The sequence below is a fragment of the Pinus tabuliformis genome, chromosome 6 (genome assembly GCF_031772625.1).
Source record: "Pinus tabuliformis cultivar Carrire ecotype Pingquan chromosome 6, CPIR1, whole genome shotgun sequence".
Classification (NCBI taxonomy): Eukaryota; Viridiplantae; Streptophyta; class Pinopsida; order Pinales; family Pinaceae; genus Pinus; species Pinus tabuliformis.
This window is the reverse complement of record NC_142292.1, coordinates 112668045-112956402: the sequence shown is the minus strand read 5'-3', so window position 1 is coordinate 112956402 and position 288358 is coordinate 112668045. Positions and strand designations below refer to the sequence as shown.

The following is a 288358-nucleotide window of genomic DNA, read 5'->3' as shown; positions in this document are numbered from 1 at the left end:
CAAGGTTTTTTCAAATGGTATGACCTGATTCCAGCAAAGCCAAGAAGGGAACAAAGACCAGCCCTCCATTCAGTTTTATGGCATGCCTAGCGGGATGCAAAACTGACACTAATGAGACACCTACCTATGCATATGCAAAGAGCTATTGATCACCGATGGAGGGCTCAAGACCGACACTAACACACCAGAATAGAAAAATTTGTTGAAGATATCTTTCAGGTAATTCCAATTTAAATGGTCATGGGCTTTTGAAAGATCTAATTTAATCGTCATACCTGCTTCCTTTTTAATTTTTAAAGAGTGTACTACTTCTTGGGAGACCACCAAACCATCTAAGATTTGCCGCCCTTCAACAAAACCTGTTTGTTCCAGGGAGATAATGCTAGCTAGGAGGGGCTTGAGTCTTTTAGCCATTAGAGTCGCTATGATCTTGTATATCACATTACAAAGGGAAATAGGTCTAAAGCCTTGAGGGGTTTCAGACTTTGCTTCCTTTGGGATTAGAGACAGAAAGGTTGCATTAAGATTTGTACTTACCTTTTGGTTTCTTCGTGATTCTTCCACCACATCTAGGATATCTTGTCCGAGGAAGTCCCACCCTACCTGATATAATTCCGATGTAAACCCATCAGGACCCGGGGCTTTATTTTTTTTCATGCCTTTTACAATTTCATCTACTTCTTCCAAGGTTGTTGCCCGCATCAAAGCTAGATTTTGCTCTCTGGTGATCCTACTCGGGATTTCTTTACATATTTCCTCTATCGCTGCTCTTCTTTCTACATTTGGTTCTGTGAGTATCTCCTTGAAGTGCTCTGACAGGACTTGCTCTATATCCTCATGCTGAGTAACCCTTGTTCCTGATTCATTTTTAATGGAAAAGATTCTATTTCTGTGCCTTCTCTGGACCATTACTTGATGGAAAAACTTTGTGTTTCGTTCCCCTTCTCTCAGCCAATTCACCCTGGATTTTTTCCTCCACAAGATTTCTTCTTGTTTCCACCTCTCTTCAAGTTACCCTATCAAAATCCCTTCCTCCTTAGCAAGGTTTTCACTCCTGCCTGTATTTATTATTTCTTGTTGTATTTGTTTCATCTTTTGTTCTAACATCTTCTGGTCCTTGAGTATATTCCCAAATTCCTCCTCATTCCATTTCCTTATGTGCCTTTTAAGCTCTTTTAATTTCATCTGGAATGTCTCCATTTTATTTCTTCCTCTTTGACTACTTTGTTTCCACCATTTCTCTACTTTTTTTATGAAGTTCTTGTCTCTAAGCCAAAAGGCTTCAAATCTGAAGGGTTTTCTCTTAGGGCTAGCTTTAATATCCATTTCCACTTTAACCGGCCAATGATCGGATCCCATGCCAGGGAGGATTACAGCTTCTATGTAAATATCCCAGTTCATGATCTGTTCTGATAGGAGAAATTGATCTAATATGGATGCAATCTGGTTTCTGCCTCCCCTCCTGTTATTCCATGTGTGTACTCCATTTGTAGTCTGAATATCTACCAGTCTTTGTTCTGCTATCCAATCACCAAATTCTTCCATGTCTGGCTCCCTTCTTCTGAGTCAGCCCTTTTTTCGTTCAGATCTTTTATCATATTGTAGTCTCCTCCAACTATCCAAGGGGAATCGCTATATATGGAGGGTATTATTGCCAGGTTCTGAAGAAAGACCCTACGTTCATTCTGTATATGAGGCCCATATACATTTGTTAAAAGGATCCATTCTTTAGAGCCCAAAATCCTAAATCTCCCTGAGAGGGTACGAGGAATGCTGATCCAGTCTTCAAATTGGACTTCCTCTGGATTCCACAAAATTGCAACTCCCCCTGCACTGCCTGTTGCATCTTGTCCCACAATCTCATAGTATGGCTTAAAATTTTTCATCACTTCTTTTAGTTTGATCTCCTTTAGTTTAGTTTCTTAGATTAACATAATATTAGGTCTATCTCTTTTAAGTCTCTTCTTCAAATATCTATGTTTACCCTTGCTGTTCAGCCCTCTGATATTCGTAGTTGTAATTATCATTTTAAAAGTTTTGAGGGTTGTTGGAATACCTCCGATAATGGCAAAACTTTTCCGGAATTCACTAGCATTTCTCCCACCATTTGAATGGTCTCGCTCAAAGTTCTCCTGCCTCTTTTCCGTCCTCCTTTTCCTGTGGTTCCCGCTTCTGGATTCTGATTTTCTTGTGTTCCAAGTTGCTCTGGTTGCTTTGCCATCCCTCGTCCTCGTTTTTCCTTGTATCTTTGAAACATGTCCTTGTAGAGTTGTTTTTGCTCCTCTGGTATGAACCGTTCATCCAGATGCTTCCATTCCTGTAGCAGTTTCCTCATTATCTGTTCTTCCTCGCCTCCTTGTTCCTGCTGCGGGTCGATTTCCATTTGAATCTGTTCCTGGGTTCGCTCTTCTTCCCTATCCCCCTTTTCTCCCTCTTTTACCACCTCTTTATTCTTCATTTCTTCGTTGTTCTTCCTATAATCTTTCTGGGCTTCTGTTAATATCTCTTCCTCTTCTTCTCTTTCTACCTCCATTTCCAGATCTCGCAAGATCTCAAACTAATTCATATTTCGCTGGCTTTCTTGTGGATTTGGAGGATCTATTTTGTTCTTTCCTCTGTGAGATCTCTTTCTTCTCTGGATTTCCATGAACCCTTCTTTGCTCTCTTCATTCCTCTGTCTCTCCTGCTCTGCCCTTTTCTTTTCCTCTCCTTGATCTAGTGGGTTATTTCCTTCAATTAGCGAGCAATGTTTGAACAGATGGCCATATTCATGGCACCGCCTGCATCGAAATGGGATGTGCTCGTAATCAAGTGGCTATTGCCATATTTCATCATGGTACTCTACTTCGATGTGATCTGGTAAAGGTTCAGTAATATTCATGTAGAAGCAGATCCTTGCATATGATGTATATTTTCCTCTCCTGGTGGTTTCTTCAATCTTTACAAAGGTCCCAATCGAGTTCTAATTCCTTCTAGGATTTATGGGTCCCAAAAATCAATCGGAAGTCCAAACAATCGGACCCAAACTGGTGCTGCCAACATCTTTTCTTTCTCCGGATTGTAGAACTCCTTCGATTGCTGCATGAATAGACCTGCATTATTGAAGAAGTATGGCCCTTCCTCAAATACCCTTTCCTTGTCTTCTAGGTTTGTAAAAATTACTGTAAAAAACCCTTTTGCTCCTAGTTTAATATCTATGTGTCCTTTAGGTTTCCACTTTAGGTGTATCCATTTCATCAACTCTTTTTCAGATGGCCACGTTCCTACGAACTTACATATGAGAGCACGATCTTTCATATGTCTTTTATACTCCTCTAGTTTATTATTTGGAACAACGAACCTGGGTTTTTTAGAAGCCCTCGGGAGGCATTTGCTCATTGTTCTCGCTTGCCACGCAGCTCCCATCACCGGTGTTGACTTGCCTCGATTTCCTATTCCTCCATTTGCTCCTGCTCGGCTTGTTTCTCCTGTCGTTACCTCCTTATAGGAGGGGATCTCTCCCCCCCTGGTTACTTCTGTCATGTCCTCGCAGTCAGACTTAGATCTATGACTGCTCCCCTGATATTATTTTGCCTCTGTTCTTTTATGTGGTTTCTCAGAAGGTCGCGATTTTCCTATACTGGATCTGTCCCCGATCTGCCAGGGCTCCTATTCCATCCCCCGAACCCTAGTTCGTCGTCGCACCTCTCCGTCTTGCAAAGCTCATCCTCCCAGACGTATTCAAATATCCAATTCGTTTGTATTTTCAAGTGGGGAAAATTTCTGAAAATAACTTCCTTACACAATGATATGTTAGATTCAGGAGCATCTCACAATTTAATGCTGAAAGAAATCATGGAAACATTGGATTTAGATATAACTAGACCATACACAGATATTTTCTCTTTTGATTCTAGTAAAGTTAAATGTCTGGGCCTAATAAAAGACTTGTGTGTCACTCTAGTTCAATACCCAAGTAAGAGTATTGTCATGGATATTGTAGTTGCTGATATCCCTCCAAAGTATGGAATGCTATTATCTCTCTCATGGGGAGCAAAATTGTAGGGATCTCTACAATTAGACATGTCTTATGCCACAATTTCAATATTTGGTCAGCCCAAAAAGGTTTATAGAGAAACTTTAATGAAATACATGGTCAGTAGTACAGATAAACCACAGAACTATCTTATTTATTTTGTACATTCTGATATGGATTCTTTCATTTTATGTAATTAAGACACTGGAAAAAACAATAACACGGTTTTAAAACAAGAACATAAAAAACCTGACAGTGATAATATATTTCATGAATCTTGATGGCATCTATACTTTGATGGTTCAGTGAACAGATTAGGAGCAGGTGCAGGAGTTTGCATTCGTAACATGGAAAATAATCATTCTAAAGGTCATGCCTTTATATTAAACTTTAAATGCACAAATAACATGGCAGAGTATGAAGCTTTGATCTTAGGATTGCAAATTGTAAGAAACCTTGGAGCCAAGAGAGTTTCTATCATGGGAGACTCGGAATTGATCATAAAACAAATTAAAGGAGAGTATTATGTAAATAATCATAGACTTAGCCAATACAGAGAAATTGTTCTAGATCTGATTAAAGAACTTCTTGAAATTGATTTTGATGTTATTCCTAGGAAACAAAACGTGCAAGCTCACAGTTTGGCTCCTTTTGCTAGAACTTTTAGATTACCTTTTCAGCTCAATCACCAGTACACTGCAGAGGTAAGACACAAGCCTGTTATACCTGATAATCTGAAATATATGCAGATTTTTTCACAAGATTCTCAAATCTATGATTTTATGAATGCTGAGGGAGAATTCCAAAAATGTAACATTGATATTTATTGCACAGTAGATGACATCATAAATAGAGAGATAGATATAAATATTGTAGATGTAAATAAACCCACTAAATTCACTAAAGTAGAAATAGATAACTTAGAAAAAAAGTAGAAATATAAGAAATAGTTAATGATGATTCTGAGATTTTAAACCTTAAAAATAACTTTTTGCCTAAGGGATTAGCCCCATTAGAAGATTTGTTTGATTCAAATGATGTAGCTAGAAAACCAAAAATGGAGCCTTTAAGATCAGACGTAGAAGAATGTAACATATGAATAGAAGAAAAACCTAAGCTTATTAAATTATCCAAAGCATTACCTCCAACTAAAAATTTGAAATACATAAGTCTGTTTAAAGAATTTCAAGATGTATTTGCCTAGAGTTATGAAGACCTCAAATCTTATGACACTAGCATTATTCAACATAAAATACCCATAAAACAAAATCATAAACCCTTCAAACAAAATCTTAGGATAATTAATCCAGTTCTTATGCCATTGATTGAAAAAAAAAGTAAAAATGATGTATGAGGCACAAATCATAGCACCAATTAGATATTCAGATTGGGTCTCTAATTTAGTCACCACTAGAAAGAAAACAGGGGAAATCAGACTCTGTGTTGATTTCAGAAACATGAACAAAGTATCACTGAAGGATAAATATCCCCTCCCTAAAATGGACCACATTCTCCTTAGGGTAGTAGCTCATCCAGAATTTCATTTCTTGATGGATTCTCTAGATACAATCAAATCCTAGTCCAAACCAAAGATCAAGCAAAGACTCCATTCACCACTCCCTGGGGAACTTTCATGTATTTAAAGATGCCCTTTGGATTGATGAATGCTGGAGAAACATTCCAAAGAGCAATGGACATAGATTTTGCAAAATAAATCCATGAATTTTTAGTCATTTACCAAGATGATATCACAGTATTTTCCAAATTAGATAATGAACATCTAGATCACCTAAGAAAACTATTCATAAAATGCAGAAAATTGGGCATCTCCTTAAATCCTAAAAAGACACTCTTTGGACTAGAAGAAGGTAAACTCTTAGGACACATAATATCAAAAGAGGGAATTAGGATATATCCAGCAAGAATAGAGGCAATCCTAAACATCAGTCACCCTAGGAACATTAAAGAATTGCAATCATTCTTAGGTAAAATAAATTTTCTTAGAATATTCATTTCTAACTTAGCAGAACTAATCAAAGAATTGAATAACATTTTAAAGAAAGATTCAACACTTAAGTGGACATAGAGGCTAAAAAATCCTTCGAGTCAATCAAACAAGCCCTTACAAGGACAGCTACCCTCATAAGTCCTGATTTCAAAAAAAAAAAAAAAAAATCTTTTGCTTCAGAACACACTATTGCAGCAGTCTTGTTGCAAAGCAATGATCAGGGTTATGAGCAGCCTATTGCATTTTTCAACAAATCCTTAAGATATGCAACACTAAAGTACAACATAATGGAAAAACAAGCACTTTCTTTAGTAAAGGCTATTAAAGATTTCAGAGTGTACATTTTATACTCACACATTATTGCATATGTTCCAAATTCAGTAGTAAAGGACATTCTAACATAGAATGGGCCTGATGGAAAGAGAGGAAAATGGATTGCCACTATTTTGGAATATGAAATTGAAATAAAGCCCACAAAACTAATCAGAGGCCAAGGTTTAGCTAAACTCATGGCTGAATCAAACTTTCAGGCCTTAGATATAAAATTCATTGGTGCTCTAGATGATCAGGAAGAGAAGGCGACTCCACAGATCAGTGAAGCTTTTTTAGATTCACCTTGGTATACAAATATCATATTTGTTTTTCTAAATTTACAAGCTCCTCCTAGTTTATCTAGAACTAAAGGTAGATTCTTGAAAATGAAATATTATATCATAGACAATGATTTATTTTGGAAATATAATGGTGGAATTTTGCTAAATTGTTTATTAAAAGATGAAGCTCACAAAGTCATGCGGGAGATTATGGAGGACACATATACTGGAAAACAACTGCTGATAAGATTTTAAGGGCATGTTTTTACTAGCCCACCCTTTTTGCAGATGTCAGAGAATATGTGACCTCCCGTCACAAATGCCAAATATTTGAAGGCAAGAAAAAACTCTTACCATTACCCCTCAAACCTATCTCAGCAAAAATTCCTTTTCAACAATGGGGTTTAGACTTCATTGGGGAAATTCACCCATCCTCCTCAGCCCAACATAAATGGCTTTTGCCAGCCATTGATTAATTTACTAAATGGATAGAAGCCATCTCTTCTAGACAAGCCACTGATTCTGTCATCATCACATTCCTTGAAAACAATATCCTTTCTAGATTTGGATGCACACAAAAGCTCATTACTGATAATGCAGCTTCTTTCAAATCTAAGAAGATGGTAGAATTTTGTAACAGATATCACATTACCCTTGGCCATTCCACTTCCTATTACCCTCAAGGCAATGGGCTTTAAGAATCCTCAAACAAAATCCTTGTTAATATCATCAAGAAATTGTTAGAAGACAATAAGAAGACCTGGAACAAAAAGTTGGTTAATGCCTTATGGGCAAACAAACTCACTACAAAAAAGTCCATTGGTACATCTCCTTATCAACCAGTATATGGAATGGATGTTGTTTTTCCATCCTCTTTAGGAGTACTAGTGATGAAAATGATTTAAGAACTACAGGTAGAATCCAATGATATCCAAAAGAGGATAAATCAGACAATACATTTGCAGCAAACCAGGGAAGAACCCTATGTGAAATCCCAAGTGATCCAAGATAAAATCGAAAAAAAAAATTGACGAGAAAACCAAAGATGATGATTTTTACATAGGTGACAAAATACTCAAATGGGATTCCAAAAGAGAAGAAAAGGGTAAACATGGTAAATTTGATTTCCTATGGAAAGGCCCTTATATCATTACGAGCCAGCCTACCATGTTCATAAGGTTGTAAGAAAGTGACATTCTCATTATGGCCACCACACCAGGGTTATGACCCATTGGATAGCCAAATTATCCTTGGAACAGGAGGTCTCATCACGAGCCGACCTGACCACTTTTGCTACATCCCAGTGAATGGCAGTGTGATTATCTGGTTACCACGCCAGCACACTGATCTCTTCTGTAGAACAACACTGAAACTCTCTAGTTATAAATTGAGGATTCTGGCTCATATGGGTTAAAAAGCAACCCTGCCGAGGCTATGGACGCCTGCTGGCAGCAGAGGCTCTGCTTATGGTATTGAAGTTATATCTTATCATCAATTATTACTATAATACCCTTTTTTTATTTTTTCTTTTTATCAGAGAAGTTATTTCCTTAATTGTTTTTTCCCTATTTTGAACCTTTATGCATGAGAAATTGTTTTATGATTGATCGCATCATTTTCAGCTAGCATACTATCAGTAAAGCATCTTTTTGGCATATTGTTGTTCTTTTTATCTTTTTCATAACTTATCATCAATCCTAAGCTTCCTATCTCTTATTCATAACTATCTTTACATACTTTGCTCTCATTATAACCATAACTCTCGCTATCCTATCATTGATAAGTGTACTATGCTTCATTTACTGATATATTGTTCATTCCTGTGCCTTGTCGTCAACATAACCACTCTCATACTCTTTATGGTCATGGAATTCATTTTCCAATTGGAGGGAGGGGAATGTATGCATTATGGAATTGCATGCGATATGATTACTGCACTCTGCCATAACTTGTTGATTTGACAAAATATTAATATTGCATGTATACAAAAGTTTTTCTGACTGAAAGTTTTGCATGCATCTTATCTATTTCTCTTCAAAGCTAACACTATGGATTCAAGAACATTTTATGAAAAATAGTGATTTGTTTACAGGAGAACAACAAGTATGGGGGGAAACTCTATTCACAGCATGACCACACTATTGCAACTAACAGAAGAGGCTCGAGAAACTCGTGAACGTGAACAATTCTTCAGACATGATGTGCTTACCTGGATCCCACCTTTTGCATCACTTTCAGTGCCAACTCTGCCTACATCAGTTTCAACAAATGCCAGTACATATATGTCATTCCACATTTTTCTTTTTGGAGGTAAAACTTGAGGTAAAATAACATAATTTTCTGATTTATTACGAATTTAGGAGAATTTAATGAAATCCATTTTGAGCATTATTTATCATCCTTCATTCCACATCTTTACCACTTCCCCTTTTTCAGCGGCATATTATCTTTCAGTTTGGGGGAGTGTTGCTTTCATTCATTTCTTTTTTATGACCATGTCATTCATATTCTTTATCATCCATTGCTATTCTTATTCATTCTCAACACCTCCCTTATTCCATGTTGTTTTACACCAAGCATAGACTTCAACAGATAGTAGCAACCACCTCTATTTGTTTTCTAGCATCACATGAGGGCATGCTAATTTTTCAAAGAGGGGGAGGAATTGCTACGCATGATGGATGTTTGAATTGCTACGCATGATGGATGTTTTCTATTTTCTTTCTCATTTAAGGCATACAATTTCAGTGTAGAAATTGATTTCCATAATATTTTTAAAGCTATGAACTCAATTCTTGTGATTTTTGGAAAACACGGACGTATCATTAATAAAAACCCAGAAATTTTCAAGATAAATTGATTCATAAAATTTCGGAAATCATACACTCCCACCTACAACCATTTTGTTTATATCTCATGATCCGTGCATCAAAACAGTCTGATTTTTTGGATCATAAAGGAATTCATATATTATAAATTTACTTGCCAAATTTCAACAAACACTGGTTTGTAGTTTTTGAGAAAATGGTTAATGAAGTTTGTTGTTACTTATATCATATTTTGTTGCAACTTCATATATACATATAGTTGAATGTCAATGTAAAAATTGTTATGTCTTCATCAAGATTACTAAAAGTGAATATTCATTAATTAAGGAAGAATTCATTTGTTCTATCCATTTCATGAGCTGAGATGAACATATTTTTTTTATTGCTTGGTTAACACATGGGTTTTTGTCTTTGGGTTGCATGAGGACATGCAACATATTGAGTGTGGGGGTATGTTGGGCCGTTAATATGCCATTATTATTATCACTTTTGAACACTTATTCCACCCATTTCTACTATTCTTCATCATGTCATTTATTATAATTTATTATATAAATCCATTTTATGATGATTTATGCTTCTATGAATGAATATTATTTATTCTCCTTTATTTATAATAAATTGATGATTATGCATGATTTTATCAATGATAGTTTTAATAAATCAGTTGTAACATTATTCACCATTTTTAGTCTCCAAGATAATTTCCAGATTGAAGATTTGATCATTAAAAGTGCCAACTCAGAAATTCGCTGGAATAAGAAGTGACGGTTTTGCAGTTGTGATTTTGAGCAAACGAAGCAGAATCTGGAAAATCCAGAACATGGGTTTTGTCCAGAACGGACCCAATTAACTTATTAAAGAACGGTTTGCCCAAATTCGGCTTGTACTGAGAGAAACGTAGGGTTCTTTGAGCGCGATTTTCTCATATTTGTTGTTGTGGCCGTCCTCAAAATCTCAGCTGCAAAGCCAAATTCCTCTTGCTCTTGTTGAAATCTGGATGGAAATATATCTTCTTGTTGATCAATTGGTTAGAAGCAAACCAATTTTGTAATAGAAATCATGTTGTACTTATCTTTATTGTAACTGCTCTCTGATCTCTCTTTATTTAAATCAGAACAGAGATCAGAGATAGGGATTCGAATGATGGAAAAATGATGGAATTGAGGATTTAGAATTAGAGATTTAGAATTAAGAATTCATGATAGGATAGGAGGAAGAAATGATTGTTTCAGGCTGTAAGTCTCAAAGCTGCTGCTGTTGTAATGATTTTACCATTTAATGATTAATACCTGATTTGGGAGTTGTTGTTCATTCTTTTCATCTGAAGTAGCCCAGCAGCATTCGCTGGCGGCTAAGGGCCCAACCTCTGGTGGAGTACGTTGTTGTTGTGTATCATATCTTTACAATTGTTGCTGTGTGATGGTTTGATTTATTTCCTGTTCTTTTGAATTGCATTATTTTACAGTTTCATGTTTTTATAGTGTGTTGTTAGAATATTTTATGGAATTGTTTCATTGCACAAGTTGAGATTGAATTGCGTGGCTGTTCTTTTCCATCATAACAGAGATTACTATCCTTTTCAACTTATATTGTTATGCTGTTCATTTCAAGTGTAAAGCTTCGATGTTCATTTCAGATTGTTGGTTATTCGATTCCACTAATTAGAGTTTGTTGTTCAGATTTATTAAATATGATTCGTTATTTAATTCCTTTAATTATAAGTTTGCTGTCCATTTACTTCGCTATTCAGTTTGGTTGATTAATTGCAAGAGTTTGCTTTTAAAGAGTTTTCCTAGTTTACTTTCAATGGCAGCTTTAGTTTAATTTCTATTTCCTTTTAATTGATTTAAAGCAGGACTGTCAACTGTATAAAACATTGGTTATTGCTTCCTCATTCCCAGATTGATTGTCTTGTTCTGGTTTGATTTCAATTGCATCAATATCCAGAGGAATGAGTTATTGCTACTGTATCCTCGATTGATGGTTGTTTGAGTGAATGATTTAGTTTAAGAACATTTTAGTTTCTTGCTATTCCATTTCTTAATTGTTGTTTCATTTCTTATCTGCCGTTCCATTTCCTGTTATTCGCATTATCTTTGCTTTGGTGTGAAGAACGATCTGAAATTGTAGTGGGCATTGGCATTTTCTGTCCAGTCCCCAGATTGATGATATGTTCCTTGATTACTTTTGGTTACATCAGTTTCCAAAGGGATGAGTTATTGCTACTAGACCCTTGACTGATACATTGCTTATTTTTCCGAATGCATGATTTAAGTCTTAAAGTGCTTTGTTGTAAGTAGATTTTATTTCCAGCTTTCATTTACTTTTGGATTTTGAGCACTATACTGCAAAACATTACTCTTGAGTAAATAGCCGCCTCAGACTGAGTACACTCTTGAAATAAAAAGTCGTCCCTGGGTTGATAATTAATGTGAAGGTAATTAGGAGTTCAAAAGACACCTTTTTAATCCCCGGCAACGGCGCCAAAATGTGGAGCGATAAAAAGGTGTCTTTTGAACTCCTAATTACCTTCACATTAATTATCAACCCAGGGACGACTTTTTATTTCAAGAGTGTACTCAGTCTGAGGCGACTATTTACTCAAGAGTAATGTTTTGCAGTATAATGCTCAAAATCCAAAAAGTAAATGAATGCTTGAAAAAGAAATCTAACAATGACATAAACTCAAATGCTCTGAAATCCAACTATTCACTCAGCAAACATCAATTGAGGATACAGTAGCGATAACTCATTCCTCTAGAGATTGATGCAATTGAAATCAAACTAGAACAAGACAATCAATCTGGGAACGAGGAAGCAATAACCAATGTTCTCTACAATTGAGAGTCCTGCTTTAAAGCAATTAAAAGGAAATCAAAATTGAACTAAAGCTGCTATTGAAAGTAAACTAGAAAAACTCTTTAAAAACACTCTTGCAATGAATCAACAGAAATGAACAGCAAAGCTTCATCTAACAAAAATGATTTATTAATGGAAAGGAATATCAATGCTAAAATACTAGAATTAAACAGCAATCTTAAATGGAACCGAACAGCAAAACTAAGTAATTAGAAAGACACAGCAACTATAAATGTAATTGAATCAGCAACCTATCAGCATGAACATTAATCGCAGTTATTGAAGCAACAACAATCGTAGTTATAATTGAATAGTAACTTAATTGAACAGCCATTGCAATTATAAATGAGCAACAATTAAATGAACCATAGTCTTAATTAGATAGCGCAACATTAGATCAGAATTATCAGTAGGACATTTCAAGTTATAATTAATAATTCTATCACTGACGCAATCCAATTATGATTTCAACAAAATGTTCATAAACAAAAGATTACTGAACAAAACAATTTAAAGAAATGAAAAGGAAATCAAACCATCACACGGAAGCAATTGTAAAGATATGATACACAGCAGCAGCAGCGTACTCCACCAGAGGCTGGGCCCTTAGCCGCCAGCGGATGCTGCTGGGTTACTACAGAATGAAAAGAATGAACAACAACTCCCAAATCATGTATTAATCAGCAAATTGTGGAATCATTACAACAACAAGAGCTTGAGAGTTACAACATGCAACAATCACTATCCTATCATGAATAATCCACCATCATTCTTTATCATTTTTCCATCATTTTTCATTTCCCCATCTCTGATCTCTGTTTTCATTTAAATAGAGAGAGATCAGAGAGCAGTTACAATAGAGATAACTACAACATGATTTCTATTACAAAATTGGATTGTTTCCAACTAATTAATAAACAAGAAGATATATTTCCATCCAGATTTCAACAAGAGCAAGACGAATTTGGCTTTGCAGCTGAGATTTGGAGGACGGCCGCAACAACAAATATGAGAAAATCGTGCTCAAAGAACCCTATGTTTCTCTCAGTACAAGCCGAATTTGGGCAAAAAGTTCTCTAACAAAGTTAATTCGGTCCGTTCAGGACAAAACCCATGTTCCGGATTTTCCAGATTCTGCTTCATTTGCTCAGAATCTCAACCACAAAACCGTCACTTCTTATTCCAGCGAATTTCTGAGTTGGCACTTTTAATGATCAAATCTTCAATCTGGAAATTATCTTGGAGGCTAAAAATGGTGAATAATGTTACAACTGATTTATTAAAACTATCATTGATAAAATCATGCATAATCATTTATTTATTAGAAATAAAGGAGAATAAATAATATTCATTCATAGAAGCATAAATCATCATAAAATGGATTTATATAATAAATTATAATAAATGATTTGATGAAGAATAATAGAAATGGGTGGAATAAGTGTTCAAAAGTGATAATAATAATGGCATATTAACGGCCCAACATACCCCCACACTCAATATGTTGCATGTCCTCATGCAACGGAAACTGAATATATTGCATGTCCTCATGCAACCCAAAGACAAAAATCCATGTGTTAACCAAGCAATAAAAAATATGTTCATCTCAGCTCATGAAATGGATAGAACAAATGAATTCTTCCTTAATTAATGAATATTCACTTTTAGTAATCTTGATGAAGGCATAACAATTTTTACATTGACATTCAACTATATGCATATATGAAGTTGCAACAAAATATGATATAAGTAATAGCAAACTTCATTAACCATTTTCTCAAAAACTACAAACCAGCTTTTGTTGAAATTTGGCAAGTAAATTTATAATATATGAATTCCTTTATGATCCAAAAAATCAGACTGTTTTGATGCACGGATCATGAGATATAAACAAAATGACTGTAGGTGAGAGTGTATGATTTCCGAAATTTTATGAACCAATTTATCTTGAAATTGTTTGGTTTTTATTAATGATATGTTTGTGTTTTCCAAAAATCACAAGAATTGAGTTCATAGCTTTAAAAATATTATGGAAATCAATTTCTACACTGAAATTGTATGCCTTAAATGAGAAAGAAAATAGAAAACATCCATCATGCATAGCAATTCAAACATCCATCATGCGTAAAAATTCCTCCCCCTCTTTGAAAAATTAGCATGCCCTCATGCGATGCTAGAAAACAAATAGAGGTGGTTGCTACTATCGGTTGAAGTCTATGCTTGGTGTAAAACAACATGGACTAAGGGAGGTATTGAGAATGAATAAGAATAGCAATGGATGATAAAGAATATGAATGACATGGTCATAAGAAAGAAATGAATGAAAGCAACACTCCCCCAAACTGAAAGATGATATGCCGCCGAAAGAGGGGAAGTGGTAAATATGTGGAATGAAGGATGATAAATAATGCTCAAAATGGATTTCATTAAATTCTCCTAAATTCGTAATAAATCAGAAGATTATGCTATTTTACCTCAAGTTTTACCTCCAAAAAGAAAAATGTGGAATAACATATATGTACTAGCATTTTTTGAAACTGATGTAGGCAGAGTTGACATTGAAAGTGATGCAAAAGGTGGGATCCAGGTAAGGACATCATGTCTGAAGAATTGTTCACGTTCACGAGTTGCTCGAGCCTCTTCTGTTAGTTGCAATAGTGTGGTCATGCACACAAAAAAAAGCAAAAATACACAAAAAAAAAGTGTACAACAAAGGAAATGCACACAAAAAAAAGCAAAAATACACAAAAAAAGTGTGAAAATGCGAATGCCGTTCCTTTGGAAAAAGGAACAGCAAAAACTAAAAGTGTCGTTCCTTTAGAAAAGGAACAGCAAAAACGCAAGTGTCGTTCCTTTGGAAAAGGAACAGCAAAAATCAAAAGTCCAAGTGCCGTTCCTTTGGAAAAGGAACAGCAAAAATCAAAAGTGTCGTTCCTTTGGAAAAAGAACAAAAAAAACGCAAGTGTCGTTCCTTTGGAAAATGAACAACAAAAATGAAAAGTGTCGTTCCTTTGGAAAAGGAACAGCAAAAACGCAAGTGTCGTCCTTTGGAAAAGGAACAACAAAAATGAAAAGTGTCGTTCCTTTGGAAAAGGAACAACAAAAACGCAAGTGTCGTTCCTTTGGAAAAGGAACAGTAAAAATGAAAAGTGTTGTTCCTTTGGAAAAGGAACAGCAAAAACGCAAGTGCTGGTCCTTTCGAAAAGGAAGAGAAAAAATGAAAAGGAACGCAAGTGTCGTTCCTTTGGAAAAGGAACAGCAAAAATGAAAAGTGTCGTTCCTTTGGAAAAGGAACAGCAAAAACGCAAGTGTCGTTCCTTTGGAAAAGGAACAACAAAAATGAAAAGTGTCGTTCCTTTGGAAAAGGAACAGCAAAAACACAAGTGCCGTTCCTTTGGAAAAGGAACAGCAAAAATGAAAAGTGTCATTCCTTTGGAAAAGGAACAGCAAAAACGCAAGTGCCGTTCCTTTGGAAAAAGAACATCAAAAAATGAAAAGTGTCGTTCCTTTGGAAAAGGAACAGCAAAAACGCAAGTGTCGTTCCTTTAGAAAAGGAACAGCAAAAATGAAAAGTGCAGAAGTGTTGTTCCATTCCAAAAGGAACAATAAAACATGAAAGTGCAAAAGTGTTGTTCCATTCCGAAAGGAACAGCAAAACATGAAAGTGCAGAAGTGTTGTTCCATTCAGAAAGGAACAACAAAATGGACAATCATAAAATGCAAACATGCAAAAAAAATAAAAATTAGTTGTTCACGGCATTGATGCTGAGGATGAGTTACCCTTTGAATGAAGCAATACCTGAAACACAAAATATAAGAGAAATTAGAAAAGAAACAACATTTTATTAAAAAAAAATATGTAAATTAAGTTACAACAGCTATGATATTATGTAAAAAAAAATGATCTTTTTGAAAAATGTTTTGGCAGCAGTGATAAGACATGAATCTTCAAATCGAAATCAATTCTTCATTTCTTCTATTATGAATCCATTGGGTAATGACTTGGATGAAATTCCTTTGTTTCATTAAACTTTCTTTCAAAAATCACTCGTCCATAAATTGACCTTATTTATTTTCCCAAGATCAGCAAAAAACGAGTGTCTACCTGCAATAAAACATCAAATCATGGAGAAAGATAGGTGATCGGGCTCCCCTAATCCAAGAATTATGCAAAAAACTAACAAGTAGTTACTCTATATAACAAATCCACAGTGAAAATAACAAAGTAAAATTTATTTGTCACCTGCAGGAGAGCAGTGGTCGACCATACTAACCAGCGGTGTTTTAATCACAACTTCTTTTTTTTTCGTCCAAATTGAGTGATTACAAAGTGAAATGAGAGCTAATTCAAAGGCGTATCTCAAATAGAAACAGTTTTTAAAAATTCAATGATATGATATGTCAATTTTAGTTAGAACAACCTGCATAACAGAGTCATTTTCGATTACCCAGCTCAGACCAACAGTTAATGTTTTAAGCATAGGTTTTTTGTTTGATGTCAGATTCGAATGATTTAAATTGGAAATGAAATTATATTCATTTATTTATCTCCAATAGAAATAGGTTTTCAAGACAAGAAGAATTGATAGGTCAAATACTTTAAGGAACAACTGGAAAGACAAAGTTTTAAGAGTGTTGATTTATGATAGACGGTCAATATTTTTATCATAACTTCCCCATACGATATCAAAAATGAGTGATTCCAATTGAAATGTAAACTATATTCATAGGGGAATCTACCATAGTAACATGTTTTAAAAATTCAAACATTTATGCCTCCAAAAACTGACTATCCCAACTCTGTTTCTGAGCTGCCCACTAGACACCCTGTCAATATTTTGTTTCTAACTTTTTCGTTTAAAATCCAAATTGAGTGGTTCAAATTGGGTTAGAAAGTAGACATAAAGGGATACCTAGGGTTAGGTTTTAAAAATATTCACTTTTGGTCCCTCAAAACATGACTGTCCCGACTGTTTTTCCAGAAATATTATCAAACTCGCAAGCCAAAAAAATGATATTCAACCATTTTTTCATATTGATGATAAAGATGAATATAAGTGTTTGTAGAATTTTTATTTCTATTATAAATCATCTACATACACAAATGAATTGAAACATTTATCATCGATGTTGATTTCAATAGCGTGTTGCAACAAAAGAAACAACTAGTTTTACAAAAAAAAAAAAAAAATGCATTTATTTATTCCCTTATTTATTTTATTTTCTACACTAACCTATTTTGATTTGAAAAATAAATATGACTACATATAGGAGTACTTCCAATGGAACCATTTTCGAAATAGGGCTTCATGTATGCACATACCCAAATTTGAAAAATGCATGTTAATGGATATTAGGGTATGAGAAGCCAACTTCCCTTCAAAAAATGGTATCAAAAATTGTTGAAGCATAGAGTGATGTTGCAAACAAATGATGGAGTGAAACCAATGTTCAATGTATCTGTTACTTTCTTGATTTCTCATATCCATTAGATCATGAAGTTCTTGAGCTTTTAAAATAGCTTGTTGATACATACTATAAGACACCTCATTTTCTTCCATAGCTTCTACAATTTTTGAATTTGAAACATTCTGAATCTCATTATAAGTTTTCTCTAATGGCGCATGTGAGATAGAATGGGTGGGAAGGGTGGGTAAATTTGGCAGTTCAACATTGTAAGCATGTTGTACTGGTTTATTATGGTGAGGGTGTGGAATTAGTTGAGCAGGAAAATGTGTAAGGAATGGAGCATTGTGATGATGTGGTTGATTGGGTTGAGTGGATGAATTTGGTATGCAAGCAGGATGTTGTGGAAGAGCTGATGAAAAATATGGAGAATATGTTTGTGCTACAAGATGAGGGAGAGTAGTCATGCCATCATAAGATGAACCATGCCCAACTTGTAAACAAGATTGGTGGTTATATTGAAATTGACATGGTTGCCCTAACACATTAGTATTCCATAATGGATTATGCAAGTAAGAGAATGAAGAGGAAGTGTTTTGAACCATACCTGTAGGCCATGATTTCCATGGTTTTGACTTTGTTGCATCTTCCTCGTCTCTTTGATATGCTACTTCCATCCTAGATAAGGAAGAACAACTATCTATGGACTACTCCTTTCAGTCATGAGTGGAAAACACTTCATCAAATTCTTGATTTTTCCAAACCTGCAAAGCATCCAATTTTGAACTTAGAGAGCTAATAAAATAAACTTTAAAATTTTCAAATAAAGTATTGATTTCAGCTCTTATGTCTCCTATTCTTGTAGCAGATTTGGAAAAGAAAGAACAAACATCTTTAGAATTCTTACCAGCCTTGGAGATTCCTCTTGAATACCTTATGCACAATTCACAAACATCATCATATGATAACTAAAAAACATCACATTTTCCTATCAGATTTAAGAGTTCTAAAAATTCATCTTTGATTCCTTTAAGAAGGAGTGTTTTTAAGATCTCTTTTTCCAAATGCTTATGCTTTGATTTTTGAAGGTTATAATGAAATCGATCTACATAATCCTCCAAACTTTCATCTTCCCCTTGTATCATACCGAAAATATCTTCATTGGATTTGCAATAGTCTTGGTACTTCTTCAAGAATATGTTCTTCATGTCCTCCCATGCTTGGATGCAATTCCCACCTAGGCTCATGAACCATCGGAGAGCTGTTCCTTTTAGAGTAAGAGGAAACACTTCAATCTTTGATCATTAGTACAATAATCATATCCTCTACAAAGTATTTCGAACTCAAATAAGAATGTATCTGGATCTTAATTTGTCAAGCCATGAAAATTTGGTAGAGACAATGGGGGAATTATGTGCATTTGTGTCATTCCTCCTAGATCTTTGATAGGAAATTCAAAAGTAAAAATGTGATCCATTTCTTACCATAGTAGAAGATGTTCTTCATGTGTTTCTTCGAGGCCCCTTCTTCAAATGTTCCTGTCAATCGGTTAGTGAAATGGGTGGTGCTTACATCACCACTTGAGAGAAATCATGAGATTTGTTTTTCAAAATTTATATTTTTTTCTTTTAATTCATTCACACAAAAATTCAAACATCTATTTCTACCCAACAAAGCAACAACAAATCTGTTAGGAAAGCAGACAGTGGAGCAGGGCTTTTACATGCTCCGCACGCAGGTTCTTACCTTCCGTTTTTAATATCCAACTCTTCCCTAGCAGGCACTCATCAGATTCACACTACTCTTTAGAAATGGCTACACTCTCCCCGGCAACGGCGCCAAAATGTGGAGCGATAAAAAGGTGTCTTTTGAACTCCTAATTACCTTCACATTAATTATCAACCCAGGGACGACTTTTTATTTCAAGAGTGTACTCAGTCTGAGGCGGCTATTTACTCAAGAGTAATGTTTTGCAGTATAGTGCTCAAAATCCAAAAGTAAATGAAAGCTGGAAATAAAATCTACTTACAACAAAGCACTTTAAGACTTAAATCATGCATTCGGAAAAATAAGCAATGTATCAGTCAAGGGTCCAGTAGCAATAACTCATCCCTTTGGAAACTAATGTAACCAAAAGTAATCAAGGAACAGATCATCAATCTGGGGACTAGACAGCAAATTCCAATGCCCACTACAGTTTCAGATCGTTCTTCACACCAAATCAAAGATAATGCGAATAATAGGAAATCATCAGGCTCCACACCCAAAATTCTCTCCCTTGGAGACTGATTATAGTAACTCCACCGTTGCTTCACTTGTTGGACAATGCTTCCACTTTGGACCTGGTTGTTTCTCATCTCCATAATCATACTTGAAGACCAATTGAAACTAAGAATAATCTCAGTTTCTCCCTGGTTACAACTTTTGTTAACATGTCTACAAGATTCTGGCTAGTGTGTATAATTTCCAACTTCAATTGTCCATATTCCAACACTCATCGTATGAAATGGTATTTTAGTTGTATATGTTTAGTCTTGGAATGAAACGTTGTTTTATTTGGAATATGAATGACACTCTGGCTATCAATGTACAACCTTCCCATCTCCTTCTTCTTTCCCAACTCATCCATAAATATTTGTAACCAAATCATTTAAGTTACTAGCCTTTGTGGTAACAACATACTATGTTTCTGTTGTTGAAAGTGCAATAGTGTTTTACAACTTTGAAACGCAACTAATAGTTGTTCCACCTATAATAAACAAAACCCTATGGTGCTTCTCTTGTTATATCTATTACCTACCATATCTGCATCAACATATCCATGTAGAGAAATGTTTGAACCACCAAAGCATAGTGTTTGATTTGTGGTACCTATCAAATACCTGAGAATCCACTACACTGTCATCCAATGCTCTTTTCTTGGATTTTTTCATATACCTTCTTACAACTCCTGTGACATGTGAAATATCAGGCCTTGTGCAGACCATTGCATACATTAAGCTTCAAACTATTGATGCATATGGAACTTTACACATATAATACACCTATTCTTGAGCCTTGGGACATGTCTCCTTACTTAGTTTGAAATGGCTAATCAAATGTGTACTAACTAGTTTTGCATTCTTCATATTAAATCTTTCCAACACCTTTTCTATGTACTCACTCTGAGACAATGTTAATTTGTGATTTTTCTTGTCTCTAGTTATTCTCATACCAAGGATTTTTTTTTAGCACCCAAATCCTTCATTTCAAATGAATTTGCCAATTTTTCTTTGGGCACATTTATTTCTTGCATGTTATACCCTACAATAAGCATGTCATCTACGTACAATAATAATATAATATAGTTTCCATCCTTTTTATCTTTAAGATAAACACAATGGTCAGAGTGACATCTAGTATAGCCTTGTTCAGATATAAACCAGTCAAAATTTAGATACCACTACCTTGGAGCCTGTTTTAAGCCATACAAGCTCTTCTTAAATTTGCACACTAACTTCTCCTTCCCTTTAAACTCATACCCTTGTGGACGCTACATATATATTTCTTCCTCCAAATCCCCATGGAGAAAGGTTGCCTTTACATCTAACTACTCAAGATGCAAATCTTATGTTGCCACTAGACTTAAAATAATTATGATTGAAGCCATTTTAACAATAGGAGAAACAATTTCATCAAAGTCATTATCTTTCTTTTGTTCAAACCCCTTCACAACAAGTCTAGCCTTATAAATTTGTTTAACTCCATATTCTTCCTTAAACATTTAAACCCATTTATTCTGCAATGATATTTTACCTGTGGGGAACTTGACTAAGTCCCAAATTTGGTTATGCATCAAGGAGTCTATCTCCTCTTCCATGGCTTGCTCCCACTTCTTCCTAGTTTCTACCTACATTGTTTCTTCATATCTTTTTGGTTCACTAGAATCAGTCAACAATACATAATATAATGAAGGATATTATTGTTCAGGGGGTCTACATATCCTGGTATATCTTCTAACACCACTTTCAGGTGTTTAAGGTGACTGTTGTTTTGGTTGTTGTTGTTGTCGTTGTGGCTACTGATCATTATGATTTTTAGGAACCATTACTTTTTCTGTGATCTCATCAAACACTACATATTCTTTGTTTTCCTTTTCCTGTTTCTTTTCCTGCATATCATACTTATACAAGACCTTTTCATTGAATATGAAATCTTTGCTCATAATGATTTTGTGATTTTCATAATCGTATAAGCGATAACCAAAATCATTAACACAATATCCAATAAAGGTACATTTCTTTGATTTGCCTCAAGCTTTGTTCTATTTTTTTATTAATGTGGACAAAGGCTTCAAAACCGAAATTCTTTAAAAATGAGTAGTTTACTTTTTTACATATCCATGCCTCCTTTGGAACCATAATCCAAGGAACTTGAAGGCCCTTTGTTTATTATATAAACAATGGTATCTACAACATCCGCCCAAAATTGTAAAGTAAATACTACATACAATCTCATGCACCTTGCACTCTCCATGATTGTCATGTTCATCCCTTCTGACACACCATTTTCATGTGGCATTCCTAGAAGTCTTTTCTCTGTGAATTCCATGTTCTAAAAAGTAGTTATCAAACTCTTTGTTACAATGTTCACCTCTATTGCTTGATCTGAGACACTTCAACCTTTTTCCTGTCTCATTCTCAACCAAAGCTTTCCATTTCTTGAAAGTATCAAATACATCATATTTATTATGAATACAATAAATCCATGTTTTTCTAGTTGCATCATCAATAAAAGTAACATAATAGCAAGAGCCACCAAGAGATGATACATGAGTTGGTCCCCATACATCTATATGCACAAGCTTTAATTTTTCTCTCTTCTTTTCCTTCCCAACTTTGATAAATCTGACTATCTTCTGTTTTCTGTAGACACAATTCTCACATAAATCGAAATCAACATGCTTCAAGCTTGGAAAAAAAAATTGAATGAAGAAATTGCATCCATTTCTCACTCATGTTCCCAAGCCTATGATGCCACGATGTCATATCTACTCCTGTGGAGGTTAAAGCAGTAGAAAAATTAGAAATACCATTGCATAAATACAACGTACCAACCTTTTCTCATTTTTTTCTGTTACCAGGGCTCCTTTAGTGACCTTCCAAGTTTTGTCTATGAATTTAGTTGCACAACCTTCACCACCTAACTACCTTGTTGAAATTATATTTTTCTTCAAATATGGAATATGCCTTACATTCTTCAATATCCATTGGTTTCCATTCTGTTGCTTTATAAAAACCTTACCCATTCTAATGATTTTACAGGGTTTATCATCACCCAAATGAACTTGTCCAAAATCTCCTTGAATGTAGTCATGAAAATGTTTCCTATCAAGTGTGGCATGGAATGAGGCCCCTAAATCTACCACCAGGCATCAATAATATTATCTAATGAAAGAATCAAAACATATTACAACACATCACTTGTCACATTTGTTTCATGATTGTTCTCTTATTGTCCATCTCCTTCTTTTTCTTTTTGAGATTTGCAGCCTTTCTTTAGGTGTCCTTTCTTCCTGCATTTCCTGCAGAATATCCCTGATTTGGATTTGGATCTGCCTTTTTTTTACTTACTGTGATTTTCTGGGCTCCTTCCTCTCTCCATATTTTTTCCCCTAGTCTTTGCAGTCAAAGCATTACTTGATGTCTCACCTGAGCCTTTTTCATCACATTTCCTCGCTAAGGATAGCACCAACAATATCATCAAACTTTAAAGTACTAGATCCAGAGAAATAGTTACTGATAACCATAAATAAACCATTCCAACTTTCTGGCAATGGGCATAGAAACAACAGAGCCCTAAATTCATCATCAAAATTTATCCCTACATAACTTAACTGATGGGTAACCATGTTAAATTCATTTAAATGATCAACAACAAATACACCTTCTGACATCTTCATATTAAATAGATGATTCATAAGAAATACATTATTTGAGGCCGAGGGTTTTTCATATATTTTGGCCAATGTCGTCATTAAACCTTTTGTTTTCATTTCCTTTGAAATGTTAAATGCCACTAACACTGGCAGACACATCCGTACTGTTCCTATAGCCTTTCTATCAAGAATCTCCTATTCTGCATTCGTCATACTCGTCGACTTCTATGATTTTCCACTCAATGGTAGGTATAAATCTTTCTGATACAAATAATATTCCATATGCATCTTCCACAGCTGATAGTTTTGGCCATTAAATTTCTCAACCCTGAACCTACAATCTTCTACTATTGGTCCCACTTAAACCAGGAACCCTTCTTTCCTACGAGTTTATCAGCCAAATAAACCTTTGGCTTTGATACCATTTGTTAGAAATTAATTAACGAAGCAATGAAATACAAAATATTATGGAAACACAAATACATAAATGCATAAAACAAGAGAGACACAAATATATGTGGTTCACCCAATTTGGGTTATGTCCATGGAGAAACAGCCAGTCCTTCCTTTGTTATTATCTAGCAAAATGAAGAGATACAACCTACATGAGATATTTTTTAATTTCCTCTTCTCTCTCACACACTCTCCTCTCTCTCTCTCTCGCTCAGAATAATCATACACAATCGCAATACAATTCCCTCATATAAACCAAGGGTTGCCTTTTAGGGCAAAAAACCCTAACTTAACATAACTTCTACCGTCAGATCATTTGCCTAATGAACGACCTAGATTGACTACGGAATTACAATATTTTACAAGGCAAATTTTCATATGTTTTTAGCTTTGCGGGTGCTGCCCTCGAACCCCCACCAGGGGGGGCTCATAAAAGTCACCATCGCCCCCCTGGATCACCCTGATGGCGATTAAACGGGTGGATTTGCTACCCCGTTAGGAATAGGGATCCAACACGACTAAAACAAAAAGATCTGAATAATCAGGAAGATAATAAGGTTCCACACCCAACAACATTCACTAAGCTAGAAAACCATTACATATATAGATTATGGTTCAAAAAATTCTTAGAATACAAAAACTAACAACCAACTAAATTTAAATAGAGAAAACAATTCAATAACACCTAACAAAATCTAAATATAAAAAATCTTTTAAAGATTTCTCCATTATTCTACATCATTGATCTTCCTTTTTCTCGTTCGTTAAATATACCCTACATTGTCAAATAAATATTATTAATTAAAAAATAATTAATTACAATTTACCATTTTTATGTTACACTATTGATATCTTATCTTATTTTAATAATTATAGGAAAACTTTCCTTACATCAATACTTACCCCATTGAGCATTACTTACAATAATACAAAAAATAACAACCAACTTACATCAATACTTACCCCCATTGAGCATTACTTACAATAATACAAAAACTAACAACCAACTAAGTTTAAATAGAGAAAACATTCAATAACACATAACATAATCTAAATATAAAAAATCTTTTAAAGATTTCTCCATTATTCTACATCATTGATCTTCCTTGTTCTCGTTCTTTATATAACCCACATTGTCAAATAAATATTATTAATTAAAAAATAATTAATTACAATTTACAATTTTTATGTTACACTATTGATATCTTATCTTATTTTAATAATTATAGGAAAACTTTACTTACATCAATATTTACCCCATTGAGCATTACTTACAATAATATGTATTCCGATGATTTACTTCAACCAAACATCTCACTAAGTTAGACTATAATTTACCAAGTTGGTGTAGCCATCTATTTAACAATTTTGGGTTGAGATCATCTATGACTTTGTATTCCTTTGTCATTCAACAATGGTTGGTTGTGATTAATTCGAATTTATTTAATAATTGTGATTTGAAATTTGATTTTTATTTATTTATTTTTTAATTTATAATTTGAAAACTAAAATGAAATTATATAAAATCATTACAACAGGATATTATAATTTATCATATTATTTGCAGAAATATTATAATTTATCACATTATTAGTGGAAATTTAAATGTTAAAGGAAAAGATAAAAAACATTCTAACCAACCATTGAAAATAACTTCAATTAACAATAATGGCTTGAGATAATTGTAATTTTTTTAATAATGCATAAATCTTCATTATATATATATATATATATATATATAATGTTTTTACCAATAAAAATTAACTCATTTTAACAAAATTTGTATAAAAATGCATTGTATTTTCAATAACTTATTGAAAACACTTCCTAAAAATCTTGTAAAGTAATGTTTTTTTTATTAGTTAATGTTCTTATATTAATTTGTCAAAAAAATATTACATCTCACTTGAGATTTTTTAGCTCCACCGACCTCACTCCAATTAGATTTTTTGGCGGAGAGAGTTGTGCAATATTGCGAGATAAAGAGACAATTTTTAAATAAAACTAAAAGACAAACTGGCACTAATGCCCAAAAAGCATTCAAAACAAGGAAACTACCAACAATCATCAAACTACATTGGGGGGATTTTGCACGTGTGCATTTCTATGGGTCGTTGGCAGACTGTACCCCTCGTGTACATGAAATTTAGTATGAGCTAGCTTGGCTTCTATTTCATCCAGTCATTCATTGGACCTATGTTGATTGTGGCGGATAGAAGCTAGACGGTCTAATATTACCCCTTCAGAAAATTGCAGATCTTTTATGTAAGTAATTATATTATTCCTATCTTCATACCTTTGATCTCAAAGAATGTCCAAGCTGACTTAAATGCCACGCAAATGTTCGGCGATAGATTGAAACGTTGGGGGTTGCTTCACTCTTCTAGGTGGCGGGGATCACTCTTGGATGACTGCCTCCTCCATCATCCCACCCACCTCACCTCGTTCCATCGATCTCGTTGCCTGGTCCGCAAGTTTCTGATAGTGGTCGGCTCCATGTCGAGCCCTTCCCCTCTATCTTTGCATGGAAACAATGTGGTACCAAGTCAATATCGTTACCCCTCTCCCCTCTTGAGCTCACCCCTCTCTCGAACTAGAACACAAAAAGAAAAAAAACCTTGCCCCCCAACCAATATTCTCCTCCAACCACGCCACATCCAAAGCACAATTGACTGAGTACACCATGAACACTTCTCGTGTAGCTCTCGCTCTCTAGCAGCACCAACCTCCCTCCCTCCATTGTAGGGAACCTGCTCCACCACACCAACTGTAGGTTGTTGAGAATCAACACTGCACGATAACTATGACCCAATAGCAAGAACCTGAAAACCAATGACAAGCACCTCTTAGAGATGGAGACAAAAAATGACAACAAAAGCCACCTAGATAGGCAGTGTCACGCTCTAAGATCCTACCAGACCAGGCATAATAGATTGAAGGAAGAATTTAGTGACAGTTGTCACTAGACCACAATTGTCATTTCGTTCTCCCAGATCCTAGATTTCTCTCACTTGGACCCAGACCTTGACTTCCAAAACCAGGCTTTATTCACCATCACAACATAGCACCTCAATTTGACCAACTTGAACATGTATGCACAGGGAAACCACCTGTGCATAGATTTTATTTTATGTTTTAAATACATATTTATTTTTAGGATTAAGTTAGTTAATATTTTTTTTCAAATTGGGAAGCTCTGATGGCGATCGTTCCAAGTTGCAGATACTATTAATCGTGTTTTTACCCACTGTTACTACAGGCTCCATTCCCCGGTCTCGTTGTCAACCCTTGCTACATGTTTACCCTCTATGTCCTTTGTTGTCCTCGCTAGTTACGGTTACCCTGAATTTGCTGCAGAATGGAGGCTATGAACTTCGACAAGGTTGATTACTCCATTGACCCTAATCCCAACCAGCCTATCTTTAGGCGCCCTAACCCTTCGTTAGCCCTAACCGCTCATCAAGACCTATCTGCTCCGTTCCACTCCGTCTCACCTCTTATGGTTACCTTACTTGAACCGTCCACATTCAGTCTCCCTTTTGCAACCCCCTCCATTGACTCTCCAGATCTTGACTGTCCTCTGCTCTCTCTAACGACCTTACACCTCCTTGCCGCATGTTTTCCCTCTTCCCCACCATTTGAACCCTCGCCCCCCAGTGACCTCTTTCGCCCGCCTCACATCGCTTCCCCATCTGGGCTAGATCATCCTGTCATGCCCATGTAGCATCCCCCTGAGCCCGACATCCCTTCCTCCTCTGTGGCGATAACATCCTCAACTTTACCATCTGGGTGTTTTGAAACCCCGGTCATCAAGGTTCGACACTCTTCGCGAAGTTTACAGTAGGAGAGCAAGGACACGACATATCCTCTGCAGGATCATCCAACCACGCCCAAATTTGGTAAAAGAAAGGTCAAGTGTGTGAAGGCCTCTAGGAGGGATTTCACCCTCAAATTTGGTGAAGGACTAAACATGGGAAAAGTTGTTAACACGACCAGAAAGGTTCTGGTGGGTAGGGTTAGAGGTTGTGCCTACTCCGTGGAACGCCTCAGCCTGTGGGTCAAGGCGATCTGGGGAAATATCTTCAAATACCTTCCCAAAGTATAGACTCTACCCCGTGGCTGGTTTGTGATCCATTTCCTGGAAGAGGAATATGCCAACTGGGCCCTTGCTCAATACTGGCACATAGAAATGACCCCGATCATGCTGAAGCACTAGATTCCGCTCTTCGATCTTGAAAGAGAATAGATTGGGGTTGGGCCTGTTAGAGTCAGTCTGGTCAGCCCTCCGTCAGAGATCAAAACTCTTTGTGCATTTCAATTTTAGGTGTCCTGCTCCATTCACTCAGCTGCATTTCACTAGGGGCATGCCATGAACTGACGGAGAAAGTTATGCTAATCATTTTCCCTCATGTCTGGCTCCTGCTGGCTCAGGTCTTTTGTCAACAATCACCAAATTCCATGACAGTCAAGGTCTGGTCTTTTACAGGACATAGTCATTTTTTATGTTTGGGTCTAGGAATTCATCAACTTGGTCTTTGAAAACATGTCCAGAACAAGCCATGCAGGCCAGAGGGAGGCCCTTATACAACTATGGTTCAAAGAGCTTCATCGCCACGTGGATAGACATCGACTCTTCTTCAAAACTCTGTTTTGAAGAAAAGTCAAACAAGGTCATTTATGACAAAATTTTCCAAAAAATCACCAGTTGACTTTTCAGATGCAGTTATGATTTACATGGCCAAATCCTCTGTCATACAGTTCCTGCAAAGAGGTGCCGAAAATTTCATCTTTTGAGCCAAAATGTCAAAGGGAAAGTGAAAATTAGTGTGTTTAAAAGTCAATGAAAAAGTGCAAAACGCAACATTAGAAAAATGGGTTTTCAAAGAGGCAAAAATTAAACCCATCTTGTCCAAGCCTATATATACTTGTTTTTGCCCAAATCAAAGGCATTGTGCTCTTGCAAGACATGGAGAAAGCATTTCAAAGGTGTGAGTGTGAGGTTGGAGAGTTTGAGTGAGTGGAAGCAGGTTTTGGAAGGGTGCGACGCATATACCCACAGGCGCGGCACACTCACCGGGCACGACGCACACGCAGCTAGCCCGTTGTTGAAAGATTACATGGGCGCGACGCATACAAAGCGCGTGGCGCACTGGGAATTGCGCGCGGCGCACACAGTCCAACAACCAAGAAACAATGCCAAACCACTTCAAACTTTGGTGAAGGCTATCAAATTGAGAGGTAAGCCTTATGACATCACCTGCTCATCAAATTTTGTCAAGGATATGGTGTTTGTGAAGAGGTTTGAATGTCACCCAAAATGCATAATGTCAACCATGAGAAAATCACCAAGAAAACGATGGCTGGGGTTGTAAATTTGTGTTGATATTGCCAAGGCTTCACTCCACTCACCTATTCCCCTCACCTATCATTTTTCCCATCCTCCCTTATCATTTTTCCTAAACCCCTGCCCTAAGTCACTACCAAACCCTCTCCCTATTCCTCCACTATTTGGTTAACTCAAAGTCACCACGAAATCAGCTCGTTATGCAAGCCAAGTTGTGGAAGAGGGGTGCATGGTCAAAGGGTTAGAGAGTCAAACAATTAGGAGGAAATTTGGGTATTTTCATAGCGTGTGGCGCACACACCAAGGAGCACAACACACTCGTTGGGTGCAGCGCACATAGGGCCCGTCCACTGTGTAAAACCGACACTGGTGCGGTGCACTGGGCAGAGCGCACGACGCACAGAAATATAAAGCCCAGAAACTATTCAATCTGCCTAAAATTGTAGGAGGCTCACCAAATTTGGAAGATAGGCCACCTACCTCCGTTCTTGCATCAAAACTTGAAAGGGATAGCATGGTGGTATGGGTATAAATCAAGTGCAAACATTTTTATAAAGCCAACAAAAGAGAAACAAAGAAATCATGATCCTAGGGTTTATGCTACAGTGACAAGGCTGTCAATGTGTTTCAAACCCTACCCCATCAACACTATACCTAAACTACTCCCAAATCCTTGACAAATTTCTCCCTTTAGCCCCTATTCCCATTTCTTCATTCCCCTCCTAATACTCCCTGTTTTATTGTCCCCTTGGCGGCAGATGTTCAGAGAAGCTACCAGCTTCATTGGAATTCAAGGGCAGCATAAAACTCAGGGTACAAACAACAGTAATGGCATCCGAAGTTTCATCAGAATATGAGGAGGAGACCCACAACGACACAACTTCAGGAGAAAGGGCCCAAAGGAGACATCATCGAAGTGGCAAACATCTTAGAGACGAGCCAAACACCCTCACCGAGTTGCAGGCATGCCCTCTTGTTATGTCTTGTTTCCAGCACTTAGCATGTTTCGAATTTTGTTAGAGGGTGGAAAATGTCAGAGTTCATCATGAGTTGGCCTGTCTTTTTGCACTTCACCTACATGGAGGACAGTCCATCTTGGTTGGGGTCACTTTCACATTGACACCCCAGACCATATCAGTGGCAACAGGCATACCAAACATTGGAGAGCAGTGGAATAAGAGAAAGAAGGTAGAGAGGCATCATTATGAGCCTTACATCAAGGACAACTGTTTGAGCCACCTCACGAGAGTTTTTCCATTCATATTTTTGAAAGACGACTATGCCTCGCTCATGAAATTGATCATGAAGTACTTCAGTTGCGAGGGGAGGTTTTCTCGCCTCTATGCCTATCACATTAGGTTGCTCATGCACTTCACCAGGGTGCGGATGATGAACCTCCCATTTTTCATCTGCGGGAACATAGAGAGGATGAGAAATTTCATGCAGCACAAGACCCCTCGACAACAGCTCAACAGTGTGTATTACTTTTCCCTTATCCGGATTTTGGTGGACCATCAGTTGAGATTGCAAGGTATTTCTTGGGAGGACTTCATCTCCCATGACTTATTCAACACTCGACAGGTGGTTTCAGAGGCAGAGCGTGAGGTAGGGGGGCCATCTCATCAGTAGGAGCGACATGAGACTGCCACTATGCCAGTATACATCACCTATCAGAAAGGCAGTAGACCCTTATTTGCAGCAACAAAGTGAGTGTTATCTCCACCCGGGGTGGAAGGGGCCTCACTTCCGACATTAGCATCACAGGAGCAGGGTAAGGGTAAGGAGCCAGTGCAGGAGGAAGGGCCATTAGGTGAGCGAGAGACCAAGTTTGTTCTCCTCCAGGATGATGAGACAGATGCAGAACCAACAAATGAGGAGCTCACAGAGATCATCAAGGAGCAGCAGTCAGTGATTGACTCCTTGTCCCTTGACTTGGAGAGGGAAAAATGGAACATGAACTACCTGGAGTGGAGAAACAAACAGCTTGAGGACCAACAGATGATCATGGAGCTGCAGAACATCCGTGAGCATCGCCAAGCTGCTCAAAGAAGAAGGGTTGCGCTCACATCTTTGGAGCAAGCAATCAATGAGGATCGGGAGGCCAACCTTGAGAGGGTCAACATGCATTTGGAGAGGCTGCTGGACAAAGTTGACCAGGACCTTGCTCTATTGAGACATATGGCTTTCCATTACAGGGTGTGAAACATGAGTGCACAAGCCCGGATAAGGAACTTGAAAGCAAAATTAAGGAAAGCAGCAAGAAGGGAAAAACGGGAAAAAGAGCAAGATAGGCTTAGAATCTTGGCTGAGGCTTCCTTGGCTCAGCATGGCACCCCATAGAGAACCTCCAGCCCAAATTTCAAAAAAATTGGGGAAATTTTGGTCACTTGGTAATTTTTTGGGTAAAAAACAGGGATTTTCTCCATGTGCGCCGCGCCACTGGCGTGACGCTAAAATTATAGGGCTCCAATTGAGAAATGGCTTGCAGATTTGGATTCAACATGGAAAATTACGACTACTGGTGTCCGGGCAAGAGATTTGGGCAAGATTTGTGTCTCCTAAAGGTCAAAAAACACCCAAAAATGGCCTCTCTGCCACTTTTTTTACACACAGAAAGCAGTCTTTGGAGAATGGAGATTTAGAGTGGAAAATGAGCTCCAAATTTGAAAATTCTAGTTGGGTTAGAAAGTAGACAGGACAGGCTTTCCAAAAAGCCCACTTGAGCACATTTTGGACACCTGCAAGTGCCCCAAAACAAACACCAAAGTAGCGCGACGCACAGAGGAAAAAATTGCCAATTTGCTTCCGTTTCGCGAAATTTTGGTTCGTGACTTCTCCAAGTGGGCCCGTTCATCTACACTTCGGTTTTTTGGCACCAAAGGCGGCTTTAAAATATTTTTTCTCTAGATTGGCTTCTATCCAATTGGTGAAGGAAGGCAAATGGTCACCCCAAGCCAAATGTCATGTTTGTAGCGCTGCACCTGTAGCTGATGGTTGGCTCTCCATCTCCATTTTGTAATGATTCGAGTAACTCCCCAACCCTTGGGTATTCTATCTCTTCCTCACACATTCTATATATTGTATGAAAGTTATTTGCAAAGGGTTGGTTGGCTTGTAACTTCTGGGAGACTGTGGGAAAGAAACTTTGTTTCTTCACTGTGTATTTTTGACAGAGAATTAATGAAAGGCAGCGACTCTATTTCATGAGATTCTTGTGGTTGTGAGTGTAGCAAATGTGTCTCTTATGTTTTCATATGTATTTCGTTATGTTTCATAATTCAATTCATGTTCATTTCCAGTGAAATTTTCTGAGTGAGATTAGGTAGAATTCAATTTTATTGCTCTGCCTGTGGGAAAATTTCATGTTCAGTGTTTCTCTTCTGTTGAAAAGGATTCATGTCACTATGCCCTTTTCAATTTCTTCAGCATTCGTTTCATGCCGCATTACCTCAAACTAAAATTGTTACATTTTCCGCCTACCTTGCCTCACGGAATAATATGTGCCTTTGTATTAAATTCTCTGTTCTTTGCTGAGCGCCGGTCCCATAACATCCCAGAAGCTCGGTCATTCATAAATTTGTTTCCAGAATCCCTATTCACTTACTAGCCTAAGGTAAATATTGTATTGTAAGTCATCTTAGACCAGTTTCGATCATCTATTCACTGAGTGTGACTCGGAGAGAGCCCTCTCCTGCTCTGGTAGGGATAGCTACCAGACTGAGCGTGGTTTTTGGTTACCCTAATTTTTGCCTTCCTTCAGCCTAAGGCAGATTTAGGTGCTAACATAGTGGCGACTCCACTGGGGAACTAAGTTGAAATCAAATCCCCTTGTTTCATAATAATTCTAGGCTTCCAGATGATGAGCTTAGGATTGGAAAGGCTGAGTAAGTTGGTTGTGTCCTTTGATTTTTCTTAATAGCACGCTAGCTTCGAGATGATATACCAGAGCCAATCCAGACCCGGATCCTCCTCATATTTACAAAAACCCAAATTTGATCCCAAGACTCCTTCGTCATAAAAGCACCATAACTCCCGTGTTCAAATCCCATTCATGTCCCGACATTTTTGAGTATCTTGAAGAGCTTGAGTTTGATGAACGGTTTGAAATATCATTGTTTGAGTCTAAATTTGAAAGGGCTGTGGATTATACTGTCCCCAATCCACAATTTCTTGTAGACCTCGAAACAGAAAGAGTTAATAGATTAATTGATAACTACATTGCAACGCAGCCCCAAACTCCAATTGCAAGCTCCTTGCAAACTGTGCACACTTCTCCAACACCTCCAAGGCCAAATCCACTGAGAATGATGGCTGCCCGTTTTGTACCCCTTGCTCTACCCCAAGTTCTAGATGATATGCCAACAGATTATCAAAGTAAAATCCTGTTTTTTGATGGCACTCCTAACAGCATTACTGCTCAGCAACATGTAGACAAAATGGCAGACTTCTATGAACTTCATGAGATTGATGCAGAGAACGTGGAAATGAGGCTCTTTGTACAGACATTTGTAGGTGATGTGAGGAAATGGTTCAGAGGTTTGCCAGCAGCAAGTATCACTACCTTGGCTGAACTACAAAGACAATTTTTGAAACAGTGGGAAGTGAAAAAGAATCCCCTTCAAATTCTGGCCGAATATGAACAAATCAAACGGAAAGCTGGTGAGTGGGTCCAAGACTATTGTGTTAGATTTAATGCAGTCTATAACGAAATCCCAGATCATCTAAAGCCGCCTGTGGGACTAGCAATGATGAAGTTTCCAGATGGTTTTGATGCTGACATGGCGTACCAATTAAGAGAAAGAGAACCGGCCACAATGGAAGACATGCAGAAAATTACGGTCAGCGTTGAGGTAAATCTGATGTCCAAAAGAGCTAGAGCGAAAGCAGAGAAGAAAACCATGGTGAAAGAAGAATCTTCTTCAATGGATCAAATTCTCAAAAAGGTATAGCAGATGCTTGAAAGGGTAAAACTTGACAAGCCAGAGCCACAAGTTAGGAATCCTAACTTTCGTGGCCAGCAGCAGCCACAATATAGAATACGACAGAGAGATCAGCGAACTCAAGAGCAGACAGCACAACAGCCGGTACAAACACCTTTGCAGCAGAATTTTGTGCATGGACCGGAGTTAGATGAGGACGGGAATGTAATAGGCGAAGAAAACCATCTCTTTACTCTAGATGAGCTGCCTACTTACATTACCGAAGAGGAAGAATGTGCAGTGAATTTAGCTGCACACCAAGACATTGATTTTATTCTAGCTAGCGACACTGTGTTGGAAGAAGAATCAGAAGAATATCAAAGGGGATATATGAATGCTCTATCCACACAACAGCAGTGATATTCACTTAGAAACAGAGATGTGCCAGCCAAACCAATTCAAAAAAAGAAGGAGGGTGAAACAAAAAAAAATGATTCACCAGATACACAAAGAAAAGGAAAGGAGGCGGTGGGTTCGGAGAGCAGAAAATCAAAATCAGCAAAACAATCACAGCAACCAGCCACATCAAAAGAAAAGGAAAGGAAAGAGATCCCATTCGAAGAGGTAGAAAAAACTCCCACTTTTAGCCTAGAGAATGAGATTTCTAAGTTAAAGGTATCCATCCCTTTGACTGAAATAATGAAGAACAACAGTTATAGAGGAAATATTTCTAAAATGTTGAATTTGGACCCAATGTCTGACATGGTAAATGTAGAAGATGATCAGCCTAAAATGATTTTTGGACCAGCATCGAATGGTGAGTCTCCTGATAGCGATGTGCCACCCTTCTATATCAGTTTACGATTGCATGATTTTGTGTTACACAATGCCATGTTTGATTCCAGAGCTTCTCACAATCTCATGCCTAAGGCTATCATGGATAAACTTGGTCTGGACATCACCCGGAAATATCATGATCTCTATTCATTCGATTCCAGCAGAGTAAGGTGTATAGGACTCATCAAAGACTTAGTTGTGAGTTTGGATCAGCTTCCTATGAAAAATGTTTTGATGGATGTGGTGGTAGCAGATATTCCTCCAAGGTTTGGCATGCTTCTTTCCAGGTCTTGGGTAGCGAAATTGAAAGGGACACTACAGCTGGATTTCTCCTATGCAACAATCCCAGTGTTTGGACAAATGAGGAAGTTATATCGGGAACAAAAAATGAAATATATGATCACAAGCAAGGAGAAACCTATAAATCATCCTATTAATTATGTACATACAGATTTAGAGTCTTTTGTTTTGTTTTTAGATAGTTTAAATGAGATAGATAGTCAGATAGTAGAAGCAGATGACATACCAGAAATAACAGAAAATTTCAGAGAAATTTTGAAAAAAGAAAGACAAGAAAAGCAGGAAAATGTTGGGCAATTAGCTGAAAGTGATGGACAGCAAGCAGACAAGGCACGACAAACAGATTTCCAGCACTTGCAAGAGGAGGAAGAAGGGTTGTGGACCATGGATTTCGATGGAGCAGTGGGGAATGATGGCACTGGAATTGGAATTTGGGACGCGGTCCTTTCTCTGCCCCAAACAAAGTGCCTAGTAGTGTGAGGGTTTGCTCTTACAAGCTGGCCTTTGAATGTTCAAATAATGAAGCTGAGTATGAAGCTCTGATTGCTGGCCTGAAGATTCTTAGAAAGCTGAATGCAAAAAGGATTTCGGTATATGACGACTCCGAGTTGGTAATAAAACAGTTCAGAGGTCAGTATCAAGAAAAACATCCTAGGATGTGGGCCTATCATAATGCAGTTTTAGACATCTTGAAGTTATTTTCAGAATACACCTTGACATGTGTGCCTCGTATACAAAATAGTATTATTGATGCTCTTGCCAAGGCAACGAGCAGCTTGAAGATTCCCATGAACTCCAACAATAAATTTGAAATCCATGTCAAGCATCGTCCAACCATTCCAGACAATCAGCGATATTGGCAAGTGTTTCAAGATGATGAGGAGATTAAGGATTTTTTGCTAAACAAAGGAAGTTCAAAGAAACCTCAATTGATGTAGAAAACAATGAGGGCAAAGGGAATGGTATTGATGAAGTGCAGATCAATCAAATGGACGTATTGCAGTTAAAGAATAACATCATTCCTAAAGGTTTGATACCTCTAGAGGAACTTTTCGATCAGGTTGATGTAGCCCGCAAGCCAACATTGCAGCCAACAGAGAAGGGTGTAGAAGAAGTCAACATCGGTACAGCTGCCAATCCAAAGTTGGTAAAATTGTCCAAAGCATTACCGCCAAAGATCAAGGACAAATACATCAGTTTGATGGCTTCATTTGCAGATGTGTTTTCTTGGGATTATTCTGATTTAAAGACCTATGGTACAAATATTATTCAGCACACAATACCCATCAAGCCCAATCAAAAACCATTTAGATAGAAGCTGAGAAGGATAAATCCAAAGTTGCTGCCATCTATCGAAAAGGAGGTAAATAGGTTGTACAATTAAGGTATCATTGTGCCCATCAGATTTTCAGATTGGATATCTAACTTAGTGCCTGTACGCAAGAAGATCGGTGAGATCTGCCTATGCATTGATTTCAGAAATATAAATAAGGTATCATTGAAGGAAAACTATCCACAGCCCAAGATGGACCATATACTTCAGCGAGTAGTGGGGGCATCTCGTATGTCACTGCTTGATGGTTATTCCGGATATAACCAAATTTTCGTCCATGAAGATGATAGAGACAAGACAACATTCACCACTCCATGGGGAACCTTTCACTATGCCAAAATGCCCTTCGGTTTAAAGAATGCAGGTGCCACATTTCAGCGGGCAATGGACTTGGCTTTTGCAAATGAGAAGGATGTGTTTTTGGTGGTGTACTTGGATGATTTGACGGTATTTTCCAAATCTGATGAAGAGCACATGCATCACCTAAAAATTGTCTTTCAAAAATGCAGGAAATATGGTCTATCGCTGAATCCTAAGAAGAGCTTGTTCACCATGGAGGAAGGAAAATTACTTGGGCACATCATTTCAAAGGATGGCATTCGTATAGACCCAGCACGTGTGCAAGCAATTCAGCAAATTGATCTGCCTAGGAACAAAAAGGAGATACAATCATTCAATGGGAAGATGAATTTTCTGCGTCGCTTTGTGCTTAAGAAGGACAACCAGGTGAAATGGACAGAGAAGGCTATAAAATCTTTCAACTTGGTCAAATTGGCCCTTTCTTCAGCTCCAGTTCTAGTCAGCCCAGACTACACTCAGGATTTCATATTGTTTTCATTTGCTTCTGAGCACACTATGGCAGCGGTATTATTACAGAAGAGAGATGATCATTAAAGAACCATTGCATTCTTCAGCAGGGATATAAGGGATGCAGCTTTAAAGTACAACATCATTGAGAAGCAAGACCTGGCATTGGTGAAGGCATTGAAGGATTTCCGGGTATATATCCTACATTCTCACATTCTGGCCTATGTTCCTAATACTGCTGTAAAATATGTTTTAGTGCAGACTGATCTGGAAGGGAGAAGAGGCAAATGGATTGCAACCTTGCTGGAATATGATGTGGAAATAAAGCCTACAAAGCTGGTTAAAGGACAGGGGTTGGCGAAGCTAATGGCCAAATCAAACTTGCATGCCTTGGACATAAATCTGATCGCTGCCATGTCCGATGAGAATGAGGAAGGAACGTCAATTCAGGTATCCGAAATGTTTGCTTTGTCCCCATGGTATTCAGATATAATATATGTGCTGAAAAATCTATCACCACTGCCCAGCATGACTAGAAACAAAGCGAGAACACTCAAATTGAAGGCTGCCAAGTTTTGTATTTTGAATTCTGCACTGTATTGGAAAGATCCCGGTGGCATTTTGTTAAATTGTTTGGTGGAAGAGGAGGAAAAGAAAGTCATGGAGGATTTCCACGGAGGAGAGTGTGGTGGTCATCTTTTTTGGAAGTCAACAGCGAACAAAATTTTGAGAGCAGGGTACTACTAGCCTACTTTGTTTGCTGATGTGCATAAGATGGTCAAGCGCTGTCATAAATGTCAGATTTTCAAAGGAAAACAGAAATTACAGCCTTTGCCACTTAAGCCTATTGAAGTGAGCGCTCCCTTCCAGCAGTGGGGGTTGGATTTCATTGGGGAAATTCATCCCGCCTCTTCCGGACAACATAGATGGATCCTTACAGCGACAGACTATTTCACAAAATGGATTGAGGCAGCCCCTACCAGACAAGCCACAGACACAGTAATCATTTCATTTCTCGAAAATAACATCTTGTCTCGCTTTGGTTGTCCAAACAAATTAATCACTGATAATGCAGCAGCTTTCAAATCGAAAAGGATGGTAGAATTTTGTCATAAATATCACATAATTTTGGGTCATTCAACTGCCTATCATCCGCAAGGCAATGGATTGGCGGAATCTTCGAATAAATCCTTGGTCAACATCATCAAGAAGCTGCTGGAAATAAATAAAAAGAGCTGGAATAAGAGGTTGGTCCATGCACTTTGGGCAGATCGGATCAGTCAGAAAAAGTCTATTGGTATGTCACCATTTGAGCTTGTTTATGGAGTTGACACAGTATTCCCCGCCTCTCTTGCTGCCCCGGTGGTCAGACTTCTTCAGGAGGCCGGCAGTGAAGAAGATCCCATGCAGAGAAGGCTGAATCAAATGATCCACTTGCAGCAAACAAGAGAAGAAGTTTTCAAGAACACATCCAAGTTGCAGGAGAAGATAAAGAAAATCTATGACAGAAAAGAAAAAGCAGATAAATTCCAGGTGGATGATGTGGTGCTGAAGTGGGATGCAAGGAATGAAGAGAAAGGCAAGCACGGAAAGTTCGAAAATCTTTGGAAAGGTCCTTTCAAGATTGCAGCATATAGGGGTCAGAATGCCTTTCTTCTGAAGGAAATGAATGGGGAAGATTGTCCTGGAGGGCCGATCAATGGTCGGCTGCTCAAGCGGTATCAATGCTGATCTATTAACGCTGCTTCCAATGTCATTGTGAATACCATTTTTATTTCAATTTGGTTTCAGTCTGTAAAGTTAGTTTTTGAGTTATTTCAATGTCAAGTAAAGCCAATTTCTTGGTCATTTCAGTTTCATAAATAAGTCAGAGTCCTGTTCTGTTTATCGAAATGATGACTCCATAGCCCAATGGACAAAAGGCGCTGCCTAGCTCCTCCAGAGATCTGCTGTTCTTGGCACCTCCAAGGAGCTACCATCCCCCATTGGAGCCAATGTCAGAGTCGGTCTGGTCAGCCCTCCGTCAGAGATCAAAACTCTTTGTGCATTTCAATTTTAGGTGTCCCGCTCCATTCACTCAGCTGCATTTCGCTAGGGGCATGCCATGATATGATGGAGAAAGTTATGCTAATCATTTTCCCTCATGTCTGGCTCCTGCTGGCTCAGGTCTTTTGTCAACAATCACCAAAGTCCATGACAGTCAAGGTATGGTCTTTTACAAGACAGAGTCAATTTTTATGTTTGGGTCTACGAATTCATCAATTTGGTCTTTGAAAAAATGTCTAGAACAAGCCATGCAGGCCAAAGGGAGGCCCTTATACAACTATGGTTCAGAGAGCTTCATCGCCACGTGGATAGACATCGACTCTTCTTCAAAACTCTGTTTTGAAGAAAAGTCAAACAAGGTCATTTATGACAAAATTTTCCAAAAAATCACCAGTTGACTTTTCAGATGCAGTTATGATTTACATGGCCAAATGCTCTGTCATACAGTCCCTGCAAAGAGGTGCCGAAAATTTCATCTTTTGAGCCAAAATGTCAAAGGGAAAGTGAAAATCAGTGTGTTTAAAAGTCAATGAAAAAGTGCAAAACACAACATTAGAAAAATGGGTTTTCAAAGAGGCAAAAATTAAACCCATCTCTTCCAAGCCTATATATACTTGTTTTTGCCCAAATCAAAGGCATTGTGCTCTTGCAAGACTTGGAGAAAGCATTTCAAAGGTGTGAGTGTGAGGTTGGAGAGTTTGAGTGAGCGGAAGCAGGTTTTGGAAGGGCGGGGTGCATATACCCACAGGCACGGCGCACTCACTGAGCGTGACGCACACGCAGCCAACCCGCCGTTGAAAGATTACACGGGCGCGGCGCATACAAAGCACGCAGTGCACTGGGAATTGCGCGTGGCGCACACAGTCCAGCGACCAAGAAATAATGCCAAATCACTTCAAACTTTGGTGAAGGCTATCAAATTGAGAGGTAAGCCTTATGACATCACCTGCTCATCAAATTTTGTCAAGGATATGGTGTTTGTGAAGAGGTTTGAATGTCACCCAAAATGCATAATGTCAACCATGAGAAAATCACCAAGAAAACGATGGTTGGGGTTGTAAATTTGTGTTGATATTGCCAAGGCTTCACTCCACTCACCTAATCCCCTCACCTATCATTTTTCCCATCCTCCCTTATCATTTTTCCTAAACCCCTGCCTTAAGTACCAAACCCTCTCCCTATTCCTCCACTATTTGGTTAACTCAAAGTCACCACGAAATCAACTCGTTATGCAAGCCAAGCTGTGGAAGAGGGGTGCATGGTCAAAGGGTTAGAGAGTCAAACAATTAGGAGGAAATTTGGGTGTTTTCATAGCGCGCGGCACACACACCAAGGAGCGTGGTGCACTCATTGGGCGCGGAACACACGGGACCCGTCCACTGTGTAAAACCGACACTGGCGCGGCACATACCCGGCGCGCGGTGCACTGGGCAGAGCGCACGGCACACAGAAATATAAAGCCCAAAAAATATTCAATCTGCCTAAAAATTGTAGGAGGCTCACCAAATTTGAAAGGTAGGCCACCTACCTCCATTCTTGTATCAAAACTTGAAAGGGATAGCATGGTGGTAGGGGTATAAATCAAGTGCAAACATTTTTATAAAGCCAACAAAAGAGAAACAAAGAAATCATGATCCTAGGGTTTATGCTACAGTGACAAGGCTGTCAATATGTTTCAAACCCTACCCCATCAACACTTTATCCCAAACTACTCCCAAATCCCTGATAAATTTCTCCCTTTAGCCCATATTACCATTTCATCAGTCCCCTCCTCATACCCCCTATTTTATTGTCCCCTTGGCGGCAGATTTTTAGAGCAGCTACCAACTTCATTGGAATTCAAGGGCAACATAAAACTCAGGGTACAAACAACAGTAATGGCATCCGAAGTTTCATCAAAATATGAGGAGGAGACCCATAGCGACACAGCTTCAGGAGAAAGGGCCCAAAGGAGACATCACCGGAGTGGCAGACATCTTAGAGACGAGCCAAACACCCTCACCGAGTTGCAGGCATGCCCTCTTGCTATGTCTTGTTTCCAGCACTTAGCATGTTTCGAATTTTGTCAGAGGGTGGCAAATGTCAGAGTTCATCATGAGTTGGCCCGACTTTTTGCACTTCACCTACATGGAGGACAGTCCATCTTGGTTGGGGTCACTTTCACATTGACACCCGAGACCATATCAGTGGCAACAAGCATACCAAACATTGGAGAGCAGTGGCATAAGAAAAAGAAGGTAGAGAGGCATCATTATGAGCCTTACATCAAAGACAACTGTTTGAGCCACCTCACGAAAGTTTTTCCATTCAGATTTTTGAAGATGAGTATGCCCTGGTCATGAAATTGATCATGAAGTACTTTAGTTTCGGGGGGAAGTTTTCTCGCCTCTATGCCTATCACATTAGGTTGCTCATGCACTTCACCAAGGTGCGGATGATGAACCTCCCATTTTTCATCTTCGGGAACGGGAACATAGAGAGGATGAGAAATTTCATGCAGCACAAGACCCCTCGACAGTAGCTCACCAGTGTGTATCACTTTTCCCTTATTCGGATTTTGGTGGACCATTAGTTGGGATTGCAGGGTATTGCTTGGGAGGACTTCATCTCCCATGACTTCTTCAACGCTCCACAGGTGGTTTTAGAGGCAGAGCATGAGGTAGGGGCCCATCTCATCAGTATGAGCGACATGAGACTGCCACTATGCCAATATACATCACTTATCAGAAAGGCAGTAGACCCTTATTTGTAGCAAAAAAGTGAGTGTTATCTCCACCCGGGGTGGAAGGGGCCTCGCTTCCGGCATCAGCATCACAGGAGCAAGGTAAGGGTAAGGAGCCAGTGTAGGAGGAAGGGCCATCAGGTGAGCGAGAGACTAAATTTTTTCTCCTCCAGGATGATGAGACAGATGCAGAACCAACAAATGAGGAGCTCACAGAGATCATCAAGGAGCAACAGTCAGTGATTGACTCCTTGTCCCTTGACTTGGAGAGGGCCAAATGGAACATGAACTACCTGGAGTGGAGAAACAAACAACTTGAGGACCAACAGACGATCATGGAGCTGCAGAACATCTGTGAGCATCGCCAAGCTGCTCAAAGAAGAAGGGTTGCACTCACATCTTTGGAGCAAGCAATCAATGAGGATCGGGAGGCCAACCTTGAGAGGGTCAACATGCATTTGGAGAGGCTACTAGACAAAGCCGACTAGGACCTTGCTCTATTGAGACATATGGCTTTCCATTACAAGGTGCGAAACATGAGTGCACAGGCCCGGATAAGGAACTTGAAAGCAAAATTGAGGAAAGCAACAAGAAGGGAAAAACGGGAAAAAGAGCAAGATAGGCTTAGAATATTGGCTGAGGCTTCCTTGGCTTAGCATGGCACCCCATAGAGAACCTCCAGCCCAAATTTCAAAAAATTTGTGGAAAGTTTGGTCACTTGGTAATTTTTTGGGTAAAAAACAGGGATTTTCTCCCTGTGCGCCGCGCCACTGGCACGACGCTAAAATTATAGGGATCCAATTGAGAAATGGCTTGCAGATTTGGATTCAGCATGGAAATTACAACTACTCGTGTCCGGGCAAGAGATTTAGGCAAGATCTGGGTCTCCTAAAGGTCAAAAAACACCCAAAAATGGCCTCTCTGCCACTTTTTTGACACACAGAAAGCAGTCTTGGGAGAATGGAGATTTGGAGGGGAAAATGAGCACCAAATTTCAAAATTCCAGTTGGGTTAGAAAGTAGACAGGACATTCTTTCGAACAAGCCCACTTGGGAACATTTTGGACACCTTAACGTGCCCCAAAACAGGCCCCAAAGTAGCGTGATGCACAGAAAAAATGGTGCGGCGCACAGAGGAAAAAATTTCCAATTTGCTTCCATTTCACGAAATTTCGGTTCGCGACTTCTCCAAGTGGGCCCGCTCATCCACACTTCAGTTTTTTGGCACCAAAGGTGGATTTTAAAGAGTTTTTTCTCCAGATTGGCTTCTATCCAATTGGCGAAGGAAGGCAAACGGTCACCCCAAGCCAAATGTCATGTTTGTTATGCTGCACCTATAGCTGATGGTTGACCCTCCATCTCCATTTTGTAATGATTCGAGTAACTCCCAAACACTTGGGTGTTATATCTCTTCCTCACACATTCTATATATTGTATGCAAGTTATTTGCAAAGGGTTGGTTGGCTTGTAACTTCTGGGATACTATGGGAAAGAAACTTTGTTTCTTCAATGTTTATTTTTGACAGAGAATTAATGAAAGACAACGGCTCCGTTTCATGAGATTCTTGTGGTTGTGAGTGTAGCAAATGTGTCTCTTATGTTTTCATATGTATTTCATTATGTTTCATAATTCAATTCATGTTCATTTCCAGTGAAATTTTCTGAGTGAGATTAGGTAGAATTCAATTTTATTGCTCTGCCTGTGGGAAAATTTCATGTTCAGTGTTTCTCTTCTGTTGAAAAGGATTCATGTCACTATGCCCTTTTCACTTTCTTCAACATTCTTTTCATGCCGCGTTACCTCAAACTAAAATTGTTACATTTTCCGCCTACCTTGCCTCACGGAATAATCTGTGCCTTTGTATTAAATTCTCTGTTCTTTGCTGAGCGCCGGTCCCATAACATCCCAAAAGCTCGGTCATTCATAAATTTGTTTCCAGAATCCCTATTCACTTACTAGCCTAAGGTAAACATTGCATTTTAATTCATCTTAGACCAGTTTCGATCATCTATTCACTGAGCGTGACTCGGAGAGAGCCCTCTCCTGCTTTGGTAGGGCTAGCTACCAGACTGAGCGTGGTTTGTGGTTACCCTAATTTTTGACTTCCTTCAGCTTAAGGCAGATTTAGGTGCTAACAGGGCCATTATGGGTTAGGATACTCGGCCTTGTTGTTGGGAAAAGTATCTATTCAGAACGCCCCTATCCCACTCTAAGGTGTGACAGTGCCTTAGCAACAAACAAGGAAAACTACTTGTGTATTCTTCTTTATGAAATGTAAACAAAGAGGAAGGATAAACTAACCTGTGTCTTGCGCTAGTTTGTTGATCCAATCGCTCCTCTCTTCAATAGCTTCCAGCTCCCTGCTCCCTTACCAGCCCAGGTTCACCAAATTCCTGCAAGATCACAGAAGAGAGAAACTACACGAAGATATAGATTTACATTCATAAAAAGCTTAGGATCAGATTAAGCTAAACATGCAAATATAACAAAACATCACTGATACACAAGCATGTATAAGAAAATCAAATAGTTTTATTAATGCAATAAGAAGATCCAGGAGGAGATACAACCAAGTGAGTCCCGATCCAGCATCTACCTCCCAGCAAAGGAATCCCTTCCTTACCTCCAACAAAGCATAAATCACCCAATGTACTAATCTCAATCTCAAACCAACAACAATTCTCTGCAAAGTACAAAATTCCAGCCCCTGGATCTCTGGGATGAGGGATCCATATATAGATGTAAGCAGAGAGGATGAGTCAGCTTATGTTTTGACTTGTGGCTTCTCTCTGTCAGTTCTTGCTTCCACTTGGAGACTAAGATCCTCTTACTCATCACTGGCCGAATTCAGTGAGGCAAGTGTCATTGGAGAAGATTCTGGAAGCTTCCATTGTCTCTCCACCTCGTTGAATGACTCTGCCACTTGTCATTTCCCGCTCAACGCACCTGGGTAGTGCATTCAAGTGCGTTGCAACGCACCTAGACAGTGTATTTGGGTGCTTTGCAATGCAGGCAGCTAGTGGAGCATCTGAATTGATCTTGATTTGACTAGTTTTGAGTAGTTTTTGGTGGAGAACTTCTGGGAGAAGCTGTCATTGGTTGACCTTGTTTCTTTAGGAGCTGGAACAACATCTTTAGGGACTTATGATCCCTTGATTTATGGACATTTCATGCTTATAGCTGTAAGGCACAAAAATGTCTATAACAGTTGCCCCCTAAAGTATGAGGCCGTTTATCGGGTGAAATGCTTTATTAGGAGGATCCGAAGTTCTTTCAATGCTGGGAGGAGACCTGTAATAAGATACAATACAATACATTATTTTCATACTGTTTTCATGATCTTAGCTGAGGCGGGCATTCCCATGCTCAGCTTTATAAATTCATTTTTATGTACATAGGACAAACAATCGTCTGATGGTAGACTGATGATTTTGATGAAGTCATCATCCTTTTGGTAGGATGATCATCTATGCTGCAGTGTTGTACATGTCAATGTCTTTATTTTTCCTGAATATATATCGCAGCCCGGATTGATGAAACTAGATCCGGGGTCTTCAATCTCGTCCGATCTTCACTCGAAGTACAAGCCGATCCATGTGAGAAATGTTTTGAAGTCGAACATGGAAAGACATCGCTTGATTACCAGTCAATGATGTAAACTGTTAACAAGTGCGAGAGGAATCACCGATAAGGATGATGATGCTCAAGGTACTGCAGTACAATTCACGTGGTGTGAATAAAGGACTTGGCGTCGAACACCACGCAAAATCTTTCGGTCGAAGGTCATTGATGTATACCTGTCGCCGGAAGTGAGAAACTTGCCATTGAGGCATGCAAGCTTCAAAGTACTGAATGGGGTGTTCCTAGATCAACTTCTTGGATAATGAGCTGATGTCGACAAGAAGCGATCCGTCAAAGGAGGGCCTTGATGAATCCCACATCAATGACACGGAACGGAGCAAATGATTTTGATGGAGGTGAAAACAATCTGATGATATATGGTTCAGGGTGGCGGTCATGAAAGAATGAAGTATAATGTATGGCAGTGGATGGGACACGGTTGACTTCTCTGGATGACTTCTCTTGAACATGTCGGCGACACTTATGTGATGGATCGGTAGCATTTACCCCAAATGTGGATGGTATGGCGAGACCATGGTGATGTGACCGGTGAATGAAACAACCCAACCCGACTCAGGTACGGAGTGGAAGTGTCATGTTCAAGAGCGACTTGCTACCAATAAAGGTTCTTTGAGTTTCTTCCCAATTTTCCCGAGTCATTGCTGACCAGTACCTCTTTATTTTTGTCAAGCTTGAGGAGGATAACATATGCTTGTTCTATAATTTGCCCTTCGGGAAAACCCATCGCTATGTTTTAACGAGCCTAGCGATAGTGAAACACGTTCTCGTCTAAAGACAAGTTTGTCGCTATTAATGTTTTTAACGAGTCTAACGACAAAGATAACTTGGTCGTTTTCATTTTTAGAGAGTCTGAAAAGGTACGTAAAGTTAACTCCGAAATTCCTTTTTCGTCATCTAATCCCTTAAGTCCGAAAAAGTATAAAATAATACAGAAGGGATGAATTTTCGATAGTTTTAACGAGCCGAACAAAACAAGCGCTCGATCTTTTTGTGCAATAATCCCTCAAGTCCAAAAAGATTAAAATCTAGAGGAGGGATAGCTCTTCCTGTTGCTTTAACGAGATGGAAGGCCAAAACTCGGCAATCTTTTCATATTTTACGAGTCAGATGAAAAGAGCTTAAAGAAGACTTGTCTTTTGAGGAACGAGTGATAAAATGGGTAGCAGTTGATTCCAGGCAAGGGTTGGAATTTTCCAAGCACGGCAGTGTCACAAGGATGGCTAGTGAAATCACTCTTCGCAGTTGTTCCTCAAAATGGGTAAACAATCAAATGGAGGTGAATGATCGGCCAATGGAAAAGTGGAGGTGACGGTGCAAACACGACCAAGGCTTTAATGGCTGATAATGTTACATTCACGGTGGTTATTTACCGGAGGATAGTTCATTTTTTAACGAGCTTAAACACGGATTGAAACACTTGCTCGGTCTTATGTTTATTTTTTAACGAGCATGAACTATGTGCTAAAACTGCTCGATAATCCAGTCATATGATAAGAATGTCTCATATAAGATGCCATTTTTTATGGAGCTTGCGCCTTACAAAGCTATGCCCCGCATCCTTTCGTTATGCAAGTTCGGAAACGACTAATCCTACGAGTTTAAAGGGTTAGCCTACAAGTTTAAAGGGAGGACCTAAAAATTTAAAAAATAAATAGCCGCCCCTTGCTTGCACTCCAAAAGGTTTGCATGCCCCCAGGTATAAAATGCGATTTCAAGGTTACCCCTCAATTTGCAGACAAAACATTTGTTCTATCAGGAAAGGCCTACCTCTTTCAGGTTACCAAAGATTGTTCTATTCGCGGTGCAAACAAAACACTTCTTCGGTGATGTCTACCGAGATAAACAAAGGTGATTGACTCAGTTCTGTCAACTCACATAACTTTGACAAGAGAATCTTATTCTAGAATAACCCCTCTTCCAATCACGGACGGGGTACAGACTAGTCATATTCTCCCGCGGAAACCTATTCTATACCCGAAGTTTTCCTGTCGAAGCAGACCAGGACGCATGCCCCCTGGGTTCCAGTCATATCCCTCCGAATTACTCGCGCTCATCGGGAGGACGGACCGTGGGTTGAGACATTTCTTGCGTGAAGAGACAATTTAGGGATGGTATATGACTATTTGCGATGCGTGATCCGGGAAATGAAAGTTGGTCCACGAGCTTGACCACTCTTCCTTCGTGCGGAAAACACATTACTCTAAAGAGTGAGGAGACGATGGCTCCCATGCAATAAATATAGTCTCGTCCAAGGAGTAGGTTATAATCCAAGGGTCCTTGAACGACCATTACGTTCATTTGAATGATCTTCCCTTTCAATGTTATGGGCACATTGGGGAGGATCCCTAATGGTCGACTGGTTCCTTTATCGAAGCCTGTCAGATTTCTCATCTCAAGCAGAAGCGATGGCGAACCAAGCGCTTTCCAAGCAGTAGAGGAAAGGATACTCACAGAAGCCCCTTCATCTATGATGGTACTAGCCATGACCATTCTATATATTTGGACGATAATTCTGAATGGTATGCTTGCTGGTAAACGGGGTCTGCCTAGTTGATTCCAGTCGTAGGAGACAACCAGGTTGCTTGGAGGTGGGACCGAGTAGACGGCCGGGTACGGCTCTGACGAACGTCCTTCCTGTGATAAAGGAATGGGTAGGTTGCCCCCGTGTTCGTCGGAGTCTGTGTTGATGAAGAGAATTTGGACGGTGTCATCCTTGTTCTCTTCAGTGACTGTGTCATTCGAAGATAAAACCTCTGAAGGCAAGACCGGGTCAATTGCCGCCTTGACCTTTTGACTTTCGTCGGGTATGGATTCAGCTGGTTCATCTTCAATGACCGGCGCTTCAGCTGACCACTTGAGCGGGCCAGCTGGATATTCAACTAACGAAGGACTTGGAAAGAGTTTTTTATATCCAGGAGGGAGTCGTAACGGTGAAACCGGACGATCATCCAAAACTCTTTTAGCTTCGTCTAAGAAGGGACAATGGTGGATGGCGTGATCGCCTTCACACAGTTTACAGGGAGATCTAGCTCTCCCTTTTTGTCCTGGGACTTCACTTCCACTAGTTGACGGTGTGCTTTCAACATGGCTATCAGAGGTTGACGCCACCGGATTGTGCAAACGGGGAGACCAGTCCCTTAGTATCCTAGGGATGCAGGGACAATCTCTATGAAAGTGGTCTCCCTTGCAAATGACACATGGCGATTTAGGCCTGGTCAGTGCAGTGTGTGGATTTTCATTAGACGACACTCGTTTTCCCCCAGTCGCTTTTGGCTCCTTCTTCTTTTTCTCTTTCTTCTTCTTTTCCTTCTTCTCCTTAGGAACTTGACTTTTGGTTTTGCCAGCCCCATCAAGCGAAGAGGAAGGAGGAGAGGAAGAATTAGAGGAAGTAGAAGGTTGGTGGGTAACTCTGGACTGGTCTAACTGCTGATTCGATTGTTCAGGAATAGTGGTGTTCTGAACGACATTGGTTGAGAAGAGCTAGACTGGCAAGCCAATTGTCAGTCCTGGAAGCGACAATGTGGCCATATGGGGTGCACCAACATCTCCCCAAGAGGAGAAGGGACTAGGATTTCCACCAAGGGGAATTCCTTGGTCGATAGACTCCATTTTCGCAACCTAAGATCAACGTAGGAAAAGGGCATGAATATTCCGTTTAAAATAAATTTTACGACGCTTGGACACAACTTGTTTTTTCAATTTTAAAGAGTCGAGAAAAAAAAAAAGATGACTCTAGTCTCCTTCGATTTTTAATGAGCCTGAAGTGACAAGTGCTCAGATGGACCTTTTCCGTTAAGGAGTCTGAAAAGGAACGAAAGGGACTGCTCTGGAGATCTAGGTAGAGGGTGTGCCAAACCAATCACAAAACTGCAGAATACGTTTTACGGTATGGTAGTCAATCTTCCCGAATGTTGTGTTCGGTGCATTGCGATCAGTAGGGCGGCCGACACAACTTCCTATGGATAAAAGGTTTTAAGCCTATAGGGGTCTCCCAATATATACTCGACGGTACGTGGGAGCACAATCCGTACGGGCACTTATCGTCTCACAGTGGAGGAATCACCCAACCATCAGTGAGGACAACAGTTACCAAGCTTTACGACGCCGGAACACGTCTCTAGCCTAGACCTCTATGTTGTGCGTTAAGTTCCAAAGCGTTGTTAGATTCATTCAATTTATTTTAAGTTGATCTTTCTTAGAAGTTTGCCTTTTTTGGATCACCACGAGATGTATATGTAATTCATAAATGCAATCTAAAGATGATAAGCAAGCATTTATCTCTTTTCAACAATGAAAATCCTAGCTACAAGGGGAAAAGAAAGACACAATCTTTTCTCAAAGAGCAAAGAGCACACTGTAAATTCACTTTTCCTAAATCAAACCATACAAACTATCAATATGCAAATGCACAAATGCATGTATTTGTTTTCAGTTTCTTAATATTGATGCCTAAAAAGAAAGTTGATGTACAAATTTGAATTTTCTTTCAAGTGAAAATCACAAACAAGCTTCTTTTTCGAAATCAAAAAGGTAGAGAAGATTACGACACTTTATGATTTTGAAGTAAACACTCGTTTCGACACTAGAAAGAGACAAATTCAAACCAAAACAAAAGTAAAAAGTATAATCAACTGTCCACAGCAAAGGAACTTTCTCCTAAGATCAAAATCGACACTTACGACAGATCTAAATCTAAGGACGACAGTATGACTATTTTAATTTTCAATGGAAAACTGTAAATGATGTAACAAATACACAAAGAACACCTACAGTCTTTTTTTACAAAGGAGATGGAATTAAGGCAGAGAAAAGGGGTTTTCAGATAGGTACACACACTGATATCAGGCTGCAAAAATCAGAGATAAAACTGAACACAAGGATGCAAAGAACCTCAGCTGCACAGGGCAAGGGATGATCAGCGCACCTGTTGCACAGAGAAACTGAATTGCAGCGCAGGTAGCCCTCTCGAGACCTATGTTGAAATGCATAACCTCTTCATAGAGCCTGCGCTGGGGCAGAAACGAGACTTCTATCCGGGTTCTGGGTCATGGTTTGCAGTTTAATCTATGGATTTTGGCCGAGTAAAAGCTATCAGTAAGGTACAATTAGAGGGATGATTTAAAGGAGGACTAAGAGCTATCACAAAGGGCAATTAGAGCATTTGTGGATCAGCTATTCAAATCATAAACAAATCCAGTGAGTGGATTGAAGTAGCAGCTACTTTGCATTTGATAATGGCAAATGCAGTTCGATTGCTACTTCAGTGTTTATGAAGCAATCAACAAAAGAAACACAAACAAACTAACTAGACACGTTCCCCAGCAGAGTCGCCATTTTGTTGTTGGGAAAAGTATCTATTCAGAACGCCCCTATCCCACTCTAAGGTGTGACAGTGCCTTAGCAACAAACAAGGAAAACTACTTGTGTATTCTTCTTTATGAAATGTAAACGAAGAGGAAGGATAAACTAACCTATGTCTTGCGCTAGTTTGTTGATCCAATCGCTCCTCTCTTCAATAGATTCCAGCTCCCTGCTCCCTTACCGGCCCAGGTTCACCAAATCCCTGCAAGATCACAGAAGAGAGAAACTACACGAAGATATAGATTTACATTCATAAAAAGCTTAGGATCAGATTAAGCTAAACATGCAAATATAACAAAACATCACTGATACACAAGCATGTAGAAGAAACTCAAATAGTTTTATTAATGCAATAAGAAGATCCAGGAGGAGATACAACCAAGTGAGTCCCGATCCAGCATCTACCTCCCAGCAAAGGAATCCCTTCCTCACCTCCAACAAAGCATAAATCACCCAATGTACTAATCTCAATCTCAAACCAACAGCAATTCTCTGCAAAGTACAAAATTCCAGCCCCTGGATCTCTGGGATGAGGGATCCATATATAGATGTAAGCAGAGAGGATGAGTCAGCTTATGTTTTGACTTGTGGCTTCTCTTTGTCAGTTCTTGCTTCCACTTGGAGACTAAGAGCCTCTTACTCATCACTGGTCGAATTCAGTGAGGCAAGTGTCATTGGAGAAGATTCTGGAAGCTTCCATTGTCTCTCCACCTCGTTGAATGACTCTGCCACTTGTCATTTCCCGCTCAATGCACCTGGGTATTGCATTCAAGTGCGTTGCAACGCACCTAGACAGTGTATTTGGGTGCTTTGCAACGCAGGCAGCTAGTGGAGCATCTGAATTGATCCTGATTTGACTAGTTCTGAGTAGTTTTTGGTGGAGAACTTCTGGGAGAAGCTTTCATTGGTTGACCTTGTTTCTTTAGGAGCTGGAACAACATCTTTAGGGACTTAGGATCCCTTGATTTATGGACATTTTATGCTTATAGCTGTAAGGCACAAAAATGTCTATAACAGGCCTCCCCCTTAAATATTGGTTTGAAGATGTTTTTGTCCGCATTGGAAATGCATTGGGCACATATCTAGATTATGATAAGTCCTAGATTCAATCCAAGAACATAACTCTAGCTCACATCCTGGTACACCTTGATATGAGAGAGGGGCTGGAAGAGAAAATCAACCTGCAATGGAGGAACTTCACTAGGATACAAATCCTGATTATGAGGGAGTCCCCTTTAGATGTCACAGGTGTCACAAAGTGGGACACTTATATAAGGATTGCCCATTAGTGCGCAAGGTATCAGACTCTCCTATGGGATTTGAAGGGGAGGTAGAAAAGACTACTGCATTCATCCCTGGGTCGACTCCTCTAACTGCGGTGATAATGAATAGGAAGGATACTCCATCTCACCAGGCTACATCTAGTGCTCCTCATCCTCCTTCCCCGTCGATGACCAGATCATGGGCTGCTGTTGACGCTGCTCGCTCCTCGGGTACTCCTCCTTCCCCGAACTCTGTTTTTATTTCTTCTCTTGCATGTTCTGCATTGCATGTGCACTCTACATCTGCATCGAACCAAGATTGCTTCCACTCCACCATCCCCTCCTCCCTGGCCTCTCACTTTCTGTTTTTCTCGACCACATCCCAATCCTTCCCTTCTGATCCCCCTCCAGCTCCATCCGCCTCTCCTTCTATTCCCTTGATCCGACCCATCCCTACAATCTCATGCCTCGCTTCCCCTCATTTGAGGATTGCCCTACCCCCTCTGGATTGGGCCTGATCCCCTCCCCACTCCCCCTCAAATCCAATAGACGGCGAAAATCACATGTATCCAAATCTATCCTAACTACTGGGGCAGAACTAGCCTCAGGCAAACAATCATCACTTGATCAAGTTCTTAGAGCTATGAAAACCCTCTCCCATCCTCCCCCATGAAGTGGCTCTCCTTCAACTGTAGGGGCATGTCTAGCTCGCCGAAAATGCTAGCCCTCAAAAGACTTTTTGAATCTGAGCCTGTCGATATCATTTTCTTACAAGAACCTTTGGGAGCAGCTGACCTTACCTCCCACACTCTTGGCTCTCTAAAGCCTAGCTGGATCTTTCAATCCATTGATGTTATAGGGTGATCAGGTGGATGGGCCCTGGGATATAACCCTCGTACCATAAAACTAAAGTCCTCCTGGGGAGGTGCTGGTTTCATAGGAATGGGAATTTTTTCATCTGAACTGAGGATGTATCTCTGTGTGATCAATGTATATGGGCCTTTTCATGGTAGAGAGGCCTTCTGGAACTGATTCCTCAACCTATCTATCACTTCCCCAGATAACCTCATCATTGATGGCGACCTAAACTTCTCCATATGCTATGGAGAATCCTTGGAGACAAATGCATAGGTGGATTTTCTTACTGAATCTATGGAGCTACTGCTTGAACAACATTGTCTAATTGACATCCCTATGATAAAACCTCTCCCCACCTAGTGGAATCGGAGAGTGGGCGAGGCTACATTAGCTAGGAGACTGAACATATTCCTGATCAAGGACACTCTGATACAAAAAATCTCCCTATATAGACAATGGGTTGTGTCTGGTGGTATTTCGGATCACTCCCCCATTTATATGGAGATTTCTGGTCCCCCTAAAAAACCAAGGGCACTGTATAAATTCAACTCCACCTGGCTTAAGGACCCATCCTACATCCAGTTGGTAGCTGATTTCTGGCTTACAAACCTGCCAACTAGTGGTAGATCTTTGGCAGAAGGATTCTGCTCCAACCTCTCTACACTCAAGAGACTCTCCATTAACTGGACCAAGGAAAAAGCCAAGAGGGATGACAATACCCTTGCTGAGGTTGAGGAATCATTGTCCACTCTTCTAGATGACCAAAACAAAGGATTCATATCCGCTGATGCAAAGTCACATCTAATAGATCTGGAAAATTAGAGATCAAAAATTCTGAAGGAACGGGAAGAATCCTCGTGACTTCGAAGTCGTGCAGTTTGGTTACAAGCGGGAGATGAGAACACCAAGTTCTTCCAAAACTATGCCAAGGGAAGGAAAGTAACTAATACTATCTAGAAAATTCCCATGGAAGATGGAAGCATGGCATCTACTTTTAGCCAGCTATCCCACCTGGGGAATTCACATTTCAGACACCTCTTCAAGGCACCCCCTAGAGCTACTCTTGCTGAAATTGTTAGAATTGTGGGACACTTCCCCATATTTGTGGATTTGTATATGGCTGAGCAGCTCACATCCCCCATCACTTAGGTAGAACTAGAAGGAACGTTGAAATGGTTCAAAAAAGATAGAATTCCAGGGCTGGATGGTTGGACAATTGAATTCTACCTTACTTGTTTTTAGCTCATTGGACATGATCTGCATAGGGTGGTGGAAGAATGTAGGACTTTCAGGCATATTTATGAGGAAATTAACTCCACTTTCATTGCCTTGATCCCCAAATCTGACTCCCCCACATCCTTCAATGATTTTCGTCCCATCTCCCTTTGTAACTGTCTATACAAAATCATTGCCAAGATTCTTGCCAATAGGCTCAGACCCATCCTCTCTCATCACATCTCCCCTGAGCAATTTGCTTTCCTTCAGAATAGACAAATCCATGAAGCTATTGGTATCTCCCAAGAAGCCCTCCATTCTATCAAAACTAAAAATCTAAAAGGGGCAATCCTCAAAATTGATTTAGCTAAAGCTTTTGATAGGGTCAGCTGGCTATATATCAAAATGATCCTCACCCATTTGGGCTTCCCCCCTCCGTTCATAGACCAGGTCATGTGCTGCATAACCTCGACATCTTTCAGTGCCCTCATTAATGGCTCTGCATCTCACTTTTTCCATGCTAAGCGAGGCCTTCGGCAAGGCTGTCCACTTTCCCCGCTTCTTTTTTTGATTGTTATGGAAGGCCTTATCAGATTCATTGCATCAGCCAAGAGGGATGGGTGACTACAAGGGATGAAAATGAGTGATGAATGCTATCTCACCCATCTTCTTTTTGTCGATGATGTCCTTATATTCCTTAATAGCAGCCATCGGGACTCATCTACCTTCCATGACATCCTAAATATTTTTCCATGGCTACCGGCATGGAAGCAAATCATTCCAAATCAACCATCACCCTCTCCAATACATCCCACCTAGAAGCTAAAACTACACATCAATATTTCCCCTTCCTCCATCATCACCTGGAGGATGGCCTCAAGTACCTAGGGTTCTAGATCAAGCCCCATTTCTACAGGATAACAGACTAGATTTGGCTTGTGATCAAAATTGAGAAATGAAAGACAAATTGGAACCATATATTTATATCAAGAGTGGGTCACCTTATCCTTGTTAAATGAGTCTTGGAGGCCACCCTTGTCTACTGGATGTCGCTGGCCTCGATTCCTAAAGGAATTCTTGCTCGCATTCAGAAGACTTACTGCAGATTCCTTTGGAACAGATATAAAGAGGGCAAACCTTTTTGCTTGGGTAGGATGGAAGCATATCGCTCTCCCTAAGAAATGGGGAGGTTGGGGACTTAAAGATCTCTCTGTCTTTGCACATGCATTAGTAGCCAAGATGGGATGGATCTTACTCGCTACGCAAAACCTCTAGACTGAAGTCATATACCACAAATATATCTGGCCACATCATCTCATGGACTCGATCCGTATACCAGCCTAGCCATGCATAGGGGTTTCAATGGTTTGGAAAGCTATACTACACACTATGCCATTCATCATATTGGGCCTCACATGGAGAATAAACGATGGAAATCTGGCCCGTATAGGCATGGATTCGTGGACTGGTGGGGGGAACATGCATCAACTACTTCCAGATCTCATCCACTTAATGAATCAGATGCACATCAAGGTGATCGCCCAGATAGCAGACATGGAGAACATCTCCATCTTCAAACATGCATGGTCATCTGCTTGAAATCTGGGTATCCCTGAACATTGGCAATAGATTTGGGATGGGTACATTAATGCCCTGAGCGAAGTACATGCGTGCGTAAAGGAGGGCCCCGATGAGCTCATGTGGACATCGACAGAACATGGTAAGTACTCCACTAAAGTTGGCTATCCAAACCTTCTCAATGATCGCAAACCACCTATGCTTCTGGACTGGTGGGGAAAGAATTGGAAGCTCAAATTGCCTCCTCGAACTAGACTCGTCATGTGGAATGTGCTCAACAACAAGACACCAATGGGAGAAAACCTTATGTGCAGATCTCACTATTGGCCACATGGGTGCATTCTTTGTAAACAAGTGGAGGAGACAAATGATCACTTATTTCTCCACTGCCCAATGTGTGTGCAGTTGTGGAAACAAGTTTTACATCTCCTTTCAAATCATGGCAGCTGGCACGGTCTTTCGATTCTTGAAGCATGGAACAACTAGCTTGCTGCGAATCAAGATACAAAATCTCTATGTCTTCCTCTCCTTATCTGCTGGTCTATCTGGCTGACACGAAACAATATTATCTTCAAAGGAGTAGAGGCATGATGGCCACTCACCACAGCCAATATTATCGCAGCCTACCATGAAATCTCAGATGAATCCCACCCTACTACTATTCGCTCACACACCTCTGAGACGATTGATCGATCCATACTGTGGGCATAATTTGATGGAGTAGCCCAAGCTCAGGGATGCGAGGGGGGTATCATACCATTCCTATCATAACAAAACCATTACAAAATACAGCTGGGGTTGGGAGAGGGAACCAATAACTATGTAGAACTGATCACGCTCAAGCATAAATTGCATTTTGCACTAGAACACTCATGCATTAATCTACAGACCTTAAGATACTCCAAAATCACCATTAATTGGTTCAATAACATCAATAACTGTCATGCTCATACTCTTAGGAACATTTTGGATGAAATTTGAATTCAAGGCACAATTTAACTCTATCACATGTCAACACATTTATAGGGAGCATAATGAGGTTGCTGACAAATTATCCAAGGAGACCATGACACACCCCAGAGGCCTGTGGATGATCCAAGAACAGTCTGGTGTAGAACAATATCAATATTATCACCAACCCTACATAGATGGAGCATATCATAGGGCGGATAGGCCCTAAATTTTTGGTTTATTTTATAGTTGATACACAATATCATTATATGTATATATTTATGTTTTTATTCTGCATACTAGACATGATGAACACCCTGTGAGGTGAATATGTGCAACTATTTTGGGAATGGCTTCGGCCATAACTTACTTTTATGTCAGCTACTTTGATTGGCCTAGGCCAAATAGTTATGCATATGCCATTGGCATCTACTATATGTAATTTTTCAATTAATAGAAGGTTACGATTTTTCCTTGGGATTTTTTTTTTCAAATTAACAATTTTTTTCGAAATGAATAAGAACTTTGAAATACATGGTAAGGATTTTCATGCTAAAGTGGTAGTGAATCTAAATAATTAAAATATTATCTATATATATCACTTTTCTTTGCTTGAATTTGTAGGAGAGAGAACGCGATGGATGGTAGGGTTCTGATGATTTGTGATGCTCTTCTCCCTACCATTGTGTTTCAGGGCTCTACCTCAATCCAGCTGATAGTGTCATGGAGCTGCAATCGAACTCTAAATTTTTCCCTGCGCAAATTTTGAATCCATCTCCCAGTTTGGCTTTCAGAGGATGGATTCAGATCCAAGGTTCGATATCTTCTGTACCGAGACTTCATTCACTTGGTGTAGCAACTCGCTGCAATGCATGAGGGTCACAAAAATCCCAAAACTATTGTTTCAACCTTGGACGTGGTCTTTCAAACCCTCATTATCACAGAAGAGAAAGTTGACTCCTATTCTCAACTGCGATATCGAAGGGATGGCCCCGCTCTCAATACGGCTCCCACTCTAAAATTCGAAACCGAAGGGTTACCCACGGAGTACATGATTGATTCAGTGGAGAAGATTGAGTTATGTAATGCAGATCTAATGAAGAAATGGGCAACCACGAACTGCTCGAATTGGGGATGATCGGATCTGAGTCGTCTCTAGAGGGATCTGGAGGCACCATCACAATAAAGTAGCGGATCAACATATATGGTGAAGCAGTTTCAGAACGGACCATAGTCAACAGAATTTGGCTTCTACATGCAACGAAGGTTGACAGATGTGGATCCATTTGGTATAAGCTCGGATCTGTCAGTAAGGAATAATAATACTACATATTTGGTAGGAAAGGGCGTACATCGAGCATATGAAAATATTTCTGATGAAAAACTGGCAGAGTACTTCCAAAACATGGACCGTGAAGCATGTGAAGGAGTCCTGATCCAAATACTTATCAGAACATTGCAAGGGAAATCTATCTGCAAGAGGATTTGGAATGGGATGTGAATACAAGATCTCAAGTGTGAGAATTCAAAAACCACTGGGTATACCAGTAAGTATGAAAAATTTGATTCATGTATGGAAATCACTACAAGAGGACCTCATGCTATAGGATTATAGAATTTCTCCTGACACGACCATCATCCTTAACACGATATTGCTTGGAGGGTGCTCTGGTTCTAGCTCAAAGGATCCAGGCTCTTTCAAGGATCCTGTCAAATGAAGGTGGGGACCCAAACCAAACAACATCTAATCCCAAATCTACTTGGGCCCTATATCATGGAGCAGATGTCCCAAGTGCTAGCTTTGACAGTCACTTTGGCTAAAGTAAATGAGCTTTATGCAAACTTCCATACAAAAGCAACTATATGAAGATTTAATGGCTTCTGGCCCAAATCGGAGGCTCTTCATCAATGTATTTTCTCTGCTTGGAAACCAAATTGTGATATCGATCTATGCTCTAAAGGTTTTTTATTGTCAATTTTGATACATTATAAGGTAAGGATCATGTATTAAACGAGGGCCCATGGTTTTGGGGCAATGTGGGGCTCTTCATGATACCTTGGTTTTCAGGATTTGATGCAACCACCATGGTGGTATCTAAAATTCTTGTTTGGGTCAAGATACATAATCTTCCATTGCATTTCTGGCACCACAAAGTTTTAGAAGAAATTGGGAATTCCTTGGGGAAATTTTTAAAGGTTGATGTAGATCGTGTCTCAAAAGGAATTTTTACATTTTCTATAATCTGTGTTGAAGTAGACCTTAGCAAAGGTTTACCTGACCACATCTTGTTGTTTCACAATAATCTACAATGGAAACAACCACTCGATTATGAGAATACAACATTTCGTTGTCGTACATGTCTTCAAACAGGACATCTTCAAAATGCATGTCCACAAGTTAAAAAAGATCCCAAAAGAAAAAAGAGACAACCATAAAAGCCAAAAGGTTGGAAATTTTTAGAAACTCGGGAAGACAAAACAGAAGATGCAGACACTCCAAAAACACCATAAACAAGAATGGAAAAAATTCCAAAACACCTCGCAGAAGGATTAGGATGATCACAATTCTGCTTTAGTTCCTATGTATTTTCCTCCACAACATCCAAGCGAGAAGGTTACAACGAAAAAAGAAGTAAGTGTTACCAAATTAAATCATGCGTCAAAAGGATCAGATTCCAATAAATAAATCCCACTAAATGTAACAGAGAATCAAATGAATATTGTATCACCCACTCCTAATCCGAATTGAATCATTATATTATTTTTCATTCATCTCAATGCCTTTGGAGTGGAAAAAGTGGAGGAATCATCTCACTAGACGCGTTTTACCGGCCGGACCAAGTTTGGAAAAATAGGGTCTGAAACCTTCTAGGATAATTTTGAGGCATCAAATGACATTATTTTTCACACAGAAAGATTTCCAATGGCGCAAGAGTCGCGTCAATTAGAGTCTGTATGCAAACATTATGCCACTTAGAAGTTGACGTTCTTGTTTTCACACCTATAGTTCGGGAGGATGTCGTGTCAGCCCCCATTATTCATTGAAAAGGGGCTAGCCACGTGTTTGTGATGTAAAATACTTTAGAAGGGTCTATTTTTTAACTCTATTCAATATTTGATGTAGTCAAACTTAACCACTAGTAAGATATTGGTTTGTGTTATAACTGGGCCGCTCGGAGGAAGAGGCATTCCATTCTTTCGAGATAATTTTGATCTATAGTTTAGCAAAGATAGCCACGAGAGACAAGAGGTAGAGCACATGGAGAGGATCTGTGCACTATAGCATCCCATGGGCCACAGACATTACTTCTTTGTATCTGTAGCCATATTTCCAGACAGAGAAAGAGAGTGAAGTGGCCTCACCTTTCAGCTGGGTTTTCTCCTAAAAGGGTTTCCCAGAGAGCATATCTTGTGTATTATGTGTGTGTGAGCTTATTTTGTCATTTTATACTTTTACACTTGATTTAATTTTACATGCATGCACTAATTACAGTTAATTTTGCAGATCTAGAAATTAATAAATTGTAGAATCTGAGATTTTTAATAGAATATTGTCAAATCTATTGTGACGAATTGTCCCATGGATTATCCACGACATTTTATGGATCATTTGGTATCAGAGCTAGTTTCTTTGGGTATTTTGTTGAGATTACAAGGAGCTAGATCAGTGAGGCCAAAAATTGTAAAACTATAATCATGGGTGACGAATCTATAAATGAACCTCGTGATCCTGCAGAGGTGAGGTTTTCACAACTTGAAGAATAAGTCACGAATATAAACCACAATGTAAATCTCCTCATGGAGGCCCTAATAAATAAGATACGAATATTTGGAGAAGAAGGGGGTTCGAATGCAGAGGACAAATCAGAAGGGGGATCGGAAGATCGAGAAGACACAGATAACCAGCCAAAGAAAGAACTCAAAAAAGATCAACCCAGTTCGAGTGTCATAAACCAATCCTTGTTTTAAGTGGAATAAAAAGACGATATCAAGCCATATCACAACGCGATCGATGCTCTGAAGCTAAACCACTATTTGTAGCAACTGGAATTTTATTTCAGTGTCCATCAGATCGAGGAAGGGTAGAGGATCTCATTCGCACGGCTGAAACTGGAGGGCCATGCACTGACTTGGTGGGAGAGCCACATGGAAACTCTGAGATTGGAGGGAGAACCTCTAGTGACTAAGTGGGAGGATTTCAAAACCCTCATTAAGTCATAGTTTTATCCCATTGGGTACATGGAAGACCAATGGATCCAGTGGCATTAATTTAGGCAAAAGTCGGGCCAAAGTGTGCAGGAGTACACCACATAATTAAGAAAGATGACTATAATGTTGGGTATCTCTCCAAAGAACCCAGATGTACTCCTCAAGTATTTGGGGGTTCTTCACTCCCATCTTTGTGAGCAAGTTGTGTTGTTCAAGCCCAAAACGGTGGATGAGGCTTGTGTACATACACAATACCTAGAGAACATAGGATTGAAAAGAGCACAATCAAGTGGATCGAGGAAAAAGGAGAAGAAAGATGCTTCTAAGGATGGGAAGAAGAAGCAAAAAGGAAGAAAAGATAAAAAGATGATAGCCACAACACACCAGTGCAAATATCCTAGAAACTGCTGCAACCACTGCAACATTGATGGCCATACAAAGGAGAAGTGCTGGAAGTTGCATCCAAATCTAAGCCCAAAGAACAAGTAGAAAGATAATAAGAATAATATCATGGCCATTGATTCGAGAAACCAAGTTGAAAGCAACTTGAACGTGGATAAGAATATCATCTGTACATTAGTGTAGAAGGAGGTGAACCTGAGTAGCCTTCAGCAATAGGAAGAGAAAGAAATGACCAAACTCTTCCTTGTAAAGATACAGGTCAAGAATCTGAATATTGATGCTTTGTTTGACTTAGGATCATAGGAAAATCTCATTGCAGTAGATCTGGTCAAGAAGTTGGGGCTAGAAGTTTGTGATCATCCAAACCCATATCCACTGGGATGGGTACATAAGGATGCAGAGCTGAAGGTAACAAAATAGTGCAAAATTAGATTTTCTATCAGTGTTGATTTTATTGATGAAGTAGATTTGGATGTGGTTCCCCTTGATGTATGTGGAGTTGTGTTTGGAAGTCCATACATGTACATGCATGATGAAATATTCATGAGGAGAACTAACCAGTACTAGATGATCAAGGATGGAAAATCATTCGTCATCAACACGCATAAAGAAAAGTCGAAAATTTCACTCATAAGTGCCAACCAAGCCAAGAAATTGATCAGTTCCAGAAAGAAGTATGTTTTATTGTTTTTAAGAGAAAATCAGTCTACAGAGGAGTCAATAAGAGGCAAGGCATCCCTAGAGGGGTGTACTAAGAAGAAAAAATAACAATTGGAGGAGTTGTTACAGGCATACAAGGACGTGTTCCGAAAGCCTAAAGGGCTAGCCCCTAAGAGAGACATGGGGCACGAGATCCAGTTATTTCCAGACTCCCCATTGCCAAATATTGGGTTGTATAGGCAGTCTGTTATAAAAGCGAGTGAGGTGAAGAAACAGTTGCAGCAACTGCTAGAATAGGGTGTCATTTGACCGAGTGCATCACCATGTGGGTCACCCATCATCATTTTGCCAAACAAGGATGGGACTTGGAGGATGTGTCTAGATTACAGTGCGTTGAATAAAGTCGCGCTCAAGAACAGATACCCCCTGCCCAGGATGGACGGTCTGCTAGATCAGTTGCAGTAAGCAAATTATTTCACCAACCTAGACTTGAAGCCTGGATATCACTAGGTTTGAGTCAAACAAGAAGATACATGGAAGGCCTCCTTCAAAACCAGGCAAGGTTTGTATGAGTTGTTAGTTATGCCATTTGGCCTATGTAATGCACAAACTATATTTATGAGATTAATGAATGATGTACCGAGCCATTTTATAGATTCATTTGTTATTGTTTATTTGGATGATATACTGGTATATAGTACTAACTGGGAGGAGCATATTTCACATTTGACGCAGGTGTTGGAGACATTAAAGAAGCACCAGCTACTAGAAAATCTCAAGAAGTGTGAGTTTGCACAATAGTCCTTGGTGTATTTCGGATATGTGATTGGTGGAGGAGAATTGAAGATAGATCCTTCCAAGATGGAGTTCATCATGAAATTTTTGGTGTCTACTAATGTTACTGAGGTTAGGAGTTTTATTGGAGAAACACAGTACCTGAGGAAATTGATAGCCTCATTTTCAGCAATAGCAGCACCGCTCCACGCCATAACAACAAGTGGTAAGAGTTTCCAGTGGGGAAAAGGTCAGCAAAATCCTTTCGATGAGTTAAATAAGAATATCAGTGAAGCACTATTCTCTAATTACGAAACTTTCAATGACCCTTTGAAGTGGAGATAGATGTGAGTGGGTATGCAATGGGAGTTGTCTTGATTCAAGGAGGAAGCCCTGTTTGCTACCATTCTGAAGTATTTCATGGGGTAGTTCTTAACTATCATACCTATGATAAGGATCTCTACGCCATGGTGCAAGATGTGAAGAAGTGGAAGCATTATTTGATGGGAAAGGAGACAATAATCCACACGGATCACTAGCTGTTACAGTACCTGCAGGCCCAGAATAAGCTACAACAGACCAGGCATTACAAGTGGATGGGGTTTTTGCAGCAGTTTCATTTGGTGATCAAGTATAAGAAGGGAAGCACAAACAAGTTGGCTGATATTCTTTCAAGGCCACCCACATCAAATATTACAGCTTTGGGGACTCTTATGCACATGGATCCATTAACCCATGATGAATACATAAAGGCATATTCAGAAGATGAGGACTTCAAGGAGGTGTATCAGTAGTTGTAGATTCAAAGTCATGTTCATGATGGCGACAACATTGTTGACTACCATATCCAAGATGGGTTATTCGACAGGTTGGATAAGCCATGTGTTCCTAAAGGTGAGCGTTTGCAGCTGATTAAAGAGGCCCACGCCTCCAAGGTTGTAGGGCACTTTGGTGTAGGAAAGACCATGACTAACTTGCAAAGGTATGTGTATTGGCCCAAGATGCAGGAACAAGTAGCTAGGTTCATAAGAGGATGGATGCTTTGTTGTACCAGCAAGCCTAGCAACAAGAAACAGGGTCTGCATCATCCCTTACCTATACCTACTGGTCCCTAGGAAAGCATTTCCATGGACTTTGTGGGAGATTTACCGAAAACCAGGAAGGGACATGAATACCTGTTTGTGGTAGTTGACAGGTTCAACAAGATGTGTGTTTTGATGCCTTGTAAAAATACCATCAACGTACAAGAAGCAACAAACTTATTCTTTGGACTGGTCTGGGTACACTTTGGGATACCAGGGAGCAACATTTCAGGTATGGATATGAGATTTCTCAGTGCATTTTGGACTACATTGTGGGAGAAGATGGACATGAAGTTGAAGAGATCTACATCATTCCATCCACAGAAAGATGAGCAGACAGAAGTAGTCAATAGGACTTTTTTGTAGCTTCTAAGGGGTTACAACCAGAAGCATCTGAAGACCTGGGATGAAAATATAGTATATAAACAACATTCTTATAACAGAGCAATCCATAGTTCTACAGGAAAGTCCTCATTTGAAACTTGTTTTGGATATTTTCCACCTCCATATTTGGATATTGCATATGGGTAGCAAGGAGTGAAGGAAGATCTTAAAAGAGATGCTTTGAGAGATGAAAAAATTATAAAGAATATCAGGAAGATCCATATATAGGCACATGAAACATTGTAGAAGTCGTAGGAGAAGTATAAGGCTAGACATGATCAACACATAATAGAGAAATCATTCAAGGTGGGAGATAGAGTATGGCTATAGTTGAACAAGGAGAGGCTGCAAGGGCCTGGTAAGAAAATCAAGGCTTTAAGGTATGGCCCCTTTGATATATTGGATAAGGTGGGTGATAATGTTTATCAACTCAGTTTACCACCATATATGCGCGTTTAATTAGTTGTAAATGTAGATAATTTGAAACTCTATGAGCCTTCTATGTTAGATTAGGAAGAGGAATAGGTCCTACCTTTTGTGGAGGATTTGGCACCAAATGCTCAGGCAGAGTTGACAAAATATTAAGTTTTGCAGAAGAGGTCTAGAACTACAAGACAAGGGAAACAAGACCTTTGGAAGATTGGGTTGAAGGGACAACTTCTAGGCAAAGCAAAATGGTACACCAAAGAGAAGGTGGAGGAAAAATTTCCTCACCTCATTCAGTAAAAGCTTTTGGGGACCAAAATCCTCCCAAAATGGGGAGGTGTTACCTGAATTGGACCATTATATTATTTTTCATCGATCTCTATTCATTAGGAGTGGAAAAAGTGGAGGAATCAACTCACGGGACCCGTTTTACTGACGGGACCCAGTTTGGAAAAACAAGGTTCGAAACCATCTTGGAGCGTTTTGAGGCATCAAATGACTCTTTTGGGGGGTAAAAATTTGTCACTTTAGCGCCACACCTTCTCATGCTATTCTACACATAAAAATATTTCCAACAACGCAAGAATCGCATCAATCAAAGTCCGTATGCAAAAGTTATGTCACCCAAAAGTTGACCTTCTTGTTTTCACACCTATAGTTCGGAAGGATGTCGTGTCAACCCCTATTATTCATGAAAAAGGGGCTAGCCATGTGTTTGTGATATAAAATACTCTATAATAGTCTATTTTGTAACTCTAATTAAGATTTGATGTAGTCAAACTTAACCACTAGTAGGCTATTGAGCCGTGTTATAACCGGGCCACTAGGAAGAAGTGGCATTCCATTCTTTCGAGAGAATTTTGTTCCATAGTTGAGCAAAGATAGCCAGGAGAGATAGGAGGTAGAACACACAAAGATGATATGTGTACTATAATAGCCCATAGGCCACAAACATTACTGCTTTGTATCTGCAACCATATTTCTAGATAGAGAAAGAGAGCGAAGAGACATCACCTTCTAGCTGGGTTTTCTCCCGAAAGGATTTCCCAGAGAGAATATCTTGTGTATTATGTGTGTGTGGGATTATTTTTTCATTCTCTACTTTTATTCTTGATTTAATTTTACATGCATGCACTAATTAGAGTTAATTTTATGGATCTAGAAATTAAATAAAACTGTAAAAGTGTAGAATCTGAGATTTTTAAAAGAATATTGTCTGATTTGTTGTGATGAATTGTCCAGTGGATTATCCACGACAGTTTATGGATCAACTCCCAACACTGATGGTTGGCATAAAGTGGAAAAAAAGATAGGTAGAAAAGAGTATTTTTAATTTTTACCTCACTGATGAGATATGTAGATCCTAGAAGCCAGGAACTAGTTATTATGCATATGCTATTTAGCATCTACAATATGTAATTTTGTTCATTATGAATAAAGTTGTGATTTTTCCTTGGAAAAAAAGAATAAGAACCTTGAAAAGAACAATAAATCAATATCTAACTATACCTCACCATAAAATAAATAAATTTATGAAAAAAATTAAACTTCTTTAAAATTTAATTTATTTATTTTATTAAAACATTGTTATATTTAAAAAATATTATAATATCATATATAGTTACATTATCACATTTCATCCAAGGTTTTATAAAAACACAAGTTTTCTGATTAATTATTATAAATATTAATTTAAAAGAAATGTATCTGCTCATCAGGGTCATTGAATGACATCTAAGTGAAAAAATAAGTGTATGGTGACAACCTTTACTTGGCGTTGTTTGATATAATGTATGAGTGAGGCACCAAAGAAGGCTGAGAATGGATTATTGAAAAGTCGTGGTGTGGGTTGGAAATGCAGGGTAGGTTGTGTCAATATTGTGCCTCTTTCATGGCATTTCGTGGGAACAATATGGGTGATGGATGTGCTTGAGGTTGGAGATATGTTAGTATCTCACTTGGATTTTGGATAATTAGTTTTGTGATAGCTTATTTAGTGAATGGGTTGGCTCGAACAACATAATCTTCTCCCTTTGGTTCCATACTAAAATTTTCCTCTTTGTGTTTGAGTTTCCTTTATAGATAGAATATGTAACTAGGGATTTTGAGTCCAATTCCACACATAGATTTATATCTTTGTGGCTTTGCAATTCTACAAAGTTTGTAGATTGTAAGGCTAGCTTGGGGAAATACATGGGATTGGTTGTGTTTCAACACATTAACAAGCAGGCGCAATCTCCATCATCTTCTTCTTTTCATGCAATTTTCTTCTTTATATATTCATGTAATCACAAAGGTCTCTACGTAGTTTATTGTGTCCAGGAACTTAATGCGTGCAATTGTTTCTATTTTCTCGATCTATTCTTTGTATTTCCCTACTATGTCAAGACTTTCTTTGTTGGTGCTCCTTTATTTCCTTGGTTTGTATGGATGGGCTTTGTTTTCTTTTATTCAACTAAGAATTTCATTCTATTTGTGTTAGTCTCTCCTCTATAAAGTTGGTCAACACCTTTGCTCTTGTGCCTCCACGTATAGTTGTTGCAAATCCCCTTTTCCTTGGTATCCTGATCCCTCCCCTTGGTGAGCTAGTCCCATCCTTTTGCCTACTATGAATTTATTCGCCCTTGGTTTTCCCCATAGTTCCTTTGTTACCCCCTACCATGTCCAAGCCAGGGTGCCTTGCTACCTGTAGGGGAGGGAGACAAAACTATGTCCCCTTCAGCGCCAAGTCTCAATGTGAAGTGGAGCAATCAATAACCATTTATGTTCACTCCATTCCTTTGGCAATCAGAGATGAGATTCAACAAGAAGAATGAAATGCTAGGATGGGGCATAGATTTATTACTAATGCTAATGTCGAAGCTGAGATAGGAGGTTGGATTCTAGGAACCAAAAACACCACAACTTGGAACACTAGATACATGCCGACTATCAACATTTATTAGCAAGTAAAAACAATAATGGGAAGTGTCTTGGTGGATCATTTAGAGACTTGCATTGATGAGCTGCAAAAATAGAGTAATAAGCTTAATGACAACCTCTCCTCCTTGGCAAAGAAGATTGCAGACGTGGAGTTCACCATTTTAGAAGAAGAGGAGGACCATCCACATAAAATAAGCTTTCACTCTATTTTTGTGATATTGTTTATGAGCAACGACACTGCGAACCTAAATATATATGTTATTGTTAATGTCATTAGGAAAGTCAATAAATATATGCTATACCATCAAGGCGGGATTTTTTGTCAATTTTTGATAATATACCTGCAAAAAGCCTTCTTACCATACTAATGTTTTAGTTTCTCTTGTAGTAGACCAATAACAACAACTACTTTTACATGTAAAGCAACTTCCTAATAATATAAATATAGATTATTAAGATTTAAGCATTCTGATAGGATATGGAATATTTAAAGTTAAATATTCTATAAAAAGTAGGTATTGGATGTGATTTATTTTGCTAAAAAAAAAAAATTGATGTAATTAAGAGGGAAATTATGATTTTTGGTTTTATATGAAAAATGTATTTAAAAAAAGAAATGAGCATAAACCAGTCATTAGGATGCTGCATTATATAGAGTTGTGGGACGCTCAAGGGATTAACATCTAACTTAGCACTGTATATCTGTAGTGGTAGATGACCTTGGCCTCAGAGTGCTCACCTTTGATGGACAAGATCGACTCCTTTCTCCTTCCTTTTGTAGAGCATGTATGTGGACCTTCATCTCTTCTGCCACTTTTAAGTTGACCCACGACTGAAATTTTTTATTCCTTTTTTAGTTAGTCTTCTTACATAAACTCTCAACGAGCCTATTAGTGCATTTGGTTAGAGAGTTGTGCTAATAATGCGAAGGTCACAGGTTCAAAACCTGCATTGGAAACTATAACTAAAAATTAATTTTTCACGTTGTATCTAAAAGTCTACAATATTTTTTATTTTTTAGTATTTTTATGACATTATAATAATGTTTTAAATTTCATATTTAATCTATAATATGTGTAAGAATGTTTTATTTCCATGCTAAAATATTTTTTTTTTTACGTTGTATCTAAAAGTCTATAATATTTTTTATTTTTAGTATTTTTATGACATTATAATAATGTTTTAAATTCATATTTAATCTACAATATGTGTAAGAATGTTTTATTTCCATGCTAAAATAATTTTTGTTAGTATTTTTATGACATTATAATAATGTCTTAAATTTCATATTTAATCTACAATATGTGTAAGAATGTTTTATCTCCATACTAGAATAAAAAAAAGTTAGTATTTTTATGTCATTATAATAATGTCTTAAATTTCATATTTAGTCTACAATATGTGTAAGAATGTTTTATCTCCATACTAGAATAATTTTTTTTTAGTATTTTTATGGCATTATAATAATGTCTTAAATTTCATATTTAGTCTACAATATGTGTAAGAATGTTTTATTTCCATACTAGAATATTTTTTTTTTAGTATTTTTATGACATTATAGTAATGTCTTAAATTTCATATTTAATCTACAATTTGTGTAAGAATGTTTTATCTCCATACTAGAATAATTTTTTTAGTATTTTTATGACATTATAATAATGTCTTAAATTTCATATTTAGTCTACAATATGTGTAAGAATGTTTTATCTCCATACTAGAATAAAAATTTCTAGTGAATTGGTAACTTTAATAGTTCTCTTTTCATTATTACACCACATACAATTCACTAAACCCTTGGAACTGATATCCTACAACAACAATATATTTACTTTTAATATGTACTTGAAAATGCACACAAAGTATTTCAACTGATATCCTACGACAACAATATATTTACCTTTAATATGTACCTGAAAATGCACCCAAAATATTTTCTCTATTCATATCTAATATAATTCCTTTATCCCAATTATTTACCATTACTATTACGAAAAACAGTTATATCCAATTAATCATATAGATATTATCCTTAAACATGGATAACAATTTATTCTAAGTCTTTATGATATCTACATTGCAGCAATCTTATTTAAATTTCTCATATTATAATCATGCCTCATAATCATATTTTGTCTTCATTATACATAAAATTATTGTATGATATTGAATTTACAACATTATTTTTATGAAAATTTAAATATTCTATAATCTGTATCTCTACACTTGTAAGTGCATAGCACATGACATCATAACATCATCAATAAAAACATTATTATTATTTTATATAAAAATTTACTTAAACCTTTTTATAATGTTATCCAGTATGTATCAAACAAAACATATTAAGAATATTATAATACACATTATAAAAATACTATTCAGATAAACTTATTATTCAAATCATCTTCCTTTACATTTTACACCACAAACTACTACATATCTCTACTACCATATCTCAAAAAGATATATGGAAAGAAAGTATAATTCCAAGGTACATAAACCTCATGGCTAGATTGGATTAAAGATCAACTTAATGAGGTTAAGAAGCTAGGGATCTCTATTAACATATCTCTAGAAGATATATGAAAGAAATGTATAATTCCACAGTGGAAATGTATAATTCCACAGTACACAAAGTTACATTTGGCTAGATTGGATTAAAGACTAACTTAATGAATTCAAAAGGCTATGGATGGTTTTTTTTTAATTGTGTATGGGGTATTGTAAAAAAAATAGATAATTAATTTTTTTTATAAAAAAAATATTATATAAATTTATTACCCAAAAAAATCATTATCAAAATTGCTATGAACAAATTCTTTAACTTTATGGTGATGCAAGGATGTCTCTTTAGTGAAAGGCATTTTCCATTGTACATATAAAATATGTTACGTCTTTAGTTATTGGAACAGATATGTTACGTCTTTAGTTATTGGAACAGATTTATAATAATCGAAGGGTCTTTAGTTATTGGAACATATTTATAATAATGAAAGGATTTTTTTATTAGATTTTCATATTTCATTCTTAAATGTAAAATTTACATTGTTTTTTATTTTAGCTTAATAATTATTGAGTATAATAAGATTTAGTCATGGAACCATGGGATAAAAATGCATGATATTATATGATTTATTAGTTTCAACGACATAAAAATAAAGTTTTATCATAAAACTAAGTTATATAATATTATTAAATGTGTTTAGGCATGGTCAAGGTAAACATTTTTCCACACACTCACAAAATTTCCCAAATTAATCATTAAACTTCAAAAAATCATTACTTTTTATGAAAATTATTATTATTATTATTATTATTATTTATTTATTTTTTCTAAAAAATCATCACATCAAATAAAAATAATAAAATTATATTACATAGATAGAGTAAATATCTAATTTTCTTCCTCTAGCCAATTGTTTGATGCAATCAAAATAAATGTATTATAAAAAATAAAATTAAATTGCAATTAAATGAAATCCCAAATAATTTTGATGTAAATAATGTAAGACTTAGAATGTGTCCTACAAAAGTTTGTCATAATATTAAATTTATTAAATGTTCCTTTAATTTAGTTGTATTGGGAAATTCCTTATTCAAGGTAGAGCTTTTATGTCTTTATCCATTAGTTTAAATTTAGAAATTTTCTAACCCATTAATTTTACATAAATTTTTAGATATTATGTCATTCATTTTTTTACCTAACTTGTTCACATTTAAAAAACATGGTGGATTAAGTGCTAGGAAATCACATTAATTTTTTACCTAACTTGTTTACATTTTAAAAACATGATGGATTAAGTTCTAGGAAATTACATTCTTGTGGGTATACTCAATTTTAGTGATTTGTTTTTTTATAAATTTATTTAATATTGTAAATTAAATTTTATTGATATTGTTTTTCATAAATTGAATTAGTGTTGTATGTTAAATTGTTTAAATTTAATTAATTTATTATTTAATGTTTTAATTTCATTAAATTTTGAATTCAACTTGAAATATAATATGTTTTTTAAGATTAAATTAATGTTAATTTTTTACAATTCAATTAATTATATGAATTAAGCTATCTTCACTTGTCTAATAGTTTATCTTAATCTTTGTATTTTAGTGTAAAAAAAGAGTATTAATATAGCACAAAATCACAATATAGTGAAATATCATCATAGCAAGATAAATTGTAATATATGACACTGAAATTATTAACAATATTAATATCAAAATGAGAAAATATATATGATATGTCAATCTAGGGATTGCCTCTAGAACCAATTTTTACATTTGCAAATTATTTAGCATAGGTAATGCTTTGTAAATCACACCTATTTTGTAATTTTAAACTACAAATTAAAGTTAGTTATGTAAGTCAATTTTATCTTATCTCTTGATATGAATGGTAAGGTTTTATCTCATTTTCTTTAGAAATATAAATTTTAAAAATAGCATATCTTCAAAAGTGGTGAATGGAAATGTTGAAGTGAATTAGATAATAAATACATAAAAGGCTAGAGGAAGTGTTTGCTCTCTTATGTCAAAAAAAGGAATATCGTGAATTGATGTTGAAGTGAAATAAGAACTCATCACCAATTTAGTATGACATTTGTGATGAAATGTCTCATCTTCAACCACCATTTTAAGCCTAAGATTTGAATTGCACATATTTTAATTAATTTTTTTGGATATAAGGAAATAAAAACTCATCACCAATCTAGTATAACATTTGTGATGAAATGTCTCAGCCTCAATCACTATTTTAAGCCTAAGATTTGAATTGCACATATTTTAATTAATTTTTGGAGTATATCATTTGTGATGAAATGTCTCATCCTCAACCACTATTTTAAGCCTAAGATTTGAATTGGACATATTTTAATTAATTTTTGGAGTATATCATTTGTGATGAAATGTCTCATCCTCAACCACTATTTTAAGCCTAAGATTTGAATTGCACATATTTTAATTAATTTTTGGATATAGAGAAATAAGAACTCATCACCAATATAGTATGACATTTGTGATGAAATGTCTCATCCTCAACCACTATTTTAAGCCTAAGATTTAAATTGCAAATATTTTAAATTTGTGATGAAATGTCTCATCCTCAACTACTATTTTAAGCCTAAGATTTGCTTAAGATTTGAATTGCACTTATCTTAATTAATTTTTGGATATAGGGAAATAAGAACTCATCACCAATCTAGTATGACATTTGTGATGAAATATCTCATCCTCAACCACTATTTTAAGCCTAAGATTTGAATTACACATATTTTAATTAATTTTTAGAGTATACCATTTGTGATGAAATGTCTCATTCTCAACCACCATTTTAATCCTAAAATTTGAATGGCATATATTTTATTTAACTTTTGGAGTATAAGGATTTGAATTACACATATTTTAATTAATTTTTAGAATATATCATTTGTGATGAAATACCTCATCTTCAACCATTATTTTAAGCATAAAATTTGAATGACACATATTTTAATTATTTTTTGGAGTACAAAAAAATATATAAGTACAAAGAGGTTTGTCATTGTTTACAGAAATATATAAGTAAAAGACGATGTTTGTTAATATATAAGTAGAGGATGACATTGGTTATAAAATATATAAGTAGAGGATGACATTGGTTATAAAATAGATAAGTAAAAGATAATGTTTGTTAAAAAAAATTGTCGTTGTTTACAGAAATATAAAAGTAGAGGATGGTGTTGGTTAATTTTCAACAATAGTCAAGGTGTTGAAAATCAATTTGAAGATGTTCTTATACAACCCATAGCCCAATCCTCCTATATCAAAATAATTTTTGGAGTATAAAAAAATATATAAGTACAAAGAGGTTGGTCATTGTTTACAGAAATATATAAGTAAAAGACGATGTTTGTTAATATATAAGTAGAGGATGACATTGGTTATAAAATATATAAGTAGAGGATGACATTGGTTATAAAATAGATAAGTAAAAGATAATGTTTGCTAAAAAAATTGTCATTGTTTACATAAATATAAAAGTAGAGGATGTTGTTGGTTAATTTTCAACAATAGTCAAGGTGTTGAAAATCAATTTGAAGATGTTCTTATACAACCCATAGCCCAATCCTCCTGTATCAAAATAATTTTTGGAGTATAAAAAAATATATAAGTATAAAGAGGTTTGTCATTGTTTACAGAAATATATAAGTAAAAGATGATGTTTGTTAATATATAAGTAGAGGATGACATTAGTTATAAAATAGATAAGTAAAAGATAATGTTTGTTACAAAAAATTGTTAGAAATATATAAGTAGGGGATGATGTTGGTTAATTTTCAAAAATAGTCAAGGTGTTGAAAATCAATTTGAAAATGTTCTTACACAACCCATAGCACAATCCTCCTGTATCTTTCAGTTGTCATAGTAAAATGTCATCTAAATTCCAGTTTGGAGATGCGAGGTATCGAACTCCGTACTTCTCGCATGCAAATCGAGAGGCTCTACCATGTGAGCTACATCCCCAAGTTGTTACATGGCCAACTCAACAAGTTTGCAGCATGACCTCTGACCCAGTACTCACCACCACCCTGGGTGAAGCATCTGTCCTTAGCATGCAGTTCCGTGTGCATATTCAAATCCAACATATTATTATAATTTAAGAAAATAAAGACCTTGGAAACATAGATTATCCGTTTAGGGAGTTGTAAGAAAAACTTGGGCCATTTTAATGATGTAATACAGCTCTAAACCCATTCTGCTTCGATGGTTTCAAGAGATTTTACTGAACTATCCAAAAGTAGTAAAAAACCTTAAATACCATTGCTAACTTTAAACTTTGTGGAACATACGTTGTGTTTGTCCAAAGTAATTAAAAAAAATAAAAATAAAAAATTTACATTTTGTGTAACCTTCGTTGTGTTTGGTAATTTTTTTTTTTAAAGTGTGATTTTTTTTTGGAGTTTTTGGTAAATTTCTAGTGGGTTTGGTGATTTGTAATTGAAAAATTTGTGATCAAATCTTGATTTGTATTTTCTTTTACTATATATAAATTCAATACTCTCAAAATTTTTGAGACACTTGAATTGTGAAAAATTTATATTCAAACTTGTCATTTGAATGAATTATTTGTATTTTTTACTGTATATATAAATTCAATACCCTAAGAAAATTTTGAGACACTTGAATTGTAAAAAATTTACATTCAAACTTATCATTTAAATGAATTACTATATAAATTAAATCTGAAATAAAATAAATTTTTTAATAATAATAATAGCCTACTACAAAAATAAAAAGACAAATTTGGATTTACAGCAAACTCCGGCAAACCGTTAAGATCAAAGCTTATAATATAAAATAAAACAGCATCACTTTGTTAATAGATTCCGAAAATTTTATGAAACCCCAACCGAAGTAGTATAAATTGAAACAATATATTGCGTTAGCTAAATAGTTGAACATAAATATGCTAAAGGTACTTTTTACTTTTTCAAATTGAATTCTCCCAAATAATTTCCAAACCAAACCAAAACTTTAGATGTGAGACACTACGTCACAGATCCAAATTTGGTAATAAAAGAAGATCCAAATTTATATTAAACTTTGTCCAACTTTTTATTGAAAAAATAATAAAAAACTAAAACAATATTTTTGATAATTATATATATTTTAAGTAACTGTAAATGTTATAACACACAAATTTTATATTATTATTATTATTATCTAATTTTAAGGTGATGGTTAAGTTAGACACTAAATTAGTGTATAAGATTCTCTTGTTTGTGGGACAAGGGACCATGCAATTTTCACTGTTAAGTTTATGAAGGCATATATACTCTACTCCCCTGGCTTTGAACATGTGACCTCTTAGGAGGAAACATATGCTCTTAACCATTAGGCTCACACAAGCTATATGTTGTCACTCACTACCTTATAAGTCATCAATTGCCCAGAGTGCAAAAAAATAGTGAAGTTTGAAGCCATTTCCCAAGTCACAGAAACTCTTGGAACAAGCTTTCCAATGGTATATGGAAGTCCAAAAATGAACTTTTGTATCAAAAGTTAGAGCAGATTGAAGTTTCCATTTGAAAGCTATAAAACAAAGAGAAAAGACCAAGGGAGGCTCATCGCAATCGCAAATTGCAGCTTCCTAGCAGCAACAGTGGGGGAGGACATAGAAATTTGCGATAAACCGATTGTCGATGTCGCAAATCGACTATCGGCGGGCCCAAGACAGCGCAAATCGCAATCGCTAGTTGAAGACCCACGACACATAGCATATTGGCGGTTCACAAGCAAAGCGTCGCTATCGCATATTAGCGATCGCATGTAAAAAGGGGAACACACAAACACAAGGTCAGAGTGTCGTCGAACGCCACGTGGTAGAATACCATTGGTCCTTATAAATGACATCGCAGTTGATGTCATGATGATGATGTTGTAGTATGGTGATGATGTGGCGGTACGGAGGACACGTGGCATGCTGATTCGGCATTTTCAGGGTCCTAAGGGGGCATTTACGAGTGACATGTATCACCACTCATAAGGTGACACGTGGCAGTGATGACGTCACCCATGATTGCACAAGGCAAGGTCCCTCCTCCACTGAAGTCTCATCCGGCTTACGATTGCGATATGCAAAGACCCTCCCAGATGCGATATTTTATGTGTTATAGCTTATGAGGATTTCACGTCCAGACAATCGGTCAGTGCTATGAAAGGAGCTAAAGAGGCTCCCTCTCCCGTGTTGCGATTGTGATACCTTGGGTGGGCCTAATCCCGCAGATCGGCGATCGCACGGAACGAGGGGAGACTTCAAAGACAAAGCATGATAAATCACCAGTGTGTGGGATTCTACGTAACAAAGGAAAAAAGCCCCCCGGATAGGAGTATAAAGGCCCCAATGCCTAAGGGCTAAGCACCTGGTTCTAGGCCCCAGTTATATAAAGAGAATTACAGAAAGGAGATAAACCAAAAGGGGCCAAGGAACACATGAACCCGTCATTCTGCCACGCCTTTTAGCGTAAAAGTCCTGCTGTCGTAGGGCCCCGATAGTATGGTACAAAACCTTTAAAGGTGGATCGGTTAGCAACTGAGGTAGTGAATGAAGTATGGTGCAACAACTAATCAGTATGGGGGCACTCAGGAAGATTAATGGCTCAACATGGAGCCCTGCTCAGTCGTAAATGCAAAGGATTGGCTGGGTAAATTCTGTTGTTGCTCTATAACAAGAAAACTCTGTTGCCCACTCTCACCTCCAAAGAACGAATTCCTCAAGTAGTTAATACGAAGGTGACAGGGACTAGCCAGTCTGCAAGAGGAGTCACATTAGCATGGAGATGTGGCCTAATTAGGGGCCTTCACGGGAAGCGCAAGACGATAACTCCCTCCATCATCTTTTTATTTTCTTCTTTTATTTTGATTATTCTATAATTTTGTTTGTTTCCAAGAAAGGAACCAGATCATTAGAAATCATTTTGGGTCGTAGAGCTTTCGCAGGCCGAGACAGCTAACCCTCGACTGAGATATTTTCTAAATGTAGATTCAAAACCCCACCCTTTTTTCAGTATAAATATGACAAAGACTTAGCCAAGGTTCTGGAATTCTGCACCGACGGGCCATGATTTCTACAATTCCACTTTGGTTCTACTTGCATGTCCATGAGGGACTTGAGTGATATCTGGTTGAATGTAAATGGACTGGTATGTTGGACTCATATTGGATTAATGAAACTCCCTGGTGATTCCAAACAGATTAATGTGCATTATATTTTTCCTTCTGTAATCTCATTTCATATATGTTTTTCTTTCTTTGAAATATTGTAATGAGACTGTTGATTTCTCCCTCATTCATGGATTTATCTGGGCTACTAAATAGAGAACAATACTTGTGTATATTACATATTTACTTATGTTATTCAATAGCCTATAGTACCTGTAGTAATTGCATATTTACTTGTGTTATTAGATTAACCCGCAGTACTTGTATGAGCACATATTTACTCACATTGTTTGGTGATAGGGGTACCCATGTTATACCTGGTATGAAAAGCCAATAAGAACTCCATTGTTTCTATCTTTCCACCCCCTCTCTCTTCCATACTTCTGCTAGAACATCGTTGCTTAGGATTCTGTGTTGTTAACAACCCTATGTATCAAATTTCATCCTTTGGCTGGAACATTGCTTCTTAGGGTTTTGTTCTATTTACAGCCCTCTGCATTGAATGCTCTCCTTCCTTTCCTCCTCTTCAGTTTACTACAACTTCAATATAAAGTTGCCTGTTGTTGTGTGTCAGCCACCAGAACCAAACATTTCTCTTTGAGGTTGGCCCAATTTAACCCCTGAGCATTTAGATCCATGTATCTCTTGATTTTACCTACATGACAGACTATTGAACCAACCCCCCTTTATTCTCTTTTTACTTATGTGACAATTGGAGTGCAACAGAAACCCCGCTCATAATCTTCCATGCACTCCTCTATTTAAGATGTTCTAGGCACTGGTCTACAATCAACTTAGAGACTATCTCTAGGCAGCTTTCTATGCCTCCTAAAGCACTCGTGTTGAAGGTGCCATTAAAAGCTACAACACTATATATGTATAACAATATTTTAAAAAAAGTAATTGTAAAAATATAATGACAATAGTAATTATACGAATTCATTTAAATCACAAGTTTTATGGGTAACCCCTGCACAATAGAAGTTCCCTGAGGTTTTTCGGGGTGTTGAATCCATATACACAATTAAAAAACTAGTTTAAATAACACAAATCAAGATTTCACCACAAATTTTTCCATCGGATTCTGGCACCAGAAATTCCAAAAAGTCGCACTAAAGACAACTCCATAGAATATTTATTATTATATCATATATTTATGTTGATAGGTTAGAAAAACATAATTAGAACAATAATAGAATATTTATTATTATATCATATATTTATGTTGGTAGGTATTTCTCTATAAAATAATGGTAAATATTTTTTTAATCTAATTTTCTATCTTGTAATCTTAAAGAAAAGATGTTAGTATATTCTCTTCGTCTCCTCTATATCAATGAATGAAATTTCATAATATTAACCACATTTAATAATATAATTATGTTAGTTAAACAAAAGGTAACATTTTAAATATTTTAAATACCATTGTATAGCTTAAAAGAAAAACCTTATCCATATTGCATACCAAAGATTATTCTTTCAAAACATAGGCTCTCGTAGAATTATGCTTTCACTTCCTAAGAAAATTCCTAACTTAATATGTAATGGATTTATAAAAAATTGGTTAAAGCAAGAGAAAAAACATTAAAACAAATTCCCCATTAGAATAGAAGTCCTCAAAAATATTGCAAGTGAGGATTTCCATATAAAACCAATATAGATCCATCTTAACCACAAATCTAGAAAAAGATGAGATGAATCAATTATTTTGAGGTGTGAGCCACTTTTGAACTGGTTGAATTTTTTTTTTGCAATTTGAGAGATTTGGACCCCTTCCTTAATAAATATGTGGTTAAAATGGATCTATCTATCATTTTTCATTGTTTAAATTTCATTTGTGAATGTATAAATGGATTCAACACCTTGAAAATCTCTTTGGCCACTTGGATAGTGTAGACTACATAGCTTAAACTTGAAAATCCAACAACTTCACACAAAAGCAAAAGAAAAATATACATGAAAAGTAGCCGAAATGTAGAATAGTGAAACTACTTGAAATGTTTTAAATATAACATTTTATTTTTTGCAATTACTTTATACAATATATATGTAGTTTATTGTTTAATCATAATTGACAGTGAAATATTTTATTTAACCTTTAATCTCAACTGTTCGTTGGAGTTTGACATTGAAATATTTTGTTTAACATTTGATTTCAATTGTATAAGACCGTTATTAGTCATTGCCTTTGGTAGTGCGGGGACTATAGCGATTGGTTAGTCGTTGACCATGTATTAATTTGTTTTTAACATTTTCCATATTGTCCATTTAAATAATGTTTTTGCTAAAATATTAAATTTAAAATTTATCTGAAATTATTTAACTTTAATTTGATTGGATAACAACATTTTGAGGCCTTATTGCGGCCTTCACAATTTTCAAGACATTCATATTCTTGTTTCACTCTTTCACATATATGTGTCTATTAAAAAATCTATATTAGCAGTGTTAAAACTTTATAGTAGCATATATATGTGTTTGTGAGGCTAATTAATAATAGCCGTAAGGCTAGAATTACTTCATAACATTTTATCTAAAACAACTTTGGGCATATAGTTGTCATGCTTTGCAACATAATGACAATGACTAAGTATTGTTGCAATCTGCCCCTATGACTATTTGGGACTATCAGCATATGTTTGTTGGCATGTTGTCCAATGATTCTACTCCAGAATGACATCGACTATGCTACCTATAATGACATCAAGTTTTTGCCTTCCAAGTTAATTCCAAGAACTGGTGACAAGGCCATGAGTGTTGTGAATGCAAGAGCACAACCAAGATCAGAAGTAAAGATACCATTACCATAGCTAAATCAAGAGCATAAATTGAACATGTTCACATATTAAGAGAATAATTGGTAAGTAAATTATGTTAATTCCATTGTTCATACAGGCTAACAAGTATTACAAAAGAAATAGTAAATTAGGATGTTATATGCAAATATAATGGTTGTGGTTGATCCCATACTTGCATTGTGGCAACAATAACCTATACTAGAAGTATGGCAATGTCAACGTATAAATTAGAAATAGGATACATAAAAAACTGTAATTGTGTTTCCAGTAAAGAATTACATTAAGATAATGTTTTTCATCAGAATCCTATCGAGACCACTATTATTGAGGTATTCACATTTCGATGCATCTCCTCCATCAGATAATCCAAGAGTTTTTTCCCCTTTTCCTTTAATTTGAAGTAATACCCTTGGGTTGGATAGAGGCTTTCTTTCCCTCTAAAATAAAAATTTGTAGTCATGATGACCTATTCAAGTTGGGTGAATAAACTTTGCCTCTTTGCTTCTTATTTTTCAATAAATATAATTTATGGATTTTTTTGAACTAAAACATACCAATTTGTAACTCCCAGAGAAAACATCTAGAAGACAAATATACCAAACCTATTTCAGTATTCAAAATATATGCCATTCCTTAAGAAAAATAAATTTTCAAGAGCATGTGGTCTAGCAATATCAATCTCGGAGGGAGAATCCACGGATAGGCGACACTGCCATGATGGGCCCAGAGATAGGAGCAACAATTGAGTTGAATATACCAATGTGGGGCCTTGTATTAGGCACATAAACAAGCATTACAGGAGGTCACAAGGGGCCTCATGATAGGGGTCGACATGTCACTTGCACAGCTCATAACGCCACTCTAAGGGGTTCCATGTGATAGATGCACATATGCAAAGCTTTCCAAACTTTGGTATACTTCAATTCACACCCTAAGACGCAATTGAGAAATTAAGGCTAATAAAAACAAAATTATGGGCACTAGGTTTTCAAATATACCTATAAATAAAATCCAGAGTGTCATAAAACTTGCAAGAAATAGAAACATAATACACATATTAGGACTGTGAGGAGTTGATTATGAAACAAGTTACTGCAAAGCTTTAAAAAATGAATTGTTGGGCAGTTGAAAATTTACATATATAAATAAATCCACCAAAAAAATTGTATAATTTTTTATATCTTAGTGAAGAAAAATCAATCCGCCAAATTTTTTTGCAGGATTATCAATATTTGAGTGAAGAAAAGATTAATGAGATATGACCAAGCTTTAATGGATACCACCTACAAAGGTTACTTTGTCCAAATAGTTTGATCTTCCCTGCTTATACTAGTATGTTAGGTTTTTGTTGCATCATATGTGTTCTTGGATATTTGAAAGTGAAACTTTAGCACCCCTCAGGTCATAGTAATGAATAATTACTAGACCTTGTTGCCCTTTTGTTAATAGAGTGAACTTCCTGGTTAGTAGGAAGCTATGTATCTGATCCTCAATCTTGTTTGCATTTAGTGAAGGTGGGTGGAGCATTATGCTTGAAGAAATGAAAATGATGGCTATTGGTGATACATATAACTTATTTCCATATAAGCATAGCATACCAACATGTTGCAATGTTACATATCAACATGTTGTATCATTACATGGTGTGCTAAAAAGTGTGCAATATATGTTATGGATATGGAGTGGTGAGGCACGTGGCTTTCATGTGATCATATTAGGGCCCACATGGTCCATCGAGATCATCTAGTGTAATCTTTTTGATTTGATGTGTTATATAATCCATTGCTTTATTTTAGTTTTCTAATTATGTTTACACTGTTGAAACCATAATTACCAAGTTTAGTTGTATTGGGCCAAACAAATAAAAAATTCACCTATATGATTTGATTCATGTAATACTACATTTTTTTTTGCAAGTAAATAAGATTTGAATTACAATAGTGTCAGGCGGATGAATCGTTCTTGCGGACAAGACCGATCTCCCTAGTATCTAATGATATCTAACAACAAGCAAACCAAACAAATTCTATCTTTCTCTAAATATGCAATTTATAAATAAAGGCCAACAGATGTTTTAGGCCTACCTTAGGTCTAGTGCTAGTTTGTGGAAGCCACACTCCATTGATCCAAATGAGCTCCCTTTTAAAGGATATGCAAACACAAACAAGCACACATATTAAATAGCACCTGCATAGCCAATATAATAAACCATACTTATCATGATGATCAAGGAATTCATGAAATAAACCATAGAAGACAATTTATTGAGAAAAATGAATCTGATTGTATTAACTTTAATCAAAGAAGAACTTTACAACATTGGTGCCTTAATGCTGTACAAGCTCCTCCCAGGGTCCAGCAAGAATCTCCTCACTTTGACAAGTTTCACTCTCTTCCCAAAGAAGCCAAAAGGTATGTAATCTCTCCTCTCAAGCTTAACTAGGAAGTCTCAATTCCAACAGCATTTACCCTAAAAAATGTTAAGCTTTCAGCCTCCCTAGCAACCAACCCAATGCCTTAATTTATAGAGCAGAGGAGGGAAGTTACCAGGTCCACCTTCAAAGGGATAAGCTCCTCTCATCAAGGGGTTAGCTCCTTTAGTTATGGGATGCATGAACTACCTAGGAGCGAACCAACCACGTCAAGATTCGTTCTAGAAGCGTCCAGAATTAACCGAAAGTGAGTTTTTAAGAATAAACTTGTGCCTTTTTGACTTTCACAGGGGTCTGCACCCACTCCTTTAGAGACAGAGCGGGCAGGTCCGCAGGTAACATGACCAAGGGGTGCGAGACCGTAGGTAATGGTAAGAGAAAGTGCGGAACCAGAGTTTTATAGATTTTCAAAGACTTTCTCTCATTTTTAAAGCTTGACATGAAGAGCTGAGGTTTGAGACTTGCAAAGGAGGACAGTATGAGTGGTGATAGACTCACACTGACTGCAGAAAGTCATGGTGACAATATTTTGTGTAACAGATTGCCCCCTAAAGTGTGAAGTCTATAGTAGATGATGATTTCGTTTATCATCTAAGAAGAGTGAAGTACTTTATCATTTCGAAGATCATCTTGTGGAGAGCCTGGTTGGAACCTATAAAAATATTCAATACAAAATATATGTATGAGATCATATCATCGCTGAGGTAGGCATTCCCATACTCAGATCAAAATTGACTAGAAAACTAACTAAACCACTCTGATATAGGAATGATCTTGCAATACATCACAAGTATAAACTCATGTAGACACAGTATGGGCGCATCCATCTGTTTATGAATAGTCCACTGTATAATGAATACAAAATTCCTCGCAGCCTAGATGGTGGAAACTAGATCCAGGGTCTTGATTTCTACTTCCTGAAATAGTATGATTCTATCCATGTGAATGAATGTGTTGAAGTTGAACATGGAAGAAACCACTTGATTACCAGTCAATGATGTAAACTATTAACAAGTGTGAGAGAAACCACCATTAATGTCAATGGCTCTCAAAGTACTCAGTACAATCCATGAAATGTGAATAGATGTATTGATGTCGAACATGTCACGAAATCCTTTGATCGAAGGTCAATTATGCAACCTATCGTTGAAGGCGAGAAACCTGCCATTGAGGCATGCAGATCCCAAGGTATTGACGATTTCTAGATCATCTTTCTAGATAATGAGCTGAAGTCGATAGAAAGAGATCCGTCGTAGGCAAGCCCACAATATGAAATCATAGATCAAGTTTAAAGAAATATAGTTGCAAGGACTGACTCAAGGATGGTCAAGATGGATGACAGATATTTTGCAGATGAATGGTTTATTTTCACTGACCTCTTGAACACATAACGACACTGCAGATGGTTTGGTGACAATTGACCCAAAGCTAATACCCAGAAACCGGCTGAAGACTTTCAATATGGTTTGATTAATTGTTAGGCAAAGGATTTCCCAACCCAGGTGAACAAAAAGTGTCGTGTTCAAGAGTGGTTAAATGTTTTTCTGAGACACAAAGTATGACAAGCAAGTTCATTTTTCTCTCTTTTCCCCCACCATTTCTGGAAAGTACCTTTTTATTTTTGACAAGCTTGAGGAGGATAACATTTTCTTGATTATAAGCTCATCCTTCGGATGAGTCCAACTGAGTTTAAATTCGAACCCTAAGAAGGAGTGGTCCGTTCCTGTTTGTAATTAAACAGGTCCTTTATTGTTAAAATTTTAATGAGTCCAGCATAGGAGAAACTTGGCGTTTTTCAATTTTAGGGAGTCTGAAAAAAACTTAAGAAAACTCCATGGTTGTCCTTTTTCGTAAATTTGTGTCTCCCAAGCCCGAAAAAGTATAAAATAATACTTGAGAGAACCACTTGACCATTACGATCAAGGAGTAATTTTCATAATTAGTGTCTCTGATCCGAAAAAGTAAAAAAGCGATCAATGACACGCCGTTTTATAACCAATATCGAATTTGAAATGACAAAAATCCGACAATATTTTCATGTTTTTACAGTCAGAAAATAGCTATAAGTGGACCGTCTTTTTAATTCCGTTTTGACGAGCTTAAAAATAAAAACTCGGCGATCTTTTCATTTTTTAGGAGTAAGAAAAGAGCTTAAAGGTGACTCTAATGTTTTTTGTCGAACATGATCAATTTTGCCTGAAAAATCCGTTATCCTGCACAAAAACTCAAACATTACTCATACCTGTTTAAAATAAAGAAAAATGCTTCAAAAGTTACCTCTTTAAAGTGAAAAATAAACAAATTAAAAATTCATTTATTAAAAAAAGCTTATAAAAAGGGCTTTTGTAAATTCATTTTATCATTTGACTTCAGAGTGAGAAAAGAGAGCTTTTGGTAAGAAATTTCCCGTGAAGATTGCGGAAAATCCATCCGTTGGAATTGAACACCGTCACCTCCAGGTAATCCACATCATCTTATTCTTGCATTTCATCTGTTTGAAATTTGTTTTTAGGGTTTTATTTTGATTTTTAGGAAATATTTAGGTTAAAAGACTGCGCGCAGGGGTTCGCAGGCGCAACATGCGAAACCTGCGAACCCCGACTTTTTCATATGCAGAAAAAAGTCAGGGGCCCGCACCTGCTGTATAGCCAGAGTTCGGACCTACGCACTATCTCTAACATAGAGGGTGCGGTCCCCGTGGCATATGTTCTAACATTCCAAATTTTCAAATATTTGCCCAAAAACTTTGATTTAAGATGTTTTAATCTACTTTTCCTTTGAATGTAGGGTATACACCATGCTTGACTGGTGGGAATGGGAGCACGAGGATGTGGACCTCACCGCAATTAGTCATCAACCTTCGATTGATGCATTGAAGGCATGCAGTTTATTCAAATTCTGGGCCATACCTGGCATGAGGGCCCAAGTGGACTTTTTGTAGTGGCTGGTAGACAGGTGGAATGTACAGGACCAGTGTTTCTTTATTGGTGGCCCCAGCCCGAAATGGAGCCGGAAGACATTTAATTTTTGATTGGTTTGCCTAAGAGAGGTGAACAATTGACTCTATTCGGGGCTAGGCCAGGTGGCCAGTCTGTCGATAGCCTTTGGCTAGAGTTTTGTAACGACCAAACCAAGGACAAAGGGATTGATATCAAGACCATCTCCCGTCCTGAACTCAAAGTGATTGCATTTACTGTCACTAGGCTCTGCGGAAGCGCAACACTACATATGGCCATTGGATCCAAAATTTGGATGGCAGTGGACTGCTTTCGGGGCACCATCTTCAACTGGTGCGAAGCTGTGTTGGCTAATGTAAAAGGCCAACTGACTAGAGCAAAAAACGAACAATTGAAAAACTTTGGATAAGGTTTCTTAGTTGTGAGCTTTGGTCTAGAGAGGGTCCCAATGTTGGTCCCCCAGCATCTTTCCGTTGGAGTTGGACTTCCCCGAGAGCCCAAACCGATGCGTTGGGTTGCAGTTATGGCCGTCATCCTGAGGAGGGTTCAGAAGTTGTTCGATTTCCTCCTGAGTATTTTCATTGTCTGGAGAACCAAGTTTTTGCTATTCAGGATTTTCCTTATGCTGGGATGGATTATCGTGGTGACCTAGACATGGCTCTTCCACCAGGAGAGCAATGGGATGACTCAGGTAAAATCATTTTCAACATTTTTTTAATTTAAACTTATTTATTTATTTATTTTTAAATCGTCCCAAAATTGATAGTAAAAGTTTCAAATGTAGATGTAGGTCCATGGGACCAGCCACTCTCTGGCCCTATGAGAGGAAACAGCCAGCTGTAGCAGCACCAGCCCCACGGGACGAATCTACAGAGACCTTGGCCAAATTGGAAAACCATCTAGAGCGTTTGACAACAGACATTCCAGAGACTAGCATAGATGACATTCCTCATAGGCTACATCACTATGTGATTGGAGTCCCAGGACCTTTTAGGAGTTTCCTTTGTAGGGTGGCCCGTACAGTGGTTTCTTATCGTGATCATCACCAGTGATAGGACGATCGCATGTTGTAGACTCATATGACATTTTTGCTTTTTGTACTATCATTTTTGCCGATCATAAGGTGTTTTTCAACCTATGATTGAAGACGATGTATATTTGACACACTTCCATGCTATGTTATATCACTATTACCGGTTATCTTGTAAAACATATTATGGAATGTTTTTAAATTTACTTGTTTGATTATTGCAAATGTCTACTTAATATTCGAGAAGCAATTGCATCTGCTAATGTATTTAAATATCTTGGAATATGCTAATATTCAGTATAGTCAAATTCACGTTCCAAGAGACGAACTCTAAAAAATAATCTCAATAACACTGGATTTCTAATGGCATACACTCTATTAAGCTGCAATACAACGAGTTCAGAATCTAACCTCACAATCAAACTCTGAATCCCAAATGAGATGGATTCAGATAATAACTCAATCACTGCACTATACTCTACAATGTTGTTCGTTGTTTGACCGAGGCTTACCCCATGCATAGATACCAAGTCATCAGAGGGCGAATAGATAACCCAAGCTGTGGAAGAAATGTTCCATGTATTACGACAAGCACCATCAACAAAACCAATGTATGTATGACCGCCACACACTCCAGAGTGACAGTCATTTAGAACCCTTTCAACTTCCTCATGAGTTAAACAACGTCGGAAAACAGAGTCCGCCCCATGACGATAAAGTGTATCTCCAATAATTTTGAATTGTTGGGATTGGAATCGTATTTTCTGACGCTGAGTTCTTGAAATTTCAGGCCGAAAGGATTGGGTTTGGAGATAAAAGATGATATCTCCATACCATGGATCAAGAGTGCTGATTAGAAACAAGGATTCGTCCACAATGGGCTCTTCCGCCGCAGTTTCGGTATCAGCACGCAGGAAGTCACACATCAACTCCGCAAAAACTAAAGATTTCTTTGACTTAGATTTTTCAAACTCCAAGTCGAATTCCTGCAGGATAACAATTCATTTGGAATACTTGCCCCCTAGAAATTGTTTGGTCAAAATATAGATCATAGGGTTGCAATCGGAAATTACAGTAGTTTTGCGTAGTAAAATGTAATGACGAAAACATTGGACAGCTTGAACAGCTGCCAAGGCCAATTTCTCCACATGTGAATATTTTAGCTCAGTTGGATTTAAGGTTCGACTAAGGTAATATATCACATGTTCACTACTGAATTCATTTTCCTGAACTAGTACCATTCCAATGGTGGAATGCGAGACGGCGAGATATAAAAAGTAGTCCTAGTTGTAGTTGGGAGGATGCAATAACGGTGCATGGGTCAACGCGTGTTTTAGTGCATCAAAATATTTATTGGCTATCTCATCCCAAAAGAATGCAGTATTCTGTTTCAACAACCTGGTAAAACCCTTTGTTATCTCGACATATTTAGGAATGAATCGGCGTAAAAAGTTTGCTTTCCCTTACAAACTTTGGAGTTGGCGAAGAGTCGAAGGAGGAGGCAATTTGACAATGGCTTCAACCTTCGAGGGATCGACACGAATGTTGGCTTTCGAAACAACAAATCCCAGTAACTGACCCGTTTCTATACAGAAAACACACTTGTGTGGATTCAACCTAATTCGATAATGCCTACACCTCATAAAGATTGCTCGTAAATGGATGAGATGGTCAGCTCGATGTAATGAATGAGCAGGTAAATCATCGAGATATGGTTGCACAATGTGCTTGATGTCATGAAATGCATAAGACATGGCCCTTTGAAAAGTTGCACCGGCGTTCTTGAGCCCAAAAGGTAATTTGCAATAAGCAAATGTCCCCCATGGACAAATGAAAGTTGTTTTTGGTTGATCAGCAGGTAGAATATTTATTTGATTATAACCTACAAAACCATCCATGAAGGAGAATATTTCACTTCCGGCACAATCATCAATGATTTGATCGATATAGGGAGTTGGGTAATTGTCTTTTGGACAGGCTCAATTAATATCCCTATAATCGATGCATATTCTTATCGTTCCTTGCTTTTTATTAACAGGAACAATATTCGATACCCAATCCGTTAAGGGAATTGGATAAATGAAACTTTCTTTAAGTAATTTTTCAACTTCTGCTTTAATAGCAGCAGCCTTTCGCGGGTGGATCTGACGCAAACGTTGCCGGACGGGTTTAGCATCCGGGTAAGTTTTGATTTCATGAACAACAATTGCTGGGTCAATTCCTGGAATTTCCTCATATGACCAGGGAAACACGTCGCAGAATTCTTGAAATAGGGCCTTATATCTTTGAATTTCATTTTTCGTACAAGAGGCACCTATATGAATGTTTTCAACAATTCCAGGCTTAACCGAAATGTCAATAGGAATAGTTCGAGAAATATTTCCCAAATTTAACTCAGAATCAAGATTTTTCAATGGATTCTGAGGTTCCTTGACATAATCAGTTGTAAAAATAGATGAAAAATCATTTTCAAAACGATCAATCTCAGGTAAAAATGAAGATCTATGATGAAGATATTCCCATGGTAAATCATCAACAGACAATATTTCACGAATTCGCTCATCAGTGTGAACAAGTTCGGAAAACGTTGTTGAATCTGAGTCTGATATTGAAAGTGATTCTTCATGGACCACATTCATTAAGTCAATTTCGGTTGAAGAAGGGTCGGAAAAAGACTGTACGACCTGATACGCAATTTATGCAGGGAAATTTTAAGAAGCCCCCTTAAATTTACATGTATAATAAATGGGCGAATCTCCATGGTATATAGGAAAAATGGAAGGCGATTTTATCAATAATATGATATGTATATATATTTTTTTGGTGAATCTCTCACCAAGCATGGCGAATATTTTACTGAATTATAAAATCTTGTGTTTATTGAATACACAAATGAAATCATTGCATTTCTTTAAAATGTCTTTTGAAATCAAAATTACCGAAATTACATATCGATAACCTAGTGGGTGTAGGATAAAATTCACCCCTGCCATTCACAGAAAGCATGAGAAAAAACCTAATACTATATATAAAACCAAGAAAAATTCAAATTCATCACTTCTAGGTACCTCGTAACCACCCTGCCAATACACAAGTATGTTCCTGTTTGCAGTTACAAAAATTACTCAAATTACAATTTGTTTACTCCAGCATATTTTGGAAAGTTATAGAAGGATGACTAGTGCAATCAATCCATTCCTTTTAGCCCTAGATCTGTTTCAGTTTAAAATAGAAGTTACAAATATACTTCTCCAATGTCTATGCTTTAACCATTCACCTTAAGATGTTTTTACAATATAATTTCCTAAGTCTATTTAATATCTTCACTATCATAAAAACCGACCTATGTCCATCTTAACTCCACATATACCACTCTTAGGGGGATGATATCTATTTATCCCTCTGAGCACTTGGTAGACCCAGAAATAAGATGGATCTAAGATGATAGAATTTCCCCTTGAATTAATCTATGCTCACATGAATACCATGGTATTACCATGGGTGAATACCATGGGTTATCATAAACCTGGAGCTTAAAAATTACTATTAGTAATTTATAAAAATTAATAAAATTAATAGTTGATTTTTATTTTATTTTTTATTTTAACCAAGCTAAAATGTTTAACATACATTAAATTACAACATCCATTTTTACTCTTGATCGGATCAAATATTTTTTCACTCTATGCTAGTTTGCATATCACGATATTTGATACCTCTCGGGGGTTAGTAGATCCAGAGTAAAGATGGATCTATGCTGGTTTAATTCCCCCATTTAAATAGGCTACATTCCAGGTGAATACCATGGGTCAATACCATGTGCCATTTTGGTGAATACCATGGGTCAATATCATGTGCCTTTTTTATTTTTATTAATACTAATATTAGGGTTAATAATGTTTTTTTGCATGGTATTAATAACAGTCTAGTCCATGGTATTTGTCCCATAGTATTTTTCCCATAGGTTTCACCTAAATATAACACATTTTTTGAGTGTTCGTAAATATAAGGTGACTTATGGAGTAAATATAAAAAAAAATGTTTTATTTGTTTACCATACCTCTCGTTTATTTATATTTTTATTAATTTACCATACGTGTTTTACAAATATGGTATTTGGCCCATAGGATTCACTTAAATAAAACCTCTTTCTTGAGCCTTCATAAATAGAACGAGGGTTATGGACTAAATATAAAAAGAGGTTTTATTTATTTACCATGTGTCTAGTTTATTTATATTTTTATTTATTTACCATACCTTTTGAGTAAGTATAAAAAGACATTTTATTTATTTACCATACCTCCACTTTACTTATATTTTTATTTGTTTCTACCCTTGCATGTATATAAGGTGACTTACAGAGTAAATATAAAAAATGTTTTATTTATTTACCATACCTTTCATTTATTTATATTTTTATTAATTTACCATACCTCTTTTATAAATATGGTATTTGGGCCTTTGGCCCATAGGATTCACTTAAATAAAACCTATTCTTGAAAATGGGCTAATGGAAGGTTGTAACTCCTAATTTCAAGGGCTAAATTTACCTTTTTTACCCTCTCCCTTAAAATAAGGTGGGCTATTTGAGGTGATTTGTAAAAATTTACTATGATGCAAAATATTCGCCCACTAAAAATTTAAAACCCCTTAATTTCGCCAAAGGGCGAACATTCACCCCTAAAATTTTCTATGTTCATATGGACTCAAAGGCATGGCATCACCAAATGAATCTATCTCAGATTCGGAAGGTATGATCCAAGGATCATCATAAACAATAGTGTCTGATGAAATCATATGAATGGTTGCAGTAGAAGGTGATACGTTTGGAGGAGGAAAGGAAAAGGTTCCCAATAAACCAGAATCTTCAACTAGTCCTACTCCAACATCCTTATAAGGGATAGTTGTTTTGCCGACATGCTGGATACTTTCAGAAGAGGCTGGGTCGGATGAAAAGTAAGTTAGCTGGTTTATAGTTACGATCTTTCCATTATGAGGAAACTTTATAAGCTGAAAGACCGATGAAACAACAACAGTCATAGCGTAAGACCAACTACAACCCAATAGAAGGTTGTAATCTAGAGGGGCATCAACCACTTCCATATCTAGATTAACAGTTTTGCCTTCAACCCCTATAGGTAAATCCTGTAGAATGCCAAAAGGATGGAACCCACGGCCGTCAAAATCCTTTAGAATCGTCAGGGATTGGTTAAGTGTAGGAGAACCAAGCGATATCCAACACTGGATCGACATAATACATGTTGAAGCTCCCTCATCAATTACAGTCCTATAGCAAGGTCTGTTTTTGACTAACACTGGAATCTGGAAAGCCATTTGATGAGGTAAGCAAGGTGTACTATTTTCTAGATCGAAAATTATAAGGTTCGAGTCCTAAATATCAACAACTCCTATAGCCGACAATAGCAATTTACGTTGTGCTGGACATGATTGCAGCACCTCCAAAGCCGACATTGCTGAAGGTGAAATAGCCAAATATTCAACAATGTTATAGTTCTGAGCAGCTCTCGCATGTGGATTGAAAGCTGACTTTCGAAGTATACCCTTGGCGGGCGGTTTGATTACTAAGTCTGGGTTAGGTTTCTCGATCTGTAGTGGATCGGAACCGGGAGTTGAAGTTGATGGGTTCGAATTAGAAGATTTTGCTTCCTTACCACCAACAGGACTTTTACTTCCATAATCTTGTGATCGTGTCGCAATCCTAACATGGGACATCATCATTATGGGTTCTTCTGAGGCATTTGAGGAAGAACCTATCATCTTGCTATCTTGACTAGGAAAAGGATCCTTCAAAACAGCAGGCGTTTGAGAACCTTTGACGATTTTCGCAACCTCGGCGCGATGAGGGCAGTCTCTTGTAAAATGCTCTTCATCACAAATGAGACAAGGATAACAAGGTTTACGTTTGTCATCAGTAGATTCCATTTTTTCTGGTTTCTCTTTCAAATTTTTATCTGTTTTATTTTTCCCTTTCTTTTTACCGCCGGATTTTGATTTGGCTGTAGATGATTCTACAACATGAATATCGGCAGAAATTTCTGCGGAAGAATCTTCTGTCGGGGAATCTGGTAAAGTTATGATAGGAGAAGAATTCTTGGAATATTTCTTCTTACTTTTGGTATTAATTGTACCAATCATACCATCAGCGGCATGAGACTCTGAAGGAGCTGCAGTTATTTGATTTTGTTTAGGAAGATCGAGGATTTTCTCGTGTAACGTACCCGACTGCGTATAAACGAGGTCAAGGTACTGAGCTTGAGCAATTACTTGCTCTTCAGTAACAACTCCTGCCTTAGCTACATCCTTAGTGATTTTCGGTAATAAAGATTTAACAAACCATTCTGCTAAGATCTGATCCGGAATGAAAACTTTCACTAAATGTCGTCGACGTCTCCATTCATGAATGTGATCTGAAATGTAAGTGGACGCTGACTATTTTAATGAAGTTAATAATTCCGTGCCATTATCATATCTGACAAGAAACTGAAAATGATTTAAAAACGAAGTAGCTAGCTGACTAAAGTTATAAAACGTGGCTCGCGGTAACTCAATGTACCACTTGGCCGCAAGACCAATTAGAGTGCGTTGAAAACGCCGTAAACAAATTGAATCATCTGAAATGGAGTTAGATGCACACCAGAGGTGATAAGTCATCACATGGTTCGATGGATCCTCTCCTGATTTACCTTCAAACTTTGGGATGTCACTGGGCAACTTATTCAGCATTGGCGTCCAAAATAGAAGATAATTAATCGGATCGTTCGTAAGGAGCAACAAATCAGGCAAGTCCAAAGTTGCAATAAATGGTAACTGACGATTAGGGTCTCTGAAACCCTGGGTCATGAGACCAGCCCCAAGAGGAGGATATCCAGGATAACTAAGAATTGGGATTGCATTTGGGATATTATATCCTCCCGGAAAACCAGGATTAACTGGACCATACTAGGGTTGTTGAGGTTGTTTATAAGTTTATCCAGGGTATGGTTGATACTGATAGACTGGGTTTTGCACAGCAGGACCGAATTGGTACTGTCCCTGGTACGGTTGATAAGTAAATTGAGGTTGACTTGTGACAACCATACTTGGACCAGGTTGTCCTATAGGCATTTGAACCAAAGTCTGAATTGTGGGTCCAGACTGAGGTAAAGATGCTTGAGAAATTGATGCAGGAACAGTAGAAACGGAGCTGTCGATACTCCAAAAGTAGGTGGGGTAGATGGAACAGATGTTGCAGCAGTCATTTGAGGCGGAGTTCGAGGCGAACTAGGTCCAGGCTGAGAAACGATAGAAGGTGCATAAATTTGAATAGTAGGCTGGACAGGTTGCTGGGTTGAACCAGAAACCAAGGGTTGTCCAGATTGAGATGACAACTGCACATTCCGTTGTAAGATCTGTTGAGATTGAGATGGATCCCACACTAAGTTCATTCCGGGGTATGGACCCATAGAAGGTTGAGCATATTGAGGACCATAACAGGGTTGAGGGTACGGTTGATAATTCAAAGGTACATTTCCAGTTCCTTGGACAAATGACTGACCTGAAGGTGGTTGGAAACCTTAGGTTGGGTACTGACCTTGAGGTTGATAACCTTGAGGCACGTACTGATACTGGGGTTGACCTTGAGGTACATATTGATACTGGGGTTGACCTTGAGGTACATACTGAGTCTGGGGTTGACCTTGAGGAATGTACTGTCCCGAAGGTATGTACTGTCGTTGAGGTTGCCCCCCAGGCGATAATTGGGTACCTTGAGGTTGCCCCCCAAGAGATAATTGAGGACCTTGAGGCTGCCCCCCAGGCGGTAACTGGCCACCTTGAGGTTGCGGATTTGGAATGGTACCTGACATCATAAGAATATCTTCTACACTCAACGGTTTAGTTCTGTTATTACCAGTTAATAACCCTTGTTCAATAGGTTGAGGAGATGCTCCTGAAAAAGTACCAGTAAGTGACTGATACCCAGAGGGAACAGAAGGACCGCCATATAAAAATGTTTCTAGAGATTGAGAAAACATGGATGACTGTCTCGACATATTCAAAGGAGGATAATAACCTCTAGGTGTTGGATGAAAAGGAATGCGAGGTGGTGAAAAAATTAGTCCCGGGTTTTCCAAAAAATTGGTCAATGAAAGATACCAAGCGTCCCTCCTAGGTGGACTGTAAAAGATCGATTCACACTCCCTAAGTTCTATAGTTGGTTGATTTTCAGGGATAGGTATACCTTCTTCCGAAGTAACAAGTTCTTCAATAGCAATAAGTCCAGAAGGAAGATTTTGGGTAATGACTCTTTCTACCCTGGGTGAACCAGGACCACTGGAAGTTGGAGAGGCAAATCCTGATGTTGGAGTAGCAGCAGGTTCAGTTTCAGGTTCAGAAATTTTAGGTTCCTCGGCTAATTCACTAGTAGAAGAAAAACTACTAGTAACTTCGAAAAATGAAACAGGTTCAATAATATACTCTGGTGCTTGAACTTGATAATTAGGATGTACAAGTAAAGAAGACTCTCCTTCTTCAGGTGACCCAACTCTACTATCACTAGGAGTTACAAGGGCTTGTAGCCCTTCAAGCTAGCTTGGTGAAAACTCAGGAGGTTGGCCCCGAAGTCTACGAGACTTCCTCGATAATTCAGCCACGATTAAATATTTTAATTACTTCACACGCAAACAAAGAAAAATATCCAAGAAAACCACCTAAAGTCTATAAAGAACCAAACAATTTTGAATCACACGCCTAAAGAATCTAGGAGGTCAAACCACACACAAACAGTAACTTTTCGTACCGAAAACACTAGTTGGTGATGAAATCCAACGTCGCAGAATTCAATACAGAAATGGTGGTTGGAACAGTTACCCTGGCAACCTGCTTAATGAATAGACTGGCACAAGTTTCTCCACTAAACCGTCTTGAGTGAAGAGAACCCCCCAGAAAATCCAAGTGAGTCTAGTTGACGTCTGCTCCAAGTACAGTGGGATCTTCCCTCCACCGTCACCTTAGGAAAGAATCCTATAGAATATGGTCACTATGGTTACCAACGGAAATAAATATACCTGGGGGAACAGTCTGTGATCCGATACACACGCAAGGGCAGAGTAGCAAACTCAATCCCCTTGAAGGCTCCTTGACATAATCCAAGGTTTACCAACAAGTGACCCCAGGATCCTCGACAATGGTTAATTCAAGGTTTACCGTTTTTAATACGTGTATATCTGCTATCGTTCCCAATAAAGAAGGATTGATTACCCCACTAGTTCGGATATGACCTCGTGCTTGACTCCTTTAAGAGGAGCTTCCCAGAGCATAGATGTAACAATTGGAATTTATCTCCTACTGCAAGATACAACTACTTGTTTGTTTTACTATCTTGGAGAGTTAATTACTCCCTACTCCAAGATACTAGCCTAAGCTATGTTGGTGATAAAGAGCTCTAGAACTAAAAAGATTGCTAGATAGATTTTACTTTAAGCGTTATTTTTATTGGTTTTTTCTTAAGTCAAAAGGTGCGGAGATGAAACTTTATGGTGTGAAGACTCGACTCCAAAACACTAAAAATGAACTTAAAATGATAAACAATCCTTTTTCTTCAATGAACTTCTAGCTAAAGAAAGAGTTGAGAATGCAAATGCTTGTAAAAACAAATCTTTCCTTAACAATCAAATGAAAAGAAGAACTTTTTGTCTTTTCCAATAAACTCAAAAACGAGACAACTAATTATGCTCACGAAAATTTCCCTTTCTTTTCAAACACTCAAATACTACAAAAACAAACTTTTTCAAAAGGGTTTTTTTTTTTTTTAAACACTCAAAACTATTGAAAAATCTAATCTTGAGATCTATAAATTCTAAAAAGCTAATTGAAGTAAAAGCTTACAAGATTTCTTTTCAAGGATGTTTTACTTAGTTATGAGCAAACTAAGGATTGATTTGTCCAGAATCACAAATTAATAAAAAACAACCAGCTTTTGTTTTCTTTTTAAAAAATGAAATCCAAAACTTTCAAAACAAGTTCTTTCGAAGTTTTGAAAAGAGAAAAACAAGATGTATTCCTCAACAAAGGTAGATTTTACAAATCGGTTAGACTCATAAGAAGACCAGCAAAAAACAAGGTGATCTGAGGTTTCTAAGGCTTCTAAGCTTTGAGTTACTACAAAGACCAACCAGGCACACAAAGCTTCTAGAAATTCACCTAAAACCTAAATGCCAATGGAATTAACCTACGAAAAGTTCTGACAAGACACGTGTAGATTTTGGCAGAGGCTAAAACACATAAACAAATCCTAAGCTTTAACTGAATGAAAAGATTTTAAGTTTTTCAAAATTTTGACAGGGTCTGCAGGCCTACCCAGGTGCGGTACCACTCTGTGTGTAAAGCAAAAGTGCGGGGATGTCCGCACTGTGTTACAAAAAGAGGGTGCGGTCCTCTTCCAAAAGTGTGAAAAACAAAAAATAATTCAAAATCTAAAAACCTACCCAATCCCACACAGCAAGCAAAAACTAGAAACAGAGAAACAGTTTCTCAAGTCAAAGTTAAAGCAAAGGCAAAAAACCAAAAATTCAAGTCCCCAGCGGAGTCGCCATTTTGTCGAGTGGATGAATCGTTCTTGTGGACAAGACCGATCTCCCTAGTATCTAATGATATCTAGAGACAAGCAAACCAAACAAATTCTATCTTTCTCTAAATATGCAATTTATAAATAAAGGCCAACAGATGTTTTAGGCCTACCTCAGGTCCAGTGCTAGTTTGTGGAAACCACGCTCCGTTGATCCAAATGAGCTCCCGTTTAAAGAATCTACAAACACAAACAAGCACACATATTAAATAGCACCTGCATAGCCAATATAATAAACCATACTTATCATGATGATCAAGGAATTCATGAAATAAACCATAGAAGACAATTTATTGAGAAAAATGAATTTGATTGTATTAACTTTAATCAAAGAAGAACTTTACAACCTTGGTGCCTTGATGCTGTACAAGCTCCTCCCAGGGTCCAGAAAGAATCTCCTCTACTTTGACAAGTTTCACTCTCTTCCCAAAGAAGCCAAAAGGTATGTAATCTCTCCTCTCAAGCTTAACTAGGAAGTCTCAATTCCAACAGCATTTACCCTAAAAAATGTTCAGCTTTCAACCTCCCTAGCAACCAGCTCAATGCCTTAATTTATAGAGCAGAGGAGGGAAGTTACTAGGTCCACCTTCAAAGGGATAAGTCCTCCTTCAAAGGGATAAGCTCCTCTCATCAAGGGGTTAGCTCCTTTAGTTATGGGATGCATGAACCACCTAGGAGCGAACCAACCACGTCAAGATTCGTTCTAGAAGCGTCCAGAATTAACCGAAAATGAGTTTTTAAGAATAAAATTGCGCCTTTTTTACTTTCACAGGGGTCCGCACCCACTCCTTTAGAGACAGAGCAGGTAGGTCTACAGGTAACATGACCAAGGGGTGTGGGACCACAGGTAATGGTAAGAGAAAGTGCGGAACCAGAGTTTTATAGATTTTCAAAGACTTTCTCTCATTTTTAAAGCTTGACATGAATAGCTGAGGTTTGAGATTTGCAAAGGAGGACAGTATGAGTGGTGATAGACTCACACTAACTGCAGAAAGTCATGGTGACAATATTTTGTGTAACAAATAGAGTTACAAAAATTACATACTTCAGAACTTTAGAGCTCAAAAAATATTGGCCATGATCATGGGCCTAAATCTAAGAGAACAGATGGTGAAGGCGAGCATGGGGAGGCCTCTCCTCACAAAGGAGAAACCAGATAGCCTCTTGAAATTTACATTGCAGAAAAATAGGAAAAATCATACACAAAGTTGAGAACAACAAGACATAAAAACCACATAAGGGGCTACCTTGGTGGACTTGCAATGACAGCTAATGCCTAAGGGATCCTCCTAGCCCACGAGCATCACTTGTAATAGTCTAGGTCATCTGGTAGAGGGAGCCTTGAGGAAGCTGGCTAGCTGGAGGAACATGGAAACTCAGAATACTATTGGAGAGAACTATTGACCTAGCCACCTTCGTTGCAGGAGGGACCTGAACCAGCAAAGGCAGGCTTCAAATCATCATGGGACTGGCGTCAATGAGGTGAATGGATACGAGGCCTATTGTGGGGAAATTCTATGTGCACTAGAGAAAATGAGGATTCATCCACTACTTTACTCAAGGAAGACTCATAACCCTAAATTTGCATGCCCAGGAGGCTAGAAATGTGATGGTAAGTTTCTAGGTTTTAAACCTATACAAAAATTACCTACAAACGAATTCTTAAAAAATAGAAAACATACAATGGTGAGAAACACAAAACAAATATACAGAGATTTTCGCTTGGATACCAAAATCGGGACTTCTAGATTTGTTTTTCATTATTTTCCTTTAAATGTTACAATGAATATATAGACATGTCGAAGCATTCATAAACCATAATCCATTAACCCTGCATTAGAACATAACCGTAGTTCCCTTGACCAGATCTACAAAACTCGTGCACAAAACTATAGGTAGGTCCGTCCACCTAATATAGGGTCCAAAAAAAAAATCTTGGAGCATTGTCCCAAACCTCGTGCAAGGGAGCTACCGCCACCCTAAAACCCCCCTACTTCACCTGGCACAACGAACATGGGGTTTTGTCACCCCCCCATGACCCCCCCATGCATACGACTACTCGTGGAAAGAATATAACACACACCCAATAGAGTTGACTTTGCATGGTGTAAATGAAGTACCAAATTAAGGGCTCTTCCTTCCAGTAGCACATTGATATCTTCATTATCCCTGTAATGGGGACCAAGAAGTTTGAACAAAGCCCAAAAATAGTTTTTCATGACCCTAAGCTTCCAAGATTTTGCGTCTTCCACCATTCGTCGATAATGGTACAGAATGTTGCAATCAAAATTTTCGTCCCCTTTCCCATGCCAAGGAGGGAGGGGAGGTTTACCTCTTCCTTAGCCACCTCTGCTAGAACTCCCACATTCTCGCACCATGATTGTTGAGAAATCAAATGCAATGCACTAAAACTAAGTAGAGTCTCAACCTTTGTGCAACTAAGGAAATGGATGTCCATGTCAAGAGCACCTGATCTTTTAATTATGTTTTTGTGATGCCATCTAACAAGATTTTTGAACATGCACTTAATGCAATGTATGAGGAGGGTGAAATTGACACCACTACTTAAATATAGACCCAATACACAATGGAAGGCAAGCTAGTAGTGCTACTAGAATCCCACCCCAATCAATATATGAACTAGATATTGAATGGTGTTGTCATTGATGCCAACATCGATTCTTGAATGCTCTCAATATTTGTCTAATTTACATCAGTTGAAGCTTTGATGGTTGATAATCCTTGGAAGCCCTAGAATCCTCACACATATTGAATATTTTGAGGTTGAAGATCAGTGTATGTTCTTTCAATACCATCACTATTTAATTCTCCTATTCGTACTAATTCCAATGGTGTATGGCACACCACAAGATCCCTCACGGTTTGAGAGATATGCTTATTTGAATATGAAGCAACCACCTTGAGGGAAAAATTCCCAAAGGTAGATGATGTGGTAGCTTGTTATTAGCTAACAACTCAAGAGGTCAAAAGGACTTCTCATTAAAAAAGGGGGGGGGATAAATCATTTGGCTTCAAGATTCATGTTGGGTTTAAATATTGACTTATAGATGACTAAACATTCATTTTTCAATTCAGAGCACATAAGCTTCAAGGCGTAGCACAAGTAATGCCAAAAGACTCTAGAAACCCTGTAAAATCACTCTTTTCTCCAAACTATATATTAACAACTTCAAGATTCTCAAAACAATGCGTAAAATACCTTGACTAAATTCTTGCACTAATCTGACAGCTTTATTAAAACAACAATCAACTCGGGCTTTGTCTACTTTTCTCCTCAAACCAATGATCAAAATAATCTAGCAAATTCATGGGAACAAACCAAAAAGACACAAAAAAAATCATAGGCCTTAGTCAACCAATTCCAAATAGGTAGCTTATAATCCCGAACTATGACACAATATTCCTGCAGTATTATATGTTTTTCACTCCTCCCTGTGAAATATGCGTTCTGTTGTTATCAATCAACTATGCAAATTTTACCAGGCATAAAAAGGAATCGTACTCTATTCCATCACTTCATCAATCCAAGAAAACACTCCAACTAGACCTAGGTTTCTATCTTAACTGTTAACACCCAGGTTGTTCCCTATGACTCCCAAGGGAATACGGCCGGGGTAACCACTAACCAATCTTTGGATCACAACTTCTAGCCAAACTGTAATCAGAGAGGGCTCTCTCTTTATGATTTGTCTCTATTATGATGTTGTTTTAGGCTAGCTATTATGCTCAGGTTTTGTTTTATGTTTTGGTTGAAGGATTTCTTTCAGGTCTTACGATGTAGTGTTTAGGGAGTGAAATATCATTGGGCAATGGAGTCTGGAGTTGTGAAATGATTTGATATGCAGGATTGGTGGTGTTCAAACTGCAGGGCCTATTGTGTATCTTAGACAAACAAACTTAACTTAAATGGTGATGTATGTCAACCAACAGAAAGCAATTAAGAATTTTCTATTAAGCTGGTGAGGTGAAAGTGAGACACGCTGCACAGGAGCAAACTTGAATTCCTGTGACAAAGGCCACTGTGAAAGATGTATTTTGAAAGTGCAGCAGTTAAGAATTACACTTATCAAGATTGCATCTGAAGAAAACATTCATTAACAACACAGATTGAACTCAGGGTATTCATTGAATAAATCCTGAAAGTTATTCTTTTTCCTTGTTGCTAGATATTTAAAGTGAGATCACATATGGATTTTAACAAACAAAATACATAACAGAGAGAGTTACAGAGACTTATTGTATGGCGAAATACACAGGAATCCAGCAGTTTCCAACAGACACCAGTACGCATTCAACACTTCAGAAATCCGAGAAATTCCATCACTTTCTTTATTAACTTCTGAAAGGATTACAACATAAGAACTTCTTCAGGAGAAATCAACAACAACCCTTCACACTTCTGCGGGGGGCAAATATATACTATCGGTCGTTACAAAATATCTGAGTTCTAAGTTATCTTAGATTTGAATACCTTTACCAACTTTTAAGATATTTAGATTAGAAAGTTATTACAGCATTGAATACAAAGTAAAATGCATTAAATACAAAGTAAACGCATATTTATGCTTTGTCAAAAGATATTTTGGCCTTTGGAGGCCACTGAGTCGGTTGGAGTGATCTGCATAAATGCTGTGAAATGCGCTCTTGGAGCTGCGCTGCTGTAGCTTCTCGGCCTGGACACCTGTAGCTTTATACTTTGCTTTTTTGGCCGAAATTTCTGCTGAGTTGGCTCAGCTTTAATCCACAATGCATGCTGATTTTGTTAAACTGTGCTCTGCATGACAACTTGTTGTAGATAGTCTGTCCTGTAGCTGGCCCTGTTTCTTCTGAGTTGCTGGGCTTCTCATTGATTTCGTTTGTGGCAAATGCATTCACTCTTTTGGCATACTGCTCATGAATGAGCAATCTCCCTGCGCTGTTCAGTAAGCTAGGGAGTCCTCTGTTTTGCAGCACCAGGAATTTATCCATGAACCTCTTCACCTCAGTCTGCATATCCTGGGTTCTTCTTTCCAATGTCTGCACTAAGTTTCTCAGTGTGAGAACCCTTTTGACCATTTGGATAGTCTCAGTTCTATTTGTAATTCCCATGGTAGCTAACTGAGAACTTGTTTTATGGTTAAGTACATTGATCATTCTGGTGGCCACTTCAGGCATATTGCTCAATAAAGCTCTTGATCTGTGAACCTCCTTCTGTGCCTTTGGAATGAGCTCTAATTGCTCATGGATTGTCTCAATATATGGCCATTGCTCATTGATAGATTGACCAATGTTAGCCCACAACACTATTTTAAGCTCAGCCACCACCTTATTCAACTTGAGCTCATTCTCTAGCGCTTTGATCTTGTCTTTAAGGGCTTTGATTTCCCTGCCCTTTTCTGCCACTTCTCTCTTTGATTTATCATGCCTGTCATTGACTTTGGCTAACTTTTCCCTGGTCTCATTTAACTCTGTCATTTGAGCTTCCAGGATTTGGATTTCATTCTTCAGCTTTTGCATATCCAGGCTTTGGGCCTGCTCTGTAGTTGTTGGCGCTGTTGAAGTAGATGTTGCTGTCTGTTCAGTCTATTGAGGAGGAGGAGCAGTAATAGGGGCAGTTTCCTCAAGATTTATGATCTGAGGAGGAGGCTGGGAAGTTTGCCCTTCTTCTCTGTTGTTTTAAGGCTGCCTGTAGTGCTGTTTTTTCAGCCTCCGATTCTCCCAGCTTCTCTTGAGTTTGGATCAACTGCTTGTATAGAGACATCAACAAAGCAGTTACCTCTTGATCATGTCTTTGCTGGGAAACATCATCTGTTTGAGGGTGATTTGTGGCTGGAAGTTTAATCTTTCTCCTCAAAGCTTCCATGTCTGCATCCCTCAGCTTTAGTATCTCTTGTATGCCCTTGATATCTTTGGGATCATGCCCAATCTCTATGATGATATCCTCTAAGGACCTTATTCTGTTGTCCTTTGCCTGGGATGATGCTCTCTCCAACTCTAGTTGAGAGGCTGTATTATTAAGGCTATTCTGTAGCCTGTAGTTATCCAATGTTTGGTCTGCTAAGGAAGCATAGACCATCTCACCTGTTTGCTTGTGCAGTTCTATCTTATCCATTGGGTGGATATCTTTGGCAAGGATTTCCAGGTTAGTCCTTAAGTAGTCAGAGGCAGATTGGGGCTGCACTGCTGTTGGCTTAAAATGACTCATGATCATTTTGCCTTCCTGCACATCAAAGGCAGACATGAGTCTTTGTTGATTGGTGGGAGCCATGTTTAACAGATGGTTATACAGTTGTATTTTGATGGGCTCATTTCTCCTCTTAATGTCTATAAATTGCTGCTTGATGCTCTTTTCTCCTTCCCTTTGCTGGCTGGAGGAGCTGACCTCTCCTCCCATAATTTTGTCCTGTTCCTGCTGGCAGGAACTGGCTGAAGCTTCTCTGCTGGGTGGGCCCATACCAAAAGATTTTCCCATTGGCATCTCTTCTTCTGAGAAGGGATTGACTCTCTGTCTTTTCTCCCCATGAGTTGCTGATGTTGTCAGGGGAGTCTCTCTGTCCCTTTTTCTGAAAATAAATGTATCCTCCTTTTGAGGAGTTTGGAGGATTGTTGCATCAGGTGAAACTTCTTGCCTTGGAGGCATATTTTGTTCAGTGGTCTTGGGGTTTTCCACTGTTTCTTCTTGCTGGGCAGGCTGTTCCTGCCTTTGTTCTTTCTGTTGTTGTTGTTCTTCTTGCTGCTGCCCTTCTTGCTGCTGTTCCATCTCTTCTTGTTGCTGCAGCAATGTTTCCACTTGTTCTTCTGTCAAAGGAGGTGGCTGTTCCACCTGCTTTTCTTTGCCTTTGCTGGTTGTCTGTGCAGTATTCCCGGCAGCTTGCTGATGTGTTGTTGATTATGAAGTAGCTGCTCCGAGTTGCCTTTTATATGAGGGGGGAACCTGTGCACAAGTTTCCAAGTCAACTTCCTTTTGAACATTTCTAGCCTCTCTTTCTAGCAGCTCTTTATTAGTAAATTCCTCTTCTAGGGTACCCTCTTCCCAGCTCAATGTATTGGCGTATTTCTCAATCTCAGGCTGCCTCACATGTGAATAGGTGCCCAATTTGTATCTTATCCTCCTGAGGGAAACAAAATGATTGGGGTCATATGGTACCCACTCAAAACTAGTTTGCAGCTTGAGTCCCTCTAGGATCTCATCCGCCTCTTTCCATCCTTCCTCTCTTTTGTTATATAGGAAAGGGCCCAGCTGGCTCCTTACCTTCAACTGTGCCTTCTTGTTCTTACTTTGGAAGTGGAGGTAGTCGGCATTCCCAAATTGCCTGAAGTATTCTAAGGCAAACAGTCTCATGGGGACATACCTTGGCAGCCTATAAGGCTTCAACTGACAGCCATAAACTCTGATCACTGTGTGGTGTTGGTAAAAGTACCAATTACCAATGCTGTAGGTTTTGTTCAGATGGAGAATTCTCCTCATGTCATCAGTTAACCTTGGAGGAGGAACACCATACAATACTGTCATAGCTGGATAAATGAACGAGTCTATGAACTCACAGTATGTGTATGGTGATACAGAGGTATGATGAAAAACAGAGGTCCAAAACACAACTGACCTTGGATTCCCCTGGGCATTAACTTGTTTCAGGGGAATGGGAAAGCTGGCTGGTTGATAAAATAAGAATAGATGGTAAATGTATGAAGAGTATCTAAACAATCTCTCCCTTGGCAGATTCATTAGCTGCTCATGGATCTTGTCTGCTATGTATGTGGCATAGTCATAATGTACAGCTGGAGGCTTTCCAGGAGAGAATATAGACAGCATTGCCATTATGATTTCACCCACATCCTCCATTCCCTTGAACCCTAGGACATAGCTGATCAAATCTACTAGCATTCTGCCCAATTCATTCAAGTAATGATATCCAATAGGAGAAGTTCTAATGGCTTCAGAGCCTGACTGTACAAACAGCTGGTTGATTTTGATGACTTGGTCATTTGAAAACTTATTCCCCTTCTTTATCAAGTTCTGCATGTGGAGGGGGGTCAATGGTTTTGCTGTGTGGAAATGCAGCATCTCATTTATGCTTTCTGGGGTGATATGGAATAGAATTGAGCCTGTAGGGCTGAGGACAGCTCTTTGGCCTGGATCATAGCACTCCTGGCATCTGTAGATCAACTCTGGCATAGAATTTACCTGGGGGAGGTTGTAGATGGGCAAGTTTGAATCCCAAATCCCTAGGATATCAGCTCCACTAAGGTGCTGGGCTTTCAACTCATTTAGCATCTGAATATTGTATTTGGAGCCTAATGGAAACCAGTCTAACATTTGATAATCCATATCTCCCAGGGCTTTCCATTCCAACTCCCTATGAGGGGCATTGAGAGGTTTGATGTTCAATGCAATTGGTGTCTCCATGGTCTTTTAAGCTTTTCGAACTGTAATTGAACTGTTTGAAGTGAGCAGACCAACCCAGGGATGATTTCTTACAATGAAAGTGAGTTTCAGGTAGCAGAGGGAGATTTGATCCAACAGCAATTGAAATACTGTTTGAATTAGGAATAGGACCACTGTCAGGTTTCACTCTGTCTCTTGTGGCAGGTTTTTAATGGACTAACCCACTGTCTCACGATTGCGCGAGCAGTTTACAGTTTTTTGATAGGAACTCGGGAATTAAGGCTCAGCTAGTGTTTTTCGACCTTGCAGTTGTAAATAGAGGTGTTGCAGAGGGAAATTGCCGGTGAAATTGTGAGTTTCAGTGTTCCTTAAGCCTTCTGAGTAATTTACAGTCAATTTAGGCATATGGAGGATGAACGGCGAGAAATACCTGGCAAACAGCGAGCAGTGGTCGTAAATGTGGGTGGAATTGGTGCTCTGGAGGTCTTCAGGTTGATTCCAGCGGGTGGCGCAGTCTTGAACGTAAAACACCATGCAGAAGAAGCAATAGCAAATAAGCAGAAAGTATGAAAAAATGCGATTTTTGGCCATAATATGGATTTTTTGCAATTTGGCGCCTTTTCTGTGATGACGTCAGCATGACGTCATAGGGTGGGGTCAAGCTCGGATGACGTCAGCATGACGTCATCAGGTGAGGTGGCGGGCTACTGTTGGTCCATGTGGATAAAAGTGCTGATGCGATGGCAGGACGGAGATGTCGTGGGCATGACGTGGCACTGGCAAACCGGGCGGTAATGCTCTGACGGTTACGGTTAAGCGCTAGCTGTTATGGTTTCTCGGGGCGGTTTGGATACGGACCAGATCTTGTCAGAAGGCGCTCCGAGAGTCCAAAAACGGGTGACGCGTGGCCGCGCCCTGACGTATCGCTACGTCATTTTCTCGGGCGCTAAACCTCTATCGTGGGGGCCGCTCCGATATTAATAAGGACCGTCGGATCCCGTGGGTCCGATCCGACGGTTGACGGGATGATGACATGATAGGTGGATACGGACGCGGGCGCGGTATTATTTAATATTTATTTTCGGGATGCGCGCTTAGGCGGAAGACCATCGGGGTATGGTGCTTTGTAAGGTTTTTCAATGTAATTTAAAAAATCAACTGTGCGCGCAGAAACTTTGGATAAGTGCCAAAAGGTGGGTTTTTTTTTTGGGTTATTTTTGCAAATGAAGCGGGTATAGGTAAAACAAGGTCATTTATGAAGCTCTTTTGGCAAATGAAGTTTTCTAAGGGGCCAAATGACTTCAGAAGAGGGGAGGGGGTTGGACTTAGGTTCATCAAGATGACCAGGTGTCATTTGATCCCTGACACAGAACTTATTGGCTATAATACCAGGGGAGGGATATTTATACAAGATTTGGGGTTTATACACCATGGTGTTAATACTAGTAGGGGAAAGGTGATATAGGGGATTTACATAGTAAAGTTAGAGTTAATATGGGGGAAATGAGTGAAGGGAGAAAACACTAAGTTTGTTTGAGACTAACTTAGTTTAGGGAGTAGATCAAAATGAAAAGAATTTTTAGACAAGAAATGTGGCTTCTAAAAGATTAAGAACCACCATGAAACCATAATCTTCTTCCATGAATCTCAGCTGATGGGGGAGTGTTAGCAATGAAGTGGAAAAGGGAAGAAGGGAGGTTAGACATGCTTCCTGCTTGCTGCAACTTGATGAAGAAGAACACCTTCTCAATTGTTTTGACTTTGCTTTAGTAAACAAAGTTAACATACCTGCAATGGTAAGGATAACCTTTCTGCAACCCCAACTACTTACCCAGCTACTTTGCCTAGCATTTTTTGTTTCTTCTTGGAGGGTGCACTTGGACTTGCAGACCCTTACTTGCCTTTTCTTTTCTTTGGCTTTTTCTTTTGTTTTTCTATCTACTTCTACCCTTATTTCTTCCAAGGTCCCAGATTAAGCAGTTGGGAACCTTAATTTCTCTACCTAAGCTACTTGTCTGCCAAGATTAAACAGTTTGGACAGACTTCTTTCTCTATTCTACAACTGGAAATTTAAACCATGGAATGATCCAGATTAGACTGTTGGACCATCCATCAAAATTGGGACACATTAAGCTATTTACACACCTTGTACTCCTTTGGAAATATGGGATCTTTGCATAATCAAAGCAGAGCATATTTGGAACTTCTATAGCCATCATGAAATATGAAACCTATTGGTATAGGTAGCTAACAGTGGCTCCACATGGGGATGGTTTTTCATTTGAAAGACCAAGAACAGCAGGTCAGATTGCCTTGGCCCTTGACATGTTTTATCCAAAACTTGCCGTATGCTGCTTTGAAATGCCAAAATTGTGCTTTTCCTTCTTGGTTTATCTCTGATTCTATGTGCCTTCTGCTGATAGTCAATAATCTTCAAAAAACTGCATTTTTACAATCTAAACAGAAAATAATATATACATCTGCATATATACAAGGGAACCTCAGGCTGTACTCATGGGTAATAGTCAAAATAATGCTTCAGCATCCTGCCATTCACAGGACCTTCATCCAAGTCAGTTTCACTAAGACTTTTTAGGAAGTAAGTGTTGTTACCTTGCACTGCTTGGACAGCAAATGGTCCTCTCCATAAGGAATCAAATTTTCCATGTTTTCCTTTGTCTTCTCTCCTTGCATCCCACTTGAGGACTTTATCACCAACATTAAAATCTTCTGCTTTGGTTCTTCTGTCAAAGGCCTTCTTCAGTTTTTCTTGTAATACCTGAACTCTGCTGAAAACTTGCTCTCTGGTTTGCTGCAAACATATGATCTGATTAATCCTTCTTTGCATGTCATTTGGTTCAGCTTGGCTTTCTTGGAGAAGTTTCATAACAGGCACTCCTAGTGATGAGGGAAATTTGGCTTCTAGTCCATAAACCAACTCATAAGGGCTGGTCCCAATTGATCTTTTGGTTGTTAGTCTATCTGCCCATAAGGCATTGACTAGTTTCTTATGCCAATTCTTTTTATTTTCTTCCAACACCTTCTTTATGATGTTCACCAGGCTTTTGTTTGATGATTCAGCAAGGCCATTTCCTTGGGGATAGTATGCAGTAGAATGGCCCAAAGTGATGTGAAATTTGTGGCAGAAATTTACCATTTTCTTGGATTTGAAAGCAGCAGCATTGTCTGTTATTATCTTATCAGGACAGCCAAATCTAGCCAGTATATTGTTCTCCAAAAACTGAATGATTATTGAATCATTTGCTTGTCTACATGGGGCAGCTTCAATCCACTTGGTGAAATAGTCTGTTGCTGTTAAAATCCATCTGTGCTGTCCTGAAGATGAGGGATGAATTTCCCCAATGAAATCCAAGCCCCATTGTTGAAACGGTCTCTCTGTTGCAATAGGTTTTAAGGGAAGAGGCAGTAGCTTTCTTTTTCCCTCAAACACTTGGCATTTGTGACATGAGGTTGTGAATTTCTTGACATCAGAGAACATGGTGGGCCAGTAATAACCGGCCCTTAGTATCTTATCCACAGTGGACTTCCAGTACAAGTGTCCACCACAGTCACCTGCATGAAATTCTTTTATGATATTGTCAGCTTCATTTTCAATTAAACAGTGCAGCAATAGACCTTCATGGTTTTTCCAAAGCAGATTGCCATCCATCACACAAAATCTTGATGTTTTCATTTTCAAGAACCTACACTTAGTTTTGGACAGTCCTGGGGGAGCACACAGGTTTTGCAAGACATAACAGATATCAGAGTACCAAGGAGATTGTTCAAAGGCTACATTGATCTTTGGAGTCGCCAGCTCCGGTTCACTGTCCAGCTGATTGATGTCTAAGGCTTGAAAATTTGTATCTGTCATTAATTTGGCCAAGCCTTGCCCTTTTATTAGTTTTGTAGGTTTTATCTCAATGTCAAATTCCAAGATGCTGGCAATCCATTTTCCTCTTCTGCCTTCTAAGTTTTCTTGAGTGAGAATGTCTTTGACAATTGGACTTGGCACATATGCTATAACATGGGAATAAAGGATGTAAATCCTAAAGTCTTTAATTGCTTTGACTAAAGCATAAGCTTGCTTCTCCATGATTTGATACTTTAAAGGTGCATCTCTAAGAGCTCTGCTAAAGAAAGCAATTGGCTTTTCATTTCCTTGGTCATCTTTTTGTAATAGAACAACAACAATAGTGTGTTGGGAGGCAAAAGAGAAAATGATAAATTCTCTGTCAAACTGAGGATTGGTCAAGACTGGAGTTTGGGTAAGGGCCAATTTTATACCTTCAAAGGCTTGATTGGCTTCAACAGTCCATTTGACTTTTGAATCCTTTTTTAGCATGTTATTCAATAATCTGATTAGTTCTGCTAGGTTTGGGATAAACCTTCTTAAGAAATTGATTTTTCCCAAGAACCCTTGCAACTCTTTGACATTTCTTGGGTGAGGCATTTGTAGGATAGCTTGTATCCTATCTGGGTCAATTCTAATGCCATCTTTTGAAATGATATGGCCCAATAGCTTACCTTCTTCTAAACCAAACAGGGATTTCTTAGGATTCAAAGAGATTCCATATTTTCTGCATTTTAGGAAGATCTGTCTCAGATGTCTTATATGTTCTTGGTCCGACTTTGAGAAAGGTGTAAGGTCATCTAGGTAAATGACTAAAAAGTCATGAATCTCCTTTGCAAAAGCAATATCCATTGCTCTTTGAAATGTTGCCCCTGCATTTTTCAATCCAAAAGGCATCTTTACATATTTGAAAGTTCCCCATGGGGTTGTAAATGTTGTTTTGTCCTGATCATCAGGGTGAACTAGGATTTGATTGAAGCCTGAAAATCCATCAAGTAGAGAAATTCTGGAAGCCCCCACTACTCTCTGCAAAATGTGATCCATCTTGGGTAAGGGGTAATTGTCTTTAAGGGATACTTGGTTCAGATTCCTCAAATCCACACACAGCCTAATTTCACCAGTCTTCTTTCTTGTAGGGACTAAGTTGGAGATCCATTCAGAGAATCTGATAGGTGCTATGATGCCTGCCTTAAACATTTTTTGTACCTCTTGTTCCATCGCTGGGAGGAGCATAGGATTTATTCTCCTCAGTTTTTGTTTAAAGGGCTTTTGATCAGGTTTGAGAGGGATAGTGTGCTGGATTACAGAGGTATCATAGGACTTTAGGTCCTCATAGCTCCATGCAAAAACATCCTGGAACTCTTTAAAGAGGTCAATGTATTTGGGCTTTTGATCAGGAGGTAAGGAAGCAGATAATTTAATTATCTTGGGTTTGTCAATTGTACCTATGTTACATTCTTCAATGGCTGCATTTAGGGGCTGCATTTTTGGTTTTCTGGGAATATCATTTGAATCAAAGATGTCCTCTAGTGGAGTTAGGCCTGTTGGTAGGAAATTGTCTTTCAGCTCTATGATTTCAGTTTCAGCATTGGCCACCTCTTCATAGTTGATTTGTTGAATTTGCTGAATGTTTTCCTTGTTGAAAATGGTTGGACTCAGCATTAGTTTTGCAGTTCTGGGTGATATTGGCTGAGTAGTCTGTTGAAACTGTATTTGTGATGGACTTGCTACATCAAATATTTGTGATTGACTTGCTGTCTCAAGTATTTGTGATTGACTTGCTGTCTCAGAGTCAATATTTAGTCCTGCAAATTCTTGCTGCATAGTTAAAAAATGATTTATTTGCTTGTCATCCTCAAATACTTGCCAATCATTGATATTTTTTGGATTGTGTGGAGTGGTTTTTGAGAGATAGAATTCGGATAATCCACAGTGGTCGACGTTTCGAGTCTAGAGCAAGACTCATCATCAGGACTTGTTATACAGAGAAAAATGATTGTGATAAATATGGTAAAGGATGATAGCTAGGATGATTTAGCCGACCATTGATCACTGATTCCTTTCTCTGTATTTTTACCCTGGTTCTTTCGAGATTTCGTATCTCTTTCCATATGTATTGTTTGGAATGGAGGGTCTATGTTTTACCTCAGCTGTAAAACAATGATGGGGCTCAAAAGGCAACTTGCAGGTACTTGCAAAGGTGGCTAAACTATGAGCATGTAGATTGTGGGTTCTAGGAATTTTAGTTATTTGGAATTCAGAGAAAAAGTTTAGTACCTCAGCAACAACAGACCTATAAGTCCTTAGTCTTTTATCATTGGTGACAAAATTTCCCTTTACTTGTTGGATAACTAGGTCTGAATCTCCTAGGATTGACACTTTTATCGCTTGTAGGGACTTTACTAACTTGAGACCTAGTAAGAGAGCCTCATATTCAGCCATGTTGTTAGTGCATCTGAAATTTAATCTATAGGCTCTGCCTTCTGCATGCCTGTTTTCCTTGTTGTGTACCCAAACTCCAGCTCCCGCCCCTAATTTGTTGACTGAGCCATCAAATTCAAGGAACCATAGAATGTCCTGTTGGGAAGGAGTTTTAATGATCTTTTCATGGGCTGGCAATGTGAGTAGAAGTTGTGGTTTTTCCTTTAGCTCGTCTTCTAGGACAGTTTTATCATTTGATTGGGTATGCTTGAGATTTAGAACAGCAGCAGCATCTAGTGTTTGATTGACTGTTGTTTCATGGGTGATAATACTTTCATTTGAATCTTCCTCTTGTATGAATATCTTGGTTTCAACCTCACCTTTTGAGGGAGTTGTGGTGTCATTGAAGAGAATGTATGAGTCTATGTCTGAATGGATAGCATATATGGGAAAGTTTTGAGGCTTTTCCTCACTGCTGACCATGTATTTCATTAGTGTTTCTCTGTACAGTCTTTTTGGTTGCCCAAAAACAGAGATGGTGGCATATGACATGTCTAATTGCAGGGAACCTTGGAGTTTAGCTCCCCATGATCTTGATAACAGCATCCCATACTTAGGTGGGATATCAGCAACTACCACATCCATTAGGATTGTCTTGTTTGGGTATTGAACCAAAGACACACATAAATCTTTTATGAGACCTAGGCACTTGACTTGGCTGATCCTTATATGGTCTTGTTATGTCTAAATTTAATCTCTCCATGACTGCTTTTGGCATGAGATTGTGAGAGGCACCTAAGTCAAACATTGCATTGTGTAGTATTTTGTCATGAATATGTAGGCTGACATAAAAAGGTAGTACCCCTGTGACTATTGTTTTTCCATCCACTTCTGGGCCAAATAACAATTCTGGAGTGTCATCCAGCACGTTGACATCATCTTTGTTGCTAGTGAGTTGAAGGGACTTTTTGATCTGTAGCTTATAGATGTCATGCTTGGCTAGTTCCACGAGAGGAATAGCTATCTTTATTTTGCCAATTTCAGTTTCTAGATCAAAGGATTTTTCAGATTGGGTCCTGGGGTTATAGGTGACAGTCCTCTCCTTATTCATTAAATCTTCTTCTTGATTTTTATCTTGATTTTGGGACTTATCCTTTTTACTCATCTCTTGAGGAGAAATAGTTGAATAAGGATGAGAAGGGGGAGTGACCATAGGCTGCTGTTTTATGGACAGTGGTTCAGTGATCTCCTCAACAATCACTTCTTCTATATGTGAAGTCATTTTGTCATTAGGTTCTATGACTGTAACTCTTTCGGGCTGCTGATTATCCTTTTTCTTTTCAGGCTGGTTAACATTCACAGTTCTGCTCCTCAGCTTGTATTGTTTATGGACTTCATAAACAGCAGTGTCATAGCCTTGTTTAAAGTCAAAGGATTCACCTGATTTAGTTTGGAACAGTTTGATTTCATCATCCTCATGATCTTCTTGTGTTAAGAAAACTTGACTTTCACCATCTAGACCCATTAAATTAATCTCAGGATCTTCATTGGGCTCAGCTGATGTGGAAGTTTCTGCATAATTTTCTTGGAAAGGGGGTCTTATGTCCTGGTCAGCACTGGTCTTACCAACATTTAGGTTTTGAGTTCTCCTAAAATTTGGATTCCTAGGAGGGTTGTTTTGTGGTGCTTCCCATGATGATTTTCTTTCAACCGATTCTACCCTATCACCCAACCTTTTCATACCATTAAGTATTGCATCAAGTTTTTGATCAAGGGCTGTAGGTTCTTCTTTGTATATGCTTCTCTTTTCTAACCTTGCCCTGTTTCTTTTGGCAATCAGGTTGGCTTCCACTGTGACAGCAGCCTTTTGAGCGTCTTCAAGGGTTTCAGGTTCTCTTTCCTTCAACTGATAGGCCATGTCGGAATCAAATCCATCAGGGAACTTGTACAAGGCCAAATCAGGAGGAGGTCTTAGGTTTTGTGGTATTGCATTGTACACATTGTTGAATCTAGCACAATACTCCAGAACGGTCTCTTGAGGACCTCTCTTGATTGTTTCATATTCACCAAGTGTGTGCAGGGGATCTTTCTTCTTCTCCCATCTGGTAGTAAAGGCCTGATAAAGCTCATCAGGGGTTGTGATAGTATTTGCAGCGATCGACCTGAACCAGGTTCTAACATCACCTGTTAGGCTTTGGACAAAGATTCTCATCCTCACATTGTCATCATCTATTTCATATTTTTCAAAGTGATCTTGCATCCTCTTAGCATGTTGAATAGCAGAGTAAGGGCCAGTGGAGTCAAAATATGAGATTTTGGATTGGTAATCCTGGGGTAGAGCTGCAGGATTAGTCGGTAGCTGCAACGGTGCATATCTATTAGCCATATTTACAGGGTTAAAAGGATTAACAGGGGCAGCTGGGATAATAGGAACGATGGTTACCACAGGGATAACAGGTGAAGCGGTACCAAGAGTATTGGTCAAGGGAATATATTCAGTAGATGATGATGTGAGAGGAGGAGTTTGAGATGTGGACGGTGAGCTAGGGGAAGTAGGGGTAGACCGGAAAAGAACTTTTATTGGAGTAGAAATGGTATTTGGATGAACTGTATGAGGGGTCAAGTCAGCAGGCTGCTCCTGCCTTTGCTGCCTCCTAATGTTTCTTGGGATGGTATTTGGATTATCAACAATGATGGGTGGTTTAGGGTCAGGATTTGCTCTAGTGTGCCGTGGATTTTTCTTAGGAGCCAGTTTCTAACTGTTTTTTTTTTAGGATTTTGTGGGAAGCTTTTATATCTGCAAGGACTGAATGGAGATTTTAGAATGGCTATATATTCTCAGAGCTAAGATGAAGATTCCCTAAACAAGCTCCTCCTTAAAGCTATTAATGTGATACAGAAACAGATTAAAGGCCTCTTGGCTGATTTCAGGCTTGATAGTAGCTATGAAAATATATGGTAATTGAAAAAACTCAAGCACTCCCCAGCGGAGTCGCCAATTATGTTAACACCCAGGTTGTTCCCTATGACTCCCAAGGGAATACGGCCGGGGTAACCACTAACCAATCTTTGGATCACAGCTTCTAGCCAAACTATAATCAGAGAGGGCTCTCTCTTTATGATTTGTCTCTGTTATGATGTTGTTTTAGGCTAGCTATTATGCTCAGGTTTTGGTTTATGCTTTGGTTGAAGGATTTCTTTCAGGTCTTACGATGTAGTGTTTAGGGAGTGAAATATCATTGGGCAATGGAGTCTGGAGTTGTGAAATGATTTGATATGCAGGATTGGTTGTGTTCAAACTGCAGGGCCTATTGTGTATCTTAGACAAACAAAATTAGCTTAAATGGTGATGTATGTCAACCAACAGAAAGCAATTAAGAATTTTCTATTAAGCTGGTGAGGTGAAAGTGAGACACGCTGCACAGGAGCAAACTTGAATTCCTGTGACAAATGCCACTGTGAAAGATGTATTCTGAAAGTGCAGCAGTTAAGAATTACACTTATCAAGATTGCATCTGAAGAAAACATTCATTAACAACACAGATTGAACTCAGGGTATTCATTGAATAAATCCTGAAAGTTATTCTTTTTCCTTGTTGCTAGATATTTAAAGTGAGATAACATATGGATTTTAACAAACAAAATACATAACAGAGAGAGTTACAGAGACTTATTGTATGGCGAAATACACAGGAATCCAGCAGTTTCCAACAGACACCAGTACGCATTCAACACTTCAGAAATCCGAGAAATTCCATCACTTTCTTTATTAACTTCTGAAAGGATTACAGCATAAGAACTTCTTCAGGAGAAATCAACAACAACCCTTCACGCTTCTGCGGGGGGCAAATATATACTATCGGTCATTACAAAATATCTGAGTTCTAAGTTATCTCAGATTTGAATACCTTTACCAACTTTTAAGATATTTAGATTAGAAAGTTATTACAGCATTGAATACAAAGTAAAATGCATTAAATACAAAGTAAACACATCTTTATGCTTTGTCAGAAGATATTTTGGCCTTTGGAGGCCACTGAGTTGGTTGGAGTGATCTGCATAAATGCTGTGAAATGCGCTCTTGGAGCTGCGCTGCTGTAGCTTCTCGGCCTGGACACCTGTAGCTTTATACTTTGCTTTTTTGGCCGAAATTTCTGCTGAGTTGGCTCGGCTTTAATCCACAATGCATGCTGATTTTGTTAAACTGTGCTCTGCATGACAACTTGTTGTAGATAGTCTGTCCTGTAGCTAGCCCTGTTTCTTCTGAGTTGCTGGGCTTCTCATTGATTTCGTTTGTGGCAAATGCATTCACTCTTTTGGCATACTGCTCATGAATGAGCAATCTCCCTGCGTTGTTCAGTAAGCTAGGGAGTCCTCTGTTTTGCAGCACCAGGAATTTATCCATGAACCTCTTCACCTCAGTCTGCATATCCTGGGTTCTTCTTTCCAATGTCTGCACTAAGTTTCTCAGTGTGAGAACCCTTTTGACCATTTGGATAGTCTCAGTTCTATTTGTAATTCCCATGGTAGCTAACTGAGAACTTGTTTTATGGTTAAGTACATTGATCATTCTGGTGGCCACTTCAGGCATATTGCTCAATAAAGCTCTTGATCTGTGAACCTCCTTCTGTGCCTTTGGAATGAGCTCTAATTGCTCATGGATTGTCTCAATATATGGCCATTGCTCATTGATAGATTGACCAATGTTAGCCCACAGCACTATTTTAAGCTCAGCCACCACCTTATTCAACTTGAGCTCATTCTCTAGCGCTTTGATCTTGTCTTTAAGGGCTTTGATTTCCCTGCCCTTTTCTGCCACTTCTCTCTTTGATTTATCATGCCTGTCATTGACTTTGGCTAACTTTTCCCTGGTCTCATTTAACTCTGTCATTTGAGCTTCCAGGATTTGGATTTCATTCTTCAGCTTTTGCATATCCAGGCTTTGGGCCTGCTCTGTAGTTGTTGGCGCTGTTGAAGTAGATGTTGCTGTCTGTTCAGTCTGTTGAGGAGGAGGAGCAGTAATAGGGGCAGTTTCCTCAAGATTTATGATCTGAGGAGGAGGCTGGGAAGTTTGCCCTTCTTCTCTTTGTTTTAAGGCTGCCTGTAGTGCTGTTTTTTCAGCCTCCGATTCTCCCAGCTTCTCTTGAGTTTGGATCAACTGCTTGTATAGAGACATCAACAAAGCAGTTACCTCTTGATCATGTCTTTGCTGGGAAACATCATCTGTTTGAGGGTGAATTGTGGCTGGAAGTTTAATCTTTCTCCTCAAAGCTGCCATGTCTGCATCCCTCAGCTTTAGTATCTCTTGTATGCCCTTGATATCTTTGGGATCATGCCCAATCTCTATGATGATATCCTCTAAGGACCTTATTCTGTTGTCCTTTGCCTAGGATGATGCTCTCTCCAACTCTAGTTGAGAGGCTGTATTATTAAGGCTATTTTGTAGCCTGTAGTTATCCAATGTTTGGTCTGCTAAGGAAGCATAGACCATCTCACCTGTTTGCTTGTGCAGTTCTATCTTATCCATTGGGTGGATATCTTTGGCAAGGATTTCCAGGTTAGTCCTTAAGTAGTCAGAGGCAGATTGGGGCTGCACTGCTGTTGGCTTAAAATGACTCATGATCATTTTGCCTTCCTGCACATCAAAGGCAGACATGAGTCTTTGTTGATTGGTGGGAGCCATGTTTAACAGATGGTTATACAGTTGTATTTTGATGGGCTCATTTCTCCTCTTAATGTCTATAAATTGCTGCTTGATGCTCTTTTCTCCTTCCCTTTGCTGGCTGGAGGAGCTGACCTCTCCTCCCATAATTATGTCTTGTTCCTGCTGGCAGGAACTGGCTGAAGCTTCTCTGCTGGGTGGGCCCATACCAAAAGATTTTCCCATTGGCATCTCTTCTTCTGAGAAGGGATTGACTCTCTGTCTTTTCTCCCCATGAGTTGCTGATGTTGTCAGGGGAGTCTCTCTGTCCCTTTTTCTGAAAATAAATGTATCCTCCTTTTGAGGAGTTTGGAGGATTGTTGCATCAGGTGAAACTTCTTGCCTTGGAGGCATATTTTGTTCAATGGTCTTGGGGTTTTCCACTGTTTCTTCTTGCTGGGCAGGCTGTTCCTGCCTTTTTTCTTTCTGTTGTTGCTGTTCTTCTTGCTGCTGCCCTTCTTGCTGCTGTTCCATCTCTTCTTGTTGCTGCAGCAATGTTTCCACTTGTTCTTCTGTCAAAGGAGGTGGCTGTTCCACCTGCTTTTCTTTGCCTTTGCTGGTTGTCTGTGCAGTATTCCCGGCAGCTTGCTGATGTGTTGTTGATGATGAAGTAGCTGCTCCGAGTTGCCTTTTATATGAGGGGGGAACCTGTGCACAAGTTTCCAAGTCAGCTTCCTTTTGAACATTTCTAGCCTCTCTTTCTAGCAGCTCTTTATCAGTAAATTCCTCTTCTAGGGTACCCTCTTCCCAGCTCAATGTATTGGCGTATTTCTCAATCTCAGGCTGCCTCACATGTGAATAGGTGCCCAATTTGTATCTTATCCTCCTGAGGGAAACAAAATGATTGGGGTCATATGGTACCCACTCAAAACTAGTTTGCAGCTTGAGTCCCTCTAGGATCTCATCCGCCTCTTTCCATCCTTCCTCTCTTTTGTTATATAGGAAAGGGCCCAGCTGGCTCCTTACCTTCAACTGTGCCTTCTTGTTCTTACTTTGGAAGTGGAGGTAGTCGGCATTCCCAAATTGCCTGAAGTATTCTAAGGCAAACAGTCTCATGGGGACATACCTTGGCAGCCTATAAGGCTTCAACTGACAGCCATAAACTCTGATTACTGTGTGGTGTTGGTAAAAGTACCAATTACCAATGCTGTAGGTTTTGTTCAGATGGAGAATTCTCCTCATGTCATCAGTTAACCTTGGAGGAGGAACACCATACAATACTGTCATAGCTGGATAAATGAACGAGTCTATGAACTCACAGTATGTGTATGGTGATACAGAGGTATGATGAAAAACAGAGGTCCAAAACACAACTGACCTTGGATTCCCCTGGGCATTAACTTGTTTCAGGGGAATGGGAAAGCTGGCTGGTTGATAAAATAAGAATAGATGGTAAATGTATGAAGAGTATCTAAACAATCTCTCCCTTGGCAGATTCATTAGCTGCTCATGGATCTTGTCTGCTATGTATGTGGCATAGTCATAATGTACAGCTGGAGGCTTTCCAGGAGAGAATATAGACAGCATTGCCATTATGATTTCATCCACATCCTCCATTCCCTTGAACCCTAGGACATAGCTGATCAAATCTACTAGCATTCTGCCCAATTCATTCAAGTAATGATATCCAATAGGAGAAGTTCTAATGGCTTCAGAGCCTGACTGTACAAACAGCTGGTTGATTTTGATGACTTGGTCATTTGACAACTTATTCCCCTTCTTTATCAAGTTCTGCATGTGGAGGGGGGTCAATGGTTTTGTTGTGTGGAAATGCAGCATCTCATTTATGCTTTCTGGGGTGATATGGAACAGAATTGAGCCTGTAGGGCTGAGGACAGCTCTTTGGCCTGGATCATAGCACTCCTGGCATCTGTAGATCAACTCTGGCATAGAATTTACCTGGGGGAGGTTGTAGATGGGCAAGTTTGAATCCCAAATCCCTAGGATATCAGCTCCACTAAGGTGCTGGGCTTTCAACTCATTTAGCATCTGAATATTGTATTTGGAGCCTAATGGAAACCAGTCTAACATTTGATAATCCATATCTCCCAGGGCTTTCCATTCCAACTCCCTATGAGGGGCATTGAGAGGTTTGATGTTCAATGCAATTGGTGTCTCCATGGTCTTTTAAGCTTTTCGAACTGTAATTGAACTGTTTGAAGTGAGCAGACCAACCCAGGGATGATTTCTTACAATGAAAGTGAGTTTCAGGTAGCAGAGGGAGATTTGATCCAACAGCAATTGAAATACTGTTTGAATTAGGAATAGGACCACTGTCAGGTTTCACTCTGTCTCTTGTGGCAGGTTTTTAATGGACTAACCCACTGTCTCACGATTGCGCGAGCAGTTTACAGTTTTTTGATAGGAACTCGGGAATTAAGGCTCAGCTAGTGTTTTTCGACCTTGCAGTTGTAAATAGAGGTGTTGCAGAGGGAAATTGCCGGTGAAATTGTGAGTTTCAGTGTTCCTTAAGCCTTCTGAGTAATTTACAGTCAATTTAGGCATATGGAGGATGAACGGCGAGAAATACCTGGCAAACAGCGAGCAGTGGTCGTAAATGTGGGTGGAATTGGTGCTCTGGAGGTCTTCAGGTTGATTCCAGCGGGGTGGCGCAGTCTTGAACGTAAAACACCATGCAGAAGAAGCAATAGCAAATAAGCAGAAAGTATGAAAAAACGCGATTTTTGGCCATAATATGGATTTTTTGCAATTTGGCGCCTTTTCTGTGATGACGTCAGCATGACGTCATAGGGTGGGGTCAAGCTCGGATGACGTCAGCATGACGTCATCAGGTGAGGTGGCGGGCTACTGTTGGTCCATGTGGATGATGCTGTGGCAGGTGAGTTGGCCCAGAAGCGGACAAAAGTGCTGATGCGATGGCAGGACGGAGATGTCGTGGGCATGACGTGGCACTGGCAAACCGGGCGGTAATGCTCTGACGGTTACGGTTAAGCGCTAGCTGTTATGGTTTCTCGGGGCGGTTTGGATACGGACCAGATCTTGTCAGAAGGCGCTCCGAGAGTCCTGAACGGGTGACGCGTGGCCGCGCCCTGACGTATCGCTACGTCATTTTCTCGGGTGCTAAACCTCTGTCGTGGGGGCCGCTCCGATATTAATAAGGACCGTCGGATCCCGTGGGTCCGATCCGACGGTTGACGGGATGATGACATGATAGGTGGATACGGACGCGGGCGCGGTATTATTTAATATTTATTTTCGGGATGCGCGCTTAGGCGGAAGACCATCGGGGTATGGTGCTTTGTAAGGTTTTTCAATGTAATTTAAAAAATCAACTGTGCGCACAGAAACTTTGGATAAGTGCCAAAAGGTGGGTTTTTTTTTTGGGTTATTTTTGCAAATGAAGCGGGTATAGGTAAAACAAGGTCATTTATGAGGCTCTTTTGGCAAATGAAGTTTTCTAAGGGGCCAAATGACTTCAGAAGAGGGGAGGGGGTTGGACTTAGGTTCATCAAGATGACCAGGTGTCATTTGATCCCTGACACAGAACTTATTGGCTATAATACCAGGGGAGGGATATTTATACAAGATTTGGGGTTTATACACCATGGTGTTAATACTAGTAGGGGAAAGGTGATATAGGGGATTTACATAGTAAAGTTAGAGTTAATATGGGGGAAATGAGTGAAGGGAGAAAACACTAAGTTTGTTTGAGACTAACTTAGTTTAAGGAGTAGATCAAAATGAAAAGAATTTTTAGACAAGAAATGTGGCTTCTAAAAGATTAAGAACCACCATGAAACCATAATCTTCTTCCATGAATCTCAGCTGATGGGGGAGTGTTAGCAATGAAGTGGAAAAGGGAAGAAGGGAGGTTAGACATGCTTCCTACTTGCTGCAACTTGATGAAGAAGAACACCTTCTCAATTGTTTTGACTTTGCTTTAGTAAACAAAGTTAACATACCTGCAATGGTAAGGATAACCTTTCTGCAACCCCAACTACTTACCCAGCTACTTTGCCTAGCATTTTTTGTTTCTTCTTGGAGGGTGCACTTGGACTTGCAGACCCTTACTTGCCTTTTCTTTTCTTTGGCTTTTTCTTTTGTTTTTCTATCTACTTCTACCCTTATTTCTTCCAAGGTCCCAGATTAAGCAGTTGGGAACCTTAATTTCTCTACCTAAGCTACTTGTCTGCCAAGATTAAACAGTTTGGACAGACTTCTTTCTCTATTCTACAACTGGAAATTTAAACCATGGAATGATCCAGATTAGACTGTTGGACCATCCATCAAAATTGGGACACATTAAGCTATTTACACACCTTGTACTCCTTTGGAAATATGGGATCTTTGCATAATCAAAGCAGAGCATATTTGGAACTTCTATAGCCATCATGAAATATGAAACCTATTGGTATAGGTAGCTAACATTAACCACTCAAGGAGGCTATTTGGAGGATAGTAATATCACAAAACTGAAAATATAAACCAATACTCTTAACTAACTAATCTATCAACTAGTATTCATGTGTCTCTTTTTTTACACCATCTATCAGTCAAAACAACCCAAGCATATGAGTTCTAGAACTAAGAACAAGCCACAAGAAAATTCAATGTTGAATCAAGTCAATACCAAGAAAATATGTTTCTAAATAACTTGTTCTAAATCAACACCAGCCTAATGCAGGCTGAGATCTGTGTGAACCTTTACAACCTGAAACCTAGAATAGGGCTCAAAAGTGATATGCTCCAATATAGGTACAAAAAAAAACTCAATCTATATTAATCGAAATATTCTAAATATGTGACCTTATATTGAGGGTATGACATACAACCCAGATTACCACGTAGAAACCCTAGAGATTTAGTAGCTCAGGCCAATTTCACTATGACACATAAGCTTTTAAGAGGAGGAGAGATCACTTCAACTCTTGAATCTAGAATGACTCAAGAGCTTTAGGGAAAACCTTATTCAATATCAACGATAAGTTTTTATGGTACTCAGAGTCTCAAATCCAAACACTAACACTACCCAAGGGTACACTTTCAAATTAAATTGGAAATTTCACTATGTCATAGAAAAGGAAACAAATATTCTAGGGATCATGCTTGTACACATTAACTTATAAATGAAAAAGGATAACTCATATGAATTCATTGATTAATTCTCAAATATAGACATCATGCATTCATGGACTCAATAAACATTATGAAAATATAAATGTATTCAAAAGAAATAGAGCATATAATGAAACCAAATAAAGAACACTGGTAAGTATCACGTCGATGATTAACACACACTGCAAAAAATCTATATCAATCTCCAAACCACACCACACTATACACTAGAGTTGTGTCGAGATGGGTTGGTTGGGGCCTAGCCAACCAGATCTCACCCTCCTAAAATAGAGTTAAATTATAGAGAAAAATAGATCATGAACACAATGTAATTAAAGTGAAAGTATAACACGAAATCAACCTTTTTATATTAATTGAAATCAATCTTTTACATGAGGAGATTAGTTACCAAAACCTGGTTGATCCAGAGCGACACCAAGACTTCAAACTAACAATACATTGGTATCATAACAAGTATTTTTGACATATACTTATGTCAAAGTTTACATTATATATAATTTACATTACATCTTAGGCTGTGACAGAGCCAACAATATCCGTAACAAGAAATGAAACAAATAATAAAAACTACCATCCATGGAATCTTGGCACATCCTTCCTTTGATCTTGGAAATCTAGTCCTTGGTGCAAGGGTTTCTTTGGGAAATCGTTGGTTCATTCCAGGTCTTCTATTAATTGTTGGAGGAAAATGGGTGTGCTTCATCCCTCAGATCTCGTACCCAACAAGTTTCCAATGATTATTATATTTTCTAGCTAACCCATAACTGGTGCTTTTATCCATCGGTCCACAATGCAAGAATACATGCTAGTGTAGGAATCCCATAAGGCGTGAAATTACATATGAATGTTGCATTATAGTTTTGTAATTGATAAATAAATATAATAGACCAAAGTAGTACAACAAATGGAATCAATTTAGCTAAATTAAATATCCAACATATTGAATTTTAGATATAAGTAACTTAAACTCACTTTCTCAAGTTCACACCTAAAAGAACATGAAAATGTGTAAACTTAGGCTTCAGAATTTGTAAAACAAGGGGTGATTGAGGGTAATATATAGGAAAACATGAACCATTATCAAAGCTTGACATCCCCCCAACCCAACTCTATTTTGTGCCCTGACACAACTAAAATTATACCAACCTCTACACAAAAATAAAATGAAACTCTTACTCCATCATGTTGGATGTGGAGCATGATTATCTTCCTCATTCAGAAGCCTTGTTTCAGCCACGTTTGGATCCCAATCCCCAACAAGGGCTATGGGGGGGGTTTCATCCCCACTATTATTTCCTGGGCGGCCCAAGGGAGGTGGATTCATGTTTGGTGGCCCCCCGGTAGGGGTTCGGGGGCAGTGCCCCTGAAGCTAAAAGTATATGAAAAATTGCTTTGTAAAATATTGTAATTTCATAGTCAATCTGGGTCGTTCATTAGGTAAATGATCTAACAGTAGAAGTTATGTTTAATTTAGGGTTGTTTTACCTAGAAGGCAACCCCTTAGTTTATATGAGGGATTTGTATTGCAGATGTGTATTATTATTATGAGTTAGAAAGAGAGAGGATATTGTGTGAGAGAGAAGAGGAAATTACAGTGGATCTGATGTAGATTGTATCTCTTCATTTTGTTGGATAATATAAAAGGAAGGGTTGGTTTTTTCTATGTGGATGTAGCCCAAATTGGGTGAACCATGTATATATGTATCTCTCTTATTCATTGCATTTTTGTATTTGTGTTTTTGTAATATTTTGTGTATTTCATTGCTCTGTTAATTAATTTATAACACATAATTTCTTGATTTGGATATTAATTTTAGATCCTACACCTTGAACCTTCTTTAATTTCCTTTTGAATCTTCAAGATTTGGTCTTCATACAAGTTGCATGCATCCTCCATTTTCTCACTTTCCCCTTTATTTTTGTTGCTTCTCTCACCAACTCTTCATTCCTTGCTAATAATAATTTTTTTTGTGATTTAACATATTGTTCGAAGACATCCATCTCAATTTTATGCTTCAAAGTTTTAATCTTATTTTCTTCTATTTTTTTTATTAGAAACGCAAGAGGAATTAAGCCATCTTGCTCTTCCAAATTTTCTTATTTTGAACTATTAGTAACAGTATAGCAGTATCCAGGGTAGCTGCTACATCCACTAGAATAGAATTTTTTTCCTTTTTAGTTGCATGCCTCTTACCAAGAATAGATACTTTGTCACTAACTACACCCCTAACTTCTTGGTCCATGCAGAAATTTTGTGAAGGAATCTCACCATCATGGTTTTGTGGTTGTTCATTTGTACTTAAGTCTTGCTCCACATAGATACCTTGCATAAGATTTTCCCCACCACGGCTTTGAACCTACTCATATACATGTAATTTCTCCATACAAACATCCTACAAAGGACTCTCATTACTAGGGTTTTGAACCTACTCATCCCTATGTAACACCCACTCAATATCATGTTCATAATTAGATAAGAGAATCAAAGGGCTTTCACCTATTACAGGTGCTTTCTCAGAGGAAGAGGGGCCATGCACCTTTCTCACCATCCCTCTAGTTAACCTTCAAGTCGGTGCGGGCACCAAAACCATAGTTGACATGTCTCCCCTATCTTCCTTTTGTTTTAACTTAAGCCCTTCCTACCCTCTCTTGGCACTACTTTTCTTACTCTAGATGGATTAGAACTAATATCCTACTTTAATTTAGGTATTTTCTTTTCTCCCCTAGTAACAATTTTATCGCTCTACCCATACTTACTTTCTTACCCTAAGCAGACTTAGAACTAGCCTTCTTGTTCTAAGAAGATTTAGAGATAGAACCTCTAGTTTTCTCAGCATATCATTTCTTTGACTAAGTTTAAATATTGATCACCCACTTAGGGTTTCCAAGTTGTTGTGCCACTATACAATCCTCCCATCTCGATCCTTTCCTTTTTAACTCCTCAACAACCAGGATCTTAATCAATCTGTAATGACATAACTTATGCCCTATTTGGGTGGCAGGGCTTCCTTGAACTGATTTAGACATTTAATCAAACATTTTAGCAAGAAATACGAAAAATTAATCAATTGATCTGACTCGAAATGTAGCAAGAGTTGAATGTGGTACATTTTAATCAAACATTTTAGCAATAAATACAAAAAATTAATCAGTTGACCTGACCCAAAATGTAGCAAGAGTTGAATGTGGTACAATAATGTCACTAAATATCACCCTTCATAGGTCAAAAAAATTTGTAGCACAAAAAGGAGGTTTCTCCACTTTTCAACCATGTAGGTTCGCATGACTCCTTTCTTCCAATCGATGCTATAATTTGGCTTATCAAGAAAACATTACCATATCCCACATTCCGCCTTAACCTTTTTAAACCATTGCTCGCCAATACAGGTTAATTTGATTGCTTGGGAGATTGTCTCTTCATAAATCTTAAACACTAACGTGCCTACAGTAGTAGTATTACCATATAATCCCTCTATGAATGTCCTTGTTACACCTAAGTCAATTCCATCAAACTTATACAAAAAGGGAAACCATCCCACTTCCTAAAGAATTGGAAGACTAGACTCGTACTCTGGTGTTCCTTCAACCTCCTTAACTGACCACAAGCACCATGGCATTCCTATAAACTTTCCAATACAATTGATATTTATCACTCACATTGAATTACAATCCTGTATTTTAAATCTTTGATCCTCAACCTTCAATTAACAAGACTTCCACGAGTGCAGGAACTGACTCCTTACTCCTAGCATGACACCCTAGTACGAAACATAATGCATAAACTGAAATTTCCAATTATTAAAATTATGTGCCACCCACAACTTCTAAATTTTCAAAAGATACGACTCAATATTTGACATTGATAATAGTCATGACTAACAATTTTGGGTGAGAATTTCGAACAATCATGAAAGGGTGATGATTACAGGACATGTAGAAATCTTTTAGGTAGAAAGTAGTAGTGAATAAACCAAAGGATATAAATATTTTGGCTCTGAGACAACACTTTAAACACTTCCTTCTTTATAAAATGATGATGGAAAATGAGTGGGAGATAGCCATCATCATCACATTCCACATTCATGAGTGCAAAACATGGGATAAAGCAATCAATTTTAAAGATAAAAACTTACATAGGTTGTATAATACGTTAAATATACTAGCCATTTATATAAAATTAAAGTCTGTGTTATAAATAATTATCAGTTGTTGGAAAAAAATAGTGGAAGGGTTGAGACCCCGAGTTTAGGCAGAGGGGCCCAAAAAAGCTCCGCTGCAATCTAACACAATGATGGCATTTTCACCTTATCCAAGACAAATAAGGTGTCTCACCTGAGGCATGTTGTGACCTTAGTTAGTCAAGGGTTGGAATATGGTATCAGGAAGAATCATATGGAATATATCAATTCTAGTAAATCCATAATTAGACCAATTAAGAACGCAATCATAATAGATCAAACACATGAAGAGAAAGAACATCATATAGGTGCAAACAAATTAAAAAATTTAAAAGACGCACAAACCCATAGACATAATTCTTGTGTATCCCTGTAATCTCTTCTTCTATTAACTCTGGCAACAATACAAAATTAAATTTGAATCTAAAGCCTCATAGACAGTACATGAAACTAACATGAAAGAGCAATACACAATCAAGATAATAAGAAGCAAAGTGGAATCGAATGGCTCCACAACAACATTTCGGTATCCTTTCTATCTCTCCCCAGATTTTTTCCCCTCAACCTTCTTTTATATCCCTACGCTTTCTTGGACTTCCATTTCTCCCTTGGATGCTCCACCTTTTTCCTCTTTCAGTTGCTTCCACTGCTCATCTATCGGTATTCCTTTCGACTCGGATGTAGATTCCTAAGTCCCAACTTCTCTGTCCATGTTTTTGCAACTGCTGGTCTTCGATGGATCCCTTCCTCTTCTCCAGTTGTCTCCTTCGCAACTTCCCAACAGTTATCTTTGGAAAAATGTGGTCATCCTTCCAACGTGCCACCTTGTTTCAAAAACCGAAGGACCCAATAGGCCTTGACCATAGTCCATTGACTCGTCCCCAAGTCAATCCTTTATTAATGTTATCGGTCTTGTTGATGCTACTAGTACTCCTCCCTACATTTCTTCTCCTTAGCTAGTTGCTTCCCCTTAACCGTTTGCTTTAAACGAAGGACCCAACTCAAGGATGAATTTGATGGTTTCATTTCTGAACAATGTGTACGTGTCGAGCAACGTCCCATGCACCTGTGAGGGTTCCTGCTTGAGAAAGTAATTGCGTCATAATTTCGGCATTACGATGGATCGAGCATGTCATCAGTAGAGTATTCCACTATGTGTTGGTTTCTTCACTGATATGTTGCATTGTTTCTATATGAGCATGTGCAAGTGGCCGAAGGTCCTAGAGTATCGGTTTGGTCTTGGTCAATTCCTCTTTGATGTGTTGGATTTGGGTCTTGAGGTTGTCTACTTGTTCCAAAAGTTCCTTCTACTGGGTCTTATCTCGGGTACCCATGGATTGATTAAACAAATGATTAGCACGGTGGCGCAGAGGGTAAATAGGTTGATTTTTTCTTTCCAGATAACCAGACCAATCATGCACTTGTTACAAAAGGCCTTGAGCTTCTTCCATAGCCTTGATGAGTGAGGCTTTTAGGCTAGTCGTTTCTGCTAGTTTCTACTCAATTTTTCCTTTTGAGTGGCAGCAATACTTTTCTTAAGCTCTTGATTGGTCAAGACAAGTCCAGCATAGGTTGCTTCGATGCTTTGATGTGAACACAACATTCAATAAGGGTGCATGCGAAGAAATATTCTGGTGCATATGTCATGATATCGATGTCTGAGGGCCATAGTACATGGAAATTTTCATTAATTTAGTCAAGTTGACCTTGGAGATTCTCCTTCTCCTGGAGGAGATGGTCGTGTTCTGTTGCAAGGGCCAAATTTTTGTTGTTGTTGTTGTTCATGATCAGTAGCCAAGACATTGTTCAACGCCTCTTCTTGGCGTAAAACCAATTGAATGAAAGTAAATAATTGGACTGAGGACCATCCCTAGAGGTCATCAAGGTTCATTGTGAAAGGTCTCAAGAACTGACTCTGCAATGGTTATCAACTGGAAACTAATTTCTCAGAGTTCCCCTATGGATATGTTGCTCTCTGTGAGGGTTCGACTGTCTTTGGATCAATGTGAACTGTGGGGGAACATGGTGGTGATGAGATGATGTTATGGACAAGCAGGGGTAATGTGTAAAATGTGGTGGAGTTGGGAAGGGGAGGGGTAGTAAACTGCCCAATGAATGTTAGTGAACCAAATTCAAGCAATAAATACAACATGGACATTTGAATGGTCTTCGTGGTGGCAATTCGAGTTGTAAATGCCCCATTCATATTTTAAGAATTTGATTGGATAACGAAGTCGACCTCCATTTTCGTTTATGCATCGAGCATATTTCCATATGGAAGGATGTCAAAGATGGTGGCGGAAGTGGAAGTTGTGTGAGGTGATGGATTATGTGACCGTGATGAGGTGGTGGAAGTGGAAGGTGGATTTTCTTCTGTCTTGGGTGTTGTAACATTATTTGGTTTTGATAAGTTAGTATATTAGTCAAAAATAAATTCAAAATGTTAAGTTAGGGTAAGGATGAAAAAGAAAGAAAAATAAAAAATGTTAGGACAATTATATATTTTATATGCATCCATATTAATAAAATGTTAGGAGTTAATATTCCCTAAAGAAAGAAGGCAAAAGAAATAAAATGTTAGTTAAGAAAAATAAAATAAAGGTTTTAGTTTCAAAAATAGAATAAATGTAAGGGTTGCTCATTTAAATGCGCCACATTAAAAAAGTTAATATTTTGTTAATTAATGATTAATTTCCTTAATCGGGATTAATCTTTGATTGTAAACCTTTCACATTGAATTTTATGTTACATAGTGCATATATGTTTGATTAGGAAAAAGTCACTAAGCGACAAAATTTCATATCGGCCTCAAATAAGGGACGCATATTATTGGACGCTCAATCTACTCCCAACCCAGATCAACGGCAGGGAGATATTTCACACCCCTCGATTATTTCTTATTAACAAAGTGGGGGGGAGGGGGTGAGGAGGTGGGGAGGGGGTCCGCAAAGTGGTTTTAATGGGGTGGGGGACACCCCAACTGTACATGTCACTACCTTATTACTCTGCACCCCACCCCGACTCAAAACCGTAAACCACTCGCTACCCCCTCCCCCCCCCGCAAACCGCTCGTGGTTTCCCTCCGCCAATGGTCTTTCATACCGTGCCTTGACCATTATCCCTTAACTAATCTCATGTCACAAGTTCATTTTCTCGTTGCCTAGTCATCCTATCCATTGCCACCTCACGTGCCCGTCACTCTAATGTCATACCCGTTTCTATTCACCCGTTGTAGCTCCGCTCCTATGCATTAAAAACGCTATGGTCATAAATAAAACCATTAGCCCATCCCTGCATGTTATAAATACACCTAAACCCGCCTCTTTGTCACTTTCCTTTGACTCTTTTCTATTATTTGCAGGTAAACAGTTTTCTGCATGACTTTTCCTATTCAATCAATTTGTTACCAGAATTGCTCTTCTTTCTGTCTGTCAGCATGGCCCCAAAAGGGAAAGCTAAAAAGCAGAGTACAGAAGAAGGCATTCCTACTACCACCCAACTTGATTTTGACCATGTTCCTCTTGTTGACTCACTTTTTAAGATTGCAGAAGCCAAGTGCGAGTTTGATTTTCATGAACTGCACTTATGGATCAAACAAAAATAGCTTGACCAGCAAGGCCCAATTAGATTCTCGGAATATCTGCTACCATTCTTCAGCTTCCCAAAAACACATGATTTCCTTAACCTAATCACCTGGTGCCAAGCCAAATATGACCGTGTTAAAATAGCAGTGGTGGCCGATAATGGAGATATTCTGATCACCATCTTTGCTGAAACCATAAACTAGATGATCCTAATCTCTCAATTAAACTCTCTCAGCCATTTTTCACCAGCAACACTTATGGATCTTTACCATAAGTTAACATTTCCATAGAGAGCCCAAATTTTTGAAATCCTTTTACCTGAGGATGCAGAATTACCAAAAATAAATCCACCCTACTCATCTTCCATGTTTCCTGAAGCCTCCAGACATTGTATTTCTCTACTTTCCTACTTATTAGGACATCCATATGACGATTATGTTGATAAAACTATCCTTGGTTTCCTTTCCATCTTTAACAAAGATTAGCAACCAGCATTCATGTATAATTATAGCCAATTCTTGGCTGATAATATACATGAACAATTCATGAATTTTACTATACAGGGAGTGTTCAGTTACAACTCTGTAATTGTTCACATGTTTCTTTTTCAGCAAGGTGATATTTTTCCTATCAAGCTCAGCAAACAGGATGAACAAGGAGTGAATCAATCAGTGATTCATTGGACAGAAATAGTCAAGACAACTTCTACCAGCTCCTCATTTTCAAGATTTGTAGATACATTCATACATTCAGTGGCACAAATCCTCAACAACCAAACAAAACCAAGGATTGGAGATGAAATTAAAAGGATTTTACACTCAAGTGAGCAGACTAATATTTATACCAGCATTACATAGAGATAAGAGTATATGGTTGTGATCTTGCACCATATAAGTTGCCCAAGTATGTTCATATGAGAATATTTTCTTTGGAATATATTAGGCAGATGATCAACATGGATGACCTTCACTTTGTGTCAGGCAAAAGGAGATCTCAATCTAAGATTAAGGCAAATATTGGATCATTCACTTGAAACACCATATCAGTTGATGTTAAGGAAGATACATTGCTAAAAAAGATGAATTTCCACCCCAACTTCACCTGGTCTTATGATCCTTTTGGTATTATTTCTTCTTTGAGAGTTGATTTAAAAATGACTCCTTATAATCATACTCAAAGACCAGAAATAGAAAATTTCATGAATCAATAACAGTGGGTTGATGGGAAACTTCAAGAGGCAAATGAACAGGTTGTATCCACCCGCACTGAATAGACTTCAATTGCTTAGAGCAAGAAACAGAAAAGGGTGAGATACGAGACTTCATTTACTGAGAAGATTATGAAAGGATTCATTTTTCAATAGAAGAAACCAAAGGTTGGCTTGGTCATATCAACAAAAGAAACTCAACGAGTAATAATTTATCTAGGAGATTCAGAAGTTTCTACATCAACAAGAGTTAATGTTTCAACAACACCTTTTACAACTAGTGCTTCAACCACTCCTCCTACAACTTCACCTTCTAGGGAGCCTTTGGAAATCATTCAGTCCACAGGAACTAGCTCTTCAGATTATCAGAACATCTTCTCAAGGTTCCTTGAGATTAAACAAAAGAATGAGACTTTGAAGTCTAATGTGTACAACCAATTCTGGAAACAAACATCAACTTCCCAACATAAGCTTATTTCTTCTTTTGACAGTGAGAAAAGAAGAATGCAAATGGCTTTCTTGCAAGCTCAAATTCCATTTCCTAAATCACCATCAGATTATAAAAAGACTTTTTTCATTTGATACCAATCAAATTCATCCAATTGACCAGATGGATATGCATAGACAGACTAGTGAGATATTGTTTTCTACTATGACAACTACAACTATGTCTCTTTCTAAATTTAGGACAACCCTATCCAATTTTCAGTCTCAACTTAAGTTTAAAAAAAATTCTTCCTTAGCCAAATATAACAGAATAAAGGCATTGGAGGATTTTGTAATTAAAGTGGGTTATGATCCTGTTGTGGTAAAAACACAACCTCTCCCCCGCCTCCCCCCCCTCATTCTGATTTTTTCACTTCAAAGAATGGGGACCCTTTCTATAAAAAAGGTTGGCTAAATGCCTTTTAGGATTTTTATTTAGTTGATTATCCTAAGCTTTTGTTAATTTTTCATTTTTTTTGGATTCTTGTTTTGATTGCTTTGTTAAAATCGATTTTTTATAAGCTTCCCATTGATGCTTGTTTCGCCTCATTTGGTCAATTAGTTCGTAAATGACACTCCTTTGAAGTCTAATCATTTATGTTGTCTGGGTTAAAAATGAATAAAATGTACAATATTCCATTTTTGTAAATAAATTAGTTCAATAATGCATTTATTTTAAATATTAACCCCTAGTTAGTTATTACTAACATTTTTTTATTTATATTTCATTTTTCAGCCAAATCATGAAGCATCGGGATTTTAGTAATTTATTCCAATTCTCAAATTAATTACTAGTCTCCAAAACCCAAAACATTGAAGTGGCTGTAATTTATTTATTTATTTTTTATTTTTTTCAAAGTGACTGTAGTTTAGATAACTTCATAACTTTATTAAAAAATAAAACAAAAAAATAATATATATAAAAATAAAAATATATTGTGCGATCAAAAGATCGCATCAGAGTTTTTAATCGCTACCTTCATAAAAGGCCTTGACACCTCCATCTTCCCGATTGTCGATTGCAAAAAGGCATGGGCAATTAACCAAAGCCTCCTATAAACTTTGGTTTATAAACTATGGTTTTCGTTTGAAGTTCAAAACAAACTCATACGTGAGTGGAATAAGTGAAATATGGTAAAATAGTTATGAAATAATGAGTAGTGTTAATTGAATATCTATTAATTTAAATAATAAATTTTAAATTAATTAATTTAATTAATATATAAAATTTAATTAAATTCATGTTTAAATATTATTTAGATTAATATTAATTAGTTATGAATAGTTAATTATATTAATTAGTTAGATTAATATTAATTAATAATAATCTATTAAATAATTAGTTTAGTTCATAATTAACAATTAAATTAGAATTAATTATTAGATAATTATAATTATAATTTAGGATTAGATTTTTAATTAAAAATTTTGATTTTTTTAGCTCAGCAACAAAAATTCTAGAATTGTGCCAGATTTGACTCATCAACTATGGAAGCTCATAGATTGAGTTTTACTTAACCAAATGAGGCCCAGGATGGCTCATTGGAAAGATAAAATCAAGGAGAAAATTTCTGAGGAGGTTTCACTAACAGGTTTCGTCATTTATTGGGTAAAAAATTAGGCAGAAAATCAATCTACGAATTTTTAAAACAGAATCAATTTTCTGAGTTTTATTTTCTGTTTTTCATTTGTCCAAGCCTCTTCTAAATGCATATTCATTCGTCAATGATATCATTGGCCAATTAAACCATCCCAAACATCAATAGAGAGCTTATATTTTATTTTCAATTATTTATTTAATTGAATTGGATTGGATTTGTTTTAATGCCAGAAATGGTATTTTGATTTTATTGTTACATCTTAATTTATCTTGATTATTTTTCGCAGAAAAACAGTAGAAGAGATATGGAAGAAAAATATCTCAATCAATGAGAATGCTCTAGCAATTAAAAGATTGGAATTTTGAGCAAATAAAATTGGGTTGAGCAGATTTTTTCTTCAACAAGCTTTCCTCTCAAGAATTCTTTTGCAAATATTATAAATAATAGATTGCAGAATGTAATAAGGTGTTGCTCTCCTCTACAATTTTAGACTTTTAAAAGCATTTCTATAATAGGAATTTAGATTTGTAGGAGGGAGGAGAGAAAATCTCAGATCTGGGGATTATTGATGATTTTTTCCTTTGTATCTTGAATTATATATGAGAGGCAGAGTTTGCACTATTGCGGCTCTAGTTTTGAAAGCAGAAATTCAAGCAATGTAAATGACTGTTGGAGACCAGAGTCAAAGAAATGAATTCAATAAATTGGTATTTTTAATACTACTATTTCAAATACTAGTTTCATTTTTATGATAATAGGAATGTGTCATTTTATTCATGTTTGTGCACTTTTGTTATTATGAGTAATTTCTCTCAATGTTGTTATTATATATCTTTGATATCATGGATTAAATTTTGATTTCTGATTACTATTTACTTAGAAATATGTCTTATAAAGCTGATTTATTAAATAGTGATGTGCTGCGAACTATTTCTACATATTATTGTTTAATTATTAGATTCACTGATTTGACAATCAATATCATTTTTGTAAATTATTTCCTGAGTGCTATTGGTTTATTATTTCAGTTAAAAGGTCTCAATACGATGTGTTTCGGTATTCACAAATACTAGTTAATTGAACTACTTCGTTAGCTTGACATTAATTAAAAGTCAGACATATTTAAATCCTTATCATTTAATTATCTTACTCTTAGTTGGGTTAGATCTATATCTGCATAATTAAGATAGGATTAAGATTAGTTTTTTTTCCTTATATTATAGAATAAGTTTGCATTTAGATTAAGTTCTATATTCTTTTAAGTCCTCTTCTCAAAGAGGCAAAATTTTAGTTGTGGCTTGGCTGAACCCAAATCAGCTTAAGGGTCATTCTCTTGCCCGATCAACAAGAAGAAGTGATCTGATATCCCTGTCTACTGGTAGTTAAAGATACATCATAAACCAATAGCGATGGAGAGAAAGTAACTGGATCTAGTTATATCAGTGGGAGCCACTACTCCAAACGGAAAAGGAGTTGCTTTAAGGTCTGGACCGGGTAGTTATCCCCCAATTTTGAGACAGACAATTTTGGCCCTCAACATTTTTGGCACTAGAAGGAGGGCATGAGACTTGTTGTCTATTGGAGTCTTTTCAATTTTAACATTTTATTTAATCATAATGGCTCCTCTTAAGCTTCCAATTTGGAGTTGTATCCATGGACGTGCATCTTCCAATACTCCACTCGAAGTGGTAAGACTCTTGTCTCAGGTAAAGTTCAATGGTAAGAGAAATTCTTCTGCTTTTAATCATGTCTTTAAATTTATTCAAAAAGTTTCAAATTATGATTTTAAGGAATTGATGAAGGCATTTTATGCAGAATTTTTACTCTCACATTTGCGGCAAAAGCCAGAAACTAATGTAGAACTCTTTCGGTTGCCTCAATCCATAGCTAGGATTAATTTGTTACAATTTTCATTTCTAAATTTGAAGGCTATGATTATGAACAGGTATGTGAAGAAATTGAATATCTACGAAGGTTTGAAAATGAGTCTATTATTGATTTTAATATTCGATTTCATTTGAATTGTTTAAGATTCAAAATCGAAAATAAACCTACAGAAGAAGAATCACTAGATTGGTTTGAATATATTTGTTCTCTTCCTCCCATTCCCAATCCATATGAAATTAATTCAAGTTTTGTTTCATCCCCTTCCAACATAAATGAGAATTCCAATATGGATGTCCAAATAAATTGTGATGAAGTGGTTTCACAAAGCTTGGAAAATATTTCTATTCAAATGCAAGAAGACAATAACAACAATTTTGGAGAAAGAGTTGCATTGGAATCTGAAAATTATTTTGCATTAAATTCAGAAAATCAGATCGCAAATCAGCAAGTGCAAGCAGCAATCAAAGTAAATAATAAAATGCAAACTGTTGTACAAATTTCTGAATTTTTCCATGATGAACAAATGCCGAAATTAGAGCAGCAAAGTAGTCTTCTTCAAGAAAGCATGAGTACACAAAGGAATGATTTAGAATCTAAAATTTACAATCAACAGAATACACAAGAGTTCTCAAACAGAGACAGTTTTAAATGCATTGTTTTCGATTCACATTTTTTCCCTTATCCTGATATTTTTGATGATGATAATTTTTCCCCTTTTGGTATAAATGATATTTCAGAAAATAAAGAGGATGATTTAAAAGAATTACCAATAAGTTTTTATTAAGATAGAGAAACAATTATTGATCATTCTTTTGCCATTAATGAACATGGAATTTTTATTCATCGTTTTGATATATTGGACGAGATTAAAGAGAATTTCAGAGAATATTGTGAAATCATTTATGATAATTACTCTGACATTAAGGATGTTGATTTCTATTCTTCTCAAGATAATTTTCATGAGAAAATTCAAATAATATCTGAGAATGATGAATGTTTCAATTTAGAAATTTTTCCAACCAATCTTCATTCTAGAGCAGCAAATTATTTTCATGATTTCACTATTTGAGAAAACATTCCAATTTATGATTCATATCATGATCAAGCTTTCATTCCTACTCATAATCATAATTCTCTTTCTAATTCACAAGTTGGAATTGGAAATTATTCAAATTCCATTATTCTGGTCAATCCTTGTGAAAAAAGAAATTATTTCAAAACAATCCCAATTGCACTATAACATTAGTTGTACCAATATTGATTTCATTTTATTTTTTCTTTTTCACTTATTTTGTTTAAATTTAGATTTATTTTCTGATTTTATTTTTCAAAATTTTGACACTTTACGCTGACATATTGAGCACTTTACTATCAAACACTCAATTGATGCATTGCCCTATTGGGAAATCGAAGTTTCATATTATAACCATGTGTTGGGTCCCTATAATACTAGTGATTACCCCATTACTATTGTAGTTATACCCATTATTTATATTGTTGTGCCCCTATTACCCCCATATTATTATTTCTATGCCCCATAGAATTCTTCTATTGTTATTTTTGTGGCTTTATATTATTATTGTTAGGTCAGCTGGATTATATTGTGACTCTTTAGACTCCTATATATAGAAAGGAGGTTTTGTCATTTGTATCATCCAAGAATTGTTCATTTATGTAATGTAAAGGAGGTTGCCCCCTCGAAGAGGCTGAATTCTAAGGCGTGGATCTCTCTTTTCTATCTTTTTGTGAGCAGGTTTCATAACATTTGGTATCAGAGCTAGGTTTTTTTTTTGCGACTTCAGAAACGTCACAGAAAAAAAGTTATAGCGAAAATTCCACGATGACCTGTTTGGAGCAGCGAAACCCTAGAATCCAAAGCTCTGATACCAAAGATTATTGTAAGTGACAGAGATCCCATTTTCACTGGAAATTTTTGGACAGAATTATTTTCTTGTCTGGGTACTCAGTTAGCTCATAGCTCATCTTATCATCATCAATCTGATGGGCAAACTGAGATAGTAAACAAATGTTTGGAAGGATATCTTCGTTGCTTTGTATCTGATAAACAGACACAATGGGTCAAATGGTTGCCTCTGGCTGAATGGTGGTATAACACTTCCTTCCATACAGCAACAAAAATGACCCCATTTATGGCACTTTATGGGTACCAACCACCATCAATCACATCATATTTAAGAGAAAATTCTAAGGTTCAAGCAGTGGAACATCACATCGAACATCAACAACAAGTCCTCCAACTCTTAAAGGATAACCTCGTGTTGGCACAAAATAGAATGAAACAACAGGCAGATCAACATCGCAGTGAAAGAAGATTTGATGTAAGTGATTGGGTATTCCTACGCCTACAACCATATAAGCAAATGTCCCTAAAGCAAGCTAAGAAGGATAATAAATTATCACCAAAGTATTATGGTCCGTACAAAGTGTTGGAAAAGATTGGTACTATGGCATACAAATTGGAGCTTCCTGCAGCTTCTCGATTGCACCCAGTTTTCCATGTTTCATGTTTAAAGAAGGTTATAGGCGACAAGCTCCCAGTTCAAACAATATTGCCAGAACTTGACGAAGAAGGAAAAATTATATTGGAACCGGAAGCAGTCACAAAAACAAGAACGCGACAGCTACGAAATCGATCAATTTCAGAGTATCTTATCAAGTGGAAGAACTTATCCGCTGAAGATTCCACATGGGAGGATGAGAATTTTATGCAGAAGTATCCAGAACTACTCAAGCGTTGAGGACAACACTTTTTTGAAGGAGAGGGGCATGTTGGGTCCCTATAATACGAGTGATTACCCCATTACTATTGTAGTTATACCCCTTATTTATATTGTTGTGCCCCTATTACCCCCATATTATTATTTCTGTGCCCCGTAGAATCTCTCTATTGTTATTTTTGTGGCTTTATATTATTATTGTTAGGTCGGCTGAATTATATTGTGACTCCTTAGACTCTTATATATAGAAAGGAGGTTTTGTCATTTGTATCATCCAAGAATTGTTCATTTATGTAATGTAAAGGAGGTTGCCCCCTCGAAGAGGCTGAATTCTAAGGCGTGGATCTCTCTTTTCTATCTTTTTGTGAGCTGGTTTCATAACACCATGAACATCAAAAGCTATTAATATTTCAATCTCAATCAATACTAATGTTTTATTAAAAACTTCTATTTTCTCAAAAGAAATGTCAACAAGAGAATGCATTTTTACAATATGGTCAGCAATCTAATTCAATTAATAATCTTTCATTATATCTAACAGACTTTCATCCATTTTTCATTAACTCATTTGAAAAATATTTGGAAAGTTTTCCTTCATGGAAGATTGTTAATAATTTAACATTTGTAAATAACACTAATATTTTTTTCCAAGCCTCTGAATCTAAAAGCTCATATCCACAATCTGACCTGTCATCACCTCTTTGAACCTTTCCCAATTATTAATAAAAACCCATTCAGATTTCTATGATCCAATTGGTATTCAACTGGAAATGAAATTTCAAGAGAAAGAGAGTTTAATTAAGTTTCTAACAATAACTGTACATTCTGATTTCATATTTAATTTTCTTAGTTTAATTAGATTTGTATTTTTATTACTAAAATTTGAACTGTACATACATGCATGAATTAAAATGAGAGAATGGTTACATTGGAAATATGACCATACCTAGCCATTTTCCTGCTATGGTTAGAATAGGAGTAGAATTAATATAGTTGATTTACTTTCAACAGTTCTGCAGATATAAATAAAGCAATTCAATCAGTCCTTCTCATACGTGTTCAGTGAAACATTTTCTTCTCATCTGAAAATTTTTAATGCTTGCTTCCCATTTTTAAATCAAAATCTATTGCAGCAATACCTCTTCTCTGCCTATTTTGAATAATGTCTTGACTAAATTCAAGTGAGGTTGCACTTGGCACCAATCACCTCAGAGCCACGTTTCTCCATTTCAAAATGTCCTTATAAGATTTTCTTCTGAAATTTATTTGTTAGAAGTGTTGAGGATATAAAGCTTCATGATCTCATTATCCCATGAAATGTATGCTTGTCTATTATAAGTTTAATTCCAATTCAATCATTATTAACCAGTGTAACCTTTAACTGTAATCACATGAAGTTCATATTATCTTCCTAAAAATTTGTTAAAATGACTTTGAGGGTGTCCATTTCGCTGTATGCACACATTTGAATCTGTAATTATATTCTTTCATAATGAGTGGCTTTATCTTATTCTAATCTTTAATTTATTATATGATGCTGCAATACACATCATATTTATTTACTAAAAGCATTATTGAATAGTCACTATAACAATACAGATTTTTCTCAAGTTAATTAGGAATGAGAGAGGTAATAAATTGTTGTTGCAATTCAAAGGGAAACATATTTTCATATTATTTCTGGTGAATTTTAAGAATTTAAGATTTCCTGAACATGAACAAACATATTTTATTCAACTTGATTGCCAACTCTAATTTAGAATAAATAATTAGATGATTTTGAATGAAGTCAAAATTTTGATAAATCCAAGGAAGGATTGAAAGATTCACGAGGTAAAATCTACAGACAATTTCCTTCCAGGTATGCATTTACAAGTTCATTTTCATCTATTATTAGTTTCTCTTTTCCTTAGTTGATTTTTTCTATTTCATTTACAGGTTTTCATTTGGTTTAAAAACTTGAAGTAAGCAGCACACCCATTCCAAATTTGCAACAGGTTCAGGGAAATTTTATTTGTGATTCATTAGAATTTCAGCATTCTTTAACTTTGTTTTCATTCATTAGAAAACTCAATAGAAAATAGTATCACAAGATTCATGTCGGAAACGTTTCAACTTGATATTCATATTTTTGGTACTACAGTGAATATATATTCACAATATTCCCATCCTGCTCATCTTCTTCAATTATTTCATTTCGATATCACATCATCCATTTCGCAACCATTTGTAGCGAAATATTTCATCGGAAGTAGCTCCTAGCATTTTCTGATAACAAATTGATGATGTGAGACCTTCGATGTGTTACCTCATTCAGTTTCTCATAAAATTCCATATCGTGTTTCACATATCAGAGTTTTTCAGTTGAATATACTTTCAATTATCTTGAATCACTGATCTTCGATAATCGGCTTACCAATATTGTGATATACACATAATTCTGGACCCGATATGAAATTTAAATAAAGTTCATAAGAATTATCACGTTCGTTCAATCGCAATAATGGTAGAGGCATAATTTTAAAAGTACTGATGTCTCGAATCCGATATGATATTAAATTCTTATAATAAATCCATCGGGTCCATTTTTAATCACATATCGACATATCAAAAGTGTTACATCGGGTACTCAATTTTGTCGGTCGCCGATTTATTTTGAGGTCCCACCTAAGAGCCCTATCATTCATCGTATATCAGTGTCACAAGAATCATATTGTATTACATCTTGTACTTAAAGTTTTCCGATCGTCGAGAACCATATCATCCATCGCATTGCCGCTATCGCAAGTATCATATTGGCATTTACAACATGACCATTTTCCGATATTCCGATATGCCGATATCGTAATCGCTTCATCACATTTTTCTTCATGGTTATACCACTATTTTGAATCTGCGATGCGCGATGTGCAATGGGCGAAATGCAAATCACGAGGTGTAGTGTACAATGTGCAATTTGCGACATGACTGTCCCTGATCTTCAATATAACATTTCTTCAATGGTGTGATCGCTCCATCTCATCGCAAATATTCTCTTAGTATGATCTCATATCAGCAATTTGCTATGCAACCCCCGAAGCGATAAACTCCAACGCATGCCTCTACATGCAATGTGAATCATCCGATAAGGCATTGTGTTAATTTAAAGCAATCTTGGGTAACCACTATGGTAAGAAAGCGATTGATGACAAATTTGCAACATATTCAAATCATTTCGATTTCTCATACATTTCAGTTTTAAATATATAATTCCATAATTTAATAAGAAATTCAAGACATTTCTATCTTCATATTTAAATTTCATTAACTTGGATTTGGTCTTAATTATGGATAATTTATAAAATCATGGAGTTTATATGAAACTTATAATATGTTGAGAACATTCATTATTGCAAATTCCCGTTCTCACTTCTGATGCATTTGTATTAATTTCAATTCCCTTGAACACAAAACATTCCATTTTTACATTTTACTGTTTACTTTAGTTTAAATAAAATAAATAATGATTTTGGGTTATAGGAATTTGGTTAGTTTGACTTCTTCATGTTTTTAATGTTAATTAAAATAAGAAGTCAGCTAGTATTGGAGAAACTAATACCTCTCAGGTAAGATCAAATGCAATTATCCAATGGTAAGATTCATGTACCCACTTTTATAATTTCCATTTTGTTACTTTAGTTTCAGTTTTGTTTTTCTGATATATAAATATGTTTTGCAGCTCTTCATAAAAGATTTCAATCCTCCACAGGATCATATTTTGGAAGTCCTATACTCTTCCCCTGGTTTTATTTCAAGAAGGAGCGATAATCTTTGTTGAAACAGCTACACTAAGAAGTTTTTGAACCTTTAGTTTGTTTCTTTAAAACATTCATTTTATTAGAAAATGATTAAGATAATGCTTGGAAATAAGAAAATTGACATCAGACAGAAAATTTTCATTATGGCTGAATTTTATCATCACTACTATCTAAAGCCTAAAACGCTTACAACCCTGCAAGGTAAAATTTCTCTGAATCTCGACATAAGAAGAAATGATTACATGATTATTTTCCTTTACTTCATTTTGTTGAGACAATGGTATAATCATTCTTGTTAGAGTTTGTATTTCAAAACTGGGATTTTCCTTCCACTTTAAAATTTCTTCATTTTTATTTTTGTTTGCTGATTTTCTTTCTCACTTTGGCTTAAGAATTCTTTTCCTTTAGTTTTCAGTTTTGATTTTGGTGACTTTGCCATGATTTATATGGAAGGCCTTCTTGTTACCTCACAATGGTTGGCATACACAGGGAAAAATTGTTAATAGTCACCTATTAGCTTTTTCTTAAAATCTCTTAATAAAGTTTGTTTTTTCTTATTATAAAGATAGACATGCTTAAGGAAGAGATTACAAAACAAGAGAAGTTGACAAAGTATCATAAAATCTGAGAAATTTCTTTTTCATCAAAATTGTAATTATTTTGAGATTTCAATATTTTATTAAGATCTTTCAAAGTTCTATTATCAATCAAGAAAAATTATTTTTAACCAAGTAAAAACACTTTACAACAAAGCACTTTTAACTCTGAAATTGTCATTCTTAACTCTTAAGGAGTCAATGGTTCTCCTTGTCCTAAAGAGTCTTATTTTTCTAGATTGTAATCTAGAAATATATTTAAACTTAAAAGATAAGAGGTCTCATCATGACCCTGCTTACCATGATCATAGGAGAAAAATACGCTGACATTACCAACACTGCTAAACAAACCAGGGTAATGGCTTATGATTGCAAACAATTATAAGACAAGGGGTCTCATCACGAGCCAGTTTGTTTAGTCCAATTACAACCAGTGAATGACATTGTCAACTATCTGGCTACCAAACCAGGACAATGGATTTTAAGAATTAAAAATAAAAATAAAATAAAATAAAAAATAAACATATATAAATGGATTTATCTCTAGGTCAATAATTCTTAAATAGACGGAATTCTGAATCATTTATGATTAAAAGGTAACCCTGTCGAAACTATAGATGTTTGCTGACAGCAGTGACTCTACCTGTGACGAATGAGTATATTTTCAAAGCTAAGATATAAAGTGACCCCTACTTTATCTCAACAATTAATTAAGGACTGATATAGAGTTTTGAAATATTTTAATTTATAAACAATTTTAAGAAAAATTACAGTTAGATGATTCTGACTTTTATTCAGATTAATGAACCTAGTGGAACATTTCAAACATAATTCTCTCTTCTTTAATTATTTTTACTTGAATTTTGGGGAAACCTCATTCATATCAATCAGAGATTACAGGTTCTTCTCCCATGTGTTGCCATTGTGGTGGTAAAAACACAACCGGCCCTGCCACCCCCATTTTGATTTGTTCACTTCAAATAATGGGGACTCTTTCTACAAAAATTTTGGCTAAACACCTTTTAGGATTTTTATTTAGTTGACTATCCTACGCTTTTGTTAATTTTTCATTCTCTTTGGATTTTTGTTTTGGTTGCTTTGTTAAAATCGATTTTTTATAAGCTTCCCATTGACGCTTGTTTTGTCTCATTTGGTCAATTGGTTCGTAAACGACACTCCTTTGAAGTCTAATCATTTATGTCCCCTGAGTTAAAAATGCATCAAATGTACAATATTCCATTTTTGTAAATAAATTAATTCAATAATGTATCTATTTTAAATATTAACCCCTAGTTAGTTATTACTAACATTTTTCATTTTTCAGCCAAATCATGAAGCATCAGGATTTTAGTAATTTATTTCATTTCTCAAATTAATTACTAATCTCCAAAACCTACAACATTGAAGTGGCTATAATTTATTTATTTATTTTTTATTTTTTTCAAAGTGGCTGATAATTTCATAACTTAATTAAAAACTTTAAAATATCCACCAAAAAATAAAATAATATATATATATAAATAAAAATATATTGTGCAATCAGAAAATCGCATTGGAGTTTTTAATCGCATCATTCATAAAAAGGCCTTGACACCTCCATCCTCCCTATTGCCGATTGCGAAAAGGCATGGGCAATTAACCAAAGCCTCCTTATAAACTTTGGTTTATAAACTATGGTTTTCGTTTGAAGTTCAAAACTCACTCATACATGAGTGGAATAAGTGACATAGGGTAAGGTAGTTATGAAATAATAAGTAGTGTTAATTGAATATGAGATTTAATATTTATTAATTTAAATAATAAATTTTAAATTAATTAATAAATAAAATTTAATTAAATTTAAATTTAAATATTTTTTATATTAATATTAATTAGTTATAAATAGTTAATTATATTAATATTAATTAATAATAGTTTATTAAATAATTAGTTCATATTAACAATTAAATTAGAATTAATTATTACATAATTATAATTTTAATTTAAGACTAGATTTTTAATTAAAATTTTGATTTTTTTAGCTCAGCAACAAAAATTCTAGAATTGTGCCAGATTTGACTCATCAATTTTGGAAATTCATAGATTGAGTTTTACTTGGCCAAATGAGGCCTAGGATGGCTCATTGGAAAGATAAAATCAAGAGAAAATTTCTAAGAAAGTTTTACTAACATATTTGGTCATTTATTGGGTCAAAAATCAGGCAGAAAATCAAGCTACGAATTTTTAAAACAAAATCATTTTTTTGAGTTTTATTTTCTGCATTTTCATTTGTCCAAGCCTCTTCTAAATGCAGATCCATTCGTCAATGATATCATTGACCAATTAAACAATCTCAGGCATCAATAAGGAGTTTATATTTTATTTTCAATTATTTATTTAATTGAATTTGATTGGATTTGTTTTAATGCCAGAAATGATATTTTGATTTTATTGTTACATCTTAATTTATTTTGATTTTGATTTTGCAGAAAAACAGTAGAAGAGATATGGAGAAAAAATATCTCAATCAATGAAAATGCTCCAACAATTAAAAGATTGGAATTTTGAGCAAATAAAATTGGATTGAGTAGATTTTTTCTTCAACAAACTTTCCTCTCAAGAATTCCTTTGCAAATATTATCAATAATAGATTGCTTAATGTAATAAGGGGCTGCTTTTCTCTGTAATTTTAGACTTCTAAAAGCACTTCTATAATATGAATTTAGAGTTGTAGGAGGGAAGAGAGAAAATCTCAGATCTGGGGATTATTGAGGATTTTTTCCTTTGTATCTTGAATTATGTATGAGGGCAGAATTTGCACTATTGTGGCTCAAGTTTTGAAAGCAGAAATTCAAGCAGTGAAAAGGACTATTAGAGACTAGGGTCAAAGAAATGAATTCAATAAATTGGTATTTCTAATACTACTATTTCAAATACTAGTTTCATTTTTATGATAACAGGAATGTGTCATTTTATTCATGCTTGTACACTTTTGTCAATATGGGTAATTTGTCTCAATGTTGTTATTATATATCTCTGATCTTATGGATTAAATTCTGATTTCTGAGTAACTATTTACTTAGAAATTTGTCGTATAAAACTTATTTATTAAATAGTGATGTGCTGCGAACTATTTCTGCATATTATTGTTTAATTATTGGATTTACTGATTTGACAATCAATATCATTTTTATGAATTATTTTCTGAGTGTTGTTGATTTATTATTTCAATTAAAAGGTCTCAATAGGATGTGTTTCGGTATTCACAAATGTCAGTTAATTGAACTACTTCGTTAGCTTGACATTAACTAAAAGCCAGACATATTTAAATCCTTGTCATTTAATTATCTTGCTCTTAATTGGGTTAGATCTATATCTGCCTAATTAAGATAGGATTAAAATTAGTTTCTTTTTGCTTGATTATAGAATAAGTTTGCATTTAGATTAAGTTATACATTCTTTTAAGTCCTCTTCTCAAAGAGGCAAAATTTTAGTTGTGGCTTGGCTGAACCCAAATCAGCTTCAGGGTCATTCTCTTGCCCGATCAGTAAGAAGAAGTGATATGATATCCCTGTCTATCAATAGTTAAAGATACATCATAAATCAATAGCGATAGGGAGAAGGTAGCTAGACCTAGTTAAACCAGTCAGAGCCACTACTCCAAACGGAAAAGGAGTTGTTTTAAGGTCCGGACCGAGTGGTTATCCCCCAATGTTAAAGCAGACAATTTTGGCCCTCAACAGATCCCAAAGATGTAAAAGTTGTAGAGTTACTCTTAAAAAAGAAAGTTGTAGACATTGTTACATAAAGAAATAGTTGAAGTTACCTTCTACAGAAGATCCTCTAACAAAGGATATAGCAGAGAATGAACAAAAAAAGGAGGATATGCTCAAGCTTATCATTGAGAAAAATATACAACTGAAGAAAATGAAAGAGTGGATTGAAGAGTTATTAAAGGAAAAAGAAGCAGCACAACTTTCTATGGTTCCAGTCAGAGTAGTCCCAATAGCAGTTGCAGGTACATAGCCTAGTTCATCATCAACATCCATTGAGTCTACCTCAACAGCAGCTGATCCAACTAGATTATCACAATAATTGGCCATACAAAAACAAGAAAACGAGAAGTTACTACATAAATTCCAAAATTTAGAATTGCATAAAGTAAAAAATGATTTTTGTGTACAAGAGATGCAAAGGTCCCACAAATTGGAGCTTAAGATCCAGAAGTTGGAAAGTGAGTCCCTAATGGTAGATACTTTGGCCCATGCAAAGGAAACTATTTGGACACATATTAGTCAATCAATATTAACAAATGTATGGCCATCCATACAAATAATTTTTGAACAACAGGAACTCATCACCAGATGCAGAGTTGTGATATAAGAACAGAAAGCATCCTTGAAGACCAAGCCTGTAGAAGCCACATATATGATCAAAGTGTTAAATTCAAAAAGCAGACAAGAGCTAGAAGGAATAAATATTTATGAAAAAATAGCTACCATCTTAGAGATTAAGGTGGTCTTGCAAAAGAAAATTTTGATTAACCAGTTAGAGACAAAATGTCAAACCCTAGATGTTGTTGTCCAAAGGTTTCATTCAAAGTTTAATGTTTTAAATCGAAAGGGACTACCAGGATTGGTAGATCTAAATGATAAGTTGATCAAATTAGAAGATTATTGCAAGAAATTATATACTATTGTAGTAGACAGAGCCAAGTTTGCAGGAATCAAAGGATAGATAACAGGGAAGGCCTTTCTAGAAGCCTTGGAGTTTGATTTGACCATCAAGCATGAAATTAAACATTTATTTCTCACCAAGCCAAATTTCGAGAGGTATACTGAAGTGGATGAAACATTTAGAAAGATGGTGAATGTGGAAATCCCAAGTGAACAAAGATGGGATCAATTGTGTGAAACAATTGAGTAATTTCTGATCCTAACAGTATGACAACTCATTAGCTTTTTCAGGCCAAATCATCAGCAAATTCCCAAAAGATAGAGCCACCTCTTCAACAGTTTCTCAGTTCCTACAATATTGTCCTATTTTTGTAATTTTGTCCTATTTTGGTATGTTGTTCCAATAGAATGTAGATCTTTTTCAATTTTTTGTATAAATAACTCCTTCTTTGAGTTATTATGGGTTGAACCCTTGAAAAAGCTATCAAGCAGATTTGTACTAAGCTGGAGCATTTTTTTTGGAATAATAAAAGATTCTGCATTTACCTCATATGGTTTGTTTCTCAGTGAGTTGTATTTCATGTTGTTCATTCATTATGTTTTCTTCATATAAATTAAGTCTTTTACAGTTATCCAATTCAAAATTTAACTGAGTTTCAGTATCAATTTGAATCCTCTGTAAAGTTATGATTATGAATAAGAGAATAATTTACAGAACTATTTGTTATTGTGAGTTCCTATTAAAATATAAATTACACCAGATCTCTGTAATAGTTTAATTATATTTTGTTGATTAAGAAAACATAATTTTCTTAATTTCTTCGTATAATTGGTTAAGTATTTAGTTTGAATATTAAATGAATTATACTTCTTCATGTTCTAATTTTCCACTCCATTAAAATCAAATTAACTATGTGCAGTTAAAAAACAACCTTTTATTTTACTTAGAAATCTATCTAAGTTTGAAGCACATGTTTATAAATTGTTCACTAGTCATCCAAACATTCAAAACAACAAAACATTATAGATGCTTTGGCATAACTAATTGACCTAGTGTTATCTTAAAGGAAAACATCAGATTAGCGTCGTTGTCGGGGAGCGAAGGATGGAAATATTTGTTTTCCCTGGTGCAACGAATTTTCCCTTTTCCTTTAAGGTGAATAAAGGATTAGATATAGGTCAAAAACCTTCACCTGTCGATTTCATTGTTTTAAGCTTGCTCCTTTTAAGCATACTAGATCACACTCTAATTCTGAGATTGTTAACCCTCTTCTAGACCCAGAGAAACTTATTAGGGGAGCCTCTTTAAGGAGAAGACATCAAACCTCTTCTTCTTCTTCAACATTACATTCTGAGGATATATCATCTGTAGATCCTTTTTCATTGGTTCCATCCAATCCTGATTGGACTGAACTACTTCCTACGGTTTCTGAACTCCATTCAAAAGGAGTAGATATTCCATCAGCCTTTTTAATCCAATCACTTGAGTCATATCAAGTGCCATCCTTTCCTATAAAATCACCTTCATCTGAGGAAGAATTGGGATTGCATTTACCTGAATTCAAGCCTTCATATTTCATCTCTCCAACTCCTTATTATGTTCCATCAACTTCCACTAATCTTGAAGAGACATTCTATGTCTATTCAAATCATTTATTTTGAAAATAAGGAAGGCTTTCCATCAGGAGTTCATAAGTTTGTTATTAAAACCCCTTTGAAATATTCAAGGAGGTCTCCTCCTTATTTCTCTCCTCCACACACAAATACCCCTACCGAATCCTCTTTTTCACCTTCATCTTAATCATATTCCTCTACTTCTTCATCATCTACTCAATCACCCCAAACTCCACCTTCCACTATGGCTTTTCAACCCATTTTACAAGCAAGATATGCTTCTTTAGTCCTTCCTCAAAACTTAGCAAATTTTCCTGATGGATATCTAAAGCATTTACCAAGATTCAATGGTGAAACTAGTCCTTCAGCAGAAGATCATGTAGCTGCTTTCTTAGATTTCGCGAATAATATGAACATAGAACATGAAAATGTTTATATGACATTATTTGTGCAATACTTAGAAGGAAATGTTAGGAATTGGTTTATACAACTTAGACCTGACTCTATTAGAACATGGAATGAGCTAATAACTATCTTTAAGAATAAATGGGGGGTAAAGATGGACCATGTCTACTTTCTCATTGAACTTGAAGAATTGAAGAGAAACCCTGGTGAACCCATGGTCGAATTTATCAAAATATTTAATAAACTCTATCATAAAATTCCTTTAGATCATTTTTGGGATTCAACTGCGTTAAGTAAGTCATTCAAACGTATGACCATTTCCATGAGAGGTAGTCGTAACTGACTAATTTCTCATGATTTTTGAATAGTTCACTTAGCACTCATTGCATCGGGTGATGCTCACAGGGGTGAAGAAGTGGGATTGAAACTAGTGAAATGTGGAGAACGAATCACATAGCATCAATCATCACTTCCGGGGCTTGCACCCGGTAACCAGGACTTCCCAGGAGGTCACCCATCCCAGAACTCCTCTGGCTCAAGCGCGCTTAACTGTGGAGTTTTTCCCACAATCAAGCCCACTTAGCTTGCTACCCCATTTGCAAAACCTTAGCAAGTATTGTGCCTCATGAACCATTCAAGTAGAGCTCCCTTAAATTCCTGCTGATTGTAAGCCATTGGTAGTAGCTGCAAAAGTTAGATTTTCCAAATCATTTGAAGATGACTTTGCAGTCATGTTAAGAGAAAGAGTGTCTAATACATTAGAAGATATGTAGACAAATTCCGCAGAGGTTGAAGCTAATAGGTTTGCTTCTAGTAAAATTAAAGCTTAAACAGAGAAAGAAAAAACAAAATTAAAAGCTAAGATTGATGACTCATCTTCTTCAAAATAAAAATTTGAAGATCAGAAATTTGATGAAATTACAACTTTACTTAGGAACCTTTCCAATAGGATTTATAAAATTGAAGCGCAACCTGGAACTACTCAGTAAACTGTTGTTAGGCCACAAGCTCAAACTCAATTTCGAAGATCTCCTCAAATGCAGATCCTTCAAAGACCAAGTTTTGATCAAAACAACCAACCACCATTGTTGATTGATGATCAACAACCTCAGGATGTAGGTCCTTTAATTGTTGAAGATATCAATAATATTGATTCTTCAGAAGTACAAATGGCAATAGTACCCACATATTCCCATCAATCTTTTGAACAAGAGCAAGGAAATACTCAACTTTCTAAAGATCAAGCATTCTCTGAATTCTTGATTGCAGAGTTAAATAAGAGATATGATCTATGACCTAGACGAGGCCCAAGTAGACCTCCAAAATATACAACTATAATTGCCTGCAATAAAATATATCCAAACACGATCTCCAACACCTCAAACTATAGAGTCATCTACTAAAACCTTTTCATCTGATAAAACCATTTTGACAACTTTTAATATTGAGAAAGAATTGGAAAGAGTCAAGATTCCTATCCCTTTAGCTTAACTTTCCAAGAAACCTGGTTATAAAAATCAAGTGTCTAAATGGATACAATCCTCTAGTGTAGATGCTGAGGGAGATATTATCAGTTTACAAGATGAAAAACCATCAGTAGTTTTTTTCCCTAGTTCTGATATGATTGATGAGATTGTTCCACCCTTTTATGTAACTTTAAAGGTCCATGATTTTCTCTTGTATAACTACATGTTGGACTTTGGAGCTTCTCATAACCTTATGCCAAAGGTAATTATGGACTAGCTCCAATTAGAGTTACTTGTTCCTATCTTGACCTATACACCTTTGATTCAAAGAAAGTACCATGCCTAGGACTAATCAAAGACCTAGTTGTGACCTTAGCCCAAATACTTGTTAAGAGTATTGTCTTAGACATAGTTGTCACTGATATTCTTTCCAAGTTTGGTATGCTTCTATCTAGATCATGTTGTACTAAACCTAGAGGATCACTTCATATGGACTAGGGAAAAGATAAAAAAACCATCAGTGGTTCTTTTCCCTAGTAGATAAGGATTTTGGTTGCTTTCAGTTATCATTTCAAAACTCATCAAAAACTCAACTTGCCTTCGAAAAACAGTTTCCAAACCTAAAAATGTAAAATCTGATATCTGGGAACTTTATTTTGATGACTCTTGCTCAAAGGAAGGAGAACGAGCAGGGTTTGTTTTGATTTCACCAAATAAAGAAAATATTACTCAGTCATGTAAAATTGAATTTGAAGTCACCAATAATGTGGATGAGTATGAGGCTTTTCTTCTTGTTCTTGAACTAGCTAAGAGTCTAGAGGTTCAAAACTTGAGTGTCTTTTATGGTTTTGAACTAATAGTCAAGAAAGTTAGAAACCTGTGTCAAAAAAAGCACCCAAGACTTAGGTCCTATAGGAATGAAGTTTGGGATACAATTGAAAATTTCTTTCAAAGATTTAACATCACTGTTATACCCATGGATGAAAATATCCATGTTGATTCACTTGTTGTTTCAGCAAGTTCTTTCAAAATCCCTGAGCCAGTATTGTTGGAATATCAGATTCAAGTCAAATACAAACCATCAATTCCTGATAACCTTAAACACTGGCATATTTTGAGGATGATGAGCAATTAAAATCTTTTCTTCAAATCATTGATGAATTCTCAAATATGCAAATTGAAGAAGATAAAAAAGATGTCCAAGAATCAAATCAACAAAGTCCTACAACCTCATTTAATCCTAAAATTCTTGATCATGATATCATTCAATTATCAAATAATTGTATTCCCAAAGGATTAGTTCCATTGGAAAAGCTATTTGATAATAATGATGTCTCCAAGAACCCCTTGTCTAATTCACCTAAAGAAGAAATTGAAGAGTGCAATATTGGGACTTTAGATAAAGTGAAAAATGTTAAATTATCATCATCTTTGCCTTTGGATGTTAAAAAAAATAATTGAAATCTTCTTAAAAATTACAAAGATGTTTTTGCCTGGTCTTATAATGCATTAAAAACTTATGATACATATTTGATTGAACATAAGATTCCTTTGAAACTAGAAGCAAAACCCTTCCAACAAAAATTAAGAAGAATCAATCCAATACTTCTTCCAACCATTGAGAAAGAACTTAAAAAGTTGCTTGATGCTCATATCATAGTTCCTTTGAGGTATTCTGATTGGGTAGCTAACCTAGTTCCTGTTAGAAAGAAAAATGGTGAAATTAGGCTATGTGTAGACTTCCGAAATCTGAACAAATCATCTTTAAAGGATAACTACCCATTGCCCAAAATGGATCATCTACTTCAGAAAGTTTCAGGTGCAAATAGGATTTCTATGCTAGATGGATTTTCTGGTTACAACCAGATTATGGTAAGTCAAGCTGACCAAGACAAAACTGCTTTTACTACTCCCTGGGGTACATTCATGTATTCCAGGATGCCATTTGGACTGACAAACGCTGGAGCCACTTTCCAAAGAGCCATGGATCTAGCATTTTTAGGTAAGACATCTGAATTTACTATCATTTATCTAGATGATTTAATTGTTTTCTCTGATTTTGATGAAAATCATTTAAAACACTTGAGTAAGGTTTTTGACAGGTGCAGAAAATATGGCATATCCATAAATCCAAAGAAGTCTTTATTTGTTGTAAAGGAAGGGAAATTACTAGGGCATATTATCTCCAAGGAGGGAGTTATCATTGATCCAAAGAGAGTTTTAGCTATTCAAACCTTGTCTCTGCCTAGAAATAAGAAGGAAATACAAACCTTCCTTGGGAAAATTAATTTTCTCAAAAATTTTATCCCTAATTATGTAGAGATAGTAAAAGATATAACTAATATGTTAAAGAAGAATAATGAAGTAAAATGGAAAGTTTTTGCCAGATATGCTTTTGATCAAATCAAAAAGGCTATATATGAAGCCCTTACATTAGCCAATCCTGATTACTCCTCCCCTTTTAGCATATTTTCTTTTGCATTAGAGACAACCTTAGTAGTTGTACTTTTACAGAAGAATACAAATGGTGATGACCAACCCATAGCCTTCTTTAGTAAAGTCATGAGGGATGCCAAGCTTAGGTATGCCATTATTAAAAAACAAGTTTATGCTTTAATCTAAGCCCTCAAAGCCTTTAGAACCTATGTTTTGCATTCACGCATTACAACTTATGTCCCTAATCATGTTGTCAAAACTGTTTTGACCCAACCTGATACTGATGGAAGAAGGGGAAGATGGATTGCCAAAATTCTTGAATTTGATCTTGAGATTAAGACCAAAAAGCTGGTGAAAGGTCAAGGTTTGGCCAAATTTCTGGCTAAATCCAATTGCAAAGTATTGGGAATAAATTTCATTTCTGAACTTTCATCTGAGAAGAATCCACAAGAACCTTCTCAAATTACACAAGGGAGAATCCACAAGAACCTTCCTTAAATGCAGAAGGGGAGAATCCACAAGAACCTTCTTCTTCAGATCAAACTATTCTCATTCATATAGATCATAAATATCTACTCTCTGATTGGTATTATGATATTGTGCAGTTTCTTAGAGATTTTCAATGTCCAGTTGAACTTGACTTAAAGTAGTGTAAGGCCCTAAAGCTTAAAGCAGTTAAATACTGTATTATCAATGGTAATCTATATTGGAAGGATCCTCTCAATATCCTTCTTCTTTATTTGACTGAAAATGAAATAGAGGGAATTATAGATCTATTCCATGTAGGGTTTTGTGGTGGAAATTCTGCTTGGAGAGTTGGATTTTGTTATATTCTTTCCAAGGCTATCCCACGTAGTTTACGGGGGGGTGGAGCCCCCCCTTCTTTGTGTCAACTGCACAGTGAGGGGCTCATAGGGGGTTTGATGGGGGCGGTCAGCCCCCCTCTACTGGGTTCGAGGCAGCACTCGAGGAAATTTTTTTTGGACCTTATATTAGGTTGGGCGGACCTACCTATGGTTTTTTGCATGGTTTTCACACATGGTTTTGGACGTGATGGTTTTTGGTCCATGGTATTGGATGCTTCGGCATGTATAAATATGTATTGTAACATTGAAAGGAACATAATGAAAAATCAAGCTGGTAGTCCCGATTTTTGGATCCAGGGAAAATCTTTGTGTATATGTGTTTTATGTGTTATACTCTCGTATTGTTTATTTTGTGTTTTAGAATTCGTATGCAAGTAATTTCTGTACGGGGTTAAAAACCTACATTTGGTATCAGAGTTATTTTGGCTTCAAGGGGACGCCTTTGTTGCTGATGGGTTTCGCTTGGGCCTGTAGTAGACCCTATTTAGTGGGAGATCTGCGAGATCAATTATAGTCGTGAAAGAAGATGGTGAGTAGTGGAAATATAGCGATCGAGAAATTTAATGGTCAGCATTTTGAGTTATGGAAACTCAAGATGGAGGATTTGTTGGTGGATAAAGATCAGTGGATCGCGGTAGATCTAGGTACTAAACCAATGGGAGTGCCCAATGAAGAATGGAAGAAGTTGGATTGGAAGGCAAAGAGCACAATACGATTATGTGTCTCAGATTCAGTATTGTTGAATGTATCAGGGGAAGTTATTGGGTGTGGAGCTTGATTATCTTCTGTATTCAAAGGTTTTAGCCAGATGTATACCCTAGGAAGACTATACACCCCTCCACACAGGGGGGTGCGGGGGGGCTTGTCCCCCCGCGAGGGTCTGGGGGGTAAATCCCCCCTGGCTAGGGGGTCCGGGAGCCAGCGGTCCCTCGACGGGGGTTCGGAGGCAGCGCCCTCGAAGCTAAAAATAGATGTAAAATTTCCTTGAAAAAGTCTAGTAATTTCTAGTCAATCTGGGCCGTTCATTAGGCGGATGATCTGACGGTAGAAGTTATGTTTAATTTAGTGTTTTTTGCCCTAGAAGGCAACCCCTCACTATATATGAGGGAATTGTATTGTGTCTATGTATATCTGGATTCTGAGTGAGGAAGAGAGAAGAGATTGAGAGCGAAGAGGGTGTTACAGCGAACCTGTTGTAGGTTGTATCTCTTCAGTTTGCTGGATAATATAAAATTAATGACTGGTTGTTTCTCCATAGACGTAGCCCAAACTGGGTGAACCACGTATATCTGTGTCTCTCTTGTTTTATGTGTTTTCTGTGTTTATATTTCTGCAATATTTTATGTGTTCCACTGCTCTGTAATATATAATTTTCTAACAACTGGTATCAAAGTCGAAGGTCTATTTGGCTGATAAACTCGCAGGAGAGGAGGATTCCTGGTTCGAGTGGGAGCAACGGTGGAAGATGGTAGGTTTAGGGTTGAAAAATTCAATGGCCAAAACTACCAGCTGTGGAAGATGCAGATGGAAGATTATTTGTATCAGAGAGATCTGTACCTACCATTAAGCGGAAAGACAAAGAAGCCGACGAGTATGGCAGACATAGAATGGGATATTCTAGACAGAAAGGCACTTGGAACAATTTGGTTGTGCCTAGCGGCGTCGGTAGTGTTTAATATTTCAAAGGAAATGACAACACAGGGTTTAATGTCAGCATTGACCAAACTATATGAAAAACCCTTGGCCTCAAATAAGGTATTTCTTATGAAGCATTTATTTAATATGAAGATGTCAAAAGGTGGATCTGTTGCAAATCATTTAAATGATTTTAATACAGTTACAAGTCAGTTAAGTTCTGTAGGGGTAAATTTTGATGATGAAGTTAGGGATCTGTTATTTCTGTACTCATTGCCAGAAAGTTGGAATGGTTTAGTTATGGCCATTAGTAACTCTGTCTTTGGATCTAGTACCTTAAAGTTTTATGATGTTGTCAATGCAATCCTTAGTGAGGAAATGCGACAGAAAAGCTCTGGTGAGACATCAGGTAATGCTTTGACTGCAGAGACTAGGGGAAGAAAAATGGAAAGAGGAAAGAGCCCAGGATATCGCAGTAAGTCAAGAAAAGGCAGATCCAAGTCCAGATCGAGGATAGTGTGCTGGAAATGCGGGAAGAAAAGACACCTGAAGAAATACTACAAGTCTCGGAAGGGAAAAGAAGGAGATGCGCAGCAAGAAACTAATCATGAAGCTAATGTAATAGGTGATGTGTTGCAAAATGCTTTGATTCTTTCATTAGAAAATATTATTGATGCTTGGGTGGTAGATTCAGGGGCCTCCTTCCATGGCACACCTGATAAGAAACATTTTCATGATTATGTTCAAGGAGATTTTGGACAAGTTCAATTGGGTGGTGATAAACCCTGTAAAATCGTTGGAATGGGTACAGTTTTTATAAAACAGCAAAATGGAAATCAGTGGCTATTGAAGAAGGTAAGGCATGTTCCAGATCTGAAAAAAAATATGATTTCAATAAAGGCGGTTTGGAGGTGAAGGTTGCGTAACTACTTTCACAGATAAAACTTGGAAGGTCACTAAAGGATCCCTGGTAATAGCGAAAGGAGAAAAGGTTGGTACATTGTATTTATGCAATGGTATTTCTAATTCTGTTAATGCTTTAACCTCTACAGGAGAAGATACGGCATTGTGGTATCATAGGCTCGGGCACATGAGTGAGAAGGGGATGCAGATTCTTCACTCAAGAAATTTGTTGCCAAGTTTGAAGCATGTTGATTTAAAATTCTGTGACAATTGTGTTTATGGAAAACAGAAGAGAGTCAGATTCCTTAGAGTTGGGAAAGAAAAGAAGAGCGAAAAATTAGAGCTTGTGCATACAAATGTATGGAGACCTGCTTAGGTATCGTCTCTTGGTGGCTCTCGTTATTATGTTACTTTTATTAATGATGCAACCAAAAAAACCTCGATTTATTGTATTCGAAATAAATCTGATGTATTTAATACTTTTAAGAAATGGAAAGATTTGGTTGAAAATGAGACAGGAAAAAGGTTGAAGTGTCTCAGATAAGATAATGGAGGTGAATATTGCAGCAAAGAGTTTGATAGGTACTATTCAAAGAATGGAATTCGCAGAGAGAAGACAGTTCCAAGAACACCACAATAAAATGGTGTATCAGAAAGGTTGAACAGAACAATCATGGAGCGTGCAAGGTGCATGAGATTGCATGCAAGATTGCCTTTACAATTTTGGGCAGATGCTATAGATACTGCTATTTATTTAATAAATAGAGGGCCTTCAAGTTCCTTGGATGGTGGTATTCCAGAGGAGGCATGGACAGGTAAAAAGGTAAACTACTCATTTTTAAAGACTTTTGGTTGTGAAGCTTTTGTTCACATTAACAAAGAAAATAGAACAAAGCTTGAGGCAAAATCAAAGAAATGTACCTTTATTGGATATGGTGTTAATGATTTTGGTTATCGCTTATATGATTATGAAAATCACAAGATCATTAGGAGCAGAGATGTAATATTTAATGAAAAGGTCTTGTATAAGAATTAGTTGCAGGAAAAGAAACAAGAAAAAGAAAACAGAGAATACACAGTGCTTGATGATATAACAGAAAAATTGATGGTGCCTGAAAATCATAATGATCAACAATAAGAAAAACAACCACAACAACAAAAAACACTTCAAACACCTGAAAGTGGTGTTAGAAGATCTACCAGGATAAGTAGACCCCCTGAACGATACTCTCCTTCATTTTATTATGTATTGTTGATTGATGCTAGTGAACCAGAATGTTATGAAGAAGCAGTGCAGGTAGAAACCAGGAAGAAGTGGGAGCAAGCCATGAAAGAAGAGATGGACTCCTTAGCACAGAACCAGACTTGGGACTTAATCAGGTTGCCTGCAAGTAAAACAACATTGTAGAATAAATGGGTTTACAGGCTGAAGGAAGAAGATGGAGGAAAACAGAAGTACAAAGCTAGACTTGTAGTGAAGGGGTTTGCACAGAAGAAAGGTATTGATTTTGATGAAATATTTTCTCCTGTTGTTAAAATGACTTCAATCAGAACTATTTTAAGTCTAGTAGCAGTTGAAGATTTGCATCTTGAGCAGTTAGATATAAAGACAACCTTTCTCCATGGGGATTTGGAGGAAGAGATATATATGCAGTAGCCACAAGGATATGAGGTAAAACGGAAGGAGAAACTAGTGTGTAGGTTGAAGAAGAGCTTGTATGGCTTAAAACAGGCTCCAAGGTAGTGGTATCTAAAATTTGACAGGTTTATGTCCGAACAAGGTTATACTAGATGTCACTCTGATCATTGTGTTTATCTCAAAAGGCAAAAATGATGGCAGATATATTATATTGTTATTGTATGTAGATGATATGCTTGTTGTAGGCTCTAACATGCAGGAAATAAATGTGCTCAAAAGGAAATTGGCAAACTCATTTGTAATGAAGGATTTGGGTGCTGCAAAACAAATCCATGGTATGAGAATAACTAGAGACAGAAAGAATAGCAAATTAACATTGTCTCAAAGTGAGTACATAGAAAAGGTGTTGAAAAGGTTTAATATGTAGAATGCAAAACCAGTTAGTATACCTTTGGCTAGCCATTTCAAATTAAGTAAGGAGGCGTGTCTCAAGACTCAGTAAGAAATGGCTCATATGTCTAAATTTCCATATGCATCAGTAGTTGGAAGCTTAATGTATGCAATGGTCTACACAAGCCCTAATATTGCACATGCAGTGTGAGTTGTAAGCAATTACATGAACAATCCAGGAAAAGAACATTGGATGGCGGTGAAGTGGATTCTGAGGTATTTGACAGGTACCACAAATCAAGCATTATGCTTTGGTGGTTCAAACATTTCTCTACAGGGATATGTTGATGCAGATATGGCAAGTGATAGAGATAACATGAGGAGCACAACAAGGTATGTGTTTACTGTAGGTGTAACAGTTGTCAGTTGGGTTTCAAAAATTCAAAGTGTTGTTGCACTTTCAACAATAGAAGCAGAGTATGTTGCTGCTACAGAGACTAGTAAAGAAATGATTTGGTTACAAAGATTTCTGCATGAATTGAGCAAGAAGCAGGTGTTGGGCAGGTTATACAGTGATAGCCAGAGTGCCATACATCTTGCAAAGAAATTTTCATTTCATTCCAAGACTAAACATATACAGCTCAAGTACCATTTCATACGGTCAGCATTGGAAGATGGATAGTTGAAGCTAGAAACGATACACACTAGCCAGAATCCTGTAGATATGTTAACAAAAGTTGTAACCAGGGAGAAACTGAGAATCTGCTCAGTTTCAATTGGTCTTCAAGTGTGATGAAGAAGATGAGAAACAACCAGGTCCAGAGTGGAGTCATTGTCTAGCAAATGAAGCAGTGGTGGTGTTGCTATAATCAGTCTCCAAGTGGGAGATTGTTGGGTGTGGAGCTTGATTATCTTCTGTATTCAAAGGTTGCAGCCAGATGTATACCTCAGGAAGATTGTACACCCCTCCACGTGGGGGGGTAAATCCCCCCCGGTTGGGGGGTCCGAGGGCCAACGGTCCCCCGAAGCTAAAAATAGATGTAAAATTGTCTTGTAAAAGTCTAGTAATTTCTATTCAATCTCGGTTATTCATTAGGCGGATGATCTGACGGTAGAAGTTATGTTTAATTTAGGGTTTTTTGCCCTGGAAGGCAACCTCTCACTATATATGAGGGAATTGTATTGTGTCTATGTATATTTGGATTCTAAGTGAGGAAGAGAGACGTTTGAGAGCGAAGAGGGTGTTACAGCAAATTTGCTGTAGGTTGTATCTCTTCAGTTTGCTGGATAATATAAAAGGAAGGACTGGTTGTTTCTCCGTGGACGTAACCCAAACTAGGTGAACCATGTATATCTGTGTCTCTCTTGTTTTATGTGTATTCTGTGTTTATATTTCTGCAATATCTTATGTCTTTCATTGCTCTGTAATATATAATTTTCTAACAGAAGCTACGATGAAGCCTTTGTGGGACAAGTTAGGGACTTTGTACCATTCTAAGTCTCTGGTGAATAAACTGTTCCTATGGAAAAAGTTGTATAACTTGAGGATGAAAGGTGGAGACTCAGTGACAGAGCATCTGAATGCATTTAATACTCTAGTAAGTTAGTTATTATTTGTTGATATTAAAATTTCAGATGATGATAAGTGCATCAATTTGTTGTGTTCTATACCAGATTCATGGGATATTCTGGTTATTGCAATAGGTAGCAATGCAACTGCCTTGCAGTTTGATGAAATAGTCTCATCCTTGCTGATGGAGAAGATGAGATGGACAAATATGGAGATCCAAAATGGTGATGCCTTGTCTGTATGAGAATGGCCCTAGAATAGAAACAAAAATAAGTCATCGAGAAGGATATCTAAATCTAGAGGGAGATCTAAATCTCCAGGAAAACCTGTAAAGGTGGTTTGCTAGAAATGCGGAAAGGAAGGGAACTACAAAAGGTACTATAAATGTAAAGCTCATGACAAAGGAAATGGATCTGATGATGCTCTTTTTGCAGAGACGAAAACCACCTCAGATGAAGGTGGGGATGTGTACTTGGCTTCTTCAATTACACATGTAGATCATGAGGGATGGTTGATTAACTCAGGTGCATCCTTTCACTTCACTCCCCATAGAGAGTGGTTTTGCGAATATGAGAAATACGATGGTGGTGATGTCTTCTTAGGGGATGATAGGAAGTCTAGAATCGTTGGTCGTGGAAAATTAAAGTTGAAGATGCAAGGTGGAAAGGTTAGAACACTTTTGAGTGTTCTGCATATTCCTGCATTGGCCAGAAATCCGATTTCTGTAAGCAAGTTGGATAATGCAGGTGTAAAAAATAGTGTTCGAGAAGGATACCTGCAAGATGGTTCGGGGAGCACTGGTATTGATGTAGGGAGTTCGGTTTGGAACTATGTACAAGCTGCAAGGTAGCATTATTATTAATGGGTGCAACAGTTCTGTGGTTCCTGAAAGTGAAGCAAAAAGTCTAGTGGTCTCTGGAGAGAAGACCATGTTGTGGCATCAAAGACGTGGACATATTGGAGAGAAGGGCCTTTGAATACTTCATGGTAAAGGTATAGTAGAAGGTATGAGTAATAGCTCTCTGGATTTTGATTTCTGTGAAAATTGTGTATTTGGGAAGCAGAATCGATTGAGTTTCCCCTCTGGTGGTAAGGGGCGAAATAGATATTAGAGCTTGTGCATAGTGATGTGTTTAGACCTGTGAAGGTTCCATCACAGAGTAAGTTTGTGTACTATGTATCATTTATAGATGACTTCTCAAGGAATACATGGATATATTTCCTTAAGAAGAAATCTAAAGTCTTTGATAGGTTTAAATAATTTAAGTCTCTGGTGGAAAACCAGACAGAGAAGAAGATAAAGGTGTTGAGGAGAAATAACGGTGGAGAGTTTTGCAGTAAGCAATTTGAAGAATTATGTAAGAAGTGTGGTATAGCACGGAAAAATACTACTCCATATACACCTGAGCAAAATGGAGTTGCAGAAAGAATGAACAAGACGTTGATGGAAAGGGCAAGAAGCATGCTTAGTGGTGAGAGGTTAGGACAGGAATTTTGGGCAGAGGTGGTGGAGACAACATGTTACCTAGTCAACAGATCACCTTCATCAACATTCGAGGGTAAGACTCCACAAGGGGTATGGACTGGTAAGAAGCCCTCTCTTTCACATCTGAAGGTATTTGGATGTGATGCATATGTACATGTTCCAAAGGAGAAAAGAACCAAGTTGGATAGTAAATCTGAAAAGTGCATCTTTATTGGGTATAAGGATGGTTTAAAGGGTTATAAGCTTTGGAACCCAGTAACAATTAAGTTTGTGTACAACCAAGATGTTGTGTTCAAAGAGGTGAAAGATGTTATTAAGCATGAAGTCCAACCAAAGGAACCTGAGAAGATAGAGTTTGAGCTTAAGGAGGAAGAATCAGATTCTACAACAGAGGAGGAATCAGAAGATGAAGAGCTAAAAACTCCAAGTGTGAGAAGATCAATTTGAGAAAGACGGCAGATGGAAAGGTATAGTCCATCTTCTTTTTGTTCAACTTTTGCTTTATCTATTACTGATAACGATCCCAGAAATGTGAAGGAAGCAGTAGATTCAGAGGATGGCAAACTCTAGAAAGAGGCCATGGTTGATGAAATGACATCTTTGCATAAAAATGAGGCTCGGGATCTACTGGAGTCGTCGGCTGGAAGGAAACCCATTGGCAGCAAATGGGAGTTCAAGAAGAAGACAAATTCAGAAAGAAAGGTGGAGAAATACAAAGCTCGGTTGGTAGCAAAAGTTTATTCCCAGGTGTCAGGAATTGATTTGGTGATATTTTTTCTCCTGTTGCCAAGGTAGCTTCTATTAGATTACTTTTATATGTTTTTGCTGCTTTTGATTTTATGGTAGAACAAATGGAAGACAACATTTCTTCACGGGGATCTGGAAGAGGAGATCTACATGAAGCAACTTGAAGGCTTTGTGGAGAAGGGTAAGAAAGAATTGGTATGTAAGTTAAAGAAGTCTTTGTATGGGTTAAAACAATCACCAAGGATGTGGTATCAGAAATTTTATACATTATACAGGGATTTGGCTTCACCAGAAGCAAAGAAGATCACTATGTGTATTTTAAATTAATTGGTGACCGTGTTATTTATCTAGTCTTGTATGTGGATATGTTGTTGGTTGGAAATGACAAAGAAATTATCCAGGATTTGAAGACCCAATTTTCCTCCAAATTCGACATGAAAGATCTTGGTGCTGCAAAATATATTTTGGGCATGGAAATTAAAAGAGATAAGGTAAAGAGGAAGCTCAGATTAAACTAGAGGAAGTATGTCGAGACAATACTGCAGAGGTTTAGTATGTAGGATAGTAAACCGGTGAAGGTTCTTATTCCTGTAGGTGTGAAGTTATCTGTTGAACAGTGTCCCAAGACACAAGAAGAGGAAGAGGACATGTCCTATGTTCCATATGTAACTGTAATCGGTAGCCTGATGTATGCAATGGCCTGTACTAGACCAAACATTAAACATGCAGTGGGAGTATTGAGCAAGTTTATGTCAAAACCAGGGGAAGGAGCACTAGATAGCAGTGAAGCGGGTTTTCAGGTATTTTCGTGGCACTAGTGATTATGGTTTGTGCTACAAAGGAAGTCTGGGATTGGACAGAGTGTTGGATATTCATGGATTTGTTGATGTAGACTGGGCTAGAGATATGGATCAGAGAAGATCTACAAGTGGGTATGTGTTTAACCTATTTGGAGGTGCAGTCAGTTGGATGAGTAAGAAATAATCTATAATGGCACTATTAACTACAGAGGCAGAATACATGGCAGCCACACATGCAAGCAAGGGAGCAGTTTGGTTGTAGAACTTGTGTTCAAGTATGGGGTTAGTACAGGGAGCTATAAGGGTAGACTGTGACAGCCAAAGTGAAATTTTCTTGGTAAAGAACCCTACTTATCATTCAAAGACAAAGCACATTGATGTTTAGTATCACTTTGTGAGGGATATGATAGAAGACAAAAAGGTGTTGCTCGTAAAGGTGGACACTCTGAAGAATATTGCAGATGCATTGACAAAATCTGTGAGCTCTGAGAAGTTCTCTTGGTGTAGAGAAACAATGGCCATCTCAGGGCTGGATAAATGACTAAGCTCTCCTGTGGCCCCTTGTGGAAAGAAAACAACAAGTGGGAGAAATTTGAGTTGCATTATATTCTTTCCACGACTAGCCCACGTAGTTTAAGGGGGGGTAGAGGGGGGGTGGACTCCTCCCTTTGCTGCACCAACTGCATAGCAGGGGGGTCAGAGGGGGTTTGAGGGGGGCAGTTAGCCCCCCTCTACAAGGTCCGGGGCAGCACCCTAGGGAAATTTTTTTTGGACCCTATATTAGGTTGGGCGGACCTACCTATGGTTTTGTGCATGGTTTTCACAGATGGTTTTGGACGTAATAGTTTTCGGTGCATGGTATTGGATGCTTCGGCATGTATAAATATGTATTGTAACATTGAAAGGAACATAATGAAAAATCAAGCTGGTAGTCCCGGTTTTGGGATCCAAGGGAAAATCTTTGTGTATATGTGTTTTATGTGTTATTATCTCGCATTGTTTATTTTTTGTGTTTTAGAATTCGTATGTAGGTAATTTCTGTACGGGGTTATAACCTACATGGAGAGCAACATCTTACAAAATTTTAGAGGTAGGTTTCTACTGACCCACACTATTTAAAGAAGTTAGAGCAAGAGTTAGAATTTGCACACAATGTCAAATATTTGCAGGGAAACAGAAGCTGGCAGCACTCCCTCTTGTTCCAGTATTGGTTCAAGCACCTTTTCTACAATGGGGGTTGGACTTCATAGGAGAAATTCATCCACAATCAAGTAATCAACATAGATGGATCCTAACTACTACAGACTATTTTACCAAATGGGTAGAGGCTATGCGTGTTAAAAATGTTAGAAAATTATAAATTACAGAGCAATGGAACACATAGAATATAGCAGAAATATAAACACAGAAAATGCATAAAACTAGAGAGACACAGATATACGTGGTTCACCCAGTTTGGGCTATGTCCACCCCAAACAGCCAGTCCTTCCTTTTTATTATCCAGCAAAATGAAGAGACACAACCTACAGCAGATCTGTTTTAATATCCTCTATTTTCTCTCACAGTCTCGCCTCTCTATTTCTCGCTTGGAGAATACACATATATTACATAGCCTCAATACAATTCCCTCATACAAAGAGAGGGGTTGCCTTTTAGGGCAAAAAAAACCCTAAAATAAACATAAGTTCTACCGTCAGATCATCCGCCTAATGAACGGCCCAGATTGACTAGAAATTACTATACTTTTACAAGGCAATTTTACATTTGTTTTTAGCGCTGGCCCCCAGACCCCCCAGCCAGGGGGGGATGGGCCCCCGCGAACCCCCACGGGGGTGACAAGTCCCCCCCCCACATCCCCCCACGTGGAGGGGTGTACAAACTTCCTGGGGTATACATCCAGCTGAAACAAAGACCTCTAAATAATCATGCTCCACACCCAAAAATCTCCCAGTTGGAGAATGATTGTAGCAACTCCACCACTGCTTCATTTGCTGGACAATGACTTCTCTTTGGAACTGGCTGTTTCTCATCTTCATCGTCATCCTTCAAGACCAATTGAATCTGAGCATATTCTCAGTTTCTCCCTGGTTACAACTTTTGCTAGCATATCTACAGCATTCTGGCTAGTGTGTATCTTTTCTAGCTTCAACTCTCCATCTTCCAACACTGATTGTATGAAATGGTACTTAAGCTGTATGTGTTTAGTCTTGGAATAAAATGCTAAGTTCTTTGCAAGATGAATGGCACTTTGGCTATCACTGTATAACATTCCCATATCATGCTCCTTACCCAATTCACCCATAAACCTTTGTAACCAAATCATTTCTTTACTAGCCTCTGTAGCAGCAACATACTCTGCTTCTGTTGTTGAAAGTGCAACAACACTTTGGATTTTTGAAACCTAACTGACAGCTATTCCACCTACAGTAAATACATATCCTGTAGTTCTCTTCCTGTTATCTCTGTCACCTGCCATATCTGCATCAACATATCCCTATAGAGAAATGTTTGAACCACCAAAGCATAATGCTTGATTTGTGGTACCTTTCAAATATCTGAGAATCCATTTCACTGCCATCCAATGTTCCTTTCCTAGATTGTTCATGTACCTGCTTACAACTCCCATTGCATGTGCAATATCAGGCCTTGTGCAGACCATTGCATACATTAAGCTTCCAACTGCTGATGCATCTGAAACATTAGACATATAATCCATGTCTTCTTAGGTCTTTGGGCACATTTCCTTATTAAGTTTGAAATGGCTAGCAAAAGGTGTACTAACTGGTTTTGCATTGTGCATATTAAATATTTTCAACACCTTTTATATGTACTCATTCTGAGACAATGTTAATTTGCCATTTTTCCTATCTCTAGTTATTCTCATACCAAGGATTTGTTTTTCAGCTCCCAAATCCTTCATTGCAAATGAATTTGCCAATTTTCTTTTGAGCACATCTATTTCCTGCATGTTAGACCCTACAACAAGCATGTCATCCAAATATAATAACAATATAATATAGTTGCCATCATTTTACTTTTTTATATAAACTCAATGATCATAGTGACATTTAGTATAACCTTGTTCAGACATAAACTTGTCAAATTTTAGATACCACTGCATTGGAGCCTATTTTAAGCCATACAAGCTCTTCTTCAACCTGCACACTAGTTTCTCCTTCCCTTTCCCCTCATATCCTTGTGGCTGCTGCATATATATCTCTTCCTCCAAATCCCCATGGAGAAACGTTGTCTTTACATCTAACTTCTCAAGATGCAAATCTTCAACTGCTACTAGACTTAAAATAGTTCTGATTGAAGTCATTTTAACAACAGGAGAAAATATTTCATCAAAATAAATACCTTTCTTCTGTGCAAACCCCTTCACCACAAGTCTAGCTTTGTACCTTCGTTTTCCTCCATCTTCTTCCTTCAGCCTGTAAACCCATTTATTCTTCAATGAAGTTTTTCCTGCAGGCAACCTGACTAAGTCCCAAGTCTAGTTATGCATTAAGTAGTCCATCTCTTCTTGCATGGCTACCTCCCACTTCTTCCTACTTTCAACCTGCATTGCTTCTTCATAACATTCAAGTTCACCAGAATTAGTCAACAGTAAATAATATAATGAAGGAGAGTATCGTTCAGGGGGTATACTTATCTGGTAGATCTTCTAACACCACTTTCAGGTGTTTGGGGTGCATGTTGTTGTTGTTGTGGTTATTGATTATTATTATTTTCGAGCACCTTTACTTTTTTAGTGATCTCATCAAGAACTGTGTATTCCTTGTTTTCATTTTCCTGTTTCTTTTCCTGCAACTGATTCTTATACAAGACCTTTTCATTGAATATTACATCTCTGCTCCTAATGATTTTGTGATTTTCATAATCATATAAGCGATAACCAAAATCATTAACACCATATCCAATAAAGGTACATTTCTTTGATTTCGCCTCAAGCTTTGTCTATTTTCTTTATTAATATGGACAAAGGCCTCACAACCAAAAGGCTTTAAAAAAGAGTAGTTTGCCTTTTTACCTATCCATGCTTCCTCTAGAACACCACCATCCAAGGAACTTGAAGTCCCTCTATTTATTAGATAAACAGCGGTATCTACAGCATCTGCCCAAAATTGTAAAGGCAATCCTACATGCAATCTCATGCACCTTGCACGCTCCATGATTGTTCTGTTCATCCTTTCTGACACACCATTTTCTTGTGGTGTTCTTGGAACTGTCTTCTCTCTGCGAATTCCATGCTCTGAATAGTACCTATCAAACTCTTTGCTGCAATATTCACCTCCATTGTCTGATCTGAGACACTTCAATTTCTTTCCAGTCTCAATCTCAACCAAAGCTTTCCATTTCTTGAAAGTATCAAATACATCAGATTTATTCTTAATACAATAAATCCAAGTTTTTCTAGTTGCATCATCAATAAAAGTAACATAATAATGAGAGCCACCAAGAGATGATACCTTAGCAAGTCCCCATACATTTGTATGCACAAGCTCTAATTTTTCGCTCTTCTTTTCTTTCCCAACTTTGAGAAATCTGACTCTATTCTGTTTTCCATAAATGCAATTCTCACAGAAGTCCAAATCGACATTCTTCAAACCCGGCAACAAATTCCTTGAGTGAAGAATCTTCATCCCCTTCTCACTCATGTGTTCGAGCCTATGATGCCATAATGTTGCATCTACTCCTTTGGAAGTTAAAGAATTAACAGAGTTAGAAATACCATTGCATAAATACAATGTACCAACCTTTTCTCCTTTTGCTATTACCAGGGTTCCTTTGGTGACCTTCCAAGATTTATCTGTGAAAGTTGTCACACAACCTTCATTGCCTAACTGCCCTGTTGAAATTAGATTTTTCTTCAGATCTGGAACATGCCTTACCTCCTTTAATATCCATTGGTTTCCATTTTGCTATTTTACAAGAACCTTACCCATTCCAACAATTTGACAGGGTTTATCATCACCCAAACGGACTTGTCCAAAATCTCCTTGAACATAGTCATGAAAATATTTCTTATTAGGTGTGGCATGGAATGAGGCCCCTGAATCTACCACCCAGGAATCAGTGATATTTTCTAAAGAAAGAATCAAAGCATCTTGTAACACCTCACCTGTCACATTTGCTTCATGGTTGTTTTCTTGTTGTGCATCTCCTTCTTTTCCCTTCCGATATCTACAGTCTTTCTTTAGGTGTCCTTTCTTTCCGCATTTCCAGCACACTATCCCCGATCTAGACTTGGATCTGCCTTTCCTTGATTTACTGCGATATCTTGAGCTCTTTCCTCTTTCCATTTTTCTTCCCCTAGACTCTGCACTTAAAGCATTACCTGATGTCTCACCGGAGCTTTTACATCACATTTCCTCACTAAGGATAGCACCGACAACATCATCAAACTTTAAAGGAGTAGATCCAGAAATAGAGTTACTAATGGCCATTACTAAATCATTCCAACTTTCTAGCAATGAGCACAAGAATAACAGAGCTCTAACTTCATCATCAAAGTTTACCCCTACAGAACTTAACTGACTTGTAACAGTATTAAAATCATTTAAATGGTCTGCAACAGATCCACCTTCCGACATCTTCATATTAAATAATCGTTTCATAAGAAATACCTTGTTTGAGGCCGAGGGTTTTTAATATAGTTTCTCCAATGCCTTAATCAAACCCTCTGTCGTTGTTTCCTTCGAAATTTTGAAGGCGACCGACGCTACGAGGCACAACTGTACTGTTTCGAGTGCCTTTCTATCGAGAAGGTTCCATTCTTCATATGTCATACCCGTCGGCATCTTTGTTTTTCTGCCCAATGGTAGGTACAGGTCTTTCTGATACAGATAATCTTCCATCTGCATCTTCCACAGTGAGAAGTTTTGGCCATTAAATTTCTCGACCCTAAACTTACCATCTTCCGCCATTGCTCCCACTCGAATGAGGAACCCTTCTTTCCTTCGAGTTTATCAGCCAAATAGACTTTCAGCTCTATACCAGTTGTTAGAAAATTATAAATTACAGAGCAATGGAACACATAGAATATAGCAAAAATATAAACACAGAAAACACATAAAACCAGAGAGACACAGATATACGTGGTTCACCCAGTTTGGGCTACGTCCGCCCCGAACAGCCAGTCCTTCCTTTTTATTATCCAACAAAATGAAGAGACACAACCTACAGCAGAGCCGCTGTAATATCCTCTGTTTTCTCTCACAATCTCACCTCTCTATTTATCGCTCAAAGAATACACATCTATTACATAGCCTCAATACAATGCCCTCATACAAAGAGAGGGGTTTCCTTCTAGGGAAAAAAAACCATAAACTAAATATAAGTTCTACCGTCAGATCATCTGCCTAATGAATGACCCAGATTGACTAGAAATTACTACACTTTTCCAAGGCAATTTTACATCTATTTTTATCTTCGGGGGTGTTGCCCCTGAAATCCATGCCAGGGGACCACTGGCCCCCGGACCCCCCAACCAGGGGGGATGGGCCCCCCTGAACCCCCGCAGGGGGGACAAGTCCCCCCTGCACCCTCCTGCATGGAGGGGTGTACAAACTTCCTAGGGTATACATCCAGCTGAAACAAATACCTCTAAATAATCATGCTCCACACCCAACAAAAAATGGAACTGATATTGTTGTAATTAAATTCCTTGAGGAAAATATTTTATCAAGATTTGGATGTCCTCAACAGATTGTTACAGACAATGCAGCAACTTTTAGCAGTGTTAAAATTATTGATTTCTGTCAAAATTATTCAATTATGTTACATCATTCTACACCATACTATCCACAGGGTAATGGGCTAGCAGAGTCCTCCAACAAGAGCTTAGTTAAGGTCATTAAGAAGACTCTTGAAGACCATAAAAAGAGTTGGGATAGTCACCTGATCCATGCAATTTGGGCAAATAGAGTTTCTCCTAAGAGGTCCACAGGCAAGTCTCCTTTCCAATTAGTCTATGGTAAGGAAGCAATTTTTCCCACTCATTTAGCTTTACCTGTTATGAGATTCCTTCAGGAATCTTATGAAGAAAAAGATGATTTCTCAAGAAGGATTAATCAAATCATTGAGTTAAATGAGGACAGGGATGAAATTCAGTACAAGCTAAGGAAATATCAGAATGATGAAGGAGTTGTTTGACAGAAAGGCCAGTGTAAGAAATTTCAAGAAAGGAGACCTGATGCTTAGATGGGATACAAGGAGGGAGGATAAAGGCAAGCATGAAAAATTTGACAACCTCTGGTTTGGTCCATTTAGCATTGCAGAAGTCAAAGGGAATAATACATTCATCCTACAGAATTTGGAAGGACAGTATTCCTCATTGCCAGTCAATGGGAAATACTTGAAACATTATATCCAATATTAGATTTTCATCCATTCATTCATCATCTATGAATATCTAGAGAGTTCATTTTATTTTGAAAAATTGCAAGTGTGTAATTGTTTCAGCAAAGACTCCATAGCCTGAGGAGAAGGCACTTGGATCTGCTTGTTCTCTACATCCCACAAGGGGAAGCAGTCCCCAGTTGGAGCCGATGTTGTAACATTATTTGGTTTTGATAAGTTAGTATATTAGTCAAAAATAAATTCAAAATGTTAAGTTAGGATATGGATGAAAAAAAAAGAAAAATAAAAAATGTTAGGACAATTATATATTTTATATGCATCCATATCAATAAAATGTTAGGAGTTAGTTGCCCTAAAAAAAAGAAGGAAAAATAAATAAAATGTTAGGAAAGCAAAAGAAAATAAAGGCTTTAGTTTCAAAAATAGAATAAATGTAAGGGTTGTTCATTTAAATGTGCCACATTAGAAATGTTAATTTTTTGTTAATTAGTTATTAATTTCCTTAATTGGGATTAATCTTTGGTTGTAAACCTTTGACATTGAATTTTATGTTACATAGCGCAAATATGTTTGATTAGGCCAAAGTCAATAAGTGACAAAACATCATACCAGCCTCAAATAAAGGATGTGAATTATTGGATGGTCAATCTACTGCCCGCCCAGATCAATGGTAGGGAGAGACTTTGCACCCCCCTCAACTATTTCTTGTTAACGCGATGGGGGGAGTCCGCAAAGTGGTTTTAATGGCAAACACCCTAAACCTATGTGTCACTACCTTATTACTCCGCAGCCCCCCCACCCCAAACTACTCGTGGTTTCCCTCCGCCAACGGTCTTTCATCCCGCGCTTTGACTGTTATCCCTTAACTAATCTCATGCTGCCACTTCATTTGCCTGTTTCCTAGTCATCCTATCCATTGCCACCTCACGTGCCCATCGCCCTGTTGTCATACTTGCTTCTATTCACCTGTTGCAGCTCCGCTCCTATGCATCAAAACCACTACGGTCATAAATAAAAACATTAGCCCATCCGTGCATGTTATAAATACACCTAAACTCGCCTCTTTTTCACTTTCCTTTGACTCTTTTCTATTATTTATAGGTAAATAGTTTTGTGAAGGACTTTTCCTATTCAATCAATCTGTTACCAGAATCGCTCTTCATTTTGTTTGTCAGCATGGCCCCAAAAGGGAAAGCTAAAAAGCAGAGTACAAAAGAAAGCACTCCTACTACCACCCAGCCTAATCTTGACCATGTTCCTCTTGTTGACTCACTTTTTAAGATTGCAGAAGCCAAGTGTGAGTTTGATTTCCATGAACTACACTTATGGCTCAAACAAAAATACCTTTACCAACAAGACCCAATCAGATTTTGGGAATCTCTATTACCTTTCTTTAGCTTCCCAAAAACACATGATTTCCCTGACCTAATTACCTGGTGCCAAGCCAAATATGACCCTGTAAAAAGAGCAGTGGTGGCTCATAATGGATACATTCTGATCACAATATTTGTTGAAACCATAAACCAGATGCTCCTAATCCCTCAATTAGACTCTCTCAGCCATTTTTCACCAGCAACACTTATGGATCTGTACCATAAGTTAACCTTTCCACAGAGAGCCCAGATTTTTGAAAGCTTTTACCTGAGGATGTAGAATTACCAAAAATAAATTCACCCTACTCATATTCCATGTTTCTTGAAGCCTCCAGACATTGTATTCCTATGCTTTTCTACTTACTAGGATATCCAGATGACCAGTCTGTTGATGAAACTATCCTCGGTTTCCTTTCCATATTTAACAAATATCAGCAACCAGCATTCATGTATAATTACAGCCAATTCTTGGCTGATAATATACATGAACAATTCATGAATTTTACTGTAAAGGGAGTGTTCAGTTACAGCTCTGTAATTGTTCACATGTTTCTTTTTCAGCAGGGTGATCTTTTTCCTATCAAGCTTAGCTAATAGGATGAACAAGGAGTGAATCAATCAGTGATTCATTGGATATAAATAGTTAGGACAACTTCTACCAGCTCCTCATTTTCAGAATTTGTAGATACATTTATACATCCAGTGGCACAACTCCTCAACAGCCAAACATAACCAAGGATTGGAGATGAAATTAAAAGGATTTTAGACTTAAGTGACCATAATAAAACAGGTTATTCATATTTATACCAGAATTACACAGAGATAAGAGTATATGGTTGTGAGCTTGCACCATATAAGCTGCCCAAGTATCTTCCTATGAGAATATTTTCTCTGGAATATATTATGCATATGATCAACATGGATGACCTGCACTTTGTGTCAGGAAAAAGGAAATCTCAATTCAAGAACAAGGCACAAATTTCATCATTCATTTGCAACACCAGATCAGTTGGTGTTGAAGAAGATACATTGTTAAAAACCATGAATTTACAACCCAACTTCACCTGGTCTTACGATCCTTTTGGTATTATTTCTTCTTTGAGAGTTGATTTAAAAATGACTCCTTATAATCATACTCCAAGACCAGAAATAGAAAAGTTCATGAATCAAGAACAGTGGGTTGATGGGACACTTCAAGAGGTAGATGAATAGGTTGTATCCACCCCCACTAAACAAACTCCAATTGCTCAGAGCAAGAAACAGAAAAGGGTGAGAGAGGAGACTTCATCTACTGAGGATATTATGAAAGGATTCATTTTTCAATAGAAGAAGCCAAAGGTTGGCTTGGTCACATCAACAGAAGAAACTCAACCAGTAATAATTGATCTAGGAGATTCAGAAGTTTCTACATCAGCAGGAGTTAATGTTTCAACAACTCCTCTTACAACTAGTGCTTCAACCACTCCTAAAAATTCACCTTCTAGGGAGCCTCTGGAAATCTTTCAGTCCACAGGAACTAGCTCTTCAGATGATCAGAACATATTCTCAAGGCTCCTTGAGATTAAACAAAAGAATGAGACTTTGAAGTCTAATGTGTATAGCCAATTCTAGAAACAAACATCAACTTCCCAACATAGGCTTCTTTCTTCTTTTGACAGTGAGAAAAACATAATGCAAATGGCTTTCTTGCAAGCTCAAATTCCATTTCCTAAATCACTATCAGATTATAAGAAGATTGTGTTTTCATTTGATACTAGTCAAATTCATCCAATTGACCAAATGGATATGCATAGACACACTGGTGAGATATTTTTTTCGACTATGACAACTACAATCATGTCTTTTTCTAAACTTAGGACTGCCCTATCCAATGTTCAATCTTAGCTTAAGTTATAAAAGATTTCTTCCTTAGCCAAAGATACCAGAATAAAGGCATTGGAGGATTTTGTTATAAAATTGGGATATGATCCCAAAGATGTAAAAGTTGTAGAGCTACTCCTCAAAAAGAAAGATGCAGACATTGCTACATTAAAGAAACAGTTGAAGTCACCTTCTACAGAAGACCCTCTAACAAAGGATATAGTATAGAATGAATAGAAAAATGAGGATATGTTCAAGCTTATCATTGACAAAAATATACAGCTGAAGAAAATGGAATAGCAGATTGAAGAGTTATTAAATGAAAAGGAAGTAGCATAGCTTGCTATGGTTCCAGTGACATCGGTCACAATACAAGTTGTAGGTACAAAGCCTAGTTTGTCATCAACAAACATTGAGTCTACTTCAACAAAAACTGATCCAACCAAATTATCACAAGAATTGGCCATACAAAAATAGGAAAATGAGAAGTTACTGCAGAAATTCCAAAATTTAGAATTGCAGAAGGTAAAAAATGATACTTTGTATGTACAGGAGATGCAAAAGTCCCACAAATTGGAGCTTAAGATCCAAAAGCTAGAAAGTGAGTCCCTAATGGTAGATACTTTGGCCCATGCCAAGGAAACTATTTGGACACATATCAACCAATCAATGACAGATGTATGTCCATCCATACAAATTATTTTTGAACAACAGGAACTCATCACCAGATGCAGAGCAATGATAGAAGAACAGAAAGCAACCTTGAAGACCAAGTTAGCAGAAGCCACAGATATGATCAAAGTGTTAAATTCAAAAAATAGACATGAGCTAGAAGGAATAAATATTTCTGACAGAACAACTACCATCCTAGAGATTAAGAAAGTCTTGCAAAAGAGGAATTTGTTTAACCAGTTAGAGACAAAATGTTATGAAACCAGCTCAAGAAAAAGATAGAAAAAATAGATCAACGCCTTAGAATTCAGCCTCTTCGAGGGGGAAACCTCCTTTACATTACGTAAATGAACAATTCTTGGATGATTCAAATGACAAAACCTCCTTTCTATATATAGGAGTCTAAGGAGTCACAATATAACCCAGTTAACCTAACAATAATAATATAAAGCCACAAAAATAACAATAGAGGGATTCTATGGGGCATAGTAATAACAATATGGGGGCAATAGGGACACAACAATATTAATAAGGGATACAACTACAATAGTAATGGGGTAATCACTAGTATTATAGGGACCTAACATGCCCCTCTCCTTCAAAAAAGTGTTGTCCTTAATGCTTGAGTAGTTCTGAATGCTTCTGTATAAAATTCTCATCCTCCCATGTGGAATCTTCAGTGGATAAGTTCTTCCACTTGATGAGATACTCCGAAATTGATCAATTTCGTAGTTGTCGAGTTCTTGTTTCTATGACTGCTTCCGGTTCCAATATAATTTTTCCTTCCTCGTCAAGTTCTGGAAATATTGTTTGAACTTGGAGCTTTTCACCTATAACCTTCTTTAAACATGAAACATGGAAAACTGGGTGCACTCGAGACGCTGCAGGAAGCTCCAATTTGTATGCCATAGTACCAATCTTTTGCAACACCTTGTACAGACCATAATACTTTGGTGATAATTTATTATCCTTCATAGCTTGCTTGAGGGACATTTGTTTATATGGTTGTAGCCGTAGGAATACCCAATCACCTACATCAAAACTTCTTTTGTTGCGATGTTGATTTGCCTGTTGTTTCATTCTATTTTGTGCCAACACGAGGTTATCCTTTATGAGTTGGAGGACTTGTTGTTGATGTTCGATGTGATATTCCACTACTTGAACCTTAGAATTTTCTCTTAAATATGATGTGATGGATGGTGGTTGATATCCATAAAGTGCCATAAATGGGGTCATTTTTGTTGCTGTATGGAAGGAAGTGTTATACCACCATTCAGCCAGAGGCAACCATTTGACCCATTGTGTCTGTTTATCATATAGAAAGCAACGAAGATATCCTTCCAAACATTTGTTTACTATCTCAGTTTGCCCATCAGATTGAGGATTATAAGATGAGCTATGAGCTAACTGAGTACTAAGACAAGAAAATAATTCTGTCCAAAAATTTCCAGTGAAAATGGGATCTCTGTCACTTACAATAATCTTTGGGTTTCCATGTAGCTTTTGAATTGTTTCCATAAATGTAGTAGAAATTGTGCTGGCTTTAAATGGATGTGATAATGCACAAAAGTGTGCATACTTGGTAAGTCTGTAAAATACCACCATGATGACACTCTTTCCCTCAGTCTTGTCTAAACCTGTGATAAAATCCATTGAAACCTCCTCCTAACGTTGGCTTGGAATGGATAAAGGTTGTAATAGACCCGGGGTCTTAATTGTTTCAACTTTGTTTTGTTGGCAAACTAAAAATTCCACCACAAAATTTTGAATATCCGATTTAAGGGCATCCCAAAAAAATTCCTTCTTAACCCTGTGGTAAGTTTTTAAAAATCCTGAGTGCCCTCCTAAGGGAGAAGTGTGCAATTCCATAAGAATCTTTTGTTTGAGTTGGGAATTCTTACAGAGGTATAAGCAATCTTTGTACCATAACGAATCATTTGCCAGCCAAATGTATCAGATGTATTGGAATCTTGTTGTAACTTTCGAATACGTGCCCACATTTCTTCATCCTTCTTCCATTCCTCCCTTGCTTCATTTATCTAATCTGGTTGGATAATAGAAATGGCACACAACAATGCTTCCACATCCTCATCCTTTCTTGAGAGTTCATCTGCCACCACATTTTGCTTCCCTTTTTTGTAGATGATTTCAAAGTCATAACCCAACATCTTTGTGACCCAATTTTGTTGCTCTTCAGAGGATAATCTTTGTTCTAAAAAGTATTTAAGGCTATCATGATCCATTTTTACCTTGAAGTGTCTTCCCATTAGTTAGGGTCGCCATTTCTTAAGTGCATGTAGTATTGCCAACATTTCCTTCTCATAAATAACTTTGTGTAAAAACTTTCCCTTGATTGGACTATTGGCATTATGATACGTATGTTGTACTTGATGGAAACCCACTCATCTCAGATGATAAATTATAGTGCAGAAAAGTTCACGCACTTATATGCAGAGAAAAGTTTATTTTATGTAGAGAAAAGTTCACGCACTTTTATGCAGAGAAAAGTTTATTTCATGTAGAGAAAAGTTCACGCACTTTTATGCAGAGAAAAGTTTATTTCATGTAGAGAAAAGTTCACGCACTTTTATGCAAGAAAAGTTTATTTCATGTAGAGAAAAGTTCATGCACTTTTATGCAGAGAAAAGTTTATTTCATGTAGAGAAAAGTTCACGCACTTTCATGCAGAGAAAAGTCCCTTTCATGAAGAGAAAAATTCACGCACTTATATGCATAGAAAAGTTTATTTCATGTAGAGAAAAGTTCACGCACTTTTATGCAGAGAAAAGTCCCTTTCATGAAGAGAAACGTTCACGCACTTTCATGGTTGGCTCATGGTATTAGTCCGACAGTTTTTGATCCTATGGTTTTGGTCCGTGGTATTGCATCCAAAAGTGTTGATCTCACGCACTTTCATGGTTGGTTCATGGTATTAGTCCTATAGTTTTTGATCCCATGGTTTTGGCTCGTGGTATTGCATCCAAAAGTGTTGATCTCACGCACTTTCATGGTTGGTTCATGGTATTAGTCCAACAGTTTTTTGATCCTATGGTTTTGGACCGTGGTATTGTGGAAGGCCTAAGACTATAAAAGAGGAAGGAGATCATTTGGCAAAGTATCATCGAATAAATTGAATATCTAATAAGTGCTAGATCTGAAATATTTGTGATTGGGTTATGGTGCAGATCTGGATCTGAATGAAGGAGGAACCTTAGCGCATAAAGAAGGATAAGTTCTATTGATGGGTCATAATCTTTATGCTTGAATAATAGTATCTTTGCATGATTTTGATCTGTTATATGAGGCGCATGCTTGATCTATAAATCTGACAATCTGGGTTAATTAGTGTATGAATATTTGAAAGAAGGAATTATCCTTTATAGATCTACACGCAGGTTTCAGGTTGTTGAAGTAGCGTATATCTTTAAATTATGATCTAGCTGCCTCTGTCTATTGCTACAGTATTTTGGGTTCAGAATTTGGTGTGTGGTTACTGTTACTATGTTCTGGGTACAACTGTCAGAGAAGTGTTTACTTGATTCAGTAAAGGAGATTGTTTGATGCAGATATACTTTATGATTGATTGATGTTCATGGATCCAGTCTGAAAATTTATGAAACGTGGTCCCTGGAAGAAAGAGAAGGTTGTAGCCTTCAGTAGGCCAGCACCTACGTACTAGTATCTTGGCTAGTACAAGAGCTAAGGGGGTTGTAGCTCCCTTCCAGGAGAAGCTGGAGAACGAGAGAGGGTTGTAGCTCTCTGCAGGTTGTAGCCTAGGTACTGGTAAAGGACTGCACCAATATAAAATCATTGTAAAAGGAGTTTCTAATTGAAAGAAGATAGAGACATATTGCAGCAGGTGGTTTTCACCCACATTGGGTTTCCACCTTATATCTGGTGTTCTTTTGTGTGACTATTTGTTTTTCTTGTTCCTGCTCATTATTTTATGATACTGACATACAAAGTAATGATCAATATTTGAAGAATTATTCAAAGTATAAATAAGGAAGATAGATTGAAAAGAATTTAATAATACTGATTCACCCCCCCCCCCTCTCAGTATTATTTCCAACAATTGGTATCAGAGCAGGTCCTTCTGAAGAAGCTTGATCGCTTGAAGGAAGATCTAACATCATGAGCAACTACGAGAGAGAAGCATCAATCAGGCCACCGATTTTTTATGGAACAAAATTCGTATATTGGAAGGTAAGAGTTACTGCCTATCTTCAATCTTTGGGTATAGAAGTATGGGACATTATAGAAACAGGGTATACTTTTCCATCAGCTACTCCTACAGATTCAGCTGAGAAGAAGAAATATGAAACAAATGCAAAGGCGGTTAATACTCTTCTAGGATGTCTATCTCAATCTGAATTCGTGAAGGTTATGCAATATAAATCCGCAAAAGAAATATGGGACAAGATTGTTTTGAGCTACGAAGGAGATGAACAGGTAAAACGTGCAAAACTTCAAACCCTCAGGATTCAGTATGAGAATCTCAGAATGTATAATGATGAAAGTGTGGCTAACTATTTCCTTCGGGTAGATGAGATTGTTAATTGTATGAAAAACTTGGGTGAAGAAATAAAAGAGGCTGTTGTGGTTGAAAAAGTCCTAAGATCATTGTCCCCCAAGTTTGAATCTAAAGTGTCTGCAATAGAAGAAAAGGAAAATCTACGAACTCTTACTATGTCTCAGCTACACGGAATTCTAACTGCTTATGAAATGAGAAAAGGAGGTCCATCAGACAGGAGAGAAGCTGCTTTTAAGGCTTTAGGCAAAGGAGACTACTATGAATCAAGTCACGTGCCAGAAGAAGAAGAAGAATCAAATTTTGTCAGAAATCTTCAACGGGGTACTGGAAGGTTTAGAGGTAAGCTACCTTTTAAATGCTTTGCTTGTGGAAGAGTAGGTCATTATGCTGCCAAATGTCCTCATAAGGATAAGATTGACAAAGGAAAGGAACCTGCCAGATGGAACAAGAAACAGAATGCAAATAAGAAAAGCTACTACACTCATGAAGACAGTGATGGTCTATCAAATAATAATGAAGATGAACGAGGTAATGACTATAAACTTTTAATGGCATTTGAAGATGATGATTACATGGATGCTATAGATGTGGATAGTTTTTATGAAGAGATTTCTAGACTTAAGACATGTATAGAAGAAAAGAATATGATCATTGATACTCTACAATTTCAAATTGATGAAAAAGAAAAATATCTTGAAAAGTTAGAAGGTGAAATTGTTGGCCTTAGAAAAGAAATTGAGAAAACAAAGGCTATTAATCTTAAGTTTGTCAAAGGATTTGAAACTCTGGATGAGATCATCAATGTACAACGTTCTCCGCTAAACAAGACAGGCCTGGGGTATAATGGAGAAACATCTCAAGCATCCACCTCAAAGAGTTATCTTGATGCAGCAAGAAGGAATGAGAAAAAGCACAATGGAGATCACCAGGTAAAGCAGGGACGAATTACATCAAGAACGAACAAAGACTATCAGGTAAACCAGGGGCAATCTGTCTTAAGGATGAACAAAAGCTACAACCAGCCACAGGTAAAATCTTCTCAATTTGCTTCAAGAATGGATGACAATAGAAATTACAATCATTTGGCTGGTAGATTTGATAATCGCAGAAGTTTCTTCAATGGGCAATGTTTCTCTTGCCATAACTTTGGTCACAAAGCAGCTCAATGTGTTGCATATAAAACAATCATGACTAGAGAAGCTCAAAAACAAAGAAGTATGATCGGGATTACAAAAAGGACCTATAACAAATTTTCGGCTCTTGAAAATGAATTTGAATGTTCTATTTGCAATAAATTTGGTCATGAAGATTCTGAATGCAGGAGCAGGTTTCAGCAGACAAAGGAACAAGCCTCAAGCACCAGAACATGGAGAATAAAGGAACCACAAACAGAAAGATGTGGGATAGCATTTTATGCAGAAGGACAAGAAAATCTATGGTACATTGACAGTGGATGTTCGAAACATATGACAGATGATAAAGAAAAACTTGAATCATATTCTGCTTTAGAAAAGGGAAAGAAAGTCTCTTTTGGAAATGATACTCCTGCAGCTATAAAAGGAAAAGGCACTGCTCAGTTAAAAGAAAAGGTCAAAGCTGGAAATGTTTTGTATGTTGATGGATTGAAGCATAATCTTCTAAGTGTTAGCCAGATGTGTGATCAAGGAACCGAGGTGATATTTAGATCAAACGGATGTCGTGTTCGTGATCTTGATACAGGTGAAACAGTAATCAAAGGTAGAAGAACTCCAAATAATCTATACATATTTGAAGAAGGACAACAACAATGCTATTTGAGCAAGGATGATGAACACTGGTTATGGCACCGGAGGTTGGGGCATCTAAGTTTTTCACAAATAAGGAAAGCATGCAAATATCAGGCAGTTCGTGGTCTTCCAGATATCAAAATTCCAGACAACACCATATGCAAATCATGTCAGTTTGGAAAGCAAACCAGAACTAACTTTCCAGAGAAGGAAGGATCAGCTAGCATGCCTCTTGAGCTAGTCCATACAGATGTATGTGGTCCATTTAGGAAAAGGACACCTCGAGGAGAAGAATACTTGATATTATTCATTGACGATTTCTCCAGGTTTGTTTGGTTAGGACTTATGAAGCACAAAGACGAAGCATTCGAGAAATTCAAATCCTTCAAAGCCTTGGTTGAAAATGAATCAGGTTACAAAATTAAGTGCCTCAGGTCTGACAGAGGTGGGGAGTTTACCTCAAATGAATTTTTCGATTTCTGTGAAGAACATGGGATAAGAAGAGAATTCTCTACAGCTAGAACTCCTCAGCAAAATGGAGTGGTGGAAAGGATGAACAGAACAGTCCAACAAATGGCTTGTGCTATGCTGGATGAGTCTAGAACTCCCGCAACTTTCTGGGGTGAAGCCGCATATGCTGTGGTTGTTATTCTCAACAAAACAAATGTCCGAGTGAACAGCACTCAAACTCCTCATGAGCTTTGGTATGGTGAGACTCCTTCGGTAAAGCATTTCAAAATCTTGGGGAGCAAATGCTATATTAAGAATACTGATAAGCAACTTGGAAAACTTGAACCTAGAGAAGATGAAGGCATTCTTCTTGGTTATTCTCCACACAGCAAAGCATATAAGTGCTACAATAAAAGACTTGGAAGAATTGTTGACAGCATTGATGTAGTGGTTGATGAAAAGGGATACATTCCTAGGCAAGTAAATCATGAAAATATCGAAGAAGATGAAGACTACCCTCAAAGACAGAATGATGAAGAAGAAGAACCTCAAGAAGCACCAGAGGAACAGATAAGGATAGAAGAGAAGACTCCATCCCAGTACGTTCAGAAGAATCATCCAGAATCTCAGATTTTGGGGCAGAAAGAAGCAGGTGTACAAACAAGAAGAACAATTGGAGAAGCTTCAAGCTATTTGGCATTACTCTCCTCCACTGAACCACAAAATGTAAAAGAGGCATGCAAAGATGAATGTTGGGTCAAAGCAATGGATGAAGAACTTGAGCAGATCGAAAAGAATAACACTTGGGAGTTGGTTCCTAGACCAAAGGATAAGAATGTTATAGGGACAAAATGGGTCTTCAAAAATAAGTTGAATGAAAATGGGGAAGTAATTAGAAACAAGGCAAGACTTGTTTGTAAAGGGTATGCGTAGCAAGAAGGAATAGATTTTGAGGAAACTTTTGCTCCTGTTGCAAGACTTGAGGCCATCCGAATGTTCCTTGCTCTCTCAAGCTTTCAAAAGTTCAAAGTATTTCAAATGGACGTGAAATCAGCCTTTCTGAATGGAGACTTAGAAGAAGAAGTATACATTGAGCAGCCAGATGGTTTCATTCTTGGAAATGATCCAAATCTTGTATGCAGACTGAAAAAGGCTCTCTATGGTCTTAAACAAGCTCCAAGGGCTTGGTACTATCGTTTGGACAAATATCTTCATCAACAAGGTTTTTCAAAAGGATCAGCACATAGCAATCTTTATATAAAAATTGAAAATGACAAATTGCTAATACTTGTTGTGTATGTAGATGACATTATCTTTGGCAGCAATGAAGAATCTATGAGTCAAAGCTTTGCCTTGGTGATGCAGAAAGAATTCGAAATGTCCTTGCTTGGAGAATTGACATATTTTCTTGGCCTGCAAATCCAACAAAAGGAAGGAGGGATCTTCTTGTCTCAAACCAAGTATCTCAAGCAGATTTTGAAGAAATATGGCATGGAAGATGCAAAACCAGTATGTACACCCATGGTCACAGGATGTAGCCTCAGTGCAAATGATGAATCAGCAGCAGTACATCAACCAACCTACAGATCTATGATTGGAAGTCTACTTTATTTGACAGGTACCCGACCAGACATCATGCATGCAGTGGGAATAGTTGGAAGATTTCAGGCAAATCCAAAGGAAACTCATCTTCAGGCAGTAAAGAGAATCTTCAAATATCTTCAAGGGACTCAAAATTATGGCTTATGGTATCCTAGAGATACAGATCTCACACTTCATGCTTATACTGATGCAGATTGGGCCAGAAGTGTGGATGACAGGAAGAGCACAAGTGGTGGTGCATTCTTTATGGGTTCTAGATTAGTATCTTGGTTTAGCAAGAAATAGAGTTCAATTGCCTTGTCTACAGCTGAAGCAGAATATGTTGCTGCTGCATCTTGCTGCACTCAACTCCTTTGGATGATGCAGACCTTGCAGGATTTTCAAATCACTTGTACACCACCCATCTCCATCTTATGTGATAATACAAGTGCAATCAGCATTTCAAAGAACCCAGTCATGCATTCAAAAACCAAGCACATACCAATCAAGTATCACTTTCTCCGGGAACAAGTGCTTGAACAAAAGGTTAAGTTGGAGTATGTTCCTTCTAAGGAACAGGTTGCTGATATACTCACCAAACCATGGCCTAGGGAGACCTTTGAATACCTCAGGCAAAAGTTGGGGGTTGTTGATGCATCATCTTGTTGAATCTCTTATGATTGTTGGTTGTATGAGGGGTTCATCTGAAGTATATGCGTACATGTGCTGGGTTGCGGATTGGTCAAAGATCGAATGGCACAGGTTCAGGGGGAGCATATCATGCATTGTTGGCATTATGGAGGAAGTACAGAAGGAGATCATGGATGCTGGTCTGAATATTGCTGCAATACGTCTCTATCTCTTTCATGGTCATTTATGGTGTTTGATGGATTATGGTTCTTCTTTACAGATCTGGTTTATAGTCAGGGGGAGCATGTTCTTAGGGGGAGCATAACCCTTTGCCCTTGATGTCAAAGGGGGAGAGTGATTGGTTTTTGTTGCCATCAAGTCCAAAGGGGGAGATTGTTGGAATTATGATACATATGTTGTACTTGATGGCAACCCACTCATCTCAGATGATAAATTATAGTGCAGAAAATTTCACGCACTTATATGCAGAGAAAAGTTTATTTTATGTAGAGAAAAGTTCACGCACTTTTATGCAGAGAAAAGTTTATTTCATGTAGAGAAAAGTTCACGCACTTTTATGCAGAGAAAAGTTTATTTCATGTAGAGAAAAGTTCACGCACTTTTATGTAGAGAAAAGTTTATTTCATGTAGAGAAAAGTTCACGCACTTTCATGTAGAGAAAAGTCCCTTTCATGAAGAGAAAATTTCACGCACTTATGTGTAGAGAAAAGTTTATTTCATGTAGAGAAAAGTTCATGCACTTTTATGCAGAGAAAAGTCCCTTTCATGAAGAGAAAAGTTCACGCACTTTCATGGTTGGCTCATGGTATTAGTCCGACAGTTTTTGATCCTATGGTTTTGGTCCGTGGTATTGCATCCAAAAGTGTTGATCTCATGCACTTTCATGGTTGGTTCATGGTATTAGTCCTATAGTTTTTGATCCTATGGTTTTGGCTCGTGGTATTGCATCCAAAAGTGTTGATCTCACACACTTTCATGGTTGGTTCATGGTATTAGTCCAACAGTTTTTTGATCCTATGGTTTTGGACCATGGTATTGTGGAAGGCCTAAGACTATAAAAGAGGAAGGAGATCATTTGGCAAAGTATCATCGAATAAATTGAATATCTAATAAGTGCTAGATCTGAAATATTTGTGATTGGGTTATGGTGCAGATCTGGATCTGAATGAAGGAGGAACCTTAGCGCATAAAGAAGGATAAGTTCTATTTATGGGTCATAATCTTTATGCTTGAATAATAGTATCTTTGCATGATTTTGATCTGTTATATGAGGCGCATGCTTGATCTATAAATCTGACAATCTGGGTTAATTAGTGTCTGAATATTTGAAAGAAGGAATTATCCTTTATAGATCTGCACGCAGGTTTCAGGTTGTTGAAGTAGCGTATATCTTTAAATTATGATCTAGATGCCTCTGTCTATTGCTGCAGTATTCTGGGTTCAGAATTTGGTGTGCGGTTATTGTTACTATGTTCTGGGTACAACTGTCAGAGAAGTGTTTACTTGATTCAGTAAAGGAGATTGTTTGATGCAGATATACTTGATGATTGATTGATGTTCATGGATCCAGTCTGAAAATTTATGAAACGTGGTCCCTGGAAGAAAGAGAAGGTTGTAGCCTTCAGTAGGCCAGCACCTACGTACTAGTATCTTGGCTAGTACAAGAGCTAAGGGGGTTGTAGCTCCCTTCCAGGAGAAACTGGAGAACGAGAGAGGGTTGTAGCTCTCTGCAGGTTGTAGCCTACGTACTGGTAAAGGACTGCACCAGTACAAAATCATTGTAAAAGGAGTTTCTAATTGAAAGAAGATAGTGACATATTGCAGCAGGTGGTTTTCACCCACATTGGGTTTCCACCTTATATCTGATGTTCTTTTGTGTGACTATTTGCTTTTCTTGTTCCTGCTCATTATTTTATGATACTGACATACAAAGTAATGATCAATATTTGAAGAATTATTCAAAGTATAAATAAGGAAGATAGATTGAAAAGAATTTAATAATACTGATTCACCCCTCCCTCTCAGTATTATTTCCAACATGGACGACTTTCAAAAGCAATGGGTCTTTCATCTTGCATTAAAATAGCACCAATTCCATTTCCTGAAGCATCACATTCCACAATAAAGGTTTTTGTGAAGTCTGGTGTAGCTAAGACCGGTGCTTGGCACATTGCCTCTTTAAGATGTTTGAAGGCCTTTGTTGCTTCTGGAGTCCATGAAAATGAATCTTTCTTCAATAATGTTGTTAGAGGTGCTGCTATTCTCCCATAATTCTTAACAAACTTGCGATAATACCCTGTCAACCCGAGAAATCCTCGCAGATGCTTTATGGATGTGGGGATTTTCCATTCCTTAATGGCTTTAATTTTGCTAGGGTCTACCTTAACTCCTTCATGAGATACAATATGACCCAGATATTCCACCTCTTGTACTCCAAAGAAACATTTGGATCTTTTTGCATATAATTGTTTCTCCTCCAATAGTTGTACCACCTTGTCAACATGTTCAACATGATCCTTCCAAGACTTGTTGTAGATTAGTATATCATCAAAAAATACTAACACAATTTTTCTAAGGAAGGGTTTGAAAATGGAATTCATCAAACCTTGAAATGTAGAAGGTGCATTAGTAAGGCCAAAAGGCATGACCAAAAATTCATAATGACCCTCATGAGTTCTAAATTTTGTTTTTGGAATGTCTTCAGTCTTCATTCTGATTTGATGATATCCTGAACGAAGATCCAACTTGGTGAAGTAAATTGATCCATGCAATTCATCGAGTAATTCATCAATGACCGGAATGGGAAACTTATCTTTAATAGTGAGCTTGTTAAGCTCCCTATAATCCGGACACATGTGCCATGATCCATCCTTCTTGTGCACCAATACTACTGGAGTAGAGAAAGAACTTTGACTAGGTTGAATTATACCAGCCTCTAGCATTTCTACAACCGTACGTTCAATTTCACTCTTTTGGGCATAGGGATATCTGTACAGCCTGATGTTTGGAAGAACACTTCCTGGAATCAGATGAATAGCATGATCATGATCACGAATAGGTGGGAGACCTTTGGGAGTCTCAAATACCTTGGAATGATTGTCCAAGACTTTTTGGAGATCTGGAGAAATAGATGATTCCGATGTGGAAACATCTACCGAACATAATTGTGCAATTACACCTCTTTGTTCCTTTTTTAGAATCTTTGTCATAACGTTAGAGCTTATTATCTTTCCCGGTTTCCCTACAATACCCTTAATTCAACTTCCTTTCCTTCCGTAGAAAATTTCATGAAAAGTTCTTGAAAATTAAAAGCTATTGTACCCAAGGCTTGTAGCCATTGGACTCCTAGTACAACATCAACACCTCCCATTGGAATGGAAAGCATTAGGCTAGTCAATACATATTCTCCCATGGATAGCTTGATATTTTGGCACTTTCTAGAGAAATTTATCGTTCCTCCATTTGCAACCATCACTTGACACTCTGGTGCTGCATATAGGAAGCAATTCAATTCTTTTGCTATCTTACAATGAATAAAATTGTGGGTACTTCTTGAATCAATCAACACTATTACCTTTTTCTTCTTGATTTGTCCTTCTATCTTGATGGTTTGAGGAGTGGTAATTCCAGCCAATGCATTACAAGATATGGTCGGATTCATTTCTTCTTTATCTAGGCTTTGTTCCTGGAGTATATCCTCTTCTTTTGACCTTTCTTGCTCCTTTTCTTCTTCCTCTTCACAATATATGTAGAATAATTTCTTCTCAGCACACTTATGACCTTTAGTGTATTTGCTATCACAACTGTAACAAAGCCCTTTTGCTCTTTTTTCTTCCAATTGTTGTGGTGTCAACCTTATAGGTTCTGGAAGACTAGGGGCAACAACACTTCCATCTTTATAGTTGTGAGTGGTATTCTTCCTGGTGTGGAGTACTAAAGAAGGTATGTTTTTGATGATTATCTCAGCATCTTTTCATTAAAACTTGAAAACCTTTTCCATCATGAACTAGGTAGATGATAAGGAATTGTAATAAAACCTATAAGATTAATATGCAGATCAAAAACACTGACAATTGTCATTTTCTTATGCAGGAAAAAGGAAAAATGAAAGACCGATGTTCCAAAGGAAAGGAAAAGGCCAGGTTAATCGTTGTCCCTTTGACGGGGAACCGTATGCAAAAAAGGCAAATCAAATCAAAGCATATCAGCCTTGGAAAGGAAGTGGAGATATCGGCTCGGTGCAAGAAAGAAACGAGATAACTAAGGACTAACGGTTCGGCGAATCCCTCAGGATCCTTTGATCCTAAGGGATCGTTGCTTTAACTATTTTTGCACCTAGACATCTCCGCCTTCACCATTATAAAAAGGGGCAGCACTGCTAGCCCAGGGAGTCTGTTATGTTTTATGTAATTTCTCTTAATATTGGAACTTTGATCATCGAGTCTCGTTGAGAACTGATCTACTGTAATTATGTCTTATGCATTAATACAAACTTGGTTGCTATTTCATCTCTGAGTCTGGAATAACTCCAAGCGGTGTACCCCTGGTGGCTAAGGGCCCGACCCTGGAGGACACTTGCTTCTATACTATTACTTTTGGTTTATGCGTGGTTTGCTTATCAGCGTTATTCGGTAATTTGATATGTTCTATTAGTTTACATCACACGCTCTATTATGTTTGATTTATTGAATTTTCCAAGGACAAAACCATTGTATTAACTTTGCAACATATTACTGTTCCTTTAAGCGCTGATATAATATTGTTGGTCTTTACAGAATATTGTTGCTGTTCAATTACAGAGTCTTTGTGTGTACACTTATTTCATTGCTATTACTGAACTCATCTTAGGGATTATGTTCTTTGCGATTGTTGAATCTATAGACATTGATGTTCCATTCTGAAATAAAGTCGTATTCTTTATAACTAAGATTGATAACTAGATTACCAAGATCAGATTACTAATAAGGTGTGTCGTGTGCATGTATGAGTGGCTTTCAAACAATGTTCTATAATAATTATTAATCAGTGTTGTTCCATTTTTTTGTGTTGTTCAATTTTTCCTTAAAAGTGAAGGATTGCCATTTGATTCCTGTAGGACACGATTATTGCAGTTGATCTTGTAGACTAAGGTGTTGTTGCTTGTTAGACTCAATTGTTGTTATAGTTTCCTGTTTGCTGTTCCATTTCAGGTTTGTTGTTCTATTTCTTATTTGCTATTCTATTTCTTATCTATCGTTCCATTTCATGTCATTTGCGTTATTGTTATTTTGGTGTGAAGAACGATCTAAGACTGTAGCGAGCGTTGAAATTTACTGTCTGGACCCCAGATCCACGATCTGTTTTCTGATTTCTTTTGACCCCATCAGTTTACAAAGGGACGAGTTACTACTACTGAACCCTTGACTGATAAATTGCTTAGTTTTCTGAATGTGTGGTTTAGTCTTTCAAAGTAGTTTGTTGTAAACAAGCATCCATTTACTCTTGTATTTTTGAGCACTGCACTACTAGCACTACTCTGGAAAATGATAGCCTCAAACTGAGACACTCTTTGAAATAACAAAACATTCCTAGATTGACAAACTAATGTGATGTAATTAAAGGTGAAAGAGACCCTTTTATAGCTCGACATTTTGGCACCGTTGCCGGGGAAAGAGTGTAGCCATTTGTTTCTTTTCAGAGTAGTGTAAGAAACTGCTAGGGAAGAATTGGGTTTTAACCTACGTGTGGAGCATGTAACAGCCCTACTCCCCTGCCCGCTTTCCTATAGATTTGTTGTTGTTTTGTTTGGGAAGAACCTAGCAGTTGATTTGTGTACATGACTAAGCAGAAAAAACCAGAAAAGAATTCCAAACCTCTACCCAAGCCAGAAAAAGCTAAGGGGCCAGTGACCCTTGGCCGATCAACCTTCATAAACGAAATCTTCAAGAAAGCAGAATCTCAGCCTTCAGTAGGACCCAGAAAAGTTATTTGTAGACAGCCTACTAGTTCCCTTCAGGCCACAGGATCACCATTTGTAGCCTTTGTTGAGGTGCATAGTCAAACTGAAGAGCAGGAATTTCAAGAAATTGAAAATTCTACTCCATAACTATTGCAAGAAGGGAATTTCAGCAATCTTTGTGAAGGAGGAGGAGAGACAGGGGAAACTGAGGAACTGAGGTCTCCTCTTGGGACAACTCAGCCATTGAACAACACAGATAAGGGAAGTACTGCAAAAATCATTTTTGAAGAAACTCAATATCCTCAGACATTAGGCACTCTCATTATCCCAGATAGAGGAAGCGCTATTAAAACCATTCCTGTTAAAGCCATTCCCTCTCAACCTAGGAATACCCTCCTAGATATCCCAGAAGGTTATTGGCATATATTCGACCAAATGGCTCAAAACCAGCCAAACACCCAAACCTCTACATTACAATACCCCATAGTGGATACTGCAGCAAATGTGCCTATGAAAGCAATCCCTCTTCAACATATCCCTACATTCCATGGTCTTACATCAGAAGATCCAGATGCATTTCTATTTGAGTTCGATGTGCTGCGTAAGGGATATGATTACACCACCGACCCTCAGAAACTGAAATTATTTCCCTCTACATTAAAAGGGGCTGCCTTAAGATGGTTTATGGGATTAGGTGGCGGGGTTATAAATAACTGCGATCAAATGAAAGAATCTTTTCTAAAAAAATATCAGGACTATTGCAGGTCTAGAGAATTGAAGGACGAAATATTCCAGATGGTAGTTAGACCAAATGAAACATTAGAGGAGTATGTGGAACGTTTTCAGTATAATCTTCAAAGATATCCTTATGCATCACTACCTTTACCTGATAATGTGTTGAAAACAGCATTAATTAGGGGCATGAAGGAAAAATGGATTGAAACATTAAACATTATGGGAAAAGAAGATATTTATCAGGAAAATTTTGCTGACATTATTGATTTATGTATCAGGAGCTCGAGAGGCAGCACAAGATTAAAACCGGCAGAACATGATCGGTTTGTAAGAGATAATAAAATTTCGACAGAAGGAGTAATGCGTGCAGAAATTGGAAATTTATTGGAAATTTTTAAAACTGATATACTAGGGACACTAACTACACAACTTGATATTATGCAGGCCAAACAAAAGTAAATGGAGGCAAAACAGCATTTGGTAATCTTTTGTTCCCGATGCAGGAAGAAACATAGCCATAAGGAGTGTCCACTAGATGTAGTCCAAACATGTGCCATTTGCACAAAAGATCACCTTACGGAAAGTTGTCCCTCACTTCCCGGATTAAAAGTAGTATATAAGGAAGCAGAATAAGAGCCAGAATCGGTGTATCTACTCAACCAATGTCGTCAGTGGCAGCCGCGATAGTCTGGTATGTTTTCGGACCCAACTTCTTCTTTTCAGTCTCCACAGTATAATGCTCAACAATATAATATGTGGCAAAATCAACCTCAACCCCCATTTCCAAATTGGTCACCACAGTCGTTTCCTTCATCAACCCCGTGGCCGAATCAGGCAAGCCAATCTAGTTGGACAAATTTTCCCTATGCCCCACCATATTGGCAAAGTAACGCATACCCAACACAATGGACTCCCCCTACTTCACAAAGTTCAGCCTGGCATACAAACTGGAAAAGACCGATGCATCAGCCAGTAGGAACCATTCCGCTCCCTTAACCTACACTGCCAGCCTTACAACAAAATCCCCAGTCTAATCTGAGACCGCAACTCCCAGCCCAACCCAACCCTAATCCAAATAAAAGAATGGTCCAATCTGTCCAAATAGTAGAAACATCAGAAATAGGAGCCGATCTGAGGGAGTGTAATGATCTTCAGCTAAGATCTGGGCGTATTATTGAAACTGTGGAAGATAAGACAACCCATGTTGAAAATCAGTTACCCAGACAACAACTGTCACAAGAAGAAGATGTGAACAAACAACAAACTCATAACCAAGCAACCACATCCTCTCCCCCATTCCCAGAATGATTAATCATACCTCGACATACACAATATCCTGATTTTGACATTCTGGGATAATTACAAAATTTGTACATAAAAATTCCATTCCTCCAAGCCATTCAAAACATTTCGATATATGCAAAGACTATCAAAGAATTGTGTGTAAAGAAACCAAGGAGGAATTTAGCAAACAATCCAAGAGTCCAAGTAGTTGGCACTCTATCTAACTTATTATCAGGAAAAGAAACACCCATTAAATACAAAGACCTAGGAAATCCAACAGTCACCGTACAAATTTACGGTCAAACCTTCCCCTATGCCTTAGTTGATCTAGGAGTTGTAATCAACATCTTAACAACTACTTGCCAAAATCTAGGCATTACATCTATAGAACCCACCTCTACCTTACTAGAACTGGCTGAATGATTTGTTGTTAGGCCAGAGGGCACACTACATGATGTCATGGTATCTGTTGACTCCTGGGAATATCCGACCGATTTTCTGATAATAAATCCCAAAAGCCGACTTGATGGACACCCATTGATTTTAGGTAGACCTTGGCTTGCAACTGTCGATACCTATATTGGCTGCCAACGAGGCAATATGACCATAACGAGAGGGGCAAGTATCAAGAACTTAGCTTTATATCCTCCAGCACAGCCGAGTGTCACAATAATCAAAACTAATAAGCACCATGTATCATACCATACTGATAACATTAGATCTCCATTAACTATACAAGAGTCACTTGACTTCAAAGACCAAACAAAGATGATGCCATTAATAATTTTATTAGTCAAACTGAACTCAGATCCCACACACAATGTCACATGATAGAGGCAGCATTCGATAACGAATTAGAATAAGATCCTCTTAAAGATACGCATGATCAAACAATACCTATTACCTCTATTGCAAATAGTAAAATTGTGGAAATCGAACTCGGAAAAACCTTAAACATTAATGCCAACCTTACCTCCGAACAAGAAACGAAGCTCATCCATTTGTTGAGGAAATATAAAGAAGCATTTGCATGGGACTACCTTGATATGAAAGGGATTGACCCCAAATTATGTACACACCACATTTATATAGAAAAAGATGTGATACCTGTTGGCCATCCTCAAAGGAGACTTAATCCTCATCTAAAAGATGTGGTAAAAGCTAAACTTCAAAAACTTTTAGATTTCAATTTCATCTATCCTCTCTCCAATAGTAAATGGGTCTCTCCGCTTGTGGTGGTACCAAAAAAGAATGGGAAATGGAGAATTTTTGTGGACTACAGAGAACTAAATAAAGCAACACAAAAAGACCACTTCCCTCTCCCATTCATTGATCAAGTATTAGACACTTTGGCAGGAAAGAAATTCTTTTCTTTCCTAGATGGCTTCAGTGGATACAATCAGATTCAGATTGCCCCTGAAGACCAAGACAAAACCACTTTTACTAGTCCTTGGGGAACATTTGCCTACAGAGTTCTACCTTTTGGCTTTTGCAATGCTCCTGCCACATTCCAAAGGGCTATTCTCAGCACTTTTGCAGACTTAATAAATGAAGGACTTGAAGTATACATGGATGACTTTACACCATACGAAGATGATTTCGATCTAGCATTGGATACACTGGAAAAAGTCCTACAACGCTCCATTGCTACCAGGCTTTGTTTAAGCCATGAAAAATGCTATATGATGATGACTGAAGGACCTATTCTAGGACACTATATTTCAGCAGCTGGCATTCAGGTAGACCCAGCCAAAATACAAATAATTTTGCTTATTCCCACTCCTACCACTCAAACGGAGGTACGCAGTTTTCTTGGATTTTCTGGTTATTATAGGAGGTTTATAGAACATTTTTCGCATATTGTTGCACCTTTGTATGCACTAACAGGTAATGTTGATTTTCTTTGGACAGAAAAATGTGAACGTGATTTTCAGGATCTGAAGAAGCTTGTGTCCACAGCCCCAGTCCTTCAAGGACCAAATTGGGATTTTCCATTTCAGATATCATCAGATGCCTCAGATACAGCCATTGGAGCAGTCCTTGGGCAGGAAGAGGATAAAAAACCATATGCAATTTATTATATTAGCAAAAATTTATCCCCTGCTAAACTAAATTACACTGTTACTGAAAAAGAATTTCTAGTTGTAATACATGTTGTCAATAAGTTCAGACATTACATTACTGGATATCCTGTTATCTTGTATGCAGATCATTCTGCCATAAAATATTTAGCAAACAAGTCGATCACGAATGGCAGAATAACTAGATGGTTGATTTTATTGCAGGAATTTGATATTACAATCAAGGATCGACCTGGAAGAGAAAATCCTGTAGCTGATTTTCTCTCAAGAATGCCAAAGCCAATTGATGCAGCAACATTTGAAGATCAATTTCCAGATGAGCATCTGTTTGTTGTTGCTGTTAAAACACCCTGGTATGATGATGTTGCCAATTACCTAGCAGTAGGTAAACTACCGAAACATCTAACCCCTAATGAGTGGAAACAGATTGTTCAGCGGAGTGCTCGATTCTCTTGGGTTGGAGGCTACCTATTCCACACAAGGGCAGATATGCATATCAGAAGATGCATTCGGGAGGATGAAATCTTTGACATTTTAAAAGCCTGCCATGACAGACCATGTGGCGGACATTTCGCCGATCGCAGAACTAGACATAAGGTGCTGCAAACAGGGTATTATTGGCCTACAATTTTCAAAGATGCAAAGAAATTCGTCCAAGCTTGTGACAGTTGCCAGAGAGCAGGACGCCCTGGTCAGTCCGATGAGATGCCCCTAAACCCACAGCTAGTCATTGAAAAATTCGAACGATGGGCCCTTGATTTCTTTGGACCAATTAACCCACCCTTGAACCAGAAAACATATATTTTGGTGGCAACAGAATATGTCACCAAATGGGTTAAAGCAAAGGCATTGCCGAGAGCTATAGAAGATTCTGTCATACATTTCTTGTTCCATATATTTGTGCGTTATGGCCTTCCAAGAGATATAATTACAGACGGTGGACCACAGTTCGCTGGGAACAAAATAGTTGCAACACTAAAAAACTATCATGTCCAGCATAAAATCACTACTCCATACCACCCACAGGCAAATGGTTAGGTAGAAAGCAGCAATAAAATAATAGAAGCAATCCTAACAAAAACCATTGTGTCACATAGACATGATTGGGCCGCCAAACTACTAGAAGCACTGTGGGCTTACAGAACAACATGGAGAAGTACCATTGGTTACTCACCTTATCAATTAGTGTTTGGAAAGCAACCCATTTTTCCCATAGAATTCGAAATCCAAACATTTCAAATAGCACAGGAAGTTGGCTTAGATCTAGTTGAGGCACAGATTAATCGATTACAGCAGATCAATGAGCTCGATGAAATCAGGCTCTCTGCACTCCAAAACACTGCACTGATCCAACAGCAGCGAGCTAAATGGCATGATGCTCTCATTAAAAATAAAGACTTCCATGAAGGAGACTGGGCGCTTTTGTACGATTCCAGGTTTCAGGACTTTCCCGGGAAACTCCAGACTCGTTGGTTGGGACCATACGAAATCTAGAAGGTACATGACAATGGTACTCTTACTCTAATCACTATTGACGGTTCTGGATATTCCTTCAAGGCAAATGGCCACCGAGTTCGTTTTTATCGCAAACCACTCACTCGGGAGTCCTTCTATCAGCAGCTACGCCAAGACTCTGATATGGAAATCGTGGGGGAGGGAGAGAGGTCTTCCTCACCTGTGATTCATTAAGTCATTTATTTCTTTTTACACTTTGTACATAATTTATTTGTTTTGTTGAATTATTTATGTATTAACACCTTGCTGTTACTTTTCCGAGCAGTGGCAATTTTATTATTTTCTACTGATTCCCTTTCTCAAAGGGACAGCATTTCCGTCTTGCTGTTCTTTTTTCAAAGGAACAGCACCTTTTGGACAGTCGTTCATTTTTCTTTAAGTTTGTTCTTTTTCTTTACTTTGTGCTTTCTGCTATTCCTTTTCCAAAGGACCAACACTTTTGCTTTCTGTTGTTCCTTTTCCAAAGGAATAGCACTTTCGATTTTTGTTGTTCCTTTTCCAAAGGAACGACATTTGTGTGTTCTACTGTTCCTTTGGAAAAGGAACAGCATTTTCGATTTTTGTTGTTCCTTTTCCAAAGGAATGACATTTGTGTGTTCTGTTGTTCCTTTTCCAAAGGAACAACATTTTTTATTTTTGTTGTTCCTTTTCCAAAGGAACGAAATTTGTGTGTTCTGCTGTTCCTTTTCCAAAGGAATAGCATTTTCGATTTTTGATGTTCCTTTTCCAAAGGAACGACATTTGTGTGTTTTGTTGTTCCTTTTCCAAAGGAACAACATTTTCGGTTTTTGTTGTTCCTTTTCCAAAGAAACATCATTTGTGTGTTCAGCTGTTCCTTTTCCAAAGGAACAACATTTTCGATTTTTGCTGTTCCTTTTCCAAAGGAACAACATTTTTGATTTTTTCTGTTCCTTTTCAAAGGAACGGTATTTGTGTGTTCTATTGTTCCTTTTCCAAAGGAACAACATTTTCGATTTTTGCTGTTCCTTTTCCAAAGGAACGACATTTGGGTTTCTGGATTCTTTGCTGTTCCTTTTCCAAAGGAACGGCATTTGTGCTTTCTACTCTTCCTTTTTCCAAAAGGAACGCCGCTTGTATTCTTTTGCTCTTCCTTTTTGAAACAGCAACATCCTCGTATTCCTTTTACTTATGCTTGCTCCCCTTGCTATTCTAAATTAAGGATGCTTACTATTCTTGTTCTTTCAAGTCTTTTGGAATACAGCTATGCACTTATGCAATGGATACAAAATCACAACATACTGAAATCGGTGAATTATAAAATCGTTGTTTTTATAAGAAATTACTCTGAATTGGTAAGAAGACAGAGGGAAGGACACTCTTACCCATTATCTTTTGCTGTCATTGTTCCACTAACTTTGCTCTGATTGGTTATCTTTATCATGTTGGTTCCTTTTAATCCTCTTTTGATTATTATTCAGGAATAAGATCAAAGGGTTTATATCTTCCTATTGAGATGTTAAGACTTCTTCCACCATTCCTACTCTTAAGGAGTGTTGAACCACCCTTTGCGTATAAATAGGAAAGTACTTTATGAAAAAGGGGAAAAAAAGAGCAAACAATGATGTCTTAATGACTTGTTTATATAAGTTGTCAAATGCAGGATAGGGGGTCTCATCAAGTGCCAGCCTACCAGGATCATGAGGAAGAAAGTGAAGTGGCATTCTCACTATGGCCACCACACCAGGGATATGGTCCAAAAGGTATATCAAATAAAGAACCCTTGGGACAAGAGGTCTCATCACGAGCCGGCCTGCCCACCTTTCGCTCCTCCCTCGTGAATGGCATTATGGCTAACTGGTCACCAAGACAGCATAATGGCTTACATTTTGACGTCGCACAACATTTCCTAAGCATACACAAAGGATCATGGTTCCATGGGTGAAATAAACAACTCTGTCAAGGTTATGGACACCTGTTGGTAGCAAAGCACTGTTAATGGTATTGAAGTCACATTATTTACACCAATAGGTAGTTATCAGCACCCTTCTGTTTCTTATACCTTATAATAAATCACATAAGAAGAATGTATATTATTTCCCAAACCATACAACGCATGTAAATCTATTATCACCAATCATGATAGACCAATTGACAATGACCGCATGAGACTCTGTATGCATGGCATATGTCCTATCCTCCCAGCCTCGCATCATATCACAACAGTCTCTTACGTATTAAGCGATCTGACTTACACCTCGATTTCGGTAATCTGCTACTTTTGTAAACATGGCATATTGCCATACGCTATTCCTTTATGACTCTGCTTCAAAACAGAATGGCACGCCGCTCCTTTATTTGACGACTGGGACTGCCTATCACATTGCGGGGAGGGGGGAGGTTAACCTCATCATTCCCTGGATTACGTGTCAGATCGCTATTCGAGAAATTTCGTACTTGGAAATAGCACGGCTCAACAGTATACTATTTTTTATTTTTGCATGGCTTGCTGTTCCTAAGCCATTTCCATAGTATGCTCTGCGGCATTAGTAAAGCCCTTTAGATTTTGAACGAGTCCTACGTCTGTCAGCCTCTGTGTTTTAATAGTTGTTGTTCCATTGTCAAATTCTGAGATTTTACAGCGAAACCATAAACATGGGAGGAAGATTGATTCGGAGAGAACCACAGGTGTTAACAGTCTCTGATGCTGCACGGGAAATCCTGACAAGAGGAGGGTGTTTAACTTATCTCAATCGCTTACAGGAATCCAACGAGATTGTAGCAATTGAATTCTTGCAGAACTTGCAAGAGAATCACTCCACAGTGAGTGGGAGACACATAGCAGTCATGGATGACATAATCGCAGGGGTCTTGGGACTACCATCCACTGGACCTGTATGGACGTTAAAGAAGGAGAGATTGTAGAAGATCATAGAAACCTTCCAGGAGGAAGGCCAGAGCCTGACAATTAGAGGAAAGGGGGTTCTTCCAGCAGCATTAGGAGAACCATGGGCGGAATTGGAAAAGACCATTCAAAGCTACATCACCTGTGAAGGAAGAAAAGACATGGTAAGACCACGACACCTTAAACTTTTAGCTGTATTAAAGCAAAAATGCTCTGTAAATTTACCTGCATTTTTGAATTCATTACTTCATGATGTTGCACGGAGCATGAAAAAGGCACAGCATGTAGAATCAGTTGTTAGTCATCATGGGTTGATACAGTTAATAGTTAGCCATAGCCTTACCCAGCAGTAGAGCAGCTGGGAAGAGCTAATTTCCATGATAGATGGAGGATTGACCACACCATCCCCAAAACGTAAACATGCCACCAGTACACCTGAGCATCCAAAAAAACGAAGGAAATCGGTCCGACTAGCACGGCTAAAAGGGAGGCTGGAAAATTCCCAAGGAGATACCAGCCAACCTGTAGAGATAAACGATTCAGGGGATGAGCAACCCCCATGATTAGAAGGAGAAATGCAGGAAAATGAGGAAGGAGAAATGCAGGAAAATGAGGAAGGAGAAATGGAGGAAGAAACCGAGCAACCTGAGCAGGAGGAGAAAACGGAACAGCAGGAAGGAAGCACATTGTAGAATCCATTGAGAGAAGATGAATTGGCCAAAATTTTGACCAATATGGGCGAATATGGCCAACCTTCCAGCCCACCAAATCTCCATGCTGAAGAAGAACCAAAAGAACACTCTGCCCAGGATAGAAATGCACCTGAAGAATTACATGTCGAGGAGGTAGAAGAGGAGAGTCAGCCTGTTCATGATGAAAATGTGACAGGAGAGAGAAGTGATGCAGAACAGGAACAATCCGTTCCTAGCCAGACAACACTAGAAGAAATTCCGGAAGAAGGGGAGGCAGAAAAGGAAGTCACCCAAGAAATAACAGAACCAGCTAGGGTTCTTGTCCCGGAGCAACCAGAGCAGAGCAACAAAGAAGCACCCTAAAGAGAAAATCATGGAATTGATCTAGATCATAGTCTAGGCCGTAGTGAATAGTCTTCTATTCCTTCTAAGGAAATTGAGGAAATTAAGAAATTACGGAAAGAATAGCAAAGACTATTGAATGTAATAGTTCAGCTTCGACAGCAAATCAGGATTTTGAAAGCAAGGAAAAGGGTAAAAAGGACTTCGGGAGGGAAACATGCAACTACTCCAGCAAAACCCCTCAAGACAAAGGATCAGAGGACCAGAGTCCATCCTGTTGTTCAAAACCCTGTCGAAAAGCAGGCTGTTGTTCCAAATGTTGTTGAGGAGCAGTCTGTTGTTCAAAATCAAAAGGAACAGTAGTTGATTGTTACCCATGTTGAAATACAAACGGATGATATATTGACTTGCGATAAAGAAATTCAAATGGAGGCACAACCCTCGGGAGAAATACGGGCCATGAACGCAAGACAACGCAATAGGAAAATTCAGGTAAATCTCCCGGTCTCCACCACTGTATGGGAAAGTGATCCGAGAATGGTAACCCTACGAGAGGGTTTGATGCAAGCTCAGCAAGCAGTAGAAAAGCTCATAGAGCAAACGGTCCCTCGAGAAAGGTATGAAGAGCTACAGCAACAGCTAAGGAACGTCAATCTATCCAAAAGCCAGGCCTTTGAAGGGTGGCGAAGGGAAGAAGAAAAAGTCGTGAAGGTAACTCGTAGGTTAGATATAGTTATCAAGCAGATGGATACCTTATGTTCTTTGTACAATGACGTCCTAGCATGTAGAGCCCCTACTAAGAATTATGCCTTGTTTTTAATGGAAGGATATTTGCAATTGAAAATAAAGGTTGTTAAAGCAGGTGCTCCTATACAAATTAATACCATCGATGATTTTATAAACTGCTGTAAGCACTACGGGGTAAAAGTTCAAAGATTACTGTGTGAGTTTTATTTGCATAACCTTGTATTAGACCAGGAGCTGAACCCCGGCCCTTTTTTTGGGGATATCCAATTACAGGCATTTATTTCATTTGGGGTTAATCAAATTAAATGGCTTAAAGCCTATAATTCTTTTCAAAGGCAAGAAAACAGATTAGACTTGTGGGTAAGAGCGGAGCCTAGGGATCCAGTACAGTTGTGGAGAGAACGTAGGAACCTCATGAAGACTCCAGGTGTAATTGAAGCATTAGGACCCATTCATACAGCAGTCAATCGACAGGGAATCGAATACTTTTTCACTATTAAATACCTTGCCATTGATGTGGCTAAATTTCGATATCAGATCTCTAATCCGAATATCCAACTCAGGGAACCATTTAAGTACGAAAATTTTAAGTTAGGCGCCAACCACTTGCACCTCTATGGCGAATTCATTTTGAGCGCGGGCCATCCTGGTTAGGATATAGGTTTCGGAGTCCAATTATTTAGCACCCTGCACCTGGATACCAAGTCCTGTATGAGATGCCTGAGGGTCAAACAGGCCATTTCTTTGAACACCTAGTTATGCATCATGGTTGTAGACCTCCACATGAGATTCCATCTCCAGCCTACTCTCTTAGTGCCTTACATGTCAACTATAATGTTTTCATGAGGGCATGAAAAAGGGTAAGTAGGGGGGTGTGTGGAGTACTAAAGAAGGTATGTTTTTGATGATTATCTTAGCATCTTTTCATTAAAACTTGCAAACCTTTTCCATCATGAACTAGGTAGATGATAAGGAATTGTAATAAAACCTGTAAGATTAATATGCAGATAAAAAACACTGACAATTGTCATTTTCTTATGCAGGAAAAAGGAAAAACAAAAGACTGCCATTCCAAAGGAAAAGACAAGGCTGGGTTAACTGCTATCCCTTTGACGGGGAACCGTATATAAACAAGGCAAATCAAATCAAAGCGTATCAGCCTTGGAAAGGAAGTGGAGATATCGTCTTGGTGCAAGAAAGAAAAGAGATAACTGAGGACTAACGGTTCGGCGAATCCCTCAGGATCCTTTGATCCTGAGGGATCGCTGCTTTAACTATTTTTGCACCTAGACATCTCCGCCTTCACCATTATAAAAAGGGGCAACACTGTTAGCCCAGGGAGTCTATTATGTTTTATGTAATTTCTCTTAAGATTGGAACTTTGATCATCAAATCTCGTTGAGAACTGATCTACTGTAATTTTGTCTTATGCATTAATACAAACTTGGTTGCTATTTCATCTCTGAGTCTGGAATAACTCCAAGTGGTGTACCCTTGGAGGCTAAGGGCCCGGCCCTAGAGGACACTTGCTCCTGTACTATTACTTTTGGTTTATGCGTGGTTTTCTTATCAGTGTTATTCGGTAATCTGATATGTTCTGTTAGTTTACATCACACACTCTGTTATGTTTGATTTATTGAAGTTTCTGAAGACAAAACCATTGTATTAACTTTGCAACGTATTACTGTTCCTTTAAGTGCTGATATAATATCGCTGGTCTTTACAGAATATTGTTGTTGTTCAATTACAGAGTCTCTGTGTGTACACTTATTTCATTGGTATTACTGAACTCATCTTAGGGATTATGTTCTTTGCGATTGTTGAATCTATAGACATTGTTGTTCCATTCTGAAATACAATCGTATTCTTTATAACTAAGATTGATAACTGGATTACCAAGATCAGATTACTAATAAGGTGTGTCGTGTGCATGTATGAGTGGCTTTCAAGCACTGTTCTATAATCCATTATTAATCAGTGTTGTTCCATTTTTGTGTGTTGTTCAATTCATCCTTAAAAGTGAAGGATTGCCATTTGATTCCTGTAGGACACGATTATTGCATTTGATCTTGTAGACTAAGGTGTTGTTGCTTATTAGACTTAATTGTTGTTACAGTTTCCTGTTTGTTGTTCCATTTCAGGTTTGTTGTTCTATTTCTTATTTGTTGTTCTATTTCTTATTTGTCGTTCCATTTCTTGTCATTTGCGTTATTGTTATTTTGGTGTGAAGAACGATCTAAGACTATAGCGGGCGTTGACATTTACTATTTGGACCCTAGATCCATGATATGTTCTCTGATTTCTTTTGACCCCATCAGTTTACAAAGGGACGAGTTACTGCTACTGAACCCTTGACTGATAAATTGCTTAGTTTTTTGAATGTGTGGTTTAGTCTTTCAAAGTAGTTTGATGTAAACACGCATCCATTTACTCTTATATTTTTGAGCACTGTACTACTAGCACTACTCTGGCAAATGATAGCCTCGGACTGAGACACTCTCTGAAATAACAAAACGTTCCTGGATTGACAAAATAATGTGAGGTAATTAGAGGTGAAAGAGACCCTTTTTATAGCTCGACACCTGGTTGCCATAATTTTTCTTTCCATTTTTTTTGCTAACCTGAATGCCTTCTCTAATGAATCAGGTTCCCAAAGGCGAACATCATGTTGGATATTATCCTTTAAAGTCCCTATGAACACATCAATCCTATGCTCCTCTGGAATATTTTTTACCCTTATGTTCAATTTTTGGAACTTCTCAATCCATTATTGAACCTTTTTGTCTGAGACATATCAATTGGCTAAAAAAAGTGTTGCTTTTTGTATCCTCATAATGTTCTGTCAATTCATCCATAAAAATTGCCCAAGTGATAATTTTTTTATGAGAGAAAAGCCATTGATACCATACAAACTGATTTGGTTCCAAATATAAAGTTGCAATACATACCTTTTGTGTGTTTTGCACATTATTGAGATTGAAAAATTGCTCCATCTATAATATCCATGTTGTGGGATCCTTGCCATCAAACTTCCTCATATCGATTTTCGTAATATGGTGGGTCTTCGGTCCAACATTAGAGTCTATGAAATCATGATTAACATTTCTTTTGTTCTCATCATGAGTTTCCTTTACTACCCTTTCACCATTAGTAAGCATTTCTTGTAGAAACTTTGTCAAATCTATCATCAAATCTTCCATGCCTGTCTTCAAATCTATCTTCAAATCGTCCATCTTAGCTTCCACGTCATTCATCTTAGCTTCTGTGCCTTTCTTTAAACAATCCATCTTAGCGTCTACACCTTTCTTTAAACCATCCATCTTAGCTTCTACATCTTTCTTTAAACCATCCATCTTAGATTCTGTTACTTTTTGTGCAAGTGACACTTGTTGCACTTGGTCTCGTAATTTTGATATATCATGTTGCATTTCTTCCTCTTCTTCATGAGTAATGCTAGAGCTTTCAGGTTGCTTACTATTTGTTTGCATTTTCTTTCCTCAGGGCATCAATTATCGATAATAATGCTTTACTATGCCCTTTGAATTCCTTCAAACTAATTTTTCAAACCAAGCTTATGCAAAACTTTAAAAAAACTACACACCTTTTTTCACTTTGTAGGAGCTTGATGTTGAATCTGATGTATCTTTGTAATTTAGGATCATCCAGTTCCAAAATTGTGACCTATAGTAGCCCTCTACGTCCTCTTTCCAATGCGACCAGTCTGATCCAAATTGGATTCTCCAGGGAAGAGTTATGCCAAATCTCCCACAGTGACCTGATTATAGACTAGTTCAGTAGAGCGAACTTGTATGATGTGCCACGAGTCACTGTTTCGACCTTTGGCTCTGAAAAATATATACAAGAAACTACAGTCCATCCTCTTTTTGTACCTTCTTACAAAATTTCAATTCGATGCTCAGAGAGAAAGTTATGACGATTTTCCCCAGGTCACCTATTTGGAATGTAATTCAGGAGTCTACAAAAAGACCAACTTCCTCAGATCATATCTCCGCAAATGTAGTGCGAAAAGCTCTGAAATTCGGACCCGAGGTTCAATATGATTTCATCTCAAACGGGTTTTTTTTTTTTTTTCTTCTGAAACGTCGCAAAAAAAAAGTTATAGAGAAAATTCCACGATGACCTATTTGGAGCAGCGAAACCCTAGAATCCAAAGCTCTGATACCAAATGTTATGAAACCAGTGCATAAAAGGATAGAAAAGATAGATCAACGCCTTAGAATTCAGCCTCTTCGAGGGGGAAACCTCCTTTACATTACATAAATGAACAATTCTTGGATGATTCAAATGACAAAACCTCCTTTCTCTATATATGAGTCTGAGTCACAATATAACCCATCCGACCTAACAATAATAATATAAAGCCACAAAAATAACAATAGAGGGATTCTATGAGGCATAGTAATAACAATATGGGGACAATAGGGGCACAAAAATATTAATAAGGGATACAACTACAATAGTAATGGGGTAATCACTAGTATTATAGGGACCTAACAAATTCCAAAATTTAGAATTGCAGAAAGTAAAAAATGATACTTTGTATGTACAAGAGATGCAAAAGTCCCACAAATTGGAGCTTAAGATCTAGAAGCTGGAAAGTGAGTCCCTAATGGCAGATACTTTGGCCCATGCCAAGGAAACTATTTGGACACATATCAACCAATCAATGACAGATGTATGTTCATCCATACAAATTATTTTTGAACAATAAGAACTCATCACCAGATGCAGAGCAGTGATAGAAGAACAGAAAGCAGCCTTGAAGACCAAGCTAGCAGAAGCCACAGATATGATCAAAGTGTTAAATTCAAAAAGCAGAGAAGAGCTAGAAGGAATAAATATTTCTGACAGAACAACTACCATCTTAGAGATTAAGAAGGTCTTGCAAAAGAGGAATTTGATTAACCAGTTAGAGACAAAATGTCAAACCTTGGATGTTGTTGTCCAAAGGTTTCATTCAAAGTTTAATGCTTTAATTCGAAATGGAACACCAGGATTAGTAGATCTAAATGATAATTTGATCAAATTAGAAGATTATTCAAGAAATTATATACTATTGTAGTAGACAGAGCCGAGTTTACAAGAATCAAAGGATAGATAACAAGGAAGGCCTTTCTAGAAGCCTTTGAGTTTGATTTGACCATCAAGCATGAAATTAAACATTTATTTCTCACCAAGACAAATTTCGAGAGGTATACTGAAGTGGATGAAACATTTAGAAAGATGGTGAATGTGGAAATCCCAAGTGAACAAAGATCGGATCAATTGTGTGAAACAATTGAGTAATTTATGATCTTAACACTATGACAACTCATCAACTTTTTCAGGCCAGATCATTAGCAAATTCCAAAAAGATAGAGCCACCTCTTCAGCAGTTTCTCGGTTCCTACAATATTGTCATATTTTTTTAATTTTGTCCTATTTTGGTATGTTGTTCCAACAAAATGTAGAACTTTTTCAATTTTTTCTATAAATAACTCCTTCTTTGAGTTATTATGGGTTGAACCCTTGAACAAGTTATCAAGCAGATTTGTACTAAGTTGGGGCATTCTTTTTAGAATAATAAAAGATTATGCATTTACCTCATATGGTATGTTTCTCAGTGAGTTGTATTTCATGTTGATCATTCATTATGTTTTCTTCATATAATTTAAGTCTTTTTACAGTTATTCGATTCAAAATTTAACTGAGTTTCAGTCTCATTTTGAATCCTTTGTGAATTTGTGATTATGAATAAGAGAATAATTTACAGAACTGTTTGTTATTGTGAGTTCCTCTTAAAATATAAATTACACCATATCTTTGTAATAGTTTAATTATTTTGTTGATTAAGCAAACACAGTTTTCTTAATTTGGTTAAGTATTCAGTTTGAATATTAAATGAATTATACTTCTTCATGTTCTACTTTTCCACCCCATTAAAATCAAATTAACTATGTGCAGTTAAAGAACAACCTTTTATTTTACTTGGAAATCTATCTAAGTTTGAAGCACATGTCTATAAATTGTTCACCGATCATCAAAACATTCAAAACAACAAAACATTATAGATGCTTTAGCATAGCTAATTGACCTAGATTTATCTCAAAGGAAAAAATTGGGTGTGGTACTGTGATAGTGGGGTTCTTTGTCAGTGAGATCAACAATATGGGTGGAAGTGACATTAGTCTTTTTCTTGGGCCCGGATGGTGGCTTAGTGATAATAAGGAGAGGATTCAAAATTGCAGGTTTTGACCGAGAGTGGGGCCTGAATTCAGGAATCGAAGCAACTAGAAGGCTATAAATCAAAGCAACAGGAAACTTTGAACTGTGAAATTCTGAAAATGTGGGGAATGGACTTACTTAGGTGCCAAGATTCACAATAGTTTATTGTAAGAATTGCATCTGCGTCTCGAGCCTCTTGATGAAAGGGTTCAATGTCTCCTCGACCATCAACTTCCCTGATGTAACAGGGTATCTTCCTGGTAGTATTTGGGGCACCATTCCTCCAAACAAATATATATGCCTCCCCTCTCGAACTTCTCCAACAATTATCAGCTAGGAAGAAACTTCGATATGGAAGGCCTTCAGTTAAAAAAAAAAATTGTGCTCGCATCTGAAATGTGTCGGGATGGACACACTTTCGTCATATCGAGGTGTTTCCATGGTTGATGTCCAACCAACTATCCTATGATTATTCACTAAGTAGTGACTTTTGGATACTTTCTGTGGCCTTGATGACATCCGACATCTTCCTATACCATCTAGAAAAGGAGGCCTCATTGATTTCTTTGATGTTGGGGTCCCCGTAGGTCCACCATGGTACATATCCAAGAGAAAGTGGTTGGTCTTCAATAATCATTTCCATCTCTCAGCCCTCGGGTGGGCACCATTTCCACATGGCCAATGTCACAACATGATATCCATAAATAAAATGAGTAGAAATTTTATACACATCCTCATAGGCATCAAAAAGTTCCTATAGTAGAAAGCTACACCAATTCAATTATGTGCCCTGCACACAAGCCTCCACAACTGAGATGGTGTCTAATGTGCGTTCACCTCGCAAAAAGTGTCGCATAAGCTTCCTAGAAATTATGTAACATGAAAGCTTGATGTTAGAATTATTGGTAGGCTCTATCAGAGCACCCTCTCCTCCTTGTTGGGTACCATACTTGTTATAATAATTATCATCACCGATTTTCTTCCCTCTCTTGGACGTAGTTTGGAAACCAATTTATATGGAAGCTCTGGCAGCAGACAACCCTGTGAACCTCTGAATATTGACAACATGGATGGGGTATTACTTATATATCCATAACGATCCTCCATGCATCCTATTGATGAGAAGTTTCATGCACTGCATTGTTGCTCCTTGTGTATCAAAGACTAGAAGACTTATTAAATTCAGTAACGTTGACCGTTGATTTCCCTTGAAATATTTGATAACTTTTATGGACTGACTCTTGTCAGCCTTGGTAACATGTACTGTGTAGACCTCCCACTTTAGTGGTAGAAACTAGAATGATGAGCCTGTGCGGTCGTTGTCGACAAGCATATCTTTATTGTATTTTCCATATAAAGGCTCTTTATTTGTAATTCTGGAATCTGGTTCAACTTCTGGAACAAAAATTATGGTCTTCGTCATTATTTTAGAGTGGCATTGATATACAAAGAACACAGGCGGCTTGAATTTGGGCTAGGAACAAAAAAAGTGAGATACAGACTCCATACTTGGCTATTCGACCACCTCAGCTTTTGGTTCTGAGAAACTTGTCGTTGCCATGCAAACTAAATAGAAAAACCCAACACATTGTTTTTTATTAGACCACTTAACTACTTAATATGGTAACTTCCCCACTTTGTGTCAACTGTGGTAGCAATAAAGGCGGTTGACTAAACCTAACTCGGATGATGCAAAAATGAAAAAGGAGGGTGGAATTGATGGGTAATTGTGGTGTTATGATGGAAGACACCTAGAATTTGATGACGGATCATGCCAAGGGTATTACAGGAAATATTTAGCCTAAATTCGAACTAGCATAGGGAATTATTTCTTAATTATTACATATACAACTACTGACATGTGTCATTCCCAGACCATAAGCAGTTGTGGTGGGGTGAAAGTACTTTTGCAACTAAAAGATCTAATGTAATTTTATTCTTGACTGACTCCGACTAGAACAACAAACCAACTAACTCAACTGACGCAACTGATATACTACAAGGAACTGAATGACTCTACCTAAACCCACCTACAATCCACTTTCGTAGCTTCAATCAATTTGGTGCATAATTTTTTGAGCCATGGAAAGGTTTTAGGAATGCACCATTCACCCATCATGTAGTAAGACACCATCAAGTTGTGAGAGCTTGAAAGCTCCCGAGTCGTTCACTTCTACAACAATGAAGGGTCCAAACCAATGCATTTGCAGCTTCCTAGGAAACTTTAATAAATTATTATCATATAGCAAAACATGTCCTCCAATCTATAAAGGATTTCTACTTGATATGATTGTCGTACCATGCCTTCTTCCTCTTCTTTTTGACAGTTTGGTGGAAATTTTCTAAAATATAGCATCATCTAGTTTGTAGAGCTCTTCCAACCTCTTTGGAATTGAATCCTCCTCTGCCATGTGAGTGGCATGCACAATGAAGATAATGGGGATGGTAAATTCATTAGGTACAACAACTTCTCGTCCATATACTTATCGGAAGGGTGTATACTTGTGTAAGCACTTGACAGTTGTACGATAAGCCCATAACATGATTTGAACCCGTTCATCCCAATTGTCTCAATTGGCTGAACAGAGGTTGGTGAATCCCCTCTCTAAGATTTTGTTGAAGGCCTCTACAGTACCATTTGCTTGAGGGTGATATGGGTTGCTCTTATGGTGTTGTATCATGAAGTTTTGAAGTAATGAGGTGACCATTTCATTAATGAAATGGGTCCCCCAGTCACTAGTGAGGCTTCGAGGATACCCAAATCGGGTGATGATATTCTCGAAAATGAATCTGGCGATAGTGTCTGCAGTGCAATCCTTCATTGGTGTCACTTCAACCCATCTGGTAAGGTACTCTATAGTGTTAATAATGCACAGTGTGTGAATATTGTGTTGGTGGCTCGATAGGTCCTACAAAGTTGATTACCCATTTCTCAAAATCCTATAGTGCCCGCACTGGTTGTAAAGGTAGCTCATCCTAGTTCCATGGTTTTCCAACCCTTTGACAAATGTCACACCTCTTTGCATATCCCTTTGTATCTCAGAAAATTGTGGGCTTCCATAGTCCCACATACAACACTTTCCTCGTAGTTTCCTTTGTGGAGCTGTAACAAGGGTCTTTTTCACCTCTAGTTATTTCACATTACAAGTCAATCCGGGAGCGTTTTGTTATTGTAAGGGACATCTTAATTTGAGGCTATTTGTCAGGATAATGCTTTGTAGTATAGATCTAAAGAATACAAGAGTAAACGGATGCTAATGCTAAATTACTTTTGCATAAAGAAATCACACACGCAGCAACTTCGTCGGTCGAGGGTATGGAATTAATAACCTATCCCCCTAGAAACTGATGAAGGAGTATGGATCATGATCTGGGAGCATTATAGCGTCTGCGGTATCTCACAACAGTCTTGAACCTCCTCTCATGCCACTTCAATAAACGCAAGCAAGAAAACAGAATGAAACAGCAATCTTCAGAAATGGAACAGCAATAAAAGGAACGGCAGTAAATGGAACAGCAGTAAATGGAACGGCAGTAAAGAAACTAAGTCTCGCGAGGTCTACACTTCCAATCCTTGGCACACACTTGCATACAAAAAGGAAAGCAATCATTTATACAGGTTTGCAGCTTGATTAAATGGAACAGCAAATTATTAAAGACAGGAAACGTCAATCATATGTATATCAAATGGAACAGCAAATCATTAAAGACAGGAAACGTCAATCATATGTACACGATCTGTAATAGTCACCAACAATCCATTAACCCCAGTCACCTGTAGCTGAAATATTCTACTTATGAATTCTGTAATTAGTGCAAACAACTCAGATCAACAGTATGCGAAGAATCCTGAAAGTATGATATGAACTTGTTACAGAGATTTATAACAGGAAAGCTACAGATGAGTAAATATGAAACAACATGTAACCATAACAGATTATGAGAAACAAACCACACAAAGCAGAATTGTAATGGTACAATCAGCCAGTGTCCGTTGGAGCCGGGCCCAAAGCTTCCAATGGCGCACTGCCGTAAGCTACTTCAGACGCACGGAGAAATTAACACCAAAATATTATATTAACGCATCGATGAAAGTACAAAACTAAGTCTCAGAGAGACTCAATAGTCTGAGTTCAACTGACAATGAAATTCATGAACAGAAAGTTAAAGATACCAACAGTCCCCCCTAGTTTCAATGCTACCCTCCTTTTATACAATTAACGGCGGAGTTCATTGGTCGACAAAACGATTGATCGTAGCGATCCCTCAGGATCGAAGATCCTGAGGGATCCGCTAAACTGTTAACGCTTTCCTTTACTCGGCTTGTAATTCCGAACTGGCAGTCCTTCATCTCGTTTCGGACTGATCTCCCTTGATTTACTCGACCTGGTCTGAACCTTATTTAGAATTGGAGGGACAGCCGTTATCTTCTCGTCAAATCCTCGTTTCGCATTGCGCCTTCCTGCTTTTACCTTTTCCTGCGTAGAGAAGACAACTGTTAGTGATTGGATCGTTTTAGACTCGTTGTCTTTGCATTTCCCTACTTTATAATAAAGAAAAGATTACAACTATTGCTTAAAACATCACTAAATCATTTATTAAAACATACCTTCCCAATGCTCTACACACCCCCCGACTTACTCTGTTTCATGGCCTCATGAAACCGTTATAATTAACATGGAGAGCAGTAAGAGAATAGGCTGGAGAGGGTACTTCATGAGGGGGTCTGCAACCATGATAGGCAACCAGATTATCAAAGAAATAATGCAACTGATCTGCAGGCATATCATACAAGGCCTGGTACCCCGGGGCAGGGTGCCAGATAATAGGGCTTCGGAACCGATATCCTAACCATGATGGTCCAGCTTGCAGAATGCACTGGCCATAAAAAGGCAATCGCTCAGCAGCCAGCTCAAAGTTCTCATATCTGAAGGGCTCCCTGAGCTGGATGCTTGGAGTGGAAATCCGATAACGGAATTTGGCAGCCTCCAAGGCGGAATCTTTAATAACCCGGAAGTATTCTAAGCTATTTCGAATCAACTCCTCATGCATGGGTACTAGTAGTTTCATAACGTCAGGGTTTCTCATAAGGTTTTTATGTGATTGCCAGAGGCGAACTGGATCTCGAGGCTCAGCCCTGACCCATAGATCTAGGCTGTGCTCCTGCCTCTGAAAGGCATTGTAAGCCCTGAGCCATTTTAACTGGTTGACCCCAAATGAAACAAAGGCTTGCAGCTGTATATCCCCCACAAAAGGGCCAGGGTTTAGATCAGTTTCCTGCTCAAGCACCATATTGTGCAAATAAAATTCACATAATAATCGTTGGACCTTAACCCCATAATGTTTACAACAATCAATAAAATCATTAACAGTGTTAATCTGAATGGGGGCACCTGCCCTGACAGCTTTTATTTTCAATCTTAAGTATCTCTCTAGGAGGAATAAAGCATAATTCTTTGCGGGGGCCCTGCAAGTCAAAACATCATCATACAACGAACATACAGTGTCCATTTGTTTAATAACAGCATCTAGTCGACGTGTTACCTTAGCAACCTTTTCCTGCTCCTTCTGCCATCCTTCGAAAGCCCGACTCTCCGATTCACTCATGTTTCTCAGCTGTTGTTGCAGTTTTTCATGTTTTTCCAGAGGGATCCTTTGTTCTTCTAACTGCTCAGCCCTCTGCTGCAATTCTTCGTATTTTTCTCGAGGAATCCTCTGCTCAACTTCCTGCTGCAGCTCTTCATATTTTTCTCGAGGAATCCTCTGCTCAACCTCCTGTTGCAGCTCCTCATATTTCTCTCGAGGGATCATTTGTTCCCGTAGCTGTTCAGCCTCTTGTTGGGCCTGTCTTATCTCACGGCGCAAGGCCTTAGTTTTTGGATCCCTTTCCCATAATTCCCTGGAGGCCGGAAGTTTCGCCTGGACCTTTACATTTCGTCGCTTAATTCTCCCTGAAGGTGGTGTCTCAGTGTGGACTGCTCTATTTTCCCCTTCCTTCTTGACATGTACAAAGGGGTACGGTGGTCCCTCTGTAACTGGGATGTCGTCTTGTGGCTCAACTTTAATTGGAACGGCAGTTGGTTCTAATGGGCTGTCTGGAATATCAGCCTGCTCCTCTATGTCAATAGGAACGGTATTCTGGTGCTCTGTTCCAGATGGAACAGCATTTTGTTCCTCAGTATTAATTGGAACAGCTGCAGGTTTGCTAGCAGAATGTCGACCTACTAGATGCCTATAGGTGCTCTGTCTTCCTCTCTGAGAGGACCCAGTTGTATTTGTCCTCCTTTTTCTTCTCACAGTCCTCTTTATTCTCAAACTAGCTTTCAGACTTCGAATTTTCCGCCGAAGCTGGGCTATAATGGTCAGCAATTTCTGCTGTTTTCTTTTCAACTTCTTAATTTCTTTTGCCTCGGCTGTGGGCACATGGGTGGCCCTCAGTTCTGCTCCTCTTTCATCGAGGGTTTCTTCCATCATTCGGGGAACGTCCTGTTCCCGACAAACATTTTCATCCTCCTCGCCATCAGCGGGTGGATTTCCTTCCGGTGTTTTAGGAACGGCTTGTTCCTGATTGCTATTCACATTTTCTTTGTCGATGACAGGGGAGTTTTCTTCCCCTGCCATTCCATCATGCAATTCGTCACGCGTCTCTTCCTCAAATGGTCCTTCGGGAGGCTCTGCCGGACTGGAGGGTGAAGGATAACCTCTAAGGCTGGCCAAGATGGTGGCCATCTCTTCTTCCTCCACAGGGTTTTGTGGATGGCTACCCCCCAATTGTTCCATCTCCTTCTCCCGAATTGGCGGCTCAGCAGCTGCCTCTGGATAGCTGGTCTCGGCCGCAGAGTCGTCATCCCTATCTCCTTCTTCAGCTTCTACTTCATTCTCTGTTTGTTCCAGGTTTTCCCCAGATATTTGTTCTGGCGCTGGAGGATCCTCTATTATTTCAATCGGCTGGCCTATGTTTGGCTGGATTTTCTCCAGCCTACCTCTTATCTTTGCCAACCGAACTGACTTTCTAGGCCTCCCGGGCTGTTCGGGTGTGCTGACCATCTGTTCCTCCGCCTCCACCTTTCTGCGTTTTTCAACCTGTTCTTCTGTGCCAGAGGAATGCCTTCGTTTTAAGGTAGCAGGTCTTTCTGCGGCCAATTCCTTACGTTTTTCTGTATGTCTAGTTGCTTCAGGGGTGCATTTCTGTTTCCCTAGCTTTATGCGTTTCTTCGCTTGCTCGGTTGTGTCCGAGGGTTGCTTAGGTTTTGGCGATTCTCTGGGTTTTTTAGGTGTTTCGGAGGTGCTAGCGGGGTGCTTCGTCTTTGGGGATGGTGATTCTACTTCCCCTTCAATTGCTGTAAGAAGTTCCCGCCAGCTAGTCTGCTGCCGAGCGAGACTGTATGTCACTATCAGGCGGATCAGCCCGTGGTGGCTAACCACTGCGTCTTCATGGTGTGCCTTTTTCAGGCTCCGAGAGGTATCATGCAACAATGAATTTAACAATGCAGGGAGATTCACAGCACATTTTCCTTTTAACACAGCTAAGAGCTTAAGGTGACGCGGCCTTACCACATCTTTTCGTCCTTCGCAGGTGATGTAGCTCTGTACTACCTTTGCCAGTTCGCTCCAAGGTTCTCCCAGTGTTGCCGGTAGCACTCCTTTTCCCTTCACTGTCAGCTCCTGCCCTTCATCTTGGAAGAGTTCTACGATCTTTTGCAGTCTTTCTTTTTTTGTCGTCCATATTGGACCTAAGTCTGGTAATCCGGTTACTTCCGCGATTATTTCCTTCGTGACTGCTATCTGCTTCCCACCTACCACTGAGTGTTCTTCCTGCAAATTCTGCAGGAATTCCATGGCCACTATTTCGTTTGATTTGCGCAGGCGGCCAAAATAAGTTAACCACCCTGCTTTTTCTAAGATCTTCCGAGCGGCTTCGGAAACTATGAGCTTGCTCGGCTCACTTCTGATAGACTTTCCCCCCATGGTTCTGTTTCAGGGTCTAGATGGAACAGCAATGCAAAGAACGTAATTGCGGCAAAAAGAAAAGATACAGAGCATGCATGAATAATTGATCATAAATAACGACTTTTTCAAAAAATAGCATTGTCATGCCGTTAACGCATATCGTACCTCCGTATCATATCATTTCCGAATGATGTGTTAACACGTGGCCGGCGGAGTAATGAAGTCACCTCCCCCCCGCGCGAAATGATAGGCTGCCCCAGCCGTCAAATAGAAGAAGGCGGTCATTCCATCACCGAGTCATAATGGAGCAGCTTTTAAAATTTTGCCATGTTTCAGATTAGACAATGAAATACCGAGATCGATGCGACAGATAGATCGCGTTTAACATAAGCCTCCGTGATGTGATGCAGAACATAAGGATAGGACGTCTAGCACTCATGGAAAGTCTGAGATTGTCATAGTCAATTGCCTTTGCCATACTTGGTAATGATAAATGTTCATGTGACGTATTCCTTGAGGTGTAAGATATAATTATTACGAGGATAGAAAGAAAAATTTAATAAGATCCAAATTGGTGTATATGTTTTGACTCCGATACCATTAACAGAGCTCTGCTGCCGACCGGTGTTTATAACCGTGGCAGAGTTGTTTATTTCACCCCGGAACCATAGTCCTTTGTGTAGTTTTGAAGAGCAATTCTTGTCAACATGCAGGCCATCATGCTGGCTTGGTAACCAGATAACCATGACGCCATTCACCAGAGAGGCGCGAAACGTGGGCAGGCTGGCTCGTGATGAGACCCCCTGTTCCAAGGTTTGTTTATATAATGAACCTGTTGGACCATATCCCTGGTATGGTGGCCATGATGGGAATGCCACTTCGCTTCCAATCTTATGATCATAGTAGGCTGGTTCTTAATGAAACCCCCTATCCTGCATTTGACAAATAATTTCTTTTGGTTCTGCTGCTTTTTCTTTTGAGATAGACTTTTGCTCTTGTATGATTACACATAAGGGTGGTTCAGCCCTCCTTAAGAGTGGGAATGGCGGAAGAAGTCTTGTTATCCCAATAGGAAAATATAAATTTTCTATTCTTATTTCCAAGTAATAATAAGAAAAATTGTAGGAACGTAACATGATAAAGTTTTCCAACAAGGCAGAGGAAGTGAGACTTATGGCTGAAAGAATGATGAGTGTATGGTTCCCTCCTTTGTTGCATCAATACTAGAGCTGTTATAGATAGCGATTTATGATGTGCTGATCTTGATATATCATGCCTTTTATATTTGTTGCATAAATATATAGCTGCTACTTATGGCCTCGGGACAATGTTTTCTTCTTATAGAAAGGACGAGGGCATACTATTTCTTTCTTACAAGGGAGGGTGGGAGGGTCCTTTTTGATGCAATGTCCTAAGATAACAAAAGCACTCAAATGCTGCTTGCTTAAAAGAAATTGAAAAAAAAACACACAAATGTTGCTCCTTAAACGAAATAAGAAAATTCACAAGTGCTGTTCCCTTTGAAAAGGAACAGCAAAAATTCAAAAGTGCTGTTCCTTTTGGAAAGGAACAGCAAAAATTCAAAAAGTGTTGTTCCTTTTGAAAAGGAACAGCAAAAACTCAAGGGTGCCGTTCCTTTTGAAAAGGAACAGCAAAACACACAAGTGTTGTTCCTTTTGAAAAGGAACAGCAAAACACACCAGTGTTGTTCCTTTTGAAAAGGAACAGCAAAACACACCAGTGTTGTTCCTTTTGAAAAGGAACATCAAAACACACCAGTGCTGTTCATTTTGAAAAGGAACAGCAAAACACACAGGTGTTGTTCCTTTTGAAAAGGAACAGCAAAACACACCAGTGCTGTTCCTTTTGAAAAGGAACAGCAAAACACACCAGTGCTGTTCCTTTTGAAAAGGAACAACAAAACACACAGGTGCTGTTCCTTTTGAAAAGGAACAGCAAAACACACAGTTGAAACATATATACAAAATTTACAATCTTATATACAAAATGTGGTAATAAAGAATGAAATTTTTACGAATCTGTAGGGGAGGAAGTTTTTGCTTCCTCTCCCATAATCTTGATGTTAGTATCTTGGCGTAACTGCTGGCAAAATGATTCCCGAGTGAGCGGTTTGCGATACAGACGAACTCGGTGGCCGTTTACCTTAAATGTATATCTAGATCCATCGATTGTAATCAAAGTAAGGGTCCCATTGTCATGGACTTTTTGAATCTCGTATGGTCCCAACCATCGAGTCTGAAGCTTCCCCGGGAAATCCTGAAATCTAGAATCATATAACAGAGCCCAGTCTCCTTCGTGAAATATCTTGTTTTTGATGAGCGCATCATGCCATTTGGCTCGCTGCTGCTGGATGAGTGCTGTATTCTGTAATGCAGCGAGCCTTGTTTCGTCCAACTCATTAATTTGCTGTAATCGATTTTTCTGTGCTTCACTTAAATCTAATCTGACTTCTTGGGCAGTTCGCAGGGTTTGGATCTCAAATTCTATAGGAAAAATGGGTTGCTTTCCAAACACTAAGTGATATGGTGAATAGCCAGTGGTACTTCTCCATGTGGTTCGATAAGCCCACAGTGCCTCCGGTAGTCGAGCGGCCCAATCGCGGCGGTGTGAAGCAACAGTTTTTGTCAAAATGGACTCTATTATCTTATTACTGTTCTCGACTTGCCCATTTGCCTGCGGATGGTATGGGGTAGTAATTTTGTGATGGATGTGATGGTTATTGAGCGTTGCAGCTAATTTATGTCCCACAAATTGTGGTCCTCCATCTGTAACCACTTCCCTTGGGAGACCATAACGTACAAACAAATGGAACAAAAACTGAATTACCGATTCCTCTGTAGCTCTGGGTAATGCCTCTGCCTCAACCCATTTGGTAACATATTCAGTTGCCACCAAAATGTAAGTTTTTTGGTTTGATGGGGGGTTGATGGGTCCGACAAAGTCCAGAGCCCAGCGTTCGAAAGGTTCAATCACCAGTTGAGGCCGCAAAGGCATTTCATCTGCTGGGCCAGGTCGTCCTACACGCTGACAACTATCACAGGCCTGGACAAATTTTTTGGCATCTTTGAAGATTGTAGGCCAGTAATATCCCGTTTGTAATACTTTGTGTGTTGTCCTTCGTTCAGCGAAATGTCCTCCACATGGCCCGTCATGGCAGGCTTTCAATATATCAAAGATTTCGTCTTCTCGAATACATCTTCTGATTTCCATATCTGCGCCTGTGTGAAATAGATAGCCCCCAACCCACGAAAATCGATTGCTTTTCGCAACGATCTGTTTCCGTTCGTTGGGAGTTAAATGTTTTGGAAGCTTACCTACTGCAAGATAATTAGCCACATCAGCGTACCAGGGAGTCTGAACAGCAACTGCAAACAAGTGTTCATCAGGGAATTGGTCCTCAACTGCTGCTGTTTCAACTGCTTTTGGTATTCGTGAAAGAAAGTCAGCTACAGGGTTCTCCTTCCCTGGTCGGTCTCTGATTGTAATGTCGAATTCCTGCAACAAGATCAACCACCTGGTTATTCTTCCATTTGTAACAGGCTTATTTGCTAAATACCTAATAGCAGAATGGTCTGTATACAAAATGACGGGATAGCCTGTAATATAGTGTCTAAATTTATTAATAGCATGTATCACAGCTAAAAATTCTTTTTCGGTGACAGTGTAATTTAATTCAGCCGGAGCCAAATTTTTGCTGATGTAATAGATAGCGTATGGTCTTTTCTCTTCTTCTTGGCCCAACACTGCACCGATTGCTGTGTCTGAGGCGTCGGTTGAAATCTGGAATGGTAAGTTCCAATTAGGTCCTCTGAGAACTGGAGCTGTAGATAGCAACTTCTTTAATTCTGTGAAGGCTCGATCACATTTTTCTGTCCACAAAAAATCAACATTTCCAGTTAATGCATGTAGAGGTGCGGCAATACGTGAGTAATGTTGTATAAATCGTCTATAATACCCAGAAAAACCAAGAAAACTGCGTACCTCTGTTTGATTAGTGGGGGTTGGAATAAGCATGAGTATTTGAATTTTAGCCGGGTCTACCTGAATTCCAGCTGCTGAGATGTGATGTCCCAGAATGAGTCCTTCTGTCATCATCATGTAACATTTTTCGTGACTCAAGCAAAGCCTGGTAGCAATGCAACGCTCTAGAACTTTTTCGAGAGTGTCCAGGGCTGGATCAAAGTCATCTCCATATGGTGTGAAATCATCCATATAGACTTCCAATCCATCATTAATTAGATCTGCGAAGATGCTAAGAACAGCCCGTTGGAATGTAGCCGGAGCATTACATAATCCAAAGGGTAAGACTCGGTAAGCGAACGTTCCCCAGGGGCAAGTAAAGGTAGTCTTGTCCTGGTCTTCAGGGGCAATCTGAATCTGGTTATATCCGCTGAAGCCATCCAAGAAAGAAAAAAATTTCTTGCCTGCTAAGGTGTCCAATACCTGGTCTATGAAAGGGAGCGGGAAGTGATCTTTTTGTGTAGCTTTGTTTAGTTCTCTGTAATCAACACAGATCCTCCATTTCCCATTCTTTTTAGGTACTACCACAAGTGGGGAGACCCATTTGCTGTCAGAAATAGGATAAATAAAATTAACGTCTAATAATTTCTGCAGCTCATCTTTTACAACATCTTTTAAATGGGGATTGAGTCTTCTTTGTGGTTGGCGAACTGGTCTTGCATCTTTCTCGATATAGATACGATGTGTACATATCTGGGGATCAATCCCCTTCATATCGGGATAGTCCCAAGAAAATGCCTCCTGATACTTTCGTAGGAGCTGGATGAGTTTGGTCTCTTGTTCAGGTGTCAGATTAGCGTTAATGTTTAAAGTTTTTCCCGGTTCAATTTGTATTACTTTGCTGTTAGCAACAGAGGTTACAGGTATATTTGGGTCATTGTCATCTTTTAGAGGATCTTCCTCTAATTCGTTATCAAATGCCGCTTTTATCATAAAGCATTGTGTATACGATGTGGACTCTGTTTGATTAATGAATTTATTGATGGCATCATCTTCCGTTTGATCTTTAAAATCTAGCGCTTCCTGAATTGTTAATGGTGGTCTAATATTATCAGTAATATATGAGGCAGGGCGCAGATTGGTCATCGATATATGAGGTGTGATGCTTGGCTGGGCTAGCGGGTACAAGATTAAATTTTTGATATCCGGTCCTCTGGTTATGGTCATGTTTCCCTGCCGGCATCCAATGTAGGCGTCAGCAGTAGCGAGCCATGGTCTACCTAGAATTAGCGGATGTCCATCTAGTCGGGTTTTGGGATTAATCACCAGAAAATCGGTCGGGTATTCCCAAGAGTCCACTGAAACCATGACATCATACAAGGTGCCTTCTGGTCTTATTACTGATCGGTCAGCTAGTTCTAGTAAAGTGGAAGTAGGCTCTACCGATGTGATTCCAAGCTTCTGGCAGGTTGATGTTGTCAGGATGTTAATCGCAGCCCCTAGATCTACTAAAACGTTGGTCAGGGTCTGCCCACAGACTTGAACAGTGACAATTGGGTTTCCAGGATCCTCATATTTAATTGGTGTTTCTTTCCCTGATAAGAGGTCGGATAAGGTGCCGACTACCTGGACTCTAGGGTTAGGGGTTATATTTCTTTTTGTTTTTCTGCTACACAGGTCCTTTATGGTTCTTGCATATATGGGGATATCCTGTATAGCCTGAAGGAATGGAATTCGTATATACAAGTTTTGGAGTTGTCCCAGAATATCAAAATCCGGATATTGCATTTGTCTTGGAATGGCCAGTCGTTCTGGGAAAGGTGGAGAAGATGTAAGTCCTTGCTGATGAACTTGGTCTTTACTTACTTCTTCTTGTTGTGACGGTTGTTCTATCAGTAACTGGTTTTCAATATGCGCGGTTCTATGCCCCTCAGTTTCTATTATTCGCCCAGATCTCAACTGAAGATCATTGCACTCCTGCAGAGCAGATTCAATCTCGGAGGATTCTATAATTTGAAGAGATTGAACTGGTCGATTATTTGCATTCGGGTTGGGTTGGGCTGGGAGCTGCGGTCTTAGGTTGGGCTGGGGATTTTGTTGCAAGTCTGGCAGAGTTGGTTGAGGGAGGGGAATTGATCCTGGCGTTTGATATGTCGATCTTGGCCAGTTGCTCTGCCAGGGTGAACTTTGCGAAGTGGAAGGGGTCCACTGTGGAGGATATGAACTATTTGGCCAATATGGCGGAGGATAAGGAAAGTTTGGCCAACCAGGTTGGTTCATCCAAGGGTTCGGAGTAGGAAACATTTGAGGCGGCCAATTTGAAAATGGGTGCTGAGACTGATTCTGCCACATATTTTGTTGCTGAGCATTAAATTGCGGCAATTGGAGAGAAGAGGAGGGATCTTGAAACATACCAGGTTGCCTAGGTTGCCATTGACGACGCTGGTTGATAAAATATGCTGATTCTGGTTCCTCTTCTGCTTCTTTGTACACCGCCTTTAAACCAGGGAGCGAGGGACAGCTTTCAGTCGGATGGTCCTTGGTACAAATAGCACATATTTGAACTGTATCAAGCGGGCATTCTTTCTAGCTATGTTTCTTCCTGCACCTCGGGCAGAAAATTGCCAAATTCTGTTCCGCCTCTGCTTGCTTCTGTTTAGCCTGCACAATATCAAGTTGTGTTGTTAATGTCCCCATGATATCAGTTTTAAAATTCTCTAACAAATTTCCAAGTTCCACTCGTGATACTCCTTCTGTTGATGTTCGATTGTCTCTAGTGAAGCAATCATATTCTGCTGGTTTTATCCGTGTGCTGCCTCTTGAGCTCCTGATACACAGATCAATAATGTCAGCAAAATTTTCCTGATAAATGTCTCCTTTTCCCATAATATTCAACGTTTCAATCCATTGCTCCTTCATACCTCTAATCAATGCAGTTTTTAACACGTTATCGGGTAGAGGTAACGATGCATATGGAGATCTCTGCAAGTTATATTGGAAACGTTCTACATATTCTTCTAAAGTTTCGTTTGGTCTGGCAGACATTTGAAAGATTTCATCCTTTAGTTCTCTTGATCTACAGTAATCCTGATATTTTTTTAAGAAGGCCGCTTTCATTTCGTCCCAATTGTTTATGACTCCACCACCTAGACCCATGAACCATCTCAGAGCTGCTCCCTTCAAGGTAGAGGGAAACAGTTTTAGCTTCTGGGGATCAGTGGTGTAATCGTATCCCCTGCATAACACATCAAATTCAAATAGAAACGCATCAGGGTCTTCTGATGTGAGTCCATGGAACGTCGGAATATGTTGAAGCGGAATTGCCTTCATTGGTGCATTCGCAGCAGAATCTACTATGGGATATTGCAAAGTAGAGGTTTGGGTATTTGGCTGATTCTGCGCCATGGAATCAAATATATGCCAGTAATCTTCAGGAATTTCCAATAGAGTATTCCTTGGTTGAGGAGGGGTAATCTTAGCAGGAACTGTTTTTACAGCACTCCCTTTATCAGGGATAATGATGGCCCCTACGGTCTGAGGTGAATGAATTCCCTCAACAAGGATTTTTGCAGCGCTTCCTTTATCCGGACTATTTAAAGGCTGGTTTAGTTCAATAGGAGATCTAGGTTCCTCGACTTCCCCTGTTTCTCCTTCCCCTTCGCAAAGGTTACTAAAATTTCCTTCGTGCACTGGTCCAGGAGTTGAATTGTCAAATTCTTGAAAGTCCTGCTCCTCTGTCTGACTGTGCACCTCCGCAAAGGCTTCAGATGGTAATTCTGAGGCCTGAAGGGAACTAGCAGGTTGTTTAGAGTTTACTTTCTTATAACCTACTGATGGCGGAGATCCGGCTTTCTTGTAAATTTCGTCTATAAAGGTCTTTCGTCCAAGGGTCGCCGACCCCTTGGCTTTTTCGATTTTGGATGGAGGCTTTTGATTCTTTTCTGGCTTTTTCTGCTTAGTCATGCACTCCAATTAAATTACTAAATCAATTCTGCTAGGAAAGCGGACGGTGGAGCAGGGCTTTTACATGCTCCGCACGCAGGTTCTTACCTTCCGTTTTTAAAATCTAGTTCTCCCCTAACAGATTCACACACTACCCTGTTAAAAAAACAAATGGCTATGCCCCTTCCCCGGCAACGGCGCCAAAATGTGGAGCTGTAACAAGGGTCTTTTTCACCTCTAGTTATTTCACATTACAAGTCAATCCGGGAGCGTTTTGTTATTGTAAGGGACATCTTAATTTGAGGCTATTTGTCAGGATAATGCTTTGTAGTATAGATCTAAAGAATACAAGAGTAAACGGATGCTAATGCTAAATTACTTTTGCATAAAGAAATCACACACGCAGCAACTTCGTCGGTCGAGGGTATGGAATTAATAACCTATCCCCCTAGAAATTGATGAAGGAGTATGGATCATGATCTGGGAGCATTATAGCGTCTGCGGTATCTCACAACAGTCTTGAACCTCCTCTCATGCCACTTCAATAAACGCAAGCAAGAAAACAGAATGAAACAGCAATCTTCAGAAATGGAACAGCAATAAAAGGAACGGCAGTAAATGGAACAGCAGTAAATGGAACGGTAGTAAAGAAACTAAGTCTCGCGAGGTCTACACTTCCAATCCTTGGCACACACTTGCATACAAAAAGGAAAGCAATCATTTATACAAGTTTGCAGCTTGATTAAATGGAACAGCAAATTATTAAAGACAGGAAACGTCAATCATATGTATATCAAATGGAACAGCAAATCATTAAAGACAGGAAACGTCAATCATATGTACACGATCTGTAATAGTCACCAACAATCCATTAACCCCAGTCACCTGTAGCTGAAATATTCTACTTATGAATTCTGTAATTAGTGCAAACAACTCAGATCAACAGTATGCGAAGAATCCTGAAAGTATGATATGAATTTGTTACAGAGATTTATAACAGGAAAGCTACAGATGAGTAAATATGAAACAACATGTAACCATAACAGATTATGAGAAACAAACCACACAAAGCAGAATTGTAATGGTACAATCAGCCAGTGTCCGTTGGAGCTGGGCCCAAAGCTTCCAATGGCGCACTGCCGTAAGCTACTTCAGACGCACGGAGAAATTAACACCAAAGTATTATATTAACGCATCGATGAAAGTACAAAACTAAGTCTCAGAGAGACTCAATAGTCTGAGTTCAACTGACAATGAAATTCATGAACAGAAAGTTAAAGATACCAACAGTCCCCCCTAGTTTCAATGCTACCCTCCTTTTATACAATTAACGGCGGAGTTCATTGGTCGACAAAACGATTGATCGTAGCGATCCCTCAGGATCGAAGATCCTGAGGGATCCGCTAAACTGTTAACGCTTTCCTTTACTCGGCTTGTAATTCCGAACTGGCAGTCCTTCATCTCGTTTTGGACTGATCTCCCTTGATTTACTCGACCTGGTCTGAACCTTATTTAGAATTGGAGGGACAGTCGTTATCTTCTCGTCAAATCCTCGTTTCGCATTGCGCCTTCCTGCTTTTACCTTTTCCTGCGTAGAGAAGACAACTGTTAGTGATTGGATCGTTTTAGACTCGTTGTCTTTGCATTTCCCCTACTTTATAATAAAGAAAAGATTACAACTATTGCTTAAAACATCACTAAATCATTTATTAAAACATACCTTCCCAATGCTCTACATCCTTCCCCCCCAACATGCCCACCTGCAACTCCTGAATGGCACTCCCACAATGCATCATGTCTCTCATGATCAAGAACACATCTACACAATATCTGATCAAGGCCCAACTTTTATAGTAGTCCGAAAATCAACTGGTAATCTGCAACGCGAACCACCATGTGCCTTATTTGTGTTGTCGTGTATCCCTCCGTGCATTTACCTGTGGCTAGAAATAATGTAATATCCTCCAAGTAGTTCGATATGGATTCAACTCAGAACAGGTCAGCATATGGTAGTTGATCATCTATTGATCCTCCAATTTTTCCTAACTCTAACCGAGAAAGGTGATCAGGCCCCATGTTCAGTCTACCTAGCTTGAAAATTAATTCAAATGTGAACTCCTGGAACAATAGAAGCCATCTACAAATCCTTCCTTCAAGTATGGGCTTATTCACCAAGTATTTCAAGAATGATCAGTGAAAAATTTGAACGAACCCCTCAAGAAATAGTGTTGAGACTTTTGTAAATAATATACCATCACAATTGCTTCCTGCTTAGTCATGGTATAATTATTTTCTATCATGGATAATTTTTTGCTAGCAAAGTAAATGGGGTAGTCAATATTTTTGTCTCTAGGTTGAGCCAAGATATCCCCCAAGGCGAAACCCGATGTGTTGATGTGTACGTGGAATTGCTTTTTCCAATCTAGATAAACTAATATTGGTGCACTTGCTAATTTTTCCTTTAACACATTAAAAGAAGCTTCACAGTCATTTGATCAGACAAACCTTTTGGCCTTTTTCAATAGCTTCTCTAGTGACTTAGTGATTGAAGCATAGTTGCGGATGAACCTCCTGCAATATCTTGTGTGACTAAGGGTGGATATTAGTTGTTTAACAGGTGTTGGTAGCTCCCATTCAGAATCATTGTGGCCTTAGTAGGATCAACACACTTTCCATCTTTACAAACTATATCGCTTAGAAGTGTCATAAAAGGGACATCGAATATGCACTTCTTCAAGTTTATGGAAATTTGTGGTTGTCTACATCATTCAAACATCACTCAGATAAAACTGGAGTGCTTCTTCAGGAAACTGTAGATGGTCCAGTAATCCATGTAAACTTCTAGAAACCTGTGAATATAATCTCTAAAAGAAACAATTGTAATCCTTGACAATATCGTTGGTGCATTATTTATCCCAAAGGGCATAACATGGTATGCATAGGATCCCCATTCAGTGATGAATGTGTTTTTCTTCTTGTCTTGCTCTGTGGTCTAAACCTAATGGTTACCAAAGAATCCATCTGTAAACGGGTAAACTTCATTTCCTACCACATTGTATAGAACTCCATTGTTAAACGAGGTAGGGAAGGGGTCATGAACACAGGCATAGTTCAAACTCCCAAAATCTAAGCATACCTGAATTTATTCAATGTACTTGTTTTGTATGATAATTGGACTGAGCCATTCGACCTCAACAACTGGGAATATAAGCCCTGCCACCAACAATTTTTCTATATCCTTCTTCACTTTCTCTTTGACTCTCGGATTAATCCTATATGGTTGATGTTTCACTAGTTTTACATCAGGTTTAAGAACAATATTCATATCCCCTAAATCCCCCTTGATCCTCTTAAGATCTACAACAGACGCAGGGAACAAATATTCGTACTCTCTCAGGAGATCGAAGATTTTCTTGGTAGTTTGTTCATCTCAGTAATCTCCAATCAAGGCTAGTTTCAGATATTTATCAATGCCAATGTTATGTTTCTGCAACTTCAAGGGTAATAGTTCTAGACCATTAGTTATAGACATATATTCAACACTTTGTTCCCCCTCAGTTTCTTTGAATGTCAGATTTCTCAATTCCTCCAATTCATCCTCATTTGGCTCCCATTCAATCTTTCCACAAGTTATGCCTTCTTGGAATCTAGATTCATATAGATGTTCAAGGATGTCTTGGTTTATATATCCCTCTGCCAACTATCATGTAATGAGGAGAACCCATTTAATGGCTTGCATAGAAATCACAATTCATTCATCACTATCAATAATGGAAAAATCTTTGATAAATTGATATTTCATATAGTCCCAATCACTGGTCTTCCTCCTTATTTCCTCCTTCATGTACCACACCTTCAGAAATGTCCCGAGGGTGTGTATAAATTTGTGCACCCATAAGTCTTATGGAAGACCTTCCCTAATCGATTTAGCCTTACAATATTGCAAGTGTTGTCGAGGGTTGGATCTCCCCCTGTACTTCATGAATTTTTGTGGGTAATCCTCTAAATGCCCAAATCAGACTCTCATCGTTGTATTAACCTCGTGCCATTCTCCGAGGTGGTTGCAGTGAGATCCCCACCACCTTTTTGGTGTCACTTGTAAAGTGACATCTAGTAAGGGCACTTTTTTTTTCTTTAGATATAGTTGCATCAACTATATTAAGAAAATAATTAACCAAGTCCATGCCATTGAAAATAGGGAATTCTCATACCTCAATACCAACCCAATTGATATGATAAATTTTGGCACAACACCTGGTGTTGATCTTGTCTCCTCCCTTGCTAGTCATCCTAAGCTGCCTCAAATATGACCTTCAAGCTATGGATTATCCTCCAGTTGATCAATCCTTCTGACGTAGGATTGATACAGTCTTCTCTTCTCCTTACTATTAGCCGGTATGGTTGATCCAACAATACAGGTTCTTCCTTGCCATATGTTGGCTCAGTGAACCTTGGTCCCTGGTATGGGTCTAGGGGTTGGATCACTTTGATTCCCTCCACTTCAAATTTCATCAAATCCTTCTACATATCAATTATCGCGTAATTATCAAAGGCCCAATCTATTCCAAGTAATTTTGGATAGGGGTCTTTGTCCCCCATAATGTGTATTACTTCAAAGTCATCATAAGCTTTTACCCCTGCTATGTAAACTTCTATCTCCTCTAGCCTTCCCACCGGAAGCATAAAATATAGATTTTCCATACGTAGTTGAATTGGAGAAAATGCTAACTTTGGCCTCCCCAAGGCTTCCTAGGTTTTCCTTGGTAGGATATTCACATTTGAGCCCAAATCCAACATTGTATCCTTGATCTAGAAGCCTGCAATTTGAGCATCAATCTGGAACTCCCTTCTTGTTCTCTTCTTGTTCCTTCGCACCCTCCTAGAGTGTCTCTCAGGTAAGTTAGCATAAATGACTCCTTCCTTGGTTGATCCATCCCTAACAGCAGATTTAATACTTTCCCGCAACTATCCAAGCATTTGATCATCTTTCACAATTTGCAGAAATAGCTTGAACCATTATACAATGGGTTGGACATTGGATTGTGGTAGGCCTGGGCTCCTAGATATTGAAAATCCTAGTTTTTCTCCTAGAGTTCCACCGCTTAAATTCAATGTGTTAAAAGCCTTTGCAACCTATTTATAGCTCCAGTATTCTTCCCTCCACGACTGACTATCTTGATGTCTAAGAGGGTAGTTGTCTCTGGAAGCCTTGGCTCAACATTGATTAAATTTTCTCCCGTTTGGAAGTTGCGCTCTTCCCATCTAGTGATTAGCTCTAGACAATATTTCATTGCATGTGTGTTAACCCTGCACTAAGAGCACCGAGGTCTTATGGGTAGAGGGTAGTCTCTTGCGACATGTCCCTCCTGAGCAAAGTTGTAGCGACGAACCAAACCTATGCCTCATGTTCTTCCCCCCCTTGTTCCTATTCCTCCTTGTACTCGAGGAGTCTCATTTATTCGATAGGTCCAAGGCATCCAACGCTCTACACTAATTAGTATGGTGTGTTAATGGAGCACAAAATTCACAAAAGGTTTTGTCTGGAATTTTAGAATACTTTTGTAGGATTGGATAGAGACGAGGGAGATTCCCATACGTTCTTCATATTTCACAATACTCTAATGATGTTGTACTCTACTGGTTCAAAAATGCATGAAATTGAGTGTGTCCTTTGTATAAACCTTGCGTCCCTATCTACGTGACTCCTACGACTAGAAGAGATGTGGATGGCCCCGTTGTTGTAGAGGGAGTTCTTGGGCCCTGCAACCTTGGGAATTCTTCTACATTATGCCCCTTGACAAGGTATTTGGTGCACCATACATGCGACCATGTAGGTCGTGCTAGTTGCAAGTCCTTTAGCTTCTCTATTAGTTCTGTGATTTGATGTTGTAGAAATAATAGATAGGGGTCATGTGAGCCCCCCCCGGTATTCATGTAGCTATCCTGGCATAGCCTCAATTCTAGTCTCATGTTCTAGGGCGTCTTGCAGAATATCAATTTTATGTTGAGTCAACGACATGCAAGTAAGGGGTAATAATGCTTTAATGAACCAATCTCATTGATGATTTGGGTCAATCGGGTAGCTCAGATTGCCAATTGCATCCTTAAACCTCTGCATTATCTCCCATGTAGCTTCCCCTTCCCATTGCTTGATTTTCCATAACTCAGATAACCGTTGTTGGTTGGTCTCGGAAGCTTAATTTATGTGAAAAAACTCTCATTTGACTTCATCCACTATTGATTTTTGTTGTAATGTAGACCATTTGATGAACCATCTCAATGCCTTATCCCGAAGAGTGGTTTGGAATTCAACTAGCTTCGTGGCATCTGAGGTCTAGTGAATCCTCCATATGGCTTCACATAAGTATCAGTGTTTCGCTATGTCCTCATTCCCTTTTCCCGAGAACTTGGGATGTTGAGTAAAGGATCTAGCCATGCTTGATTGACTTTGTGGGAGGAGTATAAATCCCTGAGAACTTGGTTGTAATGAACCTTGGAGACTTGTACTATTATTACTATTTTTACTACTACTAGCACCAGCCTTGTAGGTAGTGTGCACACTGTGAACCTTTATGACTTTGATTAACTTAGACAAAAAATGATCAGGGTTGTGATAGAGTACCAGGGGAAGGTTGGGGAAGATATTACCTGAGTTGAAGGGAGGAAAATAATTACTCCTTATGAGCACATCGTTCTCAACAAACAATCTTCTCATGACGAAGTGCATGTCATCATTCGGGCCTTCCTCAGGGCCTATGAAACCCATTCCATCTGATGTTCCCATCTCTGCTGGCGGGGTGGAGTCCTTATCACTTCTTTGACCCACTATAGCTATAGCCATCTCTGCTCTTCCTGATGGGACAACCTCCACTCTATCTCTATCCCCACCACTCCACGACTTCAGCCAATATCCTTCCCTTTCTCTCTCTCTTATATTTCCTAACACCGCTCCTGCTTGGTGTAGTTCTTTCTTCCTTCTATTGATCTCCTGTAGAGTTATCTCTTGCCATTTTTCACCTATATGTTCTCTCCTTTCTGCCCTCAAATATTTGGCCATCTGGAAGTAATCTGTGTCCATTCCATCAATATTCTCATAGATCCCCACTAGGTATCATCCCTCCCTTTAGATCCTTTCCTGAGTACTGAGCTTTTAAGTTGCCATAGGTGGACTCTGGAACACCAACAAGCTCTCTTCCACCATCAGAACCTTAACCCACAATGGGATTTCCGTTAGTAGTTTTCCCCGCAACCCCGATTTCAAAACGCCTTAGAGAAGGATTTATGACGTTCCGCAACAAACTCAATAATGTGTCCCTCTAATGTGGTTTTCACCCAGAAATCCACAGCTCGCATCAAATTTGTGTCAAGTTTATGTAGTGCACCAAGATCTGCTTGAGTCCAAGTACAATGAGATCGGTTTTTTCTGCTAGTCCTTCCTTTTACTTGCAATCTCCTCAACCAATTTTAGAGATCCTCTAGGACAGGGAAAATTTTAAGAACCCCCCCTAAATTTATAAATATAATAAATGGGCGACTCCATGGTATATAGGAAAAATGGAAGGCGATTTTATCAATAATATAATATTTATATATAATTTTTTGGTGAATCTCTCACCAGGCATGGCGAATATTTTACTCAATTATAAAATCTTGTAAGATCTTGGCAAGTCTTTCACTAAATAATAAAACTTTGTAAAGTCCTAGTGAATCTTAGCATAGGCTACATGCTGGTTTAATTCCCCCATTTAAATAGGCTACATTCCAGGTGAATACCATGGGTCAATACCATGTGCCATTTTGGTGAATACCATGGGTCAATACCATGTGCCATTTTTATTTTTATTAATTCTAATATTAGGGTTAATAATGGTTTTTTTCATAGTATTAATAACACTCTAGTCCATGGTATTCGTCCCATAGTATTTTGGCCATAGGTTTCACCTAAATATAACCCATTTTTTGAGTGTTCATAAATATAAGGTGACTTATGCAATAAATATAAAAAAATGTTTTATTTGTTTACCGTACTGCTCGTTTATTTATATTTTTATTAATTTACCATACCTCTTTTACAAATATGGTATTTGGCCCATAGGATTCACTTAAATAAAACCTCTTTCTTGAGCCTTCATAAATAGAACGAGGGTTATGGACTAAATATAAAAAGAGGTTTTATTTATTTACGATACGTCTAGTTTATTTATATTTTTATTTATTTACCATACCTTTTGAGTAAGTATAAAGAGACGTTTTATTTATTTACCATACCTCCACTTTACTTATATTTTTATTTGTTTACACCCTTACATGTATATAAGGTGACTTATGGAGTAAATATAAAAAATGTTTTATTTATTTACCATACCTCTCATTTATTTATATTTTTATTAATTTACCATACCTCTTTTATAATATGGTATTTGGCCCATAGGATTCACTTAAATAAAACCTATTCTTGAAAATGGGCGAATGGATTCACTTAAATAAAACCTATTCTTGAAAATGGGCGAATGGAAGGTTGTAAGTCATAATTTCAAGGGTGAAATTTACCTTTTTTACCCTCTCCCTTAAAATAAGGTGGGCTATTTGAGGCGATTTGTAAAAATGTACTATGATACAAAATATTCGCCCACTAAAAATTTAAAACCCCTTAATTTCGCCAAAGGGCGAACATTCGCCCCTAAAATTATCCTTGCTCTAGGAACTTGCACCAGAAGATCTCGTATTGTTCACTTGAAGTTTTGGCATACAATACATCTTCCTTTAGTTGCTTCACACTTCATTGACGGAGTCGAGCTTGTTAAGAGGCAAACCATTCTATTTGTTCATGCCACCAATCTTGCAGTTCCTTCTTAAAGATCATCGACACCATATTCTAAATCTCATTGGAAATTTTCAGGTTCTGGAAATAGAACCATTTTCTGGTGGAAAAATAATGGAAGGGTTGAGACCTGGGTTCAAGCACAAGGGCCAACAAAATCTCCACTATAGTCTAGCACAATGTCGTTATTTTCACCTTATCCAAGATGAATAAGGCGTCTCACCCGAGGCGTGTTATGACCTTAGTTAGTTAAGGACTGGAATCCGGTATCAGGAAGAATCATATGGAATATATCAATGTCAAAAAATCCATAATTAGACCAATTAGGAACCTAATCATAACAGATCAAACGCGTGAAGATAAAGAACATCATACAGGTGAAAACATATCAAAAATTTTAAAATTTGCACAAATCCACACATACAGTACTAGTGTATCCCTGTAATCTCTTCTTCTATTAACTCCGTCAACAATACAACATTACATCTAACTTGAAAGCCTCATGGATAGAATAAGAAAATAACATGAAAGAGCAATACACAATCGATCTAATAAGAACCAGAGCAGGCTCAAACAACTCAGCAACAACAATTCGATATCATTTCTATTTCTCCCCTAGATTTTTCCCCTCGACCTTCTTTTATATCATTGTGCTTGCTTTGATGGCCACTTCTCCCTCGAATGCTCCACCTTTTTCCTCTTTCGACTGCTTCTACTGCTCAGTTGTTAGTATTTATTTTTTCTCAGTTGTGGTTGCTTAAGTCTCGACTTTTATGGCAATGTTTCTACAACCGCTGGTCTTCGGTGAATCCCTTCCTCTTCTCCAGTTGTCTCCTCTGCAACTTCCCAACCGTTATCTTTGGAAAAATGTGGTCATCCTTCCAACGTGTCACCTTGTTTCCTAAAACAAAGGACCCAACATCAGTACCAACTGAATGATGAAAGCATCACATATCCAATCAATTCATGCAGGAAAAAATATGAATACAACTTCTGCAAGTTTGTATTGCTAGAGCATTATTGTACTTAAACAAATGTGTCGATACTAGTAAAATGTGCCTTCACTCGTAGAATGTGCCTCCACTAGTAAAATATACCCGCACTTTAGCTAAAACTAAATCCCTTTTACTTTGATCATTCAGAGGAGACTAAGGGGTTGATAGGTTGTGATGAACATAATTAAACTGGAACAGGGTTGACATTAAACTGACTTTCCTTGCAATACAAGATCAGATGCCAAGGGTTGCCGATGTGTTATTCATATGTCATACGAAAAACAAAATCAGCGGAATCCAAAAGTAGTGGGAATAAAGAAGAGGGAATATGATTGTATTTAAAGAATGGGATGGAATATCATAAGGGACATTCAAAAATAAAGATAGAACTGAGTAACAGTGTCAAAGAGATGGGGAAAATAGAAAAAGGAAACAGGGGTAAAAACATTTTAAGGGTAATAAAAGAGGGAAAACTAGAAGTCGGGCAAGGGATCAAATTTATAAGAATGGACAGAAGTTATATATATATATATATATATATATATATATATATATATATATATATATATATATATAGATATATATATATATATATATATATATATATATATAGATATATATATATATATATATATATATATATATCTATATATATATATATATATATATATATATATATATATGATAATGAAGAATTAAGAGGGATTATAGAAGAGGGAAAAGAAGAAAGACGAAGTACTTGATTCTGAAATAATAATGCCTATGTCAAAAATATAATGATGTAACCCATAAAACAATTAACTGTAGCAAGATTTTCCATGTCGATTGCATAAAAATGAAACACATCACTTGCCATGAACTTTGATAAGGGCTAAGTTTTTGTTGGTTAGTTTTATGCTGCCACTAGAAGCTTCCTATAGAAACTTGCTTCTTCTCAAAGACAGATTATATATGTGAAACGATTCAATGAATAATCCCATTTTATTGAAAATGAGGGATTTATCTGCGAGTAACCTCGTTTTCAATTAGAACCCCTGAATAATTGTGCTAGCAAGCTGGTTTTCGTAGCTATGCAATTATTACTATTTTTTCTTTTTCTTATTTTTTCCTCTTTTTTTGCTTTTTTTTATTAAAGGAAAAGATATCATGAAATACTCATAGTAGGTCGAATATCATCTTTCCTACCATTTTTAAGTATGTTTTTTGTTCAACCTGCTTGATAAATTCTTCCTTGGTGATGGGTTGTTGATATAACCTGAATCTATTCCCACTTACCAGGAAGATAGTCCCATGCTCATCGATTATCTTGATTTCAATAGCTCCATTCTCAAAGACCCTAACCCCCTTACATGGTCTTAGCCAGCAGCTCTGAAACTTCCCTTTAAAGTTTTTAACTTTCGAGTCTAAGAGAAGTACCCAACCACTTGGCTGAAATTGTTTTTTCTTGTTCAATTTATCGTTTCACTTACATGATTTTGTTGTTAGATCAAAGTAGTATGTTGAATGGAATATCTTCTCATCTCATCCAATTCGTTCAGCTGCAAGAGACATTGTTGTTATGCATTTGAAATATCTAGGCCCAATTGAACCATAGTCCTATAAGTCTTGATCTAGAACTCGATTAGTAACATGACTTGCTTCCTATAAACCACTTTGTATGGTGTCTGATCAGTGTTATTCCTCCAAGTAGTCCTATATTCCCACAAAGCCTCAGGTAACTTTTTTTCCCAATCCTTTTTACTCATATTGATTGTCTTGGTAAGGATTGTTTCAATCACTTTGTTCATGGAATCCACTTGGCCATTGGCTTATTGATGGTAAGGGGATGACTACCTGTGGTAGATCTTATACTACTCCATAATTCCCTTCACGTGGCTAGAAGTAAATTATGTTTCGTTGTTCGTAACTAGTTCCCTGGGCACATCAAACCTCACAAAATTTTCTTCAAATAGAAAATCAATTATAGAATTTTTGGTAGCATATAAAACAACTTTAGCCTCCACCCATTTAGTAAAAAAATTAGTACAAACAAGAATATAGCTTTTATTTAAAGATGGATGTGAAATTGGTCCTACAAAATAATTGCTCATTTTTCAAAAGGCTCAACCATCACCTGTGAACATAAAGACATTTTGTCAACTTGCACCGAGCGGCCCATCTTCTGACAGCTATCACCTCTACTGACATATATTTTGGCATAGGGATGATCGAAAGTAGCCTGCATGAAGTACTTTGTATGTTGTTCTCTTATAAACAAAATGGCCCCTGCATGGTCCATCATGGGTTGCCTTAAGAATATCAAACATGTATTCCTCTCGAACACACCTACAAATAATCAAAGCAGCTCCTATGTAAAAGATTTCTCCTTGTATCCATGAATATGAGGCATTATTTTTAATGTTCTTTTGATTTTCTCTAGCAAACAAATGTGGTGGTGTTTTTCCTATGGCCAAATAATTGATTATGTCTACAAACCACAGAGAATTAGTAGACACAACAAACAAATTCTCATCTGGAAATGAATCATCAACAAAAATAATTTTACCTGAATTATTAAGCCTAGATAAGAAATCATCTACAACATTCAACTTACTAGGCTTATCAATTATAGTAATTTTAAATTCATGCAACAACAATAACCACCTAGTAATTCGTCCACTAGTCAAAGGTTTATTCATTAAGTATTTAATTTTAGAATGATCTGTATGAACAAAAACTTCATATCTAGTAATGTGATGTCTAAATTTAAAAATAGCAAATACTACAGCTAGAAATTATTTCTTTGTTATTATGTAGTTTAACTCATCAGGGGATAAATTTTTACTGGAAAAATAAATGGTATTATGTGTTTGATTTTCCTCTTTGGGCCAACAACAGTCTCTGATGAACCAGAGGAGCTATGGAATGGAAGGGACCAATTAGGTCCCCTCAAGACTCGTACCCTTACTAATTTTTCCTTCAAATCCTCAAAGGCTTTTTGGCAAGCTTCAGTCCAAGAGAAATAATTGTCCTTAGCTAACAATCGAAAAAGAGGAGTGGCTATAATAGAAAAGTTCTCAATGAACCTCTGGCAGTATCTTTCATGACCCAGAAAACTCCTCACTTCCTATTTTGTTTTAGGAAATGGTAAGTATGTGATACCTTCTATTTTAGTTGGATCTAATTGTATACCCTTGTTGGAAATAAGATGACCAAGGACCACTCATTATTTACACATTAATCTACATTTTTATCACGCAAAGCAAGGCAGGCCTCTTGGAACCTAATCAACACTTTCTCTAAATTATGGAGAGTGTCCTAAAAGGAACCACTAAATACTGAAAAATCATCCATATAAACTTCCACACACTTGAGGTCAACAAAAATTGCCAAGATTTCCCATTGAAAGGTAGCATAGGCATTACATTGTCCAAAGGGAGCAATCAATAAGTGAATGTCCCCTAGGGACAAGTGAAATTGGTCTTGCCCTTATCCTACGGTGTGATTTGTACTTGGTTATAACCGTTGAAACCATCTAAAAAGGAGAAGTCACTTCTTACCTGTGAGGGTATCAAGTACCTGGTCAATGAAGGAAAGTGGGAAGTAGTATTTGGTGGTAGATTTATTTAGTTACAATAATCGATACAAATCCACCACCTCCCATCCTTTTTCATGACCACTACCAACAAGGAGACCCATTAGCTATTAGATATAGGATAAATGAAGCCAACTTCCAAGAGTTTTTGAGGCTCTTCCTTAACAATATTGCAGAGTGCATGATTCATTCAACTTTGGGGATGTCTAACGGGTTGGGTGCCTTCCTAAATATAAATGTGATGAGTATAGGTTTAAGGAGGAATACCCTTGATGTCCTCATAGCTCAATGCGAAGGCATCAAGGTGATATTGCAGCACTTTCACAAGATGCTCTTGCTGAGATGGGTCAAGCTCTGAACTAATATGTAAGGATTTTCCTAGTCTCACCTCAACAAGTGTAGTGTCAGTCTCGTGAATTTTTATGGTAGTTATAAAATTATGTAGTGGTGACAAGGATTGTAGACCACAAATTTCTTGGAAACTTGGACGAAATATGTTCTGAAGAAGTTCAAAGTTCTACATAGTATCCAAGATACCAAGAAAGTCACATATTTGACTCTCCTCGGTGCACTCAACATACTAATGAATCTAGTCTATCATAGAGAAGGACTAAGTTTCCTCATCACTACTATCATCATCTAACCACAAAGTTTCATTAAACATGCATCCTTCTTTTTTTACCTTGATGGAGTGTAAGCACTCTTTAGTAATAGCCACCACATCATGAATTTGTTTGTTAGTGAGGAACTCAAATTGTTTTGGAGAAATTAATTTTGACATTGATGCTTTAATCCAGGTAGAAATGATCTTAGAAATAATTTTATATGAAGTATTGCAGAGAGAAGGATATGTGATCTATGAAAATAAAAGTGTTAGGAACTTTTTGAATAAGTGTGATGAATGTATCATTTAAAGAACCAAAGATAGAATAGTGTGCCTAAGATTCCTCAACCATAGAAAGAAGATCTTATCCCATGATGTCCTGAAAATGAAGGAATAATTCAACAGTCCACCCATATAGACCTAGGCTCTTGTCCCTGACCAATGACTTTAAATCCAATTTCAATTCATCATATGAGATTGGCCTCCCAATATAATCACTTTCCTCGGCATTGAACATTTGTGGAAATAGTTGAATGAGTCCCAACTAGTTTTCTCTATTGGCTCGCCCTAGCTAGCTCCATATTGACTTCCAAAATAACGAACGATATTTTGATGTAATTCATTTAGTGAAGTAATATACCTACCCTCCCCATCCACTAGACCACATATGGAATTTTATTTCCTCCTTTTAATGGCATGATTATGAAAACAATTACATTTTTATCGGACCCCTGCTACAATCCAAATTGCGCGACTTTTCAACTGTCATTCCTCCTCTTGTAGCCTTAATATATGTTTTCTTACGACCCTCAAGTTCATGACCTTTGTTTTATTTATTCAATGAAATAGACGGTGTGAGATGGATGTGATAAATCTTTCAAATTAATGTCAATTGAATTTAATTCTTGTATATTTTCCTTCATTTTTCCCCATTCCCACATGTGCACCACCTACTTCAAAATAGATAACTTTAGACATACCAAGTCCTTCCTAGTAGTCTTAGTAGAAATATTAGGCTTTGACCATGTATCTCAAACCAACATTTCAAATGTCTTGTCCTTAACTCAAAAATGGTTAAATTTGAATGGAATGCCCTTCCAGACACATTATATACGCCATTGAAGAAAAATGGGTTCATGGTGTTATATGAAGGAAGGGGGGCCCCATGATCGCATATTACCAAGACATTCCACCAAATCTTGATGCACTAAAAATCAATATAATTGTTTTGAAATCCCGTCTACTCAAGTATGGCCATTCCTCCATGTTGGAAATTTTGGATCTAAATTGAAATCCACTAACATATTTTGACTAAATAGTTCTTTGAAATAGTCCCCCATCTAATCCATCTTACTTTTTGTGCCCCAAATTTCATCTATAACCACTGTCAAATTTAGATATCCTACCAATATGAGTGATCCAATCTTCAACAAACCATAGTCATTCAAATGATTCCATAAATCTCTAGATGAATTAGGAGCATAAATGTTGAGTATATGAAAACATAACTTAGAGAATTGAGCAAAGCTCGAAAGTATTATCCCTGGAACTTGTGTATGTATATTACTTTAATGTATTTTTTATTTTTATTTTTAACTTTAATATATTTTCACGTAATTTTTTTTAATAATTTTGTAAAAATATTCATATCATATATTTTTATAAATTATTAGTTATTTATATTTATTTTTTAAAATATTAGTTTAATTATTTAATTTTTGTTTGATTTGGATCAAGTTTGTTTGAAATTTGGTAAAGATTTGTTGGAATTATAAATTTGAGCTATGTAATTTATATAATGTGAATGTTTAAGAAATTTTCACAATGTTGAATCCATTTATACATTTAAAAATGAAATTTAAACAATAAAAATTTACAATCTTGCTAAAAAGTATATCACCACATTTTAGTGAAAAAGGGGAATATATATCTCTGATTAGGGTGATACACCACATGGAAAATGGTATTGGAAGGTGTGCCCACCACCCCGTTTCCTCTTGTTGCAATTAATAAGGGGGTGGCATGGCTTGCCCCTCCCATGCAATGTGCATATGAGGATTAATCTCACATGATTACCCAATATGACTCCTTTATTCAACCTGATGTGTAGTAAACTTGTGAAGGGTAGCTAATTTAAGGTTCAGTGGGAGAATTTCATCGCTACAAGTGGGAGTAAACTTCCCTTTGTACTTCTCAAAACCACTAGAATTTGAACTCAGTAAGATGAAAATATGGGATGGTATTATATTTTTTTCCAACAGGTAGGTTGTTTACCTATTGAGCATTTGTGGAAGTGACCTGGGATGGTTCTCAACGAATTCCACTCCTAGAGTGGGATGGTGCTAGTTGGGCGCTCATTACTATTGTACAGTTTTGTGCTTGTGTGTTTGGAGTGATAAAGGAATTGAAAAGGGGGGTACCAAGGGAGTTCCAACCTATCATTGTTTTTATGGACGTTTACAACGACTTACCTAAGATATCCAAGACACTATTCCTATTGATTTTAGTGTGCCATCGTAGTAATTGTGGGACATTAGTTTACACCCTGTTATTTGTTCCAGTGTGCAATAGGGAAATTTTGAGGTAAAAAATGGGCCTCAAAACACAATATGTACTAACAAAATTAACTTTAAAATAATCAATAAGATTCAATATGATGATTTCATCCCCATGGGAAAATATTTTGGAGGGAAAAGAAGAAAACTACATATTTTTTTAATTGAATTTTAGGCTTATCTTATTATGGGTTTACTCAAATGTCAAGTGTAGACACCCATTGGATGTATAATTAAATTACACATCTAATGAGTACCCATTTTTCATATTTCGTGAGTAGATCCACATCGAAAATATTGAAAATGCACGAAAAATGTGTTGAAAACTTAGGAGGCCCATTCCCTTAATGGATTTTTTTTTAAAAGGAGTAGAGGATTTGTTATCGTCTAGTGCTCCTTTACTTTTTTTAGTGTGTTATTTCAAGTTGGGGCTCCTTATTTCTATCTCATTGATTATCCTTGTGTTCACATAGAATTTTGGTTCTATCCTCTCTATGTCAGTTATGTCGTGGTTTAACTCCTTGTCCCCCTAGCTCCTCAACTTGGTCTAGTTCAGCGATCATCATCTTGTTGTTTAAAGGTCAATTGAGGTACAACCAGGGTTGATTATCGGGGCATTTTTTATTTCATTCTTTGTTGAGACTTTGTGGGGAAATTGGAGATATTTTTTTTAGGTCGTCTTGCCTGCTCGTTGTTGATGGGGTATTGGATATTTGGTTGTTTCCTAGGTGAGTTAGTAGTGATCACAATTGCTATTCCTAGGTATCCCTATTTTGAACTATCATACCTAGACAAATGATGCACTATAGAAGAGGCTTTGGTGGGAAGGGTGGGAACAGCTAGCATAACCGACTACATACTCAATGACCTCTCCTAGTACTTGGGAGGAAATTCATGAGCTGGAGACACATGTTGCTTATGATCATCAATCATATTTTGACACAAAAATAATAATATAGGTCTCCCATTAGTTACCTGGCCCTAGTCATGCCATGGGATGAAGGAACCAATACATGCACTCTATCACCTTGCATTTCCAGTTGAAGACCTTGCTCAACCAAATCTTAAAGGAGAATCATGAAGATAGGAATAATATCGTTTCATTCCTTAGTGACATCTAGAGGATACAACGCACCAACGTCATTGTATGGAGATATTGGATGCTCGCTTGGCACATTTGGAGAGTCATCTCCAGTGTGAATATAAGCCTTCTATACCATCTAAAACACGTGTTAGGGACTCGACTCTCATGACCTCATCTAACTCTTGAGTTTTTTTTTCTTGCTATCTTGTATGTTTTCTAGTAGATGGATTATTTTAGAGTTTCTCTATGTTCAACAATAGTTACTTTTGATGTTGCTATATCTATTTTGGTATTGGCCAATATATATGGTTTCCACTGTGGTGATTGAGGTCATATTTTATGAAATATGGGCATCATGCTTATCATGACATATCAATGATGTAATTTCCAATTCAAAACTAATACAAAATCAACTCAAAAAAATAAAAGAAAAAGAGTGGGTAATATAATTAAGATACACATTTTCCGAATTTATTTAGACACGGAAAGCATAGAAAGACATTACCTGAACAAATAAATGCCTCTCTGGTGATGCAATTTCTCACTCAAGAGATTGCACCAAAACACTATATTGTATTCACTAGGAAAACAAGCCATTACATATATAGCATTAGATTATGGTTCAATAGATTCCTAGAATATGGGAATCTCCATCCAACTCTAAGCCTAAATAGGGAAAATAGTTCAAAAACACATAACAAAATCTAAATATGCGAGAATCTTCTAGATATTTATCCATTATTCCAACACTCTCCCTTAATGGAGAAATGTGTTTTCTACCACACACAATTGATTCCTACATACTTCATTTTTTTCTTTTCCAAGAGGATTAGTAAAGATGTCAACCACATTTTCATTGGTATTACAATACACTAGATCAATTTCCTTGGACTACATATTTTCCTTGAAAAAATGATAATGTATCTCAATATGTTTTGATCTTGTGTGGTGTTGTACCTTGGAAGACAACCTTTGGCTAAGAAGAGGTCAGTGCCCAAGACATTTATTCAAAACTGGGAAATTATCATTTTGTTGTCCCATTTTTTTTTTGTAAGTTAATGTTCTATTCATATAGGAAAAAAGGAGTGCATTTGGTGGTTCAGAAAACAATTGGTCTCACCCTGACTAGGTTTGTTGACCAAAATTTGCACCAGATGACAAAAATACAAAAGGGAAACTAGGGACATCTTCCATAAATGGTAGGGACACAAGCACTAAAATACAAATAAAACATAAAAAACACCAAAGAGCATACTAGTTGTCCGATGTGATGGAGGCAGGGTTGTCCGGGGTTGTTCCTGGAGGAGGTGGAGTATGGAAGTCACATTGAACGCTCCCTTCAAAGTGTGCCATCCAAGTCTCCAGCTTTTCTACTTTCTCGATCAGTTGATTTTGGCCTCGCCAAACCACCACTATGCTCTCCTAGACTTGGCACTGAAAATAGTGCATTCTGTCCAACGTTTCCATTTGTTTTGCATGCTCCTCATGACGGACTCTCTAATATATGTTCACTCTTTCTATTAGGTTATTGATAAGTGCTCAATAGTTCTCCAAACAACAATTTTGGATACCCTACCATTCACTCACTTTGGCTCGACCAGACCCACGATTCCCCTTGCCACCCCAGTTCCTCCACCCCGATGACTCAGCTTCTGAACCCACGTACCACCACCCCTACTGACACCTCATTTACCTCCCCAACGACCTCCATGCACTCCCACCCTAGCCAATCGCCCACATCCAACAATATTTCCACCCGGGCGGGGAACCCCAATGGAAATTGTCGAGTCTGCCACACCCACAGGGCCAAGGGTGGCTGGGGAGGGGGATGCCCACACCGCGTAGGGGGTTTCATAATTTGCAGAGATGGAAAACCATCATGTTAAAAATCCACAAGCCAAACCACCCACCAAATAAACCAAACACCACCATCAGAGGAACCAAATGCCACCACCCACCACATGAGAGAAACACAATACCATTGCCCACTGCCTGAAAAATACCACCACCATCAAAGAAATCAAATATCGATGCCCACCACACCAGCACAGACAATTTAAATAAAGACGAAGACAAAGTGTCTGGAGCCTGAGCACAGCTTCCCCCAAAGCAGAGACTAGCCTTGGAATTCACCTCACCAAGACCTCCACCAATCCGCCAAACAATGTCGCGCCCACGCTGGAGGTCACAAAATTGGAAGTTGAAACTAGTTTTCTACCGCCACCCACAAATTTTCCTATACTGTTGGTTCCATATTCCACTTCTAGCCCAAGAAAATCGGCTTACCATAAACCAAGAGGAAATGAAATGGAATAGGTCTCGTCCCAGCAACTTACCATCCTTACGCACGTAGACAATAACAAATAGGCTTTGTAACAGGGTCCATCTTGACACACTTCTCCAGCAAATGCCTAGGACGAGTACACACAGACCATTCCTACCAAATAACCTCATGTGACGCTTTTGTTTTCTCCCCAAAGGTCACCATGATGTTAAACACCAGACTAGAGCGTGGATATGAATGTCAAGCTCCCTCATCTTCCCATTCCTTAACCGTTCACCACCCCCAAACTCCAACGCGATGATAATACTCACACGAGTTTCCAACCTGTTGATATTACTCCTCCCATTACATGTGCTTTGGTGAAGGGACTGGAAGGACCACCCCTCACCCCCACTCCACCTATATTCACAGATAAGGCTCCTCCTCATCGTGTTGCAAGGACCTCTCCCCCATCGGGGATTTTCTATCCCATTTTTTAAAACCTCATAAATATATATTTTACAGATAATGATTTTAAATATTCCTTTGGAAAAACACTCTTTCAAATTGGCCTTTTGATAGTGAATGTGATTTTAAGTTGTAGTATAGAGGATGAAAGATTTTGAAGAAAGCTTTAAACAACAGGCTACTTGCAACAGATTCTCTTGTCTTAAACTTTAGCAGAAATATGGAAGTAGGATGAAATGAAATACAGAAAAGAGGAGTGCATATTAAGGTTATCTAACTTTAACTTATAGATATCAAAATTTTAGTGAAATTGTAATGCTAAAGGCCAATAGCTTCATTACTCTCTTCTATAGTAGAATAACATTAAAGAAATATAACAGGAAACACATATCACACTCAACACATGTTTGGAATCATTTTGAAAGCTTTATTAAAAGCCACTAATAAGATCAAAATTACGAAGGAATTTTTTTTCTTCTAAGGTCCAAAACTCGGAATCTTGCTCCTCCTTCAAAATTGAATTTTATACTATAATTACAATAAGGACAGTTATGAAACTGTCAACTATCAAAACTGATAACTACTTGAACTGCCTACAAACTAATTTGTCCTTTGAAACTATATTCATGAAGAAAATAAAACAAAATTACATGATTTTATCAAAAAAAAAATCCAAAAATTATGCTCAAGTAACATATGGCATTAGCTCGTTGAGTCAACTGAGATTCTGGTGCAGTTGAAGGCCCAAGTTTTATAGTTGCTACTGTAGGTGACATTCATTCTCTACACTTTTTCCAGATTGTCATATCTGAGCTTGGGCTTTTGAAAAACCTAGTATGAGTCATTCGAAAGTTGGTAATACTACTATAAGTTGGTTGGTCAGTAAACAAAGTTCTTATTAGCCACAATAGCTGAAAATCCATCTACAAATAATTCACTATTATTGATCCCTTTAGAACTGTTGTTTTCTATGTGAAGTGTGAATCTTGCTCTTGGCTTCCACCAGCAATGTATCATAAGTATCCCAGGGAAGCAAATTTCCCCGTTGATCCCAACATGAAGGCAACTCTGCTTTGGTTCTTTTTTCAAATTCAGTATTGAAGTTTTGAAGAACTTCCTTAACCTCTGTCAGCTTTGTCTCAGTTGTTTTCCTACATAAATTCTTCAAAATCATCTTATTTATTTCCAATACTAATTATGTTATGTCTTCAAATTTTAGTTCTATTAACTCCTATGATTATTTAGAGTTAAGGAAATCAATCATCTTCTTAGCAAATTGGGCATGTTGTTAGAGCTTTTTCTTATTGGTATCAATTATGCTTTCTAGATCTCTGACAATGGCTTTTTCTTCTGTAATGATTGATTAAAATTCCCAAACATTCCTCACTGTATGAATGATGTAATTCTATATAATATCCCTGACTTGAATAAGGGATATGTTTCCCTTCACTTTGTCCTTCAATTCCTTGATCTGATTAGAAGCAACCTAAAAATCATTTTGATATTTAATAACAATTTCTCGAGCCACGGCTAGCTCCCTCTCTATTTTCTTTATAATTTTTTGTGAATCCTCAAAATTTCTTTGAATTTTTTTCATTTCATTCTCTAATATTTGTAGCTTAGTAATCACTCTGGTCAACTTTTCTGCAGGATCTTCAGAGTCTGGTTGTACTAAGATAGTACAAACATGGGAATCTAATTTATGTTGCAAAACAACATTCATCTCCTTGAGATTTGCAATCTCATTATTTCTCTACAAGAGTTCATTGGTTACAATCTCCTTTTCATTTCCCATCTGGGATATTTCTAGGGCCATAACATGCTCCATAGAAGGCAGTTTTAGCCTCTTTCTCAACACTTGGATTTTAATTTCCTCTCCCTACAAAATCTTCTGACCAACACCCTTGTCTTCAAGGTTTACATCAATCTTAACAATTATATTTTCAACTCTTCATTTTGAGTGGAAAAAGCTCTGGAATTTTCCTTTTCCATCTTTAATTGATTAACCACTTTCCCTAACAAAGCTTTAGATTTGCTAGCAGCCAAGGATGTTTTGTTCAAATCACTATTTATCAGCTCTCCAGTTTTCCTGTGTAAATTAATCTTGTTAGGCAGAGGAATTTCTCTTGCATCTACTGTCAAGTTGACAGTCTTGAAACCAAATGATGATGAAACAGTTAATGCAGAAGGATGAGAGAAATATAACTTCAATTGATTTCTCTCAAGGTCCATGGAAAACAATAATCTAGTATGGTATTTAGAAATAGCTTGAGCTTCAAGCTGAGATTCCATATTCTCATTCACCCTCATGTTTCTTTCTTCTATTTGATTATATAATTGTTTTATGATAGGAACAAAATTATGTGAAGTTTCTTCTGGAATTGGAGAGGAGGGTGTACAAGTAACATCTCCCAACTGTAATTGAAAACCCATTGAGGTTGAGGAACTTTCACCCAGAGATCCAAGTTTTGCTTCCTACTCTGATAGCCTTTCCCTCTTAAAACATTTACTTGCTTCATCCTCTAAATAAATAATATCTTCTCTGCCTTTTTTCAAAATTTTCTCAATTGGATGTAGAATCTCAACCTCCATTCCTCCTAGCACACCTGTTTGACCTCCATTTACCATTTTTTCTACATTTGGACCAATGAAAATTTTAAGGATGGAAAATTTACTTGAATTTTAAAAACATTGGCGAATCTCACTAATCCCTAATATGCAAACTATAAAATTTTTATTGATATATTTGTAAAATTATTCAAATTTATAATGATTTTATATATAGTCTCTATATAATGTTGACAATTTTTAAGGTAAAATAATTTTATATTCTAAAATTTGGGCAAATTGTCTTTTATAAAAATTGGAAATTGGCGAATCTTTTTTGTGGAAAAATCATGGAAAATTAGCCCATTGGGTGAACATTAGCCCCTAAAATTTTCCATGATTTGGACGAAGTTCATGTATATAAGGAGCATAGGCATTTTCAACTCTTCTATTAGAAATAATATGGTGAGGATCATATGCCCAATTTTCACCCAGGTGTAGTTTCATACCTTCAAGCAATTTTTGAACTTTTTCCATGGCATGCCTATTGTTCACAATAAAAGGTCCAATTTTTCTTGCCAATTTGAACAATTTTCGCTTCTTTGCTGGGACAAAATGCACCTGATCAACATTTAAACTTTTCCTAATGAAGTCCAAAGAAAACAACCTAATAGGCACAAATGTAGGAATTTTGTAAGGGGCAACTTCGGCTCCATATAGTCTAATCTTAGCATGATCTTCAAACTGGAACCAATCACCCACTTTAACATATTTTCTAAGTTGAAGGAGAGATTGAGCCTTTAGCAAAATACAAGGTATGGGACAGCTATTTATAATGGAATAAGAAAATGACACGAAAGTAGTAAAATATGTAAACCCCTCATAACCAGCATGACTTCCTATTATATCTGTCCAAAACACCATTGATTGCTTGTTTTTATGTAAGTCCATTATATTCAGTCCCAAGTGCGTGAATCTTTCCACATGAGTATACAAAAAGAGGTAGCTTGCCAATGAGGGAAATCTAAAACATCTAGTGAGAGCAAGCTCTATTAATTGTGAATTAACCATTATTTCCCAATAAGCAGGTATATCAAATATTGTCTAAAGCTGCAACATCAAACTAAACATCCCTAGAATGACCCAGTTAATGACATGTGTATCCTCCATTCCCAAAACCTTGGCAATAATTTGCAGAACTAGCCTTACATCTTTAGTAAAAATTTGAAGAGAAAATTCAGCAGTTTCTATAGGAAAATGTTGTCCTAATGGAATTAAAAAGAAACTCATATGGGCATAGTCTTTTGCAGATAGATTTTGGAAAGTTGACAATAGGATTTCCTCTGAAAATGATGTGTAAATTTGAAGAGGGATAAACCAAGGCTTGTTGAATTAAAAGAGAAGACACTTGGAAAATATTTTCACCTAATTTGTTCATCACAAAGCATTTATGTGGGTAGAGAGCAGATACCAGCCAACAAATGAATTCGGGGAAAACATAGGTTTGAGGAATTATGGTCGCAAGAAGATCAGACTTGATGACTGCTACATTGGGGATTATTTCTGGTTGACTAGGATAAATTGGCAAAGTTCCATTAAATCCAGGGAGAAAATTGGGTCGAAAACATCCCTCTCGATGTCCATGAGAGGAATGTAAGAGGAAGACCCTGCTAGCACTGCTTTCTTTGATATTTTTACAATTGGAACAAATGGGAATGATGTATAAATATGTGGTTACCGAACGATTGTTGCTGACTTGAGCTCTGATTTGTAAAAGTGCATCGTATTAGGGATACAATATGCTAAAAATGATAAAATGAGGAGAATGAGGGTAACAGGATTTATGGATAAATGGAAAAATGGGGGAGGGGAATGGTACTAAATGCGCATGTGGAAGGTGATGTAGTGAAATGACCATATGTCGGGATAGGATAAGTTGGAAATGACATGGCGGTGATAGGGTGAGGTGGCGGTGATGGAGTAGTGACAAGGTGGTGACAACATGTAATACACACTCGCTTGCTATAGCACTACGGGGGCACTCACTGGTATAGAGAAATCCCGTCGGGGTACTCCTGTAATGGATATCGACTGTTTATATGCAGACAACCCCGATTGTTGATAGAGGCTTATGGGGGCACCCACTGGCATAAACAAGGTGCATGCTATGTCATCGGGTTTGTACCATTGGATGGGCCCGACAACCCGACTTCACTCTGCCCAACAGGTCATCTAACCTTTATTTGCATCCATTTTTAACACACTCAGGCTCACCATATTACACATTAACATTGCACTTTGGAGTTAATCAACAACTAGTCCACCATTAACGTTTAATCAAGATCATAAGGCTAAAAGTTGAATTTGATTTTGTTCTTTTTATTTTCTCTTTTTTTTTTAAAATACGCATAAATATCTTTTTTCATTTTCAATATATAAAGAAAATGAAACGAGCTACGACATATGGTACACAAGATTGTTGGCTAGCTTGATGGTGCTTTGATTATCACACTTGATAATGGTTTTCTTAGCCTGTACTTCTCCCACATCTTCAAGAATCCATCTCAGCCAAATTGCTTCACACGTAGCACTGCACAAATCTTTATACTTGGCTTTAATGGATGACAAAGAAACAATTGGTTGTTTCTTACTACTCCAAGCCACAATCCTAGATCCAAGACTGAATGCATAATCTGAATTTGATTTTTGTCATCGGGATTTCTTGCCCAATCTGAATTATAATAACCTACTAGCTCAACAATGGAAGCATCAATATATTTAATACCAAAGTTCATTGTTCCTTTCAGATACTAAATAACTCACTTCACTACTCCCCAATGGATTTCAAGAGGTTTGGCCATGAACTGACTTAGGATGCTAATTGAATATGCTACATATTCCATGGTTGTAGTGAGGTAGTTTAAATTTCCCACCAGTTGATGATCAAATGACAATCCACCTCTCTTATCCTATCATTACTACAGAGTTTGGCATTTTGTTCTAAGTGTATTGATACATCCCTACATTGGTCCATTTTGAATCTTTTCAGTAACTCCTTGGTATACTTACTTTGTGTAACCAATGTTTGTCCACCTCATGTCCATATCTTAAGACCTAAGCAATAGTGCAATTCACCAAGGTCTTTTATTTAAAACTTCGGTGACATTTTACCTTTAACTTAATCAATTAACTTAGAGGCATTACTTGTTATAATAAGATCATCGACATATAGAGAAATCATAATAACATGCCCCTTTGATCCATCTTGATATACAAACTTGGGTAACTTTTGTTTTCCATAAAACCTTTCTGAAGAAAGAAAGAATCAATATTCACATACCATGATCTTGGTGCTTGTTTCAATCCATATAAATATTTCTTTAACTTTCCAACAAGGTGCTCTTGACCCTGTTTAATAAACCCTTCTGGATCAAAAAGATATGATTCTTCTTTTAGTTCTCCATTCCAAAGGCAGACTTAATATCTAGATTATGTAATTTGCATTTGTGATTCGTAGCTAAAGCAATCATCAATCTGATTGTATTTAACTTAGATATAAGTGAAAAAGTTTCCTCATTGTCAATTACATCTTTCTGTGAGTAGCCTTTTACAACTAACATGCCCTTATATTTATCTATACTTCCATCAAATTTAAATTTAGTTTTGAACAACAATCATTTGGATCCTATGGGTACCTTATTTTCAGGAAATTATGTTAGTTCCCAAGTATCATTCTTCATTATAGACTCATATTCTTCCTTTATTTCATCTCTCCGCCTTTTATGTTCATTAGCTTCTTTGAAATTTGAAGGTTCTATGGCATTCATAACTTTGGTCATTAAAGCATAATTTGCAAATCTTACTGGTGTTTTAGTTTGACAAGATGACCTTCTTGGTAATTCGTTGCTTCCATCTCTTCTCCTTCCTTGTGGTGAATCATCTCTTCCTCTTGGTGTGTTGTGGCTATTAGAGGTGTCCATGTCACTGGATTCTTCCTGCTCTTTTTGTCCCCACTCATCATCTACTTCCTCTGTGATATCATCATACTCATAAGGGATATGCCATGCATTATACTTGTCATTCTTATGGCGTTCATCTACAATCTCATGAAATAATACATCTTTGCTTGCAAATTTTTATGAGTGCAGGGATCAAACAACGTATAAGCTTTATGATCAAAATAGTAACTTATGAAAGTACACTTGATGGCTTTTGCATCAAGTTTCTTCTTGTCTTCTTTCAGAACATGAGAGAATTTTTTTGCTACTGAAGATTCTTAGATGGCTTACTATTGGTTAATAACCATCAATTGCTTCAAGAGGAGTCTTATGATCTAAAATTTTAGTTGGACTTTAATTTTTCAAGTAAGCAACAATATTAACAACTTCTACCCAAAAAGAATTGGTAATATTCTTACCTTTTAACATTCTACCAAAGTTATGTTCTTCCCTTAAACTACTCCATTTTGTTGTGGAATATATGGTAATTGTTATTGTTGTAAAATTCCATGGGATTTGCAATATTCGATGAATACATTTGAAATATATTCTCCCCCTTGATCTGATCGGAGGATTTCGATGTATTTTCTAGATTTCTTTTCAACCATAGTTTTGAACTCTTTAAAATATTCAAATACATCTCTCTTCTTTCTCAAGAAGTATACCCATGTATATTTCATACTCTCATCAATAAACATCCAGAAGTAATATGTTCCACCTAATGATCCAATTTGTATAGGACCATATACATTGTATGCACAAGTTCTAGAACAACCCTTTTCCTTTTTCCTATTTGAGTAGGCAACTCTTCCCTAATGCACACCTTTCACATGCAGAATATTCATTCTTAAGTATTGGAAGCCCTTCTACCATTCCTTGTTTTTGCAGTAGTAATAAATGATGAAAATTAATGTGGCCATACCTTTGATGCTAAATAGATTTTGTTGTCATTGTCATTGATGCCAATGCTTGATGAATTTTAATTGTCGCATTGAGCTTATACGAACCTCCAATTCTAACTCATGTTGTAATGACCTTGAAGTGATCCTACATTTCTTTCACCACAGAATGTGAATTTACAATTTCAACCCTCAATCCATGGTCAGTTATAATGGAGACTAAAATTAGATTCTCCTTAATACCAAACACATACATCACATTATATATTAGTTTAACACAACCATTATGAAATGTAATTGGTACATCACCATACCCTTTGATTTCATGTGCATGATCATCTCCAAGATATATATTCATACCATTTTTAGTTTCATGAAAGTTCTCAAACCAGTGTTTGTTACAGGACATATGAATAGAGGCTCTGGAATCAACAAACCAAGTATTTGGATCATATATTTCAGAAATTTAGTGCAACACCTGTAACAAATAGTCTAAGTTTTTTGCCACCGACATTCATCATTTCTCCTCTATAAACATAATTACGAGTGTGCCTTCTATTTCTATGTTTGGACTCACTATGTTTCCTTTTCATGCAATCTCTAGAGTAGTGTCTAAACTTGCCACAATAATGACATTTAAGATCAACCTTCGAGATGTCATACTTAATTGTGATTTTCCAAATGGTGACTTACCAAATGTTGGCTTTCCTTGTGGTGACTTTCCTCCTTTATTACCTTCCCAAGGCGTCCTCTTGAAATGTCCTTTCCCTTTCGCCATTAGCATGAAATTATAATTTTGATGCTTAAGAATCCTTAGCCTTTCTTCCTCTTGCATGAGTATACCTGCCAACTCATCAAAGTGGGAGCCTTCTCCCTTGCTACAAGACTTGTGATGAATATTTGATACTCATCTAGCATTCCATTTAAGGTTATAGTGACTAGGTTAGTGCTAGATACTGCTTCTCCTATATCTCTAAGTTGATCTTTAAGGTCCTTAATTCTTGAAATAAAATCATCGATGCTTTCATTTTATTTTATTTTAATAGACAAAAGCTTACTTTTCAAGCGCTGGAGTCGATTTGTATTCTTCATTTCATACAAGTCCTTGAGTGTCGTCTAGGTCTCCTTCGATGTCTTGCAATCTCTAATATATGGTATAATGTTGTATTTTACGGACATTCACAGCAACACCTTAGTCTCTCGCTTCTCCCAATCTTTCCTTATGGCTTCACTTCATCACCACTCGTTATTAACCAGACATTGTATCCCTCCATCAATGCCTCACATTATATCCCTCCATCAATGTCTGCATCTTAAATTTGCAATTCACATAATTAACATTATCCAACTTTATCGCTTCATTTAAACATGATTATGCTAGAGAATTAGCGATTTCGATACAAAAGGTTGTCCAAATTTCCAACCATTAGCTATTTCAAAGAAGATGCAAATAAATATAATATAACAGCTCAGAAACCAATTTGTGCTTCTTCTTTTTTAACACTAGGACAATCGGTAACTGGTGAGAGTTATCCTGGGCAGGCCCAGCATCAAATCCAACTGGCTGCCACTATAAACCTAGGCTAGGTGTAGCAACCTGCGAGCCACACATAGCAAGAACTTATGCCTCAACAAGAACCGAGACCACATCCAGAACTTATATGCTTTTAATGACCACATCCAAAATCTTTAATGGTTAAACACAAAAAAGATTAGCACAACTCACAACACCGTCTTACACCTTTCAAATCCTCCGCATTAAATCTTAGGTTTTAGTTTACCACCCAAACAAATTCTCAATTTTCAAATAAAGTAATCATTAACCATGAGTCCACGCCTCCGAGTGTCCACTATTCCACTCGAATATGAGGTAATATGAGAAACTTTAAATGCTTTAAGCTCATAAGCTTATAAAAGAGAATATCCTCCATAATTCTTTTGACCGCACAAAGTATAAAATGTGGATATGCTCCTTTAATTTTCATTGCAGACCAACGTTTACCTCAAATGAAGAGACGCTTTGATCCCCGCGGTATCCGAGTCAAAGGCCTAAAAGCACGCTGTCAGTTCTTCCAGCATTCGGATAAAATTAACAAAATTGCTTTAAAAAAATATGCAACTTAGCAATCGCTGTTACCGTTTAATAATCACAATCAATTTTTTTTACACGAATTATCAAAATAAAATTGTCAGAAGAAATTTCGGCGTAAATCACATTCAGAAAATAAAATTATATAATAAAATATTATAATTTATAATATTATTAATGGAAATTTAAATCTGAATCAAAAATATCAATATCTCACTGAAAATAATTCCCATAAACAATAATTCATTGAAATAATTGTAATGGTTTTTATTAATACACAAATTTTCATAATTTCAAACATGTATTTGACAAGAATCTTCATAATTTGAACATATACATAATGCTTTTACAAAATAAATATTAACTCATCCTAACAAAACTTGCATAAAAATGCATTGCATTTTGAATAATTCATTGAAAACACTTCCTAAAAATCTTGTAATGCAAAATTATATCCCGTGTTTTTTAACATTTTTTTTTTTAACTTTTATCACAATTTTTAATATAAAAAAATTACATTCATAATATTGTATCTGGGTATTTTTCAGATTTAATAAATATAAATTAATAAAAAACTAAAATCACTAGTGTTTAAGTTAATGATGTGGATACATTTTGAAAAGCTCCACGTGAGCAAGATCAAGATCAAGCCACACAACCATTAATGATTAATATAATTTTTAAATTATTATTATTATAAAAAATATATTTATTTTTTAATATTGTAATATTTTTTTTCCAAATTAATAAAAAAATTTAAAATAATAAAATTTTTAAAAAGAAAAATAAATCAATATCAAACTTTATCTTACCATAAAATAAATAAATTTATGAGAAAAATTAAACTTCCTTGTATTATTTTTATTAAAACATTTTTATACGTAATTTTTTTATATTATGATATATAGTTACACATTTTTATACCTAAAAAAAATCTTATATTATGATATATAATTACATTATTATATTTCAAGTAAGGTTTTATAAAATTATAAGCTTTTTATTTAATTATTACAAATATTATTTAAAAAGAAATGTACCCACTCATGAGGATCATTGAATGACATCTATGTGCAAAAATAAGGGTCTGATGGCAACCTTTACTTGACATTGTTTGATATAATGGATGAGTAAGGCATAAAAGAAAGTTGAGAATGGATTATTAAAAGGTAGTGGTGTAGACTAGAAATGTAGAGTAGGTTGCCTCGATATTGTGCCTCTTTCATGGCACTTAGTGGGAACAATATGGGTGATGGATATGCTCGAGGTTGAAGATATATTAGTATCTCACTTGGATTTTGGATAATTGGTTTTGTGAGAGTTTATTTGGTGAATAGGTTGGCTTAAACAACATAATATTATTTGTTTACTTCCATACAAAAACTTTTCTCTTTGTGCTTAGTTTTCCTTTGGAGAGAGAATATGGGACTAGAAACTTTGAGTGCAATTGCACTCACATGTTTATGTCTTTATGGCTTTGCAATTCTGCAAAGCTTGTAGACTGTAAGGTTAGCTTAGGGAAATACATGGGAGTGGCTTTGTTTCAACGCGTTGGCAAGCAAGTTCAATATCCACCCTCTTCATCTTTTCATGCAGTTTTCTTCTTTATATTTTCATTTAATCTTAAAGATCTTTGTGTAGTTTATTGGGTCTAGGAATTTAGTCCTTGCAATTGTTTATATTTTCTTGATCTATGCTCTGTATTTCCCTACTATGTCAATACTTTCTCTGTTTATCCTCCTTTTTTCCTTGGTTTGTATGGATGGGCTTTGGTTGCTTTGATTTAGTGAAAAATGTCATTCTATTTGTGATAGTCTCTCCTCTCTAAAGTTGTTCAACACCTTTGTTCTTGTCCCTCCATGTATAGTTATTACAAATCCCCTTATCCTTAGTATCTTGATCCCTGCCCTCAGTCAGCTAGCCCCATCCTTTTGCCTACTGCGAATTTTTTTGCCCTTGGTTTTCCCCATAGTTTCTTTTCTACCCCCTACCATATTTAGGCCAGGGTGCCTTGCTACCCATAGGTTATCCAGGTAGATATTGGTGGACACCCTCCTATTCCACTTGGACCCCCACCATTGTTTCTTTTAGTTTTTCAGTTTCCTTAATTGTAGCACAATTTACTATTTTTGGCAGTTTTTCAGGTCCTAAACTTTTGGATCTGTTTCAAGGCCCTAAACGACGTTTTTTGGGAAAATACAGGCGGCGAATATAAGTTTTCAACTTGGTATTCACTGTCAGCAGTCATAATCCTTTGATAGATCTTTCTAATGAGGTACCATGTGCGTCAAACGGAGATCATATGCCAAAGTTACGACCCCGAGAAGTTGATGTACCAACTTACCCCAACAGGGCCCATAGTTTGGCATTTCATCTCCTAGGGTTAGGTTTTTGGATGTTTAGGGTTTTCCATTGTTTCTCAATAATAAATAGGCCTTCAAGCCTCATTGTAACACAGTTCAGAGGCATGTAGCCGCCACATCTCTTCTCAGAGATAAGCTACCATCGCCTAAGCTAGTCTTATTTCCATTCTATTTGTAAGCATATTTCAGTATTTGATATTAATGAAATGAAGTGTTATTTCTGCTGCATCTCTGTATTTATGGTTATATTTGTAATTTGTTGTGTTCTTGTTTAAATCTGGATCAGTGGTATCAAAGTGGTCTGCTCTTTCTCTGTTTTTCTTTGCATGTCCCCAACGAGGTCGGGGTATAAGGAGTTAGGGCTCGATCTAGTTGAACCTTTGCAAGATCAACCTCGCAAACCCCGACAGTCGCCCATGGGGGAAGAAAAGAAAGATGAGGGAGCAAGAGATCCTATCAAAATATTGCTTGAGGAGGCCCTCAAGAAACAAAGGAATGCGATGATGGATAACTTTGCTCAGATCCTTCAACGGTTGCCCACTGGCGGCGCATCCACATCCAACAGCCACTCTGGAGGCACCACTCCTTTTAAGGTACAAGTAAACTTTGACATTCCCATATTTGAGGGCCAAATAGATGCAGACGTCATAGATAAATGGTTAAATCTGCTAGGACATTTTTCTGTTCATATTTTTCCAACCGAGAAAATATTACTTTTTCTCTTCTCAAAGCTACCCCCACGTCAAGGACTGGTGGGAAACCTATTGTGATCAGAAGGATGAAAGTGTGCCCTCATTGTTTTCAGCCGCACCCACTTGGAATTCGTTCCAAGATGCCATCAAGGAGCAATACTACCTGTCGAGAGCTATGAGGATAAATACATAAAGTGGACCACGTTGCGACAGGGAAGGGACCAAGACATGCCGAAGTTTACCAATTTTTTCATACCCTTCGCACAAAGTTGGGTATCAAGGATTATGAGAAACATTTGGTACTCAATGATCCGAATTTAAACAGGAACGCAACAAATTACAGAGATAACCATAAACACAGAGATGCAGTGGAAATAATACTTCATTTCATTAATGTAAAATACTGAAATATACTTATAATCAGAATTGGAAATAAACCAGCTAGGGCGATGGTAGCTTATCTCTGAGAAGAGATGTGGTGGCTACATGCCTCTGAACTTTCTTACAATGAGGATCAAAGGCCTGTTTATTGTTGAAAAACAATGGAAAACCCTTAACATCCCAAAACCTAACCCTATAAGATAAAACACTAAACTGTGGGCCCCATTTGGGTAAATTGGTACATCAACTTCCTGGGGTCATAACTTTGGCATACGATCTCCGTTTGATGTGCATAATATCTCGTTAGAAAGATCTATCCCGAGAACTACAACTGGGAAGAGAAACATTGGTCCATGGACTTATGTTACTCCCAGTTTTCCCAAAAACGTCGTTTAGGGCCTCAAAAATGGCTCCAGAAGTTCAGTACCCGAAAAACTGCTAAAAATAGTAAACTGGGCTACAATTAAGGAAACTGAAAAGCTGAAAGAAACAATGGTGGGGGTCCAAGTGGATTTGGCAGGTGGTCACCAATATCCACCTGGATCATTCCTCCCTCCTTAGGAAGCAATAGTCCCCATTACATTGAGTTCCTCCATGAGATGAGGAAACTTCTGTTGAACTTGGTCCCTAGTGAGCCACTTTCCCTGGTGAAGGAGTTGGCCTGCTTTGACAACTCGATACAATTGGATATTTTGCTGGCGAGTGTGCTTGATCTGTGTGTCCATGATCTGATCAATTGTAGCTTGTTCCATGCAATTTGGATTTAACTCTATGGGTGTGAGCTGTTCTGCAATGTCGGATGTGTCTAGTAATGGTGGAAAGTATGGCCAAAGGCGGTCCACATTGAATACTGGGTGCAGGCCAAGGACTGGGGGAATGTTGATCTCAAATGAATTGTCTCCCACAACCTTGGTAATGGTGTAAGGACCATATCGAAGTGGCCTAAGTTTCCGATAGGCTCCGGTAAGGCGTTCCTTTTGCAAATAAAACCAGACTTTGTCGCCCACCTGAAACTTATGTGGCACCCGATGTTGATCATGTCACTGCTTGTACTTGGCATTTGATTTCTCTAGAATGTCATGGACCTGCTGGCGAATATGTTGGATGTGCTCAATGAAGCTGTTTGCCTTATCTGTTTCGAACTGGACATGAGCCGAATCTGTGTGAGTAGCTGCAAATGGCATGGCCACATCAATGGGACATAGTGGCTGGAATCCCAAGCCCACCTGAAAAGGGTTGTGGCCAGTTGAGTTATGGAGAGCCTGGTTGTAGCTGTGCTGAACATAGGGGAGGCTCTTGTCCCATGTGCGTGGATGCTTTGAGTTGTACATGCGTAGAATGTGTATGATCATCATGTTGACAACCTTTGTCTGGCCATCAGTTTGAGGATGGAAGGCTGTGGACTTAGTGAGTTTGGTGTCGAGCATCGACCAGAGACTGGACCAAAATGTATTGAGGAACCTGTTGTCTCGATCTGAGATGATAGACTGTGGGATCCCAAAGTGTACCCACACTCGTTTAAAGAAGAGTTTAGCAATGGCTTCTGTTGTGATATTCTTCTTGCAAGCAACCATAATGGCCATCTTCAAGAACCTGTTGACGACCACAAAAACACAGTCATTTCCATGCTTAGTGGAAAGAAGGCCTGACATGTAATCCATGGAGATGGATTCCCAAGGTCGACTAGGGGTAGGCAGCGGGGTATAAAGGCCTTGCTTCTTGATGGTCGATTTGGCAATGATGCAGGCAGTGCATGATCTGATGTACTTCCCGATATCCTGTCAAATATTCGGCCAATAAAAATACTTCTGCAGTACTGCCACCATTTTCTCGACCCCGAAATGTCCAGCAGCTCGACTGTAGTGTGCTTCCCAAATCATCTTGGCACGCTCGCTTGAAGGAACACAAAGGTGACCCAGGTGGCATAACAGGGCATCCTAGAGATGAAAATCTGGAACATGCTGACCCTCCAAGATTGCCTGGTATGTGTGGCTGAATTTTGGGTCACTTTTGTAGAGAAGTGGCCAATCAAAGTCTCATGCCCACAAGAGTTGAGCACAATGGTTAACGCCATGATTGGTGGTCGACTGAGGCAATCTGCAACATTATTGGTGCTACCATTCTTATATTTGATATTCAAATGGAATTGTTGCAGGTATGTGGACCACTTCTGATGGCGATCATTCTGCAATTTCCCTTGGTTTTGTATGAACTGCAGGGGTTGGTGGTCTGTGTGGATGACCATTTCCTTCCCCAAAATGCAATGCTTCCATTGTTGGCAGGCCTGCACAATGGAATACATCTCCTTGTCATAAGTGGGATACTTCTCGACTGTGTCTAAAAGTGTCTCACTGTGATATTCCATTGGATGCCCATGTTGAGTGATGATTGCCCCAATAGCATAGTCAGAGGCATCTGTCTCGACCTCAAATGGTTGTTGCAAGTCTGGTAATGCGAACATTGGTGCCGTGCAGAGGCGATCTTTCAACTCTGTGAATGCCTTATGTTGAGATTCAGACCAAAAGAAATTTTCTTTCGCTCCTCCCTTGGTGACTTGACTCAAGGGCCAAGTGATATGATAAAATCCCAACACGAACCTGTGGTAGAAGTTGGCAAGACCTAGAAAGTTGCGGAGCTCTGTCAGAGTGGTTGGAGATGGCCAATCTCGAATGACTTGGATCTTGGATGGATCCACATGTACCCCTTGTTCATCAATAATGTATCCTAGATACTGAACCTGGGTCATGCCAAAAGTGCATTTCTCCAAATTGGCACATAACTTGTGTTGCCGCAGTGTTTGGATGACCTCTCGGATGTGGTGGAGGTGCTCTTCCCAAATCTGGCTAAAGATCAGGGTGTCATCCAAGTATACCACTACAAATGAGTTGGTGAATGGCCGCAAGATGTCATCCATTAGCCTCATGAAGGTTGCAAGAGCATTTTTCAATCCAAAAGGCATAACCAACCATTTGAAAAGGCCCTCCTTGTATTTGAAGGTAGTCTTCCACACATCGGAGGGTTCGATTGGTACCTAGTGATATCCTTACTTCAAATCGATCTTGCTGAAATATTTTGCCCCCTTCAATTGGTCCAAGAGGTCATCAATCTGTGGTATCAGGTACCTATTACGGACAATGATCTTGTTCAACGTCTGATAGTTAATACAGAGTCTCCAAGTCCCATCCTTCATCTGTACCAACACAATTGGGCTCCCACTGGACGATGAACTTGGACGGATGTGACCTTTATGTAACATATCATGAATCTGCCTCTTGATTTAATCATTCTCCAGAACAAAGCGCCAATAGATTGGTCCATTGGGCAGTGGCGCACCTGGGGTTAGATTGATGGAGTGCTTGACTTGACAGTGTATAGGAATCCCCGCGGAGGAGGTGAAGATATCCTCGTACTCCTCCACAACCTTGTCCATCTGTAGTTGTCGTGCGAAGGGGCCCTATCTAGAGGTCGTGGCCACTATCTTCTTCTTTCCTTAACGGCGTATCATTAGGAAAACAAATTTCCCAGTTTTGGAAACGAGCTTACTGTGTTTTGCAGTAATCAAAGAGATGGTGGTAGGTGGTGCTACCTCTGGTATCCTATACAACTTATTTCCCAAAGTAACAATAACAACATGGGGCCTTGATTCATACATAACATGTCGCTTCCACAAGTAAGGTTGTCCTAATAATACATCACAAACTTCAATGGGAGCAATGTCACACAATACCTCATCCGTGAAGGGCTTGATGTTGTATGGAAGGCGACAATGCTGGCTCACGTGAAGATCTCGTCCTTGGTGAAGCCACCCGATGGTGTACGGTTATGGATGTGCTGTGGTTGGTAAGCCTAGCCACTTCACGACCTCTGCCGAAATGAGGTTCTTTTGGCTCCCACTATCGATAATGAACTGTAGCGAGGAGCCCTTTGCCCACATCTGGGAGTGGAAGAGACGCTCCTCCTCCTCTGGATCTTCGGGTTCCTCCTTCTGGATCTTCGTGGTGGCAATCGTGGCGTTGGGCTCCGCATCAAAAATTTGCTTCCCTTTGTCATTCCCTTTGTCGAGTTCTGACTCAGAGTCAGAACATGCATCTGATTATGAAACCTTTAATTCGGCCACCAATGGCTATTTGGCCTGACACTCACTTGTGTTGTGAGTGGAGCTCTTATGGAACTCACACCACTTTCCTGTGTCCTTTTTCAGCTTCACGGCATTTTTCTTTGCTTTCAGCTTTGGCGAGTTGTCTTGGGTCACCCTACCTTGGCTTTGTCCTTTGTTCTGCGGTTTGGGGGCGCCTTTCCCTTGCTTCGGATTCGCAGATCCAAAGTCTCGCTTCTTTTGTTTAAACTTTTGCTCGACCTTGACGACATATCGATATGTTGTGCTGAGCGAGGGGATGTTCAAGAATTCTATTTCTTCCTGGATGTACTTGTGCAAGCAGCCACTGCATTTGTATCAAATGCTGCTCCGAATCCTTGATACCAAACTATGTGCGAAGGGCATTGAAAATATTGGTAAACTTCGGCATGTCTTGGTCCCTTCCTTGCTGCAGTGTGGTCCACTTTATGTATTGATCCTCATAGCTTCTGACAAGGTAGTATTGCCCCTTGATGGCATCTCGGAATGAATCCCAAGTGGGTGCGGCTAAAAACAGTGAGCTTGTACTTTCATCCTTCTGCTCGCAGTAGGTTTTCCACCAGTCCTTGACGTGGGGGGTTGCTTTAAGAAGAGTGAAAATAATCTTTTCTCGACTGGAAAAATCATGAACAGAAAAATAACCAAGATTTAACCATTTATCGACGACGTCTGCATCTATCTGACCCTCGAATATGGGGATTTCAAAATTAACTTGTACCTTAAACGGTGTGGCATTTCCAAAGTAGTTTTTGGAAGTCGATGCGTCGCCCCTGGGTAACCGCTAAAGGATCTAGGCAAAGTTGTCCATCATCGCGTTCCTTTGTCGCTCAAGGGCTTCTTTGAGCAAGATTTTGATAGGATCTCCTGCCCCCTCATCTTTATTTTCATCTGCCATGGGAGGTCGTCAAGATTTGCGAGGCTAGTCTTGCAAAGGTTCGACCAGTTCAAGCCCTAACTCCTTATATCCCGACCTCGTTGGGTACATGCAAAGAAAAACAGAGAAAAAGCAGACCGCTCTGATACCACTGATCCGAATTTAAACAGGAACGCAAAAAATTACAGAGATAACCATAAACATAGAGATGCAGCGGAAATAATACTTCATTTCATTAATGTAAAATACTGAAATATGCTTACAAACAGAATTGGAAATAAACCAGCTAGGGTGATGGTAGCTTATCTCTGAGAAGAGATGTGGTGGCTACATGCCTCTAAATTGTCTTACAATGAGGCTCGAAGGCCTATTTATTGTTGAGAAACAATGGAAAACCCTTAACATCCCAAAACCTAACCCTAGAAGATGAAACACCAAACTGTGGGCCCCGTTTGGGTAAATTGGTACATCAACTTCCCGGGGTCGTAACTTTGGCATGCAATCTCCATTTGACGCGCACAGTATCTCATTAGAAATATCTATCCGAGAAATAAAACTTTGGGAAGAGCAACATTAATCCATGGACCCATGTTGCTCCCAATTTTCCCAAAAACGTCGTTTAGGGCCTCAAAATGGCTCTGGAAGTTCAGGACCCGAAAAACTGCTAAAAATAGTAAACTGGGATACAATTAAGGAAACTAAAATGTTGAAAGAAAAAATGGTGGGGGTCCAAGTGGATTTGGCAGGTGGCCACCAATATCCACCTGGATCACTCAAGTAATGCAGCTGTCTACACAGCTACATCCAGGATGAGATGGAGTGCCGGGACATCTCCTCGCTCAGCATGGCATACTGATACACTGTCAAGATCGAGCATAAGCTTAAACAGAAAAAACGAGACTTTGGATTTGTGAATCTAAAGCAAGGGAAAGGTTCCCCCGAACCACAGAACAAAGGACAATGTAGAAATTTTGAATAATTTAACACATATTCAACAGAGATTATCCTGATCATGTACTATTGCGGAATACATACACAATACATAAGCTCCTCTACGTTGATCATCAATATAGCAGCATCAATAACAATAAAACATCAAGAGCATTCACACATTAACACAGTATGTAACCCGGGGAAAGCATCTCGCTAAAAACCCCACACTATCTATATATTAATGATTGAGAACATGTAACATTACAAATTACAATTCTTATCACAAGCAATCCAGTACCAGCTCCACCTGTTACACACAATACAGCTCAGATCTGATCTCCAAATCTATTCCACTGCTTGCCTGCCTCTCCAGCTCAATACCTGCTCAAGAACTGATGAGAATGGTTTACCAAACTCGTATTTCACCTGCAAATAATCACTCACACTGTGTTGGACGTGAGCACAGGCTACAATTCTTGGTATTGGCCAATTCTTTGGCATACTCAATCCCTCTGATTGTGCAAATCATCATGCACAGCTATAGTCACAACTGATAGCAATCTGATCCTCTAACACCTGTCCCTGCTGAACTGAACATGCAATGACATGCAACTGAGTTAACTGATGTATTCTATAGTTGCATTATGAGTTAATAACTTGTGAATTAATTAATAACTAATTCACCCAACTCATCTCTAGTCTATTTGCCAGTTAGACTAAATACAACCAGTTTAACAAAGCTAAACTGAACATAACTCCATCAACTGCACCTCCTGTCCACTAAACTCAACTCACTTGAGTTCTAATTGAAGTCCTGCATGCAAATATTAGTCATCCCATAGGTAACCACATATTTCCTTCTGGGATCTGCATGTACCACATCCGTAGCTCATCCTGAAGTGCTCCAAGAGAATAAGATCAAGTTTATAGTCCAAATATTATTATGAGACAATAATATTTGACTTTTCTATTTTTGACAGCCAATCTAAAAATAGACTTTGATCACTCATACTATGATCACTCATACTGTGGTCACCCATACTGTGGTCACCCATACTGTGATCACCCATACTGTGATCACCCATACTGTGATCATCCCTACTGGGATCAAAAATAGAACTTGCACCATAATTTGCCTGCGGGCCCACTTAGTGAAGGCGACTCTTTTCACTAAGCTCCATCATCTTGTTGCAATCTCAACACTCCCTCTCGACAAGATATTGATTATCAGCAACCCCTATCCTGCCTCGTTGGTATTCGAATTTGCTCCTGGTGAGAGCCTTCATCAGAATATCAACATCCTAATCCTCTGTTGGAATGTATGAAAGAAACATGATCCTCCGCTGCACACAATCTCTGATATAATGGTACCTGATGTCAATATTCTTAGATCTATCATGAAATACAGGATTAGCCGAGAGTTTAATGCAACTCTGGTTATCACAGTAAATCATAGTAGGATCCAAATGAGAACCGAACAAACCAACCAGGATCTTCCTCATCCATATAGCCTCGCATGCAGCCAAACTTGTTGCCATATACTCGGCCTCCGCTGAACTGATTGCCACGGATCTCTGCTTCCTACTGTACCAAGAAACTGCTGTCGATCCAATACTGAAGACCCCTCCTGATGTGCTCTTTCTGTCTGTTGGGCTCCCTGCCCAATCTGCATCCGTGAAGCCACATAGCTTCACCTCATCCTCCTATCTGTACCACAAACCATATCCCGATGTGCCTCTCAAATAACGCAATACATGCTTGCCCGCCTTCCAGAAGAGCTTGGTAGGCTTAACCATAGCTTGTGAAAGCTGGTTAACTATAGCATATATCAGGTCGTGTATTGACCAAATACATCAGCGACCCCACCAAATGTCGATAAACAGTGGCATCCACTTCTTCTCCCGAAGTGGCATCCTCCTTCCTCCAACCTCCAGGAAGAGGAGTATCAACAGGCTTGCAGCCATGCATGTTGAACTTCTCTAGTATCTCCCGGGCATACTTGCCCTGAGAAACAAACAGTCCACCACTGCGCTGCCATATTTACAATCCTAGGAAATAGTGAAGGAGGCCCAAGTCTTTCATCTCAAACTCTGTAGCAAGATCCTTCTTGCATGACAGTATCAACAGCTCATCACCCGTTAGAATCAAATCATCAACATACAGTACAATGATAAGCAACTTACCCTCCACCACAATCTGGTATAGGTTAGGATCCGCCTCGCTCTTGGAGAATCCAAGTCCTGTGAAATAACTATCTATCCGAGTGTACCAAGCATGTGGTGCTTGCTTCAACCCATACAGTGCTCTCTTGAGCCTACACACATGCGACTCGTTGCTGAAGACCTCAAAGCCTTCGGGCTGCTCAATGTACACCTCCTCCTCAATGACTCCGTTGAGGAACGCAGTCTTCACATCCATCTGATGAATGTTCCATCCCATCTATGCTGAGAGAGCAAGAATCGTCCGTATGGAAGAATACCTTGCGACAGGTGCAAAGGTCTCCTCATAATCAATCCCCTCTATCTGTGAAAAGCCTCGAGCAACAAATCTTGCCTTGTACTTCTCTACACTCCCGTCAGCTGCCTGCTTAATTTTGTAGATCCATCTCGAACCCGCCACTGATTTCCCTTCCGATCTAAGAACAATCTCCCATGCACTGTTTCTGACAATAGAATCATACTCTTCCACCATGGCATCTACCCATGCAGGATCCTCCACAGCTTCCTCGAAAGAGGATGGCTCAGTCACAACACACTTGCTCATAAGAGCCATGTATCCAGTGTACCGATCAGGTGACTGTCTCTGCCTGCGTTGGGCTGTAGGTGGTCCTACAACTTTTTCTGCATCTTGAGCCAGTCGCTTAGCTTCTGTCAAGCGCTTTCGCCCTCTGATGGTTGGCGTTGCATGAGTGGTCTCTTCCACTCCATGAACCTCGTCCTATGGCTGATCCACGTCCTGAAGCTCATCCTTAGGAACTAATAGCTCCTCATCTACATGCAAGTGTAGCTCCCTCTCAAGCGAACACTTCATGGCTTTCTCCTCCTGAAATTTTATATCCCATCGTACAACAGTTTTACCACTGTCTGGAAAATACACACGATAGTTGTGGGGCGTATCAGTGTACCCCACAAATATCCCAACCTCTGCGGTCGGCTCCAACTTCTTCCTGGCATCCTTCGTCACATGCATGTAAACGTTAGCACCAAAAATCCTCAAATGAGAAAGATCAGGCTTCTTACCAGAATAAGCCTCCTCGGGTGTACTCATGCCAAGTATCCTATGAGGACAACGATTATGCACATAAATTGTTGTATTGCATGCTTCCTCCCACAAGTGAAGGGGTAGGCCCTGATCATGCAACATTACCCGTGCAGCACCCACAATCGTTATGTTCTTCCGCTCAGCTACCCCGTTCTGCTGTGGGTTATGGGGAGCTATGAGCTCTCTACGAATCCCTTCTGCCTTGCAGAAACCCTTGAACTCATCCGTGATGTATTCACCACCATTATCGCTCCTAAGAGCCTTCACCTTCTTCCCCAACTCCTTCTCGACCAGTGCTTTGAATTCACAGAATTTTGAATATGTCTCGCTCTTCTTCTGCATGAAGAAGATCCAGCACTTACGAGAGAAATCATCAACAAAAATCACATAATACCTGTGTTTTGCTATTGAAGCAATTGAGAAAGGTCCACACACGTCTGTGTGAATTCTCTCAAGGATCGTCATGGAGCGACTATCCTTCTCGTGAAAGGTGGCTTTCACAAACTTCCCCAAAGTACACCCCTTGCACTGATCTGACTGCGCAAGTGTGCCTTTAGGAAGCCCTGTAGTGATCTGCTGCAGTATCTTCAAGGCTCCATGGTGAAGGTGACCCAATCTCCTGTGCCACAACTCGCCATCATCCCGGCTCACCAATCCTTCTGCCTTGCCTGCCATTGCTGCGCATCCATCTACATGCAACTGAAAAAGGTTCCTCACTCGAACCCCTATCTTCCGGGTCTCACCAATTGTCTTGCTACGTAGGAAAGACTTTCCCTCGCTGAAAACAACATCATACCCCTTGTCTTCTAACATCGCCACTGAGATGAGATTCTTCTTCAATCCTGGAACATGCATGACTTCCTTCAATACGAAGGGTTTACCAGACTCCCTCTCAAAGGAAATGGTACCGATATCGGTCGCACTGTATCTACCATCATCGCCCATCTCGATGTGCACTCCAAGATCTTTGCCCTCTAGATCAGAGAATAAATCTCTATCTCCCGTCATGTGAAAAGATGCACCACTGTCCAAGAACCACACCAATCCCATCACACTTGAAACCAAGCATGCGATCAATGAAAAATCAAGCTCAAACTGTGAGGCTAGAGCCTCTCCTACTGAAGATCCAGCAACCTGCTTGTTCTTCTTCTTCTGCGGACAATTAGTGGCATAGTGTCTGTGCTGGTGACAGTGAAAACACTTCACCTTGGACATATCCTGCTTCTTGCCTTTCGCACCAGACTGAGAAGCTTTCTTGTTCTTCCCCTTCTTTGCTTTGGCAGCCAAAGTGCAATTCTCTTCATCAGATACCTTTGATGAAGATCCATTCTCATACTTATTGTTACTGAGTTTATCCTTAAGTGCTAGGTCGCTCTTGCTTTGGAATAACATTTGCAATCCGTTGAAAGACATTTCAACAACACTGCTGCAAATTCGATTTCCACCAGCTCCCAACTCAACCGCTTCTGATCTAAAATTCGTGAGAACACAATATTTCTCGTACAGAGATTGATTGTATGGGCATTCGCCGGATATCTCACCTTCCAAAGGAAGGATGAATCCAGAGGCTACCTGGCCCGATTACAGACTCTGCCTGAAGAAATAGAATGTAAACACTTCTTGAATAGTAGATATGATGATCAACAGCTCCGATACCATGTAGAAACTTTTTCTACAAATCATCTAGCTCTGATACCATGTAGAAATTTTGAATAATTTAACACATATTCAACAGAGTTTATCCTGATCATGTACTATTGCGGAATACATACACAATACATAAGCTCCTCTATGTTGATAATCAATATAGTAGCATCAATAACAATAAAACATCAAGAGCATTCACACATTAACACAGCATGTAACCCGGGGAAAGCATCTCGCTAAAAACCCCACACTATCTGTATATTAATGATTGAGAACATGTAACATTACAAAGTACAATGCTTATCACAAGCAATCCAGTACCAACTCCACCTGTTACACACAATACAGCTCAGATCTGATCTCCAAATCTATTCCACTGCTTGCCTGCCTCTCCAACTCAATACCTGCTCAAGAACTGATGAGAATGGTTTACCAAACTTGTATTTCACCTGCAAAGAATCACTCACACTGTGTTGGACGTGAGCACAGGCTACAATTCTTGGTATTGGCCAATTCATTGGCATACTCAATCCCTTTGATTGTGCAAATCATCATGCACAACTATAGTCACAACTGATAGCAATCTGATCCTCTAACACCTGTCCCAGCTAAACTGAACATGCACTGACATGCAACTGAGTTAACTGATGTATTCTATAATTGCATTCTGAGTTAATAACTTGTGAATTAATTAATAACTAATTCACCCAACTAATCTCTAGTTTATTTGCCAGTTAGACTAAACACAACCAGTTTAACAAAGCTAAACTGAACACAACTCCATCAACTGCACTTCCAGTCCACTAAACTCAACTCACTTGAGTTCTAACTGAAGTCCTGCATGCAAATATTAGTCATCCCATAGGTAACCACATATTTCCTTCTGGGATCTGCATGTACCACATCCGTAGCTCATCCTGAAGTGCTCCAAGAGAATAAAATTAAGTTTATAGTCCAAATATTATTATGAGACAATAATATTTGACTTTTCTATTTTTGACAGCCAGTCTAAAAATAGACTTTGATCACTCATAATGTGATCACTCATACTGTGGTCACCCATACTGTGGTCACCCATACTGTGATCACCCATACTGTGATCATCCCTGCTGGGATCAAAAATATAACTTGCGCCATAATTTGCCTGTGGGCCCACTTAGTGAAGTCGACTCTTTTCACTAAGCTCCATCATCTTGTTGCAATCTCAACAGACAAAGCCAAGGCGAGGCGACCCACGACAACCTGCCAAAGTCACAAGAAAATAACAACACTAATAATTCAAAGAAGGACATGGGAAAGTGGTGTGAGTTCCATAAGAGCTCCACTCACAACACAAGTGAGTGTCGGGCCAAGCAGTCACTGGTGGTCGAGTTGAAGGCTTCTAAATCAGATGCATGTTCCGACTCTAAGTCAGAACCTAACAAGGGAATGACAAAGGGAAGCAGATTATCGATGTGGAGCCCAATGCCAATGCTGCCACCAAGAAGATCCAGAAGGAGGAACCTAAAGATCCAGAGGAGGAGGAGCACCTCTTTCACTCCTAGATGTGGGTAAAGGGTTCCCCGCTACAGTTCATTGTCGACAGCAGGAGTGAAAAGAACCTCATTTCAGCAGAGGTTGTGAAGCGGCTGGGCTTATAGACCATAGCACACCCACAACCATACACCATCAAGTGGCTTCACCAAGGACGGGATCTTCGCGCAGCCAGTAGTGTCGCCTTCCATACATCACCAAGCCCTTCATGGATGATGTATTATGTGACGTTCCTCCTCTTGATGTTTGTGATGTATTATTCGGCCAACCATACTTGTGGAAGCGGCATGCTATGTATGAGTCAAGGCCTCACGCTGTTATTGTTACCTTGGGAAATAAATTATACAAGATACTGGAGGTAGCACCGCCTACCGCCATCTCTTTGGTTACTGCAAAACAATGTAGTAAGTTCATTTCAAAAACTGAGAAATTTGTTTTTCTAATGATACACCCTCAAGGAAAGATGAAGATGATGGCCATTGCCTCCAGACAGGGCCCCTCCACACGACAACAATAGGTGCACAAGGTCATGGAGGAGTACAAGGACATTTACACCTCTCCTGCATGGGTGCCTCAGCAATGTCAGGTCAAACACTCCATCAATTTGATCCTAGGTGTGTTGTTGCCCAATGGACCCACCTATCGATGCTTTGTTTTGGAGAACGACGAAATCAAGAGGCATATTCAGGAGCTGCTACAGAAAGGTCACATATGGCTGAGTTCATCACCCTATGGGAGCTCGATCATGTTGGTACAGAAGAAGGATGGGACTTGGAGACCGTGTATTGACTATCGGGCACCGAATAAGATCATTGTCTGGAATAGGTACCCGATCCCACAAATTTATGATCTTTTGGACCAACTCAAGGGGTGAAAATATTTTTGCAAGATCGACTTGAAGTCTAGATATCACTAGGTACCATTCGAACCCTTTGACGTGTGGAAAACTACCTTCAAAGCCAAGGAGGGCCTTTTCGAGTGCCTGGTTATGCCTTTCAGGTTAACGAATGCTCCTACAACCTTCATGAGGATGATGGATGACATCTTTTGGCCATTCACCAACTCATTTGTAGTGGTATACTTGGATGGCATCTTGATCTTCAGCCAAAGTTGGGAAGAGCACCTCCACCACATCCGACAAGTTCTCCAAACACTGCAGCAACACAAGTTGTGTGCCAATTTGGAGCAATGCACTTTTGGCGTGACCCAGGTTCAATATCTGGGATACAATATTGATGAACGGGGGGTGTTTGTGGATCCAGCCAAGATCCAATTCATTTGGGATTGGCCAGCCCCAACCACTCTGACAGAGCTCCGCAACTTTCTGGGTTTTGCCAATTTTTACCATAGGTTTGTGTTGGGGTTCTCTCATATCACTTGGCCCTGAGTCAAGTCACCAATGGATGAGCAAAAGAAAAATTATTTTGGTCTAAATATCAACAGAAATCGTTCATAGAGTTGAAACATTGTCTCTTCTTTACACTAGTTCTCACATTACCAGACTTGCAAAAACCATTTAAGATCGAGACAGATGCCTCTGACTATGTTATTGGGCTAGTCCTTACTCAACAAGGGTGTCTAGTGGCATATCACAATGAGACACTTTCAGAAACAATCTGGAAGTATCCCACTTATGAAAAAGAGATGTATTCCATTGTGCAAGCATGCCGACAATAAAAGCATTACATTTTAGGGAAGGAAACGGTCATCCACACAAACCACCGACCCCTGCAGTTCATACAGATGCAAGGGAAGTTGCAGAATGATTTCCATCAGAAGTGGTCCACATACCTACAACAATTCCATTTGAATATCAATTACAAGAAGGGCAACACCAATAATGTTGCAAATTGCCTCAACCGACCCCCGATCATGGTGTTAACCACCATGCTCAACTCTTGTGGGCACGAGACTTTCGATTGGCCACTTCTCTACAAAAGCGACCCAGAATTTGACCACACATATCATACACTCTTGGAGGGTCAGCAAGTGCCAAATTTTCACCTCCAAGATGCACTGTTATGCTACTTGGGACACCTTTGTATTCCTTCAAGTGAGCGTGCCAAGATGATTTGGGAAGCACACTACAATCGGGTCGCTGGATATTTCAGGGTGGAGAAAACAATGGCAGTACTGTAGAAGTGTTTCTACTGGCCAAATCTTTGACAAGATATCGGGAAGTACATCAGATCCTACACTGCCTGCACCATTTCCAAACTGACCATCAAGAAGCAAGGCTTCTATAATTTGCTGCCTACTCCTAGTCTAACTTGGGAATCCATCTCCATGGATTACATCAGGCCTTCCTTCTACTAAGCATGGCAACGATTGTGCTTTTGTGGTCATTGACATACTCTTGAAGATGGCCATTATGGCAGCCTACAAGAAGAATATCACAGCAGAAGCCATTGCTAAACTCTTCTTTGAACAAGTGTGGGTACACTTTGGGATCCCACAGTCTATCATCTCAGATCGGGATAACATGTTCCTCTATACATTTTGGTTCATTCTCTAGTCAATGCTGGACAACAAGCTCACTGAGTCCACAACTTTCCATCCCCAAACTGATGGCCAGACAGAGGTCGTCAACATGATGATCGTACACATTCTAGGCATGTACAACTCAAAGCATCCACGCACATGGGATGAGAGCCTCCCCTATGTCTACATCATCTATAACCAAGCTCTCCATAGCTCAACTGAACACAACCCTTTTCAAGTGGGCTTGGGATTCCAGCCCTTATGTCCCATTGATGTGGCCATACCATTTGTAGCTACTCAGGCATATTCAGCTCATATCCAGTCTGAAGCTGACAAGGAAAACAACTTCATTGAGAACTTTCAGCATATCCTCCAATAGGTCCATGACATCTTGGATAGAGCCAATGCTAAGTACAAGCAGTGACATCATCAACATAGGGTGCCACACAAGTTCCAGGTGGGCGACAAAGTTTGGCTACATTTGCAGAAGGATCGCCTTGTTGGGCCCCACCGCAAGCTTCGCTCGCTCTGATATGGGTCATACACCATCACCAAGGCAATAGAGGACAATTCCTTCGAGCTCAGTATTCCACCATTCCTTGTTCTACACCTAGTGTTCAATGTGGACCGCCTTCGGCCCTACTTTCACCATTGTTGGACACATCTGACATTTCATAACAACTCACACCAATAAAGTTAAACCCAGATTGCATGGAACAAGCCACAATTGATCGTATCATGGACAAAAATATCAAGAACACCCGACAATAAAGGATTCAACTATATCGAGTTATCAAAGCATACCAACTCCTTCACTAGGGCAAATGGCTCACCAGGGACCAAGTTCAGTAGAAGTTTCCTCATCTCATGGAGGAACTCAACGCAATAGGGACCATTGCTTCCTAAGGGGGGAGGAATGATCCAAGTGGATATTGTTGGTCACCAGCCTATTCCACTTGGACCCCCACCATTGTTACTTTCATTTTTTCAGCTTCCTTAATTGTATCACATTTTACTATTTTTGGCAATTTTTCAAGTCCTAAACTTATGGCGCTGTTCTGAGGCCGTAAATGATGTTTTTTGGAAAAACCACTGGTAGCGAAAACAAGTTTTTAACTTGGTATTCGCTATCAGTGATTGTAATCCTCAGATAGATATTTTTAACGAGGTATCATGTGCATCAAACGAAAATTGTATGCCAAAGTTACGACCCCGGGAAGTTGATGTACCAACTTACCCCAACGGGGCCCATAGTTTGGCATTTCCTCTCCCAAGGTTAGATTTTTGGAAGTTTAGGATTTTCCATTGTTTCTTAATAATAAATAGGCCTTCAAGCCTCATTGTAACACAATTCAGAGACATGTAGTTGCCACATCTCTTCTCAAAGATAAACTACCATCGCCTGAGCTAGTCTTATTTCCATTCTGTTTATAAGCATATTTTACTATTTGATATTAATGAAATGAAGTGTTATTTCTACTGCATCTCTGTATTTATGGTTATATTTGTAATTTTTTGCGTTCTTGTTTAAATCTGGATCAGTAGGGGAGGGAGAAAAAATTGTCTCTCTAGCTCCAAGTCTCAATGTGAAGTGTAGCAATAAAAAACCATTTATGTTCACTCCATTCGTTTGGCAATCAAAGATGAGATTCGACAAGAAGAATGAGAAGCTAGGATGGGGCACAGATTTATTACTAATGCTAATGTCGAGGCTGAGATAGGTGGTTGGATTCCAGGAACTAGAAACACCACAACTTGGAACACTATATACATGCATACTATCAACATTTATTGGCAATTAAAAATATTAACATCAAGTGTCTTGGTGGAGCATTTAGAGACTTGCATTAATGAGCTGCAAAAATAGAGTAACAAGCTTAATGGCAACCTCTCCTCTTTGGCAAAGAAGATTGCAGACGTGGAGTTCACCACTTCAGAGGAAGAGGAGGACCATCCAGATATAATTAAGGTGGACTCTATCCAAATAGATAAGATTTCATTCTATTTTTGTGATATTGTTTATGCACAACAACACTGCCAACTTAGATATGTATGTTATTGTTGTGTTGCTAACTTAGATATGTATGTTATTATTAACGTCATTAGGAAAGCCGATAGATATATGTTATACCATCAAAATAGGTTTTTTTAAAATTTAGACAATATACCATGCAAAATACCTTCTTACTACACTAATGTTCTAGTTTCTCTTGTAGTAGACCTGTAGCAACAACTATTTTTGCATGTAAAGCAATTTCCTAATAATACAAATATCGATTATTGAGATTTAAACATTCTGATAGGATATGGAATATTTAAATTTAAACATTTTATAAAAAGTAGGTATTGGATGTGATTTATTTTATTTTTTATTTGATGTAATTAAGAGGAAAATTATGAATATCTTTGAATAATGTATTTAAAAAAAGAAAAGAGCAAAACCAAGCATTAGGACGCTTGCATTATAGAGGTGTGGGACGCTCAAGGGATTAACATCTAAGTTGCACTGTATATCTGTAGTGGTAGATGACCTCGGCCTCAGAGTGCTCACTGTTCATGGACGAGACCGACTCCTTCACCTTCCTTTTGCGGCAGCATGTATGTGGACCTTCATCTCTCTGCACCACTTCTGCCACCTTTTAACACAATGTTCATCTGCCACCTTTTAACACAATGTTCAATTCGCTGAATAGAAATTAGAGATGCGCACTTTCAATGAGAATTTACCAAAATCGTATTTATAAAGAAGGAAAAAAAATGTAAGTTCACCCGCAACTGGATGTGCCTACTTCTAGGTCCGTTGACTGACGACAGAAAGTTTTCGATTGCCGTTACCATTATTCTTCTTATATAAACCCTCACCAATAGATCACCAACTATTTCGTACAACTGGCCTATTAGCTCAGTTGGTTAGAGCGTCGTGCTAATAACGCGAAGGTCGCAGGTTCGAGACCTGCATAGGCCATAACAGATCGGATTTCTGCGTACTTCGACGATACGATTTTCGTCGCATTTACAAATTTTTTCGGCAGATGCTCAATCCTAATATTTTAGGATGTTATTATTACGTCGCATTTTCGTCGCATTTACAAATTTTTTTGGCAGATGCTCAATCCTAAAATATTTTAGGATGTTATTATTACGTCGCATTTACAAATTCCTAAAATATTTTAGGATGTTATTATTACGTCGCATTTACAAATTTTTTGGGCAGATGCTCAATCCTAATATTTTAGGATGTTATTATTAAAAAAATATATTTTAGGATGTTATTATTAAATTTATATTTTTTTAGAGTGAGATTTCTGAGAAGAAGATCGAATACATCAACATCCGTCACAACATGCTGCATCATATAGTTACGTTATCAGACAACAAATTTTCCATGGCAATCGTGTTTCGGGAGCACTCCCAACCACTCGGGAACAAAGTTTACACTAAAATTTCTACATTACCAATTAAATAATCCCAAACAAAATGCACCCTAATACTCTAATATTTTAGGATGTTATTGTTAAATTTATATTGGAAGAAAATTTTCTACGTTACCAATTGAATTACCCAAACAAATTAAAAAAAATATTTGAAAATTTTATTACTACGTATATTTATAAAAACCCACAACGGTTCAGATATTCATATTATAATTTGAGATGCTCAATCCTAATATTTTAGGATGTTATTGTTAAACTTATATCCAAAGAACGAAGTTTACTCTAAAACTCAAAAAATTTAATATACATGCCGTTAATGTTGAGGCAAATTCCTCCCGCTCATCGTTACCAAATGGACCTGGAGTGATTAAGGATGTTGATGCTTTTGATAATCTGGCACCACCTTCGTTAGCATTAATCATTTTGATAATCTGGCACCACCTTCGTTAGCATTAATCCCTCCCTAAAGTTTAACTCATCATTGTGGATATACCTTTTACCCAATGCCTTCATCTTCTCATTTCTAAATTGTAAAATTCAGAGTTATTTGTAATATTCATCTCCACATATGTAGCAATATATTACAGAATTATAATGTGTATTTCAAATTCTATTCAGAGTTTTTCTTCTATTTATTTTTGATGTGATATTTACATTTAACTTATTAATATTTCCCATCGTGAATTAAATTATTAATATTTCCCATCGTGAATTAAATTAGACAAAATTTGCAAAATCTGTTTAAAATAAATAGTATTGTATTTTAAAGCTTTATATTATTCATTTCCTAATAATATTATTTTCTTTAATATTTTTATGAAATTAGAATAATGTTTTAAATTTCATATTTAGTCTATATTATGTGTAATAATGCTTTGTCTCCCCACTAAAACAAGAATTTCTGGAGAATTAGTAACTTCAGTAGCTATCACTCCAAAATTACAACAAATACAATTGTTTTATAAATGTTACAATTAATAGATGTCTTTCTATTACACCATATACAACTATTTCATAAATGTTATAAATAAGTCGATTACAACATGTTTCTAGAGACTTAAACCGACACAATAAGGGAAACAAAATTTTCACCAAATCTTTGGAGCTAAGATACAGAAACAAAAATATATTTATCTTTAATAAGTACTAAAAGTATAATATATACTTGAAAATCTATCCAAAGTATTTCCTCTATTCATACCTAACATAATTCTTTACCCAATTTATTTACCATTACTATTATGAAAAACAGTTATATCCAATTAATCATATAAATATTATCCTTAAACATGGATAATCATTTATTCTAATTATTTATTCTATTTACATTTTCTCATATTATGATCGTGTCTCATAAACATATTTTGTCTTCATTGCACATAAAATTATTGTATGGGTAAATATTGGATTTATAACATTATTTTTATGAAAAAATAAATATTCTATAATTTTTATCTCTACACCAGTAACTGCATAACACATGACCTCAAGACCTAGTCAATGAAAACATCATTATTCTTTTCTATAAAAATTTACTAAAACCTTTTTATAACGTTATGTGAAATGTATTAAAGGAAACATAATAAAAATAATATAATACATATCATAAAAATAGTATTCATGTAAACTTATCATTGAAATCATCTTCTTTACCTTTTACACCACAATCTACTACATATCTCAAGAAGATATATGCAAGGAAAGCATAATTCCAAAATACATTAACATCTAGCTAGATTAGATTAAAGACCAACTTAATGAGGTCAAGAGGCTAGGGATGGTACATATCTCTACTACCATGTCTCAAGAAGATATATGAAAGGAAAGTATAATTCCAAAGGAAACGAACATTGAGCTAGATTAGATTAAAGATCAACTTAATGAGGTCAAGAGGCTATGGATGGTTTTTTATTGTGTTTTGGTAAATTGAATATTAAATTTAAAAAAAAAAAAAAGTTTTAGATAATTGAAATTTTTTATTTAAAGAAAATAATTTTAAAAATATCATTATCAAAATTGCTATGAACAACTTGTCTAACTTTATAGTGATGGAAGGATATCTCTTTAGTCAAAAAAAAAAAACTTTCCTTCATACATATAAGATATATTAGGTCTTTAGTTATTGGAACATATTTATAATAATCAAAGGATTTTTTTATTAGATTTTCATATTTCATTTTTAAATGTAAAAATTGCATTGTTTTTTATTAATTAGAATCTTAGCTTAATAATTATTGAATATAATCATATTTAATCATGGATTTTTGGTATAGAGAATCTCTCAAATGTAATATGATGCCATGAGTTTGACATAATTAATGGTTTGTGAATTAAAGTTTAATTTTCTATTTTCTATTTTTTGACAAATTATAACTAGTCATTTAGAAATACATGGTTCATTAGTTTCAAGGGCTTGAAAATAAGGTTGTATCATAAAACTAAGTTATATAATATCATGTAAATGTAGGGATAGACAAGGTAAACATTTTTCCACACCCTCACAAATTTTCTCAAAATCAATCATCAAATATGAAAAAAAAACTACTCTTATTGAAAAAAATATTCTAAAAAATTATCAAATAAAATAAAAATAATAAATTTAATTCTAGTGACAACATATTTTAACATTAACATTAAAAATTTAAAAATGAAATTAATTTATAAATAATTTATGACTTTGTTAGTTAAGTACTTAGGAATTAAATATTTATTAAATAAAATTAATCTATAAAGTATTATAAATAAAAATAAAAATAAAAATAAAATAATCTAAATCTAAATCAAATCAAATCATTTATTACTTTCCTAGTTAAGTATTTAGTCGATTAATTAATTATATTTAATTTATTATTTGGTTATTTCATTAAAAATTAAGTAGACTTATTATTATTATTATTATTATAGTAATCCATATTAAGTTAAAATAAATATAAATTAAAATTAAAATAAACTAATTATATTCAATTAGGTTACTAAATTAAAATTAAAATTAAAAACTTATTAAAATTAAAAATTAATTATACAAATAAACTTATTATTACATTTAATCTATTTATTTATTTGTTATTTCAATAGAATTAATTAGTTTTATTATTTACTAATTCATATTAGGTTAATAAAAATAAGAATTAAAATAAAATAAATTAAAATAAATAAAATAATAAAAATTGAATTAAATTAGTCAGCTTTTACTTGAATTTATCATCTATTAGGTATTTATTTATCTGTTTTGGTTGATAGATTCTTCTCTCAATCTATCATTCATTTTCTGTCATGATGATGGACCCCATTTGGGGTTCGAAATGCCGACATAATGAACGTAGTACTGTGGATAATCAGATCATATTTTTCCAAAAAATGACCACAGAAACTTAAAGTCTATAAAAAATAATAAAATTATATGATATAAATAAAGTAAATGGTTAATTTTGTTCTTTATATAATGGTTTGATCCAATCAAAATAAATTCCTTATAAGAAATAAAATTGAGTTGCAACTAAATGAAAGCCCAAATAGCTTGGGTGTAAATAATGTAAGACTTAGAAAGTGTCATACAAAGTTCGCTATCTTGTTGGGTCATAATATTAAATTTATTGAATGTTCCAATCCTATTTAATTTAGTTGTATTGTGAAATTCTTTATTTTAAAGTAGAGTCTTTATGTCTTTGTCCATTAGTTTAATTTTAGAAATCTTTCAACCCATTAATTTTAGACAAATTTTTAGATATTATGTCACTCATTTTTTACATAACTAGTTTGCATTTAAAAAACATGATGGATTAAGTTTTGAGAGATCACATTCATATGGGTATACTCAATTTTAGTGATATTGTTTTTTTTATAAATTTACTTAATATTATAAATTAAATTTTAGTGATATTGTTTTTCATAAATTGAATAGTATTGTATATTAAATTTGTTAAATTTAGTTAATTTATCATTTAATGTTTTAATTTCATTAAAAATTGAATTTGATAAAAATAGTTAATTTTATTGATATTGTTTTTCATAAATTGAATAGTGTTGTTTATTAAGTTTATTAAATTTAGATAATTTATTATTTAATGTTTTAAGTTCATTAAAAATTGAAATTGAAAAAAATATAATATATTTTTTTTCGATTAAATTAATGTTAATTTCTCAAAAATCAATTAATTATATTAATAAGCCCCTTTCACGTTTCTAAGAGTTTATTTTTATATTCTATAACGTAGGAAAAGAGCATTAATATAGCACAATATCACAATAAAGTGATATATCAGTGTAGTAAGATAAATTGTAATATCTAACACTAAAATAATTGACCATTGAAGTATTGTGAACTATTTAATATAGGTAATGCTTTGTAGATTACACAATTTTAAAATTTTAAACTTTATGTTGGTGGCAACGAAAATTAGTTATGTAAGTCAAATTTATCTTAAATTAGTTATGTAAGTCAAATTTATCTTATCTCTTGATAGGAGTATTTCTCTCTATTTTTAAAAGTCGCATATCTTAAAAGGGGTGAATGAAAATGTTGAAGTGATTTAAATTATGAATGCAGAAAACGATTTAAATTATGAATGCAGAAAACGAAGGGAAAGGAAGTTTATGCTCTCTTAGGTAAAGGAAAAAATATTTTGGAGTTGATGTTAAAGTAAAATAAGAACTCATCACCAATCATCAGTATGACATTTGTGACGAAAGATCTTATTCTCAACCACTATGTTAAGCCCTAGACTTGAATTACACTTATTTTAATTAATTTTTGGAATAAAGCATAGGGAAAATTAGAAGTACAAGGCTTCATGATGAGGTTTGTCAGTGTTTACGTAAACGAATGATGCTTGTCAATTTTCAATGTTTATCCATTTTCAACCATAATCATGGTGTTGAAAATCAATTTAATATGAAAATCCTCATGCTTGTATATATTTATGGATATTTTAACCAGAAAATCAACTACCTGTTATTTTACTTCATTTACTAAAAATATCTGTTTATCATACACTTTAACAACTCCTCTATATCATCAAAACCAACAATCCTTCTGTTTGACTATTTAGAAATTGTGAAACAATGAATATGATGAAATGTTGGATTGTTTGATTATTTAGAATTGTGAAACAATGAATATGATTTTCCAAACAGCTTCATAAAATTAACAATCTCTCTCTCAAATGATCATCTACAATCAGTGTCTCTATGTCAACACAGAAAACTGCTTACAACTCATGGCCCAATCCTTCTGTATCTCTGAGTTCTCATAAAGAATCTCTGAGTTCTCATAAAGAAAACGAAGAAGTTTCTTTCAGAATTGGAGATGCGGGGTATCGAACCCCGTACCTCTCGCATGCAAAGCGAGCGCTCTACCATGTGAGCTACATCCCCAGCCTGTACAATGGGTTGTTCTTTGTTCAACAGTTTCCCAATGTCGATCTGTTAGCCACTACTTACCTCTATTCTGTGTCCTTAGCATGCAGTTCTGTGTGCATATTCAAATCCAACAATCCAACATATTATTAGTCCTTGGAAACAAATATTATCTGTGTAGGAATTTGTAAGCAGAACTTGGGCCATTCTATTATAATGATGTAATACAGCTCTAAAAACATGATGGTTTCAACAGCTTTTAGTGAAACACCCACAAGTAATTAAAAACCTTAAATACCACTGCTAACTTTAAACTTTGTGGAACCTACGTTGTGTTTGATATTTTTTAATAATAATAATAAAACAATATTCGCCTACTACAGGGATGAAAGGATAAATGGGATTTGCATCAAACTCCGGCGAACAGTTGAGATCAAAGCTTATCCGTGTAATTATAAAATAAAACATCACTTTGTTCATAGATTCTGAAACTTTTTTTGACAAATATTATGAGACCCTCAACCCAAGTAGTACAAAATGAAACAAAATATTGCGTTGGCTAAATCGTTGAACATAAATATGTACAGGTACTTTTTCAAATTGAATAATCTCCAAAATAATTTCCAAACCAAAAAGTTGGCTAAATCGTTGAACATAAATATGTACAGGTACTTTTTCAATGTGAATAATCTCCAAAATAATTTCCAAACCAAAATTTTAGATGTAAGACACTACTCACAAATCCCAATTTTGTAATAAAAGAAAATCCAAATTTAATACCATAATATTTTAAAGAAATTAATTGGAAAAATATAATGAGAATAGTAATAAAATATTTATTATTATATCATGTATTTATGTTGGTAGGCATTTCTCTATAATATTGGTAAATTATATTTTCTTTTAATCTAAATTTTATCTTATAATTATAAGGAAAAGATGTTGGCATATTCTCTTCATCTCCTCTACATCAATGAATGAAATTTCATAATATTAACCATATTTATTAATATAATTATGTTGGTTAAACAAAATGTAACATTTTAAATATTTTAAATATCATTGTATAGCTTAAAAGAAAAACCTTATCCATATTGCATACCAAAGATTACTCTTTCAAAACAGACTCATGTAGAATTACACCTTCACTTCCTAAGAAAATTCCTAGCTTAATATGTAATGGAATTCCGAAAGATTGGTTAAAGCAAGAGAAAAAACTTTAAAACAAATTCATCGTTAGAATAGAATGTCTTAAAGTATTACAAGTGAGGATTTCCATACAAAACCAACATAGATCCATCTTAACCACAGAGCTAGAAAGAGCTTAGATGGATCAAATCTTTTGAGGTATGAGCTTCTTTTAAGCGCAAAATCTGAATGCATAATCTGAAGTTGATTTTTTTTCATCACAGTTTTTGGCCCAATATGAATCAAAATAGCCTACTAGCTCAACATTGGAAGCATCAATATATTTAATACCAAAGTTAATTGTTCCTTTCAGATACCAAATAACTCACTTCACTACTCCCTAACGGATTTCAAGAGGTTTGGCCATGAACTGACTTAGAATGCTACCTGAATATGCTATATATGCCCTAGTTGTAGTGAAATATTTTAAATATCCCACCAGCTGATGATATAATGTACCATCCACCTCTCTTATCCCATCATTACTGTAGAGTTTGACATTCTATTCTAATGGTATTGATACTTCCCTACATTGGTCCATTTTGAATCTTTTTAGTACTCCCTAGTATACTTACTTTGTGTAACTAGTGTTTGTCCACCTTCTATCCATATCTCAAGACCTAAGCAATAATGCAATTCACCAAGGTCTTTTATTTCAAACTTTAGTGACATTTTACCTTTAACTTAATCAATTAACTTAGAGGCATTACCTATTATAATAATATCATCGACATATAGAGAAATCATAATAACATGACCATTTTGATCTGTCTTGATATACAAATTTGAGTCACTTTTTCTTTTCATAAAACCCTTCTGAAGAAAGAAAGAATCAATATTCACATACAATGATCTTGGTGCTTGTTTCAATCCATATAAATCTTTCTTTAACTTGCCAACAAGGTGCTCTTGACCCTTTTTAATAAACCCTTCTAGTTGAACAAGATATACTTATTATTTTAGTTCTCCATTCAGAAAGGCGGACTTAATATCTAGCTGATGTAGTTTCCATTTATGATTTGTAGCTAAAGAAATCATCAATCTAATTGTATTTAACTTAGATACAGGTGCAAAAGTTTCCTCATAGTCAATTCCTTCTTTCTGTGAGTAGCCTTTTGCGGCTAACATGCCCTTATATTTATCTATACTTTCATCAAATTTAAATTTAGGTTTGAACAACCTTTTGGATCCTACGGGTACCTTATTTTCAAGCAATTCTGTCAGTTCCCGAGTATCATTCTTCATTATAGACTCATATTCTTCCTTCATTGCATCTCTCCACGTTTTATGTTCATTAGCTTCTTTGAAATTTGAAGGTTCTACAACATTCATAACTTTGATCATTAAAGCATAATCTTCAAATCTTATTGGTGGTTTAGCTTGACAAGATGACCTTCTTGATACTTCATTGCTTTCATATCTTCTCCTACTTTGCGGTGAATCATCTCTTCCTCTTGATGTGTTGTGGCTACTAGAGGTGTCCATGTCACTGGATTCTTCCTCCTCTTTTTGTTCCTACTTATCATTTGCTTCCTCTATGATATCATCATACTCATAAGGGATATGTCATGCATTATACTTGTCATTCTTATGGCCTTCATCTACAAGATCATGAAATAATACATCTCTTCTTGCAATGATTTTATGAGTGCAGGGATCAAACAACATATAAGCTTTATGATCAAAACAGTAACCTATAAAAATACACTTGATGGCTTTCGCATCAAGTTTCTTCATGTCTTCTTTCGGAACATGAGAGAATTTTTTGCTACTGAAGATTCTTAGATGGATTACTATTGGTTTATAACCATAGAGTGCTTCACGAGGTGTCTTATGATCTAAACTTTTAGTTGGACTTCTATTTTTCAAGTAAGCAGCAGTATTAACAACTTCAACCCAAAAAGAATTGGTAAGATTCTTACCTTTTAACATTCTACCAAAGTTATGTTCTTCCCTTCATCTATTCCATTCTGTTGTGGAATATATGGTGCTTTGTATTGTTGTAAAATTCCATGGGATTTGCAATATTTGATGAATACATTTAAAATATATTCCCCCCCCTGATCTGATTGAAGGATTTTGATGTATTTTCCAATTTTCTTTTCAACCATAGTTTTGAACTCTTTAAAATATTCAAATGCATCTATCTTCTTTCTGATGAAGTATACCCATGTATATTTCATACTCTCATCAATAAATATCAGGAAGTAGTATGCTACACCTAATGATCCAGTTTGTATAGGACCACATACACTGTATGCACAAGTTCTAGAACATTCCTTTTCCTTTTGTTTATCTGAGTAGGGAACTCTTCCCTAATGCACACCCTTCACATGAAGAATATTCATTCTTAAGTATTGGAAGCCCTTCTAACATTCCTCGTTTTTGCAGTAGTAATACATCATGAAAATTAATGTGGCCATACATTGAAGATAAAAATATTTTGTTGTCATTGTTGTGGATGGCAATGTTTGATGAATTTTAGTTGTCACATTGAGCTTATACAAACCTCCAATTCTAACTTCTGTTGTAATGACCTTGAAATGATCCTACATGTCTTTCACCACAGAATGTGAATTTACAAATTCAACCTTCAAGCCATGGCCAGTTATAATGGAGACTAAAATACATTCTTCTTAATACTAGAGACATACATCACATTATAGATTAGTTTAACACAACCATTATGAAATGTAACTAGTACATCACCATACCCTTTGATTTCATGTGCACAATCATCTCCAAGATATATATTTGTACCATTGTTAGTTTCATGAAAGTTCTTAAACCAGTGTCTATTATATGGCATACGAATGGAGGCTCCGAAATCAACAAACCAAGTATTTGGATCATCTATTTTAGAAAATAGTGCAGCACCTGTAACAAATAGTCTATGTTTTTTGCCACCATTATTCATCATTTCTCCTCTATCAACATAATTACCAATGTGCCTTCTATTTCTATGTTTGGACTCATGGTGTTTCCTTTTCATGCAATCTCTAGAGTAGTGTCCAAACTTGCCACAATAATGACACTTAAGATCAACCTTTGGAGATGTCATACCTGATTGTGATTTTCCAAATGGTGACTTACCAAATGTTGGCTTTCCTTATGGTGACTTTCCTCCTTTATTACCTTCCCATGACTTCATCTTGAAATGTGCTTTCCCTTTCGCCATTAGTGCCAAATTATATTTTTGAGGCCTAATATTCCTTAGCCTTTCTTCCTCTTACATGAGTATACTTGCCAACTCATCAAAAGTGGGAACCTTCCCCCTTGCTACAAGACCTATGATGAACATTTGATGCTCATCTAACATTCCATTTAAGGTTATAATGACTAGGCCAGTGCTAGATCCTACTTCTCCTATATCTCCAAGTTGATCTTTAAGGTCCTTAATTATTGAAATAAAATTATTGATGCTTTGATTTTCTTTTATTTTAATAGAGAAAGGCTTACTTTTCAAGGACAAGAGTCGATTTGTATTCTTCATTTCATACAAGTCCTTGAGTGGCGTCCATGTCTCCTTCGATGTCTTGCAATCTCTAATATATGGTATAATGTTGTATTTTACGGACATTCGCAACAACACTTTCACCTTAGTTTCTTGCTTCTCCCATTCTTGAATTGGTGCAGTTGTATCTAGCTTCACTTCATCACCACTTGTTATTGACTAAACATTGTATCCCTCCATCAATGTTTGCATCTTAAATTTCCAATTCATATAATTGGTGCCATCCAACTTCAACACTTCATTTAAACATGATTATGCTAGAGAATTAACAATTTCGATACAATTTTTTTTTTCCAAATTTCCAACAATTAACTATTTCAAAAAAGATTCAAATAAATATAATGTAACACTTCGGAAACAAATTTGTACTTTTAATGACAACATCCAAAAACTTTAATGGTTGAACACAAAAAAGATTAGAACGCCTCACAACACCGTCTTACACCTTTGAAATCCTCCGCATTAAATCTTAGGTTTTAGTTTACCACCAAAACAATTCTCAATTTTCAAATAAAGTAATCATTAACCACGAGTCCATGCTTCCACTCAAATATTTGGAAAGAAGAGACACTTTAAATGCTTTAAAGTCATAAGCTTATAAAAGAGAATTCCTTTATAATTCTTTTGACCGCAAAAAGTATAAAATGTGGTTATGTTCCTTTAATATTCATTGCAGACCAACGTTGACCTCAAATGAAGAGTCGCTTTGATCCCCACTCTCTCCGAGTCAAAGGCATAAAAGCATGTTGTCAGTTCTTCCGGCATTCGAATAAAATTACCAAAATCGCTTAAAAAGAAACGCAACTTAACAATCGCTGCTACTGTTCAATAACCACAATCATTCTTATTGACACGAATTATCTCATTTTCACTTAAATCTGACTACACATTCGATATTAATTACAAAATAATTTATAATAATATTATCTCTCAAAAAAAATTATTAATTACAAAATAATTAATTACAATTTTGCTATCTTTATTTTATACTATTGAACACTATTAATACCTTATCTTATCTTAATAATTATAAGGAAACTTTCCTTACATCAATACTTATCCCATTAAAGGTTCCTTACATGAATACTTATTCCCATACATCTCATTAAGTTAGACTATGATTTACCAAGTTGGTACAGCCATCTATTTAACCATTGTTGGTTGAGATCATCTATGACTTTGTATTCGTTTGTTATTCAACAATGATGGGTTTTTGTATTCATTTGCTGTAGTGTTATGGTCAAAAATGGTGTAGACATTTATTTAATAATTAAAATTTGAGTTTTATTTATTTATTTATTTTAATAATTATTTTTTATGATTTGAAAATTAATATAAAGTTGTATAAAGTTATTACAATAAAATATTATAATTTATAATATTATTAGTAGAAATTTAAATAAAAAAACATATCATTTAATTATTGAAAATAATTTTAATTAACAATAATTAATTGAGATAATTAACCATTTTTTATAATTTTTGACACGAATCTTCATAATTTCAACATATATATAAAGTTTTTAGTAGATAAAAATGAATTCATCGTAATAAAAATTACATAAAAATACATTGTATTCTGAATAATTCATTAAAAACACTTCCATTTTTATTGATTTGATTTTTATCACAAATTTTAATGAAAAATTTACATTCATAATATTTTTCACATTTATTAAATATAAATTAATAAAGAAGTAAAAGCACTAGTTTTTAATGATTTCGCTACATGATGAAAAGCTCCAAGTGAGCAAGATCAAGCCAGACAACCATTAATAACTTTATTAAGATTAATATAATCTTTCTACTTATTATTATTAATTTTTTTTAATATATTTTATTTTTTAAATATATATTCAAGATCAAGCCAGACAACCATTAATAACTTTATTAAGATTAATATAATCTTTCTACTTATTATTATTAATTTTTTTTAATATATTTTATTTTTTAAATATATATTTTTATTGAAGATTAAGTTAATTAATATTTATTTTCAAATTAATAATTTTTTTCAAAATAATAAAAAATTTGAAAAGAAAAATAAATCAATATTAAACTTTATCGTACCATAAAATAAATAAATTTATAAGAAAAATTAACTTCTCTAAAATCTAATTTATTCCTTTTATTAGAAGATTTTTATACCTACAAAAATCTTATATTATGATATATAGTTACATTATCATCATATTGCAGGAAGGTTTCATAAAAATATAAGTTTTCTATTTAATTATAAATATTATTTTAAAAGAAATGTATCCATTCATAAGGGTCATTAATGACATCTAAATGCAAAAATAAGGCTCTGATTGCAACCTTTACTTGACATTGTTTGATATAATGGATGAACAAGGTATCAAAGAAAGTTGAGAATGGATTATTAAAAGGTAGTGGTGTAGGCTAGAAATACATAGTAGGTTGCCTCAATATTGTTTCTTTTTCATGGCACTTCATGGGAACAATAAGGGTGATTGATGTGCTTGAGGTTGGAGATATACTAGTATCTCACTTGGATTTTGGATAATTGGTTTTGTGAGAGTTTATTTGGTGAATGGGTTGGCTCGAACAACATAATATTCTTCATTTGCTTCCATACTAAAAGTTTACTCTTTGTGCTTGATTTTCCTTTGGAGATAGAATATGGGACTAGGAACTCTGAGCACAATTGCACTCGCATGTTTATGTCTTTATGGCTTTGAAATTCTACAAAGCTTGTAGACTGTAAGGTTAGCTCATGGAAATACATGGGAGTTGCTTTGTTTCAACGCATTAGCAAGCAAGTTCAATCTCCATCCTCCTCTTCTTCTAATGTCGTTTTCTTCTTTATATTTTCATTTAATCTTAAAGATCTTTGTGTAGTTTATTGGGTCTGGAAACTTAGTCCTTGCAATTGTTTCGATTGTCTTGATCTATGCTATGTATTTCCCTACTATGTCAAGATTTTATTTGTTTATCCTCCTTTGTTTCATTGGTTTGTATGGATGGGCTTTGTTAGCTTTGATTCAGCTAAAAATTTCATTCTATTTGTGATAGTCTCTCCTCTCTAAAGTTGGTCAACACCTTTGTTCTTGTCCCTCCATTTATAGTTGTTACAAATCCCTTATCCTTGGTATCTTGATCCCTCCCCTTAGTGAGCTAGCCCCATCCTTTTGCCTACTATGAATTTTCTTGCCCTTGGTTTTCCCCATAGTTTCTTTGCTAACCCCTACCATATCCAAGCTAGAGTGCCTTGCTACCTATAGGGGAGGGAGACAAAACTATGTCGCCTCTAGTGCCAAGTCTCAATGTGAAGTGTAGCAATCAAAAACCATTTATGTTCACTCCATTCTTTTGGCAATCAGAGATGAGATTCAACAAGAAGAATGAGAAGCTAGGATGGGGCATAGATTTATTACTAATGCTAATGTCGAGGCTGAGATAGGTGGTTGGATTCCAGGGAACACCACAACTTGGAACACTAGATACATGCAGATTATCAACATTTATTGGCACTTAAAACGATAACGGGAAGTATCTTAATGGAGCATTGAGAGACTTGCATTAATGAGCTGCAAAAATAGAGTAACAAGCTTAATGGCAACTTCTCCTCCTTGGCAAAGAAGATTGCAGACGTAGAGTTCACCACTTCAAAGGAAAAGGAGGACCATCCAGATATAATTAAGGTGGACTCTATCCAAATAGATAAGATTTCATTCTATTTTTATGATATTGTTTATGCGCAGCAACACTGCCAACTTAGATATGTATGTTATTGTTGTGTTACTAACCTAGATATATATGTTATTGTTAATGTCGTTGAATTGAGGCTTCTGTGATCCATAATATTTATAAGTAGAGCTTCGGCGTAAATCATAATATTTATAAGTAGAGCTTCGGACGTGTTTCGAACCAACCAGTGTGGCTCATCGTCAGGACAAGTTGAAGAAACAGATCCCGCTTTGCATGCTAAATAGTCTGAGTAGAGCCTCCAACGGCTAGCCGTTGGATCTGTTTCTTCAAGATAGCCGTTGGAGGCTCTGCTCAGACTATTTAGCATGCAAAGTTGGATCTGTTTCTTCAACTTGTCCTGACGATGAGCGATACTGGTTGGTTCGAAACGCGTCGACAAATGTCTCTCTTTATGTGATTTACGCCGAAGCTCTACTTATAAATTGTTAATGTCATTAGGAAAGTCGATAAATATATGTTATATCATCAAAGTAAGTTTTTTTTGGTAAGTTTAGACAATACACCATGCAAAAAGCCTTCTTACCATACTAATGTTTTAGTTTTAGTTACTCTGGTAAATATTTTTGCATGCAAAGCAATCTCCTAATAATA

The 288358-nt window shown here is 37.5% G+C and overlaps 2 non-coding genes across 2 annotated transcripts; one reads left to right on the top strand and one right to left on the bottom strand.

Annotated features, from left to right (window-relative positions):
- The first annotated feature begins 273435 nt into the window (after window positions 1-273435).
- TRNAI-AAU (transfer RNA isoleucine (anticodon AAU)) lies at window positions 273436-273509 on the top strand. The gene has a single exon. It is a non-coding gene; the product is annotated as a tRNA-Ile (tRNA).
- Window positions 273510-279278: 5769 nt separating this feature from the next.
- Window positions 279279-279351, bottom strand: TRNAA-UGC (transfer RNA alanine (anticodon UGC)). The gene has a single exon. It is a non-coding gene; the product is annotated as a tRNA-Ala (tRNA).
- Between the last annotated feature and the right edge of the window lie 9007 nt (window positions 279352-288358).